The 249,680-nt window shown below is 41.3% G+C and overlaps 6 protein-coding genes across 8 annotated transcripts; 4 read left to right on the forward strand and 2 right to left on the reverse strand.

The window, feature by feature from the left end:
* The first annotated feature begins 637 nt into the window (after positions 1–637).
* LOC133000688 (SAM pointed domain-containing Ets transcription factor) lies at positions 638–3,350 on the forward strand. The gene is made up of 5 exons (XM_061070644.1): positions 638–1,082; positions 1,753–1,950; positions 2,091–2,138; positions 2,337–2,471; positions 3,172–3,350. The coding sequence occupies exons 1-5, from the start codon at positions 638–640 to the stop codon at positions 3,348–3,350; spliced, it is 1,005 nt and encodes a 334-aa protein (XP_060926627.1).
* A 5,000-nt stretch (positions 3,351–8,350) lies between these two features.
* On the reverse strand, positions 8,351–31,899 carry pacsin1b (protein kinase C and casein kinase substrate in neurons 1b). 3 transcript variants are annotated; one of them, XM_061069162.1, is made up of 10 exons: positions 31,813–31,899; positions 17,687–17,812; positions 15,252–15,408; positions 14,928–15,163; positions 14,078–14,233; positions 13,183–13,358; positions 12,975–13,095; positions 12,164–12,288; positions 11,543–11,739; positions 8,351–10,387 (listed from the first exon to the last, which is right to left on the reverse strand). In XM_061069162.1, the coding sequence occupies exons 2-10, from the start codon at positions 17,744–17,746 to the stop codon at positions 10,278–10,280; spliced, it is 1,338 nt and encodes a 445-aa protein (XP_060925145.1). In that variant the 5' UTR covers positions 17,747–17,812; positions 31,813–31,899; the 3' UTR covers positions 8,351–10,277. The 3 variants fall into 3 exon arrangements, with proteins under 3 accessions (XP_060925145.1, XP_060925144.1, XP_060925146.1); XM_061069161.1 differs by lacking the exon at positions 31,813–31,899 and adding an exon at positions 23,779–23,901; XM_061069163.1 differs by lacking the exon at positions 31,813–31,899 and adding an exon at positions 23,767–23,901.
* Positions 31,900–32,882: 983 nt separating this feature from the next.
* On the forward strand, positions 32,883–36,324 carry rps10 (ribosomal protein S10). Its single transcript, XM_061069437.1, has 6 exons — positions 32,883–32,934; positions 33,368–33,517; positions 34,593–34,767; positions 35,618–35,695; positions 35,942–35,997; positions 36,240–36,324. Exons 2-6 carry the CDS (start codon positions 33,368–33,370, stop codon positions 36,279–36,281), a joined length of 501 nt encoding a protein of 166 aa, XP_060925420.1. The 5' UTR covers positions 32,883–32,934; the 3' UTR covers positions 36,282–36,324.
* Positions 36,325–37,617: 1,293 nt separating this feature from the next.
* nudt3b (nudix (nucleoside diphosphate linked moiety X)-type motif 3b) lies at positions 37,618–46,022 on the reverse strand. Its single transcript, XM_061069335.1, has 5 exons — positions 45,713–46,022; positions 44,225–44,335; positions 41,789–41,833; positions 41,601–41,685; positions 37,618–41,333 (listed from the first exon to the last, which is right to left on the reverse strand). Exons 1-5 carry the CDS (start codon positions 45,809–45,811, stop codon positions 41,137–41,139), a joined length of 537 nt encoding a protein of 178 aa, XP_060925318.1. The 5' UTR covers positions 45,812–46,022; the 3' UTR covers positions 37,618–41,136.
* Positions 46,023–89,719: 43,697 nt separating this feature from the next.
* Positions 89,720–214,043, forward strand: LOC133000031 (metabotropic glutamate receptor 4-like). The gene is made up of 10 exons (XM_061069887.1): positions 89,720–90,277; positions 150,154–150,370; positions 178,887–179,022; positions 179,238–179,392; positions 180,084–180,224; positions 191,609–191,809; positions 200,972–201,108; positions 202,580–203,515; positions 211,799–212,045; positions 213,994–214,043. Exons 1-10 carry the CDS (start codon positions 89,732–89,734, stop codon positions 214,041–214,043), a joined length of 2,766 nt encoding a protein of 921 aa, XP_060925870.1. The 5' UTR covers positions 89,720–89,731.
* A 23,343-nt stretch (positions 214,044–237,386) lies between these two features.
* On the forward strand, positions 237,387–243,827 carry LOC133000686 (protein NYNRIN-like). Its single transcript, XM_061070642.1, has one exon. The coding sequence runs from the start codon at positions 237,428–237,430 to the stop codon at positions 241,652–241,654; it is 4,227 nt and encodes a 1,408-aa protein (XP_060926625.1). The 5' UTR covers positions 237,387–237,427; the 3' UTR covers positions 241,655–243,827.
* Positions 243,828–249,680: the final 5,853 nt, after the last annotated feature.

The following is a 249,680-nucleotide window of genomic DNA, read 5'->3' on the forward strand; positions in this document are numbered from 1 at the left end:
GGAGGGCTGCAGAGACGGCACCTTGGAAGCTTCTGGTCTCAATGCAAGTCAGTTGCCCCCAAGACGTCGGCCATTCTGGGCCACTGACCCACAAATAAGAGACTCAGCCCAATCCAGTCGGCCCCATGCCTGTCCTCCCTGTGTGTGTCTTCTCTCTCCTGAGGGTCGTGGACTCGGGGTCTTTACAGAGCGACGGCCATCAGCGCCTCACTTCTGCTCAGAGCACATCACCAGAAGGAAGTCTTGCTTGCAGCTGCTCTCATGGAGATTCTTACGAAGCTTAAACAAATGCTGGTTTAGCAGCTAAATGACCGTTTAGACTCTTGGGGAAGGTATTTGTCTTTTTGTTTTAAATCTGCCGCTCGCAAATTTGCAACTGCTTGAATGCTGCATAGGTTTGTCAGGATTATCAGGATCATTATAGCCGGGATTATCCTTGATGAGATCTTAATACATCTTTAAAAGTGCCTCTATTACACGCAGATTTGTTTTTTTTTTTCTAATCGCAAACTGTATAATTATTTGATTATTTTTTCTAACCAACATTTTGCAGCGCTGAGAGGAAACCTGTGCAGATTACGGGTTAGAAAAGGTTTAATGTGGATTCTTCTGTTTCTTTTATCTCCATTTACCAGCTATGTCCAACTCAGTGGGAAGTCTACCAGATGGGACAGTGTACGGACCCCGGATCGGGATGACGGAGGACTCCCTCGCCATCCTGGAGAGAAACAGGGTCTCCGCTGACCCCTGGGACCTGGTGGAGACCAAACCCAACGTGGAGGCCCTGGAGCGCGGCCTGCAGGGCCTCTATCCCTCGTGCTTCGACATGTTTCCCACAGAAGATGCAACGTGGCTGGTGAAGATTTCAGAGGTCTCCTCGATGGCGCCCGCACCCATGACCCACCTGGAGCCCCGGGAGGAGCCGGAGCAGTGCCCTGTCATCGACAGCCAGGAGCAGGGCCTCTCTCCCGGGCTGCAGGGCCAGGAGGAGGAGCGCTCTTTGGAGCAGGTGCAGAGCATGGTGGTGGGAGAAGTGCTGAAGGACATCGAAACGGCCTGCAAGCTGCTCAACATCACGCCAGGTACGTCAGGTGGCTCATTCCACCACACCTGCTCCTGTTGCCTGTAATCCTCCAGCAGGCAAACACACATAGCTGACAAAAGATACAGATCTGTAAAGCACACAAGGCATTTTTCATCCTAAAAATTGTGTCCGTTATTTCCACGTTAAAGAATATTGATTCAGAGATGCTTAAGCCACTGGTTCACACTCCCAAAACCAACACGCGCTTGTGTGGAGCGTCCAGGAAAGGCGGCAGATCTGTTGGATCACATCCTCACTGACGCAGAGCCGTGTTTGCCTGCTCCAGGATCTGTGTAATCCTGACCTTTCGCTGGAGCTTTCTCGGGCTGTGACAGCGATGGTTCTTTTCCTGCGAGTCGACGTGTACACAGTGTTTAGGGCGAGGTCGCTCATGCTAAGCAAACAAGACGAAGCCTTATGTATTGTAAGAGTTCTTGCTGTCATAAACCAAATGTGATCCCCAGTCATCTGCTCTGCTGATTAGAAACCAGGCACCATAAAAAGCACCTTGTGTTTACAGTAGATTTATTACACGCAAAAGTACCTGAACATAACACACACAAACCGGGAATTTGCCCTGAATGTGATGATAATCTCAAAACCCGGTCATTTACTGTCGTGGCAGCTGGTGGTTTTCTCGCCATACTCACGTCCCTTTGTTTTCTCAGACCCCATCGAGTGGAACACGGGGAACGTGCAGAAGTGGCTGCTGTGGACCGAGCACCTGTACCGGCTGCCCCACGCCGGAAAGTCCTTCCAGGAGCTGACGGGAAAGGACCTGTGTGCCATGAGCGAGGAGGAGTTCCGCCAGCGGTCGCCGCAGTGTGGCGACACGCTGCACGCACACCTGGACATATGGAAGTCAGGTAGTGGGTGTGATACTTATCTCATCTAATGCTGTGGATTGTGTGTGTTATAGTGTGTATATTTGGATGGAAGTATAGGAGGTATAAGCATCATTTAATCCTAAATTCTTGAAGTAATCATCTTTCTCTTTTATTTATAGCTGCCTGGATGAAAGAGAGATGTTCAGCTGGAGAAACCAAAACTACAGGTATGTTAGTTTCTCTTCTGCAATAAAACAGGTGCACAGACATTTTGCACATATGCAGAGTGGCACACGGACACAAATCTAGCTAGTTGTGTATTTTCTGTTTAAGTAATTGTCTTGTCCCTCAGAGGATGCATCTTTTTCTCTGTGGGTCACTCACAGCACAATGATCCTCAACCACCTCCTGCTGTTTTGTTGCAGGCGTGGAGGAGCTTTGGTCTGAGGCCGATTCGTCCTGTTCCGGTCAGCCTATTCATCTGTGGCAGTTCCTCAGGGAGCTGCTGCTCAAACCTCACAGCTACGGACGCTGCATCCGCTGGCTCAATAAAGAAAAAGGTTCGCTCATGTTTTTTTCGTTACACGCATAGATTCCATTTGGTGCTTCAGCTCACACTTCAACTCAATTATAACTTGGACTGCTTTTCACCGATTTCTCCAGTCCAGCAACTTCCAATGTTTCTAGTTCAACTCCTTAACTCACAACTAGAATACTCTATCTAAAGACTCAACAAGTAAAAACAATAAAATAATGTTTAAATATGTTTTCAGCACATTCCTACAACCACACATTTTGCTCCAAAAACATCACTAAATGATGCACAAATACATACAACATAGTAAATACTAAATATACAGCTTATTACATACAATATCAAAAGAGCCATCAAAGCACAGCTTATAACTGTAATATGAATAAACAATAAATAATGTTAAAATAATTGATGGATTTAGGCACAAAGTTTATTCTGGCACATCGGTACAATGAATTGAAATGAAGAATAAGATTTCTTAGCATACTTCTAGTTTGATAGCACAATAAAATCAAGACCAATTAAGTCTCCAAAAGCATTTTGTTAACGAGTGCCTAATCTGCCTTTATGGTGATAAACCACAAAGAGACTGCTGGTTTACACAAAAGAAGAGAGATAAAAGAAATGCAGGTTATGAGTAAAGATAACATTTCATCACTGACTCTTTGATGTGTTTTCTGTCTTGTCGCCGTAACGACTAACGAATCCCTTGCGGTTCCCACCAGGTATCTTTAAGATCGAAGACTCAGCTCACGTGGCGCGGCTGTGGGGACTCAGGAAGAACCGACCGGCCATGAACTATGACAAACTGAGCCGCTCCATACGTCAGTACTACAAGAAGGGAATCATCCGCAAGCCTGACGTGTCCCAGAGGCTGGTGTACCAGTTCGTTCACCAGGTGTGAGGAGGCCGCAGCCGTGTGGCAGCGAACGGCAACCTAAGAAAATCAAAAGGACACACGCTGCCCTGTCATGCACTTGAACACTTGAGGTGACAGGGAACACGTGCACTGACCAACAACCCCAATGGTTCACACTTCCACTGGCAGCACTGGAAAACTGCTGCTGCTTATCTGTGCATGGAGCCGAGAGCAGGAGGCGAAACCATGTGGATGCTGAGGCTTTTTCTCTCTTTTTTTATCTTCCTGCTGCAGAATGAAACGCCCGCTGATTAAAAAACAGAGACAAACTTTAATGCACTGCTTTTCCATTTGCATGATCTGCCTGTTGATTCGATGTGATTCTCAGTTATCCTTAACTCAGCAAACAGTCAGAATTGGAGGCTCCTGCGTACCGGCTTCAGGAAAACGCCCCATCGCTCGTTTGCTTTGTGCTCTTTCATTCGGCTCATCTTGACCATGTTTGAGTTGGAGCCAGTTTCTCTGTTCACAGTTTGAACGTGTGGTTGGGATTGTTTTACTTTTATTCTGGGCTTGGTCCTGGTTGTTAAACAGTCAGCTCCCGTAACTCCTCAACCACAGAACAGTCATGCTTTCTCCTTCCTTATCTGATCTGAAGTGTGAATGCTTTTGTTGGATTGCTTAAAACAACTGTCATGACTGTTTTCATAATGCCACTTTACTTCCTTCTTCTTTTTCTGAGCCGTAACTTACTGGAGATCTATTCCCTGAAAACTGTTTTTCTGAGGAGCCGTTATATCGTATTGTCTATTCTGCTGTGTACTGCATTTTACGTTATGTAACATTTATCATGGAGAATCAAACTGCTTTAAATAAAATATGTATGAATAATAAAACACACACAAACACACTAAACAGACCACGAAATTACAAATTAATCTATATTTGTTGTAGTGGATCCATGAACGACAATGTTAGCACACTAGTGAAATATCAAAATATTGATAGATTAAATGAATAAATAATGCAAATATTCATATCTTCCTCAGCATGAGCAGTAATTCACTTTGGGGATTGTCCAACTTTTCTTCGGGGGCCTTTTCATCAATATCTGTAAATCACTTTATCCGCTGTACCTTGTGTTTTAGTGCTAATTAGCACTTTCTAATTTATGCTAACAGTCTAGGCTTATAAACATGATAACTGTTATCTGCTTAACAAGAACATGCTGGTATTGTCATACTGATCATGTTGCCAATGTTAGGATTAAGCTCAAAAACAGCTGCTGGCTAGGAGTCTTGTTATTTGAGTGCAGCAGGTTTTCTTTATTTTTACAAAGTCTATTTTCATTGAACAGTCCATCAAGATAATATCATGACAAACATCTATCATGCCAAACAGGACAGAGTCGGTTGTGACTGTGTAATCTTTGTAATCTTTCTCTGGATGTTGTTGAATTAAATTTGTCATCGTGAAAATGCTACTGTGCATAAAAGCAAAACCCCACATGTTAGAATAATGGACAAAAACAAATAATAAAAAGTATATTGAATATGTTTTCTACTTTGAAAAGGTGTGGAACGACTATTTCTAAACACATTGTGTTATTTCAGATTTATTTTCAAATGCTTTGGGTGTTCACACTTTACACTCTTGCTGTTTTATACAAATTCCAACCAAATGTAGATCCTCAGTGTCTGTCGGAGCAGGGACACCATATCTGAGCCTCAAACAACAAACGTTATTTTCGAACCCCACGTGCACCTGTGTGGTGTCATCTCAGCTCCGTCTCTGTGCAAACCAAACCAAGCCCACTTCTCTATTCATTCTGCAAAGCTCAGCAATCATGATGCAATTACTCACTTTGTGTGTTTGTTGAAATTTTTATCTTCACCAACTGATCCCGGTTTGAAAAAGAAAAAAAACAATTCCAACAGGTTTTTAAGCTTTATCATAACTGCTCCTCACATGCAGCGAGCCAGAGGCTGAATTCCTGCCAAGAAAACGTGGCCTCGGGCGCGTGGAGCTGTTCAATCGTGCAGGTTCAAAAAAAGGAACAAGAAAAAAGAAACCTTTGTTCTTGGTTTTTCAGTCGGGGTTAAATTACTTCTGCATAAACTGCACATGATACAAATCTCCCAGAGGGAAACATCAACTACAAGAAAGGATCAGGAGGAGTTAACGTGTCAGTCGACAGGTGGATTTTGAGAGTGTGAAAGCCGGGATATAGTTTAGAAGTTAAAAAACACAGATTACACAAATTACAGACATTTCAAAAAGGACTAATAGTTTATTAACAGGCCGAGTCCATTGTTGAACCATCAACAACAATAATTTTAATTCTGCATCCACCCTGTAAACGTCAAGTCTTAGAAATGTCTTAAAATCATTTCTTATCCAATCTGAGCTTTTTTGACGTCAAAGTTAATTCTATATTTTTGAAAGTTTCATTTGACAACAGCAGCACAGCTTTGATGTGTATAACAACGTTACATTGATTAAACCTTCTGACTTTTTCTGCCTCATCAACAGGGAATCTTCTCCCAAAATACCACAAAAATGTGTCTTTCAGCAGGATTACGCAAAAACTACTGAAGAGATTCTATTGGAATTCGTTGGAAGGTGGGCTATGATACTTTCCCCATGGAAATCAATCAGGCATATTATAGGGGAATGAAATCTGACCTGTAAAATGACTTCAAGCCACACAATTCGTTTTTAATAGACAACTTCAAAAAGTAAATTAATAGCAAAAATAAAAGTAATTGTAGTCTGTTTGTCAAACTGGCACGAAGATGTGTCAGTGGGAATAAAAAAAATAAAAAAAACGACCACAAAATATATTTAACAAAGTTAATACAGCTGCTTTTTCTATTTTTCTTTTATTCGTCATCTGGGAAGAAAAACCGACATATAAACAAACAACAACCACATATTTCACAAGATTTGCAGAAGCTGACTAATGTTGATTCAGTTATCACAGATCAAAGAGGAGGCTCATTATCTTTGACGTACTATTGACAGGCCTGAGGTCTCCTGGGGAAAAGGGCCGGTCCTGTTGCCGTGTGGGAACTGTGCTGGTCTGTGGATGACGTCCGAAAACTGGAAGCGGTTGTGTGTGTGTGTGTGTTGAATTTACAGGAATGATTGTGTTTGTTTGTGTGGATGCGGTGACTTCATGTCTCTGAGTGTGGTAACTGCTGACCTCTAGTGCCAGAAAGTGTTCATAAAAGTTATTAAACCCTTGAGGACACAGCAGCAACCTGCATTTAACTCTTCCACAGGCCAGATTAAAAGAGAGGGAGTAAGTACTGTACTTAAGTACAATTTAAAGATACAAGTACTTGATTTAAGTGTTTTAAGTTTACTTCGCTACTTTCAACTGACAGTTGTAGCTACTAATTAATTGTTCTACTTTCAGAATTAGTCATTCTCTGCTCATAAAGAACAAGTTTAACAGGAGCCAAAATCATTCAACTTAAAGGAGATAAGAATGTGACATATATCATGATAATTTTTTTTAAACTTATTATTAAATTATATATCACATATTATTGGTCATATTACAAAGTCCTAATATAGAGGTTTTAAAACAAAACTTTAAAAATAAGCATCATCTGAGATTAAGCATTTGTTCCCAAACTTTTTCCAACTTGTAACTGCTGTAATATATAATATGACATAATGAACTTTATGTGTTTCACTGATGAGTTTTGCTGTTGTGTGACTCAACACATCTTTGAATTCTCCACGTTGTCATCACAGATGCTCGTTTGGGCCTGAGAGTTTTCTGATGACATCGTTTATTGTTGCTTATGCAGATGAACAGGCACTACAGTTTGGAAATGACTGAAGAAAGAGAAAAGCCCTAAATCGTTTCCCTGCCACGTTGCAGCTCGATGTTCAGCGTGAGCGGAAAAGAAAAACAGAGCATTTTTCTTAAAGATATGACTCAACTGCAGCTGTAGCTTTACTTTAACAGAACCCTTGTAAACAGTCCCATTCTGTTTCAAATACAGTTAAAGACAATGAACGCTGCTAAACCATCACGTTGTTGAACGTGATGGTTTAGAGTCTTTGGAGAGACAGGGTGGCAGAATTTGGCGTAAGGCAATTGTTTCATTTCACCAGACTCCGAAGCCAGTGTTCACAGGAAGCAGCTCTTTTTTTTTAAAAGCACACAGAAGCACAAACACCTCAACCAGACCCACATCCCTGCAGAAACCGTCTCATCAATATTTCAGAGACGGATCCTCTGTCTGCGTTTCTCTCGCTGCAGCTTTCTCCGTCTGCATCAGTAGAGAACAAGCGTTGGTGTCGTATTCGCCAGCGCTAGTGGTAACCAAGAGCAACTGACCGGTCTCAAATGACATGTAGAGCACTGACACATCCATTCTATAATCTTTGTTCATTCAAAGGTCCAGTGTGTACGTTTCAGGTGAAAAGGATCTAATGGTAGAAATTGAATATAAATAATCCTAGTGATGTTTTCACTTGTATATTTCATCCAACTTGTTTAAATTGTTATTTTCTTTACCCTAGAATGGGCCATTTACGTATAAATATACTTTATACAGTAGCCCAGACTGGACAAACTAAACATCTTTTGAGTTTTTATGACAACTGAAGGCTGCCACAGGTTCTCTCTCATGTTTGGAAAGGCAAGGGTGACGTGAGGTGGGCTGCAACACGAAACGGAACCACTAGATGTCACTAAATTCTACACACTGAACCTTTAAGGTTTGATTTAGGTTTTCAGACAGACCAAAACCAAAACATTAAAATGTGAAGACATACACTAGAAAACTAAAATTGTTTACCAACTTAAAAAAGTCAAAAAACAAATAAAGATTTGATTTAGTTTTCCTGATTGAAATGTAGATTTTTGTTCAATAAAAAATTACAAAAAACAAAGGTTTGTACATTGAAAAAAGGGAAATAGTAAAAAATAGATAAAACAGGTGAATTTAGATATTTTACAAAGTTAATAATTGTCTCAATATAAACTGAATTTTAACATACCTAATTAATTTGTGTGGTATCAATTGACAGTGTTTGTTTTTTATTGATTCAACAATGTTCTCTTTCCAGTGTAATACAGCCAGTATTTTAGAACACAGTGAAACTTATTACAATTCAAATCAATGGCATTATTATAATCATTGTCATTATTATCCCGACGACAATTTTAATGAAATCCATAATCTGTGAATAACTTAGTGGAAACAAATGGAGGCCATGCACTGGATCAGTTCAGATCAGAGTGGTTAACAGTGTTGGGGAGCATCAGCATACACATAATCACAGAGATAAGAGCTGGAAGCCGATAATACACAGTCAGTAGCATTCACTCATAGTAAACAAGTCTCAGCAGGAAGTAGAAAGAAAATACAAATTAAAACTTTTGTGGTGAGATGAGGCTAACCTTCGTACAAATACAGCCGTGAGCCAGTGTGAATTTCTAGGTAGGTTTTGCAGTAGTTTAAATTATTAACACACGTAGGAACAGAACCGGAGGAGCGGGTCGATGAAAGAGAAAAGTTTGAACAGCCATGTTGTTGTAGACTAGTGGGAGCGGAGGCTAATGTAAACAAACCTCGCAGAAGTCTGGTGGAGAATCTATTTCCATTTCAAAGAGAAGTTCTGCTGAGAAAGAGAAACTGCAGAGAGGTTGTTTTGTATTTTAGGGTGAACTGTGTTTGATCTAATTTTTTCCAATTTCAGTGATACGCTGTGGAATGGAGCAAGAAACGACTAAATTTATAGAGCAACATTTTTGAGAATTATGCTTATTTACGCTCATTTGCCGACAGTTGAACTCGATGAGAAGATTTGATTGCTTGTTTTCCACTGTTCCCAATCTTTATGCTACGCTAAGCTAAGTAACACGTGCACGGTTGTCAGACCCTTAGCAAAGATCCAGTATAACTTTTTGAGCATTTTATTGATGAGTTTCTGTGGAAATTTTGTGAACTGTCAGAGTTGCCCCATTGGATTACATTGGGGCCCCTCCTCCAGGTTTGTAGCTGCCAGCGGAGACGATCTACTGGACTGATTTCAGAAGTTTTTGCTAGTCCATCATCTACAAGGCTTTATCCTTTCAGGGACAGAGCGTCAGGCAATCACAGGGCCAACAAAGACAAACATATAATGTCAATCTAGAGTCTCCAATTAACCAGTTTGAGATGAGTTCCAGCCAAACCAAGAACCTCCATACTGTGAACCATTGTAATGCTTATTTAATCAGGTTAATCAGATGAACACGTTTTCCACCAGGGAATCCTGGTCAAGATGGGCAGCAAATGAAATTCATCTATATGTCATGTATAAATAAAAGCAGGGACAGACACCACATCAAATATCAGACTATAGCACAGATCAGTGGCAAAAATAAATTATGGAAAATGAAAAGCACATGTTCAAAGTAAGGACACTGTTCTATGGAAACTGATTTGATGTATATTTATCGCACAAGAGTGGTGTCGATCTTCTAAAACAGCAAATCAGCACATTTCCCCCCCGAAATTGTCAAACTATTACCATGAAGCTAAACATGTAAATATTTCACAAAGGAAGAAAACTGTACAAGTATCCAGACTGTAAAAAACAAACAAAAGAGAGATTAGAATATATACATGAAATGCACAATGCATGGCTCATTCCCGCTGTCCAGGCACCAGTGACGATACCATATCGATAAGATGAGAGGACGTACTGTATGGCATGTTAGCATCACAGCTGAAATCAAACACAGCGACACACAAAAAGAAACTCGGGTGTTGTTGCTTGGGTTGTGGAGTCTTTGGGTGATTCGGTTTCAGTCTGGTCTGTGATGAGCGCTGCGATGGCGACTGAGCCCGAGAGCCGAGGAAGCTTTGCTTTGAAAAGTCTCTGGCAATGTGCGGTCATGACCGGACGGTTCAGTCTGGGTTTGTCCCCTCCGGCGAGACAAGCGTCCTCAGCTGGAGCAGGCTAGATCGGCTCCACGTAATTGGCCGGGTACAGACCCAGCTTGCCGGTGTCCAGACGACCTTTACACCAGCCCTGCTCGTCCTCGTCTTCCAGCTTGATCAGCTCGTCGCCTTGATCCATGAGAGGAGACAGAAATGTGAACATAAGGTAACGCAATTCACGTCAATTTTATTTGTCACAAAATATTAAAAAAACACGTTGGACTTTAGTTTATCCTTAAATAAATCTACTGAAGAGGAGGGTATTAATTCGACTTAAGTTTTTACTTCATCAGAAAATGCTCCCAGCTGCTGAAGTTGTTGGTTGTTTCCTCAGACTTTGTTTGGACTGGGTTCTTGGATTTATACTCCAGTTGTTTGGACTTTGAACTTATTATTTCCTGTTTTACTTTGTTAAGTTTTTGTCTCTTGCTTTTTTTTTTAAACTTCCTGTCTTTGTCCCATTTCCTGCCTCTGAGTGTGTCTGTCCACGCCTGATGTGTTTCACCTGTACTCAATCATTCTCTGTGTATTTAGTCCCGTCCTCCCAGTCCTCCCAGTTCCTCTCTTCAGTTTCGTTTCTGTTCAGTTTTTTTCCTGCTCTGTTTCCTCCCTGATGTTTTTTGTCGCTTCTGGTTCCATGAGTTTTGGATTCGTGAATTTCTCTCAGACTGTAAACTGGTCTTTTTGATTCAATACTCTCATCTTTACTTTCTTTTTCATATTTTTGTGAATTTCTGATGAGATAATTTAGGGATCTTGATGAAAATAACAAGGCTCATTTAAGGAACTGATATCTATGAGTGTGTGTAATTTTTGCAGCTTGATTGAAATGAAGGGGACTGTTGGGCTTCAGCAGTGGAATTTGCTCTACTGAGTTCTATATATATATTTTAAATTTAAATTGACCGGTTCTTGTTGCCTCTTATTGTTTCATTGTTCACGCTTCGTATACTTAAAACTTTATTTTTGTGCCATTTTTTGGTAAAATATGACAAAACACTAAGATTCTGTTTGTCTCTAGTGGAGCTGGGTATTTCTCCTCATTTCATGTAACTGCTTTTTCTTATGTTGGTTATAGCTTCTGTTTTGCCTTTGCAAGTCAGCCGGATCAGTGTCAGGATCGTAGTATAGTGTATATACAGCATAGTATATAGTACAGGAACCTTGCTTGAAAATTAAACAATGGCTTGAGTGGAAACTGTTGTGGCAGCGATTCAACTTGCGCGACAGGATCAACCTTGTGACAGTCAGCGTACGCCAGGAGTCACCGGGCACGATGCTCACCTGCTCTAAAGCTGAGCTCGTCCTGCTCCTGTCCGTCGTAGTCGTACAGCGCCTTCACCCTCACGCCCGTCACCGCGTCCTCCTCGAACGGGTTCACAGCTCCGTTGGTGTCGTTGCCCGAGTCCGGTGCCGTCTGGTCCTCGTCCGACCACTCGGTGGAGGCCGTGAACGCCTGGTTCTTCTCGTAGCTGCTGACACTAAAAACAACACAGTTCAGCAGAAAATTAATATATTTCATTATTGCCGGTTTATAGGTTTTATTGAATCTTTCCAGTGTGTAGTTTGTGTTTTTTTTCTTTTTGATAGCCAAATATCTACACAGGTATTGTTTTCATTATTAATATTAATAGATGTAAACTTTTCTTTAAAATATGTCAATATTTTTTAAGTACCTTGTATGAGGAAAGACCAATTTCTGCCTTGACAAAAGTAGACAAATTATTTTCTATTTCTAAAAGATAATTTATAAAAATACTTTAATATTAATCTCAAATAAAATACCACAATCCAATACATTTTTGTAGAGAAGCTTACAAATAATAAATCTTTATCAGACAGTGAAGCTCACGTTTGGATAATCTGAAATATTAGATCACACACACATATGTGAATATGTTTTACCTTCCGCTGTCTCCAGCCGGAACTTGGTCCACTCCTGTTGTGACGTTTGTCAGCATGATGCCATCGCTGCCTTTCTTTGACTTCTCCTTCTTCGAGATGCTGTGGGAAAGCTCCGGGTTGTATTCCTGCGAAACACCATCGGATTGAGGTTTGTTATTTCTGCCCTGCGCGATAACTATTTCTTAATGAATCAGTGAAACCGCGTATCATTCAGTGACATGATTTGGTCTCTGCAAGCAGAAATGAAACATGTGATTATTTGGAGCATGAGAGGTGAAATCCGATCCCACATTCAGGACAAATCTAATACCAGGTGTGAACAGGGCCATTTATTCAGGAGATTGTTTATTAGGAAAAAGGTAAATACACTAAAACTAGTTATTTGTGGTGTTGTTGTGTTGGTTCTTTTATTTAAAAAACCTCACTAGTATTATTTTATAAATAAAATTACTTTTATCCAAAGGGACTTCCAATAACTTTTAGGCACAAGGACACTTCGGCGTGCAGATGCAAAATAATAAACATGTGTAAGTATAAATGTATAATTCAATAGCACCAGAAATTGGTCATGTCAGTTAACCTAAACTCTCTGAACAAAAATAAAATTATAATGTACATGAAGGTAATTTTGTATATTTACTGGTTTGTTAAAGCTGAGTGTTTTTCTTATCTTAATCTTTATTGCTCCTGTCAAACATGTCAAATGTGACGCGTGTGATTGGCAGCACATGAGACCGGATGCATGCCGGTGTCCAGGGACGATATCACGTCCTCACATTGTATTCATGAGCCTGCTGAGACATTTCTGTACCTCAAACTGGGGCCAGTTCATGTGCATCTCTGGGCCGTGGATGTTGCTGAACAGCTTCAGGTCGTCCTCCGCGCTGGCTGACGTGATGGTGTGTTCAAGATCTCTGTAAACTGTAGCATAACTGTGGGGAAACAAAGAGTTCAGAGTGAGTTGATAATCAGCTGGTGGGCGGGTTTCGTGGTCTCGGTGGGTTTTGAACGCCTCGGACCTTTGGTTCTCTGTGAGGTTGAGGTGGCGTTTGACGTCCAGCAGCACCTCTCGGAGGAAGCTCAGCCTCTTCTCCTCAAACTGCTGACACTGGCTGAACACCGTCTCCATGTTTTCCATGTACTGAGGGGTGTTCTTACTCAGCTCGTCCAGAGACTTCTCATACTTCTCCTTCGCCTGGTTTACGACAGAGACAAAAAACAAACGCTCAACAGCGTGACCGCGAATATTTCACAAGTTATTGGTCATTTATTTGAACTAATGTCGAAGCCTTTAACGGCTGTGAGGACTTTCCATACAAGCACATTAACAGAAAAGGAGAAAGTACAAGCCACAATACGGAAACACACAATCACAGAAGGAGGGAAAAGGAACAGATCTACTTTACTGAGGCTAATTTTCATTTTATTCCTTGACTCAGAAATCCATGATTTGACCACAGTAGATAACTCTGCTTGTTTCATTCTCAACATCTGCTGTTTAAGACTGACGTTAAATTCATGTTCCTGTTGTGTGTCTTCTGTAGTTGTTTAGTGTCTTTTGCCTTTGGGTTCTCGGTTGTGTGAGACGTCTCTGGCACTGTCCCTTTACCACGTCTTCCTTTTTTTTCATCTCTGGGGTCAAAAGTGAAGCTTGTTGACCCTGAATGTGTCTTTAAGCACGAGATTAAGTCATGAGTGTGAAGGTGAAGGCCGTCACTGAGGAGCAGAGTCCACTTCACCACAGAACAGCTCGTGTGGAAGCAGTGAGGGGGGGAGATAACAATCTTACGCTGACAACACCCCTGCTAAACTAAAAAACAGCTCTACATTTTTTTTTGATAGCCACTGAGCTTTGACTTGTTCTTTTGAAAAAATAGCTGGATCCCACAGATCTGTTGGAGCTGCAGTTCTCACCTTCTGTGAATCCTGTTTGCACTTGTCCAATTTCTCTTGGAGTTTCTTCTGCTGCTCGGCGGCGACCGAGGCCTCGCCCTTGCTGTTGGCCTCTCTGGTGGACGCCAGCTTCTCCTCCTTACAGGCCATGTGGTACGTCTTCTTGGAAGCCTCCAGCTGCAGCGGGAGACACAACATGAATGAAACTGTATGAAAGCTATATGTGGAAAAAATAAATAAATATACATTGGAGCAGATCTGGATTTTTTTCACATCTTCTTTCTTTAACATTGAGAGATATGGTGTTTTTCTACATATGTATTGATCTCTCAGAGAATAATTCATGAATCTTGATGAAAACGTCATATTTGCAGAACTGATATCGGTGAAGCTTGATTGAATTTTAAGGGACCGTTGAGTTGACTTTTTAGAAGTAGTAAATCACAATCTTACTTATAGCAATTGTATTGCGTATAACTGTATGTAAAAATGCAAAATGGAGAGTCTTGATTGGAGGCTTACATTGTCGAGAAAACAATTCATTTTATTGGGTTTTGTCTCAAAGTAAACAGTGAGTTCAATCACATCGACGGCTGCTGTGCTGCTCTTATGAAAACTCACTTTTGAGAAATGTGACTCAGCAACTGTGAAGAAATGTAATTTGTCACTCAAAAAAATTATATCTGAGAAAGTCAACAGCAACACATCAGCTCAGAAACAATGTTGCGGTAATTTCTCAAAACTGTCAACAGCACCAACAAATCTCATTCATCACTCGTAGCAGAAAACCTCAAACATTCAAAACGAACCCAGGAACCTGTTTTTCATTAGTATTCAAAATGGCCGGATCAGTGACACCTCCCTCCCTCACCTCTTTCAGCTTCTTGGCCCACGGTTTCTGAGCCTTCTTGAAGCCCTCGTCTGCCTCTTTGGTTTCCTTGAATCCTCCCATCATCTGCTTGTGGTACGAGTCCTTCTGCCAGTTCTTCACCTTCTCGAAGTCCTCGTTGATCAGATGGTTCTTCACGTCCTGGTGGAGCTCGCTCACCTTCTCCGCCTCCGTCATCACCGCCATCCAGGCGCGCTCGACCGTGCCGTACTGAGGTCCTGCACGGCGGAGGGAACGAAGGGATGAGCAAAACACTGTCGCTTTGATATCAAGGCGAACGACCTCCGGACGTCGCAATCGTCTCACCTTTGTCCACCAGCTGTCTCCATCTCTTGGACCACTCGGTCAGCTGCTGCGCGTAGGCCTTCTCGATCTTGGCTCGCTCCTGGATGCAGCTCATCACGTCGTTGCAGAGCCGGTGACCATCGTCGATACGCTTCACGGAACGTTTGTAGTTTCCAACCTGATGAAAAATATATAATATATCAAGTTTCTTTCTGTAATTTAATTTGATCGTTAGCTGTTGTATATTGTGTGTTGTTTCTTTTTAGTTTCACATGTTTCATTTGTTTTGTATCTTTGGTCACCGAAGTGTTTCGGCCTCTGGCTCTGCTCTGGTATTTAATCTGAGGTCAGGTATTGATTTACTGTTCGACGCTTTTCAAATATGATGAAGGAAAAGATCGACGTCTTTCTGAGAGTCGGATGACAGGATCAATACCACGTCCATATCTGTATGTTAAGTAGCTTAGCATGAAGTCTATCTTGGCTGTGACCAACGGGAACAAAACATGTTTGTTAATTAAAGAGCGTGAGAGATGCTTTGGGATTTTTTAAACAAAAAGAAAGTGGAAGAGCAGCTGATCTGAGATAAGTCGAAAAGCTGCTGCACCATATTAACTGGAGCAGCATGAGAGTTGTGTCCGCGAACTTCCTGCTTGAAGATTAGATTAGTGTCAACAATGTAAAGCATAAAAAATTCCATAACAAATTCCAAGAGCACAAGACAGAGCCATGAATCAGCTAAATATATATATTAATTGCCAATTTAATCAATTTATCAACTGTGCTTGAAGATAAAGATAATCTATCAGAGTCGATTTGAGGAAATCTGAATTCCTAAATGTGTGTGTGTGTGTGTGTTGCAATGCAATAAAAGTGAGTGGGGTGTGTGGGTTCAAAGGATAGTATTGGATTGGATTGTGTTTTGTGGACTCAACACTTCACCCACTTCACCCAGTAGATAAGTAAATTTCCATTTTTTGGTGAACTACCCCTTTAAGTTCATATCATTTATAACTCCATGGATGCAGAGCAGCAGCCTCTCAGAGAGCTGCTGCTCTGCCCGGATACAGAGCCGACCACAGCTCACTGCATCCATTTCACACCCTCATGACACAGGGGAAAATCTTTGTGTGTCTTCACCGGAAGAAAACGACATGTTTACCTGCTCCTCACGGAACAATGCCCTCGACAGACGTGGACTAAACGTGTTCCACAGCACCTCTGTGCTCCAGCAGAGCCGAGTCAGCGATTAGCCGAGGCGGCACTGCAGCAGCTCAGCTGTGATGTAGTGAGCGTGAGCTGAGAGCAGACACCTCGGCTAAAGGGACATGATGAGGATAAAACACACACAAGGCGAGTCTGAGGAGAAAACGTGTGAGAAGTGTTTTACCGAGGAGTAAATCCATCATACGTGTAGTGAGTCCAAACATGCAGTGTCTCTACAGTTTGTGTTTACACTGTGAACGGTCTCCAGCTCTCATATATAATGAAAAGACTTCTGGGAACTCCAATTACAGCTAAATTATATGTGTTTGAAACAGGTTGTTGGTTTTGTAATCCTGTGGGAGAAACCCAGTACAACACACAAGCTCAAACAAATAATCAATTATTCAATCGACAAAACTCTGCCTCGGCTTTGATGGATGATTAAATCATTTTTCAAGCCTTCGCTCAGCTTCTCATTCACTCCATTTTTCTGCTTTCCTTTGCCTTATGTGACTGTCACAGTCTCGCTTGTAGTTAAAGATGTTTAATATCTGTCAACAGCCCACAACAATATAGAAACAAATGTATTCAATCAATGTTATTGTCAGGCAAGGGAAACATTTCAAAAACTTGTAAAAAGAAATGTCTTTTATTCCTTCTAATGTCAGGGCAGACAACCCAAATACAGACCGCACATGGGGACAGGTCAAATACAGAGCACTATTTTGAGTTATGGGTTCAGTACACAGTCAAATCTTGCAGAGGAATCCAAACCCACAGAAGCAAAGGCAATGTCTAAAAACCTGGTCATATAAACACGAGGAGTAGCAAACACTAGGGGCAAGGCTGGATGTTACAAAAAATATTTGCAGCAAATAACAAACTCAAACAACAAGGACACAACGCCAAATCAAAACCTCTTCAAACTACCCCTATAAGGGCAGAGACGTGACAAATAAGACCTGAGGAAACTTAGTTCAGACTCATCGAGAGCCACAGACACAACGTCTGAGGATCAAGCGACGCGTATCAGCCATTTCTCTTGCTTTCTAAGTAGACTAGGCTACAGGTGAGTGTTGTTAATAGATCAGACACCGAGGTCTGTGCTTGTGATTACACACGAACCATGAAGCTGTTGCTACATACAGAAAGAGCAGGTTCAGAGGGAGTTCATCTCTTGGCAGCGTCAGCTTCCAGTCCGGTCTAATCTGTCAAAAAGGTGTCCCCCCACCCCTTCGCCACTGCCTCACCTCCCAGAAGCTGTCTGTGGTCTCCTCCTGGCCGCCGGGCTCCTCGAACACTCCAGACATGGTCCCGGATTTGGCAGGAAGGCTTCAGGCTGTGGCGGTCTGCAGCAGAGTGACGCTCCTCATGCACTGTGAAGAGAAAAAGAGAAGATGAGCACGGAGGAGGAGACGTGAGGCGCATAAACACCTGAATCTGGTTATAAGAACAACCTGGATCTCACTGGGATCACATGTTAAGAACGGGTGTCTGGGTCCATGTCGCTGTAAAAAACAGAATCGCTTTCGGTTTCGTCGAATCACTTCCAGACAGAGTAATTATTCCAGCAGCTCATGTGATTTCAACGTCACAGTATTAATCTTAATTAGAAGAGGGGAAGTATTTATGTGACTGGGGAAAAGCAGCAAGAGAAATATTAACTGCTAATTGCTTAGAAACAATTACCCATGCCGGATAAATGCATGTGACAATTATTCAATAATTCTCTGTGATTGAAAATATTTGTAACTTTGGCTGCTACAGGTCTCTCAATTAAAACGTAAATCAAAACCACTGCAGACGAAAATCTACCTGATGCAACTCGGACGCAAATTATGATGTTAAGAAGAGGTGACGCATTAAAGTTTATCAACGTTACACAGCAATCTGACTGGCCTTGTCTTTCCTTCATCAAAAACGATCAGATCTATCTGTCCACCTCCCTGTGTCACCTACTTATCCATCTAGGTTTTTAACTGAACAGGCTGCTGTGCACGGACCCAGGAGGTCAAGAGGTTGTCTTTGAAGAGACAGTCTGCTTTGGAAAAACAAAAACATAGACACAAAATGACCAGAAAGAGATGTAGAAACCAAAGCGCTAAAAGGTGTAAAACAAACCACTGTGACTACAAAGAGATGCACAACTGCCACAGAGACGCTGAAAAATAAAAATAAAAAGTCCAAGAGAAAAAAAAGTTAACAAAGAAACAAAAGAGCTGGAAATCAGCCTTTATCTCACCTTGTGCTTTAGAAACTGTTTCATATTTGTTTATAACACTTTGTCACTTGCTCTGGGGAAGGTAAATAAACTTTAGGTACTTAATTACGATCACAAATAGATAGCAAACAACCACAGAGGGACCTCAAAGAAACAGAAAAGGTTAAAAAATAAAAGACTGATGGATTTTCAAAGTCACAAAGACGATCAAGTGAAGTATATGATTTCAAAGACTGTCATAAAGGACACAGACAGACTATAATAAGAGCCTGACAGCAATTTCACGAAGGTACTAACCCATTTAACTGTCACAGATTCACAAAGTGTGCGGAAATCATAATGGGTAGGAGATGACCAGACTTTGTTCTATCTTTTTATCGTTCTTCAAATACGATATGAAATGATATTTTGACAGAAATCTGAAGATCCATGAATTATTCCCCCTGGAAATATAGAAGAGAATATAAAAAAGGCCCTATCATGCACTGTTAAAGAAAGTGCCAAAACGTAATGGGTTCTTTCTTGGAACCTGTTTCAGAAATTTAGAATTTGTTTAGAAAAACATGTTAATTGGTGAGGTTTTGTGATGCTGGTGGTTTGACTTTGTTTGATTTGTTTATTTTTTATGGCAAATTCATAACTTAAACCATTATTTGATTAGTAACAAACTGTTATTATCTCCTTATCGACAAAACCCTTGACACGGACAAAGCTGCGGATGAAGAAAAGTTTCATCCAGAAGAGACACAATAACAAAACAATAGAGAGCGAAGGAGCAGGGCTGTGTTGTGATAGGAGGTCAGGGGGAGGGGCCGGAGCTGTGTGGGTATTTGGGTCAAACGTGAACCGACGGATGGATCAACACTTTTCACAATGAAGTGATGAGAAAATATTTAAAAATCCAGTCAATCAGAGGAAATCTCACCCGAGAGCTTTGGGCAAAACCAACCGTAGCGTGGAGCGCGGGGTGGAGAGGTGGGTGTTCATCATGCTTGGTTAATCCATTAGCAACACGCAGAGAGGGGGCTTTTGTTCAGCGGAGAGCTTCAGATAAAGCAAAGGAAAACAACCGCTGACTGGCTTCTTCCACTTTTCATCACAACCAACAAGTGAGACAGACACAGGAATCTGACTGTATGTCTGATTTAGAGGAGACTGTGCAGAGAGTTATTCAATGTAGACAAACAACGCCCACATCCACACAAAACCCCCTAAACATTGGGAGCACCATCCAAGCTTTAGCCCCATCTCCCTTCTTGGATTCCTTCTTGAGTCTGTCTCCTCTTCTGCAGCCTCATCATCCTCACAAACAAGAGCACAAGGGATCCCCCATCCCTCTGAAACAAGTGCACAGACATCAACAAATAACAATAAAACACATCACCACAACCTTACAGCATCAACCTGTCAAGAGAGTCACAACCCCGGAGACAAAAGGCCGTCTACACACCCAGAGAGAGAGAGAGAGAGAGAGAGAGAGAGAGAGAGAGAGAGAGAGAGAGAGAGAGAGAGAGAGAGAGAGAGAGAGAGAGAGAGAGAGAGAGAGAGAGAGAGAGAGAGAGAGAGAGAGAGAGAGAGAGAGAGGAGGGAGGACGCAGACCCTCTGCAGAAAGCAACAAAAGCTTACCCCTGGTCCTCCATGAACAGCGGCTAAGGCTACAGCTAGGAGAAAGAGACACGTGGGCTCCTCTGGCAGACAGCCCCTCTCCTCCTCCTCCTCATTCTCCTCCTCCTTCTCCTCCTCTTCCTCGCCTCCTCTCCTGTATACGTTTTTGGTTATGCTCACCGCCGTCCTCTCTGACTGGCTGGAGCATCAGTGAGCAGAGCAGCAGATGAGGAGCCCGTCACCCTGATCTGAGATCTGAGAACTGCTGGCCCAGAGAGCACTCTGCAGGAAAAGACTGAGTGTGTGTGTGTGTGTGTGTGTGTGTGTGTGTGTGTGTGTTTTTCTCAATGAGCGAGGGATAATCCTGCTGTGCTTTGGCTGACAGGCTCAGACGGAGCAGCAGGCCAGGGGGAGGAAGCTGAAGGGCGGAGTAGGGCGGGTGGGTGAGATGCTGTAGCGTGGACGTGTCGGGGCGTTCAATGAGCAGGCCGAGAGAGTTGCAATTCCATCAAAAGTTCCAATTCTGAAGACTGGTTACCTACTACTAGTATTATTATTACTATTATTACTATTGCTCTGCTCAGTTTCCAGGTGTCCAAATACCAGGATGCAATTTGAAAGCTTAAAGACATTAACTTCCTCCATGTCTCTACACCACGGTTTCCTCCGGCAGGCTCCAGCCGGGTGGAGACTAAAGTAATGGAAGGTTACGACACATGAAGTGGAGCGTTTGAAGGGCGGAGGTGACTCTGGGACAGATAAAGCTTGAACGGTTCAGATCGAGCATGAAAGGTCAGAGAGCAGCTCTGTGCTGTTGACACGGAGCCGTAAAGTGATTAATAATTACACAACTCGTCATAAAGTTCAGATCAAAAGTGAAGCTGCACAACTTCATGGCACGTAGAAGTAAAACACAGAGACAAACAAATATATAAATCAATGAGATTCATGAACAAAACCATTGTTAGAAGAAAGAAGGAAGTTACTGAGACGTATCACCATGTTGATTCTCCTCATTTCAAAGCTTGGCCATTATCGAACACATCCTGTGTTTTTCTAAAAACTGCTACAGAACAACAGAGGGAGAGGTCGGTCACCGTGACCTCCCTGACAACCCCACTGTCCCTGTGAGACCACAGGGGACGACAGATTGTCTCTTTTAACTGATCGTCCCTCCGAGCAATTTCCTGCAGGTGAGGAGGAGGACAGACGTGAGGATGAGGAGGAGGATGAAGATGACGTTGTGATCAGCGAGAGGGCATTTGTATTTTTTTTATCATACCTCTGAAAGAATTATTTTCTTGTAAGTATTGTTTAATGCCAACATTCAAATATCATATACCAGTTTATCTATATTTTGACAGAGTCCTCGAAAGTAGATGTATTATGACAATATAAATGGAGGACAGCCCAATGGAGGAAAAATGGACGACGCATCTTCCTCCCAATGTCCAGAAATGAAGCCAGAATATCCCAGATACAAAAGCTGCCATCTTCACAATTGGAATCTGCAGTGTGGTGTTGAGGGGGTGGAGTCAAGGTAGCCAGGTAACGCAAAAACATGCACTCACCCAATCATCAGTCATTCTCAGCTGTCAATCATGATGTTTTTATAGCATTAAATAAAAAATTAAAACCAAACTTATCAGAAACATGAACACTTGAACAAACATCAGGATCATGAGAAATACCTAAAGTAACAGAAAACTATCTCGTAAAACTAAACTCTTCATGGTTTTGTCCCATCTGCTAACCTGGAGCAGACACCGTTTATGAGCTATACTGCAGCCAGCCACCAGGGGGCAATCGTGACGGCTTTGGCTTCACTTTTGGCTACAGTTGTCATGTCGTCCGTCTTCATATCTACGGTCCTGACATTCATGTAGAAGTTTTTTTTTCCTTAAATATCCACGACCAAGATGCACCTCCTCTCCCAGTGTCTGTGGATTTACCCTCCGGGCACAAACACACATCTTGGCCACATTATTCAAAATGCAGCACTTTCTTTCCCTCAGGACAAAGTGTGATGCCGCTGCTGCCCTCATCAGATTCAGCTCCTATATATAGAGGCCCATTCATCAATAATTCACACTGCTGTGTAAACAGATAGGGGAGACGACCGAGCCGAGTCACACGGAGAAACTCTTTAAGGTTTGAGGTAATCTCATGTAATTTTCAACACAATTAGATCATGAAACAAAGAGGGTGATGTAAGGGAGCTGCACCACTGACTGTGTGTAGTTTGTGTGTTTTATGCACTGTGCGTCAAGATATTTTACAGTTTAACCAAACTATATGATTAATAACTATAAAAATAGAGACACAAATACAACCAAATATATAGAACTTGAACTACGAAAATAAACAATTTTTGAACGTAAATATAATAGATACATATTTTCTGCATTTTTCAATAGTTTTCATATCTGCTCACATAAGCCAATATGTCTGTGAAAGGTTCGTATCGGCTGATTTTGATCAGCCCACAGATAAATTGCTCGGGCTGTAATCTACAAAGCAATCTGACCTTCACAGCAGTGGGAGAGTTCATTTCAAATGTGACTTTATTGTGTATTTATGTTGTGAATCAATACGCTTATCCCCAGTTTTCACAGAGAATAATATCCCCACTGATACTGCTGCGATAAACCAAGGATAAACAATTCCAGCTCTAAAAAACATATCCTGCATCCTCATCTGTCATCTCTGCTGCAAATTACAAATGTTGCAGGACAATAAAACTGTGAAGGCAGAACTGTGAGAATCTGCACAGATCAAGAGATGTGATATCATCATTGAAGAGGCGAAGCTGAAACATTCCTCTGCTGCTCGGGTGGTGTTGCTTCATAACCACCAGTGGAAGAAGTGCTGCTGTTGTGCATTTCCCTTATACAAACGTGTGTAACTGTATACATGAAGAAGAGAGAGTCCAACGAGAGAATGCACTGTAAAAAGAAATATAAATCAAGCTGAAACTCGTTCCTTTTTCTCTTCAATATTCATCTAGCTTCAAGAATACAACTGCTGAGCAAACGCTGACTAACCAATGTGTACAACATTCCTGTTTTTTATCAGCTAGAGCCATTCACAGTGCAATCAATGCGTAATTGATCAGCGAGTGCAAAAGGTGATTGCTAACTCGGAGGCCAAACAGGAAACAGAAACTCAGATGAGCAACGACAGAGCGAGAAGACAAATAAAAGAGGGAGCTGGATGCTTCTTATTTGTGTAAATGTTCAAGGTTAAGCCGCAGAAAAGACACCGACAACAAATCCATACCCTCAGTCAGATAAGACAAAGATCAAGGTCTGTGTGAATGGAATGCGAGATGATTTTCTCCACTGTGGTCACTCTCAACCAGGAGCTGCATCGTCTGTTAAGTATCAGAGAACTTGGAAAACAAAGACAGTTGAAGGTAGCTCGCGGCTGCTAGTTTAGCTGTAGAAGAAGAAGCAAACATCCAGACGTGTCATTACAGATCAGAGGAACAGTTTTTACGGAACCTGGTTGGTCACCTGGTGCTGGGCCGCTCGGTCCTCGACAGCGTCACTCCTAGTAATTGTCTGACAGCTTCAAGGAGAATGGACACCTGAGACCGAGAGTTAAAGAGCTTCTCTGCCACCATGACACACACCCACTGTGAGACTGAACTTTGACAGGTCCCTGAGAAGGCGTATTTAGCCATCAATAATTAGCTAGCTGTGAGGAAGGGTGGAGAGCGAGGGCTCTCCCTTGTCACACACATTCCTTGAACCAAGTAGAATACCTCCGCCCTTACAGGGTCACATTTAAATTAACTTGATTTTTATTTGGATCAGCAACAAAGTGCACATATCCACCGATATCCTTCCCCTAAACATGCTTGATTGTTTCATTAATATCCGAGCTTGCATCGTACACCTACTGGAGTGCAGTCTCTGATTACCTTATGAGGTAACTGTGTAACCGGCCAAGAGCTGATGTCATCGGGTGGTACCCAACTGTGGCAGTAGACCTTGCCACGGGGCTCTCACCCACACAGCCAGAGACGGAAGCGTTTCTTTTAAACATCTTTATTGAACCAACCATAAACTTAATCAAACATAAAGTGACTAGCTTTGCAGCTTAGTTCGGGCTTCTCTCCAGTGTCTCAGTCTCTCTAGTGTCTAAGTCTCTGAGCCTCCTGTGAGGCAGCAGACACTGCCTTTTGAGCAAGAGGGCCAATCAGCTAACAGCTCTCGCCAGTGCTGATTGATCCTCTGTGGTGGAGGTGAGGGTGCTCTCCCAGCCCCCTCACCTCCACACCGACCTTTACTCAGCTGCTGCAAAACTTAACCACGCAACTGTCTGGTAGGCGTCCCTTCGGTGGCCAAATCACTCATGGCTTCCATCTCCCGTCCTCTTTCCTGCTTCCACAGCTTCCACAAGAAGCTTGTTCCACCTCCTCCCCAAGAAAACAACCAGCATTACCCACAGTTACCAGTGTAGAACGCATCATGGATAATCTATCACAAGAGTTCCTGACCTTGTTGTCTTTGCTGACAGCGGCTGTGTAGCTAAATTCTGCATTTAACAAGGACAGGACACGTTGTTGTTACAGAGGCCCAGAGTGCATGAGTGGTCCCGAGTTCTGGTGTTTTAGTATGGACGGGGATTACAGAGCCGAAACATTCATGTGGACAGTTTCAGGTTAAGCGGGATGTTTTCAAAACACAGCGTGGTCACATGGAGGAAGACTTATTTTTTCAATCAAGTCCTAGAGCTGACAGCAGCTGACTTGTTGAATTTGCTGGGAAATCCTTGATCTCAGCAGGGAACAGGATTCCTGGACCCGACTCCTCATCCAGAGCTGCACCAAAATGAATGTGTTCCTCCCTGACCCAAACATCATCTTTCCAACAAGTGGACCCTGTGGTCTTTACGTAGTTCTACTTTCTTAGGAAACAGACAGACTGATTCACTCGATCAATACAGATTTGCTGCTGTACAAAGCCACCCGTAGATTCAAATAACAAAGAAAAACACAGATAGGTCAGGACGTGTCATTTTTCCCAGAAATGAAAATGAATCCCTACAACACAAATCCACAAAGCTCTTTCGTAATGAGGTGCAGTGCTGTGAATAAAAGGAGTCAGAGCAGACCAGTGTGTGTGTGTCCTCTTATATTTGCCACAAGCTACGAGCTGAAGCAGCCGATCTCTTTCCATTCATTGTACGACACGAGCCGCAAACAGGAGGATACAACACGCTGCCATGACTCTCTCCTGTCGCCTGGAATCCTTGAAAAGTCACAAAAGAAATGAAGCCACTTGTGTCTCCACGCAGACAGATGCTCGTCTCCTCAGTGCGGGCCATCTGTGTGTCATCTAATCATGTTCCTCCCCACAGGCCTAACTTCATTTGACCCCGGTGTTTGGTTCTATTATCGCAGGAAGTAATTTACGACAACTGCCCACACTGCAGGTCTGGTGTTGCCCCTCGTCCTAAAGGAGATGATCATGCATTCTGCGTGATGGAAATATGGGGATTCCATGGATATTAAATAAAATATATTACAAAGTTCAGTGAGTGTTTTACTTATATACACATTTATCTTGTTTTTGTTCGACCATAGACACAAATATTTGACGACTGAAGCTGCATCACTAAGTTGATAAACTGATTATTCAGTTAACAGAAAACTAATCAGCTACTATTTGATATCAGTAAATAATCAGTCTTTAACTCCAGAGAGTGACTTGGTGCTTTGTTTCATCACAGATGATCTATAATGGACTTTTGACTGTTGCTTAACAGATAAATAAAATAACTGAAGATGTCACAATAGCCTTTACTCTTGTATTTCTTCATTTTCTAACTTTATATTCTATTTATCTAATTTCTTAACGCGTCCTCATCTGCTTGTTTGGTCTGGATCTTTGGATTTTTCAGTTTAGTCCGAAACCAAACTAACAGGTGTGAAAGATTTCCTCAAGGAAAAGAAGCTGAAGTGAGTCGCAGGATTATTTGTAGTCTTCGCCTCAAATGAGATAATGATTGAATGTACAGAACTTTCATTTTGCTGGTGGTAAAACCATAGTAATATTCCAGTGGCAACAAAATCAACATCTCCATTCATATGGATATACTTCTTCATGCAATACGAACCAATCAACCGTTATATGACCACTTCCTCTTGTCTCTCACATCTGTAAGACTCGGCTGGGACATTTGTATGCATGTGAACGGTTGTGAAACAAAGAACCAATTTCTTGTTCTCCAGGGTTAAAAGAATCCAATCAATATTCCAGGACAAGTGTGGAGGGACCTCTGTGCTCACTGCGCTCAATTCCTTTTGGTTCTGTAATCGCTAACCTCTTGTTTCTCTGATGCCCAGTGCAGAGCAGCGGACTAGACAGGGCATTTATTGAAGCCCCAGTTTTCAGCTGCTGGAGACCCAGTGCACACACAAACACACACAAACACACACAAACACACTGACACACACTCTGAGCCCCGGACAGAGGGAAGCTGATACAAGACAGGAATCTCTGAGGGCGAGATGCAGCGACTCATTCACTGCAGCTGCTAAAAGCTATGAGAGGTGCATACACAAACACACACACACACACGCCTGCACACACACAAACTCAACCACAAACACATTACACAAAAAGCCTCAGTTGTTGTTCTGATGAATGAAAACTCCTCTTGCTGTTAGAAATGAGATCCACTCACAGGAAACAAGATGCAGGTACGAGGTATGAATTAAATATCGTATTTTTATTGCATAGGCAAACACACAAAAATGCATCAATACTGACAAAATCTGAACTGAAACAATTGACAACCTTTAACTTCTATTCTTGATGTGTTTAATTGGTATTTTGCATTTTCAACCTAAAGGGTCAATCAATCAGTCAATTGATAGAAAATGTGTCGTTTTGCAAACAAAACTCGAATGATTTCCAGAGTATCGGCTTCTCTTTCTGGATTTGCTGCTTTCCTTTGTCCTTGGTGTGATAATTAACAAATTATTTTAAAGTTTTAAACTCATTGAACAACACAGGCTTATAAAAAACAACATCTTCAGGCCCATCAACTTCAAGAGACTGTGTTTTCACTGTTATCTGACATTTGAATCTGCCAAATTACCGATCTATTACTCGAGAAAATAAATAATCATCAACATCCAAATTACATTAACAGTCACTCAAAGTCCTGCACACAGCACCTCCCTTCCTTCCGCCTCATTTGTTTGGGAAGCACTTCACCGACACCATCAATCTGACACGCCGGGGCCTCGGAGGACCGAAGCAAACCTGCAGCCAGAAACTTCTAATAGCCTCTCTTGTTCCTGCGGGATGGCTTCTCTGATGCACCATCTACACTGCAGAGATGCCCCGGAGATACACACTGATTTAATACGCTCCGCAAAGTGGAAACATGCACGACACGTGACGTGGACCCACAACGACTTGTACGACAATCACTGTGTTGACTGAAACTCTCTCCAGCAGACACACAATAATAAAAATGAGTTTTTTACTTTTAACGACCTAAGCTGTTGAAGGGTAAGAAGACTTCACTTTGTTTGGCAGCAGAACCATCTGAGCTTCTGAAGTATTGGCAGCAATCAGGTAATTAAGAATGAAGACAGTGTATAAATATTAGAAGAGGCCTTAAAGGTTGATTGTGTAATTGGTAATTTCAGGGGATCCATATACTATTCATAATTACTTTTCATTAGTGTATAATCAACTGAAACTAACTTATGTTGGATTAAAACCTTTATATCTACAGTAGCATCTTTAACGATGTCCGCATTGTTGCACCGCCATGTTTCTACGGTAGCCCAGAGCAGACAAACCAAACTGATTCTAGAGAGGCTCTTCCGTGTTTTTTTATAACCTAAAGGCCACTATAGCTTCTCTGGAGACCTGGACTCAGCTAAAGCTCAGAATATAAGAGCTAAATACATAGGGCTTGTTGGCATGAAGCTGCTGATCTGCTCAATAAAAACCTGCTGGTTAAATTCTGCTGATTCAGGATCTGTCGGCTCGGTGCAGAGTCAGACACACGCGCAGGGATTTTTTAATCAGTGTCTGGACGGATGTTTCTAAGGTTACTTCCACACTGCTGCATGTTTATGTTGTTAAAATGGAAATGATCTCCGTCGATATCAATCAGAGGCAATCTCCATCTAAACAGACACACCTGGACATGCATATCACATGAACCTTCACATGCACTGGTCATGTGCATGCAGATCTAATTATGAAGCAGGTTGTCAACTCTGCAGTTGGTTGTTTAGGTTTTTGTCTTTGTGGTGAATGCAGGTGACTGCTTCATTGTCTCCAGCAGAATCTATGTCCATCCACACAAAAATAGCAACCCAAGGGTTTTCAGTCTAAAACTGGACCAGCAGCGTTTCCAAAAGCCTCCACTTGAAAAAGTAAATGTGATTCAAATAAAAAAGCTTTGCACGTCATGAAAGATTTTTTAATTCATCTTTGGGGTGAAAGCTGATAACATCAAGTGGATTTGAAAAGCCAAGACAAATACTGTTTGTAAAGTATTATTTATAGATCCAAAGACATGAGTGTTTATATGACAATGACAAGTCCAAATTACTATACCAGAAAAAAACTGATGATCATCATTTTGTTTTATGTCTATTTGAAAAAAAACGACTGTTTCTTAAGTATTATCTGATCCTGAACCGCCACATAACGACACCTCTGATAGTTTCCCTACAGAATCGCAGCATCACACAGTGAAAAAGCCCTGAGTCTAGTCATGTGTGGTATCAGCTGGACAGACAGGACCATGGGATGCAGACCCCTGAGGCCTTTCAGAAAATGCAGCCCTGCCTTTTTCCCATGATGCCTTGAGAGGATCCTATCTCAGGCTCCAGTTACCATCCAGTTCGAGCCAAAGCCAAAAGCCCAGTTCTCTCACCACTCGGCTGATAAGCACGAGCCTCTGATCCTGGATGTTGGATCCTTTCAACTGTGTACATCATCAGCTTCCGTGTTTGATTTTACATACAATACGAGGATCATACAGAGAAATGGTGGAATTACGTTGATCCCATTACTTTAATATAAATATAAAACTAATTTAACATTAATTATAACTTCAAAGTCTTTTGATTTGAAGGGATACATTAAATTAAATGAACTTCTGAAAGTTTTGAAAGAAGCATAACCAGTTGAACACAGACTCGATGACAGTGGAAGATAAAACTGTTTCTGTTAATAATAATGATGACAGTGTGAACCGTGACGAAGCTCATTGGAGTCGGTGCCTGAAGTCAGTGAAGTCACATGACGTCTCCATCAGGGCTTCCACCACCACATGACGTAAGTGCAGCACTTAAACCAAATGACATGCATCATTCATTCAAATAATAAAACGTTGTAGTCAATACAATATTAGTTAAATAGAAAGCATTTTTTCTCGATTTAGAGCCAGGACTTCTACTCATATTTGGAGGTTATATTTTCCAGTGTGATTTTTTTAAATATTCTTGAAGTCTTTTCAACGTTGTAGTAATTCTCAGAAGAGCTGAGATAAAAATGGAATGTTTAATTTGCATTGACCCCGACTCAGACTTGAATCTGTGGAGGTCTGAGGCCATTACAGAGGCTAAAGGGACGTGTGGAGAAGAATAATTTCTTTCTTTCAATTATCTAAAGTCAGGAGGGGCTGGTGAGCACCAGATGTCACGTGCCGGCCTTGTAGCAACAAATGGAAATTAAATGCAAACTGTTGTGTCTCTGCCCCGCTGGGAATAACTTGGTCAAATTTATTTATACAGAGAAAGAAAGAAAACAGGATTTAGGGTTTAGTCTAATTATTGCATTACCAATGACACCTAATCTGTCACTGCTCCTCCACAAACAGACAGGAGGGCAGCAAATGAAATGAGTGTTCCTAATGTGTCACATAAATTAAACCAATTAGACACCTGCTCAAATAAAACCAGGGACACACACGGGTCAACTCAGCGATTAGATTTCCATGAAATACAGCAGAAGTTTGTCCAGCACTGGGATGACTGTGTTTGTGTTTCATGAGAAAAACCCCTTCACTGACTCACAATGTTTCTAAATGGTTCCTGAAAGCAGCAGAGTGTTTGTTCTAGTCGCGTTATTGCAGGTTGATGAGCTCGATAGCCAGAAACAAGATGAGATGATTTCATCTATCAAACATTTACCAGAGGCCGGTGGATTTATATTCAGTCTGTAAACAAACTGAGTGAGAGGATTTGTGTTGCTGTGGTCATTCTGTGTCTCTTTGTAGCTGTTTTGGATATTTTGTCGTTGTTTCCTGGTCATTTTGTATCAAAGTATTGACAAACTTTTTGTTCTTTCTGTGTCTATTTGTTATTATTCTGTGTCTTCCTGTCATAATTTTGTGTCTCTTGTAGCTCTTCAAAGTTTTGTGGATTGTTGTGGTTATTGTGTGTCATTTTGTAGCCGAATTAAATCACCTAATCGTTGTTTGGTGTCTTCTGGAAATCAAAATGTTGGGCTTTGTGTTTTTTTTTTGTGTCTTTTAATTGTTATTGTGTCTTAAGGTCTTATGGTCTTGTGGTCACTCTGTTTCTCTGAGTAGCTATTTTGTATTTGGTGTTATTTTGTCAAAGTATTAAGTCAATTTGTGGTCTTTTTGTATCCTTGTGTTCTTTTTGTGTCTTTACATTGTTGTTTTATGTCTTTGTGTTGTTTATTATGTGTCTTTTTGTTGTTGTTTAGTTTCTTTCTATGATCATTTTGTGTCAGTTTGTAGCTGTTCTCTAGATTTTGTAATTTTTTGTGTATTTTATGGTCATTTTGTATATAAATTTGTGTCTTCTGTTCATCTTTTGTCTCTTTGTAGCTATTTCATACATTTGTAAGTCATTTGGTGTCTCTATGTTTAGCCAATTCATGCTCCTTGTGTGTCTTTGAGATTTTAAGAGGCATGAGTCCATCAGAGTTCAGAACCGTGGACAGGGCTCGCTCGCAGTGAGAGATGGAGGTCGACACTTCCCAGCATCTCTGACCTGATCCACCACCAGCTGCTCTACTCCGGCCATAAATCAGAGAAATGTGATGGTGTGGAGGAAACACAGGATTTCCCCTGCACAGACATTATGAACATCATCCCTCCCTGGGCTCTGCTGCAGCCTGAGCCGGCTCCTCTCTGCATCACAGCTTTATTCCACACTGCAAGTGCTGCTAAATGCAATTTTCACAAGTCAAACTGACATTGCATTTAATTATTTTGTATCAGAGGTGTCACAAAGCAGGAGTTTATAGTCTGGTTGTGGATTGAGTTGCATCACCTGCATCTCACCCTAAACTGCTGGTTGGTATTGTGCAAACATGAAACCAAAATTAGACTTATTAACAGACTTTCCTTCTCAAATCGATTCATTTGTTGATATCATGGACTTTAATTGTGTCTCCTCTGCAGCATCAGTGGTTAACAGATGACTCCTCTCATCGACAGGGTTTGTTCAGCAATATAAGAAGCTTTGAATAAACATATTCGACCATCAACAAACCAGCAGTGGACACGGAATAGAAAGAGAAACATACCGGGATGAAGATGTAATCCAGCTCCTGCGTGTGTTGTTTAAAATGTTATCATCGTCTTCATCAGCAGCCTCAGCCTCCGTTCTCTCCCCGCCGGTGAATGTCTCTGAAAGGAGCCGGCAGATGGGGGATGGTCCGGGCTGTTCGCGTCAAGGCAGCCATGATGAGTAGACAACTTCCCGGAAGCTCTTTCAAAACAAACGCTGTAGGGTATGGGCCAGATTACAATTTCTTTATTTAATTCAATTGTTAATGAAATGACACACAGCACTAAGTGGAAAAAATATGAATAAAAAAAGTATTAAATATGCCTGTATTACAAAACTATACAATAACATTAAATAAAGCAAAATAAAGGTAGTAATGTATATTATAAAATAACTCAGATAGGCCGAGTAAAGAAAAAGGCAAAAAGTGACATGATATACTACATGTACTTTATGTATTAGATAATCATTACACCCAAGAGCCATATACTACGCATGGATTAAGTCTTTATTTTGTAAAGAGTAGTTTGAGGAAATGTATGGTCAATATCTGACTTATTAGACCATGAACAATTTTGCACTGGACAAAATTTCAACTCCTCAAAATATGACTTTGTCAAATTTAAAAAAATGCACCACTTCAACAATTTGTTTTTCTAACAAAAAATATAATGTGATACTGACCTACATCTATTTCTAACTCAAGGGACTTAAATCCTGGACATGATGTTGGTGAAGCAACAGAAAAAATCCAACACAAATGTTTAAATAAATCAATTAATAAATTAATAATGATGAACATAACATTCCTTAAACCCTCCAAACTAAGGGAAATACACACAGTTCAAAACCATGGATAATTACCATAAGGCTGTGTTTTGATATTGTTGATAAATTCTGCTTATTTCGTGAAATACGGATGAAAATGTAGAATGATAAGTGTGTTTTTGTGTAATATTCACAAATAGATACAATTTTTCCCAGTTTCTGCCTTTGAAGATTTGACATAATTCAGACGGCTTGTTCCTCCACACCGGCAGGGGGCAGCCACTCCCCTCCGAGCCCGAGCGCAGGGAATAACCCTTTCCCACCAACGCCAGTCGTTCCTTCCGGCTCCGGTCCCCTCACAAGTGGAAAGGTAAAGAAAGACCCGGCGATTTAAATCTGAATAAATCTGCTTCATCTGCGTCTCTATCAAACTTTAACGTTAAATCTTCGACTGATATTTATGTCACGCGGGGAAACGTTCAAGTATTTCAGCTCCAAATGTTTTTAAACGGCGGATATTAAAGTTAGAAGTGGAGACGTCACCCAGAGTGATGCTTCACGAACCGGCCACCATTTTTCTTTCTGAAACACAGGCCTCCTCCTGCAAAGCTACCTTTTATTAAAGTGTCTTTCAAGGACGTTACTCTATAAATGTTCATATACATAATATGTCTAATCGAGCATTAGCCTGTAGCTTCTTTGCATAGTCTACGTCACTCGAGTCGCTAGCTTGATCGAGCTAGCCCTGTTAGCATGCTGCGTGTGGACTCTGTGACGTTGAACCCGTTTCCTCTTGTTCTCAGATGCTGATGCCCAAGAAGAATCGCATTGCTATCTATGAGCTGCTCTTCAAGGAGGGCGTCATGGTGGCGAAGAAAGACGTCCACCTGCCCAACCACCCCGAGCTCACGGACAAGAACGTGCCCAACCTTCATGTGATGAAAGCGATGCAGGTGAGGGACCGAGGATGAAGGTTTAACTCTGTGGATGTGTGTGTTTGACAGAACGCTGCTGAGTTAAGCTGTGACAGGAAATCATGTTGTTGTTGTAGTTTATTTAGTGTGGTTTGTTCTTTGGCGGGTAAAGTACTATTTGTAATATCAATTAACGTGGATGATTAATTATAACGGTAAGACAACTGTATCTTACATTTGCGAGTTAAAATCAACACAACATAAGATGGGAAATGGATTGTAGCAGTGTCAAGACTAGAGGTGTGGAAATGTCTCCATTTTTGAATGCACCATGATGCAGAAGTGGACGATGATGAAGTGACAGAACATCACTCAAATCATGTGGTTTTGAGCAATGTTCCTTCACTAAATAGTTATAGCCGGTGCTGTTTCCGGATCAGGACAGACGCACATTAAAGTTCCGGTCGTCCTGTATCTCTGTTGGAGTCTGCTTCCTCCTCTGACCTGCACTCACTTTCCACTAATACCATAAACACCATTAAGGATCCCAATCTATTAGGACACATTTAATGTCTGTTTGATTAAACACATAAAGTGATGCGCACACAGGACATCAGGGTTAAAGTGAATAGAAGGATCCAGAGTCAGGATCCGACGTCATCGATAACTTAATGCATGTGTTTATCAGTTTTTGTGTGAACAGTAAAAGAGATGAGCTGAAACAAACACACACACACACACACCTGCAGACAGAAGAGAAGTTCCTCCTGCAGATATGATGTAACTCAGTGTTTTAACTTCATTGCTGTGGGCGAAGCGTCGCCTCGTTTATCCAGGAACATTAAAATGAATTCAGCAGGTTTTTAATCATCATTTCTAAGTGTGAGTGATTAGGAAACAGCAGAGTCAGTGCAGTGGTGCTGCTGAGGGGGGCATGTTGGGCCACCTTGATGAAGTAAAGGCCACAAACACACGTAGATGAAGATTCATTTTATTTACACGTCAGGGAGAAAATTCAAGACATAAAAGATCCTGTGTTTCAACAGACTTGATTGTGTTTTGTAGAGGTAACATCTGCACAGTGTGTTAACACTTGATTGTGTGTTTCCATCAGTCCCTGAAGTCCTGTGGGTACGTCAAGGAGCAGTTTGCCTGGCGTCACTTCTACTGGTACCTCACCAATGAGGGCATCCAGTACCTGAGAGACTTCCTTCACCTGCCCCCAGAGATCGTGCCCGCCACTCTGCGCCGCCAGACCCGCCCTGAGGCCGCAAGGCCCAGGCCCAAGGGTAAGTGCCCCTGTGTACACGTTGTGTGGCTCTGGTCAGTTGTGTTGTTTCTGAAAAGCCAATATCTCAATCTACTGAACACAGGCAGTGATAACTTCATACATACTGTTGCATGAATGCTTCTACCTTCAGAACACATTAAATTCATTATACCCTGGTGTAATGTTGGAATCTGACATAACTACACAACAGGCCATTAGGTGCTGATGTAAATCTGCTGAGTGGAAACATACCAACGAGCTTAACTACACAGAGAGAAAGAGCTGCAACAGAGGTTCACGTTGACTTCAGCCACTCTGATTCTGTCCAGTTGTTTCATGTAGGTGGTTCATCCACCAGTTAAATCTCTGGATGCTTCCACAATTCAAATTTTAAATAGAAAACTTTTGAAACAAATGATCAATCTGTGAGAAAAGATTTTAATTATCAGAAATAACTTCTCTCCGTACTAACATGCCTGAAAACACATGTGACCATTGACGTACACTGGTCATGCTGGTGTGAACAGGAAGCAGATTGTTCATGCTGCAGTTGGTGGTTTGAGCAATGATATTCCCTCTTTAGTTCTTGAATCTGGTCACCAATAAAGAAGTTTCATCTTTATTTGAGTGATTAAAACAAAATCAACGTGTTAAACAAACATCCTGAAGGTTAATTCTCAAACCAATTTCTTAGGTTGGTAATGAATAATCTGCACAATCTTGAGGCCAGATGTTTTTGTAATCTTTCTGTCGAACATGTATTTAGCTAGGACACTTGGTTTTAATATAATTGAAATTAACCATTATGTGAAGTGAAAGAAACTCTTATCTAAGTGTAAATTGAATGTGTTTTTCTTTTCTTTCTTCAGGAATGGAGGGAGAGAGGCCAGCCCGCCTTAACCGTGGGGAGGCTGACAGAGACACATACAGGCGATCAGCCGCACCTCGTACGTATACTGTCCTATAATACTTATCCTCTTCAGCTTATGTGCTTTGATTCTATAAGTTAAACTGAATTCTCCAAATTAATTCCGTTTAGTCTATCAGATATATTGAATTTTATAAACCAATAGTTGAATGATGAATCCTTACGTTGCAGGGCTGGTTTTAACACAGTTTAAACTGGGCTTTGTTTGTTAGAAGTATGAATTGCTGAATGTCATTGGCTGACTTGTTCATGATTCCTCCATCAGCTGGTTCTGACAAGAAAGCAGAGGCCGGTGCAGGAGCTGCAACAGAGTTCCAGTTCGTAAGTACTTTTCATTATCTGTTTTATGGGGGAATTTTTGCAAAGTGTTTTGGCTACAAGAAAATTGTGAATTTTGTTCTGTTAGGATAAATCAGATTTGATTTCTACTGTTATACATACAAAATAAACTGTTTTAATTAAGGAACGTCTGGAAGCTGCATTTTGTTATATTGCAGCTGTCAAACTTGCTTTTGCTAATAAACCTGGTTTGGTGATGTACTGACAGAAGCTCTCTGTTGCAGAGGGGTGGCTTTGGACGTGGCAGAGGACAGCAGCCTCAGTAAATTTCACTGTTTCTTTGTACAATAAAGAAAAATCAAAATACAACCTTTGTGTCTGTATTTGATTATTGTTAATCGTGGTTACTGTTGCACTTTGATCTGGTTTTGATGCTGAGCAGCAGATATCAGAATTAAAAGAGTGAGTGAAGGTATAAGGGGATGACAGTGACCAGGTTTGAACTAAAATGTATACATGATTAAGTCAATTTAACCCATAAAAACATTAAGTTCAATTTCAAACCACCATGGGCCTTAGGTGTTGGAATATAAATTGCATCTAATTATAAAATGTTGGTCTCTGCTCTAAAAAGATCTCCATCAAAAGACGCCTAATACGGTTTTCATATGAATTTTACCCTGCAACATCTGACTAAAGACTCAGTGTACCTCATACCTAACACTGGGTCCAGGGGGCATTGTCGTTACCCTGTAGGAGGAAATCTTGATATTTAGGTCATATCGTCCCTGCTGATTTTTCATCAGTTTCATATTTTGGCTTGTATGAACGTATGCATTCTGTATTCTGTCAGGACTTGGTAAATCATTAGAAACCTGCTGCCTGTTCTGAACAGAAAACTCCATAGCCATTATCAAAACAGTTATTTTGACTTTGTGATGAAAGCGCAGGATTTAATGTACTAGAATGAAACTGTAAATTACGATTCACAACTATTCTTGTGCTGTTGTCAAAAGGCCTGTGGTTTCATGCATCTGGCTTCAGGATGTGGTCCGTGTTGGATCAGGTAGTGGATCAACCTGACAGTCCTGGAGTCTCTTGATGTTTGACTTTAATCACCAGTTCTGTGGGTGCATCGACTGTCCTCTTACCAGCTACTCATATCAAACCTATTTAAAGTAGATTTGGTGACTGTCTAACTTCAACATTGAAAATATATGAAATCCATTTTTTAAAAAGCATCAGTGATGTTTATTTACAGCATAAATTGTTTGATACACACATGCACATTAAATCATTTCATGTTAATTCCTGCTTCAAAGTTCAAAACCAGTTTAATAATCTAAAGTAGATCAGAAGTGATTAATCAACAGGAAATTATCTGCTACAACTGATCAGTTGAATTAAAAGCTAAACTTGAACTTGCTGGTTGATGCATCTCAGATGTGAAAATATGGTGCTTCTTCTGATATGAATGTTTGTTTTTGACTGTTTAAGCAGGAATTTGGATACATACTCTGGGTAAATTGTTTCAATACAATTAAGGAAAACTTCAGATTAATCAATAGTTGCAACCCCATTGGTCAGCATGTAATCTTAATAATCTTTCCTACATTAGAGCCTATCATGTATATGTTTGACAAATTCTCACAGACACGGGCCTGAATGTGAAATACTGGTGTTTATTTGTTGGCACATTTATATTACAATCTTCAGTCTTCTCGCACTGGTTTAATTCCACAGTCCCAAATGACAAGAGAGGAAAAGAATATTCCAGTGACACACTTCAGAGAAAACAATTACGAGTAACTTCGAGGCTGAGGTTGACAGCAACAAGTGCAAGTGTTCGTTTTCTTATTCAATTGCAAAGTATCTTGGGGGCAATGTTTGGTTTAAATAAATTTATATGTTCGTAATTTAGCTGATTTTTACAATCCTCAGCTGTTTAGTGATGTGCTTTTCATATTTATTTTTTGCTTTGGCCACAAGATGGGGCCAGTTTATGGACATGACGATACATATACTTCATCAGTGGATCCCATCGTTCAACTAATAAATCCTCTGTTTTAACCAAGCTCACAAGCTTCAATATCATAGAAAAGGGTAGAATTGTTTGCTCCATATTAATGTTAATTATATGGAGACATTAATTTCACAAGTGCCCTCCTGAACTTCAGCCTGAATTACTCCATTTGTGACGGAGCATGAGTCTTGAGTTGAAGGGAAGTCGTTTAAAAAAATCAGTTATTCATTAATTAATCCTTATTGACCGTAAGCCAGAGTGCGTCCTCCGGCTGTAAGGAGGCTGTGTTAGCTATATACAAGACATTAGCTTGTCAACAACACAACGGATTAAAGAAAAAGCAGAAAAAAATAAAATATGGATAAAGAACAAGTGGTCATTAATAATCAAGTCACTGGCTGTTACTTGTGGAAATCCTCCTCACATTCATTTTGCCAAGTATCTATCACCCACATCAAACCACCGAGAGTGAATTCAACCATTAAGCCAATTACTGAGGGTTAAGTTTGGTTTTTCATGCCACAAACTGGTTTGTCCCCTTAAAAGTCTAATAGCACATTGAGATGAAGACTAAAAGCGCTAATCAACACAAAAATCTCACAGGAAGTGCCAGGTCGGGCATCGTAAAGCAGGACTTTGGCCACCGCACCTTTCTGATACACAGCAGTAAAACCAGCTCAAAGTCTATCATTGTTGTGAAGGAGACTTTAGACCTCTTTCACCTTCACTGTCATTTAGGGGGAGAAAGCTGTTTCATTCCTGGATTATCACAAACCGGTCTGAGGAGTTTGTGTGAAGCCTAATTTGCTGAGGAGGTGAAGTCACCGCGGCCCACGCCACGTCTTATCAGTCTCTTATCTAGTTTAGCATTTAGTCCACTAGCTTTCAGTTCTGTTATTTCCCACAAAGGCAGTTCCTGAATCACGACAGGGTTTTTTTCTATTTCATATTCAAAAGGTAAACGAACAACACTCGTATGTTTGCAACCAAAACTGCAATTCCCATGATTTTTAGACATGATATTGACTGGTTTGGGTCCCTTCAATGCTCATAGCGTTTGCTTGTTTTCAATGAAAAGGCTACAACTCAACTGTACGTTACATGCCTACAGTTATACGGCAAACACTGATTAACACAGTGGAGAATTGGGCAGCTTATAGAACAGTTGCATTAAACAGGTGGACACAAACATGTCTCTTAATTAATTATTCCCTGTAAATCTTGGATGTGCGTTTAAAGCTTGTTTCAATGTCCCCAAGGGGCCAAAAAACAAGAATCACTCTGAGGGAAATATACTGAAAACCAGTGGAACAGCTGTTAGCCTAAAAAGACAGCAGGTGCTAAACTAAATAGCGGTTTAGACACACAATTTTTCGTAGCTTGGCCAAAGTAAATGCAAAAAAACCTAATCTCTTGCCTTTAATTAAATTTGGTCTGAAGAATGTTTGAGTTTTTGATTATAGGCTCTTTTCTCGCACGTACTATCTCAGCCACATTCCCAGTTCGTCTATCCTCGGATGTTCTCTTCGCTATCTCAAGAGAAAAGTCCAGACCGCTCCAGAACCAACAGCGAGAGGTTCAATCAATTCCTCCAGCCTCGTAGCACTCACTGATGTGTAAGATGTGTTTAGTCATTTGTACTCTCACCTTTGATCTATACAGAAATAAACAATTTACAATAAAAACCTCTTACATGCTATCTACAGCGCCTCCAGTTTCACAGTATTGAGCCAGCTGCCTCGTGCCACAGAGGCCAAGTGACGCAGCTCAGTTAAAGAGACTTTTGCCAGACGTTAGAGAGGAGAAAAAACAAAAAAAGAGTATCCAAAAGCATTTTACATGTTAAAAACGAGGTTTCAAACTGTACAAGGCTTGTTGTTCTGCATCTTGCCCAAGACAGCATTTTAGATTCCATTACTTTCAATGTCAAGCAGGTGTTTTGAGTGTTTCTGGGGATGCAGATTAAATACTAAGGACAGAAGGACAAAAAAGTGCCCACTAACGTCACCTGTGCTACGGACACAATGTAAACAAATGCTTTTAACCAAACTGAATGTGAGGAGTAAAATGCGGAACTGGGTTTAATAACTTAAGTGATATGTGCTGCATTTTGAAATTACAAGTCCATGATAGTTGAAATCTACCGCTTCTACCCTCTAAGTATGTTTAGGAAGACCTTGTAATCAGTCACAAGAAAAGCATTAAACAAAAAAAAAAAGGAAAGAAAGAAAACAAAATGGGATTAAAAAGGAGGTAAAGACACTGAGGAAAAACGGCGGTTCATTTACATTATACGTTGAAATTCTTCCACTCTCTCCACAGTCTATGCGCTCCGTTGGAGAACGAAACCTGTAGTGCTTGGGTCGTTTCCCCTAATAAGAGCGGGCGCACTTGAAATTGAAAGACTACTGAGGGGCCGTATCCTTCTGATAAAAAGAGACATCAACAAACACGATAAGTAGCAAAATGAAGAGACCTTTTCCAAATAATCCAAAAGACTTCACCACAAATCTGTCGCGGTCAGCATCAGGTCACTCGACCGAGCGTGACACAACACAACGGTGCTCATGCAAGACAAGTCACTTCCCACAATTCTGTTCATTCAGACACAGACAGCACTTCTGATCCTTACAGCAGGAGGGGGGAGGGGGGGGTCTACACTGATGGGCCCATTCATTCACAGAGAGATAACCAAAGAAAAATGGAGGACACATTAAAAAGACCACCAAAAGCCTTCAGCTTAAGCACTAAGTATACACTTTTACATTACAACAGTAAAAAGTAGTTCTTGCATTCAATAAACACCACGCTAAGGGCGCTTTAAGGAAAGAGAATGAAGGGAGCAAGAGGACATTTCATGCAGTTGTCAGTAAAAAGAAAAACATAAAGGAGGTGGCGTGGGAAGGGGGTCCAAAATTACATTTACAAAGTGTTTCAGACTTTTCACCCAACACTTGTCATCAAGTCTGTGCCACAGTTCTGGCACAAAGGAGTTGGCAAGGCAAACCATGTTATTGAGACAAAAAGAAAAGAAGAAGAGTAGAGGAAGAAGAAGCAGAAGAAGAGAAGAAGAAGAAGATGAAGAAGAGACACAAATAAGAGCGCAAGTGGTGGCGAAAGCTCAAAAGCTCCAGGGGGTGTCAGAGTTATGGTTTTAGTTATCTGATGCCAGAGACTGAGCTCTGGTTGATGCTGTAGGTGGGGGAGAGGTCCCCACCTATCGTGGTCACCAAGGGGGTTCCGTTACTGGTGAGGCAGCTCTCCTGGAGCGCCTCGAAGTAGGTGGCCTGCACGGGCTTGTGACACAGCAACACTCGCATGGCTTCGTCTATTTTAAACCATTCCCTTTTTCTCCCTGTTGACAAAACAACACATCATTGTGGAGCAAGTTAGGACATGAGGAGGAGAAAAAAAAGAAAAAGCATCATAATTATCTGCACTACACGCAGCAGAGAAGTTAAAATCACAAGGGCAGGAACAAAGCTGGTGTTATAATCGGCTCCAGCAAACATGCAATAAAATCCCTGGACTGTGATATTACTGAGGCTGATGCGAGAGAAATAAAGCCGCTGACATCATGTGACGCCTGAGAACTTTGTCAAAAACAAATAAGGTGACTTACCAATGTTGACAGAGTCCTCCCAGTCCTCCAGCACCTCTGTTACAACCAGAACGTAGACGTAGGTTCTGTGTTTCCTCTCTTGGTTCTGTGTGGAGTGGGGGGGGAATCATGATATTTTCAGTTCTCATTCGCAAACAGTGTGTGTTTACACGTGAAGACCAGAAATAAGTTAACCGCAAACAGCTCACCTCAAATACTCCGACTAAGCGACCTAAAGTCCCCTTCACACCGGCCTGAGAAGCAAAAAAAGAAAAGAAAATGTTAAAAAGAGTTTAAACACTTGATTTATCTAAATATGAAGTTATGGGGTTTAATCCAATGTGGCTCATATAATAAAAACCCTGTAGAGACAGGGCCGGAGTTGTTGATTTATCTTTATTCAAGGTATTTCTGCTGCTTGTTGTTTGTGTTGCAGTGGATTACATTACATCATAAGACTGTTTTTATCCCCTGCAAATTCACTCCATCCAGTTTCTGGGAAAACCTGAATCCACGTTATAATGCACAAGGACAAAAAACAACTTAACACAGACTCTTTTACTCGACCAAAACTGGAAGCTGTGTGCTGCATTTAATGATTCTTCATTCACGTCACATTTCAGTGCAGTGAGGTTTAATTCAGCCAAAGTTGAAATAAAACTGGTTTGCATGGTAATATCTTTAAATGTAAACTCTTTATACATTTGGTCAACAGTGAAGACAAAAACAGAAATGTTGCGAATCCAATCCAAACACTTGCAGGAGAGAGTTATGTCAAATAATCGTTTAAATTCGTGGCAGTTCTAGATTATAGAGCTGTAAAACCATTGTCTACAGGGTTGTTCAGCTCTCGCTTATGGTCACACACTGACCACTTCTCTAAGAGATGCTTCCAGGCCACGTCAGTCGCGGATACAATTTCTGTGATCATAAACCCTAAGCCACATGTCATCACCTTTCCTTCAGAGCGGACACCATGAACACTTCTGTGCCAGTTCCCTTTAAACACTTACTAATAACAAGAAAGAGGGATCTTCACTCCTAGAGGAGAATAGCAGGTTAGATTTAGACACAGACCGAGGCCACTTGCTGGCATCTTTGAAGGGTCTTCTTCAGGTTCCAGTTTCATTCTATAAATAAATGTTGACTCCATGCACTGCACTACAGACTCAGTGTTGTATTCTTATGTCCTCAAGCTAAGATCATATTAAATATGACCAGGCGCACTTCTAGAAACCCCAAGGATGTGCCAAGGATTAAGTAATAGACCAAAAGTCAACCTGTATGTTTTTATGAGATGGAAAATGTCTCCAAGCTCAAGCATTTGTGTGACTTGAAAACAACTGGTCATCTACTAAGAAAAAGATGTAGAGCATTGAGGCTGAATTACAAGTTATGCAACTCTGTCCTGTGTCTTCACGATGCTAGGCCGGGGGTGCATGACTACCAAGGATAAGCAGAGGTTGTGACTAACAAGGAAGCTCTGTAACTTTGGGTCTGCTCCAGATTGCTGTGTTTTCACTGTCATCCCTGGAAAGACTCCAAACCAATAAGCACCAGCAATCACTCCCCACTCATATGGTCATTAGAATGAGCCTGCGAGGATTAGGATATGTCCTGTTACACCACCGTCCAATAAGAGGCTTAGAAAGCCACAGGACGCGGTGATGCATCGAGAACCACTCAGTCGCCACAAAGTTTCTGATTGTGGTCTTTCAGCACTTTCCACAAACTTCAGTAGTGATGTGACATTGCTCTTGACCCTGTGGAAATGTGTTGGCAAGGCACAGCTTCCTGGGACCGCCAAAGGAACCACACTACAAGAGCCAGGATAAGAAATGATATCAGCGTCCATCATTGTGATGGATCGCACACAAGCGCAGAAGCTTTATATGGTCAGTGACCCGCCAAAGGCTGACAGCAGGGCAGAATTTACTGTCTTCAGTGCTCTCTCGCCATTTTGATGAAAATGCTGAGGCGATAAACAGCATGGCCCCTTAAGGGCCTCCTGATTTAAGGAAAAAAACATAGGTAGCATCAGCAGGATATTGATTTCCAATGAGCTTCAGAGCTGTTGACTAATTGCTTCACAGATCCAAATGTCCAGTTTGTCCTTCAAGATGACGCAACAAGGCTGCTCTTGTAAAAATAGAAATATCTAAAATCTATTAACAATGAAAGTTGATTGTTTTTCTTCATTTGACGATTGGACGGCGCCGCAGTGGCACTTCTGGGAAGCCAGTGTAGAATCTCAGTGTAACCTTATTTGACACCTTAACACTGCTTTGAAACACGATGCTACGATACAGCTTATGCGTTGCTAGGCTTTCTCTCCTTCTGTCCGCACAAACAGGATGACTGCACTGACCAAATGGGCTTTGAGAGCAAGGCATTAGGGCCCAGCGGTAAATACAGATATGATTTAATGGAAATGAAATACAAAACATTTCCATGAGCCTATGCTAAAACCAATGTGTCACGCCGTGAATGGTAATCCATTCTCAGAACAATAAACCCAGTCTAGAAAGGGATGTTTCACAATCATGATTCAAATACAAGGGTCAATACAATTTTATGTAGGTGGGCTTGGTAAAAAAGGTAAAAACTCAAACTAGATGTAATAATGAAAGGGATACACAACTGACCTCTTCACACACTTCTCGAGCTGCAGCAACATTGGGCTCTTCCTCCGGCTCCATCCCCCCTCCGGGAACGATCCACTTGTCTGGATGTCGACTGCTGCTCACCAGCAGCACCTGAAACGCACCCAATGCAAGAGAGTTCAGAGACATATAACATAACGTTGCTTGTTGATAGTGTGTTCACGTTACACAAGTACTGTTGCACGAGCGCGATACATTTAGCAACCTGTGTGGGTAACAAACCTAAGAAACAGCCCAACTGATGCCACAACAACTACCCCCCAACCCTTTAAGTGCTACACTGGATCTATCTCTCAAGTTGTGTGTCGCTGGATCCTGTGTGAACGCAGTGAACTCGCTGTGTCATGCTTGTTTTCAGTGGCTCGAGCTGTGAATCAGTGAGTTTGCTCCTTCTCCAGTTCACCATGTCAGTCTGCTGTGGTAAATCTCAAACTTGGCTGACTGTCGATCTGCTGGATTACAGAGTCTGGTAGAAAAAAAAGGAGAAGAAGTTTGGAGCTACGTGCAGGTCATACTGATGTTTCCTGAATTCAGCCCATGTGGTTCACAAGTCTTTCACCAGAATGAGGAATTGGTTAAGTCTCATTTCATCTGCTCCCCGAGTCAAAGAAAAAAAAAAAAACATGTTTCCACTACAAAGCCATCTTTGTGCTCGTTGTTGTTGACTGGACCTCCGCTTCCCAAATCGCTCCCGAACTCAAATAACCCTTAGCAGGGGCAGCTGCAGCGGCTTCGAGGGGGGAAGAGCCCGGAGGTAGCCACATTAGCTCATTAGCACAGATGTCAGAAGGAGAAATGTGAACAAAACGTTTAGCTGTTGACACTGAGCAAATATTACAAAGCCCAGAAATATCCGTGTTGTGAATATGAAGTTATGAAGGATCAGTGACGGTGTTGCAAAGTAGTCGGGTATCCCTACCAGGGTTGGTTATTCTAGGCTAAAGCTAACCCGGCTAATAGCTACATGTCAGTGTTTGGCTAGCAGGACCAGTTGCATGAACACCATCACAGTTAGCAGCAAGTCGCCTGAACGCGCCCACTAGCCTCTGAACACCGGCAGATAAATGTCTTCACCTGTCACTTTATAAATCTAAATAAGTGTTATCATCCATTGAACCGCTTCTGAAGCTACGGTAAGCGCCCAGGAAACAGCCCGGGCTCGGGGCTGTGGTCGCTGGCCGAGAGCCGGCTGCCCACGGCGGCTAGTTAGCAAGCTAATGCTAGCGTTAGCATGCAGCTAGCGGGCTGGCTCGGCGTGAGAAGCGGAGGGCTGCTGCTCCGCACTGCTAACCCGGCTTACATAACCGGGAGTACCCGCTGAAAACTACACAATAAATTCACAACACCGGGAGGATGAGGCAGTTTCCAAGCCGAAACACAGGCACAAGCCGCGGGGTGGACGATCGGAGGAGACACCGAGGCGGCTAAGGCTAGCGAGGCCCTCCCGGACGGCTGCATCCCCGGCCTCACCTCCTCCTCGTCCTCGCTCCTGAAGCACAGGCAGGCGGCCCGCTTCTTGTAGCCGTCCCCGTCGTACGTCCGGGTCTGGTTCGACTTGAGCTTCATCATCTCGGCGGGCAGCGGAGCTCCAAAGGCCGGCTGAGTTAACACCACGTAAAAGAGACGACGGCCGCAGACAACGCAGTCCTCCTTCTCCAGGTGGAACCTCGGCGATTCACTTAGAAGAAATAACTTCTTCTTCGCTTCATTTTCACAAACCTGGGCACACAGCTACGGCACGGTCGCCATTACAAGGGAGCCGCTACGCCCACGACGTAGTTTAACCTCTAGTAGCACGGGCAGCGTAAGGAAATCACTCATCGGGCGTTGGAGAATTCAGAGCACGGATCTGGGATGGGGGGTGGAACCACGCAACGCCACGCTGTGTGTTGGGGTAAACCCGCACTTTAATGCTCCTAACCACTTGTTAGAGACTTTGTACTAATACAGGCACGTTCCGCCTCACAGTGAGGAATTCAAATGTTACGTTATCCACGTAGTTTGCGGTCAGAAAGAGCAGAATTGTGCGCAGGGTTTGGTATGTGGGTTTCAGCACCGCAGGTAATGGACAGCGACAGAGGGATCTTTTTGGGCTTTTCAACCGGTTAAAACTGAAATGACTGGTCGATTAATCAATGAGAGCAAATGTTTGATTATCAGTAAACTATTTTCAAGGTTTCATTCTTTTCATGCATGAATTAATATCAATTATTTGCTGTTTAATTTGCTGAAAAGAGATAATTTTACACACACAACTTTTCTGGGTTGTTTGCATTGATGAATGCAAAGAGAATTATCTATCATGTATTAATTCTATAGCCCGATATTCACTGTTTTGGGTCACTTCAAGTACACGGCAGACACTGATTAACACAGTGGAGAATTGAGCAGCTTAAATAACAAGATATTACATCTATATCTAAATTAATGATGTTTCTCTGTAAATGTTGGATGTGTGTTTAAAGTTCTTTTTTATGCATGAATGAATATCAATGATCTATTTTCTGAAAAGACCTCACACCATTTCCCTATTCAAGTCGATGGGAATTTGACTCCACAACCATTTAAACATTTGCCATTGTCACTATTTTCTGGCATTATAGCGACAAAACAGTTAATTCGATTTTTTAGAAAATATCCATTAAATTGATTTTAATAATGGTCATCAAATCATTATTTGATTATAAGATTATCAGATTATCATTGCCAGATGAGCATCAATTTGCCAAGAGTGATACTATCATATGTTGGATTTGTTGATTTAATAGTTTCATATCTCCAATACTGTTTGAGAATATAGGACAAGATGATGAATATTCCTGATCCCATTAGTTTAGGTTAGTAACTACCAGTAGATGTTAGCAGGTGTTGTGGCCTTAGGGTCATAAAGTGTTTTGTCCTTGTAATCAATAAAACAGGGCGAACTTGAGGGTACGTCGCTGAGGCTAAAGGTAAATCTGACTGGCTACTGGCTTGTATGTCAGCACTATGGAAGCCATGTGGCCACTCAGTAGATCAGACATAATTACCTCTATGCCTTTTGAAACTAAACACTATCCCCCTTTTGCAACACAGGACAACATGGAGGATATCCCTAGTATACAGCACTAATAAATGCTCACCACCAGTTGATATCATAATATCAAACAATATCACCCACATTAGCTCCATCATTAAGGTTGTTATGTTTTCTTATTTTAGTTTTTTTGTTTGATAGTGAGCAGGATTACACAAAAACTATTTATACCCCATGAAATTGTGTGGAGGGGTGGGGCATGATCCAAGGAGGAACCCATTATACTTGGGTGTGGATCTGGATCAGATGACTGTTTGGCCTCAGTGGAGGTATGTGCTCTACTGCCACTTGATACCTGTATTGTTTAAGGTTGCCAATGTCCTGACTCGTCTGTTTGAGCCACTTGAATGCGTCATTAACAGAAATTCTAACTAATTATGTCTTTGTACAATTCTTTCATTAATTTCTCATTTGCATCTTAATGCATTGTACATCTTTTGTATTGGGAAAAAAATGTTTATGGCATGAATTCGCTGAGGTAATGAGCTTCTGTATATGCTGAATGCATGCGTGAACACAAACACAGCGGGGGGGGGCAAATAATGCAGAGTTTTCATGTGCTCATGACGTTATTCCTCTCGACCCACTTCAGTCGTCTTCTCGCTTTAGGTGACATTTCTCAGCCTTTGTCTTGTTCTCCAGAGAGAGGGAACATCATAAAAGTCTTTGGAACTAATGACATTTAGCTTTAGTAAAAGAAGTAACAGCAGAGGGATAGAATGATGAAACAGGAACTGTTGCCAAGTACAAGCACAGTTTTAGGATATAAAATATAAATATATATATTTACTTTGCTTTGAAAATATCAGACCAGCAATAATATTTCATATCAAACTGAACTGGATAACAGGCAAAACTATGGCAACAAACTGGTAATTAAATCAAATTTAACAAGTTTGTTCTGTTCTGATTCATGTTGTTCCAACAACTTTTTTCATACCCTATTTTTATCTTTATATACTGTGCTAGTTTTTCAGCTGGAGTCTAATTGCTCTCACTGCTGCAACATTTCAAACTCCCACCAGACATCAATAGTATTTCTTCTTATCTTATTTACTCATGATCCCTCTCCAGTTTCTTCCCATAGAAACAGAATTCCTTACCTCCCTCTTCAACTGAGTCACAAGTGTAGTAAAACAAATCTTTGCTTTTTCTATCAAAAAAAGTGTTTGTGCCCCAAAAAAACACCAGTTTTTTGTACCACAAATGTCAAAATACATCCATATATTTCTATGTATACATAACTAAATAGAGTCCTCTTTTACTTGCATTATTTTTATATTCATAACATTTAGAAAAAAATGCACTTTATTACAAGCAACTGCAATATAATGAAAATGTAATCCAGTAATTCTGCATTAAATCGTACTTACTAAAGTTTGTTATGTATATTTTTTGCACATAACTAACTTTAGAGATATATTCTAACATACTCAAACTTGTGTGTACAACAAATTTACTCTAAAGGGCAGTTGTGGTTTAGAGTCAGCATTTTGGGATTATAGTGGCAAAAGGTCAATTAAATTTGGTCCTTAGAAGTTACTCATGATACTGGCGTCCACCAATTCATGTTTGTTGCTTAGTCAATTGATTATTCATTAAAAACCTCACAAAATGAAAAAAATAAAAATATGATTAATTAGATGTATTGCCTCTGGCTGCCTACACACAGTAAACACACAACAGTAACATATAAATAAATATGAATAAACAACATTAACTATTCTTTAGCCGGAAGGCAAATCAAAATATTCTCAGCTTAAGGAAGATAAATTGTTTATTTTACTGTAAGCATTACAATTCAGCACTAAAACATATTGATATAGGGTTATAAATTAAAAAATAATATGGAAATTAAAAATAACAAAAAGCCCAAACAGTCTCTGTGGTCAAATCGTGATATTGCCACTACGCATCTAACCCCAACTCCTAATGTTGCTTTCAAAAAGCAAGGTTGAGAAAGCAATATATTTCTTGGCCTATTAGCAATTATTGTTATATATTTATTAACCTCACAATTTACTGATTGTTTAATTAAAGTATTGTTTGTAATGTAATTAAATATAAATAATACAGAATAGTATAAAACTAATCCTCATAAGACAGAAATTTTGTTCAAAATGACAAACAATCAATTACAATTCAATATTTGTCTATTAACAAATAAATAATTAAACAAGCTGTTTATTTATTATTTATCTTGCAAAGATTGATTGATTGAAATTTGATTGAAAGATATAACTGTCACATCAAATGTAAAAACTCCTAGAAAAATAAATCCTATATTCTGTATTATCTCGAGCTTCATGCCTGTGTCTTATTTCAGGGGGACGAGAACAGGCTTCATGCAATCAAACTAGCTGTAGCGTGTATAGGGTCATACCCAAGAGGCTGCACTTTTACTCTCTGCAGTTGCTATGGCAACCATTTTTTCTTTTTGCAAGTCTCTGGTGAACCATTCACACACTCAGGGGCAGAAATAAAGTCCCTGTCTTTTCCAAAAGAGGGCGCTCACTCCTTTCAATAAACACATACGTCATATTTAAAAAAAAGAGTGCCACTCCATTCTACAATTGTTGAGAATTATGAAAAAATAGATTTACTAAATAATTATTTGGTCACTAGGAACTCCCTGTTTAAATTTTATATAATCTACTTACATCTTATTCGTACCCTACAAAACTTAATGCATGTCTCTCCATCTGGGAAGCAGTTGTTTTACTGAGATTGCCCTTTTGTCTATTACAGTAGGAGAGGTTTCCCTTATCTGATTCGATGTCTTTGGGATATACAGTTATACATTGCATAGGTTTGTCAGGAAAATACTAATTAAGTGAAAAATATGAAGTTATTTAATTTTTTTTAACTGATGTCCATCTGAAACCTGATAACGTCCTGACATAACATTAGCCAGTGATGTTGGCCAATATGTCTCACGTACTAACAGTATTTACTTGTTTCAGGAATTCAGGTAGATGTTGTGGGTGTGGATACAGGTAAGGCTTATTTGCACTCAGCTTAATACTGAAACTATGTGTAAAGGATGTTATACATGCAGGGAAACGTTTCTGATACTAAATATGTTGCCAGTTAGTGGCAGAGTTGGAAGAAGAACTCAGATGCGTTAATTAATTTAAAGTATCAATAAAAAAACACATTTACATGTCAGTGCTCCATCAAAGTCATACTCAAATAAAAGAACAGAGTTTTTTCTCAGTTAAAGTAAGGGAAGCTGCCAAAAAAAAGGTCCCCTGTGACTGATAAAATAAATTAATGATCATAGACTGTTGTATTTAAACTTTTTTTATTTGCTTTATAGTCCTGAGACAGAAACACAGTATTTAATCTATGATGGCACCGACCACAAGGGTCTAAACGAGAGTAATGTTGCATTAAAGTTGTATTTTTGTTATCGCATTATATTCTGTATATTATTTACTGCAGATAAAATCGGGGTTTGTTGAGCATGAGCAAGTAGCAAAGCTCAAACTTTGAAACAGGTTTGCCAGTTTTTCCAGTTACACCTTCTGGTTACCGACTGTAAATATGTGACTAATATCCACATAAAGAAGACATCTATTAAAACTATTAAAACTAAAGCCTTAGAGATAAGACCTCAAGGTATTGTTGGCCCATCTTACCTTGAAAAGTTTGGAAATGACATTACAACTATTTCGACACATAGACCGAGTAGTCACAACCATATTGCGGCACAAGCAAAGACCAGGGGATTTATCTCTTCAATCCCTGTCGAGACGTATGACACACAACTAAAGGCTATGCGGTGGCTGAGGTTTGTTTAATCGAAGACTGCAAAGATATTAGCAACGTTACCCTTTCGAGCACCTTTTCCCTCTCCAAGTAAATATGCATGTTAATGACTAAATAAGCAGGAGATTGTGTTGTTCTGCCCAAGGCCAGAATAGATTGCGCTCGGCTTCACACACACGAGAAGCAATTTACTGTGTTGTGATTTTCTGGGTTTAAAGTGACTTTGGCCTCTCTCTGTATGGTGTCCTCTGCTAAAAGGCTTAATCTCAAATCATTAGCTTCAGACATAATGCTCAATAAGAATATATTGGATGTTTTTGGACAAGAAAGGATTTAAAGACTGAACAAGCACATCCACCTTTCTTCATTCAGAAAATATACTTTAAATACAAACGTGTCACTCACCACTTTTATCTGCTGGATGTTCGTTAATTACTCTGATTATAGCAAATTTGCCTTTTACAGTTTTTAGTTTCAGTTTCAGTTTTCACATGACAGAATAATAAATAAATAAATGTCATAATAACCTAACCACCAGGGGCTGCTCTCATGCCAGTTACAACTTGTCCAAACTAATTTCTACTGACGTTTAACTAAAACAACCCAGAAACTATGTGCACAGTATGTTTTTTTATAGATTATGAAATCAGTGAAATATCACAACTAGATGTCAAAATTATAGAAGTAGGGTGATAAAGAAGTTACAAGCTTTAGAAGACCTTAAGTATTGTGCTCCTAGGGTGAAGCTGGCATCAGGCTTATAAATCCACATGTGTAAAGTAAATAACGGCACCTTGGAAAGTAAAACATTTTTCTGCATTTATTTCAGGTTCATTTCAAACTATTATGGCAGATACATGCTCCATAAATGAGCAGAAACTCAAAAGGCTTGGATGTTTCAGTGGGGAAAAGTGCAATGAGGCTTCCACTCTACGCACACCCACAGAAAAATTATATTTTTAGATCAGAGCTACATGAAACATCTACATACTGTACATCATGGTTCATTTTTGTAATTGTTGGCATCGGAGCGGAAACATACATCTGACTGCCAGCTGCAATATAACACTATCATCTGTACACAGTTATTTACAACGACTTGTGGGGGTGATATCTGCCATAAATAATTTCAGCAGCACAGTTAATTCCTATGCTTGAGTAAAGCAGCAAATAATGCATACTGCTATATCTTGTATTTCACATTGACTTCAGTAATGTTTTACTTTGTCTGACCAGTGCTCAAAAACCAAAAGATTGTCGTTACTATCATTCAAGATCAAGACAAGTAGCAAATTTCAACATTGGAGAAACGTGTGAAGTTGCATTATTTTTCTAAGAAATGTCAGTTTGTCCATTTATTTCGCTCTTATCTGTTTTTTACTGTACTGTTTGTGTTTTGTAAAAATTACCAGAATTTAATGTCTTCAAAAACACTGTTTGTCAGCTGTTGCAGTAGATGAACTTTGCTAAATACCAAATTATGATCAGCGTGTTCAATAAAAACAATGTACAAGGAACCATTTTCACACGAGGAGGGGAGTAACGTAAGAAAACATCTCTAAGCAGCTCATCTGTTTTTTTATGAATGATTTGTATATTAATTAGGGCTGGGCAAGTTAACTCGTTTTAATCGAGTTAACTCAAGTGATGAGTTAACTCGATTGTTTATCCGCCAATTATTTTCCTTTTTCCTGTTCTGCAGCATTATTTTCTTTTTTCCTGTTCTGCAGCAGTCAGTAACAGACTTTCACAAAATAAAAGCCTGACTTTCACAATAAAACAATAAATAATCAAACTATAAAATAATTAATCGAGTTAACTCCATTGAAACGAGTTAACTTGCCCAGCCCTAATATTAATACATCATTACTCTGAACCTCTGTTGGTCACATGATCCTGCAGTAGTGGTGACTGATATAATTTTGATTTAAAACATTTAGGTATTCTTCAGATGAATTATAACTGACAGTTTTCCCTTGTGCACACTCTGCACCAAAGACAGAATTTACACAGCCGCCAGTCTCTTTCTATAAAAAAAGGCTTTAAGGGTTCAAAAATTAAACATGACAACTGTCAGCCAATCACAGTTAAATATTTATCACTCACACATATGGCCGATCTCTCTGCCCTGGCTGGCCTCTTTCATCTCGGCAGAATAAAGCTTCAAACAGACGACTTGTCTTCCAACTCCTGGGTGTGTTAGTGAGTCCGAAACTCAATTTGATATAATCAAATGTCAACAGACACAGTCTGCTTGCGCGCAGAGTTCAATATTAGATGTCACAGATGTTGATGAAAAAAGATGCAAGACACAAACATCATATTGGATTATTATTTATGTGATGCAGAGGGACTTCCACTCCTCCTCCTCCCCCTCCTCCTCTTTCTTCTTTTCATCAACGTCATAACTCTTTATGTGAAAACTTTTACAGCAGCTCCTCCTTCGGCAGATTAATTCAACGTTTAGTGAAGCAGCTCTGACTTCTCTTCAAAGTCTCGGATAAAGAGGCAAAAACAATCCCCATAATACCCGAGAAGGTAAAACAGAAACCAGTTGTCGTGAGCAGAGGTCATTCTAAACTAAGTAGTTTGAAAAGATTATCCCGTCACTAAACAGAAAATCTCCTAACCTAGGAATTTACATGTCGAGTAATTCCTATAATGTATCCATGAAATGAGAGACGTCTGGGGGCAGGTGATTATGCCTCAGTGGTTCTTCTTCCTCACTGGGATTTTCACAAGTGACTGGAATTAACATGGCTTAAATTCTCTCCGGCTCATGGCTAATTGAAACAAGTAATCTCCAGAGTTTGCCTTGCACAGTGGGCCTAGGGAGAACTCTGCAGCGTTCTGTGTTATCCTTCCAGCAGACTCAAGGCCGCGTACTGGTGCACTGCATCTGAAAGCAGAGCAGGAATGGGTCTCCTGGTGGAAATAACTTTTGTTTCCCATCCTCCACAACTGAATAATTTACTTATTATGCTAACTACGCTAAACAGAAATGGAGCGGCAGTGTGAGGAGCTGAAAGATGTAGCACTGATGCTATGTGGGGTAATAAAAAAGTTGTAAAACAGTGTTCAATAATTTGCGCAAGTTAGCTCTGTGATTTCCCTGACTTAAATGGTCCCCTGACAGCTCACAGGACAGTCAGTCAGTGGAGTCGTTTAACTGGAATTAGCTCCAGCAGAGGTTAGGGATGAATATTCAGGAGCTCAGGTGCTCCGGGGGCCCTACGGAGATCTGACACACTCCCTTCAAAGGACCCTCCCAACCCCTTCCTCTCCACACACCTCTCTTGATGTGATGGAGCCTGTCCAACACTCCACAGGTGCGACCCACTCAGACCCGTGAAGGCCTCCTCAACCCTGAGATCAAGGAGGCAGAAAGAGCAGCTGAGCTGACGGGGAGGCAAAAGTTATCACCATGAGGCTTCCATTGGACATCAGGGAAAAATAATCGCCACCTTCTGCAGGTTGCGCTTAAATTAAATATGAGGAAGTTCTCTGTGTTCCTGCGACACAATTTCCAGACCTCTGAAAGTTAATGGCCGAAATAAGCCTCCATCGTACATATTGAACTCTCAAATAATTACATTCCATGCTCGGTTTAAAACTAATTTCTTGCGTTTTTGCTGGATAATGTTGGACATACATAGTAATGCCCCTGGACATGATACTCTGCTGCAGAATGTGGTGGCTGTCAGTCAGAGTGGAAACACACACATAGGTTTGTGCAGCTAAGTTTAGGACTTAAAATTAAATGATTTGTCACACACACACACACACACACACACACACACACACACACACACACACACACACACACACAATCCATGACCTCGGAGAACATTTTATTGACTTAAATTGATATCCTGGAGACTTAGCCCTACTTTAACCTGAACCTTTAAATATGTATTTTATGATGTAATGATTTACATTTTGTTGACTAGCTTTTTGTCCCGATAAAGAAGATAAGTCCCCATAATATGACTGATAAACTGATATAGGTCCCCACAACATAGCAATAACTGGACCACACACACACTCACAGTTGCCTCCATGACTTCACAGAACATTGCATTGGCTTTCATTGATTTCCTGGAGACCCTTGCCATAGTCACTAAACTTCAATTTTAACTTAGCTATAACATTGTTACACCTTTAAAAATGAACGATTTGGATTTTTGGTTTTTGTCCCCATAAGGCAGACAAGTCCCCAAAATGTGACTGGGGGTAGGTCCCCACAACACGCGTGACACCAAACACACACACACACACACACACACACACACACACACACACACACACACACACACACACACATACCCAGCATCTAGATTGAGTTTTCGCACTCATGTGATTGGACTTGATATATTCGTCACGGTCCACGCGCACAGACTCAACACACTGCAGCACCTGTAACGTGCGCGTCCACCCAGAAGCATCACATTTGAAGTAATGACACCGGGACCCTCCTGTCGTCTTCACCGTGGAAATTGAAGCGATTGCCCGCCGTCACACTGCAGATAATTTAATAGTCACAGAATATCATCACATTAAGACATCGCCGTTTTTAAACATCGGGGCTAAAAGAGAAAAAAATTGCTGCGTGTGTAAAATGTGGAAAGAGATCAAATGTGAGTCTGTCAACTTCCATAAGTGTTGATGGCGCCGGAGTTTATTAAGAGTTGAATGTGTGTGATTGACTGAAGACTTTCACAGATGCAAAGAGGCTGTGTGTGTGTGTGTGTGTGTGTGTGTGTGTGTGTGTGTGTGTGTGTGTGTGTGTGTGTGTGTGTGTGTGCAGCCACTGCCGTAGAGCTGCTGGTATTACACGCTGTAATGTGGCATTCACTCCCCCCTTCCACACACACACACACAGACACACACCCATTGATGGTGCATTCTCTCCCTGATAAAGGCGGTGTGCTGCGATGCATTTAACATCGATCACTTCTAGCGCGTCCCTTCTCCAGTCCATCAGCCGGGGGAAGTGCTCTCTCCTCGGGTCCGGGATCCGCGTCTCTCCGCTCCGTTATCCCGTAAGAACCCGATTCTCTCCACGGCGTTGAGGCGGGATCGTGTGAGTGGCTCGCTGCTCTGGAACCTGGACGTGCCATTTATTTATTCTCTCCCCATTCACACACTAAAGAAGTTGGGGGGGTGGGGGGGTGGGGGGGTGGGAGGAAGGGAGGGCGGTGGGGGGGACTTGAGACTTTCAGCACCACTTTCTCCGTGGACAGCGCTCGAGAATGGTTCCTGCGCAGCGACGCAGCCTCGGAATTGCGCGTGGATTCCCTCTGGATTTACTACTGAGAAACATTGTTCACATGTTGATCTGAGGAAAGAGGAGAAAGAACAAATCCACCAGCTTTCTTCTTATTATTAATTTTTTTCTCCCCCTCAATTGCCGAGGAAACCCCCCCTCCTCAGCCCGAGCGAGGCAGTCGACAAGATACGATTTTTCCTTTTGGATATGGGTCACTTCTTATAATGCAAAATCAGGTTCCTCGTGTCGTGCACGGGCAGGATGAAGAGGTAAGTGCAGCCCCCCCACCCTGCAAATAAATGGGTCATCTCCCCGCGATCAAGTGTTTAGAACAGAAAACGTCGTGACATCAATTTACTTCATCCTCAAGACGGAGTAGAGCCAAGAAGAAGGAAACGATGCGAATCTAAAAGGAGGGTGCATGCGAAACCAAAAACTGTTTCAATGCCTGTAGATGATGATTGATTCGTCGAAGCTTCTGAAAAGTAGATGCGTGTGTGTGTGTGTGTGTGTGTGTGTGTGTGTGTGTGTGTGTGCAGGAGTGCAACGCCCAGGACTGTGCAGGCATTGATTGTTTTTACGCCTTGTGGAGCTTCTTGGACGCTGCTGCGCTGCAGACAGACGCCTCAAGACGCAGAAAATAAGATTACCCCCCAAAAAAAGAAAAGAAGCACGAGTCAATATCCCAACTGCTGCAGCTTCAAGGTTTAAAATGCAATTGTGGTTGCATCTCCAAAAGCACATATTGGATAGAATTGGTGGGGGGGGGGGGGGGGGATGCAAACAGTCGCAGCTCCCCCACATTCATCTCATCCCCACCTCCCTTCTTCTCTCCGCGTCCCCGTCCCCCCCCAGCCCTGGAACAAGTTGAGTCACGGTCAGGGGGAGATGTGTGAACCCTCCTGGCACTGGAGGCGTGATTTGGAGACGGGCGTATGGAAGTGCTGATGTGAGGCTGCTGCTGAGGCCCCCCCCCCCCCCCCCCCCCAGAGCCAACTTTAATAGGTTACTTAAGCATGCACGGCTGTTACTCTATTCCTGTGGTTGACAGGGATGAACATTGTGCTTTAACCTTGCATGTATATACGCAGTTTGTCTGTTGGCACACAGAGCGACGCTGGAGATGCTCGTCCAGGTTCCTACAAGACACAACATCTGCACCTGACTCGTAAAGAGAATCATTATTTAATATCGCTTCCATTTCAGGCAGCTCTCTCCCTCAGGCCTTATTTGTGGGACCAGAGATTAGCTCTGTGCTATCGTACTCTCATAGCTTCAATTCAAAGTGTGGTTGTGTGTGTGTGTGTGTGTGTGTGTGGGGGGGGGGTGCTCTGTGTGATTACAGCCAAATATGCCATTGTCTGCATTCCCTCTGAACTTACAGCCAAGAGGGGAAATGTTCCTCATATCAGTGGGTAATTATCTAAAGAGTCTGACTCAGCAGAAGAGAGGTTTTTTAATTCGGTTTCACCAGCCTCCTCCGAGCTCTCGTGGGAAACATTTTCTGTCTTACGTTGGGTTTATTCTTGTTGGCATGTTCCTCACAACTGCAGTGACTGATAGCCTTTACCTGGATCTAGCTACAAAGCGCGCTTAAGAAATCTCCCCCAGAGAGAGGTTGGGAGGAATACTCCATATGTGTAGATGGTAGCCGGGCGAGAGGTGCAGGGCTTATTCAGAAAGCCTCAGATTTACTTTTCCGAGCTTTGCCTGGCTTATCTTGTCCTGCAAGTTAGTTTAGCAAGTGCAGACTCAGCGTTATACCCCGGGTTTTGCCCGCTGCTAAGTTCTCATATGTCATGGGGCAGAGTGTATAAGCAGCTATGAGGAGATACAGTAGCACTGCTTCATTCTCTTGCTTAATAATACACAAGGACACAGCAGCATGTTGTAGCTTGGCCAGAGGATACACACACTTCTTTACATTTCAGGCCGTTGGCAACAGGGTCATTTAATGAACACATCACATTCACTTGATGGATGATCATAGCGATTGAAATCATTTCAGGGTGGGGGTGGGGAGGTGGGGCGCTTGATCCTCTTCTCCACTCTCCCCACACAATCTTTTACTGTAGCTGCCGCATGGATCCAAGAACAAGACTGCAAGAGAAACCCACGTGTTGTGCTCTGCTTCCCAGAACAGAACCCGTCGTTAAATTCCCGACAGACCGCCGTTGTTCCCCTTTTACAAAGCCTCGTGCTGGAAACGGTGAAGCGCGTGCACGCTGGTGTGCAGAGAGCCCAGGTTTCAGCCACATTCTCCTCCTGGCAGACGCCATCTGCTCACTGGGGAGGTTTTCCAAACAATCCCATATTAAAGGCAGTGGACTTCAGAAACATGGCAACACTACAAACACAGTATCCTCAGGTTTTTTCCTTCAGTATAAAATAAAAAACAGGTCACTTAATTTGAGAAAAAAATGGAAAATAACCAAGTAAACACATAGCTGAATAAAATGTTGTGTTTATGTGTTTATGTGTTTATGTGTTTATGTATTTAGGTATATATATATATATATATATATATATATACATACATAAATCAATCAGCAGCTATCTGGTTTCATGTGGTGGCCAATTGTTCATGAGTCTTTTATTTCTAGATTTGACGCTCAGATTTTTAATGCATTCACTAAAAAAACCTGCACTCACACTCGAACAGCCCCTGCTTTGCTCTGCTTGTTTTCCAACTGTGCGCTTGCACTCTGATATTTTACTTGCTTGAGCTCCGATGATCTGCGCTCTAGCTTCAGCTCTTCTCCTTGCTTTCAGACCACATATGTGCATCTTGGGATTTCTCCTCTGCTTTTGAATATATTTTCTCCTGCTCTTGGATTTTTTGTTGAAGTTCCCCTACCAATAGAGTTCCAGTGTCTTGTCTCCACATTAACTTTTCCCGCCCTTGTTGTGTTTACTTGCGCTGTTGGTTCTGTTTCCATAAAATACAGTAGAGCAAAAACAAAGAGGGTTGCGTCTATTTAGTTTTTGTAGTTACTAGCTCGAGGAAATCTGCCCAAGCAACAAAATACCTGAGTGCAAGCGTACAGTTTGATCGATATTTCAGGACAAGCTAAGGTTATTTGAATGACAGAATCTGAACATGAAATCAATAATTCATGGTCTCAAACTGAAAGACCACATTCTTGAATAAAGAAAGAAAAAAAATCCATACATTGACAAATTGTCCCTCTCAGAAACATTAATTACTCTCTTACATTAATAATCTGAGGTTTTCTGGAAAACATCCCATAATTAGGAGCCTGCTACTCTCTTATGGTGAGCATTTAAGATGTCTAATGTTTTTTTCAATAGACGATATTTAAGCTAATGGACACATGTTGGGTAACTTACCTCATCAGGAGTTTCATAAATATTTCATAATATTCCGAATCAGGCTGTAATAGACCATCAACGCTCACCGAGATGTTCCATTATAGATGGAAATTAAATGTTTGTCCTTGTACCGGGATATCGCATTAAAACAGATGGTGCGGTGCTCTGAGGTTATACTATTCAAATTTTGCACATTAGCTTGTAAATTTATAACTGTGAAGTAATGTGGAAAAACAACAGGATTTCAAATTATTAACAATGGAGAAAAACAAGAGAAAGATCCAGAAGAGGGATGCTGTGCATTTCCTGACTCATCATACACACAGATTCTTCCCGGGGCAGCGTTGTGGGAAATGGAGTGTGAAATGAGTGCACTTAACATCCCTGCAGTAGATTATACACATTATCTTACACCCGGGTTTGAGAGCATCTTGCCTCTCGCCTGTGAATCTGTCATCAAGTTACATTCACCTTTACTCCAGTCCATTTAATGTTCCCCACAGGCCCCGAGACCATCTCTTCACACCGTCCCGCGCTTGTTGTTCCAGACCGGCATGAAACAATATCATCACGTAACTTCGGAAGGTTCACCTCAATGACTCTGAGCGCCACATGGAGTTTGCATCATTAGTGCTCGCTTCATGCTCTGCATTTTGCCCTTTATTACAAAGTGTGCTCATTCACCTCTGCCCATGAGGTGAAGTTTTCATCTGCGTTTGTTTGTAAATGAGCAGGATTACGCAAAATCTATACATGGCCACTTTCCATGAATTTCTGTGGAGGGTTGGGCATGACCCAAGGAAGTGGGTTTTAAATGTTTAGGTGGATCCAGATCAGGGGACGGGTTTATATATATATTTTACCACATTTTAATTGATTTCTCAGATGGAAAAAAATGCAATTTGTGCAATTCTGTGTGGATCCAAATAATAACAAGATCCCGGGAAATTAAATGTGGTTTCATAAAGTGACTGTTCAGCCTTGGTGGCGGTTAATTCAAATAAATAATATGTTGGTCATATTGATGGAAGAGAAACAATGCTTTGATATACATATCAAACAGGAAAGCACTTATAAAAGAAACGGTTGCCAATGTTTTGTTTCATTTTTTGTGTCAATTGTTTTGTTTGTGTTCTTAGAGAAACATGTTGACAATCACAACTTTTGCAGCACAATTAACGCCTTTGTTTTCGTTGCTTGGTTGTTTAATCATCATCTTACTGCAACAAAACATTTAACTGTACAACAGGGACCAGTGATTAGCCTTAGCCATGGGCCAGCTTTTTTTTCATGGTGTCATGGTGATACTTTTATATGCAGCCTGCTTCAGTTATGATTGAAGGTCAGAATTGATGTTGACACAAATTGTTCTGTGCCAATTTGACCCAGGAGTCACTGCTACACAACAATATAATCACTGAATTATTTACATATGTTATTCTACATATATTATTTTTCTGATTTGTTGTATTGTTGTGTTGCATAGATTGTGTATGTGAGCAGCTTCCTCTGTCATGACACTCCTCCACACTGATCATGTAATCACTTGAAAACATCTGGAAAAGAATCTTAAATTACCCTGAAAATTACCTGTAGTTATAGTATTTTTTTACTATTGAAAGTATATTATATATATTGTATTATTTACATAATCAAAATGTGACCTAATCCCCCAGAGTGCCTCAAATTTCCCGAACCTTCTGCACAATGTAATTGATTGTGACATTTTATTTGAAGTTAAAGGAAGAAAATACATTTTACATAGTTGTGACACACAAGTATAGAGAAATCCCTTGTTTCCTTATCTCCCTTCGATATATAAGTGATGAGCAGTTCTTAGTGTAACACTGTTCAACAGCTGTCCAGGGAGCGCTGGGCCTACATCTTAGAACAAAAGATGTATCACTCCTTCCCTTTCACTTTGACTGTCTTCACCATAAGTGGCCTCAACAGACCAAGATGCAGTGGGAGGAAAAATTCTGCACTCTGAGTGAAAAGGGACGTGTACGAGTATTTGGTTTTGCGAGATGTATTCATGCGCCCGCAGCTCCGTAATTGCTGGAAATGGCTGGAACAGACACACTTCCTCTTGTCAAAAAGTCCTTCTGGGAAACCACAACCCAAAACAAACATTAGCTGCAGTGGAGGTGAAGGAGGCAGGTGGACGGAGAGTGTGTGTTGGCTCCAAAGTAAATAGCACCTGTGTTAAATGAAATCGATCCTTAAAGATTCTGTTAACGTTTCCCCGGTCCGCTTCCAACAATGAGATGTTACAGTTACAGTTGTCTAAGATAAGAGGATTTCTGTATTTTAGATACTAAGCATCAATAGCATTGATTTGGAGTCATGTTTCCGCCCACCTGGAGAACACAAGTTCATTATTCATGCTCTTGTAGCTCTGTTTTTGGTCTCTACCACCTCCTGAGGGACCTTTTTAGCGCCTCTATTAATCAGCTCATTACCTATTATGTCCGCCTGCTGTTTGTTCCTGTGCAAGAGATTGAGTTAAGAGTTAATTAGAGAACAAATGTCAGGAGTAGGCTCGTCAGTCTACGACAAACAAGGTGAAATCACTGTTTTTCTACGTCCCATAGTCCTCAGCTTCCTTCAAGCTCCCTGAACGCCGACCTCCCAACCACCTCCTCTCTGTTTATTTGAGCTGGAGTGTGGCCTGAGTCAGATTTCACAGCGCAGCGTGGCTCCTGCCTGGATGTGCTTTCCACCTCTGAATGTGGGCGTAGCTGGACAGAAGCAAGAGTCCGCTGTGATCTCACTGCATTGCTCTCTGTATATTCAATTTGTGCTCACTTTCCATAACAGCTCTGCTCAGCTGACAATATGCAAACAACGTGAAAGGGGTCATTCGTGTTTATGAGCCCGACAGAGAATAATCACCTGTGTCTGCAGCTTTACCTGATCAGACGTGTTCATCACCAAACAGCAGACAGACTCATAGTGAAGCATTCAGCAGCTGAAGGACCTGATAGTTCTTTAAGTTAGAAGAGACCATAGAGTGTGAATAAAGATGGACGACATGACTGCTCCCAAAAGTGAGGCCAAAGTACCTTGATCACGATGTAAATCCTGCCTCCTCCATGTTAGTGGATGGGAGGTGGACCAGTCATTTAGGTCAAGCATGTGTATCGACAGGTTTTCCATGTCATGTCTCCACCCCCTGATCGCTTCTGAGCAGACTCTGGTTCCACATGCCCAGTCTCTATATACAGTGAGACACCCCACTTCTAAATCACAACAGCAGGGGGAGAAGTTAAATAATGTGATGTCTATTATTACAAAAAGGGTTAGGGTTAATTAAATTTTCTGCTGCATATCATAGCAAATTAAGCACCAGCACATATAGAGCATCATCCCCTTTGCTCTTTAGTTTCTAAATATTCATTGTTGTGTGCCCGATGTTTGTCGCAGGGCTGAAAACGCACTGTGCATGGGTGGGTGCTTATTCTCTGTGGTTCTGTCACTCTGAGCGAACCATTTCAGGTTTCAGAAACTTTGATCCATTGTCAACAGGAAAATACTGAACGCTGCAGTTTGAAGGACAAATCAAAGAAAAAAGCCTGAATAAGAGCGAGGAGGAACATATAAAAGGCTTAAGAAATGCAAAAGGCCTCGACTCTGACGATGCGACTAAGGACTCAAAGACCTTGACACGCGAAGCACAACACGTACAATGGTGAGATCAAGGATAACCTCAGCAGATGGCAATCATATGGATCATAGACTCAAACACAGGTCTCCTTTGTATATGAAGTGAAGGGTCTTATGCATTCACCTCAAAATTGGCTGGGAATAAAGGCTTCACCCACGATCTGCGACACACTAAAGTGAAAACTGCAAATGAGTTGTTGAGCTCAGTCACCGCAGCCTATTAAGGGAACGCATGGCTCCTACTGACTGGAATATGGCTGATGCAGTCAGGACAAGCAAGGCAAGCAGTACTTAAACAATTTAAGCTAAAAATAGTGATATATGTCCTCATATCTCACAACAGCATTCTATCTCCCACAAGAGTCTGCAATGGACTTTTTGCATCTATGTTACAATTTACTGCCCTCTGGTGGTGGTAGCAGATAATTGTGTCGAGAAGTGGAGAGAGCAGCATTTTGTTTTTGACGTTGTCACTTGCACATTGCGGATACTCGTCAGATCTTTGATGGATGACGAGCAATGACTGTATAAGATTGATGATTTCATGATTCTTTAAAAGTGAAGCCAAATATCTTCATTGCCCCCTGGTGGTTGGCTGAAGTATAGGCCATACATACTGCCTGTCGGGTAGTTGTGGGATGCGTCATGCATCTTTGTAGATTGACTCACTTGGTTTCAGTGCGCTAGTTATTATATCACACACATTGTCCTACACATGCAGAGGTGTGTGTGGAAACTGCATTTTTGCATTCAAACATTACAAACAGTTTTTCTTCCTAAGCGCTAAAAGGTAGTGAACAAATTACACTGTGATCTTCTCTGTGCACGAATCTGCAGAAAGTTTGAGAAGTAGTTTGAGACTTCATATTCTTACACAAGAAATGCAGCTTCTTTTCAGGGATAGTTCAGTCAGTGTGGGCTGTGTTCGCAGCAAGTGGGAGAACGAGAGAGCAGGTGTGTGAGGCTGGAAACTGGAGCGGAGAGAGAGAGAGAAGTTTGCAGTTAAGCTGGGAACGCAGTGAATGTGCAGTTTAGGCTGTTTGTCAGTAAATAGCTGCAGCAACTCCTTGAGGCCGAGTTCCTGCTCCTTGATGCCATCGGCCCCGGAGCACATCACAAATCTGCCCTTTGCTTTGATTGTAGTCAAGATGATGAGCCGGGACACACAGGGAAATACAGGACCCTGCATTGGCACTGGAAATTGTAATTGTTAGTTAATGGTTAATATTTTGAGGATTAAGATAAGAGTGATTTGTGGATATGGGGTTTGGGTTAGTTCAAAAGAATAATCCCAATGAGCAACTTCTCCAGTTTCTAATCACCCCAGTCAGTAGTTACACCTGCCTTAGTCACCAGATCTTGTGTATAAATATATATGTGTGTGTGTGTGTGTGTGTGTGTGTGTGTGTACCAGGTTTGTACCTGCCTGTATACCTGCCTGTCTGTGTATTTGTGTGTGTACCTGTGTGTGTACCTGCCTGTCTGTGTATTTGTGTGTGTACCTGTGTGTGTACCTGCCTGTCTGTGTATTTGTGTGTGTACCTGTGTGTGTACCTGCCTGTCTGTGTATTTGTGTGTGTACCTGCCTCCCTGCCTGTCATGCCATCTGCCTGTGAGCCGGTTCCTCACCGTTCACTTCATCAGTCGCTCTTTTAAGTCTCGCTGTCTGTGCTGTTATCAGCCACCGGGACAGTTTAATGCTCTGCTCGCTGATACAGTTGAGAAAACAAAATGAATTATGTTTTGCTGTAAAGTTCAGTATGAGCCTTTTGTAATTTGGCAGATCTGTGAATTATCAACACTTCCTTGTTATGTTGACAGAACCCTTTCTGTCTCTCTCTAAATATATGTGCAAATTGCAGTTGTGAACAGAAACGTACGTTCCTACCACACGGGGATGTGAGAGATTTCAAAGGTGAGAAGCTGTTTTCATAATTGAAACATCATGTGTGAATATTCATCGTGTAGACTTTCAGACTCAATTCTTTTTCCATTAATAAATCAAACTAAGCTTGCAGATTAGATATATCTTTTCGCAGTTCCATATGGTCTTGATACTTCTTTTTACTCAGTTATGTGCACCGTAGGATCCATTCTAGTGAGAATAACTCCCTAAAGGTTTGTGGCAAAGGGCTCCAGTGCACACACAGATGTCAGGATGCAATAAGATATTGTATACCCCTAAATGTTTTCCTGCATAATGGGCCAAGTCTGAATTATGCATTCTACTGTCTGTACTCGGCTCGATCCTGTCCATGAGGTGATGGAGTTGAGGTGAGGTGCTTACAGTAAAGAAGAAGCTCTGCAGATGCACCACGATCAGCTGCGTGTTCCCGACTGGGACAGCGTGAGGAGAAATGCAAAAAGATGCAGATTTGATGGGAGTAGATGCTGATTTCACTTCACTTGTAGATGAAGATTCTCATAAAACACGAGCTCAGACTTCAGAGTCACCCCAGCTTCATCTGGGGACTGCTCCGGTTCTGCAGTCACACTCCGCTGGCTGGCACGAAGGTGTTTGATCCCCCCCCCCAAAAATGGCTCTGCTCAGAAATAGATCGCTGTGCTAAGTGTGATGAGATCAGCGTGGTGCAGGTTCTGGAGAATAGACAGAACATGAAGAGAGCGTTGTGGCCGCTACATGGCCGACGTGCCCCAGAATTAGCATGAGCGGGCACCAAGGTGAAGTCAGAATCCTCTCATGTCCTGCGGTGATTCATTATCAGCCACAACAGCGATGCCAGTATTGTTCTCACCTTGTGGGTTTATGTGCGTGCGTGTCACACGTGTCGTCGTGGAGACACCGACGGTTTCAGGGAACTTCACAGAGGTGGTTTAATTACGTCTGGCAGGTGTTTGTGTGTCTGTGAACACATTTTGTCACCTTGACAGCGTCACGGCTGTGCGAGCCGCTAATGAAACTTGGGTGGGTTGGCGAGATCGAAATGAAGGTAGAGTTTGGAAGAAGGGCGTGTTCCTATCCGGGAGTTCAGGGTATTCATGCTATCACCTAGTAATGACTCTTCAGTACTTGCAGGTCTGGACGTCAAAAACATCCTTTTTAAGAAAGCAAAACAGTTTCACAGTGAAAACTGGTTCATTTTGAATTAGTTCTGCTTCATTTACTGCTACTAGTGGCGTTGACATATTAAAAATGTAATAAAAATTTGCACTCACTGGTGTAGATGCACATGAGGGGGTTAACTAAATTTATTTCATATACCGTCTTAATTGCAGCTCCAACACGGTTTCATATTGCAGCTACAAATAAATATATGTGTGTGTGTGTGTGTGTGTTTGAGCAAACTTTATTTTTATTTGATGGAAGACACAAGCTGGGAAGGAAGGAAGGAAGGTGGAGAAGGTGGAGGAACAAGCAGAGAGGGATTTGTGCTAAATTGAGGTGTGTAAGTTATTCCTGTTGCATTTTTCATACCACAGCAAATAAGAAAGTAGCTTGCGTCGACTTATCAGCATTCACATATGTGAATATTTATTGAATTTCCATGCTATTGATTTAATCCCCTACATGTGGGCATCATTAACCTGGGCTTTACTAAAATAAAATCAAAACCTATATCTCCTGTGACCAATTGCTGCACATGCACACATGAGAGGCAGAAAATGAAATAAGTTGTGCGGATATCTGCCTCAACCACATCCGCCCACACTTTGCTCTGCACGGAGCACAAAAGCATACGTGCACGGTTTTGAAAGCCACTGACACAAACGATACATGCTCAGGGACATAGACACATATTGCAGCATGCCACACACACACATGACTAAGGGGGGGCGGCTGCAGCGGGAGTGAGTCCACGAGCTGTGAGAGCTCTTCTGAGATCCCTGGAGCCCGTCGTGGGTGTTCAGTCGTTCCCGCGGGGGACGCTCGCTGCTTCTGCGGAGGCCGGTTCAGCTCCAGGATTAATGAAAAGCTCCATCTTAGTCATGAAAAGAGCATTTTCACAATCTATTTAACATCATGCATACCAAAGGCTCACATTAGGCACCGTTGACTTATGCTCGCCTACAGCAGTGTTTTCTGATGCATTCATCGCCACTGCTGTGATCTGCTGTGGGTAGGCTGCCCCCCCTCCAGCAGTGCCCATTGAGTCTCTTGCATTTCTCATGTTCGCTGTCATAAAAAACTCATTCTTCAGCGCAGAGATGAAAAATGACGCGCGACAGGAAGTCCGAGGGATTTATTGAAGAAATTAGAGTAATAAAGCTTCCCGTGACTTTAGTGTTCTTTTGGTGTAATGTCTGTTTTTCTCTCCTCTGTGCGCTGATGGATGATTGCTCCACAGAAACAGGAATGACACAGAACGTGATAGGAGACGATTCAGTCCAACTCTGACAGGTGGACACACGGCTCCCAGTGAGTGGGACCAGGTCACATGATTGTAATGCAGGATGTTTCTCTCTCAGCAGCCAGGATGACCCGACAGAGGCTAGAGTGGTGTAATAGGCTCCAGTGGAACAGCTCAGAGAGGAGCATTCCATGAGTGCTGGATGTTATTTCAGCGGTTACCTCTGCTGAATTATTTAGTGCAAATGGTTGTAATTACACAGCGACTACACAAGGTGATTAGGTTGTGGCGTGTCCGGATCTTCGTCGGAATCACAGGGGCTGCGTGACGAACCAGAAAGGCATTCCAGGAAACTGCTCCGTGCACTCGCCCACCCTCTTCCACCTTTTAGCTCTGTCAGCGATTTCTCTCCTGCGAGTGGCTGGCGTCAGGCCGGCCCTCTCACAGCTTTTAAAAGGTTTGTTAAAGGTCCTCGTGAGACACGGCCCGAATCCCGCCCACACCGCTCCACCCAGCCTGCCCACACGGACCTCCAGGCAATCACGGCTTCTCAGGATGTCGGTGAGCATTATGGTTACCCCCCCTGTGAACGCCTGTGATCAGGGCTCAGCCATGCAGGGAAACTGGGGGGGTGGGATATGAAGCCACTCGCTCGTAGCAGCCACGCAAACCACCGGTCATCTCTCTCACGCTGACCTTTCAGGGCCGTCTGAGGACTGTGATGTGACGGCGTGGGCGACGGCTGATGGCTGATGGGGAAATTAATGCTTTGATTCATCTGTTGGTGTAAACACAGGATGACAGGCACGGTAGAGCAAGATGCAGCTATAAGACTCAAATAAGACACAAATGTCACCCAATGTACTTGTATGAGGGGAAGACAACTGGAGGGCCCATTACGAGGCTGCGCTCTCTTGTCCTGTCCAGGTTGGTCCGTCCTTCATGGTGAATTGGCAGCGCTGCAAATTCTGCCTGACAGCGGAAGCTCCCCTTAGGGAGACTAAGTGGCATCAACCTGTCATAGCCGCACACTGTTGCTGACAAGGTGGTGACGAACACCTTTCATTAGAAGGCAGAAGCCGGGTTGTTCCTCTGAGGGAGCATGCTCCGGTCTTAATGTCAAAGGGAATGGACTGGGGCTGGAACAGGGTTTTATATGTCACCGTGATGCACTCTCAAAAAGTCATAGGACCCAGAACCAGGCGCAGCGGGGGGGTGCACTCCTGCCTGGATCGGACCTCTCGTGGAATCTGTTCGAGACCTGTCACAAGCTGCCAACATCGCCAGTGCTGCAGTGAAGCCACATGGATTCAGATTGCTCATATCCGCCGGCGGTGACGGCTCCTAATGACACTGACAGGCAAGTATTTTGACGATTTAAAAATTCAGCACCTGAGAAAACCCGGTTGGAGAAGTCATTAAACTGCAGACGGCAACACGGGCCACTGTGTGACTGCTTCACAGAGACAGCAGAGGCAAAAAGCTCATAGCTGGCAAAAGAAACATTGCTGAGTTTGGTTTTCTATAGCGGGAGCGCTCACTTGCTGCTGACTAGGAGGCCTTTCCACCAGCCGTGACAGTGTGGGGCGGTTGTTGTTTCCACCTCGTGTTTGTGCGTAATCATGAACAGAATTTAATACCAAAGACACTTCCTGCAGGAGGAGCGACCGCAGAGGCCGTTGTGACGACTCTGGCAGGCGTCTGTCTGACAGATGCTGTCGACGCTTCAGCATCGCCACCATGTGAGATACGGTCATGCAGCAGGTGGGTCGTTGAGTGACGGCCAATTCGAAGTCGAGCTGCGATGTGTCGGAATGTCAACATGTTGACGGGTGTCGCAGCTGGTGCTCTCCAGTTTATTGCAAAGTTTGATTTGTCACCTCTGAGGGGAAAGCAACACCATGTTTGAATTGGGTTAAGTTGCATTCACCAAATCCTGAAGGTGTTTTTATATCATTGTTTGTGCTACAGCTTCTAAAAGTAATATGGAGCCTCCATTTGATTTTCTTTCTGATAAACTGACTGGTGTTGCCGTCACACTGTCACACATGTGCTTGTTTAGACAGATGTTCAGTATCTGTTAGTGACTGAGGGAGTCAAACTGTCTGTGTTGCATAAAAGTAACACAAATCCCCGGAGTTTTGCATCACCGGCAAGAAAAGAGGAGTCACCTGCTGTGAAGAGTATGAAAAACATACAAAACAAACTGTAATAATGATGCTAATACTAATACTGTAATCCATAAGGCGAGTAAATCCATCATAAACACATTTACAGTTTCCGTAGGATCAGAAAAGATTGAAACCTACATTGCCATTGATTATTCAGCTGAGCAAAAAGGGAAAATGCGGAGCACTGGATCCATTAGGGTCCACTAGCAGAATGTAAATTATCACATTAGGAGCAATAAAATAGCTGGAATCTCTGGGCAAACACAAGTGTCTGAAGCTGGCGCACGGCTCCAAATGAGACACAGCTCCCACACCTACAATCCATCCACAAATCATTACCGGCCAACTGAGTGACATCAAACCCCTGACATTACCACAAGTTACTCCAATCTCCATGACAACTGTGATTGCAGGAGAGAATGGCGATCTGTCCCCGGCACTTCTTTTTGTCTTCGCTCGCCGAACCTTTGTATCACCGGATTCTCTCCAGACTTTGAGATCTGTTCAGTTTCGGCTGCAGCAGCCTCTCAAAGCGAGGTGATGAGTGAAGCAGTGTTTTTTTTTTTTTTTTTTTAAGTTAGAGGACTGCACCTCCGGTCTCTATCTCTCTGACCACACTGTTCGATTGTATTGATTTTTCTTTTTCTCATTTCTTTCTTGTCCTGCTGGGTATTAGATACACTGTGTAAAAGAAAACAACCTGGTAATTTTTTTTATATCATTTCAGAAAATAATAAAACACAATGGAAAAGAATTTGAATGACTAAGACAGCTAAATTGTTTTTTTTTTTTACCTTGAAATCCAATGTTTCTTTAGGCATAAAATAGCACATATAGGAAAAAATGAGTCACAAAAACATATTTAATTATTTAACATATTGACATGTAAAAAGTAAAAAAATGGCTTCATACATATTATTAAACAGACCAAATAAAGGTAAAATACAGGAGAGATGTTTTCTAAGGTTTTCTTGTACGTGAGACTATATTTATTATTGGCTGCACAGTTTTTTCCATTTAGCTGTTATGATGGCACAGCAGTTCCACGGCCATATATCACGTTTCCATGCATATGGAAAGTGCAGTCTATAATGTGATGTGGACAGTAAAGTGAGTGAGATGTGATGAGACTCTTACAGCTGTGAAGAAAGCCTTGTTGATATGTTTAAATAGACAGAATATACACGTAGAATAAAGATGATGAACTGCTGGATTCACTTGTTTTATTGAAGAAGTAAGATTTGTTGTTATTACCTCTTCCAAGGATTTTTGTTTCCCCCCTGTTAACTGGTTTGATTTTTAGGTGGATGGTTTGTTTATTTGTTTGTTTGTCAGGTGGATGATTTATTCAACATTTTTGGGAAAATAAAGCGCCCGTCACATTTTGGGCCAGATCTAATAAAAAAAAGAAGCAGATCCAGGAATATTTATCACATTCTTTATTTTCACCTGAATCCAGGGAAAAGGATCTTGATGAAAAAAAGCAATCAGCCATATTGACCAAACTATTCCCATCAGTCTTTATGTTCAGTGCACGTTAGCAGATGTACTAAAATACTCAACAACACATGGGGCAACCAGTTAAACATCAGCACCTCAGCACGCTCTGTATAAGCATGTGTCAGACTGTAGTGCAGCATCACTTTGCATAAGTACAACCTCACAGAGCCAGATGCCTGGATGCAGACTCTTAGTGCTTTTTGATTTACGTTGCATAGCATGAGATAAATTATACCCACATATTACACATCATTCTACAGCATGCATCAGCTGCACAGTGGGGGGTCGCCAGTGTATCACAGGGCCAAGATATAGAGACTATTCACATTCAGATTCATTGTCGATTTAGGGATTTTGGCCCAGATTTGGCTGATATCCCACATCTGGCTCACATACTGCTATGATGGCGCTTTGGTGATCCTCTCCTGCCACATCTGGGCCGTAGTCACCGTTTATCACTTGGACCACTTCAGGTCCACATCTGGATACCACCTTGTAGAGCACCATATGTTTGTTGAAGAAGGCCCACACTTGTTCAAGGATTTTTTGGCCACATTTTTCTATTTTACAAGTGGGCCATTTTAGACACCACAAACAGAGCAGAAGTGCTGCATTATTGCCTGGAGTGTCCCGCATGCTTATGCTAACTGGGAAATACCCTAACCCCAATCTGCATGTGTCTGGACTGCAAGAGGAAGCTGGAGAAAACCCAGGTAGACACGAGGAGGAGAACATGCCAACTCCACTGCACCGCCCTCATTAGGAACTATATTACACATAATGTTATGGTGTTAAGGTGTTACTGTGAGGGACACAGTGTTTGCATGTATTTAAAAATTCACATCCATAATTAGCACTCACTGTTACTGTGTGGCCGAAAGGTCATTTCAAGTATTTGTGGAAGCTGTTCCACCTGTTCATGAATTTATGCATATCTCATATCTCGGTCACACCTTGTTGCACGAGGAACGTCTTTAATATTCACAGTATCAGTTGTGTTGCCACGTCGCTGCTTGTGGACGTGAGGTCGGAGTTGTTGTGCTCGCAGGTAAACGCTCGCACTCATCACAGCAGATTGGACGGCACTTTAATAAGAGATGCGTACTTTTTAAAATTAAATTGATTTCTGGACGCAGTAGTCACCTACCGACAGAGCAGCGCTATCTTCCAAATGGATTTCTGAAATATCTTTGTGAGACAGACATAATGGGTTATGACTGTGGACAGAAAAGTAATCACAAATTAGTTTCCAAGGTTGTGTCAGTTAATTAGTACCTGATTAAGCGGTCAGTGGAGATGTCTGTGTGTGGGGGGGGGGGGGGAGCATCATCAGAAGAACCGTCTCCATCCGCCAGAAGTGATGCGAGAAAGAGAAATTATTAGAAATGTTTCACGCAGGCAGTGCAAAGGCTGCACAATGTAAAACAAAACAATGTCGCTGAACGAGCCAAGTTCTACAATTATGTGGCAAACAAAAATATATAAATCAATGACAATTAACAGTCCATTCAGTCGTGCACAATAAGAGCACAAGGAAGTCTTAATCAGAAATACTGTTTGGCTTTTTTACTTTTTACACAGGAAATGACTTATTACTTTTGCTGCCGCGAGAAAATAAGAAGTCTCATCAGCATTCAAGGTTTGCTCTGTGTAAACTTGTCGATAACATCCTCTCCTCTCGCCCCTGAAGACTTGCCACTGTGTTCAGGGCGACTTGTGAAGGCCTGGCTCAGTAAACCGATGTTTGAAGTGCGGCATGAATGCAGACCGAGAGGCAGCTTGAAGTCTTTCTCCTCCGACAATGTCCCTTTTCTCTTTTCATTGGCGTACTCTCGTTTTGACACCGCAGAGTCCTGCTGTCTTCAAAAGTGTCACATGGCAATTAGGCAGTGGTTAAGCCCTTGGTGTTGGGAAAGACCGTGGAGTTAAGACGTGTGAGTTATTCTCACTCTTATGCTGATGTGTCGGGATAATCTCCATCTGCAGTCACAACAGTTTAACTCCGTCTGAAACTATAACTGCAGATTTCAATAGAGCTGAGCTCTCACAACCATAGAATCCAAAAGAATATGAATCTCCACTTCCTCCTGCTGTAGAAAAAAAAGAAGCCAAAATATCCCATATATACAGGGGCCACATCTTGTTCTTTTGACGTCATTTGAGGTCAGAGTCTGCACAGTAGTGATTATGGAGCCGCTGTTTCAAATACACGCTCTTTATCAACGGCGAACAAACATTAGTGTGATAAGAATTACCTTAAATGACAGAAACTATCTTATTTAACATGTACTTTGACTTTTTAGTTCGGCCCATGTCCAGTCTGCTAACATGGAGGAGGTGGGGTTTATGGCCTATGCTGCAGCCCACCACCAGGGGGCTATAAATATGATTTTCTGACAAATGTTAAAACAGGGTATTAAAGCTGAAAAGTGCCAGAAACATAGATTTAAACCAATCACGTCTCTTCATGTCGAGACATAGATATAGCCTAGTGTAACCCGTCCTTCCCTTGATGGGGTTGCACTCACTTTGCCGACTTGCGTTTTCCAGGAATATAACAAAAGAAGCGTAGAAGATGCAAAGCAACAGAAGAGTAAAGATAAACCCTCTTATCCAGTCACCTGTCCCTATAGAGCCATTCTTATCATAGTGTGACATGTTGTCTCCACTAAACATCTTCAACCCACATCTTCATCTCCATCTTTACCCGTGTTGAATGAAACTCAGATCCTGGTGAGTTCCCGTCACATTCCCCCAGAAGATTTCATAAAAAAACCCTGTTGAAGATTCTCATCACTGTTTCTCTGTAACCAAGACACCACGAGTGGCTGTTGCCATTTGGCTGCATGTGTGGATAAATAAATCTGGAGAACAGAAGGATATGCAGCCTACACACACTGACCATACTTAACATGATGTGTGTCCATGCCTGCCTCCAGCTTGGAGAAAGAAGTGCTGCCAACATCTGCTGCTAGAGACCAACAGCTTGGATATATAAGGGTTTGCCTTTGGTCCACATGAGTGTTTGAGGGATACAAACAAATAAGCTGTTTAAATACACAAAAATGAAATCAATACATATATTATCAATGGAAAGGTGTTTTTTTACCGCAGCGAGGATTCACCCTGAACGTGTCTGAAGCGTAATTCATGGAACAGGTGTTCACACTCCTGAGCTGGCAGCGCAATTGAATCAATTATGCATAAATAGGATTCTCCTCGTGCATGATCAAATTAAGATTCTCTGTCGAGCAAACTATAGATCCAGCACCTGGTGTGGCAAGAAAAACACCCTGTGGATAGAAATTACAGCGAAGCAGAAGAACAAGGCATTGGTCAATGGCAGAGGTGTAAAAAGTACTTTGATATTGTACTATAAGTAAAAGTACCTTTACTTTGATGAAATTTTACTTAAGTACAAGTAAAAGTACCCATCTAAAAATCTACTCAAGTAAAAGTAAAAAGTAGTTAATTTAAAATGTACTTTAAGTAATAGTTACTTAGTTACTTCCAACAACTTGATGGGGGCTGCTCCTATACAGTGCAAAAAAGGACAAGGGGTCATAAATCCAATCCAAAAGCAGTTATTTTTAATTAAAGGAGAATCTTTACAATTATAAGTGCAATGACATTAAACATTTAACATGTCAACACAACATTTAAGAACTTTTGGGAGGACATGTCAAGACATGAACCACATGACAGCTAAAATAAAAAGTTAAAATGCCGCTGTCCCACTGTATATTTAAACTTTTGGTTAAACTTTGGTCCACCTTTAGAGCACTAGTCTACAAACATCTTGCTGAGATGTGGCCACGGGTTTTCTTCATCTACTTTAATCTCATCTGGCGGAAAGTTCGATGATTCCGCTTGTTGGTCGTCCGCAATATCATCCTTCTCTAGCTCTCGTGACATCGACTCCATCATCCACTTCACACCTCTCATGAAGTAGTATAAAGTTCAGTTCATACAAGTAAACATGAATAGTTAATGTTCACCATTTAAATTTTGAACTAGTTCATAGTTCAGTTCATTTCATAGTTTTGGATTTGGATTTGTATTTATATAGCGCTTTTCTAGTCTGATGAAGACCACTCAAAGCGCTTTACAGTACAGTTTTACATTCACCCATTCACACACACATTCATACAGTGCATCTACTTGCAGCACTTTGTTATTCTATGGGGGGCTATTGAGGGTTCAGCATCTTGCCCAAGGACACTTCGGCATGCAGATGGTTCAGACTGGGGATCGAACCGCCGACCTTCAGGTTGGAGGACGACCACTCTACCCCTCAGCCACAGCCGGTGGAAAGTGAGAATGAAAGACTTAACTTGTATTTTAAAGAAAACTTTATCCGTCACTACCACTACCCTTGCTTTAAACTGTACTTCATATGTATGAATTACTAAATTAAATGTTTTTTTTATTTTGTTTTATTATTGCTAATTTCCCCTTTTTATTTATTCTTACCCTGCAAACAAAAGGCACAAGCACAACAAATCAAAGTTTTGAATCATTTATTTTGAAATGGTTTCTTTTAAATTTGAAAAGGCACTTCCTGAATAATACGGAAAAGATCGCTACTGGCATGTGTGCCTCGAGCACAACACTGTCTACCACTGCAGTGAGAATTGCCTTGCGCCTTGAACTATGTTTTTTTTTTACTCAGTAACGGATGTAATTTCCAATGTAGCGAAGTACAATACTTCAGTCAAAATCTACTTAAGTAAAAGTAAAATTACCCATTTCAAAAACTACTCAAAAAATTACAAAGTACACAAAAATAATACTCAATTACAGTAACGTGAGTAAATGTAATTTGTTACTTTACACCTCTGGTCAATGGACAGTCTGACACAGATGATGCTGTAATTATTGTAATGATAAATTCTAATCCAAACATGTAATAATAAAAACAAGCGTCCTCATTTCAATCTTGTCCTGCTTCAATTTAAATATTCTTTTTATTAAAACTTTCTCTGAGTTGTCTTTTTGGGGCAATTTCACTTCACAAGTAAAGATTTAATCATTTAAAAACAAACAATAATGTGCAACCAATAATAATTATCTGCTGGTTCATCCTCTCAGTCAATCAATTAAATTTCGTATACAGCGGCAGATATGATATTGATAATTATCACCACAAACTTTGTCACTAATTTCTTCTCCTGAGTGACGGTTGTGGTTTTAAATAGTTTTTTATGAGCAGAGAATAATGAACTCTCGATATACAGCAAAACATTTTATGAATCTGAGGTAGATTAGTTGTTAGTTATATCTCCTCACTCAATGCATAAACATTGTATTGATATATTTTGGGCTTATGTCGTATTGCTAGTAATTACAATTATATTACAGTAGTTATTAATCTTGTCTATTGCCATTCAGCCCTAAGTTACAATTCTAAATTAGTTGATGAATGATTTGGTCAAAACATCCCATTATAGTTTCTCAGAGGCCAAGTTGACATGTTCAAACAGATATTTGCATTTGTATAATAACACAATAAAAGCAAATAAAGATGAAAATAGTAGCATACGAATAGGTAGCATTAATCTAAATGTAAATTAAACGTCATCGTGGGTTGTAATTGAAAATGTTGTTTTTGTGTGTTGGTCCAGAGTTAAGTTACAGTACAGTCGAGTATAATTCACAGTTTTAAGAGTAAAGTGAGGATTTGTACCCGTCTCTTGATGTAGTGGTCCACTGTGGGATATACTCAGCAGGTGACAGTATTCAAATTAATGGCATGAAGCTTTGGAAGTTGAAATAAAGAAGGATTTTAACATATTTTAGTTTTCTTTTATCTTTTCCCAACATACCACTTCTTTGCTGTGGCGCAGAGAGACTTTCTCGTCGTCTCGGCTTTTCCTTTATTTCCTTCAGTTCAAGGAGAAGAGTGCGGGAACACGGAGGAGCTGTTGTCTCACAAAGTTTTAGGTGCAGACACTTGAGTTTTCACCTAATCAGGCCATTCTGCATCTTCCCAGAAACACGAGAATAAAATGTTCCTCGTCTGGATGACGATTTTTGACACTACACACAAAAAGAGAGGTGTTCTGGGGCTGGGTTTCCTCCCAGGAGTTTGCAGCTCCTCCCGTGTTTTTGTTTACCAGCAGTTGAAGGTGATGTCTCTAATCTTAGAAGACTTCTCTCTTTCCCCTGCAATTTATATGTACAATGTTTTTGATAAGAGAGCTGATGGGATTCAATAAGCAGATCTGAGGCCAGATTGAGACTCTCACTCAGGCGCTTGATGCTCATGTGATTGTACATTGTGTCGTTTCCCTTTTATCTGAGAGAAATCAACCAAACAAAGACTATACCTCCAAACTACTTGTTCTTTCTGATATGCCCTAGTTTCCCATATGTTGCAGCTTCAAGAGCTTCTTTTGGAAACGGTTATCTCAGGAGCACAGGTTTGATGAGACATAAATTCCTTAATCCTGACAGGCAGGCAGGTCGAACTCGACAGATACAGTAAATCAATCAATGCGTCTGAGGAGAAGCAGCCTTCGGTATCGACTGTGACCTCCTTCTTTACTTTCTAGGACGCGCTGAGCAGAGGAGGCCTGTGACGTCTTTCTCTTCATGCTACAGCTCTCTAACATGTTCGGCTGTTTAAGTCCCATCAGGGCCGTGCAGTGCGACAATTGTGAGGGGTTTGTGTAATTGCTTGTGCGTGAGGGGAAATGACGATGCGTTGTTATCCTACTTTGTGGATGTAGTCTGTCATACAGGTGAAATAATGTCCCTGTCTGCGTCAGGTCTGTACATGAAAACACTAAATCCCCCCATTCCTACCAAAATATCTCTTTTATTCTAAGTGCGTTGAGCAGCAACTCAATTTTTCTCTCTCTCTCTCTCTCTCTCTCTCTCTCTCTCTCTCTCTCTCTCTCTCTCTCTCTCTCTCACTCTCTCTCTCGACACACTTTCATAAACCAACATAAATATATATATATATATTGTGACCAAAATTATCAGGATTATCAGTATTATCGCTGTATTGTTAAACATCCCTCCCCAAAATAAAATGTATTAATCAGTCAATGCATTACTATTACTCTCTACCTGTCTGTGCTGTGTGTGTGTGTGTGTGTGTGTGTGTGTGTGTCTGCCCGTCTCTGTCACAGACTGACGATCACATCTCGTCTTTAGTTATCGATCCAAGGTGTCGGATAATGAATCCTGATTGTTCCAGTCACTTTAACTCTGATGTCCTTGCTCCTCACGTCTCGTGTTGTGTAGCAGATGAACTAATTGCAGTGCAAGATGTTGGACTTTTTTTTCTTCAATATGTGTCTCATAAACTCGGGTGAATCAAACAAATACAAAAAAATACCTCACATAACAAACCACTGCATGCTCGTCTGTGTGTGGGACACACTGTGGTTATAAACCACCTTTATATTGATTATTAAAATTTCACACGGTATTACTAACCTTCGGGAATTTTACCGTGGTTAATCGTAAAAGCAATAACGTTTCATCCCTATGGATACTTAAAAATGCTAGTTTTTATATATTGATGTTTCATACAGTTGTATTGTCGCTGCAATAAGCAAAATGGTTATCCTAAAAACGAGTGTTTTGTAGCACCAGTGCTTTTGTGTGTATTATTTTCATAAAAATCTTTTAAAAATAAGCGCATTTGAGCCAGAAGATGAAGTAGGCTAGGCATCATTACTGATCAGCGCTTAGAGTCAACAGGAGGTTGGGCAGGGTTCACCTCATCCCATCTCTTTTCCTGGACCATTAACCAGCTCACAGAGTGAGTGAGAGCAGCTTTCTGTGCCAGAGGCTCGGAGAGACCAGGACGTCTGCATGTATTTTAACCTGTAGGTTCAAGATTCAAGTCTGCGCTTAAATCGTGCTCAATCCAGGCCTTGAGGTGCATATGCGATGATGGGTGGGAATTGAAAAGCTTAAAAAAGGAGGGAAACCTGGTGGTGGTGATGAATATAAAGTTGCTGCTTTCTTCCCCAGGAGCAGCTAAACAAGCGTACAGGAGGCTGAGTGAATAAGACTGTGTAAAGACAAAGACTGGGAGCTGAGGGATGTGTGGGCGTGTGTTTCATCGTTACGGCGAGATGATCGTCATCGACTCAGTCAGTCGGCAAACGGGAAGTCAACAATTTTTAATATGCTCTTCTGCCTCCCCGATGGTTTCCCCTCGTAGCATCTTCATCCTTTATAAGCCGCGTGAGATTTTCTCCTTCCGCTCTTCCAGCGCAGGAGAACCAGGGCTTGTTCTCACATTTTAGTCCATTTGTCTCCAGCTGGATGCAGCTCAGTGAACTTAGCCCTCCATTAGCCGGCGAAGAAAAGCATCAAGAGCAAGTAAACAAAAAATTCAGGGGAGGGCCAATTTCTCCCCTTTCCCAACCCTGTCTTCCAAATTACTTACGCTGACGTCAAAACAACACATTACGCTCGGCGAAAAAGCACAACTCTGGCCCCGTGCTAATAAACCTTGTTTGCATGTCCTCAAATTTCTGTAGCCGGTCCAGTAATGGAGCAGCTCCGTGGTGCGGTTGTCACAGAGTTGATATTTCGAGAGATAAATTGCACCCGTGTTTTTCTCAGGGTTCTCACGGAAGGGGAATTCAAACAGCCACAGTCAGCCATTGCATAATGTCGTGTCTTAGCAAGATTTACCACATAAATCAGGGTTCTAAATAAATCACAACTGTCAACTGCATTTTTACGGTTTCTGTAATTAATGCGCCCCACAGTTACAATTATTCAAGCTCCTCGCTCCCCCCGTCTGTGTTTAAATCTAACGGTGACAAAACGCATCAGATGTCAAGGGAAAGAGAATGGGATCGTTTGTGGGATTGCTTTTCCCATCAGTCTCCTCTGGTGGTGGGAAATACATACATCATACTGGACATAAGACCATCAATGTGAATGAACATGGTTATTAACATGGTTAAACATTTCAATTCACTAGAGATGTTCAGATCATTGTTTTTCTATTTCCGATGCAGATTCAGATCCCTGGAGTATCCGGTACCAGTGCATTTTACCATTAGCAACTCATATAACGTATTTTAACGGCTTTACGCTACTATTGCTCATTGTTGTATGTCGTGGGTCATGTTAAATCTCTCTATATGAATTCCATATAACATCTTTAACTATCGAGATTGAAATTCGTAACTGAAGAAGGACCCTAAGGAATAAAATCAAGGAACACACAACAATTACTTCCTTTAAATTATTGTTAAGAGGCACTTTAGCTACATCTGGCAAACGCTACACTCTCTCAGCTTGGTGCCCCATGCACTTCCCTGCTTTTCCTACCCTGTTGCTACGCCCCTGCTTGTGCTCTAATGCTCTCTGCCTCGACATAAAGACAACACCATCACAGGGATACAACAGACCTGCGTAGATGTGCACACACACACACACACACACACAAATATAATATACACAGTGACATCACACATACAACAATGTGCAGTGAATGTGGTTGCATCAGCTGTTCAGCTACCGGACCGCCTGAGGAAACAAATTGTCACCGAGATGGGTGGTGTGTGATTTGATGCTCCGGTAACGTGTCTCAGATGAAAGCGACGAGCTACAGAACATGAGCGGGCCGGTTTCCCGTCCTTAATGATGTGTTGTGCCTTTTCCTCGTGCAGCCAGTGGTGCTGGATGTTATGAAGCAGTGGTAGTTCTGTGCCGGTGGTTTGTGCTGTTGTGTGTGTTTTTTACAGCCCTTTGGAGCGGTTTGCTGTTCTGAGCAGCGAGGATGCCAAGAACCACACTGAGATGCAGACCGCGAGAACGAGCTCGATGGTGCAGCGATAAAAGTTCACAGGAGCTTTGGTACTGATGCCAAAACATCATGAGACGACTAAGAGAGTGCAGTTGGTGCTGTGGATTTTCTAGGAGGCAGTTGGTGTGTGAGGTTTTTGTGAAATGTGCACAGCAACAATTTTTTACGAATGACCCAAAGAGAGAAATATGGTTTTATTTGATCTTACTGACATTTAAAGGGACATTTTTCACAGAACCTGTTTCTGATTGATCCAAACACTGCGGTGTCATCTGGAAATTTTACAATACCGTTGTCATAGTGGCGTCTGGTGAAGATCTTTCATTTTTACACCATTGTAAAGTTGAAGGACACTTGGAGAGCCCATACGTCCGCCAAGGCTAACGCTCTATCTTCCATGTAAGAGACTGCCATGAAAAAAAAATGTCTTGATCTGCCTGCACAAAAATGAAATGGGTTCTTCCTTGGCTCCAGTTCTGTAGGTTTTGCATCATCCTGATAAATAGTAAACAGACAAACGCTGATTAAAACATATCCTGATTGGTGGCAGCCATTAAAAAGACCTTTCGGCTTTTGGAGAGAAATCGGAGGAGGAACTGTGACAAATGCCCATCACAATTTTCTGGTATTTTTCAAACGAATAAGTGATTTATAATCAGCAGGTTGAATCGATAATTAAAATAATTACTAATTCCAGCCTTCCACCTCTAAATGCGCTCTACAGAGAGCTCAGACTCATGCGGCTAAGAATGAGAGAGAATCAAATTCTAGGAATTATTATATAGATGTACTAGCTCTTAAAATTATCCTAAAATTGGCTTCACAGTGTGCTGTAGAAATTTGCTAAAGTTCAAACTGATCATTATTGTAGGGGGAAGTGCTTTTTCCTGCAGGTTTCCCTCTGGATTCTAAAGACAATTATATAAAAGATGGATGAGGAGTTCCGGTGGAGGTTCACTGTGATTAGCTGAACCCGACTCTTCAGCTGTTCAGTTGCGTTTATATCCTGTCCCCGTTAAAATAATAAATGTATAAAATATATGAGCACAATAACCCAAATAAGTGTCGCAGTTGGAATAAAATAAAACCTGTGTTGAACTAATATGATAATTGTTGCAAGCTTAAACGGTTATTTTCTATCATTTGCTTCATTTGACTCACAGTGTGCACATCCGCCCGCTGTGCTCCGAGAGGTTTACTGTGAGAATTTTAAAACCCCCTGCTCACCTGCTGCAAGGCTCGGCCGAGGAGCTGCACTTTACAAAAAAGAAAAAACATTGAAGCATAATAGAGCAGCAACCCCACGTTTCTGCATCGACTGCACAGATCTGAGCGGAGGAGGCTTCTCTCTATTGTGAAGTATAACACGGGCTGGTATCGGGATTTTGCTCTTTGTCTCAAATGCAAAGCGTGACAGCTGGCAAAGAAGCATCAGTGTACACGAAGACGTTCTCTGTGGTGATGCATGGAGGCGTATGAAGGCCTGAAGATTCACTGTGCACATACTTAAGCAGTAACTGTGCTGGGGTGGAAAGTGTTGATGCTTTGTGATAAATCGCTGCCTCTTAAGACGATGCATAGATTTCTATAACGTTTATGTGTAATATGACCATAATGATCCATGCGCTGATGATATACAGTATCATCTCAGTCGATGTAATGAAATGAATCAGCTGTAGCAGCTGTTCTTAAAAGCCATCATTCATTTCAGCCATTTTACAAGAAAAACATCCATCATCCTTTAGCCCATCTGCTGCTTCTCTCAGTTTTTTATTATTACTGAATATCTGAGGCAAAAACAATATCACCTTGTTCCTATTATTATACACAGGAGCATTAATAAGAGTAATTTTTCCGCCAATTAAACTAAAGTTTAAATAAAAGATAATTGCAGCCTGAAATAATTAACTATTTAGTCTTGATGTAGATGACAGATTGGCGCAGGGAGGCATTATACTGCTGAACAATAGGATACTAAAAATGGCAAAGCAGCAACAATAGCATGAAACTAACATGTGATAGAATTGTTCAGGACCGGAGCAGCTGTTTAAGAAGGAACAGAAGAAGAAGAGCACCGATGGGAGTAGTTTAGTGTACTGCAGTTTTTCAGCTTCCTGCTCAAAAGCTAAGTTAATAATAATAATAACCAACAATAACCTATAAATGTACAAAAAGCATAAGGGATTTTGAGAGTGTAGCGGTAACTTAATGAGAATAAAGACATGATTCTAGGCTGCCTGTTATTTTAGAGGGGGAGTATCCGAGGATCAGTCTTATTATATAATACATTTTTATACTTTGGCTCATCAGCACCACATTATCATAAATATTAGGACTTTGAAAAGACTGTGCAAGAAACTGAGTCTATTCGGCAGAAAGAACGTCACAGATTTGCCTCTTTTGTGAGGAGGAGGAGATGCTTGGTGGTGGTTGAGGAGTTTCTCAAAACAAACAATGAGGCTAACATGAGTTCTCCCTGCTGCTTATTCCTAAAATGAAATATGACCTTATACAACTTCATTCTCGCAATATTTAGATTTTATTCTATTCTTTAATGACCATATACCCTTTTGCAAATGTCTTTTCTTCAGGCCCTTATTACTCTGTCCCATTAATATGAAGCAACGTTGCAGCTCTGATCCACTTTACTGACGCATCCTCTCAGGGCAGCCTCTTCTTAGCTCTCCAGTCCACGTTTGCATCTCAACCCTCCTCCTCTCTCAGTTCGTTTCCCTCCGAGCGGCCCTGCTCTACCTTCCTATTGATCGTCTGTGCGGCTCCACCAGGCTGGAGTGTCAATTAGAGAGCCCCACCTTTCCCATCTGTGAGGGGAGAGCTACAGCTTCTCCAGAAGTTCCCCCGGCCGGCTTTGTCATCTATGGAGAGGAATTAGAGCCAAGATGTTGACAAATGTGCATCACGTGATCTATAACTGAAAAACAACATGTATAAACCTGTGTGAGGGTATTAAAATTAGAAGAATCCACACACAAACATTTACCAATGTGTTAGTAAACAGAGAATGTCAAGGATATTTTTAGACATTTGTTAACACAGGAAGCTTTTTGAATGCCAACATGTTTCAATTTCAAAAGTAAAAGATCTATAACCAAAATACTCATGTGCTTTTAAGCTGTGTGCATTTGTTTTACTTGCTTGCTAATATTGTGGATTGGAACACATTTGTGAGTATGTCAAATTGTGCCTTAAACGGTTTTACACATTGTTAAATTTTATTTTTTCATTCGTAGATAGCATCATACACAATTGTGACCATTTTGTGTCTTTATTTCCCGGCAGTGGCTCGAATCTCGGACAATGAATAGGGGAATAAACCGCTAAAAATGAATGTACGCATATATCAGATGTATTTCCTATGCAGCTCTGATTGGACTATAAAACGCTCGGGCGAGAGCTGTGAAATTTCTAATTTGGAGCAATAAAAAAATATGAGGGAGTCTAAAGGTGAAGTGGCTGGTCACATTCGGATGAAGTGTGTTTTTTAAGGACAGGCGCATTGAGGAAAGTGGAAGAAAGGACTGTTTCTCATTGTCTGGCTACGATGTAAAGCAACTCCCACACTCTGTCTTTTTGTGCAAAGTCGGATTCATATTTTATTCATTTATTTATTGCATTTCTCACTGAGTTGCATCTTTTGTGATAAAGTTGTTCAAACAGACACTTTTTTAATGTACAGGAGGTGAAATCTGTAAATTGGTTCAAGGAGTTGTTATTATTTCGCTCATATTCAGGTTCATAACTTTAATTTGTGTTATTACTTGAAAACATTTTCATGCTTAATTCTTCAGAAAACAAATCACTGACCTCATCCTGTCCATCACTGCAGCTCCTCTTTTCAGCCTCTGTCTGAAACAGTGGGTTTTCACAACTTTCTCTTTGTCTTGGACCAAGCAGCCAAGGACAAAACACAAATCTAGAGCTCTTGGTTTGGTCCTTTGCTTTGGCCTCAGTATAGACCCAGGCTCCGCCCACAGCTTGAGTTTTTTTTAGCTAGACCAGGAAGCAGAATCCAGGCAGGTAACTCAAACATAGAGAAATTAATTAATACACTTTGAACCAACTATCAATGGCACAAAAAATATTACTGTCGGAAATTATTAACGTATGATCTTAACTGACTGTGTCTTCCACTGGGTCTCTAAGAAGTAAACAAAATGTTAAAAAGCCCAGTAAAAAGGTTAATCAATTACTAATCAGAACTTTAGGCCTTAAAACGTCTTACACTCTTTTAAAACAGGTGGTATTAGGTCTTAATGACATTAAAGTCAATCTTCATTATGTGAACGCACTTTGGTCGCTCTTTGAAAATAATTATTTTTAGGTGTAAGGGATGTGTAAGTAAGACTGCAATATTCCTTCATATCTATAGAAATAGACACGGGTCTAAAATTTATTTCATTATGCCTTAAAAGATCTTTTAAAAATCTTTCATTTAACTCGTTGAAATGTGCAGAAACCGTATAAAACCATATGTCTTGCTATAAATATACATGATTTTAAACAGGCGAGTTCTGGTGTTGACAGAATCAAGGCGTTGCTGTTTGACTCAGCCGCAGCTGCTTCTTGCGAGGCCAAGTCACAACAGACTTATTTGCCCGAAGGTTATTGCACGGCCTTTTTAAAATGAATGCATAAGTCCTCATCCTGTGATACGCTCGCGCACCTGTGGAAAGGTTGCTCTCTCCCGACAAAGTCTCCAGTAATTCCTGCAGCTGTCTTTGACATTTTGTCATTTGGAAATGATTTTCCTCACGTCTCTGTTGCACATGTTTATTGAGGTGAGCCATTTGTAAACAAACACACATTTTGTCTTCTCATCTGGAGACTGGTTCTCTCTGTGTGAGCACAGCGATTCGGGAACAAAACCCGAACTGAGTCAGTTACACAGAGTGTGTTACAGCAGGGCTCTGGAAACACACTACACACTGAGTGCATTGGTAATTGAGTATGCTAATACTGCACTTCTAAAATCGGTTACTACATCACCACGTGTCATGTTGAATGAAACTCTGAGGGCTGGTCTGGCCTAACCCCCCCGTGCTTGATTAAAATGGGATCCATAGATATCCACCAAGTGATGAAATTAAGTGATTACTTCAAAGCATCTCTGCAGCACCACCCTGAACGAGATGTTTCAGATTGTGAATAATCTCCATCCTGGTCGGAGAGGAAACCCTGTCAGATATTCATCTGGAACGGGACAAAACACAGCGATTAACTGGATAATGCTTCATGTGATCTTGTGATGTGGAAGATCTTTTTTCTGTAAAGTGCACGTGTGACGCTCTGTCGGCTGGTTTTCAGAGTGAAGCTCTTCTCTGTACAAACAGTACTGAGTCTGATGACGTGTGTCTGGAAATGAAAAGCCTTGTAGAACCTTTTCTTATTTGAACTCTGCAGTGTTCACAGCTGTATTTTCTTTTCTTATCTTGTCACGATCCGCCGGCAGCAGCATCAGCAGTAGCAGCAGCAGCCTTTGCTCTAAAGTCAGATATGCTTGGGCTTGGTGCTTCTTCGGTCGCAGGGGCTCAGGTGAGCTGGCCGACTTTCCAGTTGTCATCCGCTCTGCAGCAGTTAAAGTGGATCCGCAGTGAATCAACTCTGAAAAATTACTTCTCACTCAGTAGGGGATAGTTGGGTGTATTCAAAGGACCTTGTCACTTCCAATATGCTCTCAATGAATCTCGGCTGTTGCAGTTTCAAGGCTTCAACCCACTCTGCTGGAAAACCAATGTCTACAGCCCGGCTCTGTGACTGTGTGCCGCTAGATTGTTCCTTCAGAGCCGATTACCGCTTCAGGAAGGAACAGGGTGGAGATATGTACATGGGAGATAGCTTGTAGTGGCGTGTTCTGTGTGTCTATCCAGCAGGCATGTGTTGTGCATGTGTGCCTGTGTGTGTGTGTTGGAAGGAGGAATAAAAGCGAGGAAAGGTGGGAGTGATACTGTCAGAGTGTGGAGATGCATTACAGTACGGGGATGGGAATCTCAAAATCCAGCTTTAAATCTGTATTATTTACCAGGCGTGCTTGTTCACGACACTTGAATCTGTACAGAATCTGCATTTAATGCCCCCTCGCTGCTGCAGAACATCAGACAGAGCCACCTCGGATTCAGCTTCTATCATAGAGCTGTGAGAAAGGTTTTAGACTTCGGGTTATCGACGTGCTGCTGCTCTGTTTCTGCATGTGTGAAATGTTTCTATCCCTTCATGAGTAAAACAACAGGCAGAAGTGATCTGATATTAACCTGAGTTAATAATAAGACGCTGCCATTTTCTGATTATCTCAACCCGAAAAAGCAATACTCATAATCATGGACTGTGTATGGAGATTGAAAACAGCTCCCCTGCTGGTGGCTGGCAGCAGTACAGGTCTTTGGACCCAATTCCTCCATGTTATTTGACAGGCCATGGACCTAACTTAAAGTCAAAGTACATGTCATATACATTTTTTCTCAAAGATGGTTTCTGACATTTGAAATATCAATTGGTCTGTATTTACAGAGCACTTTTCTAGTCTTGATGACCCGTCAGAGCGCGTCATAGTACAGGTTATTGTCATTCTGAACCACCTGAGACTGGGATCGAACCGCCTCTGGGTAGAAGATGACCGCTCTACCCCCGCAGACACAGCTCTCATCTCACTCAAGTGTTTATTTTTCCTGTAATTTTGGTTTTATGTAGTTATGATGCTATAAAAACATGATTTCCCGTTGAGGCAGGTCCTCGTTACCACGGCTCCATCGCGACTGTGCAGACACCTAATGCTCAAGATGTCAAATTTCAGATCAGCATATCTCAGCTTCATTACTTGACAGTGGGAGGAGGAAGAGACGTGTCGTCCATCTTTATATACAGCCTATGCTCGGAACAAGTATTAAACGACCTTCCTCATATTATGTAAAGATATACACGTCCTAATCACATTATAAATTCCTATCGGTGTTTTCAAATCATTGTACGACATCGACATGTGCAGCAGTTTTACAAATGCTTATCATGATCACACTGTGCTCTGTGAATGGGAATATGCATTAGATGTTCTATTAGCACCTTATACAAGTATCAAAATCTAAATGAATAGTAGGCTTAATATTTCTGCCTTCATAAATGTAGTCAGTGATCTGGATAATACGCTGGCCAGGTTTTTAAAATGTATTTCATCCTCTGCTGTGTTAATGGCTGCTGCTACAATAGGGTTCCACCTTAATGCAGCAATTTCTTAAGGTGGATTTCTTTCCTTTGTGCTTGGTTATAAAACCTGTTCTCAGTCTGTATCACAGTTTCAGGCTCAACCTCTTTGTCTGTCGTACGTTTGACTCTGAAACCCCATGAATCCCAATGTAATATTTGTAACTGATTTTGCCTGTAGTCCGAAGAAATGCGTAGGTGAAGTTGGAGTTGGCACAAATACATTTATCAGCTTTATCAGTTCTTTTAAACCTTTATGTTTACAATGATTTGCAGCTTTTAAAGACATATATGTGCTGTGGCAGCGACGGTGAGGCATCTTCTGGAAAATAACAATTTCATTGCAAAGGTCCTAACACCGAACAGCAACTTATTATTCCCTTCAACCGAAGCAGCACAGCGTGGAGCCATTTAAACAGTCTGACTTTTAAAAAATGTGACGTGCAACATGTCACAGAACGTCAAATTATTGTGATGGAGGTATAGTTCATCCGCTGACATGGTTGAGAATGAGAGGTGGGAATGAAGCACAGAGGGATGTGACTTTCTCTTCCACGTCAGCCCTCAGAGCCCGTGGCAACCTTTTGAATTCACAGCGGTAGATAGGAAGACTTTATATACGGGAGGAGAAATGAGTTCGGAGGCAGAACAGTCTCTTCATTCCACATAATGCCGCAGTAAAAAGGTTAAAGAACAGGGGGGAAAAAAGCGGTATTGAAATGCTTGTACCAATATAAATCCATTTGCCTTTTTTTTCCTGTTTCCTCTCTTCACTGTCTCACCACCCTTCTCCTTTTCATCTTTCAGGAATTTGCAGTGAAGCCTGTGGACCTAAGCAGGCCTGAGGGCTCTGACATATACCAAATCCCTGCTCACGGGAGCGGGCGAGATTAAAAACGTCTGATTGAGGTGGAGAGGAAAGAGGAAAGAGGAGTGAGGAGAGAGGAGAGAGGAGAGAGGAGAGAGGAGAGAGGAGAGAGGAGAGAGGAGAGAGGAGAGAGGAGAGAGGAGAGAGGAGAGAGGGACGCAGAGAAAACGCCTATCGCTCACCTTTGTTCTTCCTGATGCCCCAAGTGAAGGATCTGCACATGAAGAGTGTGTAAATATCAGCCGACGCAAGAGCAGCTGCTCACTGCCGTGGTCAGAGGATGGAGTGAGGCTGGGAAAGAGGAGAAGAGAACTGGATTACAAGCAGTGAAAGAGCCGAGCTCATAGTCTCTGTTAATTGAATGCCTGCGAGAGAGAGGAGACATGAGAGGAAGCCTTTTCTGTGCCAACTGCTTCAGGTATTGCAATTAACCCTCTGGCCATCATAAAGTAATACCTGGCTTCTGCTCTTTTCTGATTGCTGGGCTCGGTCGCACAAGGGTCGGACGTGCGCCCAGGCCGTGATCATGTCTCAAGCCTCGGCGTGTCGACCGGATTGGACCGGCTGTCGGAGTAACGGCCTGTTTCTATCTCTGCTGCTGCTGCTGCTACTCAATGTCTCTCTGAAGGCCGCCCAGGCTGCCAAACCCAAAGGGCCGGGACACACACATCTGAACTCCATCCGCATAGACGGGGACATCTCCTTGGGTGGGCTGTTCCCGGTGCACGCCCGAGGGCACGACGGCAAGCCGTGCGGGGAGCTGAAGAAGGAGAAGGGCATTCACAGGCTGGAGGCCATGCTCTTCGCCCTTGACCGCATCAATAACGACCATAATCTGCTGCCCAACATCACACTGGGAGCACGTATCCTGGACACCTGCTCCCGGGACACTCACGCCCTGGAGCAGTCGCTCACCTTCGTGCAGGCTCTCATCGAGAAGGACGGCACCGACGTCAAGTGTCTGGGCGGCGGCGCGCCCATCATCACCAAACCCGAGAGGGTGGTGGGGGTCATCGGAGCGTCCTCCAGCTCCGTGTCCATCATGGTGGCCAACATACTCCGCTTGTTTAAGGTAAGACTGATTGTCACAACATGCATAGAACATGCAGGAGCTGTGCTTGGATACTGAAAACTGATAAAATTTTTGCTGTATCGATCCTCATATATATATATCTGTTTGAATCATTAATAAACGCCGGCTGATACACCTCGAGCCGCTGAGCAGAACGATAGGTGTAAGATATCTGCTGCTGCACGATGGACACTTTCATAACTTTGGATATGAAAATCCCCCGGTGAATCTCAGCTCTCTGACTACTGCCCTGGAGGAGCTGGTTGCTAAGCAGTCAGAGGTATTGCCTGTCACAGACATGATTAATAGGATACTTCTTGATTTTATTTTCACCCTATAGCCTTTCTCCAAATCGGTTTGCTGTTTACATCTGATTATACGCCATGGTATGTACATTGCAAATGGACATTTAATGAATTATTTAACACATTTTATTTCCCGTCCAGCTGTAGCCTTGCCGTGCACAATAGCCATTTCTACATTATTGAAGGTTTGATTGGTATTTACGGCTCGGCTCACAGGGAAATAACACACCTTCCTCTCCTTTAGAGGGAATTACGTTTCACAGAGTACCGTCGCGTGTTTGAAACAGTTTCACGGACAGTTAAACATTTTAGCATAGATATAAGTCAAATTACTTTCAGTGGGACCGGGCGAGTTAGCGGCTTATTGAAATTCTGTGTAATTAGAGCGAGGGATTCTTCCTCAGATAATGCTCAGACTTCGAAAACAGACTTCGAAAAATACATTTCACATCCTCCGTGTTAAAGCACTGACAAATATCCGGAGAGTTCCCTCCTTCACCTTGATATCACATTAAACTTCATGTCTAAATCAAACTTTATTCCTTCCCGTCGTGCTTGTAAACACCTCGAGGTGAGACGGTGCGTCTGGGTCACAGAACGTCCCCCACGGCTGATTCACTGTCTGTCCTCTGCGGCTCCGGGTTTCCCGTCATCGCATCGGGTTTTAACCTCTCCGACGACTGACTGGATTTTGATGGGGCTGCTCCATAAATGTTGATGATTTGAATCCTCGACGGAAGAGCCACACGTCAGAACCTCGTCGTGTCAAAGCATCTGTCTCCTTGTTTTTTTTGTCATTGTACACGGAGCAGAACAGGATCAGAGTGCAGCCTGTGACAGAGACCTCAAAAATCTGGAAATAGAGAAGGATGATGATACAGAGGAAATTACTGGAGTAGAGGATTTGTTGGTTGGCTGGTTGGTTGGTTGGTTTGTATCTCAGCAGGATTAAGCAAAAACTACCACATGGATTTTTACATAACTTGGTAGAAGGATGAAACATGAGTCGAGAACGAACCCATTAAATTTCTGGCTTGGATCCAGGATTTATATTTCAAATTCTTTAACAATTTGTGATTGGGCGTTTTCTTGGTTTTCGACATTTTCCCCAATTCCTCAGAGAATTATTTATGGGTCTTGCTGATTTCTGGATTTTATGGATCTAGTGTACTTGAATGTGGTTTCATGAGGAGACTAGTGGAGCTTGGCTGAGGTACCCACTCTACTCTACTAGTTGATTAATTCATCAATAAAAAACATTTCAAGCACAAATGTCCTAATGTCATCTTCTCCAATGTCATAAATTGACTTACTTTTGTTCGGATTTGTCTTTGGCCAAAAACATACAAGACAAAGACAATGAGATGGACACTTTGGGGTATTTCATAGATCAATAAATGCATAGAAAAAATGATTGGCTGATTGAATAGTAATGAAAGTAGCTGGTAGTTACAGCCACAGGTGGTGAAAATTAGAAATAGGTTTTAGTTTCCGCTCCTCCTCTCTCGTGTTAGACTGAACCAGACCGCGTGCTTCCTCTCTCGCCCTCGGGTGTGATCAACACCATTATGCCGGCGCTCTGCAGGAGTGAGGCTCTGCAGTGTGACCGGATGTTATTACTGAGCCATGATCAGGAAGCACTTATTATTTCATTGTGTAAATCTGTGGGTTTCTACGTCACCAATGATGACGAGGTATGAGTGAAACCAATGAAATGTGAGTCTGGAAACGTGAGACTTCATGTATATGTCGGCTGCATGAATACTATGGCAATACTCATACTTGTTACTGCCTGTATAGTGTCTGACCAGTATGGATTTCTGGTGGCAGTGAAACATGTATTTCAATCAATCAATCAATCAAGTTTTATTTGTATAGCCCACATTCACAAATAACAATTCGTCTCATGGGGCTTTAACATTGTGTGACATCCTCTGTCCTTAACCCTCAACAAGAGTAAGGAAAAACTACTAAAAACCCTTTTCACAGGTAAAAATATGTAGAAACCTCAGAGAGAGCCACATGTGAGGGATCCCTCTCTCAGGACGGACAGAAGTGCAATAGATGTCAGGTGTAAGAAAACATCATCAGGATTTTTAGCAGCATCCATGAGACTAAACATTTTTCAATACTATGTATCAGGCAGTCCCGCTGCAATCACAGTCTCTGGCCAGCAGCCAGCAAGACCACGATCCAGCATCAGGATGAGATCCACTGTAATCCACAGTCATTGTCCACCGCCGCCAGTTAGAATCCATTATCAGCTGCCGCCTCGGTCGTGGTCCCTCATCATCCAATGCCATATTTGCACTGTTTCCTAAGATGTTGTTATCAAACCTTAGGACAAAGATATATTATTATCTCTGATATTTTACAAATACTAGTACTTACATTGAGAAACTACATATTCTTTTCCACAAACTTTAAACATAAAAAACACAACATGTCTGTATTTATTTGTATTTAAGTGTCCATCATAAAGCAGAACCACCGATACTGATCCGTCTGTGAGAAGCTGGTATGTCCTGATTTTTATTGGCCAACAGAGAAATCGGTATTTATTGTTAGGTAACAAAAGTCGCAGTAAATCATCGTAAATATGTGAGTTCATTTGAAAATCAATGATTTGACCTCTTTGAGTTTCTGTAGGTTTTAACATTTATACATTTTTAATGCTTTCTTTGTGTATTTGGTAATAACATGCTCCACAAACTCCACACTGCTGTACAGTTTACACAGAATGAGTTGTTAATCTCTCAGATTCCAGCCTTTTACAAACCACATCAGAGTTATGCTGCTTGTCAACATTAATCTGAGGGAAGCCAGTAAATGTTTGCATCTATTCATACTTGCAAAGCCTTGTGCATGATCTCTACACTTCTCCCACGCAATAAATATGCCAATATATACGCGCTCCCATAGGTGAGGGTCTGTGCGGGACACGGTAATGAGCGTCTCCAGCAGTGCGCTCTTGATCCCACTCTCGCATGGAAGCCTCAAATCCTTGGTCATTAGCACAGCGCTCACCCTCTCTTCATTAAAGCACGTAAGCGGTGTCCTTGCATATTTAATTTGGACTCTTCTGATCTCCTTTATCTTTAGCCTCAATGTGTACAGTGTGTCCGCGTCCCCCTCTCCTGCCTCATCGCATGCAGACAGCTGGAGGTTTTCGAAAGCTGCTCCAGTCAGACGGCAGGTTGAGAAGATCAACACAGTCAGATCTCACCAGCTCATCTTCAGTTAGCATCACTCGGGCCTGGGAGTGGGGCGACTTACAAAATCAAACGATTTCCGAGGGGCCAATCAATCAACATCCACTCTAATTGAATAACAGTCATTACAACAATCAAAAAGGAGAGTATGCTCCTGACATGATGTAAAGCAGTCTGGTCAGTTCTATAGATTTAACTGTAAAACTTTAATAGAGAGTGGTGTGTGGTCATCAAGGTGGGGTCCTGAGTTATGGCTTCCCAGGGAACCACCGCTCAGGCAGATGCCAGCTGCTCCTCCTGGTCCTAGAGGACCCGCTGATGACCCCGGAGGGTTTGAACTTTACTGCCGCCTTGTAACACGCCCTGCAACCAGCCACACATTTGCATGCATGATGTAGCATCAGGCGAGATAAGGAACCAGCAGGTCGACTAACGCTGCAGCTAGACATAAATGTTTGCTTTAAAATGAGGTAATGCATGCACGCGGATAACAGCTCAGCATACTGATGAAGACAGGCAGACTGTGAGGCATTTAGACATGTGCACTGCTGTATGCTTGTTCACACACACACACTCCGACACACACGCAGGCTCACACACACACACACACACACAAACCACGTGCATGACTGCACCTCTCAAACGCAACAACATGGATATAAACACTTGATACAAGCGTACACAAAAGCAATCAAGCACATTTACACACAAACCACTTTAAAGCCGGCAGCAGCGCCCGCCCCGGTGTAGTTATCAGGTTTACGGAAAAGTGTTTCCTCAGCACTCAGCACTGCATACAGATGTGGTCCAGAGCAGCTTGATGAATATTTTACTCCAACCTTATGTAACTGTAGCACACGGACCGGGAGCTGCAGCAACGTCTCAGTGGAAAATTGTGTGTGTGTGTGTGGGGGGGGGATAATCCAAGATCACAGATAGATCGTGTCAGATGACAACATTATTCAGATCACGGAGTTGACAGACACCGGCAACACAGGCCGGCCCCTCTCCGCTACCTGTTCCATCTCTGCTGGAGCTGGGAACCAAGATGGTCGACGCAGCTCCACTTCCTCTTGCTCTCCAGAAACAAGGAGAGTGATAAGATGGATAGGAAAGCTGCCATCTTGGGATGAAAACACAATTTGGAGCCAGAGTTGACTTTTTAGTTTGGCCCATGTCCCATCCACTAACATGGAAAAGGCAGGGCTTGAGGGTTGTCTTTACTTATTGGGAACAGTCATGTCATCCATCTTTATATCCAGTCTATGGTTGAAACATAGCAAACCTAAATAAAGTGAGTATATACGCTGTATGTGTATTTATACATGTCTTTATTAGCTACCGTGCGAAACACAATTTGGTGAATGTGTTTGTGGACGATATTGCAGAGAAGCTTATTTATCAACGATATATTGACCGACTGATTTATTTACTTAGCAACTCCGTCATTGTTAGAGTAGAAATGAACACGGACATTTGGCAGCGTGAAAAAAAAAGTGCTGAAAATTACAGAAATCTTCTAAAAGAAAAAATGCTTTAACATGTACTTTTTAGTTTGGTTCATGTCCTGTCCGTTAACATGGAAGAGACAGGGTCTTATACTGCAGTCAGCTACTGGGGGCTTCACTTTTCTCGTCCATCTTTATAAAAAATCTATAATTCTTGTCACCTCGGCTGTAGCGAAAAGTTTGGCTCTTGTTCAGCTGAAAGAGAAAAATAAATGTTTTCATAAATGTCATTATTTTCACTCTGTGGTGCACATGAGTAGCACAATGGAGAGGCAGTGACCCAGCAATAAGAGGCTCAGCGCTCCGGCCTTTCATGCTCACTGGGAAGCATTTTGCCGGCTCCTTGTTCTGACATTACAGCTTACTGCTGGCTGGACAAACCATCGCACGTCCACTGGAGTGGTTAGTCTCAGCAGTGCAGGGACCACAGACCAGGGAAAGCAAACACAAAACAAAACAACAATGACTTTCGAGGAGGAAAAATACAAGAGGCTGACTTTTCATGCAAAGGCACACAGGCCTTCAGCATCCCACTCATTCTGACATTTTCTCTTGCCCCCGAGTTAATGATCTTGTTTATGAGTTTCACACTGGAGACACACACAAGCCGACGCACCGATTTTTTGGATATGCGCCTGCACATTGTGTCTGACTCCTACCGAACATCTCGCACCGGCAAATTACATCCTCTGCCAGTGATTTTCATAAAGGTTTTCACATCTGATTCTGCCCTCGCACGGCATCGCTGAAATTATGGTTAAGCAGTGTAAGTGGTTTGAACTCTCAGACTGTGAACAAAAAGCACCGCCAATAATGTTTAGTGCTGGGGAAACAACGCACAATATGAATTGTTGATTGCCAGCGAGACCCTGAGCTGTCGAGCATTATTTTCCAATGAATTCTTCTGGGATTTTTTTTACGCGATAGCATTGTCGGTTAAAACTCCTAAATAACAAATGTGAATGTGTTGAGGAATACATTTTTAAGGCAGATTATAAATTATGCATTGACCGTCTGTTATTACTGTAACCTAATACATTGTTCTCTGATATGAAAACTTTTATTTTACTGCACAAACACAGGTATTTTAAATTACTGCAGCGCAATACAATGATCCAAGATCGTGATTTTACATGTAATTTATTTGCCAATGTATATAATTTTGCTTTTAAAGGGACATATCTCACGGTATCGAGGTTCCACCGATATTTCTGCTTAACCAATCGCAAGTTTCGACTTTTCCCTCCATTTTCACAACATCAACTAACTAAGTAAAACCAAGTTTGCTCGAAAAATTACCACTTGAACATACATCAAACACCTAAAATGACAGAAGGTCACTTTCAGAATAATTTATTTCATGTGTACTTTTTTAGTTTTGCCCATCGATTTTCTTGGTTTTTATTTCAAAACCTTTTAAAATACACATTCTATAGCTGCTGATGTTTCTCTTCACTGGTGTATTTGCCACAGCCGTGACTCATTTCTGAGTGTGTGCACGCTGTAAAACAACACTTAGCAAAAGCTGCCATTACACCGGAGCTCGCAAAAGGTAAAAGCTATCATTGTCCATCTCATTCAAAATATATGCATCTAGCGGAAGCTCAGCCGCACGGCGCCCGGCGAGGAGCAGATATCATTAGCAGCTGACAGCCTCTCTGGTGATTCCTTGAATGAGCGAGCTGATCCATTCTGCAGCTGCTTCGTGGTCACGTCCCTCCCTCCCAGAGGTTGCTCTCCATCTGCTTTGTTGCAACCTCTTTTTAGCAAGTTAACGGTTATTTCCCCCCAGTTGATCTTCGACTCCTGCAGACGTTTTGGCTTTGGACCAGTTTGATAAAAATCAATTCCTGTTTGATTGGTGTGATCCAGAAACTGTGCGGTAACTGCTCCTCCGCAGCATTGATGAAATTGTCGGCAGTTAATGGTTTGACATGGGACGATCCATCACTTTTAACATTTCTTTGTTCTCAGAATGAAACAAAAAGCACATTTCCATAAGAAATACTCAACACCTCTCAAGCTAAATGAGCAGTGACATCCCACGCTCAAAGGGATTCCAGTTACTTTACATGTTTTTTGTAGGTTTGATTTTTTCATATACAGCTTATAAAACATAGCAATAAGTTGGGTTATTTTTGTATTCGATGTTTCTGACGTCACCTCCTTTGTTCACTGCGTCAACTACTGTTATTACAAACAGCAGGTAGCACCAACTCTCCAGCATGTGACAGGAAAACATTACATCAGCAGTGGTTTGATCAAATCTATGAAATTAAATCCAGGCTTTTTGTGTTAATTCAGAATTTAGTCTCAAATGTAAAAAAATAAGTTTATTGTATTCATTTTGCTTCTAATTGTTTCTCATTTCTCTTCCTACTTTTCTGAAGATATAACATTTAAATTTTTATTTGACAGTTTCCTTTAAATCTATAGCACACATGGCTCTATCTAATACAACACCTTATTTTTTTATTCTTATAGATTCACCACTGCTTTCTAACACAGATCACACCATAGATTGTTTACGTAAAGATGGACGACATAACTCCTGACAAAAAGTGAAGCCAAAGCCTCTCGATCGCCAACTGATCACAGTTTAGATCATAAGCTCCTCCTCCACATTACGGTGGGGACATGGAATAGACTTGAAAGTACATGTCAAAAAGAAAATTATCTAAAATATCTTGAAAATGATTTCTGTCTTTTCAGGTTGTTCTTATCACACTCTGTTCAAATTACATTATTTCCTGTACATTTGGTTTAAATCATGAGTTGATGCTATGGAAAAAGGTTAAATGTCATGATTGACAGCTGAGACTGACTCTCGATTGGTCGAGCACGTGTATGGATGTATAGAAGGTTGCAGCGGACACGTTGTCCATCTTTATTTACAGCCTGTGGTTTGCCCACAAGTTTAAAGTCTCTGGAGGAGCCTGATAAATAGTGCGAGCGATAATCTGACTTCTTTTATGGTCGTCAATCCTCCGCTTTCTGACATATTTCTCTTCACCCCGTTATGGCGCCTTCTTGAAACGTGGGGGGAGAAAAAAATGGTTGATGTCATGAAATTTCATGCTTCATCTCATCTTGTTCTGATGGTTTTTATTCGCCAATAAACCTTCGAGTGACACGGCGGAATGACCGGCCCCGCGTCAAAATTGATTTAGCAGCTCGTTTGGGGGAATGACAGCTAAATCAAGATAAACTGGGACCAGCCCATCGAGGCATCTCTCCCCCCCCGAACCCACTCAGTCAGCCACTGTATGATGGTTCACACTCAAGTCAGTCACTCCCAAGCCTTTCTAACTTTGCTGTCCTCTTCGCTGTCGATTAACTTCGTACAACGTGTGTTTAAAGTTGACTCCCAACTGTTGTGAAATCAATTTGTCATATGATGTGTATAGTTCATGCAGTTACACATTATGCTTTCACGACTTTGTGGTGTTTAGAGGCACAAATTTAAAGTCCTATTGTGTCATTACTGTTACTTAAAGGTTTCAGTATAAGCATAGTTCCATTGAGACGATATCACAGTCTTCATATGATAGAAGACTGGATTGTTTCATTGTTGTGTCCAGGAGGAAAAACGAGGCAACAAATGAAAAGATGCTACAGGACATTGTTGGTCTGTGATTTTAAAATGAGAGCCATTTTGTCTGCAGTACTGTAAGTCATTGTGGGAGCTGCAGATAATCACCGCCGCTCAGTTCAGGGAGGTGATATTTTTCCATTTTCTGTTTTCCTGTAGCGTGTTTTCCCCCCCCCTTCCACCCGGCTCTGCCCTCCAACTGCTCCATTAACAAAATGCTGACTGTTTGTGCAGCTATGAAGCCAACACACCTTCTTTCTTCCTTTTGTTGATATTTAATATACAGTAACAATATGTATGTGCCGCCTTTTTTGGATTCCGATCAGTCAGACATTATTACACTTGGTAACCCGGTGTTCCACGGACCAGGAGAGGAGCTTTATCCTCATCCGTGTTATTTCATTCTGCTCATGCACACACTGCTGGGCTGGCTGTCCTGATATTTTGGTGATTTGGCCAAATCCTAAATCCGAGGGTACATGTTAGCTTGATTCCACTATTGGCAGTGACTGTTGAATCACATCCATGTTTTAAATCAGTGGTTCCTAATCCAGTTACATGACCAGTTGAAAACAGAGGAGATTTAGATTTGAATAATTTGTAGAGTCGTGATTCAAACTCTAAAGATTCACCACCAGAACTGTGCACAGGCAGAAATACAGAAATATGAATGTGAATTCTGTTTGACATCTATTTTTACTGTTGATTGCTGGAATTTCAGCCTTGCAAACCTGTTTGCTTTGTGATGTTGAGTCAACACGAAGACGCTGCTTTCAGCTTATGCATAAACTGTTTGTAAAGATGGCCAACGCGTCTCCGCTTCCACCTGTTGTACAAAAATGAAGCTAAAACAGACTGGGTTGTAGTGATGTGATGTGGAGATGAGTTAATCCAGTTTCTGCCGATACGCGCTCTCACGAGTCTCAGTTGTCTATGGTTTATGACCTGTTTTATAGCCTACCACCAGGGGGTGATCAAGATGATTTGGCTTCACTTTTGCAGAGCTGTCATCCATCTTTATTGACAGTCTGGTCCAATGTCAAAAATCCCAGATGAAAGTATTTAACTGGAAACACAGAGGAGGTGCCACTAAACTGCTTCTGCTCCTATGGGACAATTAGTTCTGTGGTCCAGCCCCAAAACATTCTGATGAATTGGAAATTAGCAAAACATTCAAATGATAAAAAATATATTCGACTATCTCAAAACACCACCACAGAAAAACATGATGCTAGAGTTGCTTCACCGTGTTCTGAACTGTCGTCTCGTTCCAAAAACTAAGTTGTACATCATTTTCCAATCCTTTTAAATAGCAGCGTGCCAGCTCCCCGTGCTTTGATGTAATGGATGAAGTGATAAAATACAATCCAAGGGCTATCTTCGTGCTCAGGGCACACACAGTCACACACACACACACACACACACACACACACACACACACACACACACACACACACACACACACACACACACACACACACACACACACACACACACAGACAGACACAGTCACACTCTCTCACACACAAACACACACACACACATGGTCTCTTGCACTTTCACTGCAAAACTATCTTTATTATTGCTTCTCCACTTGTCTTGTTCTTCTGCTGAATGAATAAGTGACTAATTTTTCTGAGAGTTCCGACAAAATAAGGGCCACAAGACAGAAACTTAATAACATCCGCTGTACGAATATAAGGGCCGCATCTCTGAGGTTTCGCCAAGATCGGATGTGACTTAAATAAATGTTTTAAATCAGGAGTAATTCCTGATTGCATTGCTTGTGATTCTTCATGATACATGTTTTCTTTCCTTCTCGCTCTGTTTCGCTTGCACAGAAGAGACAAATTACTGGAGGCGAGTGCTGGCCTCTTCAGTCGGATCTGTGTGTGGCGTGTTTTTCTGTATAATTATATTGTTTTGCTCTGTAATTACATTTTCGCCCTTAGTTGTGATCTCATCCCGACGAATAAAAGTGACTGTGTGTCCGTGCAAATCAGACATAACAACATTTCTGTATCTTCAAGAGTTGACAAACGTGCATCCGGCATCCAGATCCAGACCTTCTACCATCTGTCAGTTTTCTTCACACGCCAGACACACTCTTGTGTTTGTGTGGCTAAGTGTGTGTGTGTGTGTTTGGCTTTAGGCACATATGTGCATGTGTGTCTTACAGGCTGCTTGTTTACACATTTAATTGTGTAATTACAAGTGCACTTTCAAAAGATACCAACTTTTTTGACTGCGTAGAATCCATTGAATTGATTTGTCCCTTTGAAAATGTGACCGTGTCAGTTGTGTGTTTGTGTCACATTGAATATGGCAGCGAAAACAAGTTCAAACACATGAGAACTAACACCTCCGGCTGCCTGTATCTAACCCATGTGGGCTGATCTGTTGCTGTATCAAAGAATCAATGTTCATTTCATCCTCACAGATTCTTTTGAGTGACAAGATAACAACTTCGCCTGGTTTCAGACCTCTGGATACAAATCTTAAGTTTAGTGTGACAATAACAGCCTGTACATACAAGGAATCTGTTCTCCTAAATCACCCATCCATTATATATAACACTTATCCGTTGAGTTTCATGTCAGGAGGTGGAGACAATCCCAGAAGACACTGGGTGAGAGGCGGGCGACATCCTGGATTGAAAGCCAGTTCATCACAGACCATTACATTGGCAGCTGGTCCTTTCACGTGCAGCCCGTTGTGTTTTACTGCCATAGACTGTTTATAAAGACATAAGTATAGATATGTATAAACTCTGCCTCCTCCATGTTATTCAATGAGACCAAAAAAATCAAATACACTTCAAATAACTTTTTGGTTGAGTCCGTGTATCGGCGGCACCTTGTTACCGTGACACTGTCCTGCACAGAGTCTGGCGCCAAATGAGGTCATCGATGTTCCTATCCGAGGTATATTTTGCTTAATTTCTTAATAGTGTGAGGAAAGGTATCAGTTTGAGAGACGAACAACCATACAGAGACAAATACGTCACATTCACACCTACGGGTATTTTAGAGCCCCCCCCCCCCCCCCCCCCCCCCACCAGGGAAGGTTGAACCCAGAACCTTGTTGCTGTTCCAGCCGGCAATGAATTGCACTGGAGAACAACCTCATGTTTATCCATGATTCGTTTTCCATTTGCAACTTCTGAATCCAACTTTTAATCAGACACTGGGAGCAGCACAATCCTTTTAAAATCTAGTTCTGTTAAGTTGGACCAGTTATTATCAGCTGGCCATGTGACAGACACACAACAACTCTGCAGCGTTACCCAGGGGAAAACATTATCTTTAAAAAGCAGAGTGTTTTTATTGTGCAGGGAACAGATCGGATTTATCTTTCTCGTCTCTTCCTGTGTTTCTTTCTGTGTGTTCAGCTCGCGCTGGTTTTTAGTTTCCTCGCCGATGCTCCAGTTTCCTCCCACTGTCCAATCCCATGTAGGTCAGGTCACTATGGAGACTGTAAACTAGATGTGTGAGTGTGTGTTTAATGTGTTGGACCAGTTTCTCTGCCTTACACCGGATGCCTATAAACCCCTTCACCCTAAATGGCACTTAATAGAAACAAGTGTGAACGGAAAAACTACACCCGCTGAAATATATCTGAACGGTAAATGTCAGGTGTTCGCTCAGCCCTTCCAATCTCATTTTCTATTTGACAGTTGCCGTGATCTGATATAGAAATGAACTGAGGAGGAAATAGATGTACTAATTTCCACATTGACTCTTGCTTTAACAGACAATTCCCTGCAGGAATCAGTTACATGCCTGCTGATTTGCCTTCGGTGGCATATGAATATAAGCACTTTAGTGGACCCACACACCAACAGTGGGTATAGCTCTTCTTCCGTTTGCTCTCCAAAAAAATATTCACCTCTTGATTCCTTAACATTCCTTTGAGATCCGGCTCCGTCCTGATACAGTAGCATCGCATCCTTTTCCTGCACATTTGTCAGCGGCCCATTCATTCTGCCACGTCCCGAAGGTGCATGTGTTGGATTCAGATCTGGTGACTATGGAGGTCACTGGAGTTCACTGAACTCACTGTCATGCTCATGAATTCAGTTTGAGGCGACTTTTCCTCTGTGACACGTTGTGTTAACATGCTGGAAGGAGCCTGTGGCCGTAAAGGGAGGCACATGGTCAGCCGCCATGCTCATAAGGGCTGAGGCAGTGAAGCAGTGATTGGGTTTGGTCATGTTAATTGTTTCAGGGGGCACGGTTGATTTCATTCAATGTATTTGAGGTTATTTTATGTGATTTTTCATATATTCGTAGTGTTTTGGTTGTATGTTGATATTAGGAAATATATTATTTCAACAAGTGTTTAACCAGTGAAATGTAATGATTATTTATTAACTTATAATCAATTATCCATCCAAGTTTCAAAGTTATCAAGTCTTCCTCTAAATAAATAATCTCCTTGTCTTTGCACATATTTAATCTTAAATCTTTGGATTTGTTCTGTTTGTTAGACAACAAGTTCACGTTTTGAAGGACACATTACTGACACTTTGTAGAGCAAATTATTAATGAAATCATCAAGACAATACAAGTGATTATAATTATTAGATGATGAAAGTTATTTGTAGTTGCAGCCTTGGATCCCTTCGTGTGTTTTCTTGAGAATACAGCCAGAATCACAATGAAGGTTGTTCTGGGTAAACACATGAAAGTAGATAGTAGGTTGTTGGAAGAGGAGTTCGACAAAGATACAAAAAATCACATCACTCAATCACATTATGCTCTGAACAGCCTCCATTATTCATATCGAACATATAAGCAGTTTAGATAAATAAGGTTTTAATTTGAGGCTTGACCCAGCTTTTGCCTGAAAAGTTTTGCCAACTAATTATCTTTTGCTCCAAAAATCACAATAATTAAATATACCAAATTAGAGTGATTTTTCCAAACAATAATTTGTACCATCTTCAGGTGTTTGCCCTTTCTCACCCGGCAACTAGGTTTCCTACAGATATTTTACATGACCTTTTCTAGTCTTAATGAGCACTCGAAGCTCTTTTGCACTACAAGTCATATTTACACATCATTCTCACAGCTTGTGGACATTAGGAGCTGGGATTCTAACCAACAACCCTCTGGTTAGCGGACGACAGGCTCCACTTCCTTAGCCACCATTTTAGGATTACCTAGAAAAGGATTTATTACATTGGATGCAGTCTCAGTAAATGAAAACATTCACCCAAAATTTAGTTTTTTGCCACCTTAGAAAACTAAAGGAACTTAATAAAGCAAAGTCAAGTTCACAGCGTCATTAAATATGATTTTATACAGTTTATTGAAAAATCACATTGAGGTAACTAAGTTGTTTTTTTACGATGTAGTATCATGAAAACCTTCTGGGGTTTTGCAGTGTGATCAGAATTTTCGAACAAATGGACCAAACAATTATTTGATCGATCCAGAAGGTAACGGTCAGGAATCATTAGCTGAAGCTTGATGAAAAGGCCATTTCACTCATTACATGCATGCATTGAGTCTTTAATAACCAATCAGGCTCGTAGGAGTGAGGCGAAGGGAAAAGCACGGGCGTGTGAGCACTTTTATTTTCCAGAGAATGAAGGGCGGTGGTTTGAATACAAATGGCAGCTTTCAGAGTGCGTCAACGCCTTTAGCTTCGACATGTTCTAATCTGGCTGTGGGAAAAAATGGAAAGGTATTGATTTGATATTGAGCTACACAAGGTTGATTAAATATTTTTCCGGGTAGATTTACTGATCAGCGAACATATGCAATCACATCTCGGAGATTATCTTCAGGAAAGAAAAAACAAAAGGCTCAAAATGTACAATCGCCTTGTAAATCATATGATATCTAAAGCCTGGTAGGTGTGCTGATGAAGCCACTGATCCTCACTTCATCAGGAAACGTCCGTATCACACTGTGACCCAATAAATCTGTTGACAGGCAAAAAGGTTGACGCGGTTTATTATTGAACAAGATGATGTATTGAGCTGTGGAGGTGAGGGGGGGCCGGTCTGTGGAGGCTTAGCTTTGCTCTTTTCATCCTTATCATTCCCGCAAGTCCTACACTGGTGATTACAGCAGCTTACTGATCACTGCTGTTATAGACGGGTGTCAGACAGGGAAAAGGACAGGTTGTGGCCACAAAACATAATCAGCTGTCTGCGGGAAGCCGGAGCACTTCTTATCAAGCGGCCCGGCCGGGCAGCGGCGATCAATTGTCAAGATGCTATAACGTCAGATTAAATCCTGTTATGGTGCTTATATTTATATATATATATATATATATATATATATTTGTTTTTCCTCCTCCTCCTCCTCCTCCTCCTCGTGGGGACATCTGATTAAAATAATCTGACATCACAGCCCCTGTAAACATAAGAGGTCCTCAGGCGGCCGCAGTGCGGCTGACTGAGTAATTATTCAGGCCAACTTGTTTCCACGGCACCTTGGACAACAGGCAATTTGGTTTGACCTATAGTGATTTTCAGTGTTACACGGAAGTCGACAAATGCCAAACAGTGCAAAGGAACTGCAAACAAACTCTGCTGGCGTGTTTCTCCTCTGCACACATGCACGGGGGTTGTGTTGTGCCTCCAGCCTGTTTGTGTGTGTGTGTGTGTGTGTGTGTGTGTGTGTGTGTGTGTGTGTGTGTGTGTGTGTGTGTGTGTGTCGTCTGGACGTCTATTCGTGAAAAGGCCAGTACACCTATCAGGAATTCTTGAAACCTGTTTGTCACCCCACCCCTCCCCACACCCCGCCATCAAATTCTGCATGTAGTTTCTGCAGAGTGAATACAATCTGCACTGAGGCGTGAGAAAGACCATTACACACGTGTCTAGCACGCCACAGATGATGAAGAGATCTGGGAAGGCGTCCTCCGGTGGAAGCTACCTCTGGCAGAGACGTTGCTGCGTGCAGTGGATACAGGCCTCAGCCACGGCTCGCCAAGGACCGGGGACACAACACACACATGGTGGGAGGCTCCAGGAGACCAGGCCCTGTGTCGCATTCAAGTGGCAGTGATGGGATGGAATGAATGATGTGTTCCCTCCTTTGGAGAAACATGGGAATACATGTTTTTTATAAAGCCGTCAAACATACGCTATATAGAAAAGATTTCAGATAAGATTATCATAGTTAGTCGCTCAACTGGAAACAGCAGCAAAGAGGAGAAAACATCAGTAAAAAGGTGATGGATAAGTTATGTGGTGTAAACATAGGTTGGGCAATTAAACAATATCTATAATAATCACAATATAATCTTCATCTATATGCATTATAAAAAGTTAAATATTTATTAATATGTTTCTTATGCTTTGTGCAAGTACAGAGAGGAGGATCTATAACATGTTTTGCTGTTTATCATTGTCTTCCCGTAAATAAGTCTTTAAACGTAAAAAACTATGTGATATTTATTAATATTGACTAGTAAAGTAAAGTAAGTAAACATGAGTAAAATAAAAATATTAATGATGTATAAGACATATACAACGTATTTGGTATTTTATATTGACAGTTTTACCAACGACAAGAGGTTTAAAAAAGATGGAATCAACTTAAAATCTGATTCTCATGACAATTTATATATTTGTATTTATAGACCATTTTGTACATAGTCATCTTCCCTTGATCAGTTACTACTATATGAGAATGACAAAGGTATATGTTTATATATATATATATCTTCAAAAAAGACATATGTGGGTGTGGATATATGATATTTATGTTGAAAGTGTTGAGAAGGGTAGTGAATAGCTATACTTATAACAATCTCCTGGGTTCCACTTGTGGTGGCAGTAAATGTCAGGCTCATGTTCTGTGTGAGAGAACAGCATCAGCGAAGCAATTAGAGGAATTCTGACGGCCAGGGAATGTTAAGTAGTCACACAGCATGTCTGTCTGATCAATTCTGTCCAATATCTTGTCAGCTGCTTCACTGGAGGCAACATCTCTCCTGTGCAGAGTGCTGATGGTGGGAATCTCCAAGTTTCTCACGACTTGAGTTTGATTCGGGAAGCTTTGATACAGAGGGCGATTCCTATTCAGCTCAGATCTTGACGCGTCACAGTTTCTGATTTAAGTTCTGCATCTTCTTGCAGCATGATAAGAAATTAGCATGATAAATATTTCATTAGCTTGAAAAAACAATTGTACATGTATAAATTTACCTGAAAAAGACTGACCTGGACATACAATGAAGTTCAGAATTTAAGGAAACAACATTTCAGCTTTGTGATTTCACTCTTTCCCCACATTTGTTAGTTGACTGGACTCAACAGATTATTTCATGTTAACTTCTACATGTTAAAAACTGCAATTTGCCGAATGCACATCTAAAATCGTTTTTTAGCTAATTTAATAAAATGTGAGATAAGAACAAACATGGATTTAATCTCAACCAAATGAGGACTTATGCAGCCAATTGCCTTCAGTCTCAGAGTAAACAAATTGGATTACAGTCCCTCCTGCAGAAAAAAGCATGTGTCTAAACATCACCATCGTGTTTACCGTCATATTATTAGCACGACACGTCGCCAAAAGTCACGAGCGTGATTCGGCGTGTTTACACCACGATTCAGTGAGAAATCTGTATTTTAGTCCCGACGATATTGTGATCCTTGAATAAACAAAGCCGGTGCAGCTGTCGTCTCTGAACAGAATTCACTTATTTCTCATCGAGCCGCCTCCTCGTCATCACTGCCTGCTTCTCGCTGTCTCACCCACAGCAACTGTCGCCGCTCACCTGTCACTCCGAGAGACGGTGTGTTGCGCTACATCATGTATCTATACGTGTGCGTGATTGGATAAGACGGAGCAGCGGATCGACTGCAGGCCGGCCGGCTGTTGAAGGCTCGATTTTTTTCAGGTTGATAAAACAGCAGCAGACTCGCTCTCGACTGAGCTTTTAATGAAACTCACACATCAAGTTACCGAAGTGTGAGGAACAAGAGGAGAGAGGCAAAGTGTCAGGGAGTCCAGCTCATCCCTGCTCATGTCTGTCCAACTGTAAAATAACTAGTTACCTAGCATTAAAGGGACCAGTGTGAAAAGTTAATGTGTAACAATGTAAACAAACACTCATAATTATGGTTTCCATTAGTCTGTAAACATCTGAAACTAGGAATTGTTTCGTGTAGCTTAGAATGAGCCCTTCATATTCACACTGGTTATTTTCCATTGAGCCATGTGTCTACCACAGACTGTATATAAATATATACAACATAATTGCTCCATAAAGTGTTTCATTTGCCCCCTGGTGGTGGGCTGCAGTTAGGGCTATAAACCCTCCCCTACTCCATGTTAGTGGATGGGATATTATCCAAATTAAAAAGTCAAAGTACATGTCAGATGGGTTTTATATAAACAATTTTAAGTCCTTCTTGTCACAATGTGATGTGTGTTTATTTATCTGATCATTCCCCAATCACTACCGTGCAGACTCAGGCTCCAAATGACATCATCAGCACAAGATGGCAGCTTTCTGCTTCATTTCTGGATATTGGGAGGACAAAGGGGATGAGTCATCCATCTTTATATAGCCTATGCTTTATGTGTGGATGCTGAATGTACATGATGGAAAAATGAAGATGCATCTAAAGTGTGGCAGCACAGCTTTCCAGTGGCCTGGAGACCAGAGGGACGTCCCAAAAACCACAGATGTGCATTCCCTATTTATTCTGCTTTGTACAATGATCACACAACTCTCACTACAAACAGAGATGAAAAGGGCCTGAAAAAAAGAGTGGCTGTCCTAGTGGCATCCACATCGCTGATGCTTTTACAGACTTGTGTTCTTACACAGCAAACTATTGTACCGTTGATGTTTTTTGTCCATTTTCATGTGAAAGGCTCCAGACCCAGATGAAAAAGACTCTTCAGTGGGGAACTGGAAAACAGGGATTTACTCAGAATGTATCTGTAAAATAACAAAAACAAGGTCCAGGTTAGAATTATACCGAGCTATGGTTTATCTCCGTATAAAGACACTGTAATAATGTGATTATAATAGTGTTGCATTTAAATAAATTGTACATTAATTGAAGATTTGTCATGCTAACATCCACACACCTAATAATATTTATATAATCATATTCCAAAGTGAAAAGGAAGTGACACATTTCAGCAATTATCACATAAAGAAATTCTTAATAGAATGTTTTAAATGAGCATTTTCCTCAGTGTCAGCACGTAGATGACAGCTGAGCTAACAGTAGACCTTTTGGTGAATATTTTTATTCCGGAAAAGATGTTTCAAAAGCCACAAAAAGTCCACGAAACAGAATCAAATGATGGAGGAAGTGGATTCCCACCAAGTTAGGTCAGACTGTCCCTGCAAGACGGATGATGGTGCATGAGGAGGCTGAAGCTAAGAAGCAACAGCATCTTTGAGATAAGGGCAGTGCTGTGTGGTATTGTCCAGCCGCCCGGTGGTATTAAAACCCCCTTTGTGAGTGCTTCGTCTGGTCCGGACTGAGCTGTATGAGATGGAAAAAGGAAGGCTGGTCCAATCTTAATTGCACAAGCAGATGCTTTCAGTCTCCAGAAACCACGAGCTGTCCTCTCCGAAGGCAACAGCTCGCCCGCAGCCAGCGTGGTGCAGGAGAGCTAATAACTCCCCGCAAATTCTCCATAATATAAAACATAACTTCACATCCTTCCAATCCACAGAATATAGTGGCGACTGGTGAGCAGGAAGATGAGCAGAGCATCACGCTGTGGGCTCCTCTTCAGCAGGGACAGAAGCTGTGGAGAGAAATGAAAATGCTCCGAATGTGCTAACATACACTGAGCAATCAGCTGCCCTCTGCGTGTTAGTGAATACTTGAGAAAGATTTTATTTTTCTAACATCACACTCACCAGACCATGTTCCTAATGGATCCTGGTTTGTTGAGACACAGGCATTGAGGTTCGGAGACAGAGAAATAAGGTGTGAGTTTCATGGTGGTTTTGAATATTTATCGTTGATTTATTGCAGCCAATGATCATTGATTAGAAGATATTTACCTACACTGCAGAATACGAGGTTATGAGGTGTAACCGTAGTTTGCTGTAGTACCTCGTTGAACCACTGGATGGTGACTCCTAATGATATAACCTTTGCTTTCCGCACAAATTATAAATTTAACGTACTTTCTTTCCATCCAAGGAAGACATGTTTGCACTGTGGGATGTTGTTCCCAGTTGAGCAGATGTTTCCAGCAGCCGTAAGGCGTTTTTAAGACGACAGTAAGACAGCTCCTGTAGTTTGACATGTTGACATCACCAGTCAACTGCTGGAGCTGCAGCACTGTGGAGACACAGATCATGGAGGTGATTAAGTTGCTTTTAAACACCCACAGCCCCCGAGGTGTGGAGGTGCATGTAAGCGGGTGAGCCACCTCTCTGCTAGAGAGATTTACTTTACTCCTACCTAGAGATAGCTTCAGACATGTCAGTGCACGTCTTGCACAGAATTATGTACAAATCTTCGAGGGGACAAGAATCCCTGATATTTACTGCGACCTGGAAACCTCTGTTCCCTGATTTTCAGCCTTGAGGGCAGTGCCACGCCACAGGTAACATAAGTATCCGGTAAAATCTGCAGCGAGCCTGAGGGACGAGCGCTGCCTGAAGGACAAACCCAAGGAACAAATGACTCGCTTGCTAATGTTCTGTAACCCGAGAGTCGCAGCTATCACAACAACAACAACAACAAATATGAAGTGGGAGCCGTCTACGTGCTGGAAGGAGAGACGTCTCGAATGAAGATGTTACGATGAAACTATTTACCGAGGGACATTTGCCTCGATCCCGCCCAAACACTTGTGCATCAAACGTGTTGAGTTTTTGCTGTCGAACCCACGCAGGCACTGCACGCTGGAGAAGAAAGATCTTCTGGCAGAGCTGCGTGATGATGCAACAAGGTGGTGCGCAAACTGTTCACGTCCCTGACACAGACAGAGAGAGACAATGTGAGAGAGATAAATATAGGAGATGATGGAGCACATGTATTCATGCTGTGTGTGTTTGTCTGCGAGCTGCTTGGATAATGCTTCAGCGGCGTGAGGAATGAAAGGATTCACACGACGGAGGCACAACACAGGAACAGGTGTTAGTGTGACTTTGAAATATTGTGTTTGTGGTTGTGGCGATACACAGGGATTATAAACAGATGCTCGGATATCGGCGTGTGTTACAGTTGCTTATCACTGGATTAAAATTGTTTTCTGATCTGGAAGTGGAGCAGGAAGTGAGAATCTCTAAATCTGTCCTTTTGACGCTCTGGGTCGTCAGCATCACCTTCAAGACTTGTTAAATATTTGTTTAATTGATACGTCTCTCATTAAAGTTTTGATAAAAACAACCCCCTGCTTGTTACATCCTGTGTTTGACTTCGGCATCAACATAATGTTCTTTCTCTAACAGATGGTGATGTGAGATTTTTTAACAACAATGGAAAAACAAATAATAATTATCTTTTTATCTTGGTGATCATTTTCTGTTTATCACCTGAAACTGATATTTCTGTTTAATTTCTGTGACTTTAATGATGTGAGATACTAAGAAATATGGTGACAGCTAAATTGAGAAAACGTAAAGTCATTCTCCAGCTTCTCATTTTTATACAGCTCTTTCATTTTGCTGATATGTTCAATACGTGAATCCTCTGGATGAAGTTTCCGTAATCACCTGCAAATTCATAAAAAGAGATGATCATTTCTTGTCACAGAGTTAATCGCTGACATGTGAGCCGTGTTACAACAAAGCATGACCAGGCAAGAAAGTCCCATAATATTTGTGGACAGTAGAAAAGTTTGTGTTCTGCTCTTACTTTCAGTTTTTCTAACACAAAAAGCGGTGTCACGCACGTAGGATATCTGCGAAGATGTCAGGAGAATTCGTGCTGATAAGAGCCGACGCCGGTGTGGATGTGCTGTAAACAAAATTACATGATCTCCACGGCGGAATTAATACGTTACATCCTCCCTCTGTCTGAACAACTTTGGCTAAATGTGGCGGAGGTCAAAGTTGAGCCAGGAAGGTCTTATTCAAAGTTACATCACACAGTTAATTAAATAAATCCTGTTCATCTTTGTCCTGTCCTCAACAAAGAGTTTGTGTATTTTCATATAAAATGTACAGCCCCTGACGTATTTTCATTAAAGTCTCCAGATCTCATCTATTATCTCCGTGAGAATAACGTCGTTATGAGATACCAACTCGTAATAAATTTAAATTATGCTTTAATCTAAAGATATTATGTACGGTGGGATCCATTAGCAGGGAAATTTAGAGGAATAACCACATTATGTCCAAACTTAGAAACAGGATCACGGGATCAGACAAGTCCAGCTGACAACATCCCACTGTAATAACATGGAGTCTCTGATTCACCAATTATGAAATTATAAACATCACACACACACACACACACACACTCACACACACACACAAACAGCAATCACTGAATATTTAAAGGGTCAAATCAGCTTCAAACTCTGTCAGAAGAAAACAGGAGAAAACCCATCGGGACAAAAGAAAGAAAATAATAAAAGTTTGAAAACAATAACAATCCGAAAATAATTAGCCTGTTTATGAAGCTGCTCTTCTTTCTATCTGTGTTTCTGAGTGAAACTGACTGGAAATAATTTACTTTTTGTTTCTTCACTCGGACAGTTTTAGCTCAATGCTTTCACCACATCCATCCAACCCTCTTTCCATCCATCCATCATCTAAGCCACTTTGACGACACACATTGAGGAAGATGCATTCACATCTTTGGTCAAATTACAGTGTCCAATCAACCCAACTCCAATCTGTATGTCTTTTGACTGATTACCAAGAGAAAACCTACACAGAGACAGGGAGAACTTGCTAACTCCACACAGAGAGACCCCGGCCAAACCTGGGATTCAAACCAATAACCCTCTTGCTGTGAGGCGACAGTCCTCAGACTGTTCCTTCGTTACAATGGACACAGGACTGTAGTTTATTTAGAGTCAGTCCCACACACACCTTGCTGGTTCCTTTTTAACTATTTACCAAAATTTGTATTCATCCAAAGGTTAAAAACCCTTTTTGTCTGTGTTTGAGTCCCGTGTTCTGTAGAAACTAAAGTGGGCAGCTGTTTTCAGGACATCAAGCCGTCCTTTGGCTATTTACACCTTCATTCATAACAAACACTGTTGGAACAGATGGGCTGGGGACACTGGGAAGAAGTGGGAGACTCTCATTGTTGGTTTAATGCTTTTGATGGGATTTGTTAACAATATGAAACATGGTAAACACATTGTGAATGAATTGGCATTTTTATATTTTAATCTGTAGATACACGATTGGCCCGTGCATGAGTCACAAAGTCTGTTCAGTAGTTTTCACAGGATTTGGGCCTAAAATACAATCTATGGAGTTTGTTCAAGTTCAAAAAAGATCTTCTCCATTCATCTGCGACTGTTGGACAAAACATAATGACTTGATTTGTACATCTTTACAGTTTATTATATAGAATGGGGGACATTAGATAACATGTTTATCGAGGAATGAATGGTGTTTTCCACTGAGGTGAAACATAAAACTTTAATTTTTGCGCTATTAAATATTAAATTGTTTTATTTTCCCCCCTGAACCTATGTAATTTTAATCAGCTGTAGTTACACTTGCACAGCACGCAATTTATTTCATGCCCACTGTGTATCCATCTACTATAAATAAATATGTAATAATGCTGTCAGGAATGTTTTAATCGATTATGAACCCAGGCCCTGGAACATATGTACCACAGTTGTCAGCTGTTTTCTAATTCTCCAGGTTCCAGCTCGGTATCCCAGCACCAGGACAAGAGGAGGGAAACCCCTTGAAACGCAGGAATGAGACGTGTTTATCACTTTCATGCAGATACCGAGGCATGAGATTTTCCTTCTGTCGCTCCGAACACGTGGCTACCTCTGACATTCAGTGGAAATGATCTGAGGTGGGAGCGCTATCTGTCGCCCGCAGGCCTCAAAGCCTCTGTGCCGCGAGTCAGTCACGGCAAAACTTTATTTCAAATGTTTTTCTGACGGGTGACAACTCTTCTGATCCTAATTTGGCAGTTTTTAATACACCGTGCAGCATTAAACTGATGGAGCTGCTGAGAATGTTCTGTGAGCAGGAATTACCGCTCTTTGTGTTTGATGATAATTGAATTGTCAGTGATAAATGTAGCATATAATTGTGTTTTTGACGTTTTTGCAGGGAGAGCTTTATTTTTTAAGAAACGGAGCTCAGAGGTTAAGAAGATGCAGTTAATTAGGCCTCTTGTCCTAACAGCTTGTTTCTGGACCTGTGGGAGTAAATGGATGAGGAATCTGACTTTCTTTCGAGAAACTTTCTCCACTTTTTAAAATCTCCACCAAAGAGGGAATGTTTTCCCCACCGTCCGTTTGTTTGGTCGTCCTTTCTCCCTTCATAGACAAAGTGCTGCCTGTAGATGCACTGAGTGAATGTGTGTGTGAACGGGTGCATGAGTATATAAACTGTACAGTAAAGTGCTTTGAGTGGTCATCAAGACTATCATCATCATCATCATCATCATCATCATCATCATCAACAGCTCTATAGACACAAAGACCATTTATCATTCCCACTGCTCTTTTGCCTGTGATGGGAACAATCAGCATTCACTCCCGGGTCAAATGTCTCTGCACTAGACTCAGGTTTCCAATCGGAAGTGATGGAAACACTACACCCAGGTGAATGCAGCAGTTTGGCAACGGAACAAGGTGAAGCAGGATGCACTGGGGGCAATGGGAACAAGGTTGGTTAGCTGGTTTACCCAAGTTGAAAAAAATCTTGCTTCTAGCTGCAGATTTTACTGTAAAAGAGATAAATGATTGTGTGAAATTTGTTTGCATATTGATGGAATTTAAGGGAACTAGTGTAGGTAGTCGTCCTTATTTGCTGTGGCTTTAATGTGCACCTCTCTGTTTTCTTTATCTGCTGATATGTGTGCACACTTCTACGTCACAGTATTTTTCATCGTGCAGTGATCGGGTGTCTCGTGGTTGATTGAGTTCCCTGCCACTCCTCCTCACTCTTCCTCGTCCCGTCAAGTCAGGCGGGCGTCGGACGCAGACCCCCAGTATCCCAAAGATTAATGTGCTGACGTGTATTCTTGTCGGCCGAGAGGTTGCCGTGTTGTTGTAGAAGTTGATGATGAAGGAAAAGGACCGCGGACCCAGTACTTACAAGTAAAATGATGTTTATTAAACAACAGCAGTACAGGTCAAGACAAGCTCCGGAACTTGGAGAAATCACACAGGCCAAAATGGTGAAATCTGAAGTCTCCCTGCAGGGCAAGAAGTTTTATAGGTTGGAGGTGGGACCCCAAACCTAGAGATAACATGATGTCATACAACAGGGTCCTTCATTGTACAGGTCAAGAAGTATTCTAAGGGGGAGAGAGCTAACGAATAACACCTGGAATAGTGTTCAAAGAGAGTTTAAGACGCTTAAGCTTTTAAGATGTCATCATGTTTTATAACCAGAAGCTGGGAAAGTATATACCCTACATTCACTAATACAACCACCAACTGCACCTGGTAGTTGTGCATGCCATGCAGAGCGAACAATGTACTAAAAGATTTTTTGATCTGTCTTCTTCCTTGTACAACTTTTTTCAGCACCACTACATCACTAGAAAATATGATGCTCCTAATCTTAGGAGGCTAATTCAAATCCGATGGACTAGCCACTATGAGGTGACACGTTGCATTACTGAGAATGAAGATCAAATAATCACTGTTCTGTCTGAGGTGGCAACGGATGATGATGCTGCAGTGGATCTGTGCACTGAAGCATCAGGCCTGCTCTGCCAGATTAAGAGGCAGCACTTCTTTAAAATTGGCAAGTTTCTGGTGCAAGTGCTTGGTACAGCACTGGATTCTTTGAGGGCCATGAGGGATCACAGCAATGAGTGGGGAGAGGGAGATCACACAGCAGCTGGGTATGACAATCCAGCAAAGAGAAGGAGAACAATGAATAGGCACCTCAGTGACAGTGTTGTAATTACAACAGTGGGCCACACAGACACAGATGACAGTGTTCCCCCCCATAAGACACTTAAAAGACCTCTACTAAACATTCTGGACCGGGCAATTACCGAGTTGGAGACAAGATTTTGCCAGAAGAATTTGGAGCTGATGAAGGCCACGTCCAGCCTTGTGCCTACATCTGGCACATTCCTCCATGGAGCTCTGTTGCATCCTTTGGTTGAGCTGGCTGGCACTGATGCAGGATGTCTGAATAATGAAATCCTGGTGGCAAAGCCCATGTTGCTTAAGGAATGCCCCAATGAACCAGATCTGTCTACAGTGTGCAAAACCCTACAGCACTACAAGGCAGCATTTCCCTTGTTGTACAAGTTATACATTACAGCACTGGTCATTGGGGTTTCTTCAGCTGCATGTGAGAGCTCTTTCTCCACACTGTCCCGTGTCTTAACCCCCTTTCGCAGAACTATGCTGCATCACAGAAAGAGGAACCTGGTTATCTTGGCCCATGAAAAGTCAATTACATACAAGCTGGACATGGACGAATTTGTGAGGGAGTTTGCCAAGGGAAACAGGAGGCTGACGTTGACCTAGAGACCTAGGAGAACTTAACTAAAATTAGTGGCCAGCAAAAATGCTGTAGTTAGCCAACGTTGTTTGTTTTTTCTAGGCTAATAGCCTTTGTTTTATTTCTTTAATTTTTATTTAAAAAACTAAACAAAAACATCCTCCTAAGGGTGTTATAAAAATACAAAAAAATACAAAAACATCCTCCTGAGGGTATTATAAAAATAAAAAAATACAAAAAAATACAAAAGCATCCTCCTGAGGGATTGCCACCTTATCGTGGTCAGGAGGTTTGAGTGCCTCAGTGACCCTAAGAGCTATACCAACAGAAGCTAGTCTTCATAGGGACACCCAAGTTGGGCAGGTCTTAGGGTAGAGGCCTGACAAAGTGCAGTCAGTTTAGGTTGAGGGTAGGACATACAACTAACAACCCAAGTTCATATATGGTTAGTCTAACAACATTAACTACAATGAAATAAGTGTGCCAAGCATTTGAGACCACAGTACTTTACAAGGCACTTGTTCAGTGTACCCGCATCCTAGTGAGTGAATTTGTCAATTAGACATGGTAAAAGGTGCTGGAGCACAATGCCCCCTCAAGATTTGTGGCTGCCCCCTCATACATGCCTGTCTAGACCCGGCCCTGGAATGAATGGTTATATTTATTAAGTCCCCCTAACGAGGCTCATCATGTCATTACGTCCTCTTATAAGGGAGGTTCATAGTTCATAAGTCCCCTTAAAAGAGGCTCATTGTGTTGTTACGAGGCTCATGTCTTTATAGTCCTCTCATATATTTTATTTAATCATATTTTGTCAATTCTGGCCAGAAAACAACAAAATACACACACACACATCCAAAAACAACACTGAAGGTTCAACTCAAACAGCTCGAGCACAGCAATGAACACAATCTTCTCACACACACACATCCAAAAAACAACACTGCAGATTCAACTCACACAGCCAGAGATCTCATTTTTACGCCACGAACTAGCTAGACAACCGCTTTTTCTTAATTTCTGCTACCCAATGAGATGAAAATATCCGGTAACTGGCTCCTTCCGACGCAATTCGTCAATAATGTCAGAGCGGGAGCATATTACACGGATGTATATTTCTTCATCTCCAGTTATTCAAACTGGGGCCCTTCTGCTGCTCCTTCTCTGAGGGCTTTAATATCCAGATTTTGCGGCTGATCCCTGTGGTCATCTCCTTACTCTTATCCTCCTCTCATTACTCCTTACCCTTTACATTTATTTATTTATTTATTTATTCAAATGACCTGGATCCAGGTTATCACCCAATTTGTCCCTTTAGCTCAATTTCTGACTATGCCTTAGCAAATTGTAACGCAGTGATTAATCCACATATGTCTTACTGTTTACAAAAGTTGAGGTACCTGCTTTTTAAACTTGCACGATGTCATTTAACACAACTTATCTTTACAATTAAGCTATTCTAAACCATGTCCTGTACCTTAGGACCTTTAACCTTTAATACCGTATTTCCCCCCTATTTGCGTCATGCAATACGCAAATCAAATCAAATTTAGCACGGACTTCCACTTCACATCAAACAACACAACAAACCCCCACACACAGGTTCTTTAGCGGTGTGGATAAACAGACACACATACAACAGCCCCAATGAATGAACCAGTGTCCAGACAAAATGAGAAATTCTCACCGTTTCGAAGCTGTTGGAGGTGCCGCAGTGCACAAATCGTCTCAGTTCAACGTGACGCCAAAGTGTGACGTGTATTCTTGTTGGCCGAGAGGTCGCCGTGTTGTTGTAGAAGTTGATGATGAAGGAAAAGGACCGCGGACCCAGTACTTACAAGTAAAATGATGTTTATTAAACAACAGCAGTACAGGTCAAGACAAGCTCCGGAACTTGGACAAATCACACAGGCCAAAATGGTGAAATCTGAAGTCTCCCTGCAGGGCAAGAAGTTTTATAGGTTGGAGGTGGGACCCCAAACCTAGAGATAACATGACGTCATACAACAGGGTCCTTCATTGTACAGGTCAAGAAGTATTCTAAGGGGGAGAGAGCTAACGAATAACACCTGGAATAGTGTTCAAAGAGAGTTTAAGACGCTTAAGCTTTTAAGATGTCATCATGTTTTATAACCATGTTCAAAAGAGTTATTAGCTGAAATATACCACAGTGCGTTAGTTCAACCATAACTTCTCCTTTGAACTAATAATATAATGATTTTGGCCTCTATTTGTGATAAGTCGGGAGACCTGGTGTTAGTTATTCGAATTAATCTGCTCCACTGCGAAAGGTTCCCACATCCGTCAAGTGTTTTCATCTTCCGTGGCCTTTATCAGGGGGCAATGCAATTTTCTTCCATCCGCCACATATCACAGACTCAGAAAACAAACTGTGATGGCGACTATCGAACGCAGTCTTATGAAAGAACTCCAGTGAGTATTCATGAAAAATGCATGAGCGCCGACTGCACACGGATGCTCCTTAAAGCCGAGGCTCGGAAAATATGACAGTGACAAACAATGGTCTGATATGTCATCGCTACTACATCAAGGAGGAGCATGTGACTGCATGTGGGGGTGTGGGTTGTGTGCTCATACATATATTAGAGAGTCAGTGGGGCTGGGCACAGTCCCTCAGGCCCAGACTGTTATATGTTGTATTCTCAGACCTCAGAGGTATTTTCTCCGCTGCACGACTCCGACTTCCAAGTACAGGAACCCCACCCCCCAAAAAAAACAAAACGTACAAGAAGAAACACTCAGGCTGTCTCTTGTTCCAGTTCCATGTTAAATCAGGGATTGCTGAGGTGGCGTCTTCCCCCTTGTCTTCGAAACATCGTGAGTTCAGAACAAAAACAAAACAATATAACCTCTCAGAAGCCGTTTTCACGAATGAACTCTGGAGAACGTCTGCACAATTGGGGCCGGCTTTTTTTAGTTTTCCCCAAATTTGGCCTTTTAGATGTGAAGAACACAGCAGGAGATTGTCTGGGTCGGATATGTTCAGAACAACAGGAACACTTCCAGAGCGTTCATGTGAGAAGTGGCGTCTGGTGGAGGAGGAAACAGGAAGGAGACGAGCTGTGAATCCTGCTGTGGAAACATCTCTGTTGTTTTTTTTTTATACGTATGGCACCTCTCTTTCATCCTGAGACATTATCCAGACTTTCTACTGACGGGCTGGGAGGGAAAAACTCATGTACTCATTCTCATATACAGCTGCTCCAGATCATTTCAGGAGATTATCTGGAGTTTAATGCACGACTGAAAACTAGAGAGTGAACCGTGGTTATTTTCTTAGAACATAGATCTCCATGTAGACTGAGGTTAATCTCATGGGTGTAGGAAGAGGATAAATCAGCAAATAGCCAAACGTGTTTGATGAATTGTAAGTGGCTGACTATGAATGAATATAATTTGTCATGTAACTCAAGCACCCACACACGTTGATCTGTATTCTCTCAGTTTACGTCAGCCGATTAAAACTGTAATTACACCACTTTCCCCTTCATGCAATGTGGACTTTCAATCCTGATGATTTGCCTTGATTCTCCATAACAAGCTCCTCCTGAATCAAATTCAGCTCTCGAGGCAAAAAACTTAATTCTCGAACCGTCTTCCTGTAAAACTGTCTTTTGGTCAAAGTTTCCACAGGGCTGACACAGTGTGTGTTTTGTGTGTGTGTGTGTGGGCTGATAAGCCTGAGTGACATGAAAGACGCTAACAGGCCTACGTTAAGTCTGCCTCCCCCCCCGGACGCTGATAGTCATGGTCTATTTCAACCAGACCGTGCTGAGCTGATAACTTCGCTCCTGCATGTTTGGTCCCTGAAATGACACACGCAACGACAGCAGGTGAGGAAAGCCGATCCGGGGGTCGCGGAGAAGTTGTCGTGCCAGACGTCAGCCATGAAAGTGAAATAAATGAAACAAGACAGAAATTCTCCGCCGTGTTACGGAGAATCAAGTCGGAGCAATGGAACGTTCAAGAGGTGAGAATAGTAAAATTAACCTGCCGAGTTATTATTCTGGAGTGAAGTCAAATGCAACATTAGATTTCTGTCGAGTGTGAGCAAAGGCATATTTAACCAATGGAAGAAAAGCTGTTGGGCATGTTTTTTCTAATCACGCTGGGCAAAAAGAAAAAGGTCTCATGAATATAATGAATTTCCCCTTTTTTTTCTCTCACAGAAATACCTCATTCTCACATTTGTGTTATCCGAGTCAACCTAATTATTTTGGGACTTGTTCTGGCTGCGAGTTGCCATGTTTTCACTTTTAGCTCGTGCCCAGAGCGTCCGTGGTAATGGAATTGGAGCCGCCCTATTTGTGACTCATCCCTGTTCCGTGAAAAGAAAAGAAGTTCACATTAAAAGGGGATTTTACACAAGGGTATCTGCACAACTATGGATTCCCACGCTATTGTGGCAGATTTCAAAAGGGCGTATAAATGCTTTTTTGGAACAACCTCAAAAAATTCACTGAAGACAAAATGAGTGAAGCGTCTGCGGCAAGGCTTTCCCCCAACTCGTCTCTTCGGTGCCATCTTCTTATGTGACAGAAGAGATGATGTCATGACTCCGTCTTCAGGGACCCGTTCCTTTCAAAATGTCTTCTCTGTGACAAATGGACGCTTTTCCTAAAAAGACCCAAGTTAAACACAAAAAGGACAAATTTAAAAACTGAGAAATCCTCCTGCCACCTGAGCCCTTCATTGGAGCTGTCAGAATGTGTAACGCTCGCCATCACTCGGAGGATAACAGAAGAAATCTTTAACGTTGCAGCAGTGGATGATAACAGAAAATTGGAAAAAGTTCTCACTTGCCGATATTCACGTTTGCTCCAGCGCGTCAAGTGGACAGTGTTTGACACACAGACTACAATATCGTACAAAGGTTTACGTCCCGGGTGGCCGTGTTCACGCTATTGGACGTATCTGTAATATCGGACAGCACATAAAAAGATACTGATCTATTTAGGCTGGTATTATTCCATATGGACGGGCCATTGATAAGAGCCGTCTAATTGAAACAGCGAGTTGAGAAAAAGGGATCGATGGCTACACTGATGCACCGAGCTCTCCTTTTGAGAGTCATATTATTAGATTTCAGACAATCTGATAACCCTTTTGCTTTTGATTGATCTTTTCCATTTCAAACAACTGAGGCCCCCCCCGGATCAATGGCTGTGCCCGGCGGCTACAAACTGTCAAAGCAGGAGCGGAGGGCCTGAAAGAGCCGGGCGCACGGTAGCTCCTCAACACCCACATCCGAGTAGAAACTGTGCGTTGGTGTGACACAGGAAACGCCGCCGACCCGGTCGCCTGTATTACAAATTCTCAACGTTACATCGCAGGAAAGCTGCTCCTGCGTAACTCCCTGCCTTCCTTTTTTTTTTTTAACAACATGTTTATTCGTTTTTTTCAGGTTATTAAGTACAAACAGACAAATACTAGGATTTAGTAAGAAATTATGCCAAAATGAAAGGAAAAGAGAAAGAAAGAAAAAAGATTCAATTGAAATAGAATAAAATAAAGGCATAAAAACAGAACAAAAAAAAAAACAAAACAAACAGACAAAACTAACAAACAGGGCGTACAATTCAAGACAATGAAATGTATTGATGCATCACTAGTATACAAAATATATCAAAAAAAGAGGTGAGTTGCCTAATGTGAGTCTCATAGCTGCTCTAAATCTCCATCAAATTGAGCAAGGTGGTCTAAGAATGGCTGCCAGATCTTGTAGAATTGTTTAAGATTGTTTGTCAAACTGTATTGGATTTTCTCCATATGTAATAGACAGGTAAGTTCTGATAGCCACGTCTTGAAGAGTGGCATTGCTTCTGACTCCCTGCCTTCTGGCCAGGAATGGGAAATCGTGACACTTCCTCAGTCGGGCAGATGTGAATGAAAAGGAGCTTCTGCCCGTGTCATCTGATCTTTCCACGGTGTGTTTCTAAAGAGCTGGGATTTAAGAGTGGAGGGTAGAAAGTGAGTAAGCAGAGCTAAGTGCCCCTCTCTAATTCTCCCTCTCTGCACAATCTCATGAGATAGCTCCTGGAACTGGTGGGTGTAGCTCTATGAACCAAGGGGCTGAATGAGCTGTAATGAGATTAGTAACTACAGTGCACAGGAACAGGCATTTTGCGGGGCTGCATGGCTGGTGTTATATATCCTCCTTCAGCCGCTGAGCTCGGTGTTTGTATAGTGTGTGAAGAAATATAATCCTTAAAGAGGAAGCTACGTATACATGTGTTTCTAACCTTTTTGATTAAAAGCTTAGGTGTCTGAGGATTTTCTTTTTCCGTTAAGTCACAATTTGTTATTTTGGATGTTTTGGGGGAATTCTTCAACACAGCTTATATAGGACAGTTACTAAAGCACAAAACGGCAGTTACAAAGTGAGAAACTCTGGTTGCCAGTGTGTTTCTCCATTTTATATTAACAATTACATTCTTTATAAAGAATATCCTGGTTGTTAGGAACCTTGGACTCTCAAATGATATTCGATCCCATGACAGAGATGTCCTGATGTGATTTGGTGCCTCGGAGACTGAATCCAGTTCCATCCAGTATCATCCTAGTAGTGTGAAGGAATCTGTTGGTTGTCCTCACACATTACATCTGTTATTTGTTCACCATTAGAGAAACTCCCTTCACTAGCAAAACCCAAGGTCAGGTTATGGAGGAAGGCGGATCGTCATGTCTATGCTCAAGGACACAATGTAGGGGCACAACGTGATTCATGGTATATGTACTTTAGGATTTACAATGCAATAAGGGGGGTAGGGTGGGGGTAGGGGAGGAGTTAAGGCGGCTAAGGGTCTTAACGTTGATATGTTGTTCCACCTTCTGGTCTCCTTGATGCCTCGAGTCTACAGTAAACTGTTTTGCGTTGCACATCAGCTGCTGCCTGAGGTCTCATTTCACCAGCTTCCGGAAAACGTCCATCACCGGAGAACCAGTCCGATATCAGTGCGTTTAAGGAAATAACTCACATGACGTGTTTTAACAGCTGTAGCTTGGAACCCTGTAAAGAAGCTAAGGTTGGTGTCGTTGCTCAATGGCAGCGCTCAGGGTTAAATCTAGAAAAACCTTACTCTCACACTATTCAAATAGCTGTGAGAGTGCATCCACAGATTATTAAAATAAACCTGCTAAGATGTGCCACACCTCCAAACTGTCTTGTCTTGCATGCGACTTAACACTGTTTTTGCATGTGTGAATAGTTGCCATATTGCTGATATATTTAACTAGCTCTGGCTAACACTACACTCCTGCAAATCACTTCTTCACTGCTCTAAAAACAGAACTTGCCAGTGGCAGCACAGCACCATCTCTTTTTCGAGCATTAAAGAAGTGGTTGTAGTTTTATCTGGGTGAAACTCATGTACTTTAAAGACTTGGTATTGGATGAGTACATGAATTTCAGTATACCTGACCTGGTATTTACAGCAGTATCGTGTAATTTTGAAATGGCGGATGGTTCTAAATACTTCATTACCCTTATACTGAAATTAAATTTGCTTTGTCAGTATTGTTAGAGACATAACACGGTGCCACAGCTGCTGAATTCACCACATCGTGAATTGACTGTAGTTGCAGATCACGTGTTTCCGTTTTCTCAACAACAGTATCTTTAATTTCCAACCCCGATACCAGCAAACGCAACAGATTCTTAAGTTTGCCACGTCTATATATTTAGCTTTTGAATGGAAACTTGTCCCAAACCACGAGTACAAGCAACTATAGTTCAGGTTCATTTAGTTTATTTTTCCTTCCTCACACAGAACAGATTTTCAAAGTTTAGTCAGGTGCACTTAGTTTGTCTGGCCTTTGAATTCATGCTACGATTTCATATCTGCTCTAATAAAATCCTTGAGTTTGCTGAGAGGACTCATCTTTCTATGTGAAAAAGGAGAACCTTGGTTCACGTCCAAGTTAAAAAATATGTATTGTTCGCAGAAGTTTAAAAAGAGTTTGAGTAAAAAAGCTGAACTGTGATGATTCAATACCTCCACTGATGTGTGAGGGTCTTTCTCCTGCTCATCTGAAAGGGAAATGTAAAAAAAAAGAACCACAGGGGTTTGTTCTTTGTATAAACTCCTTGTGACACCAGAGATAATAAATAAAATAAACATTAAGGTGCTTCGTGACTCACTGTTGTGAGAATCTGAATTCCCCACACGGGTCCGTGCTGTGGAGATGATGCTGGATGACAGTCACCACATCTCAGCAATAATAACAAGTACATGAAATCACAACAATCAGCATGAAGGCCCCCTCTTTATTATTTATCAACAGTTAACAGTGAAACCAGGTTTATAACAGAATGAAACAAAATTCAAATGATATCATATATTAGAATCTTTTCAGCCTGTTTATTAAATATATGATTTATAGAGATGACTGTATTTTATCCACTTATTTATTGCATCTTTCATGAAAAATATTAGGACTATTGTTATGTTTATTAGCTCTCTTCATTGACTTTCTTCTTTAATTCATTTAATCTTTATTAATTTAATACAATAATTGTATTAATTGCTCTTATAGCTTTTCTTTTTTCTATAACAAATTTTCCTTCACGGCTTATTTATTTTATCATTTAAAGAGAAGCTTTACATAGAAACCCTTTATATCTGCTAACAATGTTATACTAAATGTCATGTTTATAGAGGCAGATTTAAAGTTAAACCATAACGTGACATGTGCACAGCTTCTGATATGTTTGTGTAAACACAACGTGAACACAAACAGAATCACTGAAACGAAGGTGTGAAGTTGAGGTTGCATCACCGCGGGAGAAGAAGAAGAAACACGCATGTTGCTAACTCCCCCACTTCTCACCCTTCCCTCAACCCCCCGCTCCTCACTGATGAAATTCTGATCCGACATTTGGCTTTGATAATAAAAAAAAGTATATAGTTCACACAGTACATGCTTTTTACCCTTGAATTTGTCCTCATGAAAACGTAACACGCTCTCATATACAAGCAAGGGAAAGATGAGTGAGGGAAAAACAGGCAACATGTTCTCCCCAGTGAGCGTCTGCATTTTGAAAACCAGCGGAAAAAAAGGGTTAGCAAAAAATAACACAGCTACCCTCCATCTTCTCATTTCTATCTTATTAAAACCCAATTGTAAATACGCACTCATTGGATTAGGAACGATTTACCAAAATAACAAACATTATTCAAAGCAACAGCTTAACCCGGGAGACACGGGCGGCTGCGGAAAAAACTGTCACGGATTTATTTTCTGGTCATTATTGACACTGTGGAGGAAGCTGATTTCTCACAAATGATATTGTTTACCCTCTAATCAGGTTGAAGTTCCACGAGGACCTTTAGAGTTTCCCTGACCACCTCCACAAATCACCCAGACAGGCTGACCAGGAGAAATCCTCCCATGATCCTCCTTGTTGCTGCTGTGCCTCATTTAAAGCCTTCCCCGGGTCAGCTTATCTAAATGGATGAACAGGGAGCCGGGCCCTCGCAGGCTGTAATTTGGACTTTGTGGCGACTCTATGCTGCGATGCTCGTGTTGCTAATGCTTCCTTAGACTAACGCTAAACGATGGGAAGTGGAGGTTGGGCTCAGGGAATCTATATTCTCTCCCTCTGATGTAATTCATTTGGTAAAACACAGCGAAATCTGACAGGCTATTATGCTGCGAGAGCTCGAACTTAAAGCCATTATTGATTAACATATTTTTCCTAAGCTGGCTGCTCAACTTGTAGCATAATAATCGCTCAACCTGACCCCGATGATCTGCGGTGCCATCGCTAATGAGCTTATGAAAATCACGAGTTCCTGGCAGGAACAGCGCTCGGTGTTAATGAACAAATCCCGAGCTGATTTCAGATATGAAATTAAATACAAGGATAAACTTGTGCTCTATCTCGGGGTTTAGATCTGGTTCCTTTTTGTTTCCCTTCGACGTATTAGAGAGAGGAGAGACAATACGAGAGAGCGAGGGCCGGGGTCAGTTAGACTAGAGAGAGGGGGGGGGTGTTGGGGGGGGGGTCCACTACAGAGGGATTGAGAGGCAGCCCGCATAATTAACTGCAGTAATTAGGTTGTACTAATCAGTCACACAACATAGTAATCGAGTCTTGGAAGCATCTCCTGAGTTATGGCGGGTGAAGTAGAACCGTAACGGATTTTTATTAATGATTTGAAATGACAATTAGTGATTAGTGGACTTACAGAACATTAATTGACAACCCGCTAAATGTGATTAATCAAAAGTGACAAACTTCAGCTGCGGTGTGTGTGACCTTTTAAGTTATTATAATGAACGTGTTTGTCAAATTGCAGCACGTCAAGGCCCAATCTCGGTTTGACATCATTTCTCAGAAGTTGTTGCTATGTAAATATTTTTGTTCATTTAAAATAATTTACAAAAACAAACTCGACAGGATTATGTTTTGTATTCATATTTTAAAATTGTGAGATATTTCTATAACTGTACTAAAAATCTATCATCAGGCCATTCTGGTTAGCAAAGATTTACTTATTTATTCATCCAGACATACACAACAATAGCATTAGCCTACTTTACACATTGTCTTCTGCACGGTTTGTACATATTGTCCGTATTTTCAAATCATACATATATTTTACATTAATTTCTATATATTTAATCTTTAATCTATTGCTCTTGTACCTTAAGTACATGTATCCTTCTCCTTTAAAGTTGAAATATACAGTATATTTGTCTATATTCTTAATATTTGTACTTAGTGTTTGTTATGCACCAAAAAATCCCAAAGCAGATAACTTGCATGTAATAACCTACTTGGCAATAAACATGCTTCTGAATAGTTTGTAGATGTGTTTCTGAAAACATGGCGACCAGGAAGCTGCTAATCGGTATCTGTATGTTTGTTTGTGTAGATTTTAAACATTGGGGACCTTGTTTGTCGCTAACAGCTGAGTAGAATGACACTGAATGTGAGAATAACCCAACACAATATTATTATGTTTCATAAAACCTCAACAAAGAGCTGAAAGACACAATAAGCCTTGACAGAGCTGAGCTGCAGAGTCAGGGGCATCTTTAAAAAAAAAACACCACAGTCAATATACAACTGTTGTTAATAGCAGATTTCATTGTTAGCTGGAGCTACAATCGCTCAGGTATCTAACGTTACCTTGCGTGACTTACTTTATGGACATGGTTGAATACATTGCAACATGTCAAATTCAATATTCATCCTAACGTCATGATGAATAAATTACATTTTAACTCACTTTCCACAGCCCGTCAGATTTAATTAGCCACGGGCGGCTCTGTGAGTGTTTTTTTTTTTTTACTTCCTTCCTTTTCCTGTCAGACTTGACAGGCTGTGACTTGACGGGGACCCATGTTATAAAGCTTCCCATCATGCTGCTTTAATCTTCCGTCCAACCAGTCCAGAGAGCAAGCTGTGAGCTGCCAATCCCGCTCATGTGTCAGGCTGCCCGAGCGCCACTGGTCACGCCAGCAACTGTTGTGTTCAGGGAAAACATGGCAGGACTGTGTGAGGCGCATTTCCTCAACCTCCCTTGACTGAACCCGGTTGTAGGATGAACGATGGAGGTTTCCCTGCTCAGCATGAGGCCGGCGGCTTTAACATCCACTGACATGCAAGGAGAGCCCGACCAAAATGGATTTCTGGGGGCCAATGAGAATTGTATTGTGAGTTTTAGGGGCTAAAACCAAAAATGTTGATGTATTGGCAGATATATATGAAATATATATATAATAAACTACCATTATATCCTAAGATGGGATCATCAAACCCTTATTATGAAGTCATTGATAATTGAGGCTTGATATTTCAACAATAGGTGATGAGGGGGAGATGCTGTATATCGCTTTAACCAAAAAGACCATAGTTCCATCTCTCTTTTTTACCCACTTCCCCCCCACTGCCTATATGTGAGAGAGAGAGAGATAGAGAGAGAGAGAGAGAGAGAGAGAGAGAGAGAGAGAGAGAGAGAGAGAGAGAGAGAGAGCTGCGTGTGCAGATAGAGAATTTGTGTGTGCAGGTGAACATCCTATCGTCAGTGCTGCTAACTAAATATACATATATATATGAAATCTCCTGCATCTGTGAGTTTTGCGTCAGAGGAGGTCAGAGTAGAGTAAATACTGGAGGACAGCACTCGCTCTCTCTCTCTCTCTCTCTCTCTCTCTCTCTCTCTCTCTCTCTCTCTCTCTCTCTCTCTCTCTCTCTCTCTCTCCTTGTCTCCATTGTGTGGCTTTTGTTGTTGTGGATCTTGCATTTGCGTTTTCCGTTGACATACAAGTGTGATTCATCTCAGCCGCTGTCAGATTCAGCATTAACTCGTTAGACAATGTTTTTACTGTGCGACAATAACACAACAAGCATTCAGTGCCTATCCTTATGACCCACAACTGATCTGCTCCAAATCACCTTGTGATATAAATGTAAAGCAAACACAAATACAAGTAAATATATATTAGGAAATATGAAAATAAACATGTCATTTTTTATGTCAAACATGAACAAATCTTTTCTGCATTGCTTATTCTGTAAAAGTAAAGTTTTCATTTTGAAAAACATAAACTAAGATACATAAATGTCTGTGAAAAGATCATTTCATCCGATAAATTAGCTCTACAAGCCATAGTGAGCAATATACAGTTCTTTTAGCCTTAATATATATCTATAAAAAAAAGAAAAAACTCTACTTAGAGAAAGTGTGCCTACTTTTAAATTGACAATGTTCTCACAATCCAACAAGAACAGAAGGGATACTGATCTCACAGGTTTGACAAGTCGGCGCAAGCTGAACAGAAGACACTGTACGTCATAACCAACGTGTTAATTACTTGGAGAAATCTGTCTCAGAGTGCGATGGATGGATCTCATTAGAAATGGGCCACACCTTTTCTAAAGAGGAGAAGTGGAATTTCATGGGCGCCGCTCTGGGGACTTCCACTTTCTATGACTGGCTGTGACCAATAGCATTTTCTCCAGCTGCTGCAATTCTCTGGTTTATTCTCGGGGCCAGGGAGACTATCTTACTCACTTGCCAATAAAAATGTCTTTTGCCACTGGGAAAAGAACCAGGAGCCGTCAATTGGTTTCACCTTATCTACCTTAAACATGCCTCTGCTGACTTCATGGTTCTCCCCATTTATTTTTCACTGCCGCTTTGCATTGTTTTGCTCTGTTTCTTCCCTCATCCTCCCTCTGCACACGGAAATTAGTAAACTAATGAAAATTATATATGAGGAGCTGAGGTTTTTAAAACAGACCCGTCAGCCCAGATTTAATCTCCCCTTTTTTAGTCAACAGTTGAAGCACCATTTGAACATTAGAGCAAATAAAAACGGGTGTGTGGGGATAATTGAGTGCCTTTGCAGTATTGCATTGTGACTGGATATCTTTTTTATCTCTGGAGAGAAGAGAGGAGGTGAGGGGAGGTAAAACTGATTGGTCGCTGAGTGCTCCTCAACATCAGGGCTCCAAACAATTGTTGAAATATAGATGACAAAGCCCGGCCGGGGGAATTGCTCTCAAAAGGCCTGATTGAAAGCTCATGTCAGGGAGGCTGAAGCAATCAAAGGACTTGTGTATTTCAAGTCCAAAGAGGTCGTGTTGAGAGCTCGATAAATCCGACATCCCGATCCCCCATTCGAAAGGCAACTGTTTTTTTTATTGTTGATGCTGCTCGATGGTGTTCTGCTCTGAAATATCATCTCTTTATAGGCAACAGTCCCTTAAGAATGCTGCCGTGCATCGGTGCTGAGACAGTTTATTTAGTTGCAAATGTTTGTCATATAATATTTATCATACTTAGTCGTATTTGTCAGATGCACTGAGTTGCTACTCTGGCAGATTTGCTAGATAAACTCCTCAGTAATTGAGAAGCTGCCTTTTGGCTCAGAACGCTGCCAAAATGCCAATTAGCAGAAGTACCCAGCACCTGCATGCTTCACAGGAACAAGTAACACTGGCTGAAAATACTGTGACACGTTGGCTGGAAACACTCAGATAGTCACTCTGTGTGTACTACCAGACTTTCATATTGTTAAAGCTGCTCTTATAAATATCTCACGGACATAGGTTTTCAGCCAAGGTTAATGTTGTTAAGCTCTATTTGCTGCCTGCATTTTATTGCATTTGTATACATTTTACTGTAGCTTTAAGAAGACAATCATAACCATGAATAACTGTATTCGGAACAAACTGCTATCGATTCTAGTCATTGGAGACTTGGTTCTTAAAGGTTCAGTGTGTAGAATTTAGGGACATCTAGTGGTGAAGTTGCATGTTGCAGCTGAATACCCCTCAACTCGCCCTCCCCTTCCAAACATGAAGGAGAACCTGTAGCCTTCAGTCGTCATAAAAACTCAAAAGGTGTTTAGTTTGTCCAGTTTGGGCTACTGTAAAAACATGGCAGCCTTCACTCCTGATGTAAATATAAAGTATTTAAATATGAAAGGCTCATTCTAGGGTAAATAAAACACCAATTCATTCAATTTAGATAAAACACACTAGTGAAAACATCAGTAAGAGTAGAAATCTTACACATTGGACCTTTAAGTTACCTTAGAAACGAACAGATCCTCTCACAGCCGGTCCTGACATCCTGCGCCAACAGCAAAACTGCTTTATTCAGATTTATTTTAAGAGAAGGAGAACTCTGCATAATTCAGTTCCCATTGTAAAAAAGATCTCCTGAACGATCCTGAACTCGGAAGGGATTCTCACCTAAAAGCCAGCTGAGCTGACGCGAGCAGCAGATCGGCTGACTGCCTGTAGCAACCCCCCCGACGTCATGTGTTTGCAGAGATGATGTGGAACTGCAGCACAACCCAGCTGGACATCATATGCACCAGTGGGAAAACCCTGTTTCATGGTTGATCATATAGTGAAGCACAGTAATAAATAATACAGGTCCTCACTGGAGAAAATAGGATTTCTGGCACATTTGTAGATTAAAAAAACATTGACATGTTCTTCTGCTGTAGAGTTATAGAGTTTATAGAGTTAAAGTTTTATTAAGATCCTGTTTTTCAGCTTATAAATAGTAAACAGTGTTACAGACCTAAATTTGTCACGTTGACAGAAGCATTACATCAGATACATAATCGCTCTTCAGTCACTTCACACAGTCCATTCAAACTGGGAGCAGGAGATTCCCACATAAAGTGCAAGTAGTCTGTTTAATTGCTTTATGTTCATGTAGTATATATATTCAAATATAAATTAGATGGCAATCTGCATGAGTGTATACAGTTGTTTCTATATAAATGTTTAATATTGCTCTGTGCCTGTTGGATGTGCAAGTATAGGCAAGCAATTACAATGTTCACTATATCAACCTCATAGGGGGATAATTAGTAAAAAGTGTCACGTTTAATGGGCTCACCAGGAGACCAAAATAATCAGAAACGGCAGGTTTCAATATCATTGTGTAATAATCGTTTAATGCAAATGAAGATATATATTAATATGTGAATTATTCTTCATTAAAATGTCTGAAAACAACTAGTGTGTATTTTCACGATCGTAAACGTCTCCAACGTTGTTCAAAACTCAAGAAATCCACAATAGAATCTAAATTACAGGATGTTTCATATCCAACAGGAAAACCCACTGCTATATTTAGCCAGTTGGCAGTTTCACTGTTTGAATGGAATCATTTTATTAATGGACGCTTGCTGCCTTATATGAACAAAACTTTAATACGTGACCTCATCCGTGAACGTGTTTTGCGGCCGTGCCCCTTCAGGTAGATTTTCCACTCCAATAATCCCGCGCTGCGTTATTATGTCATTAAACCAGGTGTTTTATTATTGTTTTTATTTAAAGAGCCCTAGTGGCTGATGTCAAATATCTTACGTCTATATCTCAACAATATTCAACGTAGACCTGTAGTTTACTATTATTTTTGTTTCCCTTCAGTTTTCCACCATAAAACCGATCGGAGGGCAGCCAGCCCTAATCATCACAATTCAGGATTTCTCTCCCTCTCTAAACAACTCTCCCATCCACATTGACCCCAGCACTGCCTTCAAGTACAGGCCCAATTTAAATAATTAAAGAACTTCTCGATCATCAATAATTGAGCCATATATCCATTAAACAACAAAAGGAAAACAACAATGGCAGAGTCAGTGAAGAAGACCGACAGGGAGGCCTGATCTTTTCAGGTGATTGGACTAAACAAGTTTGAGAATGGCAGCGTGGGAGTCGAGTCTCTTGCGGTTTGCAGACAGGTTCGGCTGGAGGATGACAGATATGCGGTAGGAATAATTGGGCCGCTGATAACTGTCATGTGGGCACTTAATGAAGATAATCAGCGTTTAGTTTGACAGCTCAGTTCCACCGTCCTCCTCCCTTCACATACCTTTCATATCAGATCCTACAACTAGAATTAAAACGTCGTCTTCGATTATATCCACTTTGTTCTTTTGCTGACCAATCAATCCACATTGTCTAAAGTAAAGGGTTATTTTCTACGTGTGTTTCATTTCATACCAGCTACATTCTTCTCACCTCCCCCAAGCAGCCTGAACCTGATTTCACAGCTGAACTCCAGAAGAAAAGGAGCAAGACGCTTGTAGCACGCCCTCCATTAGTCAAGCTTTTTTTACTTCAGTTTCCTTGGCTCTGCAAACTGAGTGGATATTGTTAACAAACACAGAGCGGCTGCCATCTGCACCTTGTATGCTAATGGAAAAATCATAGGAATAATTTTTATAATTGCATTTCAAATGTATTCCCCATTAACCGCGAGCAGCTTCCCACTTCATTAAAAGGAAGAAAAAAAAAAAGCAACATAACAAATAGGGTTTTTCTACTGTGAAGGTTTGAGGAGGAAACCGGTCAACGCTGCCTCGCTGATTTAATTAATTTACGATGTATTCAGTGATGAATAGACAGTTTTTCTAAGGACTGGGAGACGGGGGTTTAGAGGTGGCAGCAGCCTGCCCGGCATGGTTCTGATTAAAAATTGATTTTGATTGAATTTAAAAAGAATAAATTTACTGAGGCTGTTTTCCTTGGGAGAGAAAGTATGAATCATAATTTAATGCAAATGCTACCATTGGTTATTTTCTGTTGTGTCACCTACAGTATGAGAAAAAGCAGGTCAGAGCTTCTAAGGAGGCCAATGCTATTATTATTTATCACAGAAGCCATAAACAGAGCAAGTATGACTGGGGACTTCAGTCACACACCATTAATCATTACACACTCACTGACTCTTCTTATGAGATTCATTTTTTAAACCATTTATTTAAGAACGTCTCCGAGGACCTCGTCTGTGTGAGTTTGTTTGAGTGGTTGATTCTTTATAAATTTCCTTTTACCGTCTTTGTTGTGGACCCTAGATAGACAAATAATTGTATGTTATAGTTTTCATTCAACAATTATTTCAATAAGTGATGAATTGGTTATTTATGCTCACAATGTGTTTGGTGAACAATTCCACTTAACGTTTGCTCAAATCAAAGTAGACGTCTTCAAATGATAAAACTCAAAGACCGATCAGTAAAACAAAGTTATTGCAATATAGTTTTATCAATAGCAATAACACAGGTCCAATATATATTGATTTAAGGTTAATGCAGTGCGTAGCTTAGCACAGTGAGGAGGTAAAACACATAAATGGAGCAACGCCTGCGAGTTAGTTCAGGCAGCCAATTGGAGCTGCTCCAATCATGTGACACACATCATGTAACCTACCTCACTCTACACAACCATCTATAAAACACACCCACCTCATCAGGTGGTCTATTTAAGCAGGACAAATTTCCCAGCATCCCCTTTGCTCGCACTGCTGCTGCAGTATTGCTACCATTTGCTTCAACCCCTCCCCTGTAGGCTCCGACGGTGGGGGGGGGGGGGGGGCACATCACTCCTGTTCTTACGCTGCAATAAATGTCTGAACATGAGTTGTCTGACTGAACTGTGATTTCTTTCAGATCTGTAAAATGGGAAATGGGACAAAAGTGTTTGTCATAAAGAAGAGTTTGAAACCACAACCGTCACTCAGCAATAATGGGACTTTTATTGTGATAGCAATAATGCTTTTGGGTTAGAGAGCGGGTCAGCGTCAGCCATCTTTATTTACAGTTTTTTGTTTGAAGCAGAGGAAAACTGTTGCATGTTGATTGTTCTTTCAAAAAAGGAACCCTCAGTTACTCCGTTCCCGTCCTGGTGTTTGATGGCGAGCTGCAAGTTGAAGATGTTCCCATGTAAACCCACACAGCACAATAAACGAACGCAGTCTTCCAGCACTGACTGAACAGAACTCGCCCTTCACTCAATGTCGTGTGTTTGAACTCCGTTGGATTAAAGGATGACATACGAGCAATGTCCCGTTCTCAGGGTCAGTGAACGTGACCCTCAGCTCTCTGGTCTCCTCCAGTTTGAGAAAAAAGTAATTCAGGGTCAAAGCCGACGTTCCTCATCTCTTCCCGTCAGCCCGGCCCCAGCAGTGCAATAATTCTGATGGCTGGGTATTGATGATGTCTCCGGGTCTTTATGAGGACGCTCGGTATCCGTATCATTAAGTGGCATTTTATTGGGAGGCGAGGTTTTATCTTGGGTCCTTTTAAGCAACACTGCAGAGAAAAAGAAACCTGGCAGAGATTCGCTTTTTTCCCTCTACCCTCTTCCATTTATTTTTACAGCCATGATTAATAATTTCTGCCAATTGTCGTAATGCATCACTCACTTTTATATGTACTGTATACGTCTTAGGTGTCATGGCGCTCCGTGATTTCACAGTTTGTTGGAAGCAGGATGGTCTTTAGAAGACTCACTCATGTCTCACTGCAGTTGTGATCCTCTAGTGATGCGTGGGGTGGGAACGGGGGGGGGGGGGGGGGGTGTACTTTGTGCTTGGGGCTGTTTTTCATCATGTGAGAACCTCGTTGATGTCTTACCGGTTGCATCAGTGTTAGTAGCGGATGAGCAGCCATGCAGCGCGTCCGTTTACCCCCCTCGTGTTCTGCATGTTGAGGACCAGGTCGGATTTGTTTTGATTGTGGCACAAATGCTGGAAAAGATTCAAGCCCAGCATCCGGAGGCTGTTTCTGCTCTTTAACTCTGGCAATTACCACAAACAAAAAAAAATGACACGAGCGAAATGGCCGGCGAAGGTTGATTTGTTGTTGCTCTCAGCACAAGTGTTCACATCAGCTTTTAATCACGGGTTTCATTTCTCCCGGTGGTAAATCAGAGGGATGTTCACCTTTATCTTCGACACGTTACAGCAGGAAGAGCACAGGTGTAATTTATGACATATTGATGCTCGTGCTGACTCACTGGGAGACGGACTCCGAGGACGTTTAAATGGACCCGTGCATCATTAATGTTATTTCACCTCTGCTTTCACTGTTTTGACAAGTCAGTCAGTTGCCATTAAACATTTAACTACTCAAACTGAATACCTCTGAATATATTAATGCATTTTGAAGATTTATTAGACAAAGCATGTGTCTAGATTTATGTGGTCTGAATCCTTGGTCAATGTCAAATGTAAAAATTCAAGGCATAAATGAGTTCTCTTAATAGGACGAGTACAATTCTGCCAAGAGAAAAAGGGTATTCTTCAGTATTTTAGGCAACTCAAACACTTTTGAAGTTGCATCACTTAAAAAATCTAATCATGTTTTTACTTTGGAATCTTTAAAGTGTGTGATAGTTTTATTGTAACACTGACTCTTTAGTAGTAGTAGTAGCTGTAGTAACATTGTACAATTAGATGCTCAGTTTTATGGCTGAAACTATTACAAATTAATCTAAGTTTATTTGTCATTACAGACAATGGCACAAATTAAATATGTTATGCTGTGCACATTAGTGTTGATGTTAGCAGGGAAAAAAAGGAATCACAATAAATGTCTTTTTAAGTAACTTTCTGCCCGTTTATTGGGAACACATCCTCATGACAAAGGTCTTTAAATAATAATAAATAAATAATACCTCAACACAATCTGACCCACCAGGCTGGAGCTGTGAAATCAATAATTAAAGTCAGACATGTTGGTAATGTGTGAGTAGCAGAGTGGCTGTCCCAGTTGGCAGGGTCAGCAGAAATCTTCCTCACCAGCTTTTTCCTCCTCACTTTGTTATTCTGCAGGTGTGTGTGCGTCTGTGTGCGTGTGTGTGTGTCTGTGTGTGTGTGAGTGTGTGTGCGATGCAGTGTAGCCGGCACTCGATAACCCTCAGAGGTTTGAATGACACGCTTCCCTTGCAGCGACAGGAGCCATATGAGACTGTGATGGATGGTGTGAGGATGATTTCCGTGATGGATCAGCCGGACCGGACCGGGACTGACTGAGACACGTCCAAGCTGCCAAACCCAGAGCTGGCATGACGTCCTCTGTGATCAGACTTGGAGATACGCTCGTCCTGTAGCCTTGAGATATTTGAACGACTCAATCATGATCAGAGATTGAGCTGTAGATTTCACTCGTGGAGGTGATCCGTCCTTGTTTCTTTCGGGGGGAGGAGGTTGTTGGGTTGTTTCCAGCCTCAGTAAAACAAAACCAGGCTTTTTTTTTCTTTCCATGTGTCACAGATAAACTCTGGTTTGGTGTTTTCTACAAACTGCAGCCCCCTGAGTACAGGTGCTGTGCTCGGTGCACGCACAGAGAGATGCAGACCCAGATTGCAGGGAGACGATTCCTCACACGCTCGTCATGAGGTCTTAAACAGATGGGGGGAGCTAAGTTTAGAAGATGGAAAGCGCTTCTTTGGAGGATCTCAAAAAAAGCTTTGTGTGACAGAGTTTGCTCTCTCAGGATGCAGCAGCCTCACTTTGCATCATTGTGCTACTTTATTAGGTCTCCAGACGTGTAAAGTTCTCTACGCTTCTGTCTGTGAGAGGAAGTCAGGTGTGAGCGAAGCCACTGAAGGTATTTTTAAACTCGGTATCTCCACATTCTGCCACTTGTCTTGATTATGACATTATTTAAGAATGTATCATTATCAGTTTTTCCGCTAAAAAATATTTGCTTAAAGCTTCAAAATATCGAATAAGTTCAACTAACTTTTTAGTTAGATATGATATTGTTAACAACTCAACACCATTGTCACCAATATCAGTATTGAACAATTTTGGAAAACCTCCAATTAAGTTCAGTGGAGCTTTTTTTACACAACTATATATAAATATCAACATGAAGTAAAATATAGCATTATAGCTCCATAGTATATGAGCATGGCACATTTTTTATTTTTCTGTAAAAGCTAAAACAAACTTTAATGAAAACTAGAATAATTCAGCAGAGCTCATACTTCAACCTTTGTTCAACAGTCATTCAATCAAGCTGCACCAAAGTGCACAATAATAGATATCAATCCCCTAAATGTACCTTTTCTAAATCACCAAGCTCCATAAATGATCTGTTGGGAAATTGGATAAAGTTTCTTTCTTGGAGCCAAGTTTCCTCGAAATCCGTTCAGCAGTTTTTGTTTAATTCAAACAACAAACAAACCAACTAACATGGCTTAAAACATACCCTTGAGTGTGGAGGTAATACTCCGTCTCAGTTTGATGATATGAAAGAGGTCAGTGATAGAGATGAACCTACAGATAATACACAGCTCCTGTTTTCTGTAAAGAGCTTTAAAGGGACTTTTAGCTCATTGATTTATCATAAATGAACTGTTTAAGTTGACTATGACCTCTCATCTGTTTTCTGAAAAGAAACTTGTTGTCTCCCTGCTCTGATCTGAGCAACAGACTGAGAGTTTGCAGTGAACAAATTTCCTGCTGAAGATACTGAAGCGTCAAGGTAGTAAATGTTGTGTTTACACTTACAGACACACAACTTCATGCCACGTTGCTTGGTAACTACAGAATGTGTAAAAGTTCATCTTGTTTACTTAAAAGGTGATTTTATGTCACAATCGTGATCACAGCCTTTTCTGCCAAGAGGCCAAAAACTCAGATTCGCCAGGTTGAAGTTTCAAATACTGTGAAGTTAATAATTGATAAATTTTGGTTAATGTTTAGGTAAATAAAAGACTTGGGAGCACAAGGAAAGATAAGAGTTATACAGATTTTTAAAAATAAAAATAAGTATTTCTGACCTTTAAAGACGGGGGGAGGTGACCTCTGTTCTTCTGAGAAATCCTTACATACTCTGACCTCCACACGCTTAACGTTCCTCTGGCTCCAGAGGACACACACACTTGCGTAATGGTAATTGTTGTAGGTGAAATGTGCTTAATTCTGCCGAGGCCTCTACCGGGTGAACAGAACCACATCTGCTGCTCTGGCGGCTGCACAGCGAGAGGTGCTCTGTGTCTCAGGGTTATCGAAGGGTCAGTGCGTGTCCTCTCTCCTGTGCTGCTCCTCAGGGAGAGAATCTCCCTGCTTTGACTTTGTCCCACTTCCTTCCTTTTTGATTATGTTATTTAAACTCTCCTCTTTTCGCTTAAACTTCAACTTAAGTGAATTTCAACGTAAGCAGAACTCTTCAAAAACAGTCCATTAACATATGGTCACAATTAAAGGGCCGACCGTTTCAAAGCTCTCCCATGTGATTACCATATTTTCCATCACTAAACTTTTTTCAAAGATTGACATAAAGGGAAATCAGGCTTGAAGCAAACTTGAGTGAAGTCTCCTGCTGTGATTATTTACTGTAAAGACTTTACTGCAGTCTCCTCCCTCATTTTTGTCAAGGGTGTTTGATTACAACCCAAAAATCTATTTAAAGTTTAAAACGCTAAGTGATGAAGGAACAAGCAGGCTGATGTGAGCAGCTCCTCTTTGTTCTCTCTGTGGTTTGTTTCATAGACTCGCAGGTCAAATAAAAAGCTCTGCGCCGTAACTGTAAGGTCATTTGTCTCATCAATTCCAGACAAAATCAAAGGGATCACAGCTCGTGGAGCTAATCTGAGCATGCAGAGCAGAGGTGAGGCTCAAGAAATCAATATCTGGAAAATCTTTAGGGAGAAAATAGACATGCATTCACAAACGTGCACAGACAAACACCCACACACACACTCACAGTGGGCAAGGTAGCTCTGTAACTGTGTGTTTTGCTCCTTTTAAAGCTTTTGGCATTTGATTACAGTAACTGTGGACATGGTTTTATTTAACCAAACATTAATGACATCTGTGGCTAAATATCACGATTTAAAAATGTCCTTTACCATTATCTTATACATATCGGCAGACATATTGGTTTTGGATTTTTCACTTCCTATTACCTGGAGTGGGCAGAGGAGAGTCTCTGGTTCCCTGGAGTGATCTGCATGATTGAAGCGGGGTCAGTGTCTGTGGAAGACAAAGCAGGAGAAGCTCTGTGTTTTAGACCCGGCCTTCTCCTCTCAATTCAATCGAATGTCAAAATATTAAAGGTCAAACCTGAGGGATGGAAATATTATGAAAAGGTCTAAAGCATGCTCAGGGATATCCACTGTCTCTCGGGGCTGAACTCTGACAGTCGATAGTTCCACCACAGGCTGAATCAGGCAGCCGCTGAAATTCTGCACCATTATTTAACCCCCCCCCTGTTTACCATTAAAGCTCAATTAACCGTCGACATGAACTCATTATAACTATTGTGCATAGGAATAAACAGAGGGCAGAAGAGTTGAGGCACCGCCGACGTGGAAGTCAAGGAAAATAGCTGACATAATTAATTAATTTCCACCTCTATACAGGCCTCTTATGCAATAACGCATAAGTTTGAATCACAGCCAAAAGTCCCCATTGTGTTCGGTGCCGTGTTGTTGTTCATTCCCTCAGCCGTGAGAATCTGTTTTTCTTATATCGTTATGCAGGAATTGCTTTTCTATTCAGGAGGCTGGGCTATTTATTGCTTCACTTACCTCGACAGTAACAAAAAGTGAACATTTAATCTCCCCTCAGTGTCAACGTCACCTGATAGCAATTAAGGAGAAAACCTGGATAGTGAATTTGGAGCGTTTGTCTCAAAGAGTTCAGCCACAGAGCGAGACTTCCTGTTGGATCTGTGCCGTTGTCCAGAGCCCGAATCTCTGCTCAGGCCCCCAATTACACTGAAAAGCTGCGTGAACAAAGTCATTGTTTGTGTCTATTGGAGATGTTGATGACGCTTAAAAGAAATAGTCAAGTTTTTGTTGTTTTCTGTCTGGATTCCGTTCTTCAACAAATTTAGGGGCACCATGTAAGTAAATAAATTTTACGATCTAAATATATTTCTTAATGATCTTTAAATTGGTTTGAATTGTTAAATGTTGTTCAACTTTTAGTTTTTTTTTCTTGAAAAACACTTTGTAACTGTGTTTAAAAGTTTATTTTTGATTATTTTAGTCTAAAGCGCTAGAAGATTAACAAAGATTATCAACAAAATATGAAGAAATGCGTTTTGATGTTGTGTGTGAGATTTGTCTGTTTTGTTTTGCAGATATCGAAATTAACCTTATCACATAATGTTAAAATAAGAAGTACATGATCAAGTACACCAACACAAAACAAGTAGAGGACAGAGAAAAACACGTTTCCCATTATAACTGAACTGTTACTGGTTTTGTTATGTGATTGTTGTCTTTGTGTTGTTTTGTTGTTTCTGTGTTTTATATAATTTTATTTCATAATTTTTATATTTCACGAGAAAATGTACCACAAAACATTACAAATATAATTACGTGTAGTACTAAGTACACACGTATCCATAAAACACACATACGAACAACTGTTGCTCAGAATATAGCGGGTCGTCCACTTGGTCACTGGGTCGATTCCCAGCTCCTCCAGTGTGGATTCTGAAGTGTGTCGACAGTTTATGAATAGTGTGTAATAAAAGAAGCGCTGCACTAATGTGTGTGTGAATGGCTGAATGCAACTTGTACTGTAAAGCACTTTGAGTGGTTGATGATCCTAAACATAAATACAGTCCACATACTTTGCTCACTTACACATGTACAGTGACACTGATCCATATTCACACTCACATACAGATATATTTGTTTAATTATACAGAAAAAGGAGACATATTTATAAATACAAAGATATATGGTATGTTTACTTATAACTGACTAATATTAATCATATTATAACTACAACCTTCATCAGATCACAAGTTAATCCTGTGTGAAAAGCAACACACATGACCCCTGCGTGTTTGACAACATGTCAACAACTGCCCCAGGCAACATGTCAACTACACCTAAGTAAGATATATGCAAGCTAACGTTAGCTCGCCGTGAGGATGAGGGTTAAAACTCGGTTGTGATCGGCCAACGAGCCCACGCCCAAAAACATGCAATCAGAAACTCTGGTGTTTACAGCAGCCAGTGGAGACTTTATGGATTTGTATATGGACAGCCCGTTGTTACCGGCACAAGGATTTGTCTCTGTTCCCGATGCCCGGTCTGACTCCACCACAGGAGGAGTGCAGGGGGAGGTGGCACCACACAGTTCCTTCCTTTGTTTCCCACGACACGGGTGGTCGTCTCCTCTCTATGGTAATACACTGCCCACCTATTTGTTTGGAGTATGAATTCGGCAGTCGGTCAGTTCTTATACGTTGGCCCTTTTTTAATATGCTGGCAGCTGGAGAGGAAAACTACAGGAGTTTTATATATTTATATATAAAGAGAGTCCACTGCTGGTTTGCCCACTGACACTGAGGTATAATGCAGCCCTTTGCTGAGCTGCAGCCAAAACACAAAGCTCCTGCTCGGAGGAAGGGAGGAGCTTTTTTATTATTTTTTGCACTGCAAGCTTTGCTGCTCTGTGGCTCTGTGACACCACGCAAAACGCTGTCAACACAAACAGTTCACTGGCACAAAGCAGACCTTGAGCCCCTTGGATCTCGGAGCCTGGCAGATGTTTTTGAGTGTACGATAATCACAACGGTTTTGTTTTTCCACACGTCCAGAGAGAGCGGGCCGGGTTGCTAAGTGCTGATGATGTGGGTAAAACTGCCTCAGGGCACTGGACCTGATTAGATTAATGTTTGTCCCAAAATGCTTTCATGTTGGAGTGTTAAAGATATATCTTCATCTAATGAGGACGCTGAGGGGCAGCCTTGACTCAGAGCAATTTAAGGTGAGTTTTCATTATTGGACAGTTTGGTTCAAATGAGACGTCTGACATGAGTGGAGAACGTAATGAGCAGCGGGATCCCCAGGAAAGTTTGAACTTAATCAAAATTACTTCTGAGCCCATAAATAGGGAATCGTTGGAATGAAAAACAGCTTCATATTATCAGTAATAATTTCAAGAGTGTTACTGAGGCAACACTAAACTCGAAGAGGTTTCTTCATCATCTGGTAAACTTGACGGTGAGCACTGTTGCTTCACTGCAAGAAGGTTCAGCTTCAGCCTCGTCCCACAGTCCAAAGACTTTTGCGTCCGAGAGACTCTAGATGGCTTCGAGTGAATATGACTGTGAAGGGATGTTTGTCTCTGGATTTTTGTGATATGATGGCGACCGGTCAAGACTGTACCCCCCCCCCCCCGCTAGCTCAATGTCAGCTGGGATTGGCTCCTCCCCTCGGTGAACATCGAATGAGATGTGGTCCAAGCAAATGTGGGGTTATTTTCGCAAGTCAATGAATCGTTTGGACTTCAAAATGTCCAAATGTCAGTGCTGACCCATCACCTGTTCCCACAGACCTTGGGAACTTGAAAATTATGTTTGATAAAGGTCCAATTTCTTTGTAAACAAACAAGTATCATGGTCATGGTTCAGGCTCCAATAGAGGGCAGTGCTGAGTCAAGAGATTCTGACAACATGGCGATGGTGGAGAAGGGTTCTCACCAATTTGCAAAGTCTCACTTTTCAAAAGTTCCACAGTAGTAGAAACGTCCTCCTCGTTTGTCGCCCCCCCATCCCCACGGTTTCCAGTGTTACTTCTCCATTTTGACTGTTTCTTCCTTAAACTTAAACTTAAATTTAAAACAAGTGATTTCTCTGTAAAGATTAAAATCTGCATTGTTTGGATCCATGGTTACTCGCTCATAGTCTCTCATTCTCCGGATCCTCTGTTGACGCATCTCTACGGTGGCGGTTAAATGTTGGCACAAAAAAACTAGTCTCCAATAGTAACAAGTGCACCGGGAACCTTCTGTTGTCTGACAAAAGGGTTAATCCATTTATAGCTTTAGCTGTTAACACATTTCTTTTATATTTATATTCTCATGATAACTATTAATTAGAATTATAAAGAATTAGTTTCAGAGGTTTTGTTGTTTCTTTAATCACGTAGCTGCGTCCTGTAGAAACTGCTTGGCTCTGCTTGTGCGATGTTGAAAGTCACAACTCGTCTGAGATGAAGCGACGCTGCCAAGTGTTTAAGGAGAAACTAAGTTTAACCCTCCGTGTTTTCCATATGCGACGTCACTGGAGCAGATGCTCTGCAGTCGGACTGCACTGCAGGTTGCAAGGATCTGTCAGGTGTCTGAATTACAGATGCAAATGTAGTCGGCTGTTTTGAATGCCAGCGTGAAGTAATTTGCACGAGAGGAAACAAATAAACTGCACCCACACCTCGGGTCCAAACATGATCATCATTTGGTCTTTATCTCAGCAGATGCTCGTAAAACAAACAACAGTTGAGAGTCACTAAACGGTTGTCAATGATTCTGGGAAACATGTGAAGGGATGGAACACAATATTTCTGTTAATATATAATTCTGAGTGATACATTATGACCTAAGGCGATATTAGGATATTTGAAAATGTCAATAATATATTAGTTGATATCAAACCACAGTTTTCAGAGTGAGATATCAGGTTTTGGAGATGTGACCGATACAGTAAATCTGAAGACTTACTGTAAATATCAATGCATGTCAACATCAATCAAATAGATTTTATTAGTTTAACACATACAAGCAATGTTACACATCTTTCTACAATAATAGTAATAAAAACCAGTACCTTCACCCAAAACCATGCACAGAGCATAAGAATATTAAAAGGAACCGAGGAAACACTATCAGGAATCTCATCCATATGAAATGTGGAAACACCAAATGCAGGTTATCAAAGATAAAACAATAAAAAAAACTGAAAGAGATGAGAAAAACATAAAGATGAAATAATAAAAGTTTAATAATAAGATGCTATAGGAGATGTGAACAGAATAAATCTGATACAAAGGTAAACTATAGGATGAAATAAAACCCAGAGATGAAATAGATTCAGGGAGGAGATCTTGTAGCACGATTTATTTTCGGAACGTGTTGAGTTCAAGCTGAGTGTTGAAATCCAGGCAGTCGACTAAATAACGAGCAGAGACAGGTGCTGCTCCGACAGCTTTTTATAACAATCAAATGGACATAATGGAATATGACACCGGGGCATGATTCACACTCCGATGCCTAGTTTCATTCAATCACATGCAAAACACTTCTTATAAAATTAGTATAATAAACGTTGGTTTTTTTCTCACCACATTTCACAATCTCAGGTCGAAGAGCAAGAACTCTGTATATTACGGTCGTGACGGCAGAATTCACACGTCTCTTTCGCCAAACAGGAACTTGTCACATCCATAGAAAGTGACAGATTGTCAGACCGACACGGCGTCACAGGGATCTGCTATTTTCAGTCCGGATCTGTACCTGCTAATCGTCATGACAATGACACAGCGTCTCACTCGCCTGAGTTCCTTGGCAAGCGGGCGTCACAGCTGAGAATGTCACATGCTAGGCACTTTTTTTCACTTTTTAGTGATGATTCACTTTTTCTGCCCGTGCTCCTGCACTCTCTCGCTCATTTTAGATGCATGGTACACAACAGGGATGCTCAACACTGTAATCCGGGCCCCATGCTGTGCATACTCATGAGTTATTAGAGTTCCTGCAGGACACAGCGGCTGCATTCTGTCAATATGATGTAAAAGAAACACTTGATTAGCTGGTGCAGTGCAGGACTCATCTGTCTCCGTTTGATCCCAAACACATGGGGGGGAACTCAAACCCTGTAATGTGGTATTAATTCCACAGAACACACTATTAAAGGGAGGCTCAGAGACCTTATTAGAAATGTCTTGATCGCAGTACTGCATATTTCTCAAGGAACGACTTTAACTGAGAGGGATTTTCTTCAAAATTAATCCAAAGGTTCAAAGGTTCACCTCGCAGTGAGACTTCAAACAAATGTCACGAGTCAAAGTCAAAACATGTGATTTTGGCCTTAACTGGAAAATTCAAGTCAGATTTATTCAGGTAGAACATAAGAAACAACAGGAGATGATATGTATGGATAGAAAGAAAATAATAAAAACAAGATAAAGATGCAGTAGAAGACGTACAAGAGAGTAGATAAGATACAATTATATCAGGCATAGAAACGTGAAAAAAAATCAGAATGAATTAACCAAGATTCAAAAGATCTTAACCTTTACTAAGGATAGACCTGAGGTTGCATGAGGACAAACACATGTCTGCAAAGCCACTGTGATCTCGACCTTTGATCAACCCAAATCTAATCCGTTAGTCCATTTGTCTAATTGAACATCTTTGCTTAATTTGAAAGGAGTCTGTCTGGGGAATTCTAAACAAATAGCAGAGTATTTAATTATATTCTATATTCAACCAGTGGCTGGGAGGAGCAGCTTTATTTTCAACCCTTGGGAGAAGGTTGAGTTCGACAGTTAATGTGACTTCATGTCAATTTTCCTTTGACAAAATACACTTTATAACTTCTATCATAACTAGTGCAGTGCCTGTTGTAGACCTGCCTGTTTGGTTGACCTGTGGTGATGCTGGTTGCAGCTTTTCTTTCTGAAAATGTAAAAGCAACCTGCAGTAATTCAGCTGCTGCAAATAAAGAGCTGTTGCTACTACTGGTAGCCAGTTTATTCAAAGTATATTAATATTGAACATATCACATGTCCATATCAAATTTAACATTACTTCCTTGAGCCCTTAACAAAGCCCATATGCAGCAGATATGCAAACCACAGAGAGACAGAGCTTTCTGCAGTTATTATATGAATTCCTTCAAAATCTTCATAACATATATTATTTGAGTCTCATCAGACTTGGATAACTGCGAGGCCGTGATTGTAGTTCTGTCCTTCTCCTCTAAATGAACTCAATCACAAGAGTGTTGTACTTTCCTTTTTAAAGTCCCCTCCATGAATACACTCAGTTCCATTATTTCCACTATTCTATATCATTATTTCATGTTTTCCTGAGCTGAGACTCACTCAGCGGTTCATCTCAAGGACCATGGCTCTAAAGGGAAGTACCTCAGCGACTCTGGCCTCTAACATGTCTTTGTGAATATATTTCAAACCGAATATTGACACGCAAGGAGAAGGCCAAGGCGGCTGAGACTGAAAAGGCCAGATACAAACTCCACTCAAGACAAAATAAACTACAAAACCTGCATATAAAACACAGATACGCAAACAAACAAATAAGAAATGAGCCCGGCATGAAAATGTACACTCTAAATACACAATCTAGCAAAACATATCATTTAGAAACAGTTACAACACTCAGCTGAGAGTAGCTGCTCCATTTCTTTTGTGCAAATCAACAGCAAGCTCCAAATTACCGAACAGACATTATTTTGTCAGTACTACGAACACATTGCATTTTAAAAAACCTGCGTAATATTCAGCCTGCAGAAATGAAACATGACAGAAATAGATGAGATGGAACAAACACAGACACATAAGGGCCACAGGTAAAACATGAGATGGATATTATAAGATCAATACATGAGTAATACTGGTGAGTGTTTATGAAGTAAATGTTTTTTTAGTTGTTAAGATTAAGATTAAGATTAATATACATTTTATTATCCCAAACACATGCACAGACATGCACAGGTACACTCATGCAAGGAGGGAAATTTAACCTCTGCTTTTAACCCATCTGGTGGCAGACACACAGAGCAGTGAGCAGCCATGTACGGCGCCCGGGGAGCAGATGTTGGGGGACTAAGGTGCCTTGCTCAGGGGCACTAGACAGGGTAGGGAGAATCCTCTTGGATTTTTGGACAGATCAATCCAGGTTCGTCTTTTTGTTGTTTCTCCGTGGAGAATACGCTTATACACTTAAGCAGAGTAAATGAGGAGATCCAATTCCAATTTTTATTATTATTATTATTTTTTAATGGGCTAAACAAGTAGTTTCTTAGATTGCTCTCGCACTTGAAAGTCTGAACCAAGACTCACCTCTTTGCTGTTTACATTTTTTAATTAAAGATTTGTGTATGAGACCTGTACATCCTGTCATCAACACCTACTTATATGTGACATTTACAAAAACATCTGTAAATAGTCTGGCTCCTCCATTTATACACATTTGCAGCTTTCAACCACTTAAGTGGTGTCTTCACATCCTAAACACAAAAAGGTTCGTGCTGACTCACCAGTGTTTTCAGGATAATTCATTAGCTCCCTTCTATGTCACTACCTTTCGAAATGTTGTTATTTTTTTCCACCATCTTTTTTAACCTGGATTCTGTCGCCAAGAGCCATTAAAGAAAAACTCAGTCCCGGTTTTTATTTTTTTTAGCAAATAACTTCTCGCAGAGCCACAGCGTCATTCTTTCTGTTGGAAGGAGGCTGCCTTGAAGTCAGATATTTAATATCAAGGGTTATGTGTGTGTGTGAGTGTGTGTGTGAGTGTGTGAGTGTGTGTTTGTGTGTGTGTGAGTCCCAGCCTACAGGTCTGCTGTCTGTGATAATGAAATGCTGCATGTGGCAAAGAGGCATCCAGAGGGAGAACGGGCTGTTTTTTTCATTAGCATCGCGTTTCACTGAGAGCGCCTCCCCCCCCATTGTGTTGAGAGACCCACAAAAAAGCACGACGGCAGATCCTCATCAAAAAGGCACAGTGTGGGTTATTACCTGGAAACACCCCTGCCGTCTGTTTGGTGAATCACCGAGTGCCTTTGGGATTTTAAACAATTCCATTTACACAAACACCGTTTACCCATTTCAAAAAATTACACAGTGCAGTCGGTGGAAATGCTCTCCTGTTTCGAGAAACACAACAACAACAAGCACCAGAAAAAAACCCTCACATAAAATGATGGTCAACCAAGAACGGCTTCATGCTGCAGCTGACCTATTTATTTTCTCCATTTAAGTTTCTTATGTAATATTTTTCTTTCTTGAACACACGCATCAGTAAAAAATCTTCAGCGCTGTGGGAGCAGCAGAAACTGGCCGTGATGCAACTCCTTCACATTTATACAGCTTTGCTAATACAAATGCCGCTGTGAGCCCTGCAGCGCTGGAAAGAGTTAAGACAAATAAAAACTATTTGTTTATCTGTAGAAAAGGTAAGAGGCAGCAGCCCAGCGATCACATGTAGTAGCGTGTAAAAGAAACATGTTTGTGTTTGCGAGCGATGTCTGCTCATGAGTCTGACATGTTAATGATAATTTATGCCGTTAAAAGACTCGGTGGGCTGTCGGGATCTAATTTCTACTTGTCTCATATTTAACAATAGTTTGTACATAAGGATGGACGACATGGCAGTGATCTACCCCAAGTGGTAAACCTCCTTTAAACCTCGCCTCCTCCATATTAGTGGAGGGGTCACATGAAAGTACTTCCTTTCATTCTAGGTGTATCACACTGATGGTTGTTGGGGGTCTGCTTTTAATTATTAAATTGATGCTTTAAAAACAGGGTGAAACTTCAGGATTGATCTTGGCCTTTGATACCGCGGCTCCATTTCCTGATCGCTTATGCACAGACTCAGGTTCAAAGCAACATCCAAAGCACAAGATGGTGGCCGATCTTTTTTAGCGCCAACTTCATAGAATGGGAGGAAGTAGAAATGCGTCTATGGTCAAGACAATTCAGTCGTTTGATCATTAAACTGTTTTCTATGTCATGTATATTTTGATGTTTTGTATGTGATGTACTTTTTGTAAAGTCTGTCAGTTGCTGTTTAATGTTGCTGGATTTTTTTGTTTTATATATTTCCACAAATGGATCTGCCAACTTTCATCCTAACACTATATTATGACTAAAATAAATTTGATTAATGCAGATTTAGAAAACTTTTCAATGTTTTTTACATCATCGAACTCGAATACTGTTTATTTACCGGTCTCTGACGAGCTCCCAGCAGCAGCTTATTCAAAACCTCTTCACTAAAACCAGTAAATCTAGATCCCATTACTCAACCCTCTCATCTCAGCATTGCTATATTACCTTCTTCTTTGCATTTAAAATTCCTCTGTTGGTCCACAAAGCACCAGATGGTTTACGCATTCGTTTGAAACTCAGGTTGCCGGGGAAAGATCTTCTCCTGCTTCCCCGAGTCAGAACTAAACAGCAGCGTTTATTTTTTTATGCTCCACACATCTGAGAACCCTGAGGCTCGCACCGGCTCCAGTTTGTTTAAATCAACACTTAAGATGCTTCCGCTCACCACAAACCTTTTTATGAAATTAAATTTGGGACTATTTATTCACATCTTGCACGGCACTGTAGCTCCACTGTAATTTATATTCTTCCATTTAATCTCATTCATGCTTATCCTCTATTTTCTTTTTAAATCCTATTTGTGTGTTATTATTTTGCCACATGTTTCTTTTATATCTCAATGTTTTTTATGTCTTATGTAAAGCACCCTGGATTGCCTTGTTGTTGGCGGGTATTACACAAGTACCGCTCCTCGTCTCTATTCTTTACTCTCTTTCCCAAACTATTTCCACTAGAGGCTACTCCAAGCTCACGATATTATCAATTTCCTTTCCTTCGCAGATACCCCAGGTGAGCTACGCCTCCACGGCTCCGGAGCTCAGCGACAACACCCGCTACGACTTCTTCTCCCGAGTGGTGCCACCGGACACCTACCAGGCCCAAGCCATGGTGGACATCGTGAAGGCCATGCGCTGGAACTACGTCTCCACCGTGGCGTCTGAGGGAAACTACGGAGAGAGCGGCGTGGACGCTTTCATTCAGAAGTCTCGGGAGGACGGTGAGTGCACTCGGCCTCGTAGATCATTTCCACCGCAGCGTGGGAAGATGTGATCCATGCCAACGTGTACTGCACTGTGGGAAATCGGTTAAGCCCGGAGACATGCAAACGGAAATCAATTAGCCGGGTCAAATGTTAGTTTTGATCCCAGAACATAGGAAACAGCGATGGATGACTGAGGAATTTGAATATTTAACACAGCGGAACAAATTTGTTACTCCCCTGATTTACATGCATTTACATATGTGCATTATTAGACACTAGGAACAGCACATAAACCTGAGGAAGATGTTTATATACATGAATAAATTTACACTATGTACAGAAGCTATAATATGATGCTATAATTATGCTAAGTTTGTGCTGTTGTTGAGTCGGTTTCACAGTCATTACAACAACTTCTGTACTAATAAGGTCGACTTTGTTGGAATGTGATGAGGTCAGTTTATCATGGGGGTAAAAAACACGTTAATCCTGGGCAGAGTGAGCGGGACCTGCTCTTCCTCTCTCATCTTCATCACCTTGTCTCTTTCTCTTCCTCTCGTCTCCTCATCTCGTCCCTTCTCTTGCCAAATCTGAGCTTTGATCGATGCAGCCTTTTAATTCGGGTTTGACAGAGAACAATGTAATGCAATGCAATTTTAACATGTAAGTTCAACCCTTTACACAAAGTGAATTGAAAGATAACATATTTCGACTAGTTTTTTCAATACATTGTACTTCTGTGAGTAGTTGTTTTGCAGAATACTTTGTATTATTCTCAGTTACTGTCACTGTTGATTTCCCGACAGTGACAGTAAACTAATAAATGGGTCTGAGACCAGATGAGCAAACTGTCTGCTGCTTAAAATCCTCCAGTTCCCTGCATCACACTATGCTATAGATTCAGTTGCTCATCCGTTTGTTGACACATTCACAGATCCACCATGTTGAGTGTAGATTTTAAGGGACGGCCAACACACACACACACACACACACACACACACACACACACACACACACACACACACACACACACACACACACACACACACACACACACACACACACACACACACACACACACACACACACACACACAACCACACACCCACACAGGAGTGACACTGGTGACTTATTGGCATTAAGCAGCATCTCTGCAGCTCAGGAGAAGAAGGTTGTTTTCAGGTAATTATCAAACCCCTCAGTCACAATGCGGGGGTCCTAAACCTTGGGTGACCTCGGCGGAACGCACGGCTATGAATGATGTGAAGGGGCTTTGAAGTTTTATCAGTTACGTAAAAAAATCATGCTACATAATCAACACACTCATGTGTAATGTGGAGGGGCTGCCAGTGCTGCAGGACCCTCTGAGGATCAACTTTGAAGTGCAAGCCTAACACTCCGTTTTAGCTTGAACATGCCCTTTCATCGCTGGAGAGAGAGATTGATTCAAACCCCCCAATCTCTCCCCCCCAATCTCTCGCGAAAGCCGTCACTTGACAGTGACGGCTTTCGCTCGCACTCTTTTACCCAGATTCCTCCTGGGTCTATTTATTGTTTATCTCTGGTATTGTAATGAACATGTATTGGGACCAGGACCATTTCATACTTCTAACTAAGACGGACGTTAAATTCACTTGATCCTATCTTTTATTTGGATCTGCATCAAACTACACATGCCTGATTTAATTTTTTCATTAAGATCCATATGCGATTTTCTCTCAGAAATCAAGGAAAATGGTAAAAAAGCATCTTTCTCACAACGTTAAAGACCAGCCCCTGATCTGGATCCACACCAAAACTTATTGAGTTATTCCCTGAGCCAAAACCTCCTTCCAGTTAAAGTTTTGTGAGAATCCACACATTTGTTTATACATAGTCCTGCTAAATAAGAGACAAACAAAAGTAATATTCTTGTCAGTGTGGAGAACTTCTGTCCCTGTTGCCCCAAATATAAACCATCTGTTTAGAAAGTTTGATTGAGGTTAAATAAATGTGTTCAGTCAAAATGTTCGTCAGTAAACATTTTGCTCACTATATGCATCTTTGAATCATCTTCTCTTTTTACATTTACTCCCAAAGTTTACGTAGCTGAAAGATCCCCTGAGCAGTTTGAGTGTGTTGTGGTCGATCGTGTACAAGTGTAATTAGCAGGATGAGTCTAAAAGGTGCCCTGGTAATGTCTCCAGTTTGCAGTGTGCCGGGACAGAATAAAACCAACTCGACTGTGGTTGTTCATCAATTGTCTGTCGCTGTCTGAACACTTAATCGCCCGGGCACGAGTCGAGGACAGCTGAGGGAAGGAGAGCAAGTCCTTCTGGGTAGAAAACAGGCCAGGGATTTTATCAGAGTTGAAGAATCCGGAAATACATGTCCCTGCAAATTGATTCCAAGCTGGGAATGAGTCTGGATGAAGACTGATGTGGTCGTATCACAAGAGAGCGTTCCACTTCACATGGCGCATGAGAAAACAATACAAAAAACAACAACCTTACATTCTATTAAAGATCATTTTCAGTTGAATAAAATACAGCCTATAAATATTAGAAATGATCTCCCTTATCCGAGGATTTGTTTCCCTTCAAACTTTTGGGACACAGTTGAGCCCAAAGAGAGACGCATAAATAAATGAGGAACTTATGTCGCCTAAAATAAGTCTCAGTGTCGTTTCAAAACCACGGAACTCCTTTGCCGTCGGAAAAAAACCTCACAGCTTTAAATATTTATCCAAGTTAAGAAGAAATCCCCAAGTCAAGTTATTTTTACTACACACACCAACGAGGTGACATGTACGAAATACAGATTTCTCAATTATGGACAAACTGGTTAGAACACGACAACCATATTCACCAAAACACAATTCAAACTGCAAACAACTAAATCAGACTTTTTCCCCACTAGGCTGATACTGACGATCTCGCTGCTTCATGCTAACAACACATATCTTATGAAAGCCACGACTCCGCAGATTCCAATTATCTTTCTACGACCAAAACTCACTGAACCTGCAGCTAAAGAAGAGCAAAGAAATAGAGCAACATCATTTCGGGCCCAGAATTTGTAGAATATCTGCACTTTTTTATCATGTTTGTAGCTTTTCTCTCATAAACAAAGCACACGTTTTGTTATTCAGCTGAATGTCTCTGTTGTTAAATAATTTGCAGCCTCTGACCTGAGAGGATTTATTGATTTTGTGAACAACATCAGGTTTCATTTATAATTTAGTTTAGATGTCTCCATAGAAACACTGTCATTCCCACAGTAAGCCAGTAGTGTCCTTTGACTTAATGTTGACATATTGTATTACATATACTGTAAATCCACTGCTGCACTTTTGCTATTGCTTTGCCTCATTTGTGCTGAATTCACCAAGAAAATAGTCCCTAAAAATTGAAATCTAATTATGCGAGTTGGCTCCCCGGCAGCCAAGCAGCCACCTGCTCCAAGCTGCACCAGCTTCCTTAAGAGAGCTTGCAAAGATGATGTGAGTGAGAAGCAAGACAATAAAAAGTAAATATGAATTCCCGGTTGTTGTTTTTTTCTGATCTCTCCTTTTGGATCTCACCTCACTGGCAAACAGTGTTTAGAGCTGGGAGTCGGTGACCTTCACTGTTCCTCCACGTGGGGTATTTGAGGTGAGCGGCTTCTCATCTCACATTCACCGACCCCAGCAGGTGACCTCACCAGCCCACAAGGGAGCGAGTGTAAGAGCAGATGAAGGAAAAACGGAGATGGATAAAAAACTAAAAAAATCACTTTGCCATGTAAGAACCAACTCAGGAAAAACATCAGATGTCAGAAAATTTGTCTAGAACTTAAAGTCTCCTGTCTGTTCGTCTCCTGTGTGAATCTGAGAGCCGATGCCGGTCACCATGACAACACATGTCCTGTAATCATACGGAAGTACTTATTTTATTCCAAACAATTGTTTTAGCCAAAGCCAAAATTGTTCCTTAAACAATTAGTTTCTAGTGTTTCAAGTCTACTGCAGGGGACATTAATGGAACAAGTTGTTTGTATGGTTATTCAGGTTCTCTGAAGTCTTGCTGTTCTCCTGGCAATGCACCTGTTGCATTTCTATTCCAGCAAACATTAGGGAATGAGCTTTAGAAATATGCTAGTATAGGAGCCTCTTAACTAATGTATTCTTGGCTGATAAGGACACATTTCTTCCATTTCAAAGGGCCTGTTCTCTGAAACACACTCAGGAAATGGAAAGTTGTAATGGTCATCCAGGGTCTACTAAGCGTTCTTCGCACTGCTTTGGTATTTATGAATGTAAGATTCTCTGTGAGTGCAGGCTTCAGGAAACAAACAGGAGACGGACGGGCCAGTCGAGTGTCCACCACCGGGCAGCGGAGGCCCAGAGAGTCTCATCTGTGGCCGCGGACAGCCCCTCTCTGCAGAGAGGTTGATTACTGTGGAGCCAAGACCCAATAGATGTCATTAATCAAGTTAATGAAACACAATGTCAATAAGAGCCCTAACAAGATTCCCCTCGCAAACCAATGGCCTGGCTGACATCAACATGAGAATCCCTGCTAATGGAGGAGCTGCCGTCCCTGTTTGATGAGGAGGATTACAGGCATTAGCCACAGAGCGCGGATGAAGGAGCACATGGGAGGAATTTAAAATGAAGAATAAGATGAAGAAGAGGAGGAAGAAGAAAGGGGGGGGGTACACAAACAACTCTCCTTTGCTCCTAGGTGATTTATTTGTAGATGCGAGGGGACAAAATGAGTTGAGGTTATTTCTGGTAATAGAAAGTAAATCATGAGCTAGATACTGGAGTCTTTATTAACTTCTTCTTGTCCAAGTTGTGCTGGTTTATCCGAAGTTTCTTTCTTTAAAAAATAATGTAATGGACAAAGTTAAGGACAATAATAATGCAATAAGTACTTTGATGGAGCGTTCATCACGAACGGGTGAACAAAACAACGCACTGTGTCTCGCTGTTCGCAGATGAAACCTGATCCCGGTGCCTCACAGACTAATGGAAAGAAAATCACTTATATCTCGACTTCTTTATTCAGACATACGACAATAGTTTGTTTTGGTGCCACCAGAATTCTATGACCTGTGGAACTAAACCCCATCCGCTGTTATACCACTAGTTACCACAGGTGTCCCTAAAATCAACCAGGAGGGAAACCTTCTAGATTGCCACTTAAAAAAAATGTGAAAGCTACCATTTTTGTATAGCAGAGAACTGTTGTTTTACATAACTATTTCTCAGATCAGACTGAACAGTGTGATATTTCTGTATCTATTTTCAGCTGTGGATTAATGAGTCATATGCAAGAGTTCAGACACCTCTGGGCCTCTGACTTTTATACGATGCAAGAATACTGTTATTATTATGTTTCTTCTTTTTTTACTTTCCCTTCCTGAATTAAAAAGTAAGGCTACAATTTTTCTATTTACAATTCCTTTTTGCCCCAGGGGCTGTATCTACTTTTCACATTGGTTGTCATGTGATTTGGTGAAGGGTGGTCAAACTCTGGCTCACATCTCTTAGAGCCACGAGAGGTAAATCGATGGATAATGCAGCCGCCTGTGGTGATTGGATTAGAGAAAAGCACGGCTCCAATCAGAGCCACAGGACCACATCTGAGAACATCTGCATTCTATGTGGCCGCAGTCGTCCAGGGAACAGATCACAGCGCAGGCAGTGATGTTCCTGCTTCCATCCATATGGCCTTTTAATCTCCGGTTCACACCCCTGGGTGGAGTGTCAGCCAGTTATGTCTTTATTTATTATCTGACATCACGCAAATGACCCCTGAGTGCCGCAGATATGTCTTGTTGCAATTTGTTTAAACAATTACGTGTCATTGCTTAATTGGGCAAAGCGAATGGCTGAATAATCATCCCTCTCTCTCTCTCAGGGGCTTCCCGTCAGTGACATAACGGTTATGTATCTCCATTAATTCAGAGATAGTGTAAATGGGAATTTTCTTAAGTAAGCACTACCACTTCGACCTTGATCTTTAGCACCAGATACCCGGAGGAAATGTTAGACGGCCCATATACATATATCAGGTGCAGCATGGGGATTAAAGCACACGTTTTTCAGATATGGGGGCATTTACTTTGTGATTTAAAGGTTCATATTAATAAATATTCAAACGGATGAGAAAATTAGAAAGACAGAGAAGCAAAGCAATGGATTAGGGTGTGGGGGAGGTAACGGGGGGGCTGCAGTTTAATTCATCCTGAAGTACCCGAAGGAGGCTGCACAAATTGGCCACAAAAAGCAAGGTGAACCGGTACAGATAAGGTTCGTGGCTGGTAAGCTAATATGGCACATAAATAGTTACATGAAAAAGGAATGATAATGGATCCTGACGAAAAGACATCAAACGTGCTTCCTTGTCATGTGCGTAGCAAATTGAGCTCAAATGACATTTATTGGGCTTAATATTTCATCCACATACAGAAGTACAGACTTCAAGTATTGTAAAAAAGCAACAAATTGAAAACTGGGCTGTGTAATGCCTGTGTAATGTTTTGGGAAAGAAATGGAAAAAGAAAATTGTAAAAGTACGGATGAAGGTTCAAGACCGAGGGATTCGATTTTGAAATATGCTCAACTCTGCACGTATCTATCCAACTAGAGCAAGAACAGATTTCAATTTGACAACCTCAAGACAATAATGTAAATTAGACGGCTCATGCAACTAATCTGGATTACAATTCTTCAACTAATTCCTATTCTCATTCAGCTGCTCTCCATTACAACACATCAGAATCACTTCTTTCAGTTCTCAGCTTCTATTAAGCACTTTGCGAACGACTCTATGTTGTGGTTTGATGCTTTACAAATGAAATGAAACTGAATTGAATTATCTTTCTATTAGGATTACATATTGTACTATTCAATATCACAGTGTTCTGATGAAAACGAGAGAACACGATATCTTTAACTGGAAGGCATCGTTGTGGTATTGAAGCTACAAATGATCATTTGAACACTAATTCAATAAATAAAGGAGTTAACTGCGTTTGACAGTCAGTGTCAGTCGTTGCTGTAAAATGACAGTGTTAAATTCAAAGATAATCCCTTGATTGATTTTTGAATAAAAGAAAGAGAGAAAGTTCATAATAACAAAGTGCAGCTCAGTTACGAATTCTGTCTTTTCTTAAAGATAAAGTTTTGACTCACTTCTCAGGCATTAAACCTTTGCAGGACTGAATTTTAAATGAGAATATTAGAAACACATTTTAATATAATGTAGTACCTCTTTCTCACAACCTTAATAATTAACCTATCAATGATATAACACATTTTGGGAAGTTTGAAGAAACACTGGTGTTAATAAACTACAGCAGAGCAGTTGTGCTGGACGGCTTGAGATTGTAGAGAAACGATCAGGTGTTCTGTGGGGGGTTCGTTCTTCCCACAGTGTGAAGGTCAAGTGTTGAGTCTGAACCGCCCAGAGGTGGGACTGTGAGCGTGAATTTGTCTTTATGTCTTTATGTCTCAGCACCGTGATGTGGGGGGGGGCGGTCCACTGTGAAACACACCTCTGAGAGAAGCTCCAGCCTCAGCACGACTCTTAGAGGATGAGTGGAATAGAGAATGGATGAATATATGTATGTATAGATGAATGGACCCAAAAACAGTGGCCACAAAGTGACACATATATTTTGGCACTCTTGCATTTATTTATGTTGTTATTGTTCTTGGTTTTTACTGCTTCCACTATGAGAACTAGGATTATCAGTGTCAATAACATGTCTACGGTTTGTTTTCCCTCTTCCCCACTTGCTATCACTATAGCAGCCTCTAAACCATGGCAATGAGACACTGACAATTCAACTTTACGTGTCACCCCTGAAAATCCACTTATTTAACTAGATTTTTTAAGTTGAAAATGTGTCTCTCCATTATATGACTCACTTTTCTCTGTGGTTAGAACGGTTTATTGGCAAAAGGAACAAAATCTAATTTCTTGCCAATTTTCGGAAGATGCTTCCTGTGTTTCTGCAAGTTAAACAAACACTGCATGAGATTTTTGTTCTTCTTTGGCTGTGCATGTTTTTTGCACTGCGCTTCCAAGAGGTCACTTGGAAATGAATCAGTGTGAATAGAAGCGAGACATCCGCTTATTCACAAGTTTGTTGCTTTACATCAACAGGAAGTATTTTCCTGGCGGGCTGGGGCGGCTGCCACTGCTCAGACTAATATACTTTCTTAATTGGATTAATCCACACAAATCAATGCCGCTGAATTGGAAAATAATCTTGTAACATTTTGAACTAAAGTGCATCGCTTTCTGTCGGCCAGACGACCGACCCCAGCGCAGCGACAGACAAACCTGTCTTCTGGGAACGGACCACAAACTCAATTATTTGTCCCATGCTGATAATCTTTCCAGGAATTCTGTTTGGCGTTCCTGAAAAGTACAGAGGGAGGTCTGGACATTGTTAATTATTATCTGGACTGCTTCTAGGAACAATACTTTCCCGTGGTTTTATCTGCCCACACTGTCAAAGACCTTTAAAGTGACGCCTGCTGCTGTTTTCACACAGTTTCTGATTTGCACACTTCTGGATTACTAAATCCATGAACCCATCGGCGAAGTGGAGCAGCATCAGTCTTGAGATCGGATTATTGAGTTAGAGTTATTGATCCCTTTGGGGGAATTAGGTCATTCCAGCAGCGACAATAATACGATTTAACAAAGGAAGGGAGGAGGATATATTCACACAAATCTAAAATAATCAAAGGGCATCAGAGTTTGGTTGGATAATATTGTTTAATCCGCTTCTCATCTTCTTCCCCTCAAAAACAGTGGCTTTGGCTAAAACCCATCCACTTGTCCTGTGTTTCCTATTGAAACAGGAGGAGTTTAATCTTTAGCACAAACCAGTGGGTTCTCCATCACAGAGCGAGAGCTGGTTTGATTTACTGCGTGTGCAGAGTGGTGTGATTGCACTCTTCTGTTGTGTGGATGAAAATTGAAATTTGAAAACAGTCGAGTGCACAGGTTGGGGGTTTAATATTTCCACGAGGTTTGCGTCGGCTTGTTTTCTGAAATATGATGACAGAATCAAGCCTTCGTTCACATTGAAGTCCGCAGAGCATATGTCCACGCATATTAATACAGATTAAATATAGTGAAGCAAGTAAGACAACTAGCTGGTAAAGTTTATGTGCTTTTCTGTTTTTAGCTCGCCATACGTTTCTATTCATTTTTAACAAGATACGTGTTATTCATAACATCCATGAGCTGTAAACCAGCTATCACCACAACTTCACTGACAGAGAGCAGGAGTAAGTCTGGTAAAGATTGAATTTCTTTTCAGTGTCTTGCTTCATGAAATAATATAACATAAAATGATGCTGCTATGGCTTATGAGCCAGTTAGCTGTTAGTGGGTTGGCTTGTTAGCGCTGTGGTGCTTGTAATCTCAATTAAAAACTAGTTCACTCATTGTGAAAGGCTGTGAGTTGGTTCTGGATAAAGTGACTTGATAAAGTTCTTCAATTTCAAACTAAATCCACAATCTGCTGTTGATTCATTCATCATTATCTTAACCAATCACAGTCATATTATAAGTTATTCACTTGGATTTCATACCAGTAGGCCTGAACTTAACAATGCATCTTTGAAACGTGGATCATTGCACCTGATGATGAAGCCAAACTCAATAATTTAGTGATTTACTGTCCAACTGTGACTGATTCGTCCCTGTATCTGTATTTAAAGTTTAATCGCAGCGATGAGTAATATTGTCCCGAGCAGAATATTCACACATCTGCTTGAGGAGGGCGCTTGGTGTCCCATAACAATGAAAACCAACCTTTTGCCTTGTTTCCATAATATTTTATCTCTCCACAGTGTTCTCCACTGTCACAGCATTGCAATGATTTCTTAAATTGTGTGCTACCTCTGATGGGAGATGAATGTGCTTTCATTCCTGCACAGGGAGCTTGAAGGGTAGTATTTGGAAGTGATGGGATAGGTGCGGGGGGGGGGGCTCTGGAGCCTTGTGTGATGGGAAAACATTGGCATGCACACACGACCGACAGGCAATTTCTGCTCGCCATGTGCTGAAATATCCTTGATGGCAGCAAACAAATTTCATTTAGTGATGCTGTATTTTCAACAAGATTTCCATATGGTAATCGGCTGCACAGTGGGACACAAATAGGATTCCAATTGTCCCATTAGCCCAGATGAAATCAGGAGAATGTGTAGGCTGGGCCAAATATCAGAAATTGATTGTAGGGAACGACAGAAGCATTATTCCTGAGCTTTTCCGACGGCAGCTGAGGAGAAGTGCTCCTGCTGTGCATTAATAAATTGCGTGGAGGTGTTTTCCTCAAAGCGGCTGGTGGAAAAAAACGGTAAGCGCACTCCACCGGAATTTATACTGGTGGAGTATAAATCCTGATTAATGAGTTTTGATGTATGGTTTTGCATTTTCTGACTAACTGGGCATGCAGGCATATTTTGCTTTCCTCGTTTTCTTCATTTTATTACCTCTTAGACCTAAAATAACCTTTTTTTTTTTATCTTAAATAAAAAAAGACCTTCCATGGCTTCATAAAAATGTAATACCGCCCATCGGTCTCTGAGAAAAACAGCGGGAGTCTGAGGGAAAGCTGTGAAAGTCGATCCTTTGTGCAAGTATAAGCACAGACAGGCATTTCAGTGAGAAGGAGGAAAACAAACATTTCTTTTCATTTGTTTGTTTCCATTTAAAGAGTTGAACGCAATCCCTCCATTTCTTTTTTTCCGGGAGATTTCACAGCCACTAAAGAGCCGTGGAAGTTTGCAACTTTCTTTGTAAAACTAGAGTGAAAGACATTGGCTCGCGTTCAGGATTTCAATTGTTATTGGAGACATTACACTGGAGAGTCTTTCTGAAGTTATTGGGGCTTGGAAAGAGCGTTTTCGAAATGAATTCTGAATGAGGTGCAGCGCCAGAGTGATTCAGTCTGGCAGGAATCACTGGATCAAATGTTGACACAATGTCACTTTGACTCAGGGCATGTCGTCTGCTTTTCAAAACGACGAGGCGCTTAACAGTCAGTTGAAACAGAGAGGGTGGGGGGGGAGATGTGTGGGTGAGACAAAGCAAGATGGGATTTGAAGGCTGGAAGAAAAAGAAGATGTTTGCCCGAACGCAGAGAAACATCTGTTCCATCAGCCCCGGAGTTACTGTGAATCGGTTCTTTTGTCAGACTGATTAAACAAAGCTCAGAATGAAAATATCCGACAACACTCACACACCTCCTGTGTTGTGATCACACTAACGAGCGACACGCCTCTCCTTGCAGGATGTAGTCCTGAAACATCACAGACATTTCCTGGTGTCTCGGCCTGTCGGTTCCGTGGAGGTGGGGTTGGGAGCAGGGTGGGATACTGCCACATTTTTCAGGGATGAATCGATATTTTTTTAATCTCATACTTCCATTTTTCCTCTCGCTTCGATCTGTTCGCTGCCCATCCGCGAGCGCCATGAATGAATTAAGCAGCTGCACAAACACAAAGACAATGTGGTGTCCCCAACATCGCCATGGTGATCAATGGCGGAGACGGGCCGGGTCAACAAATTCCGATGCCTGTGTTTAGTGAGGCAAAGTATTGGAGCAACACAGGCCGGGCAAACTACAATCAATGCAACAGCTATCATCATTTGCAGAGTTTATTAATGGCGTCGCCCCGAGCCGGCACAGAGAGGAACACTCACTCGCATTTAGGCAACCAACACTCCAGCGTTTATGCAGCTCGCCTCCTATCAATCATCTCAGTCTCAGTTGCTCTCAGCGATGGTATGGCTACCTCGGAAAAAACAACCCCCCCCCCCCCTTCAATCCTGTAATGAATGGTATCAATTATGGTGCCGAGCTGCCGACATATACAAATGATTCAGAATGGGTCAGAGTCTAAAAGGCGAGCGAGGAAAGAAAGAAAGAAAGAAAGCTCTGTTTAATTCACTTTCCCTTCAATCTGTTTTTTCCGTGCCGTGGCTCGATGGAGTTTTCATGAATTTTAAAAGGTGCTTCCACCTGTACGCAGCTGACAACAGCATCAGTCACACAGACGTGAGCCGAAGAGGGTTCCCGCCAACAGGTGCAGCCGGTCCTAGTCAGGAAACGTCCCATCGGTGAAAGAGCTTCTCTGCTCGGAGACTTTACAAAATGTGTCATCTGCTATATCACAGAGCGGAGTAGGAAGACACCGTTCTTTCTCTTACGGCAGTTGAGTTGTTTCTTCGGGATGTGGCAGCTCTGACTGAAGAATGGGGCTGGGGGGGAGGGGGGGTGGAGTTCTGTTCGGTGTAAAGCAAATGTGCAAAGTCGGTTTTTCCTTCTGTCAAATAAAAACCGTTGAGCAGCAGGTGATAGATGAACACGAAAAAAGAGACATTAAGATCTGCCGTGTTTTATCGAGCTCCCGGAAGGAAAATACAGAGGATTTATGATTAATTCAGAGAGAGAGAGAGAGAGAGAGAGAGATGTGATTAAAAATGCATTTGACTGAGTGGAGTTCAATCCACCAGGTATCGACATGAACCTTTCAAGGAACTAGTGCGGCGTCTCATCGTGAACCCGTCTGTGGGGTAGTGGCTGTTTGTTGGTCTGTGCTGATGCAGGATGCAGCGTTTCTTCCTGAAACTGTAGAAGTGACCTGCAGTAATTAAGCTGCTTTAAGAAAAAACGACCTGGACTCAGAAACCTGCAGCTGCTCCACCGCTGCTGCACAAAGAGCCTGTTTGTTTAAAGTTCACTTCAGGATGAGTCAGTTCGCAGAAGCCTGGACCGGAGAGTCGATTGTTGTGTTGCCGTTGTTATGAATCTGCTGTTGTTGCTGTGATGGTCCAACGTTAAGCCTTCTTCACCTTATAAGACTTAAGTAAATCTGCTATACCTGCAGGAGCATAATTATGTTGTTCTGCGGTTTAAAAACTATATTTCAAGGTTGAGTCATATTTTTACAAACTTATTTAATGAACACTGTCACTACACGAGAACTTTACTTTTCTTTAAAGCAATTTGCCACGTCATTGAGTCCTCTGTCAACAGTTTAGTGTTTGGCCTGTGTTCCTCCTTTAAGTCCTTTACTGGTAGATGAGCAATGTGGTTATCTAATAACTTACAAGGCTTCGAAGATAAAGCATCTCCACGACTCCTCTCTCTCTCTCTTATACTCGTTGTAATAGCTCGACCCAAGCGCCTCGGCCAGTTTCAGGCCGGTACAGTTGTCATTTCCCCATCCGGCGCTCCACGTTGTTTAAACAGCAAATGCACCTGTGTTCGTCCGAGTGCCTGTGGAAGTGTTTGTCTGAAAACGAGGTGCAGTCAGTCGCGTTGTTGACACCGTTATTATCTCGAAGCAGCGGAAAGCGATTGTGCCTCAGACCAACAGAAACCTGGCCTGGAGTCAGTGTCACTGTTATGTACTGTTTTTTTTTGAGGGCACATTATCAAGATGGTAAAATAAACTGACAACACAAACGCAGCTACACTCGTGCACACGGAGCAGATCTGTTTCTTACTACCTGGCACATCCGCTGTTATAATCGCAATCCAGAGAGGTGAAAGCACTTCTAAAGCTAATGGAAGACGGCACTCTGATTGGTTTATTGGATGTTAAGACCAGAGCACAGCCATGAATAATTAAAAGGCTAAGTATATCCTCTTCTGAACTATGCTCCTGATGCAGGGACCTTGTTTTTTTTTCCACCGTTAAACAAGAAAAGTGGAAGTGAACATGTCCTGAATGCACTCGTGCCGTGTGCGATTTATAAAACGCACTTCAGATTGTTAAATGAATGTCTCACGTGTTTCATTGAAGCAGAATGTCTGTCCCTGCAGGCTAATTAGCGTTATCCTTAAAAGTACTTTCACTTATTTGTCTCTGACTGTAAAGTTGGAGTTAGGACCATAAATCTCCATCTGCAGGACTCATTAATCAATTTGTACGAAAAGTAAAGTAAAGGTTGTGTTGGGTTCAGCAAAAGTACTTTTTTTTCTAGACAGTAATGAAGGCTTCTTAAGGTAGACAGACGATTTAAATAGAAGCTGCACACATTTAATCCCTATTCCAAACAAAGCTGCAGCGAATCTATTTTGCACATTAGCTAATCCAAATTATCTTTAAACACAACGCTGGTGCACAGCTCGCCTTCAGTCCTAAAAATTGGGATATTTACTTCATTATGCAGACTAAAGAGAAATTAGCACAGGGAAATAAACTGGGCTGGCAGAGTGGGGTGCCATGTCTTCAGGAGAATCTCAGCGAGCCCCGAGGCCGACAAATTAAAGTCTCATCATTATCTGACTTTACTCATATTGTTTGTACCGTACCAAACGAGCGGGAGTCGTGTCTGCGAGGAGCGGTCCAGACGTTTTTCTTGCTGAGGGCGCGAGTTAATGTGCCAGTGTGCATTAAGAGATAAATAAACAACGTGGGTTTGCAGCGGCCGCCCGGAGGGAGAAGAACCCGGCTTGTGACAGAGAAAGTCAGGGGACTCGTTCTGAAGCTGGGAGAGTCTGACTGTGTGAGGACCCCTGAACCCTGAGGGCACGGCAAGCGACACCGTTACTGCAGAAATATATGCATGCATGAAAATGTATACTAACGTGGCACCGATAAGCTGTTTCAGGGCTCGTGAGGCCGACTCGGCGGAGATGCACCGTGGCAGCGTGGACATCTCCCACGAGCGCCTGTGCTAATGTGTCTGTACCTGACACTAACCCTGCATGTTATTCACAGGAGCCGCTGATAAGAACCTGCCTTATTAAAGTAGACTGGACAAAACGTGGAGATGCTTTCCAGATAAGAGCAGCGCTGATGCTCTTATCTGTTTTGGGGTTTTTAATTATTAGTGTGTGCTCGCAGGAATAAACTTCCTCTCCTCTGTTTTTATGGAGAGTTTCTCTCTTTAAAAGCTGGAATGGAATTTTTTAAATAGGTGAAGATGCAAACACAACACTATCTATAAAGAGAACTAAATGAGATTGTACGCTTAGTTAATTAGCAAAGTGGCAATATGCATATTAGGTAATTACCTCCATCCGGGAGGTTATGTTTTCACCCCTGTCCGTTTGTTTGGGGGTTTGGGGGTTTGCTTGTTTGTTTGCTTGTAAGTGAGATCACATTAAAGCAACTGAACTAGTTCCCATGACACTTGTTGGGAAGAACCTGGGCTGTTGACGCATGAACTCTATTCTGGTTTTTTTTGTGTTAAACTATACAACTATATCAGACAAAATAACAACAATCATTATAATTTAACCTTAAATAGATTAAATACAAGAGCAGAAATCCGTGTCTGGACCAACATTCATTTGTCTTGTTTCCACACATTTGTATATATCATTCATAAAAATATATATTTCCTTTTACGATGCAACAAATATGGGGCTTATGTCATCACTACAGAAATACACGTACAAAAAGGCAAACAAACATATTCAGCCCCTTCTGCAGTGTTTTCTTGTGAAGTCCTCTATGTGCTTTTGGATTTTTGAGCATTCAACAATGTAATCTAAAGTGTGCGGAGCAGGTTTTGCAGGTGATTAAAATGAAAATGGTCATTAGCTCTTGAGTAGTGTTTTTTTCAAAGGTGCAGTTTGAAAAGTAATAAGAAAATATAGCCTTTACAAACGGCTTGTTTGTGTTATTTACTGGGATATTTATAGACATCTGGTGAATAGAAAAATCATGTTTAAATCAAAACTGCTGCATGCACAGAAAGAAAAAGATAAAACGTTGCTGCATAAGATTTCGGGGAAAATTATATCACTGTCGCTTCGAATTCTTTTCATCTCGCTTCTTTGATGCAAAATTGGTTTGGTGCAGTCGAGCACTTAACAACATCACAGGGTGAGAGGCACATTTTTTCCTTTCTGCTCACAAAACACAGAAGACTAGAATGCTGTTTGTGAATGCTGCCTTTGTGAGCGACAGCACATACGTCTTTGTCCGACGGATATTTGACTAAAAACAATTTTCACATGAAGGGGACTTCCCAACATAAAGTGTCCTTATATAACTGGAAATCCAGTATTCTTCTGAGGCTGATCATCTGAGGACAGAGTGACTCTTAGTGCAGAAAACATTTAGAGAATCTGAATAATTCGACTCTGTCTTTATTATCACAGAATGTCAGAATAGTTTAGTACAACTAAAATACCATCCAACATTTTCTTTACCGGGATCCGTCTACATGAATAAGGACGAGACTGAGAGTCTGGTCCCTCTGGTCACCAGGATATACTTCCATAGTATTAGATTAGAGACCTGTGTCCAAAAAATAACTTATACATTTTCACATTTGAGAAAATTAAAAGCAAATGTGATTGCAATTACATAATTATACAAACAAAATGTTCCAATGAAATAAAAGACTAACTTTAGTATCAAACCTGGATCCTCTTTGCTCAGGCTGTTTCAGAATTAACCAGAGTTAAAATCCGCTTCTCTGACAGTATAACACAAAATGGAGAGTTGTGACCTGAACCAGATTGATTAAGCTAATTGCACATTAATCATATAATCATTTATAATTTCATTTACTCGTCTTGTCACCATCATTTTGAAATCCACTGCAAAACACACACATTTACAAAACTCATTATACCCATGGAGCCAGCTAATGTCAGAGGAAGAGGCGTGAATATATAGATTCATAGTCATTCTGCCTAAATTACATAGTTTCAAATATATAGATGTTCATGTCGGCAGTTACAGAGAGTTTACCTGAAGCGCCAAAGATACCATCACCAATAATATTATTCTGGTCTCAGGAGGTTTAATGCTGCAGGTATGCAGTGACCTTTGTGAAATAACACCGACCCCTTCAGTAATATTTGTGAGACGTGTACACACTCAGACGAGTTTAGCTCAAAATGATTCAGATGCTGCTCATCTCCTTCTCATCTCATCTGTTATTTTTCTCCAGTGGCGTTTATTTTTCACCGGTTATTGGCTCATTAACGATGGTTTATCTTTAAACATCCACATAAGTAATTTCCTGGAGCTTTATTCTCTCAGACAGAAATAAACGAGTAACCAGTAAATATAAATGGAATAAATTTGTCTGAACATTTTAGAGTGATTCATTTTTTTTCTCCTTTTTGCTCAGAGGGGAAACTGATAATAAAACTGTTTAATGCTTCACGTGTCATCAACCTTATGTCAGAACCAAGGAAAATCTTTCCAAGAAATCATTCTTCAACTTTTGTTCATAACCAAGACCAAGAGAAAATCAATTTTCCTGAAGGGTGGGGGGGATCCTACATGAATGGAGGATATCTAAACAATGGTTTCCTCCTCAGGGCGGCTCTCAATGCACCAACCAGACGTCAACAATAACAGCAACTTCTTTTCAACAACTCCCAAACGGCAGACAAGTCCTTTGCCGCTCCAGATTTTGTGGATATCTATAATCTTATTGAAAATGTTCTCGGCTTTACATTATTTCTGTCTACGTCCATTTCTGTTCCGCAGACGGAGCGTTGACAAGAAATTAGCAGAACAAAACACTTGACTTGTTTTCCCTTTTGGTTTGCATCCGCAGCAGACTGTTGTTTTTTCTGTTATTTCTCCGGTATGAAGCCACAAATGTTGTTTACATCACCTTCCCACATCGGTGCTGATGGAAACGCCTCCGAATCAATCGGTCAATTAGGAGACGAAAGTGGCGTCTCCCTCTGCTGTGTTTTGTCGGCGTTTAATTGGTGAACAGGTGACGAATGGACAGAGGTCGTCTCCCCCGTCAGTAAACGTGCATTGACGAGTTTTTGCCATTTTTAAAAACAGTTTACTCCACAAATCAGTCTTGAGGTTGCACTCCTTCTCCACTGCTTGGGCCATGTTTTTATGAAAATGTCCCCCCAGCTCTGCATATTGTATAACAGAACGCTTGATATGATTTCTACAATCCGGCACAATAATTGGGAGAAAAGGGCTTGTTTGTTGTCAGCATATTTCATCCATATATCTGCAGTTGTTATTCTCTGTTATCTCTCAGGCCCGGCAGCTTAAGGGCTTGGGTTTTCCTCTCTGGAAGGCAGCGGCCCTCCCAGGCAACAAGTCTCTCTAATGATGGGACATTATGCTGGTGGCACATCAATTATGGAGCGAAAAGACTCCGGAGCCGCCGCGGATCCCTTCTTGATGCTTCTCTTATAAAAAATTCTTCACTGTTATTGCAGTTTTCCATCCACAATACAACTAATACAATATTTTCTCTGCATTCACTCACACAAAGAAAGTTCTCAATTTAGACCGATAGAGCTCCACAATGTGGTCAGAAATCAGCCGGAACGTCGTAACCGGTAGATTTTCCAGCAAGATTATGAAATGATGTTACATTGAACTCTGAATTTCCTCGGTGGGCGGATCAATAAAGTTGTTTCTTATCTTCTCTTATTCTCCTGTAGAAGCCACAAGTTTGTATGATATCAGCTGCGTGTTAACAAAACAAGTCGTTGTTTTATTCGCAATGTCAAAAAATAAAATACTACATTAACCACAATTCTTCGGTATAAAACCAACTTCTCTGAAGTGTGGATTGTTCAGAATTATATTCGCCACAGAACAACCAGGGTTTTCTCTTTCTAACGTGCTGTGTTCAAAGGGGTAAAAGTCACTGCAACTCAGGTTGTGCACTGGAGAGCAGTGTTAGTGAGGGCCAGTGTGTGGGTTTGTAATGGTTGATGGGAGGTGTGGTCTCTCTTAACCCAATAGGACCTAAGGTGCCGAACAACAGCTCTCTCTAAAGATCAAGCATCTAAGCATCATTTGAAAACAACCACCTGAAACCTGAGGGTTTTCTGAGGACCTGGCAGAAACTCCTACCTTCTCAACAACTTTCTCGGCCTCTGAAGCAGAGAGAGACACAAAATCGACAAAGTTTGATGGCTTAAACAACTGGTTTCATTTTAAATCATTGTATTTTCCCAAACTCGCCAGGATCCCACTTCTTCCTCCTCCTCCTCCTCTGAGTCTCTGTCAGGATGCTCTGCTGTTCTCTGCTTCAATATCTCTCGTCAGCCGTTGTCTGAAACAAAACTTTAACACCTTTTTGCTCAGAGCGCAAACTAACAAAAAAAAAAAAAACATCAAGATGTATTTCATCACTCACGTCTGACTTCATATGCGTCTCATCCAACTGTAAAAGAAGAAGATGTCGCACCCGGTCTTGCATCCGGTCTAAAAGGGTTGATGTAATCATACACACAGTCTTTGTCTTATTTCCCCTCCATTTCCTATATCATTTTTTAAATCCAAATTAAACGATTCACAGTCGGGATTCATTTCAAATCAGGTCGGGTTGGTTTCAAGGCTTAAAACACTTTTTAGAAATCTTTTCTGGAGCTGTTTTTAAAAGTGGGCGGTCACTGTTACGCTCTTCTCGCTTTGAATTTCACATTCTGACGAAGCCGGGGAAGACAATACCGTTGTAGCCAAATGTGCGAGCGGGGGGGCCCGTGTGTGAGCCAGCAGAGCACCAGAGGCCTGTGAATACCTATTACCTAATCACTGTCAGCCTGTCACTGCAGATGACCTCACGTCCACAGGAACAGTGAGACGAGCAGCAGAGGAGCGGCAAAGTGGGAATTCTGAAACAGTGGGAGCCTGCTGCTCGGTGGCCTCGTCCATATGGCAACTACCCCCCCCCCCCTTTTAATTAACACCTTTTGGTGAGCGGTGGTCCCTTTTCGCACAGGACAGGTCAGAGTTGTGAGAAACACTCTCTGTGGAAGAGGCCCCGGCTGCTCACACAGAATCAGGAGGACTATCCAAGTCGTATGATGTGTTGCGTCCAAGGGTGAAACAAACGTCATTGAGATCTAACGTGTTGATTACTACCAATATAACAAGTGCAGATTTTTTAGGTGAAATTATGTGATTATTGGAAACAGCTTTAATTTAATCTTTTTTCACCATTTGAGAGCAAAGCTGTGATGTAGTTTTTTTTCCCCGACAAAAAATCTTAATTATCATGTTAATAATCCTCCAAATGACTCCCACTCTGTCTCTCCAGTATATATGTGAAGTCTGTTATTGTAAAAAAGGCTCAGCAGGAAGTGAACTCCTAGACGAATATAGATCATTTATTCCCTTACTAGCAAAAGCATTTGTACTTTTTTTTTATCAATTTGCTTTGTTTATTCCAAGGTTTCCTTTAGCTCAGTTTCTAACAGATTTGGTCAAACACAAAGATCTGCACATTTAAAAAGGAACCAGATCCTCATGTGGGCTGAGAGGATTATCAACAACCTCAGATGTCCTCTGTAAACACTCTGAGCCAATTCCGTCAGGAGGAGGTTTTCAGTTGCCTGGATATAACACAAGTAGAAGTGTAAGGAAGTTTAGTGATTATGAACAGCTATTGTACAAAAAGGTTTGGATTTTGCATAGACTGATGAATATGTGTCAGTCTTCCCAGCATGGGACTGACCATGAATAGGTATGCTTTTGCATTTCACCATTTCTAATGTTTTTATCTTTGGATAATTGCTTTGGGTACAGGTGAGTCATGTATGTTTGCTCACTGCCTCAAATTGGACCAAGAACATTGGGTTGAATTGAACTGAAACTGTGTCCGTTTCAAAAGTTGAAGTCCTGGATACAAGGTCTACTCTGGATCCATTCACCCTCTGTACATAGTATCCTCCACATTTCTAATAATGAAACTAATTTGCATAGTTTGCGTAGTTGATCATGACCCAAAGAGTAGTGATGGTGTTACAGTCACGGTCATACACTGCTCATTCTCCTGGCCGAACCATCCCAGCCTGACCCTGACCTGGCAGACTTTCTGTTTGTCGAGCCCATTCCTGGAGCTGCACCGTGTTTGTGTTTCTCTCTCCCTGACACGCATGCTTGTTGCCAGATTACAGACATTTGCTGTGTAAGAACATCTTGTAGGCTTGAACCTGATCCAAACTCAAAGATCATTTTCCCCTCAGCGGGCTTGGGCAGTTCTACCGTTATACTCACACGAGTTAAGCTGAGATTTGAAGGTGAGCACTGAGATGCTGTCTCTCTTCAAGAAATAAGTGTGAACGCAGTCAAACCTCACGTGATCCTGCACAGTGACGTTTAAACGTAGAGGATAAGTGACAAGACGTAAATACAGGGTTTATTATTAATTGCTTTATCAACACTGTTCTTGTGCATGCAGGACTTTTTTTGTAATTTTTCATGGTATCCGCCTGAAAACTCAGTTCAATTTGGTGCCACTGAACTATGACACTATTACAGAGTCAATTAGGCAGGCCTCAGTGTAAAACCCTCCTGCTCTCAGGGCCAAGTGTGCGGAGCCTGGTCTGTGTATGGCATTTCTGGACTGGAGTCTTAGGATTGAGGTCACGCAGATGTCAATTGGTTTGATTGAAAGCGCTGGCCTTGCTTTAGAAGAGGTGAAAAGTAAAAAACATGATACAGCCAAGAAGATTGAAGTAGAGGGGTTTCTGTCAAATCCATGTGTTAATGGGATATCTCTGCCGATCTCTCAGAAGAGTCGTCCTGACGGAGGGCTCCGTAATTCTTTTTTTTTTTTCCTTAATTGGATGTGGCAGACCCCACCTTCACGCAATGTCCCTGCTGCTTTGAGGGATGATTCACTGTGGCACTTTGTTCTGGTGTTAAAAAAAATCCCCGTGATTAGCTTGATGGAGGCGATACGAACTAAAGGTTACAAATTTCAAACACTGACGGGTTCTGACTCCTTCCGTCACCGCATGTGAGGTGCAAAAGAAATTTAGTTCACAGCGAATTTCTGTCAGAGGAAAAGTTTCAATCTGATATGTTCCATCTGTTTATAAAGAAAAAAAAGAAAAAGAAATGTTTTGTTGTATCTTTTGGAAGATAAAAACCACTTCTCATTCACTGAATACCTTTTTCAAAGTCGTATAAAAATGACAATGTGTTATTTTGTGATGATGAAATGTTATTTGACTGAATTTGTACTGAGCGACCATTCAATAGTGGTTGGAAACATCACAGTATTTATAGGATTTCATATAGCTATTAAATGAAAGAGGGAAAAGATTTTCACAGTGTACTTTGAAAAATATCACACAACTGTGTAAATTACCTTAATGTTAACCTATAAATCCTCATCCACCTTGAATCACACTAACTTGTGCACTTCTCTTTCTAAGAGAGCGCTTTTATGTTTGTGTTTGTTCTTATAAAAGGAAAATGACGACAACAGACAAAGCACGAACAACTGAAAAGCATCGAAGCCTTGAACAGTTTTCACACCGACATGTAAAAAGGCCTGAAGTCGTTGCCCTTTTAACCAATAGAAGAAATGTTCCATTTGAATGAAGAGTTCGGACATTGTCCTGTAAAGAAAAGAAAAGCTCGCCCGATGTAAGAACCAGACATTATCAGGTAAATGGCATCTAGGCAGTTTCATGATTGCTACTTATGGTTTCTTCTTTTGTGAAGCTGAGCAGCATAACAGCTCCAGTCAAACTGAGACATCTCCTGCAGACAAGTCAGTCAAATAATTTAATTTAGCTCTCAAACTCATCTGAAAACCACAGAATGACAGGAACATCACATTTACAGTCTCTCAACACAGCGGTCCAGTCAAATTCTTCCTTTTTTGTGGGTCAAAGATAAGTCTGAGTTTGAATGCACAAACAGGAAACAGCATTTTAAAAAGTCAAGAGCTGGAAAAAAGGAAAGACACACACGAGTCAAGATGGCGCGTCTCACGTGTGAATTATTTACTTGAGTGGCGCCACAGACCAAAAACACAAAAGGACATGTGTGGCGAACGAATAACAGAGGAAAGATGTTCAATTAGGAAACTCAGCCGAGCAGGGAAACAACAAATTGTGTTTCAGACCTGATACTATTGTGTTTCTTCGGTTTAATTGAACAAGAACTGAGCATGAACGCGACATGACAGATTAAAGAACACGGCGAGCCACGCTTGAGGGAAATATGTCTCGGCAAAATTTATTGTGAAAAACAAACGCCATCACTGAGCTGAAACGCGTCAGAGTCTCACAGGCGGTCAGAGTTAAGACTTGGCGAGAAAAGAGTCATTTCGATCGTTTCGATTCTCCTCACACATCCGCAGAAACAAGCTCCTGACAGAAAGCGTGCCAACAGAAAACCTAGAAGATCCTTCTTTGTGTTGTAAGTGCAGCAGCCAGGTAGAACCAGTCTCTCAGTCTCTCAGGATCCGGTTTCTTTCTCTGAACACAATCATCACTTCTGCTCCTTCCGTGAACTTTTGTGACTTTTCTCCCAGTTCACGTTACATTTGTAAAAAACGGGAAAATAGTTCACTTGTGTCGGTTGAAGTGTTATTTCCCGCTCGAGTGAGATTGACATACAGTGTGATCCCTGCTCTTTTCTGACCTCCTTCAACTAACCCACTGACACACGTCCTCATTACTCCTGCATTACTGGTGATTTAGTGCTATCAGTATTCAGCATGAGGACATCTGCGTCTTCTCCTGTTTTTTTTTTGTTTAAATTATTTTCTCTCTTCCAGGGAAATAACTTATCTCGCTGACAAAGAGGTCTTTACATAATGTATTCAAACAAGAGCACGGAGCAGGAGCGCTGTAGTTTGCAGTGGAATTAGAAAGCAGTGTTTTACAGGACTGCTGCAAGGTGAGCAAACTCCCTGCTGGTGTTACAAGCGCTGAAATTATTGTATCCTACCTGAGATTATTACATGAGAGCAATGACACAGGAAATTGGCTCTTAAAGTGGAAAATATAGACAGAGAGAAAAGCCTTTTGTCAGCTTTAAGATTTTAATCCAGGATTTCTCCATTGTTCCTCACCACTCACAGCATCACTTTACAAGGAGCTGCATGTAGTTTACTGAAACGTATATATGAGATATAAAGAGAAACAGAATACAAATTCTTGAACATAGAATGTGTTCAGTATTAATGCATTAAACCACTAAGTCTAAATGCAGGATTAAGATCCACAACACGGACTGGAGAGAGATGGATGATGTCCTCACTTCCTCCTGTCGTATAAAAACAAAGCCAAAACAACCCAGATACGTGTGCCGCCATCTTGTGATTGATTTAATGTCATTGGGAGCCTCAGTCTGCACATTAGTAATCGGGATGTGGGGCCGTGTGTCTGATAAATGCACAGGCTGGACCAGGCGAGTCCGTCTCAGCTGTCAATCAGGAGGTTTCACCTTGCATAGCATCAAATAACCAAGTTAACCAAATTTATCAAGTCAACACTTTAATGAAGATAATAAGATAGGAACTACCTAAATGACAGAAACCAGCTCAAGAACAAAATGTTTTAACGTGTACTTTCGATTATAAATCGGGTCCATGTCCCATCTGCTAACATGGAGGAGGAGGGGTTTAGGAGCTAAGCTATAGTTCAGTCACCTTTTGCTAATAATAAGTGTGTTGATTGGTTTTTGCACCCTCTATCAAACTGCTGTTGTGCCATGACTACATTTCATAGGCCATGAGCTTCTATGACACAAGGACCAAAGTATTAAAAGTAATAATGTAGAAGATGCTCTGGAGTTTCTTTACCAAACAGTGGAGACCGACTGACTGACCTGGATTTATTCATGGCTTTATGTCATTAAAACATGAATCATTTCACATTTTGGACATTTCAAGTGTCCACTCTTCCTTCTGCAGTCCAAATCTGACCATGAGCCTATTTGCTCGTTTGGCAAACCTTACATTTTCATGTTCATTTTGACATCATCCGGAATACAAAACTCACATTAATCATATATTGAAGTAATAAACTGTTCATGTGTTGACTTTAAAATGTGATGTGATTGCGTTGACTGTTTATATCTCAATCACACATAGCACTATTAATAAGTAGAGGAAAAAGAGGAAGTGAGAGCTGCTCGTCCATTGTTGTTAAGACAGACTTCCTGACCGCGGCCTTCCTGACACCACAGCAGCTATTTGTCACTGTTGCTTTCCATTAATCTTAGTTAAGACATATAGTTAAGATGCCACCGGGGGAAAGTCCTCCGCTGTGGCATGTGAGAAGCTGCAGAGCGATGGCGGCGGTTTCCCTTTTCTCACTTTTCTAAACCACTTTATTTAAAAAACTAAAAACAACAAAATGACTGAAATGATGTCAACTGGACAAGTGGGTCATCGCACACAAACGGCTGAAGTGATGAAACGCTGGGTCGACTGCAGCAGAGACACATCGCCCTGCGGCAGTCGACCATAAACCAGAAGAGGAATTTGAAGTCAGAGGACAATTAAAGGGATTTTTAGGAAAAAACACACAAAACACTTCTTGGAATAAACACATAATTATTCAGTGGTGTTGAGATGCTTACATTTTCAATCCACACTAGACAAAAAGGTGTTGTTCTTCAACCAGTGGCTTAACAATCTGTTGTGTTTCTCCTGAAAATGATGTGAGCAGGACACATCCATTACTTGCTCCTGCTCAGATGAGGCCAAACAAGAGAAAAACAAGCAGGTCCCTCCCAAATAGAAATTGACAAACCTTAAACTTGACAACAGCCCAAATAGAAGAGGTGAAACAAAATAGATCTTCTGTCTTTAAAAGAAAACCTAAGATATGTTGTTCCTAGTTCTGCTGAGAGTATTTCTTCTATACTGAAAGCTGTGTGAGCAGCGTTGTACTAAATAAAGCGTAAATGTTTATATGAGAATCAAGGAGCAGCAGGTTTGCATGTCCCAAAAAATTATAATTCAATAATTCTGTAAGCGTATGGTTTAATTTTCAGGATGTCAGAAAGTAAAAGTGTTTTTTATTTGGGACTCTGCATCTCTTCAAGAGGAGATGTGATTCACGCGTGAAATAAAACATTTGGCTCAACCTTGTGACCGACAGCATATTAAGAGGAGGTTATACCCGAGGAGCAGGAACATTATCTATAGAAAAACTGAACCAGAATTCAAAGAAACTCTTAACTCTGGCCGTCTGGACACTGGCCCAAAAGAAGGAAAAGATGGAGGGAGTCTGGGACCACACACACACACACACACGCACACACACAAGGGGCTGTAGAGTTTCCCTTCAGCTAACTTCAAATTAAAAAACTAAGAGGACTGATTCCGACGTAAAAAGTATTTTCTGCATCATTACCTCCACCAAAAAGGTTATGTTTTCATTCCCTTTTTTACATGTTGGTTTGATTTTAAACTAAATACACAAAAACAGATGAACAGATTTCCAGGAATTGGCAGAATCACATGGTGTCAGTCAGCGATGATCATAACATTGTCGTGTGGATCCAGGATTTTTTTATCACTTTCTTTAACATTGAGACTTCCCAGGGAATAATTCATGGATCTGGGAAATGGGGCATATTTAAAGGATTGATAACTTGATAACAGCTTGATTGGTTTGTGTTGTACTACAATCAAACATAAACACCTACACTGATACAGATAAGCTCATATTGGCTGATATATTGACCAAGCTCTAATCTGCCTCTGGGCTGATTTTGTTTGCTATGATATTATTTCAAACTGACCTTTACAGAGAAGAGAAGATTGCCTGACCTCTTACACATACGTCCACCAATTTACTCTATAAAAAGAGAAATGCTTTTCTTCGGAGGAACCTGTGCTGCTCACTTCTCTATGAGTCGGTTTTTCCACAGCTCTCCGTGCAGGATCGCTGCAGATTTTTCCGTTACTGACAAAAACTTTTATTTCTCTGCCTTTCTGAGGACTGGCTCTGACCTTGTCAAACTTAATGAGGTTTTGGTGACAGCTGTGCAGGCACACGACAGTTCCATCCAACACGAGGACTCAGACCTCCGAACTTTTTCACAAAGCTAAATTGGGACAGCTGCCCCCTCATCGGGCTGGGTACCAGGGCGGAAGACCACAGAACGACAGGAGTCTTCACTTCAGAGTTTGTTCTTTTAAATCTCACACACACTGGGGACAGTAATCTACTTTATACTCATCCTAACATAATTCAGAAGAAGCATTTCTGCTGTTTTCTGTATTTATCTCTTACTGTGTAAATGCATTTAAATCAAGGGCTCACCTGATGGAGATGAACGTTTAAGTTGAATAAATTTCTCGGTTTTTTGTTCAACTATCTCCTGGTGGTTGCAGGAGTTATACTTCTTTGTCAGACTTTTATGTGACACTATAAATAAAGTCACTCCCGCTGTGGAAAAAGAGTTATTTAAGCCTCTCTGAGTCCATAGTCTCTATCCACCACAGTGACAGGTACAGCACGTGGCAGTTTGGGGATCTATGGTGTACAGTATGTACTAAGACATCTCTTGGCACCAAGTCCTAAATGTCCTGAGAGCTGCAGGAAGCTCAGAAACAATCCGTCAGACGAACACGTCACACTGGGACTCTGTAAATCTCTCCGTAGAAATCCTGTTGGAGAAGCACTGCAAACTCTGCACAGAACACATTTCAGTGTGAGTTAGCGAGGACTCAGACGGGTTAGTCATTTTGTGCATGTGTCTGCTGTGTATTTTGGGTTCTGACTTTTCAGGGCTTTACAGCAAAGGAGCCAGACAACAGCACAGCATCCCTACATTTGAGTAGAAGCAGGACATTCACATGAATACTCTGTGCCTGTGAAATTACCTCAGTAGGAGCTTCACAGTAAAATAGTAAAAACATCTCTACTTCACTTCTAACAGATGCTGGAAAGAAACTGAATAGAGCTTTAAGTCCAAAACATGAATAATAATAAATATCCCTCCACATAACATCACACATACAGCAAAAGATAATTACTGTCCTGTAGATGAATATCTCTGCCAACCAGTGCAATTTCAATCTGCTCAAAATGTTCTTCCAGACTCGCATGAGTTCACTGTGACTTATGACCACTAACATTTTATCAGTTAATCTTTGAGTGCAAGAGATTTTGAGTCCAATTCCTCAAAGGCAGACTTGAGATTCAATGGCCAACAGGCCAAAAACATGTTTAACCTTTGTCCACCAAATTCTAATCAGTTCATCCATGATTCTTTGTGAATGTTTGTACCAAATTTGAAAAGATTCTATCCAGACGTTCTTAGTGTGACACATTTACAAGGCAACTGGCTGTTGTCGGCGCAGAGGCATAAGAAGACAAATGAAAGAAAGCTGGGAACAAACAGAAAACATAAATGTGGAGGATGTTCACTGCAAACGGGCAAAACTCTACATTTACATGATATTAAATAACCATAAAATTAATCTAAGATCACTTGAGGAATTATTGGAAAACTGGGCATGTAACACCAGAGATGTAATTATGTACCTTTCAAAATGAAAGCTGCTAAATCATGTGGGCTTGTACCGGACTTTATATAAAAATATACCATCTACAACACATTCTCCTGATACTTCTAAACTAGACCTCATGTGAGATTGATCTTATGGTGAACAGCAAAGCTTGTTTCATTTTTTTTTAATGCCAATTATCGTTCCGCTGCTCTGTCACTCTTTACCGCATTTCACTGTCATATATTAATATTTATTTCTGTACATATTCTGACATCCTGAAGATATTGTTGTACAGTTTTTCTAAATCATAACCTGATGTGTATAAACCTCTGTGTGTTCAGGTGGTGTTTGCATCTCCCAGTCCGTCAAGATTCCCCGGGAGCCGAAGCAGGGAGAGTTCGACAAGGTCATCCGGCGACTCGGAGAAAACCCGAACGCAAGAGTCGTCATAATCTTTGCCAACGAAGACGATATCAGGTAAAAAATCCTGGTAACAGCTACACAACACTGCTTTGAAGAGTAGAAGATCACGGCTGCAGCAGACAGCGCACAAACATGGCTGAGAACACGGCCGCTTCAGTGCAGCTCTGCTAAACCACTGTGGAAAGAATAAATAAATAAAAAATCAAAGTGGAGCTGGCCGGCGGTTGTTGACCTTATCCACTGCAACATCTGTTCCTTCACCTTTGCAGGCGGCTGCTTCATGCGGCTAAAAAGGCGAACCAGACAGGTCATTTCATCTGGGTGGGCTCTGACAGCTGGGGCTCAAAGATCTCTCCGGTCGTGCACCAGGAGGAGATGGCAGAGGGGGCCGTCACCATCCTGCCCAAGCGCCAGTCCATCAAAGGTACAGAGACGGCCATTGTGCACACACAAGACCTGCATGACTCATGAATCCATGTGTACACACTGTTTATAAAGATGGACAATGCATCTCAACGTCCTCCTGCTATATATGATGAAGCTAAAATATCCTTGATACGAATTTCACCATCTTGAGTCTATGCTGTGCTACATTATCTCCACCAATCACAAATTAGTCTTATCTTATAATCTTATTGTTTTATAGAATCAAAAAACTAATTTAAACAAAATTCAATATACTAATTAACACTAACAACAGTGTGATAAGATCTACCTTAATTGATAAAGAATTATTATCTTTGACTTTTTAATTTGGCCCATCTCACATCCACTAACATGGAGGTGGCAGGGTTTCTGAGTCATACTGCAGCCAACCATTGGGCAGAGGTGGAGATGCTTTGGCTTCACTGTTGGCGAGCTGTCATGTCGTTCATCTTTGTTTACAGTCCATCAGTGACCCATGATGTTAATGTGACACAGAGCTGAGCCGTGTTTAACTGTTATCGTCTGATCATCAGATGTCAAATCAATCAAAAGCAGCAACAAAGTCAATTGATCTATTCAGTCTACGACTAATTAACGGTGTGTGAAAAAAAAACAGAGCTCTGACTCACAGACTGAAGCTGCAGCTCACACTCGCACTGACTGCATCAATGACAATGATCCCTGTCTAGGGTTTGATCGCTACTTCATCAGCCGAACGCTGGAGAACAACAGACGGAATATCTGGTTCGCCGAGTTCTGGGAGAACAACTTCAGCTGCAAGCTCAGCCGTCACGCCGTGAAGAAAGGGTCCGGGCTGAAAAAGTGCACAAGTAAGAGATTCTCTCCCTGTTTAATGTTCTTCTTGTTCGGGTTTCTAACCAACCTAGAAAAAACGGTGTTTTGATGTCTTAAGGGAACTTGACTTATTTGGCTCACGGTGAATGTGTTTTGACAGCAGCGCCGGCCTATTAAAAGTGTATCAGATGCACGTTCAATATTCAAAATTGCAGTTCATCTCTGAGCTCGTTTTCGGCGCTGCACTTTCTTTCTGCTGAGTCTAGAGTGTTTGGCCCACGTGGCTGAAACATGTGAATGTCCTGGCTGGTCTGATTGACGCTTCAGGCTCATTACTGTATGTTTGAGGTGAAAAGAAAAAAAAAATCCTGGCACATTTTATTACGATTTAAACACCAATTACGCAGCTGAACATTTGTTTAAAAGAAGAGGATTAGAGTTGTGCTATCGGGGGGCTTCCCTCAAAGGATCCTCCATTGTCTTAATTTACAGTTTATGTACTTGAAAGGAATCTGTCACTGTTCACTGCACTAATAATGATCAGTGTGGACCAGAGGGGGGGGCTTTGTCTCGCAGATGAGCGCACGTCAGGGCCGGGTCTAGACAGGCATGTATGAGGGGGCAGCCACAAATCTTGAGGGGGCATTGTGCTTTATTATATTATTATTATTATAAATTGGGATTTAGTTTGAGGGGGCACAACATTTATTTGAGGGGGCCAGGCCCCCTCTTGCCCCTGCCTAGACCCGGCCCTGGCGCACGTCATGATCGAAGTCATGCTTATTACATGAGTGGAGTGATTACATCCATCGTGCGTCATTACACACGGATTCCTGGGGACACAATCAGGATGTTAGTGATAATAGATAACAGATTACATAGATAAAAATAAAATGGGTCGCACACACACAGGACATTTGCATCGTTTGACCAAAGATATACTCGCAAATTCGTCATGAGCATAATTGTTACAATCATTGCACGATGTTCTTTGCATATTACTCAAGGCCACATGACATATATCTGCCTCTACTGTTCATGTACGTATTGCACCTTGCAGACTGGTTATTTGCTCTAGGATAGGCAAGGTAGCCAAGATAGATACGTGTAGGCATGGTAACAAATCTCTGACCATACTTCATGTTTTAAACAGGTAATATTTAACATGCAAAGATGAAGGTCCGTTTCAACATGTTTCCTGATTGAACACAGTCGTACTTGATCCTTTTCTTTTTGTCTGCACACCTGACATAATGCTGGACTTTCACGTTCATCCTCGAGAGTTACATTTCGAAGTCGGACTGAATAACGTGTCTTCAGGCGAAAAACAACACAAACTCCAGGGAATCCGTGTGCATCAGAGTAATGACCCTCGTTCCGGGAGACGGCCACTCTAACCACCGAGCCACCACGCTGCCCTGGAGCCAGATGTGTGTAGGCACAATCTGCATGCAGTACTTTCCACACACACAGTGGTATTCACTAGTGCAGTGGTTCTTAACCTTATTGGAGGTACTGAACCCTGTAAGCTTCATCAGTGCATTCACCGAACCCTTGGTAATTGGAAAAATAAAATATGATTTCTTCAAAACATAGGTATATAATTTGTTAGTGCACAAAATGAACCATGCATCAGTTGCACACAAAATCAATGTGTTCAAAGAACAAAACCAACCATAAAAACCAACAAAAACATAACTCAATGACTATTTATTGCAAATCAACGTGACTTTTGCTGTTACCTTTCAGATACAAGTTCAGGAATGCGCTGCTTCACCTTGGCAAGTGCCACTTTCATATCATTTTCGCAACAAAGACTGTTCCTTTTCTTAATTTTCATGTCTACAATCGAAAAGGATTGCTCGCACAAATACGTTGTAACAAACAGTGTGAGTATCTCAAGGGCAATAAGGGGGTGTGGTACGATTTGGTGACACCAAAACGTTGAGAGCGTTGTTGTTCTGAAGAGTTACTGTTGAAGCTGGCTCTGCTGAATGACGTACAATCACAACAGCCACAAGTCGACTTCTGAGCGCACCAAGCAGCACAGATATCAAAGCTAAGCAATGTGGCGTGATCAGCTGCAACCAGCTTTATCACTGCGGAGTGTGACATCACGATTAATACGAGTAGCCTGAATTTCTTTTGTGTAACACATTTTTACCAAGCAACAAAATGTTTGCAATCTGACACGGCGAAGAAAAATTTTGTGTTACCAAATTGTGGGCAGCCAATTTTTTGACGGCCGACAAAAAGGGTCAGACATTGCTAGTGTGAACCGGGCTGTACTGTGTGTGTTTTGACCCCTGCTGAACCCCTGAGAGTGACTCACCGAACCCCTGGGGTTCGATCGAACCCAGGTTAAGAACCACTGCACTAGTGGCTTTGTGTGTAGAAACTGTACTTTAGATGACAACAGTAATCTGTAGGGAGGCTACAGGTCAGTTCCCCCCCTGTATAGTTTCTTGCTGTGCCTTCATGAGCCACCAGGTTTTATCTGTTTGCTCCGGACAATGTTTATCTATTGACTTTTAAAAGAGAATTTAAAGTTTATCATTCCCATAAAGGGACTGGATGAAATATCAGAAACCCATTTCACTATCAAGCGCAGATCAACAGCACCACAGACTGCAGCCTCCAGAGTGACAATAAAGTTAATTGAATATCATCTCTAAAATAGTCTAAGTAAAAAGCCGAGCGTCATAAACTTCAGAGCTTATAGATCAGGATTTATAGCACAGCTGTTGCATTAGACTCTTATTAGTTATAAAGAGCTGAACGTAATAAACTTGCAACTGAGAGGGTTGCTTTCAAAGAACTGTGTTCTAATAGTAAAGGCTAATGTTGATTATGGTTGGGTGGTATAATGTAACTGGGGTTTTGCTATATTGTTGATATGTCTCTTTAATATTTATGTTATAGACGAATCAGTAAGCAGAACTGGTTTATGGACATAATAAAATTCAGATATTGAAATGATTAAGATAATATTTATATTGTGTATTTTTTGTCAGATAGATGTTTGTCTCATTGTTAACTCAATAATCCACAATTAGACCTTCCCATGATATTATTTTATCTTTGACATTTCTCAATTAAGTTAGATTTTAGTATATCACAAAATATGCAAAATAAAGTAGAATTGCATATACCTAGAAGAATTGTATAACTACATTAGAGCCTGATCGATATGGATTATTGTTGATATTACATACGATTCCTTAAGATGTTATTGTCAAACTCTTCATGAATTGAATTATTGACATTATATAGTGTTTAAGTGTATAAATCATATTATTAACAAAACAATCAAATATATAGAACTTGAAATAAATAGTTACATTTTTTCAAGTGTAAACATCACTGCATATCTTATCTGTCAAAATAAAACGTTGATATGGTCTGTGAAAGGCTAAAAACTTGCCAATGCCACAAAGAGCATTAAAATTCTGAAATATACGTATTGTTATAAATGGATGTGTGATGATCAATTCATATAATTGTGTGATCATCATTTGCTTACGTGTGCTGTGACAATGTTCAGTGATCAAAAAAAGAGCCCAATGTGGTGAACTGAAAAATCTAGACACTCTTTGTTTATGAGGTGTATTTAATTAAACCCTCATGCTTTAACATTAAAATTTTTAAGCCAAACAGTGAAGAGATAAAGTCGAACTGCTGAAATCCCCCAGACTCACACAACACAACGGCGATAGACCACAACTTTTCCTCCAGAGGTGCAGGGCCTGTGAAGCCAACAGCTGGTGTTGTGTTCACAGGCAGTAAATCCCAGCGCTAAGCACTCTGAGGAGATGACACGCAGGGTTATGTGTGGGCTAACAACCCTCAGGTGGATAAGATAATACTGATACATGAGTTAGTCTTGAGATGGGTAGGAGTGACCCTGGGGCACCTGCCAGCGGGGATGAGGCGAGAACATCAGCGATCTCCTCAGGGAGCAGTGGTGACGGTTCAGGAGTGTGCCGAATGATCAACAGCCTGGATAACGCTCGGAGCACGTGCTCATAATTACTCAAGTGCAGGAGGAAAAGTCCTGCTTTCGAAACCTTACTTTAGTGAAAGCACTGATACCCTACTGTGAAAATACAGCACTCTATATAAAAGCCCTTTATTTAAACCCTCACTCATATAATCATTATCAGGAGAAATACTCCTTTATTAGGATTTACTATCACACATGTTGCTTTATTGAAGTGTGTTTCATTTTGCAGCTGGAAATGTTTAAGGTGGAGAATCATATCCCACGTTTATTTCAACTACTTGGGTTTTAAATCGTTTATTTAGCTGGTGAAACTTTCCCTGGAGCAATCAAGAAACATTTAAACCTCTAGTTCAGGGGTCTTCAACGTTTTTCAGGCCAAGGACCTCCAAACAGGTGGAGAGATGGAGCAGGGACCCCCTACTATATATATTGTATAAAATTGTGCCATGTATTAACTGCATCTCTGGAGCTCAGCCACAGTGATCTTTGGGTTCTTCTTTACCTCTCTCACCAAGGCTCTTCTCCCACGATTGCTCAGTTTGGCTGGACGGCCAGGTCTAGGAAGAGTTCTGGTCGTCCTAAACTTCTTCCATTTGAGGATTATGGAAGCCACTGTGCTCTGAGGAACCTTCAGTGCTGCAGAAATTCTTTTATAGACAGGTGTGTGCCTTTCCTAATCAAGTCCAATCAGTTTAATTAAACACAGCTGGACTTCAATTAAGGAGTAGAACCATCTCAAGGAGGATCAGAGGAAATGGACAGCATGTGAGTTAAATATGAGTGTCACAGCAAAGGGTCTGAATACTTATGTTATATATATATTAGGGCTGGGCAAGTTAACTCGTTTTAATCGCGTTAACTCATCACTTATTTAACTCAGACAATTATTTTATCTCGCATTAACTCAGGTTTGATTATTTATTGTTTTATTGTGAAAGTCAGGCTTTTATTTTGTGAAAGTCTGTTGCTGACTGCTGCGGAACCGGAAAAAAGAAAATAATTGGCAGATAAACAACCATGGATAAGGGTACGGAGCTTTTACATGGCCATTTTCATTTTAAAGTTCTTCCAGACGGAAGAACCAAAGTAATTTGTAGCCACTGCCAAGGTGAATTTTCTTATCACCGGAGTACTTCCAGTCTAAAATATCACCTAAATGCAAAACACACAGTTGATATCAGCAAATCACTCAACGAAACAGCGAGCGGAGCGAGGCTTCGGCAGACTACGTTAGACGCAGGGAGGAGTATACATTTTTCATAACGAAGAGGTAATGCCCTGGCAGTGGCATTGAGCTTTAATTTTGTATTTGCTTTGATAACATTGTTAAGTTGAGATTTACACTGAATATTTTATTTAACTGCTACTGTATTAAATGCTGATGTTAAAAGTGTTTGCACAACAAATGTTATGGCACTTTCGTTCATATGGCAGAACATTGAAAATAAAATTGCGCTATACACTACTTTTTAATTCATTATTGGATTTTGCGTATACAAATGCGATTAATCGTGATTAATCAGGGAAATCATGCGATTAATCGCGATTAAAACTTTTAATCGTTACCCAGCCCTAATATATATATATATATATTCTGTCAAGATGGGGTGCTGAGTGTACATTAATGAGGAATAATATGAACTCTTTTGATTTTTGCAAATTACTGCAATGAAACAAAGAGTGAAATATTTAAAGGGGTCTGAATACTTTCCGTACCCACTGTACATCTTGCATACAACACTGAGCTAATAAAGTAATTCACAGATTCATGTTTTTATTTTAAACATACATGTAGAAGAGACAGTGAATCCTCAAGCTATCTGTGGATGGCACACATACTCCCACATTAGTGAGATGTCGGACCCTGATGGGTAGCACACAACTTATCTAATCTTGGATGGATGGAGGTTGTCAGGCAGAGGCTCAAATCAGCCTCACAATATGTTAGATGCATGTTAATGTGTTTTGAAAGACATTTAAATTCGTGAAAAAAAAAAATATATATAATAAAAAATTAAAAAAATTGTCTTATCAACCAAAGATTTTGCGATCCCCCCCTGCAGTACCTCTGCGGACCCCCTGTTGAAGACCTCTGCTCTAGTTTATTAACCTCAAGTCATTAAAAATTACCAAAACTAGAGAAACGTGGTTTTCACTGGAAAGGAAAGGTGTGAAAAATTGGTTGTCGGAGAGTGGAGTGCACAATATTTACCTCTGAGATGAAATGGGGCAGAAGTATGAAGTTACTCAAATTAAAAGAACCTCAAATTAGTCTGCACTACAGCACGTGAGTAAATTAATGATACATTTCACTATAACTTTATAAATGCCAAATATGGAAAAATCTGCATCCCAGCATCTACATTCGGTACAAAGACGATTCATATTTCTGCTGCTGCTCATACAAATGCTTGTAGTCTTGACTCTGAGGAGCCTTTTATTCATCCGCCCCTGTAGTCATAAAGATACCACGAAAGAAACGCAGAAGCAATTCAATAGAATCTAAATTAGGTTGATTTAACAAAAGTCTACACAGGTAGACGTGTTAGCAAACACTGAATCTACTGCAGAATAAATAATGATGCAAATAAGAGAAGATGTAAATCTTTAAAACAGGTTGGACATAAACCTAATTTTTATAAGAAAGTGAAAACAAAGGAAAAACCTGATCTCGCCACGTATCAAAATGTAATAGTTTCTTCTTTTGCTATAGTTCCACCCTTCTGCCAAATGTAATGAAAATCAGTTGTGTAGTTTTTATATCATGATGCTAACAAATAAACCAACAAACAACTGCTGATGGTGGAAGTGAATAAAACATCTAAATATGAACAAATGATGAAATCTGTTGTGATGTTGAATAATGTGATTATATGAGATACAGCAGTATAAAAGTAAATGATTGTTCTCTTTGACAAAATATTTGTAATTTAAATGTTTATGTACTTGATGTTATTTCCTCTTTTATAATCTCTGGGAGTTGCTGGGTTTAACATCATGTACACACACTCACAGCAGCCTTATAAAGACTCTCTTCTGTCACTTTCCCATTACATACACTCTAAGTGTTGAGCGTCAAGTTTGTCTCGCAGTGTTTGTTTCAGGTTAAAATTTGACACCGGCCGGCGCCTCTCAGCTGCTGAGGAGAAAGAAGTACATGGGAGCCTGCTGCAGATTTATCTGTGTCCTGAGTGGGTTTCGGCTGCTTGACGAGATCACAGGATAAGGAGGGCATGAGTGACTGGGGGAGAGACTGGACTTTCATGTGTGAATGAAGGAGATGTAAAACTGATATTGATTAATGTTGAAGGCAGAGGTACGGCGGAGCGGGAGCCATCTCATATAGGCTTTTTTTAATTTCTCCTGTGTATTAATGATGTGGGGGGAGCAGCAGGAAACGCAGCAATGCAGATAAAGCAAGCATGTGCTCTGCTTCTTCATCTGAGCATCTACCTCTTTAAACTGCTTAACCTGCTCTGGGTTGTTGGTGGCTGGAGACTTTCCCAGCATGCAGTGGGTGAGAGGAGGGGGGGGTATTTTGGACAGGTTGCAAGTTGCTGCAGGGGAAGATTCTTTTGTTTGATGAAGTTAAATCAAAAATCAAAAAACGATTTGAGGGAAATGACTGTAAAATTACTTGTGATTATTTTCTATAAAGGAAAACATAGACCTGTGTTGTACATAGTACTAAACAATATGAGTTTAATCAAGCTTATTCATATTAAGATAAAACAAAACTGAAAAGCACTTAAAAGTTTTGTTGCAGCTGAAATAAGCTGTTTCAATGATTGATGTTTATCAGCAAGAAGTTATACTGAGAGATTTAGATGTTCTGAAAGGATACGGCAGCATGAAGGGGAAACCCAGTGTGGATCTGTTCAGGGGACAGGTCCAGGAGATATTTTCACTTTCTTTAACATTTCGTGATAAAAGTTTTTCAACATTATCTTTATCCCTCTGAAAATAACAGATCTAGTGGATTTAAATGTGGTTTCATACGGGTACTGATGGGTCTTGGCTCACGTGTCATTACAGGGTAAATTATAAATTTTGAAATAGGCTTTTAAATTCATAATGTAAACATATTTTTAATTTCTTCGTCAAAAGGTTACAGATAATGTTGAAATGAATTGATTCGTCGATTGTAAACAAATTTGCTATTCTGTTCTATGTCTTTATTGTCTTATATAATAAATATATAACAAAACATAAATTAAAAAGTAAAAAGGCACTTGAGCTGTAATCATGGTTTAAACATATACTGTTTATATGGACACGCTAAGACAAAGACATAGAAGCACACATGGCGGTGGTGTCACATTAATTTAACAGACTGTCCAACTGCTTTGGCAGGAAAAGACTAAATGTCCTGTGGCCAATCACAAGCTGGAAAGAAAAGTGGGTCAAAGATCACGAGCCCACACACACTGTCACAAAACGTCTTGTGTGACATCTCGGAGCAGAAGACACCAACACTTTGCTTCTGCTTTGCTTAATTTGAATGGATTTCTCTGAAAGCAAAACGCCAGCCCTGGAAAATGTGTGTGAGAGGGAGCCAAAATGCCAATGAGGAGAGGGGGGGGTCTTACAGTGAGAGACAAGACAAAGTTGGTGTGGGTGGCCTGCCAAGCGTGCAAGAGAAATATCGCTCTCACACTCACTCTGGCTCCCAGGATTCCCCGTGGCACGAGCACGCCGGCCGAACTGTGACAATCTCCGGCCAATCAAGGCCCCATGGCCCTTAATTACCGAGCCGTAACCTCCAACGATAATTCATGCATTTCAAAAGCTCGTGAGATAATCAGGGACATTAAAGCGCCTCTGGTCCGCGGCGGAGCTGGAGATGTGGCAGATGAAAGATGGCTGACAGACGGAGACCTCGGCCGATTCGAGGGGTTAGAGCTTTTTTACAGACTGAAGTGGCGATTTGAAATTGCTTGAACCTTAAGGGGACAGATGTTGCATGATAAACGACTTTTCTGCTGCAAAATGTGAAGCACTGCTATCCGCATGTCCAGAATGTCGAGGCATAAAACATATTGAAGCCACGTAGTGCATGGCTTTATCATCATTACGATGGTCCTTTAAGATTTCCATATAAAGAGAATGTGCTGTAACCATAAGTGGGAAGAAAGCGTAACAGCATATTAATTTGAATGTTTACATGTGTTCAAATTGTATTATTTTATCAATATCCGACAATTGACATTCCCTCAAAACAAAACTTGACTTACAAATGTGTTCTGCTGTCACCTTGTTCCAGTCAGTATTTAGTTTCTGTATCTCTAGATGAATTCATGCAAGATGTGAATGCACATCCAACAACATACATTTGAATTCAGGACAGTTTGCATTATATTTTCTATTGTTGATTTTATTATTCTGCTGAGACGTGTGTGGTTATCCAAACTGTAGCCAGGAGATAGGAGGATTAGTAAACCACAAAACTGTATCCCACCATGACTTATGTTTACTTACATTTAATCATTCAAAACCAATAACAACAACGGCAACATCAACAACAGTAATAATATGTAAGATTTATCTGGAAAACTCTTAATCTTTACATTATCCGAACCAATTGGGCACGTTTTACCATATTGTCATTTTAACTATAATGTGTTATTTCACATTTCTGCTCAATACTTTGGTTAATTCAAACTGAGCCACGCTTGATTTTCAGTTATTATTTTTAAAGTCTCACCTGCAGATTCCCCACTGTGCCCCCTTATTAACGTGCTGGATTCCATTTGGCAGCTATATAAATATGTGCAGCTCTATCATTAGCTCATCCCTGGTAATTAGCCCATTGTTAATCCAAATGGAACTCACCTGCTGTGCACATACAGCTGTGCTACACAGCGGCAGCTTTAAGACGCAAGGACAAAGCAGAAGTTGGGATTGGCATGTTGTATCTCCGCCTCTGAACACTCATTCTCTCAGCAATTAACAATCACAGAAAGCCCAGATACAACCTGGGCCAGGATTAATAAACTCCCTATCGCAAGTTATTACATTAAGCCCATGAGCAGATTATCCCTGTCCTGTGAATGGATGTCTCCATTTCCTGCCTCTCTCCCCGTATTGACTTCTAAATACATTCCGGCAATAGCCCTAAAGACAGAATTCTCATTTGGACGCTAGGTGAAACGTGTCGGGATTCAGGGATTCGATTCATTTGGAGCATTTAATCCCTTTTTTTGAAGTTGCTAATAGAAAATTGCACATAGTAGTTAATAGTTAATGACATAGACGTGTAGGTCCAAGACTTAATGTTTGCAAAAAAATCACTCAGAGGCAAAGCCTGTGTATTCCTGCAGGGCAGACAAGAGAGAGTTTTTGTTTTCAAGTGATGAGATTTCCCCCGGGGAGAAAACCTTGCACTTCAGATATTGGCATTGATTCGCTCCTCTGCAGCAATGCAGATATTTACCTTCTAGCTAATTGCAACAGGCAAGCCTCATTCTGCACAGAGAGAATAAGACTCGGCGAGGAGCGATGCATTTTCTGTCTCCTGGACGGACGCCACGCTCTCCCATCAGTCGGCTCATCTCAGTCCAACTGGTTTGCACTGAGCTGCTGGGTTCGACCCAAGCTGCTCCCCTGAGTGATGGTGACACAGCAGAGAAGTGTTGAAAAATAAGGGTAGGGACTTGTTGGCAAACAGAAGCAGTCTCCTCAACTTTCTCTTTGGTTCTTTTTGGTACCATTATTCATATTTGTTGTCTGGAACAGGCACTAAATGCGCTGCCCATTTCAAATAAGAGTCGGGCACAAACTCCCAAGTACATCATTCTTTAAGATGGAGCCACTCAGAGAAACCACTCGAGTGTTTAACTGAATAAATGTATCTTGATTGCATGATTGTGTTGAGAGAGAATTGCAAATCTTTTTCCTGATTTAGTATTTTAAACCCCTTTGTGAAAACCTTTTTCATTCACACCATCACTTAACTACAGAGATCCGAAGCAGTGACTCACCTCGAACTTGACACGGTTAACAATGAGTCAATGGGCGACCACAGAGGATCAGTTTTCATAATTTAAATTAGAGCCTCAGCTATTTATGGGTTGGCTGATTTTTTATTGGACCATATGAACATTTCACAGACAAATCAGTACAATTTGTCCATATGAACTTATATGGAAACTTTTATTCAACAGAATAAAACAGTAAATGTACATCGATGTATGAATTTTATATAAAATATATAAATAAGCATATATATATACATATATATATATATATATATATAAAGGTATCAGAACATTTATCAGAACATTTATCTTTTTTATATCAGCCTTGCCTCCCACCGAATTTAAATGCATTTAATTGCATGATTGTACAAAATCACTCACAATTTACTTGTGTAATGTGTCAACTTTATATTTATATCTACATGTCTGTGTCCTACAGATCAGGAGCGGATAGGAAAGGACTCGAACTACGAGCAGGAAGGGAAGGTGCAGTTTGTTATCGATGCTGTTTATGCAATGGCACATGCCCTGCACAACATGCACCAGGAGCTCTGCCCAGGGATAGTGGGCCTGTGCCCGAGGATGGATCCCATCAACGGCACTCATCTGCTGAAGCTCATCCGCCGGCTAAACTTTGCAGGTGAGTTATGTTCTTGAGGCTGAAGAGACTACGTTTGTTTCAGATTTAGGGGTTTATCGTAATGTGAGGTTTTAAAAACACTCTTTACTCTAACTAACATTTCAGAGGCAAATCATCTTCACATCCCCTCATGATATGAGGCTGTACCTTGAAGGTCAAAGTGTTGGAGTCTTTTCTCCTTCAACATTTGCACAGGCAACAGGAAACATGATCTATTTTTGCATGAAAACAAACAAATGACAGATGTACGGTAGCATTTCTGAAGGGACATTTTAACAGGCCATACAAACCGTGGATATTTAAACCTAATAAAACAAAAAGTTTAAAAGAGACTGTGAGTGCTGATAGTCATCGTCAGCACTGTAATAAACGTCTAATAAAGTCAATGTACAATAAATAATCAGGGATTTGTAGAAACATTATTTTATTATTTTACTATAATGGAAGAGAAGAACGATGGGTCCCCTCAGTCACTTTGATTCATCCTCTGTATATTATATATTGAGCGGCGGTGATGCTAACTGAAAGATGAATTGAATCACCAAAGTCGTTAGGATTTCATCCTTTGAGAAGAATGAATGTTTGAACAGAATGTTACGGAACTCCATTTTACCGTCTGGTCCAAAATGTCTGCGCAGTAAACTGAGACTATTACATCAAATATAATATTAAATTATAATAATTATTTTGAACCTGGCAACTGATATATACTACTACTACTATAAACGCACTAACCTGAAGCAGTTTATGTAAACCAGGGACATTTTACCATCTCGTGGGTCAGAAACCAGTATCTTACTCACGGTCTTCTGTTGTGTATGTTTTTTAATTTCCTCAATGTAGCCCCACATTATTCTCAGCTATTAGTCAGGATCACGTCACATATTAATATGAACTGCTCTCACACAAAGAGCAGTGATCCATCAGTGGGTTTCATTATATAGACTCTGCCTCTTTAACACAAAGCAATTTAAGACAATTAAAATTTCTTAGATAGAGACTGGAGCTTGCAGTGATGATTCAGATTAATTATTCATTTAACTCCTGCCCATCAAGTTCATTTGTCATTCTGCATATTGCATTGGTAGAATATCAATTCCATAAAACTAGGAAGCTGTTTATTACAATGAAAGTGAGTAATTACCAGACACTTTTTTACAATATTTGAAGATTCAGATAGTTGTAGCCCTCTGCTTATTTATGGCTGTTTTTACAAGTTTGGGAACAGTAGGAGCTTTGTAGGCAACATTAAAGCAACACGCAGCCACACGTGGTGATTCATTGTGCGGGGAATGGGAGTGAATGAAGCTTCATCGTTTGTGAATCTTCCAACTCATTTGGAAGCCTCTATTTTTTTTTGAAGGTTTTAAAAAGTTGCATAGTGTTGCTTTAAAGTGGATCTCACCAGCTGCCCAGCCAAAATGGCAAATAATCAAAAAGTGCGGATGAGATCACTTCAGCTTTCCAGGTTGTAACAAGTCGTCTCGCAGAAAAGAAAACCTCTCGTGCTGAATTATTTATTCAGTCAACTAATCAGAGCAAACTCTACTGCAGCGTCTGAATCCACTGATGTCCTTGGGGCAGATGCGTCACACGCTAATGATTTATTTGTGTTTACTATCACAACAAACCCGTGTGAATTAGTCACCTTCATCTAGTGTGTTTCTCTTTAAATGTTGTTATAGCAACAAGCAGGAAAAGTGTATCTAGGTTTGGTTGTGTACATTTTTAAATCGGGAGTAGGATTTCTTCAATATAATATTCAATATAAGCTCAGTTTGGATCTAATCGAGTTCATCAATGTAAAGACGCTGATTTGCTCACATTATTTGCTGGGAAAAACAAAACAACCATTAAAACCCCCTTAAACCCCAACTGCACAGGCTGAGCATCCAAGAGCATGTGGCAGAGAAACAACTGACAGACCACTGTTTGCATCATGCATGTTGTGTTCACTGGCCATGCATGTTGTGTTCACTGGCCCTCAGACAAAAAAAAGATGTTTATCTCTGATCGTCTGTCTGGATTCATGAAGTTTACACAACTGTCTGCAAAGGAATGTGCTTGTCTCCGATTTGCATAGACTCAATGTTGTGTTTTTATTCCATCACTGCATATAATCTTTTACCTTAGAGAGCAAACTGAGTCTGGCACAGAGTTCAGAGTAGGAGTTTCAGATGCAGCTGGAAAACAAGGCAGCTTTTTTCCTCCCTTTGGCACCGATGTTTGTGTTCTTTGAGGTTTTTCTGTAAAAATCCTAAAAGTCACACACATTTTTATCTAAAATGGGGGAATGATTGTGTGAGCATGGTATATATTTTCCGATACAGGTTATAAATCGACTCTTTTAAAATGGTTCCAGTGCCTTAACCTTGACAATATAAACCCACTGCAATAATCTACATAAGAGTTTTAGTGCTCTATAGGGTAAATATTCCAGCTCCAAACTCATCGTCAACAGTCTCCTCACCACCAGGGGCGCTCACACTGCCGGCTGATCGAAAACAGTCAAAAAGCAGTTTGCTTTTTGACAAAAACTTCATTAAGTTTGTTGTGTTCCTTTCTTTTACGCTGAATTGTTTTCAAACATTTGCTGCAAGTCCTGATGTCGGAATCCTTTTGCGTGAAAAACTGCAACAATTTCGACTGTTTAGCTTTTGGCATTTTGTTGTTGTGCTGACTGGTATTTGAGGAAGCTACTAGCTAACTGCAGAGTGAGGTTAAGTGCTGTGTCGCAACCAGAGTTAAGTTTAATGTCAACTAGGCAGATGTCATGATGATCATATTGCCGTAACTACTTACGAAACAGGGCACCCAAATCTGCGTTGTGATTGGTTCCTGTATGTTCCAGCCATGTAGGAACCGTTACGTGACCAGTGTTAGATTCCAGAACACAACCCTATTGAATGATGGATAACTCTAACCCCTTATAACTGCAGCCACAAAAATTGGTTTTACAATGAGGACTAAGTGCTGTTCCTCACAAAGTGGCCTCCAGTGCAGCACTATTGATCATATTGAACTAAATATTTCCTGAACCAGGCTAACTACATAAACGTTGCACCACCATCTGACCAGAGGGAGTTGCCTTGAGGTTACGCTACACTCCATCTAATTGCATCAGCACACAGCGGTATATTGAACTTGTCCAGATACATAAAACAACGTAAGTGCTGAGACTGGACTTGCCTGGCCTGTGTATTATATTTTCAAAGACAATATTTTTCTCTGTGCTGTGATATTAGTATGTTACGCACCAGTAAACAAAAAGGAGCTGTCAGGAATTGTTTGTGAAAACAGGTGATATTTCTCCATCGTGATGATTCATTCTTGGGGCAGAGCCAGCAAAAAATCTATTACTGCACGTTTTCTGTTGTCAGCAGTTTTCACTGGACATCTGCTCAAATTCCTTTGTATTGTCTTTCTCTGCAGAGCTCGCAGGAGTCCGGTAAAACCAGACCCACTGCCAATGGATTGTGTCTCAGGTTGCATACGTACTGAAACTTTATAAAGGTTAAATGTCGAAATGTTCTTAAGAAGCAAAGACCTTTTTAAAAGCTCAATGCTATTTTTTCTTCCCGTTCATCCAGCAGCAGAGAGCTGTGGCCGATACAAGCAGGAGAATCAAACAGGCTCAGTCCGTCTTTATGCACGGTTTGACTCTCTTTAGAGCTCCCTTCCTTCTTGTTCCCACCTCTTAATTCAGTGTGGCTCAGAGTCATTCAGACTTCAGTGGGCCTCGGCTGAATGAAGCTTCCCATCAGTGTTTCATGTCTCTCGCTATCACGTCAGGGAAAAGTGTTTTCGCTCTGCCGCCGTCTGAAAAGCAGTGGCCTTTCCAGCGTCATTCTCACCGGGGACAGTCGAGTGAAGAATAAAAAAGGCGAGTTCTCGGGTATTTTTTTCCCATCTTTCCACACCTATTCCTCTCCTGTCAAAGATGTGCCACGTCCTCATTGTTGTGGGGCTCAAAAGGATGATTCCAATTGACACATTTTTCGCATAATGCAAATGTTTTCACTTCAATACTGACGTGAAACTCAGGCCTGTTCTTCCTAAAAATCTAACATCATAACACTGTGAAGCCTGTTCATTTTACCAGAGGCTACGTTTATATATATTTTCTTGTCACCTTAAAGGACCACACCAAAGAAATGTACTGTACATCCTCAGAAAGAGCTTTTACTTCACTTAGCTGCAGTGAAGAACCATGACTTTGTTTGAAACAGGCTTATTCACATCAAAGACAGGATTTGCCATTTCCCAGTTTTATGAGCGTGTCTTATCACATTATCCCAGTATATGCACGAAGCAAGTGAAATGCTTTTTAGGACGTCAAGCTGAACATTCGAGCTGGCCAATGTGTTTTGAATCAACAACAATATTGTTCTATTGAAAATATGATATAACAATTATTTCTATTGTGATGCATTGTATTAAATAATAACACATCCACTAATGGTCATGGTAATCTGGTAGTTTTTTAATTTTGCTGTTAACAGACACTGATGAAGACATAAGCTAGAGGTAAATCCACAAGGCCCAATATCGCTTCCAATAAGTCATCCCCTCAAAATGTACGATCTCAAAACATTTCAAACACTATTTCATGACATTTTATGACCTTTGATTTTGAACATAAAAAGGGGAAATCCTTTAAATTGTTGGATCTGCTGCTTATTTGAGGCTAGATTTTTTTTGACCTGCTGCTAAAGCTCTCTTACACTCACTCAAGTTCTGCTTGAGCCCAATTTGTTCTGGTCAGACCAGTTCTGAAATCACGACACAGCTCTCTTGCTGCTACTGTTACAGTATTTTCACATGTTGCATTTAATTACTGATAAAAATCGATCTATTCCTGTTATGAGGCCAAATTCAGGTCATATTCATCCCCATAGAGCTGCAGAGTTACTCTCTTGTAACCCTCCGTTATTAGTTCAAGATTTTTGCAGCACTGGTTGAGTCATCGTCAATACACTCAATCCGTCTTGCACTGCTGCTTCACATTAAACACCTCTCAGGGGCTCAGAGGGCAAGATTCCATCCATTAGGAATCTGCACTAACTGTTAAGTTGAACTATCAGTCACCTGACAGTAAAGTGCAAGGGCAGGACAAGGACAGTTGGAAATTAGCATTGAGCAGTGTATCTGTTCAGGAGGAGAAATGATGCAGTTTAGTAATGAGACGTATAATTTGCATGTACATTATGCTAGAGTACGTTTTTTTAAGCTAATTTAACGTTTGCAACATTTCAATATAGCAGAACCATATGTGCTGTGAGTGGGTAATCTTTCAAATGTCATGACAGAGGCAGCAAGGTGAGAAAAGTAACACAAACACTCCCCAAAAAGAAAGTGCATCCATGATAAATTCTGCATGATTTACCTGGGCAATGGTCATTAAAAGTTAATGACCCGTGTAGAGGGCAGCAAGCTGTGCTGCCGTTCACCAAGGTGTCCTGGTTGTGCATCCATGCAGAACAAGCACATGTTGGATTAATGATCACACTTGGGTAATTATTAAGGTGTGTGTGTATGTGTGTGTGTGTGTGTGCGTGCAGCGGAGGAGGGAGGTGGAGCAATACCATGATCATTAAATATTACATGTAATTACAAGCACTCCATTAACCCCAGCGTTTGTTTGAGAGCATACAAAGCAGGGAGCAAACGAGTGGCCTGTGGTGGAGCGCGGCACGATGCAGCGGTGGCACAGGCCTCCGAGGGGCTCATTATTAACCTGACTAGTGAGCCGACTGTTTAGACAAGCAGTTTGTGCCACATGACAGCTTCTAATTCCTCATCTGCAACTCAAACGTTGAGCATACTGCCCCCCAATGCACCCTAATGAAGAGGATGCCCCACTGGCTTAAGAAAAACGTAGACTTTATATATAAAAATGGAAGACAGGTCTCCACTGTACAAAAATTAAGCAAAAAGAACCCGGAAACTCGGAGCTGCCATCTTGTGTTGGTGAGTCTGCGCCGTAGGGATCATTGGGACTCACAACTCACAAATTGATTAACAGGTCAACAATCATACTATCCCCCCCCAAAAAAAACAACTTAGAATTTTTATCTTAAAATCTTGAAATTACTTGCAATTTGGTTTTCTGCCTTTTTAGACTGTAGGTGAGGGTTGATAAGTCGTATCTGAAACATATTTGATGAAATCCTCTTCACGTTCAGACAGCCACCAATAAATAAAGTTGTTTGAAAAAAAACAAAAGGAAGCCAGTTTCTGATTCCCTCGCAGGAGTGTAATAAACCCGACTAATCATTTCATCCACACAAAATGAAATGATTTGCTGGTGCACCTGCCTGACTGCCTGCAACCCTGCCTGTGGTCGCCTAAAGCAGAGACAAGCATAGACAAGCTTTGATAAGGGGAAAGACGGGAGGGGGTTGGGAAGTGTCTTTCTAGCTTTCCCAGGATTACCAACCCCAGCATTAAACAAGCACGTTATATACGAGCAGTGGTAACAGGTGAAACTCGTGCATACAGACTTACAGATGTACAGTAGCTCAAAGCCGAGAGTGTCAATCTCCGGAAGGTCTTCATTTGAAAAGCAAGCATGACCGAAAGACCCATGAAGCAGTTTAATATAATCATATCAACAGCGTTATGCCGGCAGTGTTGCTGTATTATTCTCTCGAAAACCACCAGTGTGGCATTCAGCGTCCAATTTCCTCTTCCACTGACAGCGGTGTCCACATAAGCACTCACAGGCTCGAGCACATAACCCCGACCGTGACAGTAAAAGGCAGAAGGTTTCAAAGCATTTTATTTTAAAAGCTCCGGAAATTGCAGGAAATGGAAGAAAACAGCAAGATTCTAATCTGTGATGGAAAAATATGACAGTTTAGCAACGCCCGTTGATGAGCTTAATATGTTTTCTATAAACATAATGCTTCTCCGCTTCATAGAGTCACTGTAATCCTCCCGTGATCACTGGCTGCTTTGTGATGTGGGCAGCATTGTCACGCAGGCGAGGCTGAGTGAAAAGGTAATGCCGTAATCCAGCAGGCCTGACTCATGGAGATGTGGATTAGGGCGCCGCATCCTCCAGGGTTAAAACAAAGAGCGGGGGGGGTTACTCATCAGCAGAAATCCATCAGCGGCAATTGGCCACGTTTACCCTCTTGTTCTTAACTGGGGTGCTCATTGTGTTTTGGGAGACTTAATAATAAACCAGCCAGTGGAGAAAAAAAATAAAAATGCAAGGGCTTAGGGCTTTCATCGGTTGGAAGGTATAGACGTTTGTTAGGAGCTGACGAGAAAAGCAATTAGACATGAAGTTTCCCTCGTGCTCCCTCTGAGGAGAGAACCACTCCACGTTCCATCATGATTAAACAGATTGCTGGACTGAAATGGAGGCTCATCTGCTTTTCCATTGGGGAGCTCACAAAGAAATCTTTGGTGTGCTCTCTTTGTGACACGGCATTACAGCCCATCTTCAAAACGCCACACGGGAGCACATTGTTAAACATGGTTATCACAGCAGAGGACAAACCGAACAGATGCCATGAACGGGGATGAAAGTGAGTTTGAGTTGAAGTGAGGGTCATTTGTGGTTTTTCAATTTATCAATTTATCGATTTATTTTAGCCAGTACGGACACGAGGCTACGCTGGTTGCAAAACGCAGCTTTAAGTGGATGGCCCTATTATCAAATTGTTGTTATTGTAGTTGTCTGAATATAATTTAAAAGTGTTGTTTTCTACAATAGTAATCTTGAGGTTAAGCAGAACATCACACTAAAGTACAACGTGAAGTTAAAATGTAGCCTGATAATCTGATTAGATTTGGTTTTATATCATTCACCGAGCCTGACAACGTGTTCATGCAGATTTATGTCAGGAATGTGTTATTTGGTTTCCTTTTGCTCAATATGATGACTAGTGGGCGACATTTCTGTCCCACTAGTGTCACTTTCAGTTTGGCCACTTCAGTCACTTTTTCTCTACTGCCTGTATTTGTCGTGCATCTATATCTTGTTAGCTACGTATAAAGATGGAGTCTCCATTCTTAATCCCAGATCTATCCAGTGAACCAGGGATTGTACAATATATGATCCACTAGCTGTATATATCCAGTAGTGGAGGTTTACTTGTCACGGACACACTCTTTACTCCAAAACTACCGAACCGGTTTTGTGAACTGTTAAGCCTGACTCAAGGAAGAACCCATTATATTCGTTTTGAGCAGATTTGGATGAATGGGCAGATCCAGCCATTTCTTTTTCGCTTTCTCTAACATGACGAGATGGGTTATCAGCCTTTGAGGAGGTTTATGCTCCATTTGTGCCCTTGTAGTGTGCATAGCACCACAAGATACATAGTCTCAAGTACCTGGCATAGTGAAGTCATGACCTGACAATAGTATAAAGAGACACCCAACAGCTCCGACAATGAGCTTCACTCGGCGACAGTGGAGAAGAAAAATCCCTTTTAACAGGCAGAAACTTCAAGCAGAACAGGAAACAGGGTGGGCAGCCATTAGCCCTTGGGTGACTTGAGGAGAGAGAAGAGACCAGGAAGACAAGAATTATAAGCCAACTGTAGTAAAATGGTTTTAAGGCAGCTATACGACTACTTTAATATTAAATATAGGGCTTGGAGATATGACTCAAATCAATATCACAATTATTTCAAACTTTTACCTCAATAAATGTCGGTTTTCGACATATCTGCGGTCTACAAAAGATCACGGTCATGGTTGGAGAGGAAAAGATTGATGTGTTACAGCATGAAAGTCAGACACACGCCACATTCCTATTCACCATGTCACTTTCCACACTACGTACAGTATATATTTTATCTTGAAACACAACAGGCACAGAAAGTCCTCAGCTGTTTTTTCAATGCTGGGATTGAATGTGTAACCTTATGTTCAAGAATCATCCGGTGTGACCATGAGTCTAACTATATGTTTTCACAGGGAAACATCCACAGCTATTGAAAATATGTTCTCATTGAATGAGAAAGAAAAAGAAAGAATCCACAAACATCAGCTTGGTTTATAATGTGCTGGAATGATCGCCTTAATAACTGCAATAATAACGGCATCGCATTAGTTTGCCTTCACGGATTCATGCTCACAACACAGAAAATAGCATGTGCAGTAAATGATGATGATGATGATGATAATTTATCTCTCCTTTAGGCATAGCCGGCAACCCTGTGCTCTTCAACGAAAATGGAGACGCCCCTGGACGCTACGAGATCTACCAGTACCAGATCCAAAACCAAACGGCTGAATACAAAATCATCGGCCACTGGACAGATCAGCTCCACTTTAACGTAAGCATTTCTCTTTTTCTATCCATTGCCCGCTCATACGCAGATATTCTCCATTCTCCCTGCAAGTGTTGTGTTAACGTTGGCGTCCGCAGCGAAAATCCCTCTCTAAAAACCTGACTTCTCCGCAGCTGCGTGTTCGCCCACTTCCTCGTCCCAAACCATTTGATAGCGCCGAGTGCCATCTTCAAAGGTGTAAATATCCAGAGGGCGCTTGAATGATTAACAGGGCAGACTGTGATGAAAAGAGAGCGCTATGAAAGCTTAAGGACAGACATATTAAATATCATCTCTCCAGGCGGCATCAGTGACTCACAAAAACAATACTGTGGGCAGGAGATGTGATGGAGTAACGGTATTATAACTGCAAATTACATGAAGGCACCAAACAAATTATGTTTTGACAAAACGAAGAGGAGGCCTTGGGCGGGCGAAGTAGAGCAGGATTGAACACATGAAGCAGTTGGAGAGGAGCTTTGTCTGCCGTGCTCCTCTCACAACGTGCGCTATGCCGAGAATAAGGCGAAGGATTGTGCTGGGCACCGACTGTGGAACGTGCCAGCTCCGACTCTAAAGCCGGCTATATTTAATTAGCGTTCTTTGAGTTCTTAATTAAATACATATTTAGAGACACATTTACCGGCTTTGGATGAACAGTCACCATTGAAAAAAAATTGATAACATTAAAGAGAGCGGCACCGTTTTAAATGAGGAATTTAATTTATCTTTACAAGTATGCCTGTAAAAAAGGATGGGGGAGGAGGGGTCCACCAGAGAGAGGAGTCGGCTGGAAAGGAATTCATCATTTGTTTCTCTTGAGTATTGATTTTTGAAAACAAACAACTGGATCAAGAAGAATGAAACACTGTCAGTTTCCTGTAGAGCAAACTATGTTCCCTCCTTTTCCTCCTGTGTGTTGCCCTTCACATAATTTGACCTCACACTGGGACATTTTTGCTGAATCTATATAAGAATAGAGAATCTCCACAGCCACTAATATCACGCAGACATTCTGACCATGTAGCTTTCGGCAATTAAGGGTCAGGCGACTCCCTTCTTTGACCTCGACCCTTTGATTTTAACTTAGCAACTTTAAAGTTTAGTGACTGTATATTGCATGTTGTGATGTTTTTGCGGTGACAAAATATGTCCACACATAGACAGAGATGCAGGGAGACAAATCCTTCCTTTCCAGTTCCAGCTAGAGACTCACATGGGGAAAAAGATACTAGCCCCACTGCCACAGCTCATAACCAAGTAGTATCAAATCATATTTTAGTACAAGATCAAAAACCCAAACAATAAGTACCATCTGTCTAGACTTTCCTTGAACCCCGGGGCTGCGGATCTTCTGGGATCAGTAAAGCATCACTACCTGTCACTGCCATTTTAAAGGATACAGGCAGCTTAGCACAAATCTCTTCTCATCTGTCTTAACATCCCTTCATATCTCTGTATCTCTCTGCCGTCGCAGGTTCGTTCGATGCAGTGGCCGGGTGGTGTCCGTCAGATCCCTTCCTCAATCTGCAGCCATCCCTGTCAGCTTGGTGAGCGCAAGAAAATTGTGAAGGGCATCCCCTGCTGTTGGCACTGCGAGCGCTGTGATGGTTATCAGTATCAGGCGGACACCTACACGTGCAAGATGTGCCGCTTTGATTTGCGGCCAAACGAGAACCACACGGGTTGTGCTCCGATCCCCATTGTGAAGCTGGAGTGGAGCTCTCCGTGGGCGGTCATCCCGGTGCTTATTGCTGTACTTGGCATCATGGCCACTTTGTTTGTGGTGGTCACGTTCATCCGCCACAACGACACCCCCATCGTGAAGGCATCGGGCCGAGAGCTGAGCTACGTGCTGCTAACTGGCATCTTTCTCTGCTATGCCACAACATTCCTGATGATTTCCACCCCCGATGTAGGAATCTGCTCCCTGCGGAGGATCTTCTTGGGTCTGGGGATGAGCATCAGCTACGCGGCCCTACTCACCAAGACCAATCGTATTTACCGCATCTTTGAGCAGGGTAGCATGTCCGTGAGTGCGCCCAAGTTAATTTCTCCAGCCTCCCAGCTGGCCATCACTTTCACCCTGGCGTCAGTGCAGCTGCTTGGGGTGTGCATCTGGTTTGGCGTTGATCCCTCCAAGGCAATCATTGACTATGAGGACCAGAGGACGTCTAACCCCGTGCTGGCTCGTGGTGTGCTCAAGTGTGACATCTCTGACCTGTCTCTCATCTGCCTGCTGGGCTACAGCATGCTGCTCATGGTCACCTGTACAGTGTATGCCATTAAAACCAGAGGGGTGCCCGAGACCTTCAATGAGGCCAAACCCATCGGTTTTACCATGTACACCACCTGCATTATTTGGCTGGCGTTCATCCCAATCTTCTTTGGCACTTCACAGTCCACGGAGAAGGTAAGATTACAACCACTTCTGCTTGATTTCTCTTCTCCTGCTATTGATACAACTGATTGAAACTATTACTTTGAAATCATAGTCATTACAAGGTACTTATACTTGGAACTATTGTGGATAGTAAGTGCTTTGACTTTTCATGTTTAAATCGTGCAGTTACTACACAAAACGTTTCCCATTACTGACAGTACAGTTCTTTAATCTTAATACTTTGAGCTTCATCCCACACATATGATAGAGAGCAAATGCTTATTTTCATATCAAAATATTCAACTATGCTTTATTAGTACAACTTCAATTTTAGAAATGAAGTGAATGGAACTCAGCTGCTAAAAACAGCAGCTAAAAAACGGGATGTCATGCGGAAATCTCAGACTAACACTCTCCAAGTGTGGACACAGTTTTCTGAGTTCATTCTCTAATAACTCTGCGGGCAGCACACAAACCTGTGACTCAATATGTGATGGCTGTATGCCACAGTGCATTAGAAACCCATGAGCTGTTTACATAAACACAAGCGCAGACTCATATTCCCATGTCAAATCAATGTTCCTGACCTTGTGAACCGTGGACCTGGATCACATCCAGTGGGAGCACTGGGAGGCTACAGGTCAAGAGGGATCCGAAGGGGCTTGGAACGCGCCTCCAGATGAGTCGAAGCCAAAAGGGTACAACAATGACACAGTAGAAATGTGTATATCCAGTTGAAAGAGGTCTTTGGCCGTGAAACGAAAGGGGCTCAGTGGCTACAAGAGAAGCCAAGAGGGAAAAGCCTCATTTTGGCAGGGACACTATCAGCTGTGCCAGCATGGGTCTGACAGATGCAACAAATTAATCCTTACCTCCTTTACACGAAACAATGCATCAGAATCCTGGCTCAGGAAACTGGCTGCGATGGTTACCTGTGTGGAAACACAGATGGAGAGTGTGCATTGCATCATGCTCAGCATCCTAAAATCAGATTCTACAGTTCAAAGTCGACAGCATTGCAGAAAACACCCACATTGCTGCAGCCAAGTGTATTACATTAATATTGATTAGTAAAAAAGTGTGTGACTCCCACTTTAATGACGTTTTCTCATATGTTGCATGTTGTGTTAACACCACGGAGCCTCAACTTGTGTGAATCTGAATGTCTGTCTTATCGTGCCCCATAAATCCACTGATGTAGACAATAAAAATTGCCTATGCACCAATAAAAGTATTACATTCTTGATTATCATACACAATAAAGAAAAAGCTGCCCAAGTACAAAGCCCACCTTATTTTTTAATGTGAGCGTTGCACATCCTAAGTCGCATGTCAACAGCAGCCATGGATACCGGCGAGCCTTTGTTTAATCATCCCATCTCCTCTCTGAAGATGAAAGAGAATTAAACAATCACAGAGCTATTGAGCTTTTTTGGAGGATGAGGTAATCCATTAGCCGGCATGGCTCTGAATAGTAAAATACAAGTGGGGAAAGAGAAAAATCTATAAAGGGTAAGTGAAGTCCTACTTTTTTGTTTCGTCTTCTTCTTCTGTACCTCGGATGAATTTAAATGATGATGATTTACAAACTCAAAAAACTAATCAAAGACCCTCAGTTTCCACGCTCCAAATTTTATGACTCACTCATTAATTTTTATATTCTGTCGAAAACTGTACACACAATGGCCGGGAGATAGGCCTATTTTTATCGATTAGAGAACTTCTATCATTGCCCTGCGCCACAAGCGTTAAGGTAAAACATAAAATGAAACTCAAACATGGAAATTTAGCTTCAGGGAAATGTTCCACTTTTACCCCTTTTATTAATTTAAAAGTGAAATCACATTTAATATAAAATTAAAAGGGCCTTTGAGTGTCGAGTCAGGAAAAAAGCATTACACTCTAATACGGTTGAGGGGAAGTAAGGCCGTGCACGCTTCTTTGTTATAGTGGAACGCTTTTAACAAACTGACTTCCCAGAAATAAAATACAGCATCGGTCCTCAAATGACAAAGCTCTGTGGCGATGGTAGAGTGGATGACCATGATCCATTAGAAGCAAAAGATGAAGTAATAATAATTATAAAAATGTATTTACTTAAAACAATCACAGTTTCCTATTGTCGAAGGCCACATCTTCAGACATCTAATTTTGATCAGCCAAGATATAAATTCTTTTTATGCATGTATGTACAGTATGTATGGATGGACGGATGGACGGATGGACGGATGGATGTATGGATGGATGGATGGATGGTAGGGATGGATGGATGGGGTGTGGCACAGAAGGAAGTGCAGGTTATTCACTAACCACCAAGGTGAGTGACTATAGAACAAACATTGAAATGAAGAAGCACCGTGTGAATGGGTGAATGTGCATCGTAGTGTAAAGTGCTTTGAGTCATTTATACCAGGGAAGTTTATTTAGCATTTCGTCAGACAGACAGATCCCTCCTGTTTCTCTCCTCTCAGCACACATTGCTCTGCACAGACACAGTGCAAGCTGCTGGACGCTGTCCATGTTTGTTGTGGTGCAAGAAAACATGACAGTTGGACATTTGTGGTGTTGTCTGTTGCCAACTCCTCTCGTTACCGACCAGTCGTACAGTGTGCATTTTGTGTATGCTCTTTCCACACTGTCAGAGACTAAAAATAAATCAATCAAGTTGGTGGAAACAGTCTATTCGTGGGGTTCGACCAATCCGTGTAAGTTTCAGCATTTTTTTCACTTCATGAGATTGCTAGTGCTGTAATTGTCGGCACTGGTGTCACTCCCTGAAACTGACTTTCCTGCATGAAATATTGTCAAATTGTTGACATTTGAGCTAGATGTGCTGACGCTACACTCCCTGAAATCCCTTATTTTCCACTTATCTATACATAGTACTTGCTGGTGGCAGTGCAGAGCAATAGTTGTGATGAAAACGTGATTTCTGTGAAAAGAAAAACTGCAGTTTTATCTGGATTATACCTTAAACATGTGGTTTCGTATCAGTATAGATTTGCAGGCATGCCGATGCCGACCAGGAATTTTCAGCTTGCTTCAGATTCACAGCGAAATAGAATGACTTCTCTCTTGGCCGTTTCCCATCATTTCAACACGTTTGGTGAAATCTGTTCGTAGATTTTGCATAATCCTGATGACAAACAAACTAAGCAACTAACCAACAAATCGACAAACACACGGACAGGGGTGAAATTATAACCTCTAATAATTGAAATGACAAATCAAGCTATCCCTAAATAGAAAAACATGTGTACTGTGAACATATGTATGTTCTGAAGACCAGCTACTAACAACATGTGTTCTTTTAATAGGAGTTCTTGGCTTTAACAGTTCAAACGTAAGAAAATAAAACCTGTGACAGATTTTCTGAGCGGTTACATAAACAATGTACCTATTAAAATAATTAACATGTCAAAGCAAGCGCACCTCGTATTCATCGTACTGTAAATGACAGGCCCCACAAAGCCTCACAGCCCACGCTGACATGTAGTTCAGAGCAATTAAATGCTCCACTTCCTCTGAGGTCTTGATTTACCTTATCTCGTCGCCTATGCTCTCATCACCAGTTTACAACAGGCCTCTGCCTCGGCATTACAAGCACAGCCATTTATTTGTCAACCTGGCAGAGGGATAAACGTAACGAAGCGCGCAGGAGGCTCCCTCCATCATTCAGACAGAGACACCTGCTCTATCTGTGGAGCACGATCACTGAACTGTGCGCTGCCGTCAGGAATAGATGTGACACCTGCTTACCTGGAGAAAGCGTCTAAATCAGGGGGGTTGTCTATGGAGAAGGAGGCCGGGGGAGGAGCGCCGAACGATAGCCTGCATGGAAATGGGCTTTAGAACAATGGGCTCAATTCAAATTCAATCAGCCCACACAAAGAGGCGCTGCCATCGCGAGTGCACGAATGGACTGACGGATTGAACGGTGTTGTTTATTTCGCCGTTACGTTTCCATCACACTTTTGGCGGTGTCAGCCGAACTGCTGTCGGTGCGCCGGTCGGACAAAGAGTGGGAGTTGAGTGGGAGTTCAGCAAGACCAGATGTTAGACAGGAGCGTCCTCTGCGTTCGTCCCGGTCCTTTTCCATTTCCTTCTTTGTCTCTCCTCAGTCCACAGATTATCAGCATTACTCACACTAATGTCCCACAGGCTCAATGCTACATAATGAAGAGCGATGCTACAGAGAGAGCCGAGCAGCATCTTCAGAGAGCGGTCGCTGCGTTCATTAGGCCGAAAGCACAGCGGCCCCTCTGGGTCCTGGCTATTGACCCCCGGCGCTCCAGTAATGGCTGAACAGGGAGTGAACCTAATCAAGGCCAAAGGATTGTGATCTTAATAAATGACATTCTCCCATGAAGGTATATTATTGAGTCCCCCAGGGGCTCCTATTTGTTTATAAACTTAATTAGTGTGCAATTAAAGTCTCATGCAGCAAGTCTCTCTGCACAACATGTGTGCTGCATGCTGAGAAATAACCCAGTAGCTCCGTGTAAAATAGGGAATTATACAGTTTGAATGAATTTGATAGTTTGCATCCTGGAGCAGAAGCTCTCCAGAGTCCCCGGCAGGAAATAGAATCAGTTTATCTGTTTACATTTATTAACCCTCAGATTAATCTTAAGTTATCAGTTATTACAGACGCTCTCACTTAGCTGAGCTCACTCTAAAGCCAGTGGTGTGTGATTTTTTTTTTTTAACTCCTCATGTCAGATACGGTATGGACTCATAGATCCCAGTGTTTTTTTCCTCCCATGTTTTGCGGCTGTACTTCTCCTGTGTTGCCTCTTGCCCCAGGCACGGTCCGCTGAAGGCCTGTCAGGCGAGTGGGAAACACAGAAACTCTCTTTCATGTGCTGCGCCCGGTGCACGATCAGGTGCACTGCAATCAGGAGGAGACAAATGAATGGATTGAACATGGGAGCAGAACTGACACAGTGAACAGGACTCGGTTTGTGAGTAAACACACTGCGACTCTCAGAGGCAGTAGAGTGGGAGAAGTTTTTTTAAATGATAAAAAACAAATGTCAATACTCACATTGACCTTAAAGAGCCAATATAAGTGAAACACTAGTTGTCTTATAACTGTTTAATTTAAATCTGTTAAGCATTCTATCTAATAAAATAATTTAAAATAATTTTAATTTAATGAAGAATAAAATCAAGCTTTCATTTACTTGACCTTAATGTGAAACAGTGACATGTATTTAATTGCATCGATAGTTTATTTTTTGTCGTCATATAATATTTACAAAATCATTTTAATTAATTAATTGGCAAATATTATTACAAGAAAATCCTCAAATCCTTTTGTGACTCATTCACTGATATGATAACTTGAAATTTTCTTTTAAAATTCTTTTGAGACATGTGAGTTTGTGACCTTGGAAAATCGTGATGATTGTTAATCACGTTTTCAATTCATCTGTTTTATAGACAAATAAATTCAGAAAACATATTAATGATGATGATGATGAAATAGTATAGAATTTCATAATTGGAATGGGAAATATAGTTAGACCTAGACTAGTTTTGTGTATATTTTACGATATTGATATAACACTTATATATATAGTATAAATCGTAATAAATCGTAATACTTGTTTCAGTTATACTAACAGAATCTATAAGTAACCTGTAACAGCTTGTCCAAAAAGGAAGCTATTCTTGGAGGAAAGGCAACACAGATTGGTTTTCTTTTATTCTTGTGGTAACAGCTTGGGTTCAACAGTCGGTCCCTGAGGCGGCAGTGAAATGAGCCCAGAGCAGTTCACTGGTTAACGCTCCCTACAGCTGGGAGAGGACCACCACAGCTGTCCCTCCATCATACTGCTTCAATTCTTCCACTGTTCTCTGAGGCCAGCAGCCCCACATGGCACCAGGCCGCACTGAGACGAGATGCATGCAGTCCAGAGGGAGAGCAACGCGTCATAGAAACAAACAGGATATTCAAGCAGAGGTCACATCTGCACATCAACAAAATGTTACTCCGCTTTGATGGAAAACCAGCAGAAAGGTAGTGGGTTTCAATCAGCAGTTGTTACAGACTCAACCAGTCAAACCACAGAGGTATGATCCATCTTTAAAAGTGGAATGGTATATTATACTTTTAATTTCAGTCAATAATGAAAAACAAAAAGACACATAGCTTGTTTCTTTATTCATTTAATAAGTAATAAGCTTGATGTTTTCTCAACATTTTAATAAGCTGCCTTAAGAGGACAGAAAAATGAAAGCACAACTCAATTATGTTATTTAAAGTAATAAAAACAGCTTCTGCTTGAGGCAGTTTGAGAACAACACAAATGCTTTTTCTTTTTTCTAACCATAGAAATATACAGATGCTAGATATCAGGCTTCAGAGCCTCAAAGTGAAGTTGTTAGGGAGCTTGTTGTTCAATACTTTGTGGTTTTCAAAGTTATCAAACTTGTAGCTATATATCATCAGTAAGGCTGGAAAATGAGCTAATAAAAGAAAAAAGAAGATAAGTTTATTTGTTGCTATAAGCTATATGGCTATAAGGAAGATTATCTTTTATTTATATCAAATTGATTAAATACACTGAGACAGCTAGAATGTTACAATGATAAAACAAGTGATGAACAAATTCATAAATTACACAAACCTATCTTATTAAATCCAATGAATCCAGAGTTTCATTCAGTTCCACAACAAATGTTATCCTCGTAGATATCAGTCCCCTCCATTTACCAGAACTATATACATCAAGATCCATAAAATATTTGCTGGCAGTTATTTAACTTTTCTTTCATGTTTCATCCTTTCACCAAGTTTTCTTTTACGTGCTAAAAAAACAACCATCCAACCAACAAAGGGAAAAATTTACTCCACTGAAACTTTTCTTTATTTCTAAAATATGGCTCAATACTCTATTGGCTGAGAATAATAAAAATACATTTCCCTACATTGTAAAACCCAGTGAAAACAACCTCTCCTCATATGAAGTGTCAGCTCCCGCTCACATTGGAGTAAGTACATTTTATCCTTATACTGACACTGAATTCATAAATGAGAACATGTACAACAGGAAGTGGAGGCGTCTGTCTCATCTGTAGTGTGCTGAGGTATCAAGCACAATGCCGAACCAGCTGTTTGTCGGTTTTCATGCGATGTCGGCAGAAACGAATGAACAGGAAGAATTCCTGTGATTCCCAATTTTACACAGATGGTAAGCCCCTTGTATTCGCACCGGAAAATCCACCTAATTGAGCCTTTTTGGTTGCGGTGCACAGCCTGTACACACTGTTTGTTAACAAACATAACCACGTGTAAACAAATTGGTCCTTAAATTAAGCAAATTGACTTTGTCAGTGGTCATGTTGGACTCGATTTCAATGTAACAGCCTGTCATTTGTGTAGATGTGAATGTGACAAATTAAAAAAACAGTTTAAAATGAAAACTCGGATACTCTGGAAGAGCTTGATCATCTGTTCCGAGGGGATTTGAGCCAAAAAAACATCTCTGTTCCCTGTTTCCTATGTTTACACTAAATTTTTTATTTTGTGTTTGCACCGACGTGTCTGTGCCAGGCTCCAAAAGGTCGGGACTCCTGCTGCAGAGAGATGGGTAGAGGGTTGGATGAACTCCACTCTGCGGTATCATTACATTGGACACTACGCAAACACAAGTTAATTTCTCTCAGCTGGCCAGTCAAGCAGTCCCAATATAGTGTGATGTGTAGAAATTACTCAGGCTTTCCTCCTACTTTAATGCTTCCCCGAAGATGACTCATTAATTCGCCGAAGCTTTGCAAACAATTAAAATGGAACGGATGAGAGCGATACACCCACCACCACCACCACCACCCTGCTCCTGCAAATCAGAGAGTTTGACCGTGTGTAAAATTTTCATGAGCTTGTTTCTTTTTTTATGGTCCCGCTTGTAATGAGTCAGAAATAGGATCCAATCCGCCGGCGTTATCAAATCTGAGTTCACGCTGACGGGACGGTCACATTAAAACTAGCATGGCAGAAAATTAAGCAAACAAGGTGGCCGGGGCTGGTCCGGCCCAGGAGCCGTTAAGCAGATGAGATGCTGATTTAAAACCAGTTTAATTACGTCACTTGCACGGCAGAGTTCTGAAGCCGTTATTGGACACAGTGGAAACTACTTCAACAACAGCTTGGCCAACAAACGGGTCATTGGACGCTCTAATTAGAATGACACATAGCAGATGTCATTGTGGCGGCTATACCCACACAGAGAAACGTGTAACATCCAGTGTTGAAAAGGCTAAACTGATTGTGTTGTGCACTGTTTGGTGTTTTTCCTTTTTTCGCAGATGTACATCCAAACAACCACGCTGACCATCTCGGTGAGCCTGAGCGCCTCGGTGTCCCTGGGGCTGCTCTACATGCCCAAAGTCTACGTGGTTCTGTTCCACCCCGAGCAGAATGTGCCCAAGCGCACGCGCAGCCTCAAGGCCGTGGTTACTGCCGCCACCATGTCCAACAAATTCAACCCCAAGGCCGGACTCAGACCCAACGGAGAAGCAAAGACCGAGCTGTGTGAAAGCCTGGAAACACAAAGTAAGAACATGAATACTGATGAGGAGGAGCCCAGTGTGACTTATAAACAGCTGTGTAGCGTGTTATTTAACACTCGACTGAATCCAGTAAATGTGCCACTGTTGGAGGAGGAGGAGGAGGAGGGCATTCTGTGTCTCAACAATGCATCAATTCTACATCAGTAAAACTTTCGCATATTGAAACAGGAATATATGGAATGTGTCTCTGTAACTGCAGTTATTTCACTTCTAGGCCGACTATCTCAGTATAAATCTCGTAGTAAAATTGCGCTGTTTTTCGCAAATTCTGACTTAAATGTTCCCCTGACCTTTGACCTAATATAAAATGTAGAACTTCCATTAATCAATTGTGTTTTAATTGGTTAACATACATCATTTCTGCTGCTTATCGAGTTTGGGTTTAATGATTGTTAAATTACTGAATAATTGATGAATAATTTGTTTGCCTTATCATCCTAATGGGGTTTATTAAATGTAAACCTACCCATCAGTATGATGATGCAGCTTGTATCACATTCTAATCAATGTGGTATTAAAAATGTTGCTTTAATTTAATGTAAGAGCAAAAAGCTAAACTAAAATCAAACGTTTTATGAAAAATAAAGGAAGAAACTCATTTTGAAGCCAGATGAGTGATTTAAATGTTAATGTCGTATGAATCATCATTGACATTTCAATCTAACTCCAAACTGTGAAGTTTCTCATTATTGACTCAACAACTAAATCCGTTTCTTTTAATGAAGCCAAACATTCACTGGCTGTGGCTTGAAATGGAAGAATATCATTTCTTATTTGAAAATTTCGGACAAAAAACATCAATTTGAAAACCTCCCGTTGGGATCAGGGAAACATTTCACTATGTTTTAATTCAACATGTCATAGTTTAATCGATCGATATAGAATAAAATTGATGACTAATCGTTTAATTTCAGACACATTGTAAATTAGAGAGGGCCGTCTAGTTCTCCTCTGTGTCTCAGTGTTTACCAACAACAGAGCCTGGAGTTACTCCAGTGAAGTAAATAATGACTTCAGCATGTGAGTCAGCAGAAATTACTCGTGTAACATTCAAAGCGTTGCTCCTCTGCTTCACCCCAAGCGGGGGGAGGGATTTGAAATCGGTCCCGTCTGTCGGCACAGATATGTTTCTTCAGTCTGGACTTTACTAACGAGGACTCAAACCTTTTGTTGCACATTTTTAGAACTGTATTTACTTCTCATACCAACAGGAGAGAGGAATGTTTTATTACACCGGAGAAATAAAAGCGCTGACATTGTATGTGCTGTTAACACAAAGGCAGACATCAATAGTAACGATGCCACCGAGCTGTGAGGACCGGCAGCACAGCTCCACAGCGCAGCATTAATTCCTCTCTCGCCCTAAGTTTTTGTGTGGAGGGTTAATAAGGCCTTTTGTTACAGTAAGTGGCGAGAAGGCAAAGACACAGAATTGATAGCCAGCAGCAATTTATCCTGATGGGGTGAGCGTTTACAGGGGCAGGGCTATTTGAATAAGCACCATTTGTCACTGTCATTGGCAGCGCGGATATATGGCTTGATGAAATTGAAAAATTCCTGTCCGGGCCAGCTCCCACGACTGCCGAGATCCTGGTGGCGATATGTCAGGATTTATCTGCTCCACCTCAGCGAATCGGCTAACACGGTCTTTGGAGACAAGCGGCAAGTTGAGGCCTGATAGCTAAAGGAAAGGGAGGCGAGGTGGATGGAGGGGGGGGGGGATATGCTGTGATTTGTGTTTTAGGCTCAAATGTGGTCGGAGATCAGAGGAATCTTAAGGAATTATTGGCTTTTATGCAGAGCCGCGGCACGAGAGCTGTTCAGCAACTGGACACAAATCTTCTCATCTTAAGCAAAAATGGCCACATATCATAATTTTCTAGTGCTACAGTTTGACACCTCAACCCTCCCTCTCTTTTTATCTCTTTCAGCATTCCCAACAAAGCAAACCTACATCAGCTACAGCAACCACGGAATCTAATGGTAGAGACAGAGGTTCTTATCGTAATTCAGGATATCCACCCTGACGAACGGATGAGGGAACACGCAAGGGGAACTTCACACAGCCGGGGGGGGAAATGAAAAAAAAATAAATGAGAGGATGTGTCATTGAACAGCAGGAGACCAGAGAAGCGTTGCCCTAAGAAACGACATGGTGAGGAGAGACCACAAAGACGTGCAGGGACGGACTAAACACAGGGCCTGAACTGATAACACGACATTTCCTAGATTCCATCTTTTGTCTGCCTCAGAAGAATAAACATGAAAATGAAAAATACTTGCATGGCAGAGATCCGGAGACTGGAGGCTGGAGCGTTTCCTTTTGAGTGTTTACATTTCAGCGATGACCTCGTTCCGAAACGTCTCCCGCGGTCCCGAGCGGTGCCGACTGAACCCGAACTGAAATGAAGAATATGTTCAGGTGTTCTCCATGTTGTCTGCCAGTTCTTGCAAACTACAATTAATTTAAAATTCTCAAGGCGTCACAAGGGGATTAATCATCACCGGAAAGGCATGAAAACGTGGTGCTTGGATTTCCAGGATCGGTTTGTGTTTTGTTCTTCTTTTCTTTTTTTTTTATCTCTAAATGTATTCTGGTCCCACGAGTCAAACGACCGGAGCTGGGGATCATCTCAACAGTGCAGCAGATCTGCTGTACCCGACAATGTGTTTTGATTTCTTCTCCCAGGTTCCCACTGACTTACCAGGAACGGCTCCTCGTATAAGACGATCTCTGCTGATTTTGAGCATGCCAGTTTCGAACATCCTGTGTTGTGTTGTTTATTAAAAGAAGAAAAAAAGAGGAAAAACTACGAATTAAAAAAAAAAAAACAAAGAAAATGAAAAAATTAAATCTTTGGAATGCGTTTTTAAAAAAATCCGTTGCAGCGTTGTTAACAATTGTTTGGGCCTGAGCCTATTGTGCGTTAAAAAATCTGTTCTCAAATGGTGACGGTCTAGTGAGTGATTGTTTCTCTGTGCTTAAGTGAGGCCATGATTTGTATTACCAGCGAGCCCGAGACTGCCACTCAGCATTCGTGTTTGTGCATTGACACGCAAGCGGCTCCTGGTTAAAATCAACAGTGTTTTAGCCGGGAGCAGTCGTCCTGGATGACCCTCCCATCACTGCCACCAGCTACTCTCTCCACCACACGTAGTGTAAGGGTATTAGGAGGGGAATTAAGATGAAGTGGGCCCCTGAGAGGACGGTGCAATATGCCCCGAAGGTGATATCCATAATGGACCGGCCACTGAGGAAATTCATTACTATCCATGTCCTCTCCAGGCACTTCCCTGATAGGGAGGAGGTGTCAGGGAGTTGTAAGGCTTTTCAACAAATGAAAATCTAATTGCAAAAGTATACAATATCTCTATCCATCACCCTGAGCTCGCTGAAAAGATTAATAGTTGGCTTTGTGCAGTATAAAAGCCCTCTAATGTCTCGGGGGGAAATATTGTGGGGGTCATTTGTGTTGTGAATTCAATGCTGCTTTCCATGCCTCCCTCTGTATTACTTTCGACACCATTTGTGTTGCAGAATAAAACGTGAGTGCTGACCAAATTAAATGGCGAGTTAATGTATGTTATTAAATATTGATTGATGATGTCTGCTCTATGTCCTGACATATTCTAAAAACTGGGGAAAATGTACAAAAAGATACAGTGCCTGGCTATCTGACTATGTATTTGTAAAACCTCATGAAAACTATTGAAGTGTCTGAAGCATGTTTAGTTTTTTTTTTGATACAAAATTTTTATTTCTATTAAAAATGTTTTAAAACTTCAGCGATTGTCTGATTTCGGAGAATCGAGTCGGAGGACGAATATCTTCAAACCTGTTTTTATTATTCATGAGTTCTACAGTCTGCTGCCTGAATGGAAAAACACAATGACACTTTAGCAAACTTACCTTATCCTCAAATGATTGGCAGCGTTTCTGTGCGTGCGTTTTATTCCTGTTGCTAGAAAATAACATAGATGAAAGAAATATCTATAGTTTAACGGCCTTAGAGAAGAAAAAGACCGTGGCGGCCGTCTTCTAAATAATATGTTGCCACGATTGCTCTGACAATAGCAGCAAAGGACAGAGAATTGTGGAAGGCAAACATGAAATTATTTAAAATGAATGGGTATAGCAGCTACTTGAATCCTAGGCCCTCTGCAAGCTCTCATGATCTATCATCTTCTCCACGCCTCCCTGATGCAGCGAGCCCGCTACACAAAAGACACAGAAATAACAGGTATTGTATAGAGAGGGTGTTAAATGAACGCACAAGCACCAGATTACAAAGCTTTTCATTAGTTTTATTAAAAATAGTCTCACAGCTCATTTCTCCCAGGAATTATTTGCCGAAAATATTTGGAAGTCACAACCTCACACCATGACCTTTTTACTTCATCCTCATTTTCCTCTGCACTACTGAACTTTAGAGAGGAAGAAATACTGCATGTGTAAAAGGAAAAAAGCAAAAAACCCTGAAGGACACTGCAGTGATGTGAGTGGCTAAGAAAATAAATCTGTCGGTCAATACATTATCGATAAATAAAACCAACATGAGCTGCAAATGACTTCAGGCTTGTTTCTTCTGACGTACAAGCAGCATTAATCAGCTCCACCAGGATCTCTCACCGAGTCCCTTTGCTGGAAGACGTCCACAAGCAAAAAATCCACAAGACATGTTGGGGACAGGTTGACTTTTACAAACACAGCAGCCAATAGTATTTAGATTTTTAAAGTTACATCAAAAGTATTGAAAGTATATTTGTTCCCCCCTGAATGAAGTCAATCTATGGTGGCAACGCATGAACCAAACCCCATGACACAACTGGAGCTCTGACTGTCTGCGTGGATGGTAAAAACATTATGAACCATAGTGAAAGAATGCAGTAGCTTGTGGTAGCTCAAGCTGGAAACCATCATGTGGGACTGCGGTATGAAGACGGGCTGAGACATAAATGATTGACAGCTGAGACTGACTCACATTTCTTCAAGTGTGTGTATTGGACCTCACTTGCACAGATTCTGGTTCCAAATGGCGTCATCAGCGCCAGATGGCAGCATTCAGATCCAGGATTGGCTTAATTTCTATGTTTCTTTGCTTCGTTTTCCATCTTTATTTACAGTCTATCACCAACAGGAAACACAGATGGAAAAACTTCAGTAAACAGCACAACCACATACAGAGTTGATAAAAAAGACACAATGCAAACCTCATAATTAATCAGTGGATACATTAAGATTTGAATAGGAACCAAATTAACAAAATGTTGTTTGTTTTGGTATCAGTTTAAATAGTTTCTGGTTCATGTCAGTAAACGCCATGCATGTGAGTTTTGGAACTATTTATTTGACGTGAGGAGACATCTGAAGACATCACCTCGGGCTTTGGGAATTCGGGATGGATGTGTTTGCCTCCAGAGCAGTAAAGCTGCATGGCGAGTGTTTACTGTGAAGCAGCTGCCAGGAGGAGGAGATTTTTCATCAACAGCAGAGAGCCCGAGAAGTCACGTGGCCCCTGAAGAAGTGACAGTCAATATTTCTTTTCTTGACAGTCAGAGGGAACAAAAAGAGGCGAAACAATCCCAGCAGAGTCGCAAAACCTCACAAACAGACGCAAAATGACCGGAGAGACACACAAACCTATAAAGACCACAAAGAGAGGAAATAACCAGTGACTCACATCTACAGGGGGTTTGGTTCCTGTGATTGAAGGGTGGGTTTTTCATAATCTGCGTGTGTGACATAAACCTGCTGCTAACTCATGAGTTATTATGTGAATTATGTCAACGTTAACACGTTGGTTCCTCAGCCAAGTTTTTGCATGTGTTTCTTTGTTTGTCTTTATATTAGTCAGCAAAACTGTGAGACTGATTACCATTAAGATGATATGAGTCGAGGGAGAACCCTTTAAATTTTGGAGTGGAACCAGATCAGGGAACGGATCCAGTTTTTTTTTCAACTTTTCTTTTAACCTTTAATTGATTTCTCAGAGATTAATTCATGGATCTTGATGAAATAAACCAGGCATTTTTAGGGAGGTAATATTTATGAATGCAATAGAAATTAAAATCGAGTGAATTAAAATGTGCCCGTAGAGGAGTTGTTAAGCCTTTGCAGAGGATGGGCTCTGAAGATGGCCTTATACCTTAATTCGTTTTTTCATGTCTTTGTGCGGGAGGGTTATGTAATGCAGTTTTGAATGTGTATATCTATCTATCGATCAATCACACAACATCAAGCAAACATGATGGCACTACTCTAATTTTTCACATCAGCTCCAGTCAGCCAAGTCTTCAGCTCACAACTGTGGAGAAGGAAAATCCCAGTTTGTGTTATTCCTCCAGCAGCTGTCTTCTCTTTGCTCCGATGCATCCGAGCCTGAAGGCAGGATTTTTTCAATCAATTCAAAGAATATTTAAGACCACTTGAGATATTGTTCAGGGGGCCTTGTCTCTGAAGAACATTCAGAAACAAGTTTTCTCTGTGCATTGGGAGCGATAAGACCATCGAGAGGTTCAGTGCAATCTACTCAACTGTGTAATTGCAAACAGAGAAAGACACAAAAGCTCAGATGGAGGTTAAGAGGTTTATCCACACAGGCTAATGACTTATAAGAACTAATGACACTGTGCATGTACGGCCGCGCCACGTTGTTGATGAAGCAGCACATCGATGTGAGCACAGACAAACAAAATCCAGAGGAGAAGAGAGAAAGCGTCGACCCCATTTTCATCGCTACAAGATCACAGTGACAACAACAGCTGCTCCAGATTAGAGGAGTAAATTAATTCAAATACTGCTCACACAGCAGTTGGGAAAAGGGGGCGTGTACGCAGAACCCATCACACAGGCAGCGGATCACAATGTGTAATTATTAATCCTTTCACATGTTCTCCTAATGGTCTTGGTGCCGTTTCCAAGGACAATTGATCCACAGTGGGAGTTTCTAAAAAGTGTAAGTGCAACGGACGAAAGCTCTCAGAAAGTAATTTCCTTTGGTTTCTAGTCATCAGAAACCAATTTCATTTCATTAACCATTTAAAGTGTATCTGATTGCAGTGGTCGGGGGGGGGGGGGGGGGGGGGGCTGAACCGCAGCTATAGTGCCGACACAATCCTTGTTCAAGTAGGAGCAAATAGAAGGTCTATCCACAGTCCTGTTCCCCTGTGCAGCTGCAGATGATACAACTGCCCTCAGGTGACAGAATGAGCACATTTATGCACCTACGTCTGCAGCGGGTTTGTGAGAAGCAACACAGCGATGCTTCCCTCCCAGCTCCTTTGACTGAGCTCTCTCAGCTGTGCAGAGATTCCATACAATCACAAACACGCTCAACACTGACAGCGGCTGCTTTGCTGTGAAAAGAAACGATCCAAAGGCAAGGTTATTCCTAAAGCGAAGGCATCAAGGATTCACTTTGGACGGAGGTAGAGGAGAAATCCTGGTGGGAAAGAAGCGACTCAGAAAATACGTATGAAGCAAAGAACTGAGGAGGAGTGTGGACTGCCTGTGGAAGGAAATTACGTAAAAACACAAAAAGGCTCTTGTGTGTTTGGAATCAAAGCCTCACATTTTTCTTCGTCTAATATTCAGTTAAAATTTCATTCACCTATTGTCTGTGATAGTGACGAATGATCAGAGACGTGGCTGCTGGAGCTCGTCCTGCTCACACACTATGTTGCTAGGAAACAGAAGCTCATGAATATCTTGCAGTTAATGCACAATCAAAAGGAATAATGTTTTGATAGTTCAGTCATTCATGCAAACTTTGCACCTCCTTCTAAATCGCTGTATTTTCCACACTTGGATTTATTCTTTTTTTTTTTTACAGGTTTGTATAAGAGACTTTTTTTGAATTCAATAGCATTAACCTACAATTCATAACCTGACGAACAAATAGCATTAGTGTTGCTATTGCAAGTGGAGAAGACACTAAAAGACTTGTTTCCTATTTGCCAATACAATCTTTGTAAAGGATTTTCAGTTTGCAGTTGATAATAAGATAAAAAAGACACGAGTGGTTCTTTATTGCTTCCTTTCAGAGTCTATTGTGTCTCTATGTTTGTCAAGTTATGCTAAAGTAGGACCAAAATGGACCAGGCAGTGTTCTCAGTACTTTCAATACAATCTCCCTTGACGTGTCTGTGGAACTTCTGACAACATTAATCATTAAAAACAAGTTAAAAAGATATTATGTAATTTATTTAACAAACTATGAATAATTTCCTAAAACATCTGGGCACTGTAGCTTTCAGCAAGCATCACTTCGACAGGAATAAAATGTATTCTTTGAAATTATTTCAAAAATGTACGAATAAAAAATCTCAAAATAAAGCACATGTTCATGCTAGTGACTCAACATGTGTGAATATTTGATGTGTTTTAATAGTATTGGACCAAAATGAGGCTTCATATATTCCATTTTGGTTTTGGTCTTTTGTAGGATTTGTTGTTTGAGTATCACTAGATCATAATTTCATTAAACTCTGAACGATTTATTAGATAATTATAAATTATATGAAACTATAAGGCATTTTCTCATATATTGGTATAACAATCATTATACTTTATCAGCCACTAGATTTCAATTTGTTCATTTTATTGTAAATTACCACTTTGTTACGCTTGATATCAGCTGCAAACACATTATAAAGTGTTTTCAGTTCTTTCTTTGGTGTGACAAAACAACTGTGCATTACTTATTCTAATCATCATGATAATTAATGTATTACAGTATAACACTCGTCACTTCTGATGGTTGTTTATTTCACCTTTGTGTTTTCCACTACAAACAGTAATTACATTGAGATGATGCGGTTCTGTGTGATCGTTACCTTCACTCCACTGATTTAATTAATCCTGATTTAATTAATTTCATTAACTTTTCTGTTTCCGTCATCACAAACAACATGTAAGTGTCATCCACCGCCGACCGGGATGTTGTTACTCATCCGTTCTCCATGTCTGTGGTTTCAAGGAGAACACTGTCCTGTGTCTGTAACACACAGTCGGCGATCACCACGTCTGTGGTGTCCACTGTGGGACGAGGTTTCTAATTGAGCTCCAGGGAAGGAGTGGGACCAGACAAGAGCATGTTTCCCTCAGGGAGAGGGGGGGGGGATCAAGTGTGAGGAGGTGGGTAAAGTCCTTACAATGAAACTAGGCCATCCTAACAAGGACTGGAAAAGACTGTGACAGTAGAATACAGAGCCACGTGCACCACAGCCAGGGTCTCTCATACTCACTTGCCAATATTGCTTTCATTGGCTCTGCACCATTTCTCTTTTAGCTCCGCCGACCTCTAATACACGAGGAGGCTGTATGGTAATTCTGTCAGGAGGCTGCTTCACTCCAGCAATCTGGATCCTGATGAATCAAAAGATGACAACGGGATGTTAATGTTCAAGCTGATGCTACAACAACATGTTCTTCTTTTAAGATGTTATTCCTCTAATTAATGTTTACATATAGCCTGTATTTTGTTCATGTTCAGTTCACTATCATATTCATGTTGTGAATTTTCACTCATTTATGTGCCTATTTGTCTTCGTTCAAGTTTCTTAAATAAATTACTGGTTTGTGTTAGAGGAGCCGTACACTGATAAATACAAAGTGTGAGTCAGTTCACCACTGAGGCCTGACTCCAATATCTCAGTAAGTGCTTGCTGTGACGCTTTGAAGACACCGTGCTCTCCAGTCTGATACACTGGGTGTTTTGGTATCAAATTCGATAAAGACATTCATGTCCCCATAGAGGATGAAGTGGAAAAACCTTGATGATCTCTTGTTGCAGTATTATGAGATTCAAATGTGGTTTATTGACCCAAACTAGCGACATTCCTCTCAGCTGTTCCTGGCTCAGTTAAGGGCCAATCGACTGAACAGACTCTAGCGTTCCAGTTCATTAGAATAAGTATAATATATGTTAAAAAACTGTGAACATTATACATTATACCTTTTTATACCTTTGCAGCGGCTCAAAGTAACTAACCATGGAATAATAAGGGCGGGACGAGCTGATGATGAAAATATGGAAAGTCGTCCATAGACGTCAGACTTTGGACGTCTCAACATTGGTCAAAAAGCCCCTTTATACCTAATTACAGCCTTATAGACCTGCAATTAAGAGTGTGACCTACCAGGACCTACCACTATAAGGCTTGTTTTGAACTTCCTTGGTGACAGTGTGACTCATACCTGCCGGCCAAAGAGAAGAACAAGGTGAGAAACAAAATGAAGTTGTTTCAATGCTTCACATCGCTGGCCATGAAAAGACGGATGCTGTTATGTTGTTAAAGCTTTATGCTCATACTCGTTCACCTCGAGCTACAGCACACTCCCAGATATTCTGAATGCACTCATCCACAAATCCACACATGATCTTCCTGCTCGCTGATTATATTTTTAAAAAACTGCTCCGCACTCCACTGTTTGACTGAGGGCAAGAAACGAAACCACGAAAGCGCAAAACGTTACATAGAGAGGATGTAAAAAGCAGACAAGCCTCGTTGGGTGTGAATCTCAACTTAGGTTACAAATAACAGATTTTGACATACTGCAATGACCAGTCGTGCAATTATTACAACTGATCCTTTGCAGGCAAGTGGCACACAGATACACATGTGATCAGAAAAGCACATGTGACCTAAGAATCAACAGAAACGTATTGCAGAGAGGAAATAATAAGCAGCGTTGTCTTGAAAATGTCAAATTTCTGCTTATGTGGCTGAAATCTCATTCTTTTATCGCACCTCTTTTCATTATTGTGCTGCAGCAGCTGATGGCAGGAGAAGAGCTGTTAATCAAAATCTACAAACCAAAATCCAGGTGAAGTTATTTGTTCAAGCATTGGGATTGAATCCTAATCCCACCGGTATGTGCTGTCAGGCATCAGGAATCATATAGATTCTGCTTCAAATAAATGTACGGGAGGTTTTAAAGATACACCTTAATGAAATACACTACTAAGATCTGAATCTACTTGCTGAGTCTCTGGCTCTCTTATAATAAGAGTTTCCTTCTCTCCACTGTCAACAAGTATTTGCTCATGGCTTGAAATGTCAGGCTTCTCATTGTAAGATTGTCAGGTCTCGACTTCACTGCACTCAAGTGCGTTGAGGTAATGTATGTTGTGAGTTAGCGCTCTACAAATAAATCTGAATTGAAAAACCAAGAAGTTTACATCTGACCCTCTAATGGCTGAGTGGGCCAAGAGTGGGTGGTTCACAAAACAGAGGCACGCTGGTTCAATGGTGTCAATGACTCATACTGTGAAGCAATTTGAGTCTTGAGGAGAGCTTAGTAAGTGCAGTCAATATATAAATATGTACTCTCACAGCTTATATTTAAGGAAACAACAACATTGTTGTTCACAAAGTTTAAGGTCCCTCGTTAAAGTCTGAGAAGTTTTATGCAACACTTTGACTTATCTGATGTAACTGAATCCTTGAGAATTGAGTCAAAAAGAATCAACTCTTGGTTTTAAATGAAATCAAATAAGTGCAGATATCCAGCCCCTATTCTTCAGTAGCAGTAATGTCATAGACTGAAATTTCTTGAAGTAAAGAAAGTGTCAGACACAGAGTCGAGTGGTGCTCAGTCGACCGTATACGTCCTCTAAGGCCAAACAGTCAAGACTGAGCTCAGAGTCTCATAATGACATATTCATCGTCTACGTGTGTGTAATACTAAAATATTTTCATCCATTCTTTTAGTTTTCCTAAATTTTGCACCATTTCTCACATCCGGACCTCATCTGCAGGTTTTACTCGGGGGGGGGGGGTCCTGTAAAAAAGAACATCAGCAGCAACTGAATCAGACATTTTTGTTCCCACATTCAGCCTCTCCGGGTTAAATCAGGAGATGATCCGGAGTTCAGTCTGAAAGCAGAGCAAGGAAGTGGTTCTGGATTGAAGCAGTGATTGAATATAATATATAACAAGAAGTAAAAAGTCACATTTGCCTCTTTGCACAGGGGACTGCACAATAACTAAGTTTGTGTGGACTTTGCCAAGAAGTGGGTCAAGTCTGGATGGAGGTGAAGACCAATCCCTGAAACTGTTAAGAATTGTGATTTATTGCAAGCTAGTCAAGCCATACACCCCCTTCACCCCCCCTCACCACAGTGACACTGCGGATGACACCGTAAGTAAATGTGATGCATAGGCCTAAAGAAAAACGCAGTGTACATTTATGAGAGGGGAAGGCTGTCTGGTCACGGAGAGGATGGGAGCTGATACAGTAATATATGTACACAGAGAGCAGGAGATGCAGAAAAGGAAATTGCTCCTCATTTTGAATGCAGCCAGGCAGACAGTCTGCAACATGACCACTCGCACTTCAGCAAATGTGGTCGACACTCAGCACAACACTTGTTTTGATCATGTGTCACAGATTCTGACTCGAAACAAACTGTAAATAGTATAAAATACTTTTGTTTCTCTTTGAGAGTCACTTTTATTCAACAGGCAAAATAATCTAACTATAAACAATAGACAGGATTAATGTGGCTTTTAAAACAAGCTGTTGAGATTAATATTAAATACCGACCTAGCGAGTCAGTGTCATTTTACCTCAAATGACGGAAACCATCTTTGAGAAAAGTCCATCGATATCCCATCCACTAACATGGAGGAGGTGGGGTTAGTGACGGTTACTTCTGCCATCCACCAGGGGGCGATCGCCATAATTTGGTGCTGTGATGATGACCATCTTTATATAGCATCTGTGGCCTCAATGGAAATTACACATTTTCACAATAAGACATCAAGCTGAAAAATGTTGAAATGTACTTTTTTCATGCAGGAATTCTGATCAATTGATATTGACGCTTGTTGCAAACAGTTGTTTATTTACACATCACTCAGTTACAGAGAGAAAAGCATTAATCACGAGTCCTGTTTTTAATTGACATTTGAAGATTGAGCCCAATATTCAATGTAAGGTGTGTCTTCAGTGTTGATGTCTCGGTTTGAGAAATTGATTGCTGTTAAAAAATAAATCAAACCTCTTCCATATGAAAGTGTTCATTCAAACAAGTGAATAGACAGAAAAATACTGTTATTGTGAACATCGGTTTGAGCTTCAGATTGAGTCTCTAAACTTTTCAAATCACAGTTGATCTATCACAACACACTTTTAACAGATGTGGGAATAATTATTTATACTGTATTTTTTTGTTTTTTTGCCCAGAAGCAAGAAAAACACTAGCTTTTTGCCTTGAGGCGTATTGTAAAAGACTGTTCAACAACCAGAGACAAATGCTATTAGTCACTAAGTCCCTCTTATGTAAAGAGTGTGAAACTTAAATCTCTCTGAGTTTTGTCTCTTGATGAGCACAAAGTTCCTCCTTCCCTCTCACATCATGTCGGGCCTCGGGGCTTCACACTTTGCTCTCACCATCATCCAGACCCATGAAAATAACACGTTATATTTGTTTGTCTTTTTTCACAGGAAAAGAAAAACTGAACTCAGGAAGAAATAATTGTAGGCAGCATATAATGGCTAATGGAACTGGAAACCTGCACGGCTCAAAAGCCTACTCAAACAGTTGATTGGGCTGTGAGCTGAGGTACCAAGCCCCAATGAGAGGTTCTCTGTGGAGGTAATGGGAAAACTCACACTGCTTCTTTCATCAAGATCTTAACCACACCAGTTCGCACTGATGTGTCAATTACATGTGAGGAATAAGAGGATGCTGTCTGCTTTCTGCACCGAGCCCTCGAACAGCAGAGCCAAACGCGATGCTCATAAAAGTGACATATTTCAGCCTCCTAATTATCAACCGCCATCTGCATAGTGTCTGAGGGATAAGGATGATTTGTTTTGGATTCTTATACAACGAGCCCCTTGCACACAAACAGTGGCACAGAGAAAAACAAAGAATATACTTTATTGTGTGCATCGCAGACATCTGTACTGAATTTCATCTAAATTCCTCTCGTTCTCGTCTGAGACGTTTCCTGAAAACCAAAAAGTGACACCCTGCTGCTGCTGGTGCTAACAGCAGAGGAATCCTCTTCTTGGGAGAATTCATGTTTACACAATTTGTTGGCAACACTGGACTGACCAACACTGACATCCACAGAGCCATGATAGCACTGTGTCTAAAAATAGCTTCAATGGGGATAGTTCATCATTCTGGGAATCTGCTTATCCGCTTTCTTTCTGCTTTCGAGAGTGAGATGAGAAGAGCATTGCCTTATTAAAGAATTAGAAAAACCAAAACCTCTACAGCTCAGTGAATAACACTATTACATTTATTTAATATATACAACAAACTGAAATGTAAAAACTATACAGCCTGACCAATATGGATTTTGGGGGCTGATGAGGATACTGACATTAGGAAGTGAGCATTTTCTGATACTGATATATAAGCCGATACATGTATTTTTTTAAATGGCAATGATTCTTAAGATGCTATAATAAAACCCATGTGTCAAAGAAATTTAACTGAGGCATAATATTTTTAAACAGGAAACTTTGCTTTAGATAATAGAGAAAACACAACCAAATAAATAGAAATTTAAACAGATGCAAATCTTTTCAGCATTTCATTTTTTATGAAACAACAAATCTGTTCGTTTACGGCTCATATCGGCCAACTAATACATCTCCTTGTGTCTGGTAAAAACAACAATATTTAGCCTTTCAAACGCGTCAGAGCCAAAGGAACCCAACGAGGACTCAACTCAAGCTATTCAACTCATGCTTTCAAAAAAAACAAACAAATCTGACAAAACTTGTGTAGAGCACTCAAGGAAATGAGCCCAGGGAACTGCTCTGCTTACATCTGAGCGTTTAGACGGCATAGAAAATCACTGCGGCTCACTCCATTCACTTTTATCTGGCGTGACAACCGACACGTGTTTTCCTGGCCCCTCTATCTGTCTGGTCTCGGTTGGAAAATTGTGCTGCCAATAGATATTAAGTCCAATAGACCTGCTTAAGAGCTACTACCAGGAGAAAGTGTCAAGAAGGCCCGGACGAGTGTGTTCAGAGTCCAAATAAAATAAATGTTTTTCATTTTCGGTTTTTCAGGAGCTCTTCTCCTCCTCCTCCTCCTCCTCCTCCTCCTCTGTCTGCCTGCATAACATTCTCTCTATCTGCTGGGATCCGACGTGTCCGGCCCTCCGACTGGTACAGTAATTGCAGGACAGGTGATAAACTCTGTCTCAGGCTCTGTCTCTGGTGTGTTTGCATACTGCTGATATGTGAGAAGATAAAAACAAGCGGGGAAAACAGCGGTTTGCCTGAAAGCTTCGTGGCTGTCCAATTAGAAGCTATAGATTAGGAATAAGTCATTATCCACCTGTAACGCCGCTCTGTCCATAAACAGCAGAGTTCATCAGCCGTGTTTGTTTGTGACTATCTTCACCTGCCGTGCTTTTGTGTTGCCGTTGAATATAGAGGAGATGAGAATCGGGCATTTTCTCAGGACAATAAACACAAAATGCTCAACCAAAGACGGTTTGTCACTTTTTCTTGTCTTGAATGGAAACTATTCAAGCTCCTTTGTGTCTTTTTAATGTGATAAAATAGAAAAGGATTGTTTTCTGTTACTCCAAGATTCCTGTAAATTATTTCAACCTGCTGCGCTCGCACCAAAACGTCGGCACTGGATGTAAATCATGAGAAGCAGAATCATTTAATGTGGACAATATTTTTTAGGGTAACCTGGGCTCCTAACATATTTTATTCATCCTTCCATCGATCTATCTACCCATCCCCCCCCGTTTAACCAAATCACTACAAACCAGTTTGACGCAAGGCGAAGACTCGGGGGCAAAATATCATCCGGCTTCCATGTGTAGTCAGCCGTGTGCACTTAACTTGATGACCACTTGAAGGTGACTGGGTTATGTACACAGTGCACTTAGAGTGGAGACAAATTTGAGGTCAGTGGGTTCTCACAGCTCATTTCCGTCCCTGGGCGATGTAGTGAGTCAATGCAGCCGTGCACAAGCCAAACACTCCTGCTGCTATAAAGGATTCAGATGTTTTTTCTGGTGTGTGAATGTTAATTTTGAGGAAATGGTTAGAATCGAGATGGAAGATGGGACGCAGATGATGCTTCTGCAGGGTTTTAAGAAGGTGGAAGCTTTCAAGCTGGACACATGCAGCCTTCATTCTCCATGAAGAAGCAAAACTGAATAAACTTTTACAAGCATCTATCAAGTCCACAGAGCTTGTGTGTGTGTGTGTCACTGCAGGTTTCAGGTGGAGTAGATCACTTTGGCAGCCTGCAGGTGCCTGAGTATTTTGCAGCACTCGATGGAGAGAGCCCCCCCGCTGCTCGTGTTTTAGTACAATCACGAGTACTTGAAGCTGATAAACGGGTTTCGAGCTGCTCTAATGACCGGAGACACTGACGAGGAAACAACAGCACAAGAGGAAGGTGTGTGTACAGTGGAATGAATGGACCTCATCAGATGGACTCGTGACTCATAATCTGCAGACATAGGTGGGGGAAGCAAATGAGTAATGCCGTCCCCTTCCTTGGATGTTACTGTCAAATTGTCCTAGATATTTAGCAGAGAACAGAGCACACAGTTAGCTGCTGATTGAACTTAGTCTATACCATGAAATTCATTTTGTGGTACGCAGCATAGGAAGCTTTCTGTATTTCTTTGGTGTCCTTAGTCTCCTTAGGTGAAAACAGATCTAAATATCCAAGCTCTGGATATGTTTTTGAGTCTACAGCAAATTACACACAACCATATTGTGCATGCTTTTTTTTATTTTCAAGATCTATAAATTATTTTTAAACTATTTTAAAAGGGTTAACTCCTAGATCTGCCCTGATAACCACATGTCTAATGGGTTCTTTCTTGGCCCATGTCCCATCCTTCCCACCAAGTTCTGTGGAAATGTGTGCAAAATCCTGGTCAGAAACAAACAAGGGAGGTGAGAGAAAATCATACAAAGAACTTGTCAGGAGATTGTGTGACAAGCTAAATAAATGAGCACTTTACATTCTGGTTTCATGGAAATACAGCTCAAACTCAATCAGCTGATCCTGTCCCCATCGCTTCCATCAGCATCCTCATCAGGATGTGATCTCTTATTGGTCGTATGAACAGGAAGAATGATGACACACTCATTGTACATCTGTGCACCATAAACGTGTCGGAGCTAAGTATCTAGGCTGAGAGAGCATAAGGAAGAAAATACAAAACACTTATGATAAGTGCACTCACCGCAGACTGGTAAGAAGGTAGTTAGCCTACCATGCTCCTCGTGCTTTAACACCGACGATCCCTCTGAGCAGTGCAGCCAATACCACAGTGGTGCTAAGTCAAAGTCACTCCCTGAAAAGGGGGAATCATCCCCTGGATTTAAGGGAGTTTCTTTATTAATGTTTCACTTCCACTTTCCTTTCTTCCTGCTAAGCTGGAGGAGTTTAAAATAGGCGAAGCCCCGCTGTTTGCACAGTGTGACACACGGTGAGGCCTGGAGAGATTACTATTTCACTGCTGTCTACAGTAATGTAATATCGTAGCTTCTTACCCTCCGACCTTGGGGCTACGCTTGTCACTCACACCGACTCGCGCTGAAGAGATGTGGATGTGAAATATTTATGTTTGAAAAGTAGTTGTACGAGTAAAGGCTTAGCTGCATAAACTTTGCACGTGTGTTTTGTAAGGGAAATATAACAGTTGACCATAATAATCATGTATTTCCCGTCTGTTTGATCATAATTGAATCTGTAGACAGTAACCTGGTTTTCTCTATGTTAATGTAAAATTGCCAAGACAGTTTCTTTGCATTTTCAGACGTGTTTTTTTTTATTCCTGTGTTACTTTTGCAGTGATTTGTTGTTGGAAACACTAAGGGAAGGTTTGGTGTGGAATTGGCCGGACCACAGGATGAATGGCTCTTATGATGGAAAGTGAAAGACTGCACAGACATAGTATTTCTTCCTCATTGGTTGTTCCCAAGGTCAGAAACCGCCTAGACACCAGGAAGGTTTAAATGAGCAATTCCATTCCACACATGATACTCACTTTGTGCACTTTTTTTTTTTTTTTTTTTTAATCCATAACACTCAAAGCAGCACAGTGCAATGTGGGGTGTGTAATTCACTGAAGAATGACAGTGTTTTAGTTTGACTGAAATACCAGCTTCTGATCGTAAGCTAGCGAGTGGATCACTTCACTTCCCTGGTAGAAAAAGCAGAGCAGCAAAAGTCACAGGAAACATGTAAATGTTATCATACTTTTCCCATAGCAACCACGCCAGGTCCACATCTCTCCTCTATCTTTTGGCCTCTTGTAGCTCTCGCCAACATATAAACAAACTGCTCTGATATTCACTGTTGTTTTGTTTTGTGTCACTTTCTCTTCTCCTCTTCTTCTTCTCCTCTGACAAGGTGTTCTTTTGGTGTCCACACTGAGAATATGCCAAGCTAGTTGTTTATTATAGCTGTTAGCTTCGACTCTGGTTGTTGGTGTGAGTGACATCTGACATAAAGCAAGTCCTAATTTCCACGGTACACCAGAGTTACATACTGGAGTCACAGGTGTCTAGGGGGCGCTGTGGCAATGCCAGACATGCAATATCCCCCTAATATAAGTTTGTGTGTCATCAAAATGATTCTGAGTCTGTTATTTTGAGGTATAAATCTACCTTTTAAGAAAAAAGCATCCTTTGCAGAAGTCCAATATGGATGAGATTGAGTTGTGAACATGTGGCATCTACACTTCTTACCTTTCTCCTCTAATTTGATTTCCTTTCAAGAGTAAATGAACCATCCCAGCTGTTATACATGGTTCCAGCTTTACAGCGAGCTGCCTTCTCATACATGTTCCCGAACGATGACGTGCCTGACATGCTGGATAGGGGTCATTCAGATTCCATTTGCCCTTTTCTTCACCTGATCCATAGCAAGAGGCAGATATGGGAAAGTATCTCACAGGCCCATTATCATGAAGTTTATCAGACAGCTCATCAGCCCCACAGCAGACGAATGGTATTCGGCGTTAACCAAAGCCTGAGATGGGGACCTTAAGATATTAGCCTAAATGATGACTGCCGTTCTCCCTGCATAGGATAAGGTTGTTTGGTAGAACTGGTGCAATATATTGGCAACAACAGCAATAAAAAAGGCTGAAGAAGATTTTGGAAAAAATAAAAGCAGTAGAGGACGTGTTGTGCAAACATCCCTTCATATTTAAATACGACAGGAGGAAGAAGAGAATTCAAAATAGTGTAGAAAGCAGGATTTAAGATTAAAAGGCTTTGTGTCCACAGGTGCATTTCATAGATGTGGAAATCTATTATAGCTGTAAATAAATGATAATGGGGAAAAACTATTATTGCACCAGGCTCATGGTTCAAAAAGGTTGTAATTAATATCTTAATTAATGATGTATGTGATAACTTACAACCTGGAAAATCCACCATGCAGGCGGCTTAAAAGAAAGTAGAAGAAAATACTTATTTGTAGTAAATGTGCTTTCAAGTGAAACCTTGTGAGTGGATCGTCATCGTACAAACTGAGTGTACCCAGATTGTACAGCTGCCTATTTGTACATTGGAACTATGCCCTTGGATGAGTGCAATATAATAGAGTAAGGTTCTTTTTTTGATCAAGATATCAGAGCACCAGAGATGACCAGACCTGGTTTTCAGACACGTCCATGAGATGAGCACAAGCACGTCAATGCTGAACAAGAAAATGAGAAGTGTGGTAAGTGTAGTACCATTTTTTACGATCGGGCCCTCAGAGGAAACAGTTATGCTAACCGCTAAGTGAGGCTGTAAACTTACTGTGGCAACAGCTTTAAAAATTACTTTTATTAAGTATTAGAATTTGCACATGTTCCTGGCCAACGTTTTTATATATGCAAATTCTGAGACTAATTAAACATCATATTTGAGCTAAATGCAAACGTCAGTATTCAACCTGCTCATGACAAAACACGTTTAATGTTTACGACATTCATTTTACTATCTTAGTTTGTCATGTTGACATTTATTAATTTGCACTAATAACAAAGCTGATGGGAGTTTTATTATATCTGCAGTCATTGAGTATTGGGTTGAGTTACAACCTGATAAAGTTATTAAAATTTAAAGTCAAAGTCCAATAGAGTTGTTGCCATTTTTCCTGAGGGGACCATTAATATCAAGATAATCCATGAATCTGTAGCCGAGACATTTTTTAATCAAACTGCAAATGTCGACCTCCTGTAGGCACAAGAGGAAAAGTCCAATAGAGTCGTCGTCTTCCAAGAAAGACTCAGCAACATTCTGTGTCAATGCAGCAGGTTGACGTTTGGATAATATGCAGGATACGGAACCTGCTGGTGAAAGTCAGGGGATCACCTCAGTCCATTGGAATCCTCCTCTTGGTTCCATTAAATGTCTGCAGGAAATTTCAATGTAAAACATCAGATAATTATGATATTTGAGTCTAGACAAACCATGTACAGACTTACAGGGGGGATTGACTCTGCCATCATTAGAACCACAAAAACAGCAGCTGAGATTCATATAGGTGACCTCTGACCCTGTTAGGCCCAGATATGCTTCTCTCCAAGATACATTTACAGTTTTCTCCAGCGATGGCGGACTGTAAGTTATTCAGCCTACTGACAACGAGCAGCTCGGACTTACACAGGTGTTGTGCAGGGGTTCAAGTCTCAAAAGGAGTTTTATTAAAGAAGTGTCCTGTGTTAGGTATATATTCCAACATGGAGGGGCTCGTCTATCATGGTGGCTCCACACAGGTCCATTATTACATCGGAGTTATCACTTCTGTCCCTGGTAACACTGCAGTGTTCAAGCGGCTACTATAAGGAAGAGTTATGGTGACCAGGACGGAGAGATAAATAACGGCCGAGCATCACATGATGAATGACTACTTTGCCTGGGCTTATTTGTTGGTGCTTAGGGTCGCTGGTGATATATACCAAAAGGCCGTGGCATGATTCAGAGGTGGTTTGAGGTCGTCTGTCAGGGCGGTCGGGTGTCAGACAGGCCAACACGCTGAGAGCAACTGGGATATAGAGGTGAGAAAAAACACATAATGGTGACATTATATTGGGGTTCTAACATTCTAACAAGGTTTGCTCTATTTTACTATCCCATCATCCATCACTACCACATGAAGAACATGCAGAGCCCTTTTAGCTGTGATTCGTGAATGAGGCCATTAAGGTCTATTAAGGTGTCCTTCTGAAAAACATAATGTAAAATATTTTCCCTTCGATGTAATTTCTCATACAAAATAAGTAGCTGGATGGCTTTTCATCTGATATACAGACTTAAATTGAATAATGTATGTTACAGAATTCATCAATTACTCGTCAGGTTTCCGTCCAAATGTAACACAAACTTTTACCAAACCTCCAAATTGTATAAACATTATGAATTTGCTGAAGAAGATGCAAACAAATGCATGTATCCGTCCTGAAGCTTTCACGGACATGAGGGACATGAGGAAGGTCCCAGTTTCCCAAACTATTATTTTTGTTTTCACTATATCTGTTGTTAAGTTGCCTGTCAGTGTTTATCTACCCCAGATTTCCAATATTTATTGTCACAGCATTTTATTGTGACATGATTGATGTGTTATGATTTCAGTATTCACTTCATCTGAATAAGATTTTAATAAACAACCGCTGGCTATTGGTGGGAGACCGGATACAAGTTGCTCTCCTCAACATCTCTCCATCTTGACCTCCACCTTTAGACTTAAATATGAAATCACATTACTGCTGCCTTCTTATGTTGGCACGATGACAAGGGATTGCTGCATAAGAAAACATGAACATTAGCTGTTTGAAGCATTTGAGCCGTTTATGGACGTTGCTGTTTCTGGCACTTTTCTCTGCTCTGCTCAGCCTGGACTGGAGCCAGCTTCACTCCTTACAATGTTTGAAAGACTTGATGTGTTCACTCTGGTCCTCATCAAGTAATTAGTGGGATTGTGATAATGGGCCTGAATTGACCAGTCCTTGAAGTCGAGAGCATGCCAGAGCTTGAATTGAACAATGCCGTCAAAGCCTTGTGCGTATAAAGTTCATTCATTTATGTTTCTCTCATGAAAACTACAAGGACGTTGTCGTAATCCAACTCTTTGAATGAAATGTGCAACGAGCGCCAGCAAAACTCTGTGCGTGCTCATGAGTCGTGCTCCTCACAACAAGAATTATTGGCTGGAAAGACGTCACATGGGAAAAGAGGCAAAGAAAACCAACCACATGGTCCATATTCACGATAATCCTCACAGGAAACATGCGACATAGACACAATACTGACCATACACCGTACATAGGGTAAACTGTGGTGGGAATTTTAACATTTGGGCATTGATTGATGGAAGGAACTACTTTGATGTATAGAAATATGAGCAAATGGATTCTCTTAGTTATCAGGGTGTTTCTCAAAGTAACTGATGTTATATGACTTCCTCACTTACAGGGTCACCTAACAAAGAGGTCACAGGAAAGGGGATGTGAGGGGGTTGTAAAATGTTGATAAGAGATGCTTGTAAACAGATGTTCACTCAAGGAGCCTGAGACCGAGGAGAAGACAGGATACTGATCACCTATTTGTAAAGATCAAAGAGGTTAATTGATAAACATGTGTTCCTCTCACAGGAGGAGCTTGTGAAGGTTTAAAACTGCTGTGTCTTCTGTATGTCATTGCTCATTGTATGAAATCTTTGCCGTGATTTGTACTGTGATGCCCATCTGCAGATGTAGAATTAAAACTCCAGGAAGAACACTTGCTGACTTGTGCTTGATTATTGGTAAAATTCCACGACAATCTGGCTGTTGTCAGGCAGGATAACTTGTGTGAGAGGACGTTCTGGATCTCAAAGCTGAAGGTAAATAGTGCACAAAAGAGTCTAGAAGACTCTTACCTCAACCTCCCTAAACAGTTTGGAGACGTGAGGACTGGAAGCTGAAGAGAAGGGGTGCCCTCTCACTGAAGTGATCTATGCGGACCGAGCACGACAAGCAAACAGTTTCTTTCTGGTGAGTAAAATTCTAATTTCGAAAAATAAACTGGGTTTATTAAGGTTAAGGGATTCACTCATTTTGTAAAAAGTGAGGAGCAGACGTGCTTGCATAGCAAGGTTTTGGAAACCGGTGTTGAATTCAGAGAAGCTTCAGGGTTTGGAACCAATAAAAAAAAAGTTAACTGGGTTTAACAGTTTTTTAGTTAACTGGGTTTAACAGTTTTTTAGTTAACTGGGTTTAACAAAGTCAGGGTTTAGAACCACTGCAAAAAAAAGAAAAGAAGTTGAATTGGGATAAACAAAGTATATATAAGATATATGGAGTGTTTATTAATTTAAACACACCTTTAAGATTGAGCTCTGACGTCGAGTTTCATGATAATTATAACTATTTTCATAAAAAAGTAATAGCATTCTCAAGTATTTAATACCTGGAGGGGTATAACTAGAGAGAAGTGTGTGTCTAGAGATTTGAATGATATTTCTCTAAAGGTATTAGGATGCACTAAGTGTATTTAGAAATGTTTTAACCAAAATATAAAAAAAACATTTATAAAAAAAAAAGGGGTAAAGAGGTATTCTAAAACCTCCTATTAGGAGAAGTAACTACGTTAGATAGAATTGGGTTTATTAAAACTAAATATAAAAGAAAATAATCTCAAATCAAAACTCAAATTTAAAAAATACAGATAAATAAAAAAGATATAGATCAAATAAATTAAATAGGAGTTAGGAACATTTTTATTTTTTCTCCCGTACCAGTAGAACTTTTGGTCTGCAAAGAAAAATGGGTTTAAACATCAGTAAAGAAGGGAAGAGGAAAGATTCTGTAAATTCACCACAGCCTACCTCTCCTAATGTGCAGTACATGATAAAGAATTACGGCAAATGTTGTACTGAACAATTCAGCGAATGGGTTGAGAATTGTGGCTTTCCAAGCACGGGAAGTTTGAGTTTGAATCAGTTACAGCAACTCAAAGTTAAACTACTTGTGAAAGAAGAGCGGAGTAAAGATGATAAGCAAAAAAGAAAAAAGAATAAAAAAGTATTTGTACCAAATTGGGCAGCGTATGACTGTTGGGTCACAGAAGCAAATATCAGAGATAGAAAGCAGAAGGCAGGGACTGATGTTGTCTCCAAGTGTCAGTTTCTCCACTTAGATCCTGATCTCGACTCAGCTCCGCCAAAGGGGAGACCACAGCCGGCAGCGGTGCTGGACCAGCCGAGCGCTCAGCCGCCACCGCTGCAGACGGCGCAAGCGGCAGTTCCAGCCGTCTCTCAACTCTACCCAGACCTCGACCTCCCCGCTGCGGAGGGACAAGACAGCCCTCCAGCCTACAGCACTCCGTGGTCAGCAGCTCACACTCCGAATCGCACCCGAAGAGGTAAAGATTACGGTTTAAAAACATCCGTGCAAGCACCGATGGTGGAGGTGGCCGCAGGAGATGGAAACACTCAGCTGATCTATAGACCATGGACATTCACGGAAATGAAAGAATCCACCGTTTCATTCCTCCCACAAGTCCTAAGTGGGGGAACACAGTATGCAGTGCAATTGGAGGCTTTTTGCAAACAGTTTAAACCAACGAGTACTGAACTGCAGAGACTGTTGATGACGCAGATGGGGATTCATTTTTCCAAAGTGACGAGAGTTTTCCCCGCACGGGAGCGGCGATTGGTGGATCCAGACTGGGCCCATGCTAGTAACCATGAATATGGACAATTCATAACTAATCTGTGTGAGGAAATAACAGAAAAGTTTCCCGCAAGAATGGACATGAGTAAAATTTCCATGTGTAAACAAGGTGAAGATGAGACTGTGACCGATTATCTCCACAGGCTCTCGGAGGTCCACACTACAAATAGTGGCCTCGAGAGGCCGGATGCCATGGGGGGGCAGAATCGTATCACCCCGTGGGAAGCTCACTTGAGGGATCGCTTCATCCACGGCATCAGACCGGAGATCAGTGAGATGGTGAAAACAAACTGCATCGCCTGGGAGTCTGCAAATCTCGGGAAAGTCGAAGTACATGCCACCCATGCTGAAAAACTCTTGAACAGTAAGAAAAAGAAAGAGAAGTCTGAGTTTACAGAGCAGCTACAGATGGCTCAGCTGGCGGCGTATCAGACACAAGGCCGCGGCAGAGGGAGAGGTCGATGGAGGGGAAGAGGACGGGGACGTGGAAGATCTGACGCTTGTTTCATTTGTGGCAAAGTTGGACACTGGGCAAGGGACTGTCCTGATAACCCGCACACAAAGTGCGATTGACTGGCGGGGGAGCTGAGGACAGATACGGATCCAGGTGGTGAAAACGTTGAGACGGAGAGGGAGTTTGAACCCTCACATCAATATCGTAAGAACACTGACACACACACACCATGTAAATTAATGTTGGACACAGAGCAGATGATTACGAAGGCTATTAATCATTGTGAGTTTAAGCAGGAGATTAATAAAGAGAGGCTCATTGAGCTTTATGCTAAATATTCACATGATGCATATAAACAGATGCCGGAACACACGATTGTAGTGAGTGGTAAAGACATCACATTTTTGGTAGATTCAGGGGCCACAGAATCAGTCATTAAATGTGGAGAGTTTGATATTACTCCTAAAATGAGTGCCAGATATCTCAGAACGATTGGAGCAACTGGTACTACAGTGACAGAGAGATATACTGTACCATTGTCTTGTCATGATGAGGTTGAAGGGAGCTTTAAACATTCATTCTTGTTGTCACCACGGTGTCCAGTAAATCTTATGGGTAGAGATTTGATGTGTTTGATGGGCATTATGTTAATCTCAACATCACAAGGTATAGTCGTAAGTAGAGTTCCACAAACATCAGTGTTTGTGAAACATGGTAAAGAGGATTTAATATATTCGTATCAATGGAATATTCCAGACTCTGATCTCACTGCTGTAAACAGCACTCTTCTGCAACAGGCAAAATCACTTAGTACAGATGTGTTAACAGATGTTATGACAACACAAAGCTTACATTGTACAGCACACATCTCCGTTGGATCAGATCATTTGTTTGAGCAAAACTGGTTTAAAGAAGGCCAGGTTGAAGACAAACTTAGGCTGAATTGGCTATACTGGAACAATAACCACTGTGTTGTATCAGTAGCTCTAACTGACTCACTTAAACAAGATTTGCTTGAAGTGTCACATTCTGATCCTTATGTTCCACTAATCAAACCCAGACAGGAAGAATGGAAGGACTTGGAAACTTGGACCAAAAGGTGTAATGCAGCTACTGGATGGGAGAAAACATCTGATCCTAATATTGATTTTCACAGAGGTTTGAAGGTTAATCGTAGGAGATTTTCTGCAGTGATAAATGCAATCAGGAGTGTTGAACTCATTCCTGATATAGATTTTGTCAATGTTAAACATACACCGCAAATAGGAAAACCTCTTGATATGAGTGATGAAGGATTCAGTTTTGTGTTAAACATAAGTGACATTCCTGAATTGAATCAGGTACCGTCATGTGTGTGGGCTGAGCACAAATATGATGTGGGTCTAATCAAAGGAGCAGACCCAATAGTGATAATCCCTAAATCATCATATAGACCATGTCAAAATCAATATCCATTGAAAAAGGAAGCAGTGGAAGGTATTAAACCAGTCTTTGAATCTCTTTTAAGGGCTGGGGTGATAGTTCCATGTGAAAAATCTCCTGTTCGAACACCTATTTTTCCTGTTAGGAAAATGAAGGAATCTGGACAACCACAAGGATGGAGATTTGTGCAGGACTTGCAAGCAGTTAATGCTGCAGTACAGGCTCGTGCACCAAATGTTCCGAATCCTCATACTATTCTTTCACAGGTTCCATCTGAGAGTAAATGGTTTTCTGTGGTTGATTTGTCAAACGCATTTTTCAGTATTCCCATTCACCCCGACAGTCAGTTCTGGTTTGCATTTTCTTTTGAAGGAAAAATGTACACATTTACACGCCTTTGTCAGGGGTATTGTGAGTCACCCACAATCTTTAATGCAGCATTAAGGGACAATCTGGAATCACTGGATCTACCAGCAGGTAGTGCCCTTTTGCAGTATGTGGATGATTTAATGATCTGTTCCCCCACAAAGGAGACATGTGTACAGGACACAGTGGCGTTACTCAAACATTTAGCTACAAATGGTCATAAAGTTAGTTTGTCTAAAATGCAATTTGTTTCGGAAAAAGTTACCTTTCTGGGTCATATAATCACATCAGAGGGTAAAACCCTCTCATCCAAACGAATTGAAGCTATTCAAACTATCCCAAAGCCAGAAACAAAGAAACAAGTCATGAGTTTTTTAGGGATGACTTCGTATTGTCGGCAATGGATTCCACATTATGCTGAAATAGAGGCACCACTATCAGCAATTGTGTATGGAAAAGGCCTCACTGCAAATAACAGAGTCACCTGGACAACTGAAGCTGAGAAAGCTTTTGTTGATTTGAAGTTAGCTATGCAATCTCCTCCGACATTAGGACTACCAGACTGTACCAGGCGCTTTACACAGACTGTGGATGAAAGAGGCGGGTATATGACATCTGTGCTGCTGCAGGACCATGGGGGACGACTGAGACCGGTAGCTTATTTTTCCTCACGACTTGACTCTGTGGCAGCAGGACTCCCAACTTGTCTTAGGGCTGTAGCAGCTGCTGAGAAAGCTGTGATTGCATCACGTGATGTTGTGGGTTATGCTGATTTGACGCTACTGGTGCCACATGCTGTTTCAATGATTTTGCTTGAACAAAAAACTTCTCACCTTTCAACAGCTAGATGGCTCAGATATAATACAGTGTTACTTGAAATGCCAAACATCACTATTAAGAGGTGCACTGTTCTTAACCCCGCTACTCTCCTCCCTACACCAGGTGATGGAGAGCCACATGATTGTGTTGCAGTAATAACTGAAATTTGTTCTCCCAGACCAGATTTACAGGATGTACCACTGGTGAATGCAGACATGGAGCTGTTTGTGGACGGCTCAGCATCAAGGGATCCAGCAACTAGTAGAAACCAAGTGGGTTTTGCAGTAACAACTTTGTATGATACAATCATAGCTGAACCACTCCCATCACAGTATTCTGCACAAGCTGCAGAATTAGTTGCATTGACTGAAGCATGCAAATATGCAAGAGACAAGAGTGTCAACATCTTCACTGATAGTAGATACGCATGGGGTGTGGCACATGATTTTGGCAGACTTTGGGCTAATAGAAAGTTTTTAACCTCTACAGGTAAACCCATTACACACCATACCCTGGTTGCTGCTCTTCTTGATGCTGTGTTGCTACCTAAACTGATTGCAATCTGTAAATGTGAAGCGCATACTAGGGAACTTGACTCAGTTTCACGGGGAAATGCAAGAGCAGATATTGCTGCAAAGGCTGCAGCGAAACGTAGCCTGCCAGTTAATGATGCTTTTGTTTTGGATGTGCCCGTGACACCTAATGCTGATTTACAGGAGCTGCAAGCGAGGGCAACACCAGAGGAGAAGGTTGTTTGGAAGAAAGCAGGCTGTTCTGTTACTGACGGAATTTGGTGTGGGCCAGATGGAAAGCCTTGTTTACCTAAATATCTGTTTCCTTATTATGCTAAGTTGATACACGGTAAAGACCATGTGTCAAAGGGGGGAATGCAAGCAGATATACAGAAGTATTGGTTTACAAAAGGATTTTCAAACTACTCAAAAAAATTCTGTCAGAAATGTGTAATTTGTGCTACGAATAATATTGGTAGAGGAATCCATACTGCACAAAGTGCACATCCAGCACCAAACGAACCATTTGATCATTTACAGATGGATTTTATTGAACTAACACCAAGCGAGGGAAAGAAGTACTGTCTTGTTGTGGTTGACATGTTTTCCAAATGGGTAGAGGCTTTTCCCTCATCGAAACAGGATTCTTCAGCAGTGGCAAAGGCACTTCTGGGGGAATTCATTCCTCGGTGGGGAATCCCAAGAAAGATATCCAGTGATAATGGTACTCCATTTGTAAGCGCAGCTTTAAAGAGTGTTGGTGAGTATTTGGGTATCGATATGCGACAACATTGTGCTTACCATCCTGCTAGTGGAGGAGCAGTGGAAAGAGAAAACGGCACATTGAAAAACAAACTGGTCAAATGCTGTGAGGAAACAGGGCTGACATGGACAAAGGCATTACCTATTGTTTTAATGTACATGAGATCTAGAGTGAGAAGTAAGAATGGTTTGAGTCCTTATGAGATTCTCTTTTCACGTCCAATGGAGACAGGAATTGGTCCTGTTAAAAGGCAGCTTCCTCAGACCAGTCAATGTGAAGATGAAATGTTGCGATATTGTGTAAATCTTTCCTCTGTTCTCCTTGATATCCACAGGCAGGTGAAAGACGCCCTACCAAAATCCATAGACGGTGAACTGCATGATTTGAAACCAGGAGACTGGATTGTGGTGAAGGACCTGAGGAGGAAAAGCTGGAGAGCACGCCGGTGGAACGGGCCCTATCAAGTTCTTCTCACCACGCAGACGGCAGTGAAGGTCGCAGAGAGGGCAACCTGGGTACATGCAAGCCATTGCAAGAGGGTACCTGAGCCAGGAGAGGATTCTTCAGGACAGAACGTGCGTTGATGTCAGCAGGTGGTGTTTCCAGCCTTCGATTGTTTCATGCCCGCAAGGAAAGGGGTGTGGAAACCATTAGAGTTACAAGTCTCTAAAATTCAGTGACACACTGATTAAGAGGGTTGCAAGAGGAACACTGCTGATACTCAATGGCGCCGACGGACAAACAGTGGCATCTGATGGGGCGGGCGGTGCGCAGTTGGAAGGAAGGGAAGTGCTCCCTGTTCTTGCTGACTGTCATCTTCGTCCTACCACTGCTGCTGTGGAAAACAAGCCAAAACAACTCGAGCATAAAAGAAATAACCAAAAGAGAACTTTCGTTTGACCCCTATGATGAACAGATAAAACCTGAAAATAATGCATGGTATGAGACCATGAAGGTAATCGCTAGAAAAATCACTAATGAGAGCTGTTATGTCTGTGCACAACTTCCTCATGGTGTGGGTACTACTCTCCCACTTAAGACCATCCCACTAAACACCTCAGAGACATTAGGAGTACTGATAGCTTTCACTCAGGGGCTTTCACTAAAGAACAGGACTGTGCGAGACATGAATAGTAAACTTAAACTACTGAATATCAGTGTAGTTAATTATGGGGGTTCCACAGCTCGATTCTGGGACATGTCTTTGGTGGCAGATCAGGAAATTCACCAACCTGTGATGACAATAAACCCCACCGGACAGTTAGGCACTGTTTGTTTTACTAGACAATGTTTTATGGCTGAGGATCACTATCTGGGAACTTCACCATGTAAGCAAAAAGTTATAGCTACTTGTGGTTTGAGATGGGATCGGGAACCATCAGAAACATGTAGAGGTAACGTGCCATTTGTTGCTCAGTTAAATTTAACTAATACCATCAGTTTAAACAGACCAGGTCATGACAACCCGGTTGTTAGTATGCCTTCTAGTGATGGGTATGGGTCTCTGAGGGAACATGTGTGGGTGTGTGGGAAATATGTTTACCAGTCACTCCGACCGGGGTGGTGTGGGACTTGTTATATTGCCAGACTAGTACCTTCTGTTACCTTGTCACCTAACCTCACCCACTTCCATACAGATTATCCTCACTATTATGTGCCATCCAGACATAAGCGTTCCACAGTAAGAGTGTCTCCAGGAGAAAAAGGATTCGGAGGGTTCTTACCTTGGTGGGGAACTGTGAACAACGCACACAAGATAGATGAGATTGCTATGGAACTGGAGAATCTAACAGCCCTAGTGGGGGAAGGTTTCTTATCTCTGTCTCCCAGTATTCAGGGTATCAGGAATGTGGCTTTGCAGAACAGAGTGGCTTTGGATTTAATGCTCGCAAGTCAAGGGGGTGTTTGCCACATAATTGGGACCGATTGCTGCACATACATACCTGACATTTCTGATAATATGACGCATATAGTTTCCCATTTGAATGATCTATTGTTCGAGGAGAAAAGCAAAGACTCTCAAATTCCTGAAGGATGGAACTGGGGATCATGGTTTACTCTAACGGGTTGGAAAAATGTATTGTTGAAATTTTTGACGCCTATTCTGATTTCATTTTGTGTATTAGTGTTGTTTGCATGTTTTATTGTTCCTTGTGTTAAGACTATGGTAACTTCCCTCATTAAGTCTACGATTGGGCAATATGTTCAACTTCCTGAAACTAATCAATCCTGGACGCTTCCCTTTCAGGATGATGAGATGATTTAAAATTGTATAGAGGATGTTGAGCCTTAAGGTCTCAAAGGGGGGAGATTGTGGTGGGAATTTTAACATTTGGGCATTGATTGATGGAAGGAACTACTTTGATGTATAGAAATATGAGCAAATGGATTCTCTTAGTTATCAGGGTGTTTCTCAAAGTAACTGATGTTATATGACTTCCTCACTTACAGGGTCACCTAACAAAGAGGTCACAGGAAAGGGGATGTGAGGGGGTTGTAAAATGTTGATAAGAGATGCTTGTAAACAGATGTTCACTCAAGGAGCCTGAGACCGAGGAGAAGACAGGATACTGATCACCTATTTGTAAAGATCAAAGAGGTTAATTGATAAACATGTGTTCCTCTCACAGGAGGAGCTTGTGAAGGTTTAAAACTGCTGTGTCTTCTGTATGTCATTGCTCATTGTATGAAATCTTTGCCGTGATTTGTACTGTGATGCCCATCTGCAGATGTAGAATTAAAACTCCAGGAAGAACACTTGCTGACTTGTGCTTGATTATTGGTAAAATTCCACGACAAAACGTATCCTACGAATGCGATCATTATCGTACATCATGTAAAATACTTGAACTATATTCAAGCCTGTTTTATATACAATTACATTTTTCAGAATGGTTTATGCAAGTGATATTTCTAACCCACACACTGTTGTTTCTCCTGGCGGTGCCTAAGTGTACTCAGGTGTATTTAACAGGATTCAACAATATGCATTAGAGATTATCAGAGAAGTACTTCCTCTGGTTTTATAAAACACAACTAATCATTACACCCGGCGAGAACAAAAACATCTCCAGTCTCTATTCAACATTCACCTGAAAGCAGAAGAACTTTTGATGTTTGATTCCTAATGTAATTTTATTGGAAAATTAAAATATGCTAATCTTCTTAAAAGTGCGCCGGTGGGTATTTCATGATGTCATCAGGAATCCTCGTCTTGTTTGATCTCACACTGAGGTGAATGCAAATGACAACTCAGTGCTTTAACAAATCTTTATCTGTTTTTGTGAAATGATAATCACTGTTTGCCTTATTGTTAGTCGACGGCAAACCATACATACGAATCATTAAAGATTGGTTTGATCCCAGCTACCCATAAGCTCCGATCGGCTTCAATATTTGAATACTCTACAGCTGAATTAATAAAAAAGAGGAATTAGCTCTTGTTGTCTCTTGTTGCTTTTGTTTCTCTCTATTGACCAATGGAAGTTATGAATTACAAAGATTGAAATGCCCCGAGAATCCTAATAAAAAACAATTGAAAGAAATGAAACAAGATTAAAACCCTCCTTCGATCCTGTTCTGATGAATTATAGATAATTCAAAGCATAAAAAACTCTTTTATATATTTACTGCAATCAAAGGTTTTGTTTGTGTCAATAGTCGAGTACAGCTTAGAAGCCCTGTGGTCTTTAGTTAATTTACCTCGTGAAGAATAGAAAATAGCTCTGTGTGGCAGCTTGTAATTACCATATTTTAATTTTCTTAACAAACCCAATTTCTTAAACTGCTTCTCAGAGCCACCTCCGGAAAGCCGTGCACATGAGAAATGGTTAAGGTGATAGAAAAGAGCAAACCAAATGTACCGGTTTCCCTCAGTGAACGTCTGGAACAGTATAAAAAAATGCTTTCCCTTTGGAAGTGCAATCCAATTTTACCTCTCTGGCCTCGGCACACTGCTGTCGGGCTGCTAAGAAATGGCTGGCCATTACGAAATGGAGGTCTTTATGTTTATGAATATACATATTCCAGGACACCACTTATCATCTAAGTGAATTTCTTACTGCAATCAATAGTTCACGGTCGCACCACATGCATCAACACAATGGGAGCACGCTCTCCAAACCGCACTGTAGCACAGGGTCTATAAATTCTGACCAGTCTGCTCCAGATAAGTCCAGGACTTCATGTTTCTAATGTATTGAGCTTATTCCCTCCTATGGGGGAGGCCTCAGTGGGTGGTGCCGCACAATGAAGTGTAACAACGACATCTAGTGGCAGCAGCACCCCCGCATCTGACACTGTGGAGTAAATGAAGAGGAATCCAGTCAATATAGTGTTTCACTGTTCGTTGAGGTTTTGATTGGAACGTTCAGAGAAATTAATGAATCCGTTTGAGAAGCTTTTCCAAAATCTCGTTTTTTAAGGTCTTGTCCTCGTTCTGAGCATAGACTGTATATATAGGTTCTGAATAGAAATCTGATCTGTGTGGTTTTTACTGCTGCTCAGCACCAACGATCAGTTTCCCAGGTCCTATTTTTATCCTTGCTGGACACACAACCACACACACACACACACACGCACACACACACACACACACACACACAAACACACACACACACACACACGCACACACACACACACACTGACACACACACACACACACAGGCGACAGACACCATGCATCTGGCCGTCACCTGGTGCTGATAGATTGAACCTGACTGACTCAGTGACTGAGTTTGCTCAGGTGAGAGCAACAATCGCCCTTTTCTCAACACTGGGACTGAAACCTTATTTTATTTTTTGACGTTCATGCAATACCCATGGGTGGGTTCAATCTATGAAATGCAATTTGGATCGAACACTTCAACAGCTTTGATCGTGGTTTATGGAAGTGTGTGATGGATGAGGCCACGCAGAGATCAATGTTTCCCAAAGTTGGTCCTGACAAGTCACAGAAAGGTCATCTTCAGTTCCTCCTGTCACAGACACATCCCCATCACCTCCGCTGGTAATGACGGATTCAAGTTCAAAAGCACTTTGCTGGTTAATGGGCGATGTCTCGTAAAACACATGGAAATCCAACCAGCAGCATCGCTTCATTAATCAATATGAGGCAGTAAACCTCCAGCCAATCGGATAAAATCCAGCAGAGTAATGCTGCCTTCGTTTTTTCCTTTTCTTTTCTGTATCTTTTGACTTTTTTACGTTATAGATACGTTTACCTTACTGTCTGTGTTTCTGTCTCTTTAAATCAGTGAGAAAAAAGAAAAAGAAACAAGGTGATACGTACAGTGAGACCACTGACTGAAAAGAGGATTGAATTAAAACAAACTACTATTCTTGTTATTTGAAGAGCGACTTTCTGCCTGGAGACCTTTCAGAGTAAGACACAAGGCCACTCTGCTTTCTCGATCGACAGTTGCACATTTACAAAAGTCAAGCCACTGCCAAATCGCTCTTTTCACAGTGAAATCTACAAAAAATGTATAACAACAAGTAATAAAGAGTGTGACATTGAGGTGAAATATAAATTCTTAAAAGACTAATATGACTGTAAGTAGCATAGAACTAATTCAGGGGTTATGATCATCTCAGTTCTGTGATTGTTTTGTATTGGATGTAAACAGGCTTATCATTCTACAGCTGCCATTTGCAGAGGGAAAAGAAAAGAGTAGAAATAACGTTTATTATTTCATTATCCCATCATATGAAAATATTAATGTATATATTATCTAAAAAAGAGATAATGAAATTTTAATTACTTCTACCAATAAGGTTATACGTTTCAAGCAGGACTACAGAAACTCTTGCTGAAACGTAATCTCACTTTTTGTAACCTAAATTAACCTAAATATTTAATATATTTAAATAATTTGAGCATCTGGATGTGAAAATAAATGCATATTTATGATTGTGTGCATTTGGTGCTGCTTCATTGAATTGAGAGGGACAGTTTGTTTTTAAACAGCTTTTTACAGAGAGAATAACTTGACTTTCTGTTGATGAAGTTTGGGTTTCTGCAGGTGGTGCTTTTTTATTTGTCTGTTTAAACAATCTACCAAATCAAAAAACCTTTTTGCTTTAGGCTAAAAAAAGTATGCATACAACTTCCATATTCAGCAGTTTTGAGCTGAACATGTGGAAGTCAAATGTCCATTTTATTGGGATCATCACTTTAACTATGATGCAGCCTTGGATTTCTGTCACAGCATCTTCAAGAAATACTGGAGCTGTGGAAAAATGGAGGCCGTTCATGCGAGAATGTGCTGGAAGCTCAAATGTCAGTTTACTGTTGCAGAAGAGTCAGGTTGAAACGGGTCAGACGCTCTGGACCAGTGGATGATCCATCATCTGCTGGCCGGGGTCGGACTGGGGAAATGGAGACACTCACGCTTTCCCAGCTGATGATAAAAATTCATCAAGATGGCAGTAGATTAATTACCCTGTAATTGATTGTTCAAAAATTGCAGGTCACTGGAGCAAAAAACAGATCAATACCCAGACAACGTGAACTACTCAGCTCCAATCAGAGCAAAAACAACTTTTCAGAAGTTTGAAAGTACAAAGTTTTATAATGACCATTTTGTAGGAGAGTTTTATTTGCCAGGGAAACTTCATAAACAAAGTTTATTTCAGGGATCTAGTAAAAGATGGAAACGCTAACGTACAAACTTTGAGATTGTTTGATAAGATTAGAATATTTGGACATTAGTCGACAAATTCGAAAAAGATTGTTGGATAAAATAAAAGCAACACAGAATGCTTCTATGTGAGGTTATGAATCAGACTTTTTCCTGGTGGGGCACTGCTACTTACTGGAGCTGTGATGGTTGCCAGGAAACCAACAGAGCCTTGAAGTCTATGGAACAACTCAACTCTTCACTTGAGAAAAATACAACCAAAGAAGGATGAAGGCCTGACAGCAGCACGATAGAAAACCCACATCGTTTCATTACTGCCTTTGAAGAGTGACTGTCACGTGTAAAGAAGGTAAAAAAGTAAAATATAATACAATTAAAATCCACTTGCTAGGTTTTCCTGGAGTTTTCAACTGCATTGGTGTTTTTCAAGCACTTGATTGCGACATAAATAAAGTTTATCATGAGATATATATTGGCCATAAGTCACAAAGGGTACCTGACGCTATAGCTGCAGTTGCCAGAGCCAAACAACACATTTACAAACAGTTGGATGTTTAACTTATCACTGGAGAGACTAACATTTACGTGTCAGTGGATCCCAGGTATATAATTACAAGCAAAACGTTCCACAATTATCATGGAGGCTGCGAAACAGAGCCAACAATTAAAGCAGTTGGAAGATGTGAGGATTTGACGTGCAATTACACTTCAGTACAGTATTTAACACTTTGCAAACCCGACGATCCTGACAGAAACAGAACAGGGGGACAAACTGAGAAAGGGTTTCTTTTAATTCCGTTTAATTTACCAACATATTTTTCTGCTCAGGAAATTACTTGAGATAATTATAATTACATTGAAACAGCTGCTGAGTAAAAAACTAACTCCTCAGTCATTTTCAAAGAACATGTTTCTCCTTTGCTTGTGTGAGCTAATTTAGCAGAATGTAATCTTGAGTCTTGATGTCAGCCGGCAGAACATTTTAAACATTACACCACTAAATCACCACAACAACATGTACGTGATTATTTTCTGCAATGACTGATGTTTTGGAAGATTCTAAAAATGTTTGGTTTCTGCAAGAATCCTTGTTTGGTTACGGTTAAACCAAAAGTACATGTGTTAAAGAGAGATCAACCCAGATATTGAGGTAATGGAGGGTCAAAGTCACTGTGTTGGTATGAAACAGGAAACAAAGAGTGGACCACAAGTGTTTGAGTCACAAGTTTGATGCCCAACCCACACACCCCCCTAGGAGCCACCCCAAGTCACGCTGCCTTTGTTCCCACCCGCCACAAATCACACGCTCAGCCAGAGGTCCTCGTCCAATAAAGACAAACATAGGTCGTATGAGTCATGGCAGGGAAACAAATGTCATTATTTTTGTGAGAACAGTCTTGTTTAGAAATATCTTCCTGTGAATTTTGAGGTAATACTTGTAAATATAAACACAAATTATATGTTTCTGCTAAAATTGAAGCAGAAAAATCTATTTTTGTTGGGGGATGATGGTACAGTGAGAAAACCCTGTGTTTATTACGGTTATTATGTCGCTGAGCTTTGAGTACAATCTCTCCAGCCCCAGGATTTACCGTCGCATCAATCACTCTAATCCTAAAATTCCCCAGAAGCCAGGCAGCGTCCTGCTTCTTTCTCTTGCTTTATTTCTACCTTCTGTGCAGCCGCCTGAGCAGCATTCATTGTAAACACGTCACCAGTAAACTGATACCAGGGTGAGGCAGGGCGGGGGGCAGTAAACCATTGAGTAGTGCCAAGTTTGCAGTATTCCAAGTTAAGCGTCCCGGAATGCACCAGCAACAGGTGGCGCCGTTATGAGCGTCCCGGGGGGGTTACATGACAGCGACAGCTCTGGGTTTATCACCACGGTCAAGGGGAGAGAGAAACACACAAGGTGAAAGTCAACGGGATCAGCGCCAACAAGCAACATGTGAGAAATAAAGGTGGGGAG

This window comes from Limanda limanda, chromosome 4 (genome assembly GCF_963576545.1).
Source record: "Limanda limanda chromosome 4, fLimLim1.1, whole genome shotgun sequence".
In the NCBI taxonomy this organism is placed as follows: Eukaryota; Metazoa; Chordata; class Actinopteri; order Pleuronectiformes; family Pleuronectidae; genus Limanda; species Limanda limanda.

What these genes read in the sequence shown, in the direction of transcription:
- LOC133000688 (XM_061070644.1), top strand. Translation starts at nt 638, where the DNA reads ATGTCCAACTCAGTGGGAAGTCTACCAGATGGGACAGTGTACGGACCC. An exon ending in CCTGGACATATGGAAGTCAG is followed by an intron (nt 1,951 to 2,090) that starts GTAGTGGGTGTG and finishes TTTTATTTATAG; the next exon opens with CTGCCTGGATGAAAGAGAGA. An exon ending in TGGAGAAACCAAAACTACAG is followed by an intron (nt 2,139 to 2,336) that starts GTATGTTAGTTT and finishes GTTTTGTTGCAG; the next exon opens with GCGTGGAGGAGCTTTGGTCT.
- pacsin1b (XM_061069162.1), bottom strand. Translation starts at nt 17,746, where the DNA reads ATGTCTGGAGTGTTCGAGGAGCCCGGCGGCCAGGAGGAGACCACAGAC. An exon ending in GAGACAGCTGGTGGACAAAG is followed by an intron (nt 15,164 to 15,251) that starts GTGAGACGATTG and finishes TCCGCCGTGCAG; the next exon opens with GACCTCAGTACGGCACGGTC. An exon ending in GGGCCAAGAAGCTGAAAGAG is followed by an intron (nt 14,234 to 14,927) that starts GTGAGGGAGGGA and finishes CTCCCGCTGCAG; the next exon opens with CTGGAGGCTTCCAAGAAGAC.
- rps10 (XM_061069437.1), top strand. Translation starts at nt 33,368, where the DNA reads ATGCTGATGCCCAAGAAGAATCGCATTGCTATCTATGAGCTGCTCTTC. An exon ending in CAGGCGATCAGCCGCACCTC is followed by an intron (nt 35,696 to 35,941) that starts GTACGTATACTG and finishes TTCCTCCATCAG; the next exon opens with CTGGTTCTGACAAGAAAGCA. An exon ending in CTGCAACAGAGTTCCAGTTC is followed by an intron (nt 35,998 to 36,239) that starts GTAAGTACTTTT and finishes TCTCTGTTGCAG; the next exon opens with AGGGGTGGCTTTGGACGTGG.
- nudt3b (XM_061069335.1), bottom strand. Translation starts at nt 45,811, where the DNA reads ATGATGAAGCTCAAGTCGAACCAGACCCGGACGTACGACGGGGACGGC. An exon ending in GCTTAGTCGGAGTATTTGAG is followed by an intron (nt 41,686 to 41,788) that starts GTGAGCTGTTTG and finishes CACTCCACACAG; the next exon opens with AACCAAGAGAGGAAACACAG. An exon ending in GGAGGACTCTGTCAACATTG is followed by an intron (nt 41,334 to 41,600) that starts GTAAGTCACCTT and finishes TTTTGTCAACAG; the next exon opens with GGAGAAAAAGGGAATGGTTT.
- LOC133000031 (XM_061069887.1), top strand. Translation starts at nt 89,732, where the DNA reads ATGTCTCAAGCCTCGGCGTGTCGACCGGATTGGACCGGCTGTCGGAGT. An exon ending in GCCAACGAAGACGATATCAG is followed by an intron (nt 179,023 to 179,237) that starts GTAAAAAATCCT and finishes TCACCTTTGCAG; the next exon opens with GCGGCTGCTTCATGCGGCTA. An exon ending in CGGGCTGAAAAAGTGCACAA is followed by an intron (nt 180,225 to 191,608) that starts GTAAGAGATTCT and finishes TGTGTCCTACAG; the next exon opens with ATCAGGAGCGGATAGGAAAG.
- LOC133000686 (XM_061070642.1), top strand. Translation starts at nt 237,428, where the DNA reads ATGTTGGACACAGAGCAGATGATTACGAAGGCTATTAATCATTGTGAG.